Source organism: Seriola aureovittata, chromosome 15 (assembly GCF_021018895.1).
Source record: "Seriola aureovittata isolate HTS-2021-v1 ecotype China chromosome 15, ASM2101889v1, whole genome shotgun sequence".
In the NCBI taxonomy this organism is placed as follows: Eukaryota; Metazoa; Chordata; class Actinopteri; order Carangiformes; family Carangidae; genus Seriola; species Seriola aureovittata.
In genome coordinates this window covers 24,331,836-24,582,725 of record NC_079378.1, presented here as the reverse complement: position 1 = coordinate 24,582,725, position 250,890 = coordinate 24,331,836, and the positions used below count along the sequence as shown (strand labels likewise).

At 41.0% G+C, this 250,890-nt stretch overlaps 6 protein-coding genes and 3 long non-coding RNA genes across 12 annotated transcripts; 7 read left to right on the top strand and 2 right to left on the bottom strand.

The window, feature by feature from the left end:
* Positions 1-38,844: 38,844 nt before the first annotated feature.
* On the top strand, positions 38,845-40,070 carry LOC130182594 (uncharacterized). The gene is made up of 3 exons (XR_008829724.1): positions 38,845-39,232; positions 39,767-39,836; positions 39,932-40,070. It is a non-coding gene; the product is annotated as an uncharacterized LOC130182594 (long non-coding RNA).
* Positions 40,071-40,628: 558 nt separating this feature from the next.
* LOC130182595 (uncharacterized) lies at positions 40,629-42,557 on the bottom strand. Its single transcript, XR_008829725.1, has 3 exons — positions 41,970-42,557; positions 41,188-41,366; positions 40,629-40,761 (listed from the first exon to the last, which is right to left on the bottom strand). It is a non-coding gene; the product is annotated as an uncharacterized LOC130182595 (long non-coding RNA).
* An 8,542-nt stretch (positions 42,558-51,099) lies between these two features.
* On the top strand, positions 51,100-144,070 carry gabra3 (gamma-aminobutyric acid type A receptor subunit alpha3). Of its 2 annotated transcripts, XM_056398248.1 has the most exons (11): positions 51,100-51,493; positions 79,056-79,162; positions 101,387-101,508; positions 106,338-106,405; positions 120,609-120,829; positions 125,257-125,339; positions 126,769-126,912; positions 129,703-129,855; positions 133,194-133,399; positions 138,789-138,827; positions 138,971-144,070. In XM_056398248.1, the coding sequence occupies exons 2-11, from the start codon at positions 79,077-79,079 to the stop codon at positions 139,292-139,294; spliced, it is 1,446 nt and encodes a 481-aa protein (XP_056254223.1). In that variant the 5' UTR covers positions 51,100-51,493; positions 79,056-79,076; the 3' UTR covers positions 139,295-144,070. The 2 variants fall into 2 exon arrangements, with proteins under 2 accessions (XP_056254223.1, XP_056254225.1); XM_056398250.1 differs by lacking the exon at positions 138,789-138,827.
* A 3,637-nt stretch (positions 144,071-147,707) lies between these two features.
* LOC130182983 (uncharacterized) lies at positions 147,708-152,496 on the top strand. Its single transcript, XR_008829764.1, has 3 exons — positions 147,708-147,974; positions 150,111-150,312; positions 151,005-152,496. It is a non-coding gene; the product is annotated as an uncharacterized LOC130182983 (long non-coding RNA).
* Positions 152,497-158,946: 6,450 nt separating this feature from the next.
* LOC130181959 (transmembrane protein 164) lies at positions 158,947-177,315 on the top strand. Of its 2 annotated transcripts, none has more exons than XM_056396444.1 (6): positions 158,947-159,996; positions 168,718-168,767; positions 171,631-171,697; positions 173,308-173,386; positions 175,462-175,562; positions 175,882-177,315. In XM_056396444.1, exons 1-6 carry the CDS (start codon positions 159,559-159,561, stop codon positions 176,086-176,088), a joined length of 942 nt encoding a protein of 313 aa, XP_056252419.1. In that variant the 5' UTR covers positions 158,947-159,558; the 3' UTR covers positions 176,089-177,315. The 2 variants fall into 2 exon arrangements, with proteins under 2 accessions (XP_056252419.1, XP_056252420.1); XM_056396445.1 differs by lacking the exon at positions 158,947-159,996 and adding an exon at positions 168,019-168,133.
* A 6,680-nt stretch (positions 177,316-183,995) lies between these two features.
* Positions 183,996-195,831, bottom strand: ammecr1 (AMMECR nuclear protein 1). Its single transcript, XM_056396443.1, has 6 exons — positions 194,300-195,831; positions 188,623-188,733; positions 187,386-187,500; positions 186,879-186,969; positions 186,662-186,758; positions 183,996-185,172 (listed from the first exon to the last, which is right to left on the bottom strand). The coding sequence occupies exons 1-6, from the start codon at positions 194,773-194,775 to the stop codon at positions 185,058-185,060; spliced, it is 1,005 nt and encodes a 334-aa protein (XP_056252418.1). The 5' UTR covers positions 194,776-195,831; the 3' UTR covers positions 183,996-185,057.
* Positions 195,832-201,143: 5,312 nt separating this feature from the next.
* On the top strand, positions 201,144-216,316 carry kif4 (kinesin family member 4). The gene is made up of 31 exons (XM_056396459.1): positions 201,144-201,373; positions 203,049-203,193; positions 203,331-203,445; positions 203,610-203,800; positions 203,964-204,053; positions 204,157-204,323; positions 205,108-205,202; positions 205,387-205,506; positions 205,738-205,913; positions 206,107-206,168; positions 206,286-206,418; positions 206,651-206,709; positions 206,992-207,097; positions 209,502-209,609; positions 209,876-210,052; positions 210,369-210,472; positions 210,626-210,770; positions 210,878-210,988; positions 211,125-211,208; positions 211,494-211,607; positions 211,819-211,974; positions 212,109-212,206; positions 212,612-212,741; positions 212,849-213,019; positions 213,132-213,251; positions 213,347-213,424; positions 213,681-213,782; positions 214,073-214,222; positions 214,626-214,748; positions 215,072-215,176; positions 215,439-216,316. The coding sequence occupies exons 2-31, from the start codon at positions 203,071-203,073 to the stop codon at positions 215,646-215,648; spliced, it is 3,723 nt and encodes a 1,240-aa protein (XP_056252434.1). The 5' UTR covers positions 201,144-201,373; positions 203,049-203,070; the 3' UTR covers positions 215,649-216,316.
* Positions 216,317-225,269: 8,953 nt separating this feature from the next.
* On the top strand, positions 225,270-233,769 carry adssl (adenylosuccinate synthase, like). Its single transcript, XM_056398234.1, has 13 exons — positions 225,270-225,523; positions 226,061-226,163; positions 227,011-227,079; positions 227,199-227,249; positions 227,326-227,392; positions 227,481-227,588; positions 228,982-229,063; positions 230,304-230,430; positions 230,513-230,667; positions 231,492-231,616; positions 231,728-231,825; positions 232,708-232,857; positions 232,964-233,769. Exons 1-13 carry the CDS (start codon positions 225,314-225,316, stop codon positions 233,017-233,019), a joined length of 1,401 nt encoding a protein of 466 aa, XP_056254209.1. The 5' UTR covers positions 225,270-225,313; the 3' UTR covers positions 233,020-233,769.
* A 5,999-nt stretch (positions 233,770-239,768) lies between these two features.
* Positions 239,769-249,732, top strand: LOC130182051 (potassium channel subfamily K member 4). 2 transcript variants are annotated; one of them, XM_056396589.1, is made up of 8 exons: positions 239,769-239,925; positions 241,156-241,285; positions 241,544-241,820; positions 245,896-246,010; positions 246,100-246,260; positions 246,363-246,549; positions 248,347-248,489; positions 248,576-249,732. In XM_056396589.1, the coding sequence occupies exons 3-8, from the start codon at positions 241,632-241,634 to the stop codon at positions 249,188-249,190; spliced, it is 1,410 nt and encodes a 469-aa protein (XP_056252564.1). In that variant the 5' UTR covers positions 239,769-239,925; positions 241,156-241,285; positions 241,544-241,631; the 3' UTR covers positions 249,191-249,732. The 2 variants fall into 2 exon arrangements, with proteins under 2 accessions (XP_056252564.1, XP_056252563.1); XM_056396588.1 differs by having other exon boundaries at positions 239,769-239,998.
* The last annotated feature ends 1,158 nt before the right edge of the window (positions 249,733-250,890 follow it).

The window sequence follows — 250,890 nt, the reverse complement described above, 5'->3', positions numbered from 1 at the left end:
GAAAGGTCCACTGACTAGCTTCCTAAGTGGTCAAATGATGAAGACAACTTTTTGATTGTATTATAGGCTATCATACATATTATAACTTTTGCATGTCATGTTATGTCATGTCGTTATGTCATGTTATTATGTTATGTCATGTTATTTTATGCCATGTCATGTTATGTCATCTTATGTCATGTTATGTTATGTTATGTTATTTTATGCCATGTCATGTTATGTCATGTTGTTATTTTATGCCATGTCATGTTGTGCTGTCATGTTAGGTTTTCATGTTATGCTGTCATGTTATGTCATGTTTTGTCATGTCATGTTATTTTATGCCATGTCATGTTGTCATGTTATGACATATCATGTTATGTCATGTTATGCCTTGTTATGTCATGTCATGTTATGTTATTTTATGCAATGTCATGTAATGTTGTCATGTTATGTCATGTTATGCCATGTTATGTTATGTCATGTTGTTATGTTATGTTATGTTATGTCATGTCATATTATGTTGTCATGTCATATTATGCCATGTTGTCATGTTATGTCATGTTATGCAATGTTATGTCATGTTATGTCATGTCATGTTGTTATGTCATATTATGTTGTCATGTCATATTATGTTGTCATGTCATGTTATGCCATGTTATGCCATGTTATGTTATGTCATGTCATGTTATGTTGTCATGTTATGTAATGTTATGTCATGTTATGTCATGTTTTGCCATGTTATGTCATGTCATGTTATGCAATGTTATGTCATGTTATGTCACGTTATGTCATGTCATGTTGTTATGTCATATTATGTTGTCATGTCATATTATGTTGTCATGTCATGTTATGCCATGTTATGCCATGTTATGTTATGTCATGTTATGCAATGTTATGTCATGTTATGTCACGTTATGTCTTGTCATGTTGTTATGTCATATTATGTTGTCATGTTATATTATGTTGTCATGTCATATTATGTTGTCATGTCATGTTATGCCATGTTATGCCATGTTGTCATGTTATGTCATGTCATGTTGTTATGTCATATTATGTTGTCATGTCATGTTATGTCATGTTATGTCATGTCATGCCATGCTATGTTGTCATGTTATGTCATGTCATGTTGTTATGTCATATTATGTTGTCATGTCATATTATGTTGTCATGTCATGTTATGCCATAATGTTATGTTATGTCATGTCATGTTATGTTGTCATGTTATGTCATGTTATGTCATGTTTTGCCATGTTATGTCATGTCATGTTATGCAATGTTATGTCATGTTATGTCACGTTATGTCATGTCATGTCGTTATGTCATATTATGTTGTCATGTCATATTATGTTGTCATGTCATGTTATGCCATGTTATGCCATGTTATGTTGTCATGTCATGTTATGCCATGTTATGCCATGTTATGTTGTCATGTCATGTTATGCCATGTTATGCCATGTTGTCATGTTATGTCATGTCATGTTGTTATGTCATATTATGTTGTCATGTCATGTTATGTCATGTTATGTCATGTCATGCCATGCTATGTTGTCATGTTATGTCATGTCATGCCATGTCATGTTATGTTGTCATGTCATGCCATGCTATGTTGTCATGTTATGTCATGTCATGCCATGTCATGTTATGTTGTCATGTTATGTCATGCCACGATATGTTGTCATTTTATGTCATGTCATGCCATGTCATGTTATGTTGTCATGTTATGTCATGTCATGTTGTTATGTCATATTATGTTGTCATGTCATATTATGTTGTCATGTCATGTTATGCCATGTTATGCCATGTTGTTATGTTATGTTATGTCATGTTATGTAATGTTTTGCCATGTTATGTCATGTTATGCAATGTTATGTCATGTTATGTCATGTTATGTCATCTCATGTTGTTATGTCATATTATGTTGTCATGTCATATTATATTGTCATGTCATGTTATGCCATGTTATGCCATGTTATGTTATGTCATGTTATGTCACGTTATGTCATGTCATGTTGTTATGTCATATTATGTTGTCATGTCATATTATGTTGTCATGTCATGTTATGCCATGTTATGCCATGTTATGTTGTCATGTCATGTTATGCCATGTTATGCCATGTTATGTTGTCATGTCATGTTATGCCATGTTATGCCATGTTGTCATGTTATGTCATGTCATGTTGTTATGTCATATTATGTTGTCATGTCATGTTATGTCATGTTATGTCATGTCATGCCATGTCATGCTATGTTGTCATGTTATGTCATGTCATGCCATGTCATGTTATGTTGTCATGTTATGTCATGCCACGATATGTTGTCATTTTATGTCATGTCATGCCATGTCATGTTATGTTGTCATGTTATGTCATGTCATGTTGTTATGTCATATTATGTTGTCATGTCATATTATGTTGTCATGTCATGTTGTGCCATGTTATGCCATGTTGTTATGTTATGTTATGTCATGTTATGTAATGTTTTGCCATGTTATGTCATGTTATGTTGTCATGTCATAAAATATGGTCATGTCATGTTATGCCATGTTATGCCATGTTATGCCGTGTTGTCATGTTATGTCATGTCATGTTGTCATGTCATGTTATGCCATGTTGTCATGTTATGTCATGTCATGCCATGTTATGTTGTCATGTTATGTCATGTCATGCCATGTCATGTTATGTTGTCATAATATGTCATGTCATGCCATGTTATGTTTTCATGTTATGTCATGTCATGCCATGTCATGTTATGTTGTCATGTTATGTCATGTCATGCCATTTCATGTTATGTTAATAAAAATAATACATTTTATTTAAAGGCGCCTTTCTTGGCACTCAAGGACACCGTACAGAGTTACACAAATTGAGATTAAAAACACATTAAGAAGAAGCAACAATAAAAATGAAATATAAAAAACAATACAAAAGTGACAGAGCAATTGGCATCAGATGGAAAAGGCAGTTTTAAACAGATGTGTTTTGAGTTGTGATTTGAAATGGGGGAATGAATCGATATTTCTGAGTTGGGGTGGTAGTAGATTCCAGAGACGGGGAGCAGAGCAGCTGAATGCTCTACTCCCCATGGTGGTGAGACGGGCGGAGGGGACAGACAGGTGTGTGGAGGAAGAGGATCTGAGGGAGCGGGAAGGAGTGGGAACATGGAGGAGGTCGGACAGATATGGGGGGGCAAGGTTGCGGATGGCCTTAAATGTTAATAGATGTTGTCATGTTATGTCATGTCATGTTATTATGTCATATTATGTTGTCATGTCATGTTATCTCATGTCATGTTGTGTCATGTTATGCCATGTTATGTCATGTTATGTTATGTCATGTCATGTTATGTCATGTTATGCCATGTTATGCCATGTTATCATGTTATGTCCTGTTATGTCACGTTATACCATGTTATGTCATGTTATCTCATGTCATGTTATGTCATGTCATGCCATGTTATGTTGTCATGTTATTTCATGTCATGTTATGTTGTTATGTCATATTATGTTGTCATGTCATGTTATCTCATGTCATGTTATGCCATGTTATGCCATGTTATGTCATGTTATGTCATGCCATGGCATGTTGTCATGTTATGTTATGTCATGTTATGCCATGTTATGTTATGTCATGTCATGTTATGTCATGTTAAGTTGTCATGTTATGTCATGTTGTCATGTTATGTTATGTCATGTCATGTCATGTTAAGTTGTCATGTTATGTCATGTTATGCCATGTCATGTCATGTTATGTGATGTCATGTTGTCATGTTATGTTGTCATGTCATGTTATGTTATGTGAAGTCATGTTGTTAGGTTATGTGATGTTATGTTATGTGATGTTATGTTATGTCATGGCATGTTGTCATGTTATGTTGTCATGTCATGTTATGTTATGTGATGTCATGTTGTCATGTTATGTGATGCTATGTCATGTCATGTTAAAAATAAACAAAATAAAATAAAACAAATAAACATACTGTAAATTCAACTTTTTTTCACACATACTTTCACACACTCATTATTCAGGGATTCAGGTGGGTTAGAAATGGAGGAGCGTTGTGTATTTTATTCTTTCCACTAATGAGGTGTTTGAAATTTCTGAGAGTGAAACTTTTGATTAATTAATTTTCTAAAGGTTTTTCATTTAATCCTTTCCTGACATGATTTACTGTACTGATTAAATAGATACATCAAAACAATTGACATAAAAACAGCCTCTTGTTAGCACCATGGATCATCTCTGTATGTATTATTTCCCACTAGCAGATGTGGATCTTTGGGGTTAGCAGGGATTGAACGAATGTTTCCTTCACTTTATTCTGCATTATCACATAGCTAATTAAGTTAATTAGTCAAGCCAACCTTTAACATAATGCATGTTCAACACAACCCAACCTGTTCTGCTAATGAGTAAAGCAAAAATATTACAGTGTTGGAGCCCCATAGTATTCTCATTTTTTTAATCAGTCTATTCCTGCACGTCAAGGCAACAGTAATCGTGTGCTGCATTAATTGCTGAAAAAGCAGACTTGTCCATATGTATTCTTTGAAAGCAGTCCATTCCCCATAGGTTGTGTTGGTGAGAGCCACAGTGGAGCAGTGTCAAATACATAATCATGCCAGAACCTGTGTTGCTACATGGATCCTCCATACTCAATCTCTGCTCCATAGTTGGTTCAATTCACAGCGTTCCCTGATACCTGCAATTAACTCTAATTGGCATCTATGACAAGGAGATCCAAGCCCCTGAGATGTGCATGCACCATGCTCTTTTATTTTTTGCTCCATTCATATGTTGCATAACACATGTGAGTTACTGGGTCACCCTTGCTCCTCTGATATAAATAGTATCACATGGTTAATGCATTGGTGCCTTCCAGTCACTCGCCTTCTTCTATTGCTGTTCATATGTGTCAAGCACCCCGATCAGCTCCAAGTAACAGATTATATATTTAACTGATGTGCTTCGAGATGGTTCAACTCGTCTTCATGCAACTTCACCGTCAGTGAATCTACAGGATGGGATTTAAAAGAGGGAGGGGCTTAACAGTAGTCCACTTAACATTTATGTGTTGTGGGATTTTCTGCGCTCCCTCTGATTCGAGAACGCAATCAAGGCTTCTCATCTCAGGTTTCATTTACAGCGGTGCAGTCTGAAACACTGAGGTGAAATGACAGCCTGAGTGTACGTGTGGTCAGTCTCACTGTACGTGTGTGTGTGCAAGTTTGTGTGTGTGTGTGTGTGTGTGTGTGTGTGTGTGTGTGTGTGTGTGTGTGTGTGTGTGTGTGTGTGAGTGTGTGTGTGTGAGAGGGTATTCCCGCTGTCTCACCTTAATGTTGGCCGGATTCAGGTCTGCACTTGATGGGAGTGTGTGAGACAGAGAGTGTGTGACAGAGAGAGAGAGAGAGAGAGAGACAGAGAGTGTGAGAGAGAGAGAGAGAGACAGAAAGAGAGAAAGAGACAGAGAGAGACAGAGGATGACACGCAGAAAAGGGCCACAGACTGGACTCGAACCCAGGCTGCCAGGTCCAGGACTAAAAGCCCGAATGGCATATGCTCCACCGGGTGAACCATGGGGCCTGAGACAGACCATCTTTCACAGCCATTATTTCACAGCCTCCGTCTGGATCCACAATAGTTTAGCCTTATTTACTTCAACTCCAGAACTTCACAGATGTTTATCAGAGGCAGGTCTTCATGTCTAACTCTCTGTTTCAGATGTAGAGTTGGTCATAGTCGTTAGTACAAAGCCTCGTTAGCGATGACTTCTCTCTCTCCCTCTCTCTCTCCTGCTCTCTCTGTTCAGTGTGTCTCATGTTTAGTTATTCCTCTGCCTACTTCAGTAATAATGATACATGGAATGAAAGTAGTTTATTTGCTGTAATGGAAGCGAAGCTCAGTGTATTGGAAGTGCTCCCACTCTTCCCTGAAGTTCCCGAACAGCGGGGAAACCAGAGCGGCTCGGTAGACTGCAGCTCGGCACTCTGCTGACCAATGGTGGAAATATCATCAGTCACTCAGTCAGCAACATTCACGTTATAGGGCTGGCCCTACTGTTGTGGTCCAGCCAAAAATACTAATATATAATAAAAGATACCAAAGAAGAAACAAAAACAGGGGTAGTGAGGCGTATAACCTGGAGGCAGACTCATGGCTTAGTTAAAGATGATGTGGACAACCCTGTAAGAGCCCTATGAAGACAGAGTTGTTGAAACGTGATCTGTACAAGCATTGAGCGGCAGGTGCATCAGCTTTAATCTGCAGAGGTGCTGCATGTACTGTATGACTTGGTTGCATGATTATCCACAGTATCTTACGATGTGATCACACCGGCAGGTCAAAGCAACACTGCGAGAGCTCACTGTGTGACAGTGCACCTGACAAGCTTTGAGAAAAATGAAGGTTCACCCTCAATGTACGTTACGCCAGTCATTGACCGCAGTGATGAGATTGGAGGCTTTGACAACACACGGATCTGAAGCACCACCTCGAAGCAGGCTACCAGGCAATTGTTGCTATGCTACCTCAGAAAGCTCAATCAAAGTGCAGCGTGTTGTTCGTTGAGGCTGAACTGCACCACAATGTTCCAAATACTTGTCAGGAGCGCTGTTTACACTCAAACCATAGAGTGCACACAAGAAAGGAGGAAATGCATGTTAATGCTGCTGCTTTGTCCACCTCCGGCTTCAGCAGGGAAAAACAACAATCATGTAAACAACCCAGAATGATGCATCACATGAATAATATCCACTATTGATCTGTACTCTGCATGCGGTCTGGTTTATATACAACAGGGTGGGAGATGAAAATCTTCATTTGTGATTTATGACCGCAGACCGGCTTGAGTGGCACAAATTCATGATTATTAAACATGATCATAAAAATGGAAGACATTTAGCTTCAACATTTTCTACTCAGCTTCCTGCTCAGTTGGTCAGTTCTTATGTTAGATTCGCTCACAGCCACGTACCAGTGTTCCCACATGATGGGACATTTATGAACATGTGCTGATTGACCATAAACAACAAAGTCGTGGCTCTTGAAGAAAATCAGGGAAAATGTCGTTTATATTTGAACAAGATCAATAATGATAACATGAGGTCAGACTAAGGTTAGATGTCGCACCACCCTCTTGTGCACTTCGGTGTCATACAGAGTCCACGTCCAGCCAGCAGCTGAACACGCAGTCTACCTGTTCGTCCCTCGACATAAGGAAACTCAGGGCTCGCCACCCTGCAGGCAGAACACAACTAACTGCCCTGAAACACTCATCTGTCCTCCACACCGGAGGAGTGCACATCTCAAACAGTCACATGGCTCGCTGCCTCCAAAATTAGCATGGACGAAGCGCAACACTTGATGCTAAACAGCTATTGATGGAGGACAAACACTAATACGAATCTGTAATTCTGTCCCTTGCCTCACCCATGTCCCTTTGCAGCTCTCAATGCATTTCATTTATGGAATATTTGGGATTGGTGCACACTTAACTGGACCCTCGTGGCCTTTTATTGATACAATCAAAATGAATAATTAAGTGTTTTTAAAGGTTTGGCATGAGGTTAATCTTCTCAATGGTTTATCAATATCAAAACAGCGAGTCTGTGACGCATACGTGGTCAGTTAGTGGCAGCGTTAGTGTGTGCTTGTTTGTCTTTGCATGTGTGAGTAGGTACGTCCTGTCTGTCTGTGTATGTCATGTCTTCCTCTTCTTTTTGGACTGTGTGTATCTTTGATATTACGCTGTGGTGGATTTCAACACGCCATTGATTCATCTTTTATCAAACACAGTCTTGACTCCAGGCTGAAAGGTAGAGGCTTCGTTCGGTCACTCCGTTATTCCTCTGGCAGTGGGGTCACTCCTCTAATGCCCTTATTTGCATTCAGAGTGTCCCCATTTCAGTTTTCCTTAAATTCAAATGTCAAAGCCTGACGGAACAGCCTAGTTGCCTTGATAACACAGAAACTACCGGATGTCAACACCAGACAAAAAACAGATTCACCGCCATACATCAAAAATATGTATTGTTTCATAAATAGTAGCGTTTTGTCAAAAATAGCTCAGTAGCATCCCTTCCTCTTTCCTATCTGTATTCTACGTGGGATTTCTACACGGAACTCCTACGAGAAAGGGTTAATGAATTCCTCACACAGATAGATATTGCCATGGAAACAGCTGCGTGACTGCTTGCAGCTTGTATACACACAGGAGAAAAAAAAAACAATGGTGCCAAAGGTATTTTAAAATTCAGTGAGCAGAGGCTTTCCAGTGCACATAGCTGCATTTAAGATTTTTTTTTTTTTTTTTTTTAACAAGCACAAAGACACAAAGAGTGAGGAGTAGCCACCTTGCACCCTCAGCCCCGGTCCTCCTCTTCCCTCTCTGTCTCTCTCTCTCTCTCCATCTTTCAAATTCAAAGGAATGTGATTGGCATTGGAGATGCATTTGAAATAGCCATGGAGTTAATGCATTCAAAAATATGAGGTCTGGATGTGGTAGATGGGAAATAATACTCTGCTCTATCATTTCCTTTTGCAATAACAAAGTACACACACACGCCCAGACACGAAAATACACACACACACACACTCACACACACACGCTCTAACACAATTCCAGCAGAGAATAATTAATTCACAATATGATACAGACCTGAGGCAATGTGCCTCGCGGTCGAGCCGAGAACGGAGGAATAGATTGAGGGCCGTGATGCTGCTTATACTCTCAAATACAGAAATGTACAAATACACAAAAGCATGTATAGCTGCTCACGCACACGCACACACACATGTACATGCAATAATTATTTGCCCCTTGAAACTGTCCCTTGAAACCCTGTCCGTGTTTTCAAAACGGGTGGTACAGTACGCTGCTGGTGGGATCACCTAATCCATCCCAGCACAGAAACATGTTCTCTTAGTGCCATTAGCCATCCTCCCAATAGCGAGTCAATAGTGTCTCACACTGACCAAATGGACTTTTATGCTTGAGTCTGCAAATATGACTCTATAGGTTGGTTTCTGCAGCATTCACCCCCGGCACTCAGTAGCTGAAGCAAAATAACTGTATTTAGATTCATAAATATTTTGAGATGCATTGAAAAGCTTTTAAGTCCATAGAGAGTTGGCACAGTGATGCAAGGAACTGTAGGTACAGCAGGAATAGAACGTGAGGTGTAAAGTAAACAAACAAACAAAGAGAAAAGATGAACAGGGCCGAGCTGTAACATTAAAAACACAGTAAACGCCTGTGATTTGCAGAAACGTGGCTTTCTGTCCATTTTGAACTAAAAGGTTCTCATGCACTTGAGCTTGTTTTTTTTTCTTCTCCAATCAGAAACGAGAGCGGGGAACTCTCCCAGGAACTGAACCACATTCCATCAGCATGTGTCCTGTCCATTACGCTGGATGTCGAGTGTGTCGTACGCTCCAGTTTTTTCAGACACATACACTATATTATATGGAAACAACGATTTTCTTCATGCGGTGCGTTAAAAGCAGTTCGCCCGTGTAATGTTGTGCAGACGCAAGAAAAACAAGTCTTCAAGATGTGTCCTCCTGTAGTTGTGAGTTTGTGTTGCTGTGTCGTTTCATTGTGTGTTTAAGATTCTGTATAAAAAAAAGAACATTTCAGACCAGGAAACTGCGACGCTTCTGCTGTGTGTCATGTTGCTTTTATTTTATTTTTCTGTTTGAATCATAAAATAAGAATAAAAACTAAACATGAAAATGAATTCAAACAGGCACAGACGAACGCAATCGCATCACGTGTTCACTTGACAAAAATGAATCAGAGCTATTTTCAGAAATCAATCAGCATCAGCTGTAATTGGTGAGAGAATGTCACAGGTTGGGATCAGTCCATTCACACAGCTGAGCTCAGACCAGAAGTTTCCAGCCACATTCATCCAGGTTAATTAAAAAGAGATGGACTTGAGCAATCCCCTCGTCACACAGCAGGACGAACTGTGGTCAAGTATAATTACACAGCTGAAAGCAGATCATAATGGGATAATCATTTTTTAGCAATTCCTTTTGGGATCCAATCCTCCAGTGGGAATCTTTAATTGATGAGATAGCTCACAGCTGCCAGAAGTTACAAGATTAGGTGACTATCATAGCTTATCACACGGGCACAGAGAAGTAAGTCATAAAGCAAATTAGTGGGAGGCTGTGAGACTTTGTCAGACAGGTAGAGATATTATCTTATTTGCTAAATGAGCTGTGGATGGACACTGTCGTTTTTTATAGCTAGACGTTACACACCGGGCTTTTATTGTGACGGGCAGGCGACACATTAAAGGTACATTTCTTAGGCCTTTTTATTCTAAAATATTAATATTTCTAAGAAATACAATGATCATATCTGACAATGTGCAGGATTCAACTTTTTCTTTTGTGAAAAATAAATACATTGGAAAAAAACTTTTGAGGGAAGTGAAACTGAGTGAATGTGAGTATGTTAAAGGAATAGAGTTAGATGAGAAGAACCAAATCACCCTTATGCTAGTTCATAGAAAGATACAACTAGCAACTACAATTAGCTTAGCATAAAGACTGGAACAGAGGGTAACAGCTAGCCTCAATCTGTCAGCATCTCTAAATGAATATGTAATATATTGTATGTTTCATCCAAACAAAAACTGAACTGTTCAAATGTTATGGTTTTGATCAACACAAACTGCTGATTTGAAAGAATGATTTTCATGATGTTGCATGTTTGAGCTTTAATTTTTTTTGTATGAGGAGTTGTATGTCTAACTTTTTTTTAATCTCAATTGAAATTTCAAATCTCAATTAAAAAGCCTTCTTCTAAAAGGAAGATGTTATTTAATCACATTAAGAAATTATAGATCTACACAGCTGTTTCTGCGACTTCTGTCAGTGTCATTCAGCAGGCACGAGGTTCTCACCAACACCGTCAGGTCACGAGTCTCTTTCACCTACACCTGCAGAGCCGCCAGCAGGTGTGACTGACGCCAAGTCACATTTTCACACTTCCTTAATGTTTCTAAGTTTCTTACAGCAGCTGAGAGGAGAAAAGAAAAGTATAATGATTACAGGTCAAATACAGTAGAACTGTGATAAATCACAAGGCAATGTTTTTGGTTTGAGAACAAAATGTTTCTTGATGTCAGGCGGCCGCTCACAGCGCCGTCCTCCATCTTGAAGCAGCTGAAAAGGGAAGAAGAAACGTCTGGAGCCTCCAATGAACAGGAAGCTCCATCTCCAAAAAACAGAGGAAATCTCAGCATCTGGTGAGTCGTGTTGATTCACTGGTATTGATCAATAATCCTGTCAACCCACCACAGATATATTATGGTCATTTTGTGCGACGGGGCAGTAAAATCTTACTTATTACCCCTTTACAGTAATGTGGAGCTGTTATTTATTGCAGACATTATTCAGCCTGATATTCGGTTTTGAATCAGCTCCGGTTGTGTGCTGACCTTGATCGTCTGTGTTATCACTGCACTTCTTTCATTATAAATATCTGCACATTATGGCGTCCAATCCTGAAGTGAACTGAATTAAATTATATTATATTATACCTTTCAATAAAAATGTATTCCCCAAATTAATCAGGGTAAAGAATGCAAACGTTCTGTTGGAGTGAAATTGTTGGGTCATATTTCAATATGTGTAAAAGATATCTGGCCCTTTTTATGTGGCTGCAGCATCTGGGAGCAAAAGTGCTGCCTTCACATTTTCTGAATGTGAGCCTAACTGAAGCAGTCAGTGCATTTATTGTAGGTAAAGGACACCTCTAATAAATGTGTGTGTGTGTGTGTGTGTGTGTGTGTGTGTGAACATTATTTTGTAAATTTAATATCTACACTATTAAATGATGAATAAGAAATGACTGGTTCAGAAGTGCAGGGAAGCAGATGTGAGATGGTCTATAACACACTCTCCAAAATAACCAGTTCGTCCTCATCCCGGAGGGTTTTTCTCTCTCGTAAAACGGAAACTGTTTGAAAACACGTCTGATGAAGCATTAATCTGGTCTTTGCGTCGCTCGTTGAAGTTGGTTTCCCGGTGTTGGATCGTCTCGTCGCGGCCCGTTGTGGCTGCTCGGTATCAGAGGCTCTGGACTGTGAGAGAATAGCTGACATTATCAGAATGCACACGACCACAGGCTGCTCATTGGTGAGGGACAGGATGGTTATTTCTTTAGTTTTATAAGAAATATTTCATCATCTAAAACCCCACATGTCCTGCACCATCAGTTTTCATTTTGTAGAAATGGTCAGAATTTTACTACGAGGCACCGAGATGTTGTTTTTTACTTCCCTTCTCAAAAACGAATGCGAGGCAGCAAATGTTCTGAGCGTGGGAACGACAAAAATATTTCACATTTAACATGTAAAAGTGTTTTTGAAAAGAGTTAGAAATATCTAGTATCACAGAACAGCAGCTCCTCTACAGACACGACATGTTTTACTGCATAATATCTGACTGTATGATCATTACTGAGGAAGTGAAGCTATTTTATTCTTTCTTTCTTCACTCACTGTATCTGCTGTTTTCAGTGGTTCTACTGTTTCTGATCTGTGTCAAATGTTTTACTGGCTGTTTAGATAAAACGTGGGACTCGTCATTGTTATAATCATTATTACTAGTTTTACTGTTGTTTGTATTTATCGTTATTTTCTTGTTCCCTTTTTGTCTTTGATTGTAATTAACACTATTGTTTGGCACTATGACGTCGTGTTTACTTGAGTGGGGCCCAGGAAAAGTAGCCGCTGCCTTGGTAGTGGCTTAACCAGGATCCAAATAAATATATATATAAAGAAGATGCCACTCATAAACACTCAAAAAGTGACAGCAAGTTTTTCAAACAGTATCTATAATTTTTACAAGAGAGAAGACTTGAAAACAAAGACTCCCTGGTTGGTTTGGCACATGCACCTCTGGTTAACTAAAGAGCAGCACACAGTCACCGTCTCTCTCCCTGTAGACGAGACAATCCCAGCAGCGCCGCACACTCACACAACACTGACTGTGGATCAGTGTGAATCCACAAATCCTTCACTGAAACTTCTGTCAGTTACATATTTTCCTGTATTCTTTATTCCCCTGTTTGATTGGGGCTCTCATCGCCTAATAATCTGATGACACGTGTCCTGAACACAAATCATCCACAAATATCAGAAGCTGACTCAATCACAGCTGAATCACTCTCCTTTATCGTGGACTGCTGGATCATTTTAACATGATTATAATATGCTGAGGGTGTTTAAATGTTGGGAACCACTGAACTACATGAGACTGGTTGTTCTTGTTGTGTAGCATTGTGAGTTTAGTTTCGTGCTTTAATCAGTGAAAGGTGAGATAGTTCTGCTACTTCATGGTCCAGGTCATGTCTTCAGACACAGCTGTTTGCTGACCTTCAAACCCTTGCCCACACCCAAACAACCAATTACAGCCAATCTGTCAACATGTCCGCCTCTGTTGACACACCTAGCAGTTCCTGTCAAAATGCCCATGTTTCAGGGCTGCAGCTAAACACGCTGAGGAAGGCACAGCTGCAGAGGCAGAGAAATCCTGACTTGTAATTCTCCATTTCTTGTGACTAAAACAAAGGCAGACAAATGTTATTGCCCTCTGGATCTAAATGGAAAATTCCACCAGATCTCAATCATCACACCAGGGGCCTAAAAATGTAACTCACCATGTTGCTTCAGCTCTTTTACAGGATTCAGTCCTGCCAGTTTAATCAGGGCTGAAACTTCGAGTCACATGTGGCTCCACAACACAACCTCTGCCTTCACACGCTCTCTCGTGGCTCCACTGCTGCACTCATGGTCAGAAGATGCTAAATTTTCCTTCTCAATTACATTTATTCCTGTTTTCAGCCAGCAAGCTCAACACATCTGTGGGCTCTCCCGAGAATTCAGTTAAACCTTCCTTGGCTGAGATTTTGATGAGATGGAGACTCTTGAGCCTCCTGCAGAAACAATGCAGCCCCCCCCCCCCCCCCCCCCCCCCCCAACCCCCAACCCCCAACCCCCAACCCCCACAGCCAACTGTCTGGTAGCAGGCATAATCACACTTCTGAGGAAGGCCTTTGTGACCCCTCAGCCACTCATCTGGACAGATAAATTACTGAGCCCACACACCAGAGCCAGAACAATGAGCTCAGCCGCTGCACTCCACACCGGAGACTGTACACGATGCTACTGGCCGACCTGTACCAGGCGGGTCACAGGAGAGGGACACCGAGCCCTGCATGGCCATTGTAATCCAGAACCTATCTAATATAACTATCATTTGTAATGGGTGAGGGAGTACCAGAGACCAGTGGTGACAGGTGGTTCACGTATAACGACCCACAGTAATCAGTAAAAGCCACTGTCACAGTCCACACACAGACCGGCTTTATAAACCTCCCTCACCTGAGGAGCCTCGCAGCTCTTCAGCAACTCAGGAGTCAGGGATGCCACAGAGAGCGGTCCGCACCAGCAGAACAATATTAGTGACCAATCACATTCACCGTGTTCTTCCAATAACTGGTGTGAACCGCCTTGAGTTAAACCACAGCTTCATCATATTCATGGGATTTCTTTTGACTTGCACCTGCAGCTTAACCCTCTAACCTTATAGGATGACTGGTTACCAAATGCTACGTAATCAATAAGCTGTTCGATCATTAAGTGGTCCGGTCAATAAGTTGTAGCAGATAGTCACAAGCTGGCTTGTTTGTACCGGGACAATTAGCCTGAATGAAGTCATCAGGGAAATGTTTCCCCTGTGGTTTTGATCCAACTATGTTTATCACACCTGGAGAGTCAAAGGGTGAAAACAAAAAGGGACAGGGGGGGGGGGGATTACCTCATAATCTACCTGTGGGTATGACTTGCACCATTTATCAACAAGAGCCATTGCTGACGTCCTGGATGCTACTGTCTTAAATCACACAGGTGGTGTCCCGCTGTGCTGCACTACGATACGCTGCATCTCTCTCAGATTTCAGCCGTGTGATCCCATCAGCAGCAGGAAGTGCACAGGTGTCACTTTCAAAGAGGAAATGCCCCAGCAGGAGAACCAGGAGATCAGAACAGTTCTCCTGGCAGAGACACAGCGCTGGTTTTACAGCAAATGTTTTTACTGCCAAATATTGTTTAGTCTGAATCTCCCCATCCTTATATTCAAATACAAAACACAGATTCAGAGAACTGAAATCTTTTTACATGAAGCGGCCGTGGTGACACACTGTGCCTGTAGGATCTGACCACAGTGCACTCAAAATGACACACGCCACATTCTGTCCTGCACTGGCAACATGCAAGGACACGCTCTTCTTCCATCACACAAGCTACTGACCGGGTGACGGTCGCTCAGACTCCCGAAGTGATTAATTCAATAACTGCAGAGCTTTGAATGAGGCCTCCATGTGTGTGTTACTGCAGACCTCTGAGGGCCGCCTCATCCAGCTCACTCCCAGGCTGAGCTGTGTATGTATGTGCCCCATACATATCCATACACACAGCAGCTAAGCAGCTAAATGCTAACGCTAGTATGGTAACATGCTAACATGATGATGTTTAGCATCTTTCATATTTACGTCACCATTTTCGCTTAGTGTGTTAGCATGCTAACGTTTGCTAATTATCATTAAACAAAGAAGCAAATGAGAATGTCATTAAACCAAATTAGGCAAATGAAAATTTTGATTACACAAGTAGAAAAGTCTGGGGATCGCCGCAGTTATTAAAGTTTGTTCTGAAAACCAAATCTTAAAGCAGCACATTCAATAGTTGTTAATATAGTTCAGTCTGGAGGACAAACTAACATTATGTCACTGACACACGACACAAGCTCAAAATCTTTTCACCACGCTGCCTCGACTCGCCCCTCGCCCCCGCTCTCATCATGAACTTTACATTGCTCATATAAGCAGCGTGACTGGATGGCATCCACTTGGGTTAGATCACTATACAAGCCAAACCAGTAAAGAGCATCATCTGGCTCATCAAATCTCAATCCAAGTATCCAGATCCACCACTTAATCTCTCCTGGCATAATTGACTGATAGACATCGCAGTGAAACAACTGAGGCCAGCGCTGCCTGCCCATTTGACACCATGCTAACTATGCCAAGAGCTCTCACGTCTGACACCAACATACACACAGTCCTAGTGGCATGCTGCCACTTCCAATTCGTTTGTTGACACTTTTATAGATTTTTCACTGTCTTCCGTCTCTGTTTGTCTGCATAGATAATGAATGGGATACTGTCACTTTGCAGCTATCGCCCTCACTAACACAATTACTGTATTACTTCAGAACTGACACCTTTTGCAAGACACATTTTGTTTTGTCACAGTGGGCTGAGAAAATCACTGTGTACTACAGAATAATCTTTACCTTATTGTGACTGTAGAGAATTTCTCTTTGTTATAGTACAAACTCAGATCAGCAAAAATTATTCATTTCCATCCATAGATCTGTTTCCCTGTTGATATTTTATTTTGAAATCCAGGAAAAATAATGTCAACCTTGGGACTCATTTTACATTTGAGGCTAATGGAAACACTGTATGTTCTCTATGTAACAGAGGTATAAAATGACCTGAGGTCAGTGCAGTTTTAGTCATGAGCAATCAGCAAGCACTGTACTGTTTATGGCTCATTGGCCACACTGATTGTGATGAGATCAATATATGGTTACTGAGGGAGAGGCAGGATGTTTAACATGTTCCTGCTTGTCCTTAAAAACTGAATCATCCCATTCAGTAATATCAGTAAAGACGATAATATACGTATTATTATATTAATTGTCATATTTATCGCAGTGATTCATATACTGATTCATTATATGAATTTATGACCTACTGTACATTAATTACCAGGGTTTGAGTTTTTGAATAGTATAAATGTATAATATAATGTTGCATTACCTCGTTTATACAATGAAATTCTTTCTCACATTTTTTTTTCCTCCCTTTTTCTGACACAGTTGTTTACTTGTTTACTTACTTACTTAGTTATTTTTTAAATTTACTTATTTACCTATCTATTATCTAATTTAATTTTTTATTTATTCATTTTCGGATTGTTTCACCCAGGAAAGTGGGTGGGGTATTCTAGTGTTGGAGGGGCAGATAAAAACCCTTTGTCAGGCAGCTGATGGACGCCATGATGGATAAATAGGAGCAGCATGTTTGTAAATTATGTTAAAAGAATCCACGTCTTCCTGTAAAAAAAGATTCCATAAGTCGTCTGTCCAGCAGCTTATTACAACCCAGGGCTACGTTTTATTGTTAGGTGACCTCCAGAGGTCGCAGTAATTATGGCGGGAACAAAGGAGGAAGTCAGGCGATGAAGCTCGACGTCAGGACGAGCTAGAGGTGAATAAACAGGTTGATGAAACACAGGACTTCCACATGACCGACCAAGTCTAACGGCGCCTTTAGAGATCAAGAGACGTCATAAGATAAGATGGATTCTTTTCTATAAACACAACCTCAGTTTTTGACCTTTAATTTCCTGGATTCTTTCAGAAAGAAACAGCAGATTATCGTCTGCATGCGGAAAAACAATTACACTTTACATTATTATAAGAATAATAGTATATTTACAACTGTACTTTGAAGTAGTTTTGATGGATTAATTACCAGTGCAGTTAAATCTCTGCTTTCTAACAAATGCAGGCTGTGATTAATCATTCCCCCGCTCTCCAAACCCAAGACACAGACCGAGCACAGACTCTGTAGCTCGGATAAAGATCAGTCTAGTACTGAGATCTTAACACAACTACACACATTTGCTTCATAAAAACAATTCACTATATGTGCACCTTTTTTGGCTGAATCTGTTTTTATAAATAGGACCCCTAATGATAAAATAAACATTAAACTTGATCTATTATTCAGCTTTACTGACACAATTAAAGTTAATCTTTTTTTTAAGCATTACTTGACTCGGGGTCAGAGCTCTGAGCTGAGACGTTTTTTTTTAGTTTTTTTTTTTAGAAATGCCCAGATTCATTCATCCACACAGTCACAGCAGGGAGCGCAGCCACAGTCTAATGCACTTGCCATCAGGGATTTCCACTGGACAACTCAGGGTTAAATGTCTTGCTAGAAGGCGCCTCATTGGGCGACTTGCAAGACATTTCCAAAAGCGTCACTGCAGACGCACAAATGCACAAAGTATGTTCTCCTGTGTCCTGGAATATATTTTATTAAATATCTGACATTTGTTTTCATTCATACTAATCTTCCTTGAGGCTCCTATTTTTCCTACAGTGGTGTAGACTTTGTTCTGATCCAAATCACACACGCTCCCAACAGGAACAGCTGCGAAGCCCACACCAGGGGAGCGGAGGGGTGTGTGTGTGTGTGTGTGTGTGTGTGTGTGTGTGTGTGTGTCGGGTTCAGCCAAGGGACCTGAGCCATCTCAAAGCAGCTGCGCTACTCTCTCAGAGAGGTGGCTTCACGTAGACGGGAACAAATAAATCAGGTATAAGCAACACGTATTAGTTTTATATGTCCGTTCATCGTTGTCTGAAAATGGAAAAGAAATTACAGAGCTCATTTAAAGCTTGTTCTAAATACATAAAATGATTAAAATCATAAATAAATAAATATACATATTGTGTATCTGACTCAATCAGCTATTACATGATTTATGCCATAATTAAGCACACAATGCAAATACTATAATCACAATCAATATTGCAAATGAGCACATGACTGACTGACTTGTTTTCTCTCTCTCTCTCTGAGATGGTCAGTGTTGAATTAAGTGCACTTGAATCCTGATTATGCATTCTTCCGTAATGTGGCCTTCAGTGGACACTAATTTAGAAACACAATCTTCCCCAGGGCTTCTTTCTGCTTTGCTTGGTATATATGGATTCCCATATAGATGATTCACCTCGTATTCCAAAGCCACGTGAAACTCAAGGACAGGTCCTAGTGGGTCAGGGATTGGACCTCCATCTTTCTCCTGGCGGGCCACGCTTTCACACTAAACCGACCCAGAAAGTAGGGGTCATTGCTGCGGGCGAGCCGAGCCCTTCTCTCGTGGTGTCAAACCAAATGTAAACTAATCTGTCAACCTAAATGTGCACAGCTCAGTATTCTGCATGTCTAAGAGACCCGAGGGGAGAAACTCATATACTGTACAGTATCAAGCAAAGACAAGACCAGAGCCAACTACAGGGCCTGGAAAGCAAATGGAGAGAGCAGCATGAGAGAGAACAGAGACAGAGATTTGAAGGGAGTTGCAGTGCGATGTGCAGGTTACAGCGGCGGGAAGGTTTGGGCAAAGATCAGACTTTGATCCTCTCAGTCAACCTCACTGAACAGTGTGATTTGTGCGAACAGTGTGAATGTCCACAATTCTTTATTGATATATTATACGTCACGATACAAAACCAGGATTGTGAGAATTACACTCCTGTCGAGACATTTTGTGTGGATTGTATTTGTACTTTTCGTGGCTTACTTGGATCATTTTTTAATTATTTTTGCGACGTGTTAAGTATGGCCAGCTTCACCTGTCCCTCGGGTATCTTATGGTTATTTGTGTGTGAAGATCCAGTGTAGGTGCGTAAAATGTGACACATTTGTGCCTCCTGATCACATCTGACGGAGCTGAGAAAAAATGCTGGTGACAAAACAGTGCTGATTTGTGCAGATGTGGACCGTCCTGTGGGAGCCATTTGCGCATGCGCTTCATTGATTTCCCCACTGAGGGTAACTGTGGAAGCAGAGGTCAGACCCCAGTACCCTTGCACAGATATTCACCCTTTAGAGGAATAGGGTGTACGCAGCGAGCAGGCAAATAAATAAGTGTAATATCACATTGTACACATGTCACCACTCATGTCCGCTGGCCTTCTGGTTCAGTGACCCAACAGCCGCCTTTAATGTGAGGAGGAAAGTCCACGCTGGACACACAGACAGATGTAATTCCAATAAGTAACCCCTGACATCCTCTGGTTAGACCTGGAGTGTTCCTGTAAAGCTATCGGTTTCTCTTCTTCTGGTAAAGAGAATTAGAAGCCACTACATCACTCGCCCCACACTGTCAGCCCAGAAGTGGCGTGCGACTGTCTCCCCGCACATTCATCATGCCATTACTGCTAAGGGATAGCAAGCAAGGCCAAGGAATGAACGAGGGGGGGAAAAAAAAGAAAACATATAATTTAAGTGGCATTTGTAACTGATTTTAGTCGTCAATGCTAAAACATCGAGCGCTGTTCACGGGACCAGCGGTTTAATATCATTCAATCATTGTCATCTCTCTGTTGAGAATCATCAATCTGTTTGTCGAGCTGTGTAAAAGCCTCAGTGTAATGTTGTTTTTTTCTCCATTCAGCAATGTTCCTAAAATACTGTACATGCAGAGGAGCTAATTACATAATCTGTTTAAGATCGATCTCTGCTACATAATGTAGCAGTTAATAATTTCATAAACCTTTATCAGGATTTCTGTTTAGAAGATGTTTTTCTGTTTGGAGGAAACAGCGAAGTGCTGACATGCCCTCTTGTCCTGCCATTGTAAGTGCAATCAGAACCTGAAAGACAGGATTGATTTATGAATCTCCTTCTGCCCCGAGGTATTGATAGACCACTCGTCACGCCGCATCTCATTGCCAGTATTGATTGCGATGTATATCAGGGTGGGGGGCTGTGACCTTAGATACTGTTGTGGATTGCCTGACTGTCACTCACTTCACATCAAGGGTCTCACGCAGCCCCCATACAACACATAATACCAGCATAACATCAGTCCTCCTATTGTTCAGGGGGAGCACTCTCGTGATTATCAACCGTGTGCTCTTTGGACTGATGCTGTCTCTTCATGAAGATGTGTTTCCATAAATACACATCAAACAAATGCACTGCAAATGGATTTTATCAGCATATAGTTCAGTGGTGGAAGAAACACTTATATACACTATATATATATGTATACATACAGTATACATATACATAAAACTACATAAAAGGAGCATAAGGACATATGTTACTGCAGCAACGCTGAACTGTTCCCACAGATGAAGAACACTGAGGTCCAAACAGACTCAGCTAGGTTCAGCCTGAAGACATGCTGTCACAGATTCACTCAGACACAGAGCTGATGGGAAAACCTCCTTTAAGCCGGCACCCATAGTTTGTGCTGTGTATTGCAGTGTGTGTGTGTGTGTGTGTGTGTGTGTGTGTGTGCTCTAATCACATGTAAATATGCCTATTTATAAATGGCTGTGTGTTTACGTGTGCTGGTGTGTGTGCAGTGGGCTCCATGTGTTTTGCATAATGAAACCTGCTTGAAACATTACAGGTTTGGACTATTTGTGCCTTCATTTATGTTTGTGTTGGCATGTGTGGGACAGCTCTGGAAGTGTGACGGGTGAAGCCTCCACCTGGCCCCGCTGGGTCCACCTGCTCCCTCGCTGGCAGGTGACACCGAGGGGGCCGACGGTTGCCATTGGAAGCAGACAGACCAGTGAAAGGATTTCTTTTCGGGGCAATCTGCAGGACCATGGGTGAGCACTTAGTTCCTCGGGGCTACTGGCATCTGTTGGCGCTTGTGGACTGGCACAAAAGGCAACACATAATTAACTTCATTATCTCACCTGGCATTGTGAGTCTGGGTGCTAGCATATTCTTTTATTCTTTAATGGTGTGCAGGCTGTATTAAATATGAGGGCGTGCATCAGTGTGCTGTTCGCCTCAGTGGTATATTTCTGTCTCCTGCTTATGTTTCATTGGAGCGCCTCTTCAGAAGCCCCCACCCCCTTCATGTTGGTACCACTATAGCTCCCATGACTGTCTGTACTTCCCTCTCTGTGTGTTTTTGTGCACCTAATGCCACTGAACACAGACGCTTTCACTCACGACATATGTTTTTCGCTGCCCGGCCACGTGACTGGAAGGAATCCCGCATGTGGAATTGAATGCATGTCCTGTTTCTCAAACAAGACAGTGACTTACAATAGTTGGAAATATTTAGATGAAGAGGTGATTAATGGCTGGGACATCTGTGACGGAGTAATGCAGGCGCTGGTTTGTTTGCGCTGCACACACACAGGATTTCAAGTGTCGTTATGAGTATTGACCAAAAAATTAAAAATCATTTTTGCAGCAAGAAACAGATTTGAAACTGGAAATAAAAATTCAACTACAAGCACCTTTAAGACGCCTGTAGGATGTCATCATACGTGAGAGCTTTTTATGGGTTTGGCATCTCATCATCATTTCCAGGTACAAAAATCATAGTGAACTCACAAATGATAAATGTCCCTTTTAATTCAATCATAAACAAAGCCAGTAGTACAGTGTGTGTTTCAAAAGAGGGTGCCGTACTGCAGTTATTGACTGAGGGAGATGCCAGTGAATTTGCATTTCTCAGCAGGATCCAGTAAAAACGGGGAAAAAATGGGGAAACCCCCTTGAACCGCACAAAGCCCACAGAGATTTTCGGTCTCATGGAAGTGGGCCTCACAGTGGCAGCAAAACGCACGGCATCCAAACTGTGCCTCATGAGTGAGGCGTGGGTTAGTACAGAATTACTCTACAACAGCACGCCCATTGGTTCAGAGAGGAAAAGACAGCTCAATCGGCTCCTGGGGGGAGGGGGCTGCTGAGGGGTGGACAGCGTGGCGAGATGAGGATCCAGGGGAGCAAGCATGCATGGGAAAAAAAAAAACCTCCACGAGCATCTGGAGAGGAAATGCTGTAAAATATGGACCTGAACAAATCTGATAATAAGATAAGCGCAACAAAGGTATATAACACAGAAGAAAAGGCTATATTAGACAATGAAGGCTTGCAATATAGTTGCCATGGAGATGAGCAAGTCTCCCAAGCCTCGTCATTTCTCTGACTCCTCCCGTGAACGCCGGGATAAAAATAGACATGGGCAGAGAACAAAGAGCTATTTAAAAAAAAAAAAAAAAAAAAAAAAAAAAGACAAGATGAGTGAAGAAGAAAGGTTGTGGAAAAATTGGGACATGTTTAAAGAAGTATGTGTGTGTGTGTGTGTGTGTGTGTGTGTGTGTGTGTGTGTGTGTGTGTGTGTGTGTGTGAAATGGTGTGAAGCCACCATGCCTCCCTGTCAAATGGTGAAGCAGAGTGAGTGACAGACACACAGCCTGTTTGTGTGGGCAAGGAAACCCCATCGTTACCATCCGACATTATTAAAGTAACAGAGGAAGATGGTGAAGAGTCGCTGGCTTTGTCTTTACAAGCTGTGATGACCGCTCACTACATCATTCTTATTATTCCTCCCCTTGTATTATTATTATCATTATTATTATTATTGTAATCGTTATTAATATAAGTATCATCATTAGTAGTGGTAGTAACATCATAAATATTGTGTTTGCATTGTGCAATGAAAGATATTTGTGTTGTCTTTTATTATTCCAAGAAGATTTATTTCATTTTTTCAATTTTATTTCACTAATTTAATTTTTTTTACAACTACAACTACTGTAACCAGTATTACCAGCACTAGTATTATTACTTTGCTCCACATTAATGCACTTCTCAGCATTTCTTTCAAATGTCTATTTATTAAATGATTTAGTATTTTATTCATTATTGTATCTCAATGCTTGATGTTCATTTCATGTGAAGCACTTTGTGCTGCATTTCCTGTATAAAAGGTGCTGTACAAATAAAATGTATTATTGCATTTATCACTAATTTCTATTATTATTACAACAAATACCAATAATAATAAACATTTGCATCGTCATCATCATCAACTACAAAATCTACGTTTTGTTTCTGATATAAAGAATATTTCCTGATGACAACTTCTGTGTAGTTGTTAAATATATGATAAGCTACTTAGTTAAACATTACTGATTCATTTATTTGGTGTTTTGTCTTTGAACTCCTCACATTGCGTTCACATGTCCCGATGACGTACTACATACAGATTCTAGGCAGGTTTTGAATATGCAGTGAGTTCACAAGAGAGAGGTGATGAATTCAAGAACACTCGAAGCAGACAGGAAGCGTACTAATACAGCTGAGTGTGCCGCTGATGCACACCACTCTCCCATGATGCAGTGCACAAAGGAAATTGAGGAGCTGCTCACAGCTGGAAAGAATTCAAATAAATGATGTTGAAACAGCTGCTGTGAAGTTTTGTAAAGTTTAACCGACAGTGACGATTCAAAGTCTCAGTTCGATCGACGACCGATATCTGAGGCTCGGCGAGCAGCGCCGCAGCCTCACTGAGAGAAGAAGAAGCTATAAACCAGCTGCTGAATCCTCCCTCTGCGAGTCTGTCCAGGCTCCTCAACATGTCATCTGATCACACTGTCAATTACAAATAACACAACGAAAGTTTAATCTTCCACGCCTCCGTTTTGACTTGAACGCAACATGAAGTGATCCTGGAGTCTTCAGCCTTTGACTACACATGATACAGATGTATAGAATATTTGGTGTGGATAATGCATCCATTGTCTCAGCTAAACAACTGCATCGACAAGTATCTGTCGTTGTTCTGAGGATAATCAGTCATGAAGTGTTTATGATGCATTTGAGGAACCTCCGCATATCTCAGCCCTCTCTTCTCACCACACTGTAATAACTGTACAAAGGTTTGACATCGTTGTAGATTATTTCTGTCAAAGTTTTACAGTCTTCATCATACTCTTCCTCTGAGAAAGTAAACTACAACTTCTGTTTTACTGTTATTTTATTTGCCTGATCCCAGTGAAGCTGTTATCACTGCCGCACTGACTGACTGGTTTTAATGAGATGTTCAAGTGCTGCTGAAGGTTTATTTGCATCAGTTTATTGAGAAACATTGTACAATACAAGCATCTTAAAGCTGTATAATATTACATATATATATATATATATATATGTATATATATATACACTGTATTTCTGTACAGGTGTGATTAAAACTTGATGTTACTGTTTCTTTCAGTGTAATCTGAAATGACTGTTAATTTCCACTTTCTTATCCTCTGCACAGTGAGAGGCTCTAATGTTGTTTCACATACATTGTTGTTAAACTGTTTATATCAAACTATTTGCTTGGTCAACAGTACAGAAGTGTTCACTCACAGTATCATGTTGGGTCCCTGGACGTTTAGTTCCCTCGCTGCTACGCTGCTGGGATTTGGGACAAAGCTCCTGTCTTAGCTGCTTCTCACACTGACCTGATGTGAGCTCTGAAATCAGAGAGTTAGACCAGGAAGTAGTGGATCACTGCTTCAAATCCCTTGGTAGACATATAGAATATATGTTATATATATATATAAACCCTGCTGGTTCAGACTGGGTACAGAGTAAGAGTGTTTGTGCTGACCTCCACTGGTTTAACTTCTCACTGTGCTGCAGTGATGGACAGGTTTACTCCAGGATGTTGTGACATCACCGTTGGGGTGTGGTTACAGGTGCAACATTACTCATCTCTGACCATAAGGAGCGTCTCTCAGCAGCGGTACCGGGTGTAACTGGAGGGAAACAGGCTCGAAACATTAGGAGAAACGGTCTCTTTAAAACACTTTGGGTCATGACAGCAGAGGTGAGACTGAACCACATACAGTACATGCTCCCGTCTGCCCCACACACGCAGCTTCATGCTTCACGTGTACAAACCGAGAACTAAAATTCTGTGGTTCATTCTGTGGACTCGAGGGAGAAGTGGAGCCCAGAGAGAGACCCAGAGAGCGGCAGCTGGCCCTGGCTAACAGGACAACTGCTAATGGGACACCCCATCTGCTGCTCTCGTTTTCCTGCCCACCGCCCATCCCAGCGCCAACCTCTGGGCTTCTGGAAAGTGTCCCGAGCTCCCCTGCTGTTTGGCACCTCATAACATTATTTACAGCAACATCCACAACGCCCCGAAAATTTCACACTGCACACTTCTAGTGCGTGAAATCAAATGGCACATGACCAAATGTGTGAAACCGGCACTGGACAATGGCAAGTAAAGTAATGTACTGAGGTCTCATATATAATTTACATGACTACACCCAGTGTGAGAGAGTTGATACTTCAGTTTTACTTTATTGTACTTTAAAAACGGCTTTTCACTCTGCTGTCTACATGCTATGTCTATTTCACAGACAGATTTTCTAAGGAAACCACAGTGTGAGATAAACATGCTGCGTGACGCATTGTCACGGTACATAGTTTTAAATGAGTTAAACATTTTAATAATTCAACATCAGAAAATCCACAGATTTTTACTTTCCTGTCCTTAAGTACATTTTAAATTTTTAAATACAAGACTTGCTTTTATTTATATCTCAGTCAGGGTCAGTTTCAACAACCTGTGAAGTCATAAGAAATCTGTGATTATTTTGATTATAGTGTTTTTGCCTTTTGTCTCATTTCTTTCTTCCTCATCTCGTTAACTGTCTTTAGCAACATTTGAAAAAGCCTCAGTAAAGTCAGACATTGGTGACATTTGAAAAAGTAAATATATATCTTGACAACCCTTTTCCATTTTAGATGAACACTCCGCCCATCCAGCGCCACGCGACAACTTGCATTCGTTTGATGCTCACACTGACGAGTAGAGGGAGAATTGTCTGTTGTGGTGATACAGCTTTTCCATTAAGGAGTAAGGAGCATTGTCCCCACGGACCGCTCTAATTTCTAAAGTGCAAAGCATCACTCTCCTCCACAGCATATATAATAGCCTCTTTTCTCTTGTGCTGGATTTACAGCCGCCATCAGTCACTTGTCTGCATGCCAGACGCCAGAGTTATGGTGATTACGTTGATGCGAGCCCCTCCACTTCCTCATTCCTTCATCCTCCTGCCTGGACGAGCAGCACATGGATCAAACCTGCCTTTGCAGCACCATCTGGTGACCACTGCTGTGAGTCAGGAAGGCTTCTCGCAGATGAATGAGGAGGAGAAATTCAACTCCTACTCCCGTCTCTGCTCTCTTCTTGCAGTACCGCTCCCGTCCTCTGGATGGTGTCTCAGTCCTGCGTCCGTCCTCCTCAGTACTGGTCCCACACAGACAACCAGACCAGCAGTCTTATACTTTTCTGCTCCATTATTGACACTCTTCCTCTCAAAGCTGTTACTCTGATGAACTTTGTGTGTTGGCCGTCACATAATGGCTCCTCTTCTTATCTCAGCTCCACCCACAGATTAAAGCTGCTGAGCAGGTTCATACAGCTGCAGAGACAGATGTGTAAAGAAAAGACCATGTTTCCAAAGAATATTAATTCTCTTCTTTTTTTTGTTCAATAAGAAAACCATATTCAACCATGACAGGAAGTAAAAAAGTGTTTAGGTTCAGGTGAATTCTTCAAATATTCAGGATTTGTAGAAATAACTCACGAAACATGTAAAAAATATTCTGCGTATAAAATAATAAAGATATTAATTTAGAGGGTAAAGAATTGACAATTTCAAGCAGATCCAATGTTTTAGTTTCTATTTCACATCGCGGCCAGGAAGCTGCCAGTTTGAAGGATGGCACTTATGTAGTTTGACCCTGACCTCTGACCTCTCTGACACAGCACGATGTCATCAAAATAACTCCAACTGTGGCGGTGATTTTCTATACAATAATACAATCCAGTGTAAAAGAAAAACGCTCTGTTCTCTTCAAAAGAACAAATCGCTGTTATGTCAAATATCCAGTTATAAAGAACGAGGAAGTGAAGGCTGGGATTGAGACTGCAGCGTGGAGCCATGTGTACATTACTGACAACCATCACATCTGTACATGAACTGCTTTTAATCACAATAACTTCATGTAAAATGAATGAATTAAAGTTGTTAAGGAATTCAAAAATCTTTTAAAGGATGTGAGTCAGAGACAGTTTGTCGTGTTTGGAGGTAATTAAAGAGTCTGAGAGATAATTATAGAGCAGAGGTGTTATTATTAGATTACATGGAGTTAGGTGTAGCACTTTGCTAACCTCATAACTCACAGGATGCACGTTGTGATCCCGTGTGTCGAGGTTTTGCTCTTTTCCTTCACGATATATCAGAGACAGAAGCTGCACATGTAACGACGTTCTCCTTTTCATCTTTATTTTCAGCAGGATAAAATTAGCATCGTTTGGCCTTTCCTGTTACACCGAGCACAAAGAATCCTAAAAATAAAAAAAGAGGTTAAGGTTCAGACACCAAAAAACAAACTTTGATCCTGTTCCTAGAAAACAGACGAGACATCAGAAGATCACTGACTGACACACTAAAGAGAAAGTATTGGATTAAGTTCTGGATTTGCACAAATTGTCTAAGACGATGTGGTAAAAGAATAAGATGGTGAACCTTTGTGCAGGTGCAAACCAGTGGAGAAGCACTCACGTCCTTTAAAAGTAAAAGTCCTGTTTTCAAAATCCTAGTGAAGGAAAGATTCACAAGTAAATGTTAGTTAAAGTTTGCAAAGTAAAAAATGTCCCCTCTGATTGATTTATTATTATATATTTTATCATATTGTGCTTTATTAGATTGTTGTGATTTGTAGATTCGCAGCCTGTGGGTCAAGATGAATCTGAAGGGTCATCATACGATTAATGGAGTAACAAAGAAGAAAAGAGCAAAGTCCTGCTTCACTGATTTGTAAGAACTTTTTGAATGTTTTTTCTAGTCTCTGCTGCTTTTGTCAAATATTGGGTATTTTTATGTTTTTTGGCCTCAGTTATCTAAATGAAATCATCTGAAGGTTTTTTTTTCTCTTTTTGTGGAAGTGCGAATGACTCATAGAAATCTAAAATGAAAGAGGAGACCCCCAAACAGACTTTTATGTGATTGGAAATCTTCAATCTTTTTACAACAATGTGTATTTTATAATCTTATCAAAGTTTCTTTTACAAAGAAATATAAATATCTGTCAGATAAAAGGAAGCAGAGTAAAAGCTACAATATTTGTCTCTGGCGAGTAGAAATATACTTTAGTAAAGTACTGATATTGTGTTGTTAAAAGTGTGTCTCGGTATGTAGCGGTACCAACGTCAACTGATGGTTTCAGGTCGATTTCCCTCTGACACTTGTTGTGTGATGATGAACACTCTAACACATGTTGGCTGCAAATCATCACAAACATGAGATCAAACTCTCAAAGCGCCACAGGACTCGATGTGATTTAAATAGTGCTTGTGATTCATGACTTGAGTTCACGGTCGTAAACTGTTCTTCATCTCGCAGGGACCTGGTGGATCACCTGACAGGCTCTCATTTAAACTGTGGTGCCTGAGACACACACACAAAGAGCGGCAGCACCGTTGCACATATTGGTTCTTGTCTCTATCTGACTGTTTCTACAACTTTATTCCACTCAGAATTACATTTCATGCTGTAGAGCTATAGACTGAATAACTTCCTAAATACATCAGATCGCTGAGAACCGAACTAACTTCTCACACATCTCCCTCAGACTACTCTGCAAAAAGCCCCCTCTCATCACTCTAATTTCCCTGGGGCCTTCATGTATGAGGAAGTGTTAAGAGATGGGTACAAGCTCCACACTTAGAGTAACAGTGCACCCCTCCAAACACTCCTGCTGCAGCTTGCCTGTGATAAAAGCCTGTCCTTTTCTACTATTTGGTATTCCCAGCTGCAACCTCAGTTTGTCATATCGGTTATGATGGCAAGTCAGTCGGAGTGCAGTCTGTGCTTGCTCTCTTTATGAAGGACACACACCATTAAAAATCAGCGCATAAAGCTGTCTTCTCTCTGCAGACCTGTTCCTGGTAGGCAGATGCATTATTTGTGGCACTTTTCACACCCGAGGACTTGGGTGGTCCTCCATATTTTTTCCTGTTTGACTGCATATGGCACTCTAATCAGCTAAAGGGGTGCGTGATTTACATTCACTGTCAGTTTCCACCCCCCCTTGTATTACCACTCCAGACATGGGGAAGGTCACTTTGCACAGACAGTGCAACAGATAGTCTGTCCAGTCTTTCTTATGAGACACTGACTGTTAGCATTAAGGACTCTTATATTTTTCCCTCTAAAGAGGAAAAGAAGCTCTGTGTCGTTTCTGTACAAGACGTGCATGACACATCTTCATACATGGACTCCATATGCAAACACTAATTAAACTACATTGTAAACCCCGTGCAAGTAAAACCACCTTATAGCAGATCATCAAATACTTATTAATAATTACTGCAGTTCCTCTCGGCTAACTAGCTATTAGCTGAATATCATATGTTTTATGACAGTTATTTATTTATTTTTTTAAGTATATTTTTTGGGGCTTTTTATGCCTTTATTGGACAGGACAGTAGAGTAGAGAGACAGGAAATGGGGAGGCAGAGAGGGGGAATGACATGCAGTAAAGGCCGTCCAATGCGGGACTCGAACCGGGGCCGACTGCAGCCAGGACGGTAGCCTCTACACATGGAGCGCCTGCTTAGACCACTACACCACACGACGCCCCTTGACAGTTATTTTTAACACTATGATATTCAGCAGCACAATAGATAGTCGCCACTGTAATCAGAGACATTAAGTGAAGTTAAAGCAGCTGAGGAGTAAGACACAGATGTGAATTATAGAAAGAGCAACACAAACCGGTTCCAGTGTCACAAACATACCTGAGCTTTTTCTTAATGTCTTAATTATTTGTGGATCAGTGTAGAGCAACTCAGACAGTTTTCCAAAGGCTAATAAGTTCGCCACCCTAGCCAAAGGTTAACTCTGAACTATGAGCCATGTTTCCATGGTGACAATGAGGAGGACATGTGAGGACATCGTCAGTCATCTCGGTCCAAGGAAACTGAACAAACGTAATGACTCCGGCCTTGTTAAGAAGCTGCAGCTCAGCGACTGTAGAGGTTTGCTGAGATTTTGTTTTGTGCTGTTACAATGAGTTTTCCCAATAAAATGTTCTTGCACCTGCAGGACTGAACGCAGGGAAAGAGTTTGAAGGAACTGCTCGCTCGTCATATGTTTTAGTTTGAAAAAAAAAAAAGACTTTTACTTATACTTAAAATACAGACATATATATATATATATATATATATATAAATAAATACAAATATATAGAAAAAATTTACCCAGAATTCATGGCAATTTAATCCCACGTAAGAGAGTGAGTCTGAAGTCGGTCTGTTTGTCACATCTAAACTACAGCCAAAGTCTGTCTTTGTGAAACTGACCCCTGAACGCAACATCTTCAATTCATCACCATCATCTCTACGTGCCAATATGAGGAGCCATCAGGGCCCCCCCTTTTTGTCCTGTGGGGGCCCCAAACATTCGCCTGGTTTGCCTCTCCTGATGTTGCACATCTGTTTACGTCTCCTCCGCAAAATTCATGTACGTGTGAAAGTTCAGCTGTCATCATCTAGTCAAACGACAAAACAGTTTACCTTCACCTACCGTCTAATACAGCCCATAGGAGCACACCATCAGCAGATGTATCTGCGTTGTCATGGTTACAATAACAAACACGCAGTTAAGGTTGTGGAACCGTCACCGTTTGGTTTTGGTTCAGACACAAAAACTACTGGGTTAGGTTTTACAGAACATCGTGGTTTGGGTAAAAATAAGTACTTCCTTAAGGTTAGGGGATCACTATCGTCATGGTAACAAACACGCGGTTAAGGTTGTGGAGCGGTCATGGACAAAAGAAACAACACTGACAGGAAACACGTCCACCCACCCTCACCTGCTCCTAACATGTCACTGTTACATCACATCACCTGACTTCCTACTTCCTGTCATTGTCCCTGCGGCCCCTAGAGGTCGCCTAACAATAAAACATAACCACGGGTCGTAATAAGCTGCTTACACAGACGATCCGAGGGCTTATTTCTTACAGGAGGACAGTCTCTTTTCACAGCAGACATTTTGACTCTGTGATATTCAAGCATCCCAGACAGCCAACATTAATCTTTTTATTTACACCTGCTGACGTGTCAAAATGTCTCGACACAAGTAACCTGTGCAACGGAGAAGTTTAAACTCCCAACCTCTTTGCACAGTTTTCCAGGTATGTGTGGATTTATCACAGAATAAGAATATCCATCATGCCCTTGTCTCGAAAATGAAAGTGAGACAAGAAGCTGCTGTCACATCAGCTGTGCGAAAAAGAGGGAGCAGACTACACAAAAGCTGTTTCCCTAATTCATTTGGGACGTTAAGTGCTGACAGCAAAAACAATTCCTGTAGCTATCGGCGGTGATTTCATCAAGTGCTGCAGAGCACAAATAACAAGGCGACCGGCCCCACACCGCAATCACAGATTAAGTGAACCAATGAAAAAGTCCCTGAGTGAACAGGACAGGCCAATCAACCTGAGTGGACACAGTGCTGTGATGACTGAGCGCACAAACACACCTTTCCATGATACACTGTTAAAGGCAAAGAGACACCGGGTCACAGAACATCAGAATAATCAGAGGACTAGAAGAATGGCAGAATTGTAGTAGGAAAAATACCAGTGAAAGAAGGTTCACAAACACTGAAATACCTCCAGCTTTGCCTCAGCTTTGCAGTGCTTCCCATCACAGCTTAGCATTAAAGCCGTATTAAATTATCATGTGTGTTGGGCTCCTGCGAGATCATTGAGGTTTGTGATACTGTAATAAAGAGCAGAAAAGGAACAGGATAAAGAGGGAAAAGGGAGACGCATGAAGAAGTGGAAGAGTTTCTGTACTGTAGTGTGAGAAGGAAAAATAGGCCAAGGCTAATCCTCAACGTTCCAGCTCAGCATATGATTAGGGGCTGCTGGAGTAATTGCGTAACCAAGAAGAATGCCATTAAGTCATAAAAATAATATTATTTTCTTGATTTAACCTCTCTCAGTCTAAGTTTCTTACATGACACATCTGTAAAATCTTTAAACGTGGTCAAATCTTCAGCTTACATGAATTCCTGAAGCTAATTCTGACGGCGCTGACGCTGAATATTTCTGTTTTGGTGGCCGATCACGAAAACTTGGACAAAGGCTTTTAACTCTAATCAGATCAAACATTATTTGATGCATTGATTGTCATGAAAGATTGTTTACAAAGTGTTTTTCACGATGGAACAGAAACACTCTTTTACAGCTAGAAGTAGAACAGTAATGATTGCATGGAAATGTTGAGCCACCTCCGTTCAGACTGAAATATCTCCACAACCACTGGATGGATTAGGATGAAACTTCCTCCTTCCAGCAGCAGCGGGTCAATTTCCACTAATACAGTGTGATATGTCAACATGAGGTTGATGGATTAGGAAGGAATTTAGCAGAGACATTGCTGGTTCCCAGACGAGGAGTCCTGATGACTGTGGTGATCCCCGACTTTTCCTCCAGCAGCAGGTCGGCAGTTGTACTGGATGGATTGTGATGAAATTTGGTTCTAGTTTCCCCACATCAACTTTGGTGAAGAATCTGTAAAGCCTCATCACTAGAGCTCAAATTGAAATTCAAATTCACCAATAGATCACGTGTAAAAACAGCAGCTGACCAAAGAGCTGCACAATATCCAGAAAACACAGAGAATCAAACATCTCAGACAACAGATAAGAAAACGAAACTAGCTGCAGACAGCTGATCTCGACTCCGGCAACAATGAGAATAAAAATGTTTTGAGCTGAGATTTGAAGGAGTGGATGGATGTGGAGGATCAGAGAGAGTGGAGCTGCTCCACAGTCTGGAGGCCACGGCTGAGAAAACACGGTCACCTGATTTTACAGTTAACGTAGGGGCTTAAAAGGTCTGTGATGAACGGAGGGGCTGATCCATTGAGGGTAGAGTAGAACCTTTAAATCTTTCCTATAGTGAACTGGTGGCCAGTGGAGAGAGGCTGGGACAGGGGTCATGTGATCCCCTCCCCCTGAACCGGTCCGAAGCAGAAGGACCGGTCGCAGGCGAGACCAGGACGACTGGCTCCAGAACACCGGGAGGAAATAAGAGCATGGATGACTTTCTCTGTGTCACTGAGTGGGAGGAAACCTTTTAGTTTGGAAGCGGTAGTTTATTGATAGTATAGTGTAGATTGTATATTGATAATCGTTTAAATCACTTTTACTGAGTCCTTGGTTCAATCTTCTCCAATGTGAGGATGTGACATAACCTCATTTTCTGATTTCTTATAAACCAAATGATTGGTTGATGATGATGGGATGATTGGGATGATGATGTATAAAACAATTGTTAGTTGCAGCCCTGCTCATCACTACTACAGGAAAATGTACTTTAAGTAGTTTATGTTGTATCAGTTCATCACACGTGTGCTGACTGAATGAAAACCCTGCAGGATTATTGATGATTAGATACCTGCCATGTATTTTTGTTATAATGCATGTGTTAGCACGTCGTCACGGCACCGCACTTTATTTTCAGTGAAATCCTCTCCAGAGTTCAGCTGTTGGCAGACTGAGAGGTTGTTCCAGTTAGATAGAAAGGAAATGCCCAACATGTTCTCCTACAATCAGCTGTGATAAAACATTTGGCAGGTGCTTCAGTGACGCTGCTGGAGAATCCAGTGTTGTGATGTAAACTATAGGAGGTTTACTTCACACAGCATGTGATCACGTTGCAGATACAAGGTGCGGCGTCAGAATCTGAGCGTGAGTCTGAGTCTGAGTCTCGCTGCCGTATCGAGCTGCGCTCACTGTTCCTGGGAAAACCGTGGCTGGACTTCAGATGAGTGGGTCAGTGCTCAACAGCTCCGCAGCTTATTGGACAGCAGAAGCGGAGAAGTAAATATCATAGAGCGGAGAGTTCAAACTCTCAGTTATCAGCCTCGTCTCCTGGAAATTAAGATTCAGCACTCACTGATTATAGACTTTCCCCCGACCTTCACATAGTTTTAGTTCCCTGGTCTGATCCATATCTGTCGCCATGACCTGTACTTTAGGAATGAATAACTGAGAAATGATGGCAGTGAACATTTTACAGTCATGATTAATATAAACTTTCTATGCAACATGAAGAAAACTGTAAATCAGGTGAAGAACGTTGCAGTTACCGACAGCAGAAAGTCACGCCTTGTTATTTAATTAAACAATTAGTGCAAACATTAGTGTTATCACAGATTGCTGATGAGTGATCTGGTCCAACACAACACACAGTCCTGTGAACAGATAACAGGTCGCACAGAATGAAGCAGCTCTGCCCACATCCAGCAGTCAGCACAATGAGTCATCGTCTGGTTCAGTGGAAGAAGCAGGTTGCACGATTCTCGAGTCGCTTGATTGTGAAATATTATCACAATTAAAACCCCACAAAGACTTTAGAGTAACTTGTTCTTCACAGATTGACATCATCATTTTACTGCAGGTATCGGATCTTCTGTTTCCACCATGTAGAACTAGTTTAACACAGAACTTCAGCATGTTTCTTCAATAGTACAATATGTTTGTATTTTTTTTACACAAGGAATAGTACAGAACACTATGACTTTCTTGTTTATAAGTTTATGTTTTCTGAAATGGAAATGGATACAGGAGCTTTTTCATCCCACTGTATTTATTTTGTGACGTAGTGGATTGAATTAAACAGAGCCTCTGTGTGTATTAGATAGGTGTTGAGTTGGTGTTGTGCATTGTGAGTATGAATTATATGGATGTGTATTGATGTGTCTGTTGTTATAAGTATTATTAATGAATTTAAGGAGAGCCCAGGAAGAGTAGCCATTGTTGGTTAATGGGGAAGTAACAGAATAAAAAATAAAATAAATAAAATAAATCAGAGGGACTCACATTAGCTGTGTTGATTATCTGAATGATTAATACATGATCATACAAAGACAGAGACAGAGAATAGAAGATAAAAGAATAAAATGACACTCTGACATGAACAGAGTCACAGCTGATGTTGAACGGCCTCAGAAGGAGAGAAACGGTCTGAAACAACCTGTGAACCAGCGTGGTGAAGAGACGCACCGCGGCTGCGTGTTGTGCTAATTGCAGAAGGCGGAGTGAATTCAGGCTGAGAGCGAGAACAGGGGTTCATGTAATCCGAGGAAGAAGAGATGAAAGCGAGGGCGGCTTTCTTCAGGTCAGTAAGGGATAATAAAGGAGGAAGAGAAAGACCGAACCTCCCTCTTCACTCGGTCATTAGTGAGAGTCCTGGTGGCTGCGCTCACTAAAGCGTGGAGCATGAAAGCAGCATCCCTGGGTCAAATTCAGTCTGGGATCATTTGCATGCTAACATCCTCTCTCTCTCTCTCTCTCTCTCTCTCTCTCTCTCTGTCTCTGTCTCTCTCTCTCTCTCTCTCTGTCTCTCTCTCTCTCTCTCTCTCTCTCTCTCTAGTCAGACACTGTGAACTATAAAATACATATAAATTAAAAAAAATAAATAAAATTACTGTTTAAAACTAAATGTTTGATAGAAATAGAAAAGTATTTATAACTTCCACTTCCTGTTTTAACAGCTGGGTCTCAACCGAACAGGTTTGATACTATCAAGGATGGAAAAATGCCTTTAGTCATTTGATGAGTGAATGATTAAATCTCATCAGCTTCAGTGAGCCAATCAGCACGCAGCATACTGCGACCAAGCTTAAAAACAAAACCTAACATTTTTACTGTAATGTGCAATGTAACTTTCTTTTTGGTAAAATGGATTTGATCAAATTGGTATCAATAAAAGGATCATTAAGAATTGGTATCAGTAACAATATTGATACCCAGCCCTATTTAGTAGGTATGCCAAAACAACCACCTAATAAATGTGTTATAATTAACACTGTTATAAACAGTTAATAGATATATAATACATGCGTGACTGTGGTCCAGGTGTGAGCTCTCAGCCAATGAGAAGTGATGTCCCACCACTCGGACCGTGCTGCTGTCTGTGACAAGCTGCACATTTTATATTCCAGCGTCTGCGGCGCCGTGGAAGCTTCGCTGACAAGGTCAGAGCATCATGTTGTCAGAGGAGACGCTCCAAAACATGTCGGCGTTTAGCGTGAATGAGAGGAAGATGATGCTGAGAATAAACTGTAAGAGATGGACAGTGATTCTGCTGTTTCTACTCATCTGTGTATCATTCACACAAACATGAAGTGAGAGGTTCTTCAGAAAAAACACCTGCAAACTGGAAAATAAATTCCCGCTTTTATATATTTACATGAATCCAGAAAATAGCATCATGTGGAATTAATTACTGGGCTTTCAAAATGAATGTTAGTATAATAAAAATGTACATAATGTTTGGTATTAATACACTGCCGCCGTTTAAAAGTGTCTGACACTTAATGATAAATACTGCATTATCTTTAACTGATGTTCAATACTGACTATAGATATTAACATGAATGTAATTATTTTCTTTTACTGCTACACTGTTATTACAGCCCTGAGTAGTGTCTACAGGTCTTCCTCTCAGGTTGCAGGTGTGATTCTGCCTCTCTCTGGGTACAACTGTTTCCTCTGTGTCGCCTGAGAGGCAGGTTCCTAAAGCACCTGCTGCACCTTGTAAAGCCTTACTTCATGAATCCTGGGTCATACTTGACGGGATGAGCATGTCAACATTTTCCAGTCCTCTGGATTCTGGCAGCTGCACTGTGAAGATTCTAGATTCTAGATTTTAGTGAGGAAACCTGAATGCATGATATTTAGTCACAGCGGTGCTTGGAGCTAAATGCTAATATGCTGATGTTTAACAGGTATAATGTGGCTAATTAGCCATAAACACAAAGTACAGTGGAGTCTGGTGGTGTTATCAGTGTGTTTTTGGTAAGTATTGGAAAAATCAATATTTTTACCTGATGATGGCGGGAAATTAAAAGTCAGAGGATCGTAAATGTTTTTATAATTCATGCAAAGAGGGACGTGAATGAATCCATCACAATCCATCCAGTAGTTATTCAAATATTTCAGTCTGGAGCAGAAGGAGGGACGGACCAACATTAACATCCAGGAGACTGAAACTGTGGCCTGAACATAAGAACATGGGAAACAACCTGGAACTTTTTCTTTTCAAAAGGTCACTGATTTTTTTTTGATTTTTTTTGTGTGTGTGTGTGTGAAACTAAACTACAACAAGAATAGAAGCCAGCAGAAAATTGCTTTTGAATTGACAGTGCAGTTAAGCTGCTGCCCAGAAAGCGACCAGCTGTGGGAGGCGAGAGCGAAAAACTATCCACCACCTCATATTCACTGTGTGCTGCACAGGAAGCAGGAAAATGAGCACCTCCACACCGCCACATATTTATACATGGAAAACATTATTAGTAAGAATAAGCCGTTCTTACTATTCTGCTTCCAGTGTGGGGTTAATAAGACCGGTTGTAACTGCATGAGAGTGTACCAGGGGGAAAATTCCCACTGTGATACCTCTGGGGTCGTCTTACTCATTCCCTCCTCCACATATATTCTCCACCAAAATCTGATCATTAGTAGAAGATGTCCGCGAGGTTCAAGTCTGCATCTCTCACCTTGACATTACAGCTCTGCGGCCCCAGTGGTGGTGGATTAAATTCATGGCAAACTAGCGAGCTACAGAGTTCTTCTCCCACTCTGTGCCCAGAGCAAACCTGGGCTGATTCTGCTCAATATGAAATGTGTTATTCAAAACAGAGTCCTGCAGTGTGATGGCACAGCCACCTCATTATGAAGACATTCATTTATCAAATTCAGAGGACAGAGAGTCCTTAAATGTTGGGCCATGTGTACAGTATCAGCTAAGTGACTGTGAAACCCCGACACTGTTTGCTGGTAACTGTCCCTTCTGGGATCACATAAAGAGAAATAATGGCTCCACGGTGCTTTGTTGGACCCAGACAGTGTTATTAGCTACAGGCTCTCTCCTCACTACCAGAACATCTCCATGCTGTGAAGTACTGTAATCAGAGAGATTAAAACATTGTGATCTACGAAAACAAAAGAAGCTCTCAGATCAAAACACAGTCTGTAAAGCTGCAGTAACGGTCTGAGCTTCTGTATAATGCAGCAGCTTCTGTATCACATTTCTTTTCCTTCAGTACATTGAAGGAATAGTTTAAAGGGGACATATTATGCTCCTTTTCAACAAGTTTGAATAAGTCTCAGAGGTCCCCAAAGCATGTATTTGAAGCTTTTTGCTAAAAAATCCACTCCGATCCTATATTTCAGCATGCCTGTAAACCCCTCTTTTTGAGCCCTGTTCAGAACAGGCTGTTTCTGTGTCTGTAGCTTTAAATGCAATGAGCTGTGCCTGACCACGCCCCTCTCCGGAAGGGGATGCCGTTCGGGCTTCTGGCACCATGCTCTAATGTTTACGGTGACCGTGACCGGCAACCTGGCGTCGGTAGAGATTTGGTTCAACCACACGACTTTTATCCAGAATCTGACCCAGAGGGAGAGGCTGCTGAAGAAGTTCAAACTCTACAACTGCAGCAGGACGTTTCTGAATGGTTGGTAACCAATTTTGTGTATTTTGACATTACATTTTGAGTTTGTTGATGAGTGCTGGCACACAGTTACTAACATGTAGCTAGGTAGCTAATGCTAACTGTTACTGTCTCGTCATTACTGGGAGCTCTTTTGGTAAATAAGCACTATTGTGAATAGTGTAATGTAGTTATCTGTCATGCCTCCTTAGATATACTTTTACAGTCTGAAAATGTTTGTTGTATGTGGACTGCTACAGGTGTTCAATGTCAGTACTAGTCAGATATATTAATAGGTGCTGACAAAGTAAATCATTTTTCTCCATGTTTTGAGCAGAGATGCTCATCATGACATCTTCCTTTATGAAGTAAATTTATTTTGTGTTTTACAGTAAAAGCTGTAAATCAGCATAAACATGTCTGACAGCAACAGTAATCTTTAGTCAAAGACTAAACTGGGCAGTTGTCTACACTACACTGTTGTCAAGCTCCACATTATATGCAATAAGTGACATGTTATAAATTACCTCGGTTATATCTGTTATATATTTTGGACAGGTGCTCCTGTGGAAACTGTGCAACCATGCCCACAGAAGCTGAGAATATCTGCTGCTAGGAGATACCACAGGTAACATTCTCACTAGACAAACTAATCATTAATTTGTTTTGATTACATTACATTTATAATAAACCATAGAATGTCCCATTTGCAATTCACTGTAGGTTACCAGACAGCTATGGGAGATCGAGGAAGATTTACCATGTATGGTAGACCGTCCTGGGTTGGAGCCGCTCTGCCTCATTGTGTTCTGCCTGCAACATGTACCGCACTGACTATGGTCCTTTACAGTTGAGAGGAATACACCAGTACGTTTTGCTTCTTTGTAAAAACATAGTTTCAATCTAAATAAAAGATGTTAGGCAGTCTTGTTTTACTTCAGTGCACATAATTTTACAATGGTAATAACACACCACAAATAGAGTAACACACCCTCAAATAAATTAGTTTAGCTGCTCTTTGATTTGTAAAGTTCTTCTATCAGCAGATAGTGTGCATATAATATATGAATTCAGAGGAGTCATTTCTTTAGTAACAATCAAGCATTTATTTACATCAAATGAGGAACTTATAATCAGTGATAATAAAAAAAACTGTAGGATTCACTGGATCCATATAAAAAATTGTGAGACACAACATAGATATATGTTTGCAAGACTAAATGCCCTGTCCAGTTGTTTTAGTCAGTACAGGTATCTAGCCTATAGGAGCTGTGTGATCTGGTGCTGGGGCTTCCTTGGTTGCAGAATCTGGGTCGTCATTCCAGCCTGCGTGGTCCTGCGCATCAGTGCCGTGTTTCCTGACGCCACAGGCCGGTATGTGGGTTTTAGACTGGCCCATGATAGAACCGGGACACATAGCTGGATATGACCTCCTCCTTCTCAGGCCGCTCGACTGTGCAGTGAGGTCCTCTGGGATGGGGATGGCCAAAGCAGCTTCTGTGTATGGTCCCAGGTCACAAAGACTTTTTCAAATATGAGGTCCACCACATTCCCTGTTTGATAAAACACAAAAGATTTTGTTTACATTTTTCACTTTTTTGTTGTTTTTTTACAAAACAATGACTGAGTCTGTTTCTAACTACCTCCTGATATTTTCTTTACTGTATTTTGTTGTTGATGGAACTGTCATAACATTATATGTGCAATATTTAATACAATGTGTACAAAACATTTTTTGGTTGAAAAATAAAATAATATAACACTTATAGAATGTTGGCTCAGTCTTAATTGGTTTAGCTCTGCATTCTCCCTTCATGGCCTTTGGAAATTGGACCTTGAACAGTGGTTCACCTTCTTTTGTTTGGGCTTGTGGTCGGTCAGCATTTTCATTGTAGTACATGGCAGCCAGGTGACAGATGATGACAGAAACCTTAGCCTACACACTCTCACAAGTTGTAAGTAACCACAGCTTCATTTACCTGCACATTATTCCAAGACTGATAAATGACTGTTAGGTTTATCAAAAGTAGATGCACTTCAGATGGCTACAGAGCTGTACTTCTGATGTGAGGCTGAAGATCTTCAAGGATAACTGTGTGCCTACAGTGGGTCAGTCTGGCATGCAACACCCCTTGTTGCAGGAAGCTGTATAGATGGCCTGAACAGAGGAAACAGAGATTACACCAACATCTCCTCAAATGTGTAGTTATGGCAACAGCTGCAAACAGTGCAAGAATGATAACAGATGCTCTCAATTATGTGTAAACTGGGTTGTCGATAGCTTGTAAATGCTGCAAATAGCTCATTATATGTGCAAGATGCAAAAAATGTGTATTATAGACTATCCCCTTAACTCTGCGCTTATCTAGATATTCCCTACAGGCACTGTATCTGTGAACATGATATAAACGTTAAAACGGCCGTTATAAGGCATGACTCTCAATAATAACTTTCACAGCACTAATAAACAAGCCCGGACACCTATGCTAATCACTACAGAGCCTATTTTTAGTCCGAATTTTACCTGCTTGACTTTACAGACAGCTAAAACGCCTTTAAAATATAATACATTTAACAGGGTGGCTCTTATCAATGTCACATGGCGATACCAAGCAGAAGAGTTACATACAATCTGTACCCCGCTATACCCGGCTGCGCGTCGACGACGCTAAACGTTAGCCACGTTAGCTGCCATGCTAACAACACACGCAACAGGCTCTCGTGAACAAACAGTAAAGCAACATAAAATGGTAAAACTTACAGCTCCGAAGTTCAAAGTTGGGTCACGGACAGTCGGTACTGATCCAAGCTTTATCTTGAGACTTGTAGGAAATCCTGCGTTGTCCTGGCCCTCGTTGAGAAAGCAGTCCGAGGTGAAATGGTTAGCACACACGTACAACACTTTCGGAGTTGGAGCGGGAACATTTCCATCAAAAATAAAATTAATCCACTGGGTCTTCAGATCCTCGGGCGTAGGGATTTAAAAAAGACTCCTGTGTTGGTTTGTGCAGCCAACAACAAAGCAACTACTGTGTTTCGCTCGTACCTTCGACATTGTTCTACCGAAAGCCAGTGTTCGCGAGGGAAGTAACGATACCGTCTGTAACACGGACTCAGAGGGCGGAACACACACCTAGCTCGGGGAGCGTCACCCATCCGGGGGGAGGGGCATCGCCCTTCTTGACGTCACCAGGGGCGAATCTCCAATCCGCTCGTTTGAGCACACATTTCTTGAAAGGTGGAGAAAGCAAAAGAACGAGAGGATGGACTTTTCTCATGTTTGGGGGGTCCGTAGACACGCCAGGGACACATACTACCGATAGAAAACCATGGAAAAGTGCATTTTGCATAATAGGTCCCCTTTAATATTCAGCGTCTTTCTTGCCAGGAATGAGACGAGATTGAAGGTTGTATTTACTGCTAAAATTATTTGTCTTGGCAAAATTTATGAACATAGACGAATCATTTGTTCTTCATCAAACAAAAACTAAATATCTGGATGGAAAAAAACAGCAATTAGAAGATGTCGCCTTGTGTGTGTTTTTATTTTTTTAGTTATCTACAAATCAATGATGAAAATAAAAATGTGTTTGTTGCAGCCCTGCTGGTGATGTTCAGTTCAGGGACATGATTCAACCCCATATGGTGATTTTCTGAGGCTGTATTCAGAGTTTAGTCTTGTATCGGATGAGATGAAAGGAAAACCAAAACAGCAACTGAATAAAGAGAAAGAGAAGAAGACGCAGGGACAGGTACAGAACACTGAGGTGTAAGAGAATTATTTTGAGCGACAGCGACCACTGTTCACAAGTGTAGCTGTGCTTCCTGTTCTGATAGAAACGGCGGGATGACTAAGACCTACCGCAGACTTGCTTTTGTTGATTTAATATGCTTCACTGGAAGCCGCACAACTGTCTTTGCTGCACATGGTCACACTGGCTACTGTCAAGCCCACGCATACCTCTGTCACACACACACACACACACACACCTCTCAAACCAGCAGTGCACACAGTGTGTGTGTGTATGTGTGTGTGTCTGCGAAAAGAAAAATCATGGCCAGCGTTGTGCAGACTGTCCTTTAGGATGTGTTGATGCACTTTGAGTGGTGACATTTCAATTGGGGCTTAAGTCACGCAAACTCCTCGGTGTTGGTTATTACACTGTTTTCTTTGACGGGTCCCACGGATTCAGGACTGAGCGAAGACTGGTGCTGACGGACGCCGTGAGGCCGTATCGGTCCATTGATCATACAGAGAATCCCAGAGCTCACCAGGTAATTGCCTCAGAGCCTTTCATTACCAGACCTCCTCTGGTGATTGTAAAGGTCACGACCCTTCTTATCAGCCCGCTTCTGCCACCACGTTGATCAATTGCAGTCATCACGCACCTTTTATTGATTGTCAGAAAATGGGAATTAAAAGATCATTTTTAAAAATTCATCCGCTGGTGATTTATGTGAACCTTATCCTTCTGGATAAAAACCAGAGTCAGCTTCCCGTCACGCCCACAGACACGGCTGCAGTGGAATAGATTAAAGTGGCCGGCTTAAGCTTTCTGTATATGCATTTTATCAACCACAACCTACTGTCTATCATAAATTACTGTAAGCCACTGATCCCCGGAGATGAATTCTCCGACTTTGGGTCCCAGATACAGTAAAGTCGTTTCTCTTCCACCACAGCCACCCGCTGCTCTTTTTTTTTATCTGCCTCTGAAGATGCCTTTGGCTGTTGATGAAAGCCTCTGCCACTTTTTTTCCCAAGCTGTAAACTGTTCACTGTTCCGCCTTGGCTGCAGGCTCAGAGTGTTTCCCCCTGTTTTTATGCTTTTTGCCTCCATATGTCTGATCTAAAGCATCGACTGCATCTTCCTGTGGCACGGCGAGCTCTCCAAAGTAAACAGAGCCGGTGATGGACCTTTGTAGAGGGTCAGGTGTTTGTTTTCTTTGGCACGACAGCGAGTTGACTTTCTACTGGGTGCACTTCCCTTTCCCCCGTGTATCGGGACGGACCTGACTTGAGCCTACTCAATAATTCTTTATTTTGTTTTCCTGATAAAATGCCATAATGATGTATGGTTGTCTCTCCTAACACATCAATTATTAACGTCTGTTGGTTTTCTTTAAATGACTGCTTCCATGCACTGCAGTAAAAGCTTGTGCCAACTGCATCCTTTTAGCTCTGCTGTGTCTCTCCTCTTCCTGGATAAGCTCCTTTCCCTCTTCATGTTCATCACATTTCCATACCTCAATGACGTCTTTCACGAAGTCATTTCTGTTTAATAAAACTTAACATACAGCATTCCCACTTATATTTGTTGTTTAATAACAAAGTCATTCATGCAAATTAAAGAGAGTCGTTGTTGTGACTGTATGACTCCTACAGGAAAGTCTTTCTTCAGGCTTCAGTGTTTCTGCTTCATAAAATCCACATTACAACTGCAAACTCTTTGAAGCCCTATAGAGCTGACTGTCAGGCAGTGATGCTACATGTAGCTCAACCCACCAGAGCCTGTCTGAAGCTGTACATCTAAGAAATGGATACTATATGAGCTGCTTTTACTTGATGGAAGCTCAAAGCTTAAGTTAAAAGAAGGAACAAAGTAAACACGCTCAAAGTCACCATTTCCCTGAATGACATGTTCTGTCACCGAGAAACGAGATGTTCAGACAAACATATAAAATACTTGTCGACGTACCAGAGACAACATGTAATACACTCGTGTAACTGCACCTCTGAATTATCTCAGAGGACCTTTGCTCAGCATCTTCCTCCTCATCCAGATCCAGGTGATACAGTCAAAACCACGACTTAAAACAAATCAACAATAAGCATGAATTTAAAATCTTTCTCCATCACTCCACTCGTCTAAAATGACTATGAGGAATATGTGTCATAATTCTCTCTTGCATTAAAAAACTGCATTTATAATGACACCCCTCTTCCAACATTATTATAATTTCATGAGCACCGTCAATAGTATTCATCATTGTGTTACTATTATCATCGCATTCTTACACACCCACGCTTCGGCTGAATTTCCGTCCTGTAATATTAACATTAAATGTGCATTATTCATTATGTCCTTATTATTCTATTTAGCTCCAGCAGCTTGAACTGAGAGCGAGCAGCTGAGATTGATGTAACTACACACACAGAAGGTCCTGGGTTGAAACCAACACTATTATGCAGTTTCGGCCCCCGGGGGCCTTTTCCACAGTTTTCTAACATTTTGTGCTTTTAGTGAAATTTCTTAAAGTTAAGATGCTGTCAAAGAATTTCAATACAATTTCAAATAATAACAATAAGAAGAAGAAAAAGAAAAAGCTACAGAAGTAAAAATAACTGATGTTCATGATGCAACATGTGATGAAGCTGTTGGTCGTTGTTGTGATTGGTGCATTGAGGGACTGAGGTCACTTCAGATCAAATACTTAACGTGTGTGTGTGTGTGTGTGTGTGTGTGTGTGTGTGTGTATAAGTGGTGGTTTTTACTGCTGACGATATTTTGGTATTGATGAAGTACAATGTCTGAATGTGATAAAGTAAGATCTCATTCAATTAAATATATACACACACGTCTACACAGAGATGGATGGATGGATAGATGACAGATAGATAGATAGATAGATAGATAGATAGATAGATAGATAGATAGATAGATAGATAGACAGACAGACAGACAGACAGACAGACAGACAGACAGACTGACAGACAGACAGATAGATAACAGGGAACCTGGGTCAGTCTGATCCAGTAGAACCGCCTCTGGAGAACTGTATTTGAGAACAAATGTAAACTTCTGTTCTGAGCTCGACAGCAGCCTCGTAGGTTACACACACTTCAGGGACAGGCAGTGCTCACACAGTCTCACGAGGCCCACACTGGGTTGTATACATCTGGGGACGACAGCGCAACGGGGATTCAGTTTAAATGTGTTGTTGGCCTTCATCTCAGCCACCTAATCAAGGGCTGATTAAAGACCGCAATACTGAGAAAACACAATGAGCTTCAATTAACGAGGTGATGGGACAGAAAACAAGCTGCGTCCCTGGTGCCAAGAACCGAGACTGAGCGGCTGCAGAGCGACACGTTTGTCCGTGGACACCTCTCGTCCTCAGAGCGGTTACACGTCCTGTGTGGAGAACGCCAGAGTCCCATCTGGGATTATTCTGAGCTAAATGGTGTGAATCCAGATTACTGCTCAGTCGGTTTTATTCAGGCAACATGAAACCACTATACATTTAAATTTCATCCCTACAAAAGACTGACTAAATGAAAGCTAGAATATAAAAACACTGACATGGCAACTGGACATTACTGCATCATCAGTGCAGAAAGTAGAGCAGCAGGAAGGGAGAAATGGGTGGAGGCTTGAATTTAAAACAAACACCAACACTCATCTTTGGTTTCCTTTATCTACAGTCTGATGACATGACAACCCTGGGTCATTTTGGAATAGACCAACAAATAAGCTATTAGTCATTCTGTTTACTGTGGGTGTGAAGGAGACGTTCCAGAAAGCAGAGTGATGGATGGAGCGAGGACTTGTTAACAAGCAGCAATATTTTTCAAAAGCAATTAGCATCAAGCTTCTTTCCTGGACCATGACAAACTGTGTTTATGTGCTGAATCCCAAAGTGTTTGGTGATTAATTACAAGCCTGACAATGTTTTATGTTGCTTGATTTTATTTATGTGGTCGCAGCACCTCCTCTTCAAACATCTTCTAAAACAATACGCTGCATTTAAAGGCACCGTTCGGCTCTGTGGTGAATGTGCACATCACATCACAAAGTAAAACTTATTATTGTAAAAATGTTACTTGGCAACACCGACTCTGCTCCCCGTGGCTCTCCCTGTCAGAATCCACACAGCTCAGGATCGGTGGTGTAGAGAGCGGCGCCCTGCGAACACGTATCGCTGAGATGAGGAATCCACGTCAAACCTGCAGCAACATGCCACTGCAAGAGGATTCGATCACCAGGGAACCAGAGGAGGAAGAGGCTGAGGTGGTGGAGTCACACGATGAGCAGAACCACTGAGTGACAGAGCAGCTGATGGTTTAAATGAAGAGCTGACAGCTCCAACGCACTGCCTGGCATTAAGTGCTGAAAGTAATTAGTGCTAATTAGGATCAGCTGATGGCTAGCTGATGTGGCGTGCATTAACTGGTGTTTCCTGCCTGGACTTGTGCAGAGCTTCTTCTGTAAACACATGTATTTTTCTCATATTTCACACATTGTGTACACAGCATTGTTTTAACTGATTGATCATTCATTCCAGCAGCTACTTAGAGCGGCCACCAGGGGGCTCCACAGGGGGAGGCTCATCGGTGGATCTCATCTGACAACAGACGGCGTGAGAATCGAACACGCTGCTCGGTCTTCATGAGAGAAAAACCATCAGGTCTTCAAATCCTCTTCCATTTATTCATCAGCCCTGACTACCTCTGCACCTGTGGCTCAGCCTCGTCCACACACACAGCAACAACCAGAGCTCAAGCCTCTTGGTTGAATTTTCAATGTACAATAATGAATTGAGGAAAAACTGCAGCCTGGAGACTCATTTTCAGGAATACGAAATGTCGAAAAGGTCACGCTCATTAGACACGGGAAAAAAAAAAAAGGTAAGCGAGAGAAAAACAAAAAGAGAAAGGTTGAATGTAACAATGAGATTTCTTACCAACATGACAATCGGATACATGTGTCCACACCTTGGAGCTGCAGAGTGCGGCGCTTCTGAACAGCAGCACCTCTCGAGGTTTAAGTGTCTCGCTCGCAGTTACCCCTAGAAGTGCTTGTTATCGAGCCACGAGAAGTTCTCGTTCATATCCAAACTGAACCGGGCACTGACAACCTCCGAGTGTCACGCCTGCCTCTGCCACAGTGTGACCGCGGGACCTGGGAAGTGCTGAAAATGACAGATTTAGTGATGCAGTGATGGTCAGATTTGTGTCTGAGGTGAGAAGGTTGAGAATACATTAAAAAAAAATCCAGAAGCTTCTGGGCATTTTCTGGTGCTCTCACATGAAAGTTTGGACTTAAATTAAAGCTACATGCAGCGGTATGCGCCCTGTCGCGAACCTTTACATCCCTGCAGATGTCATCAGTGTGGGACCATCATCCAACACGTCAAGTTTGGAGCAGTTTTGACAATGCTAACATTCTGAGCAAGTTCAACCTGCCAGGAGGAGCACATCAAATTCTAAAACGTGACATTTCCTGTCACCACAACGGGGCGCTATGATTATGTAGCCGTCTTCAGGCCGGGAATCTTATCAAATACATATAGTTTGGGCCTGATTGGACGATGCATGCTGGAGTTATAGCAATTTCCTGTTTCATGGTGAATCATCAAAATTCACCGCTCCGCCATGGGCGACGCCGCTCAACAAAAACTCAAAAGCATCACAGTTTAGCGTTGCAAACATCTTCAGATCAGAACGAATAAATATGATGTCGATCTGATGAATTCCCTCGGAGGAATTCGTTAAAGTATCACGTCCTTAAATCGCAAAAAACGCAACCAAAATTGCAGATGAAATTCAAAATGGCCGACTTCCTATTGTGTTTAGGCTGCGGGTGCAAGAGGCTTCTTTGTAAGTCTTGGCGTGGGGGATAGAAGAGCCTCTTGCCTGACGTTTGGAAAGTGTCATGTGTTTTCAAGCATGTTTAGGTTTTCAAAAAAGAGATTTACTTTTATGTGGAAAGAGAAAAATGAGAAAATATTTACCCAACACTGTTAACCTTTTCTCAATAGTCTGTTGGAACCTGTAACTCTTTACATCAGACGCACTTTTTCCTGCACACAGTCTTTTGAAAAGCCAACACGTCTTTGTCCACAAGCTGGGACTAATTAATAAAAGCAGCCCAGACATGCACATATCTCAGTGTCAGTTTTCCCAGAGTTTATAATTATTAGCCCGAGGACATGATTACGGCTCAAGGAATTATTGAAAGGGAGCTACAGTAACTGTAAGGCGCGTGGTAACTGTAGAGCGTGTGAATGAGGCACACTGTGCTCCGTTCATCCCCCACCTCTGCTCCAACACGTCTTAAAGGTAAGGTGAAAGTAAGAACTCGATGAAATATGTCGTGCTTTCTGCTCGTCGTGTTTGCAAGGAGAGGATTCTCACATCACGAGGTTACACGTGGAAGAAATGTTCATTTTACAGAAGGTTGAAGATACAAGGAGAACCCTTTCACTTTGGAAATCACGGGTGATTTTATTTTACTTTTAATAAAAAATAAAATGCAGTCAGACACCAAAACTCTGTCTCGATTCGTGGCTCAGAACTGGCCGCCGCCACCCCCCCCCCCCTTTCACCCACAGGGGTTCACAGCAAATCAAGTTTATTACAGCCTCTAATTACAATTACAGTCTCAAAGGGCTTCACAATAAAACAATAAGTGAAAATGATAAATGAAAACACGCCCCAACCCTGAGCCCTCCGCGAGAACAAGGGGAAACCCTTTCAACGAAAACTTCATTAGGGACGAGACGCAAGGGAGCGTGGGGTGGGCGGGGCTACTCCTCGTCCCTTCCTGGAAAGATGTGCGAGGTGATGAAAGTTTAGATGTTGTATTTGAGTTGTGGTGTTGCACAAATGATGACCCTCCTTTTATTAGTAGATATATATTCCTGTACTGTGAGCTCTTTGTTTTCAAGGAGGTTCATCATCATGTGTTTAAAGGTCTAAACAAGTGAAGCTGCAGCAGAGGTTTACAACAATAAAAGATGGTTGTAATAAATGATATATGAATGGAACAAAATTAAAATAAATAACTGGATTTACACTTGAACTCTTCCGTTGTTCATCTTCCTAAATTAAATTCAACACCAAGTTTGATCTTAAAGTCGCCTGAAGGTTCAGGTTTCATCTTTAAACTCGGCTGCAGAAGTTTCTCGTCTTGCTCTTGAATGTTTTGTCGCATCCAGAACATTAACAGCAGGACGACCACTGACATACAGTTTACCACAAATGCATGTATGTAACATGTAACAGTGATGTACTGTGTGTTAAAAGCCAGTTTAATGTTCAACACGACCTGAAATATGTTGTGATAGAACAAGACAAACACTCAGCCGCCACACTGAGACAGGAAGACTGTTCTGGACCGACATGCTTGTCTCAGAACTACGAGCAACATGTGTGTGATCTGACATGCAGTCAACACAAGTAGGAAAACAAAGCAGGGTAGTTAAAGGGGTGGGGGGGGGGGGGGGGGGGGTCCATTCATGGTTAACAAAAGAAAACTTCTGCCAGTGGTTCCACACTTAGACTTTACAAAAGACATCCATGTTGCAACCTGAATGCAGCGATTTTGAAAGCAACGGGGAGCAGAGATCTGACTGACTGCTCACTTTCATCCTGTTGTCTAATGCTGCCTCCTGTAATGTGATTGATCTGGTGGCAGGAAAGAAAATCAGGTCAGACACGCTGGAACAAACACTCACACAGACACCTGGGAGTTGGCACAGTGCAAACAGGCTTGTACCATTTGCTTCTGCATGAGCAGGGGTTAGAGGTGACGCCAAATGCCTTGCACAAGGGCACCTTGAGCACGTTTTGAGATGAAGTTGAGATGTCTCGCCCCCCACCCCCAACCCCAGCTCATCTCTCTGATTAGACCACAGCACCCCAAGGTCACAGAGTGGAAGAGATCTGCTCCCATTTCCTTCGACTGCAGTGACTCAGATCAGATTGCTATATCACTGTCAGCGGCAGCTCTCGGGCTCCTCTGTCAGTCGTGGTTGGACCTTGGGCACCTGCGTCAGTGCTCAAACCGCGGAGCCCGCTGAATAAGTGGGCCCACTCACCGCTGCTCCTCGCCTGGGAGGCTGTTGTGCAATAACGCACAAGGGGGGGGGGGGTTAAAAAAAAAAAAAAAGAGTCCCTTCCAGCTGTCGGGAGCATCACTGACAAGCTGCTCGGTTAACAGAGAGCCCTCCCGCTAACGTCCACCGCATGTCCATGTGGGCACTGATCCGCGTGACAGATCACCGCCTCTAAACCAGCCCTTCGGGTTCAGGGTTTGCCCCTCCTGGCCAGCGCCAATCTGAGATGGGTATAAGGAGGGGGCGGGAAGGTTAGTTTGAAGAGGGCAGAGCTTTGCGAGAGGACGCCGATTTCCCCCCATTATTTCACCGCTGGAGAAAAAAGAAAATCCAAAGCCAGTGGACAATAAGAGCAGAGGGAGAAACCCGCCGGACCTCAGACTGAAGCTCATTAACTCCGGGACACAGAAGAGAAGAGCCGGAGCTCAGCCCTCCTTCCTGCTGGTGAGATTATTATTGTTTCTGCTAATGCTTGTCATCACCTGCACTGTCTCATTGTACCGTGATGTGCGCGCTCCGGCACATGTCGCTGGCTGGAGAAACATCCGGAGACGGTCGCAAATGTGCAAAACAGCAATGTTTCATTCACATGCAACAACTGCTGCTCGTGTGTGTACCGCAGTGTAATTGATGGTTTAACAGGTCTCCTCCCGCATGCTGGAGTGGATGCGGCGCTGCGTGTAGTCTGCTGTGGTAGAGATCAAGTGTTGTTGTAATGTTTGGTCAGTGAACGCAACAAATGTGTTTTTCTTTAATTCTTTACTATTTTTATTATTTTATTATTTCTTTTTTTTTTTTTTTTTTTTAGTGCGGGAATGCAGTTGAGACATGGCGCTGGTGTTAAATGGTTTTCTTCGGCTTGACTTCTCTGGACAGTCGGAAGGCAACAACACAATGCGACATCGCGGCTCCGCCGGTAATTGTTACTTTCCGTTAATGGGCAATTAAACGACGGCGAGCGTGACGTTTCCGTTAATAAAGAGAGAGAGAGAGAGAAAAAAAAAATCCGCACCTGCAGCGTTAAACTCCAGATCAGAAACAAGCTGCCGCAACCAGTGACAACTGTGGTGAGCAGAGGCTAACTTAACCTTGGAATAAACCCCCCACCCCCCCTCAACAGCATTTGTCTGCCCCCCCCCCCCACCACCACCACCACCACCACCACCACAACACTGCCAGTAAAATTCATTCCAGTGCCATGTTTGATTAACTGATAACCACAGAGGAAAGAAGAGACATCCCACGGGTCCACTCGTTTTTACTTAAGGGGTTAGTTTCTCTTAATAATTTAAACTCCATATAGTTGTGTGTAAAATAAGGAGACAGAAGCCAGAGTCATCAAAAACCAGTCTCTCTCTCTCTCTGTTACTGATCATGCATGCTATACAGTGTGTCAGTGGCCACATATGTTCTGCCATGTTTCTCTAAGATCAGACCTCACATCTTCAATAAATAATCCCACCCTTCCCGTAACATGTCACCCTCTGCAGAAGCACATGCGACTCTCCTGCCAGAAAAAATCATGTGAAATTGGGTCAACACAGACTGTATGCAAACAAGACACACTCTCTCTCTTCCTGCTGCATTGTTGTTTATGTTGTTTGTTTGCTGCTCTGAGCAGAGAGAGGGTCACGCACATGTGTGCAACAAATGGAGAGGGTCCTTGACTGAGCGCCCGTGCTCTGGAAGCTGATAGTGGTGTGTGTGTGTGTGTGTGTGTGTGTGTGTGTGTGTGTGTGTGTGTGTGTCTCTGTCTGTGTGTGCAGTGTGGTAACTGGTGGCACTCATCCAGACACGATGTATATCACAAACAATCCAGAATATCTGAGGTGAGGAATGTTTGGCCCGGCTTGAAAAGTAAAGGCTCCTCACGCAGATATTTCAGATCAAACGAAGCTATGATGTCACATTAATTTTAGCTTCATCTTTTCATGCTTCTCAAGCAGCCGATGTCAGAGGCCGCGCTCCCGTTTTAATTACTGGACATCATCCAGGTCAAGGTTAAAAGACGTCATTCACTCTGAAGATAATTTCCCGCCCTCTCCCTCCGCCTCAGTTGACACATTTTGAAGCTCTCTCTCTCACCCTCTCTCTCCTTCTGCACATCACAGATTCGTGTTTTTTAAACCACACCTCTCATTTGATGTAATGCACAGTCATCTGTGGCTCCAAGCAGCCTTTTTTCCCCCCTCTGCCATCTCTCAGTCTGCACGCTACAGGCCTCATAATGCGATGACTCTCTGGACTCATGAGTGTGACCACAAGTAAATGACTTTTCTCAGCCAGTTTCTTCATCTGCTGAGACATACGGAGCAGAGAGGCCCCCGCTCGCAGTAAATAGCTGCACGGTGGTGGAAGGGAGGCAAAGTCAGATTTATTGTCCAGAAGCGAACGTGTCGGGGGGGGGGCTGATCTGGTTGAAGGAGCAGGTGTTATCTTCTCCGAGTGTTACAGATAGATATGCTGCGCTCCTGTGACTGAGTGAACCTGATACAGCTGAAGTGGCGTGATGAGAGGAGCTGTTTGTAATTGCTATTCTTTGGGTTCTGCATGCAAATGCGCTCAAATAAAACGTGTAGCAAAGATAGAGGCAGATTGTTGCAGGGATTAGCATTTCTATATTATTCCTCAAGGCACAGTAAGGCGCGGTGCAGTAAAATGGAAAGAATCTCAAATTATTACAAAATAAATGAGGGTAATGTCTCCCTAAGTGTTAAGGGAAAGCACTGTTTGCTTTTTTTTTGCAGGAGGCAAATATTCTGCCCATAAATGAATGTTAATGTTTACAACATGTATTGGAAATGACTCAGTCTGAGAGATAATAGTGTTATCCTCTACTACAGTTTCTCACACACACACACACACACACACACACACACACACAGTCCTACAGAGAAGCTTGTTTTAGAGATGCCAATGTGTACTGAGATCAGCCACACAGCTCCAGTGGAGATGGGACTGAGGCACAAAGCCACTGGCTGATGATGATAATGATAACAGCTGACAGGAGGTAATCACGAGAGCCCTCCAAGTATGTTGAAGCTTCGGCCACGAGCGTGTCAGTCATGACCGGGAAGCTCTGAGGAGGAATTTACAGCTTGGCTCCACGGGGGCAAAGATGATTTGGGGGGGCAGCAGGACAATGAGGAGGCCATGTTGGGTAAATACAGACACTCACATGGACTTCCCTCATTCACAACAACCACACCCGATTTGTAGTGAACGAATTGAATATTTTAAAGTTGTTGAGTACTTTTGCATTACTTAGAATATTTCACCGGTTTGCTGCGTCCAAGAAAACGTACTTCCTCTCATTCATCCTCTGTCATGGCGCGCTGCCATCATTTCCCCATTTCTGTGCAGGAGAGGAGTGAGATTAATCACCGCAGCTCCGTTCACGTAGGAATAATGTTTCCTCCAGACGCCCACTGATTTATGATCATTTCTGTGATTGTCACTGGTCTTGATCCTGTACACATCTTCTGCCATAAGAACTCCACAGACGAGTCCTGACAACAATGATCTCCAGAATCTGCATCCCAGTAATTCAGGGACAAACTGATTTCCAAAGCCGCATGAAACATTTTGAACAGGGACGTTACGAGCAGAGCGAATCATCCACTATTGTTTAATGCTGGATATTTCTGTATTTAGCTGGAGAGTAGTTGCCAAGTCTGTTTCATTCTCTGAAGGTTCAACCATAAAAATGAAGAGACGGAATTTAATGTGGAAACATTTTTGCACAATTTAGCGCACTTGCCTCCAAATGAACCCGTCCATTGTCACCACAGATGTTCACCTCTCGTTTCTTACAACCTGGTTTTGTGACAGAGGAAAGAGAATGGGAGGAAATCCCTGTCACAGAATCTAGAAGCTAAAAACGAAAAAAACACGAAATCTCAGATCCCATCAGGCTTTTAAATGGAGCCTTTCAGATTGGAATAAAATGCCACCCTGCTCTCCCTTCTTTTCACCCACCCCCCCTCCACCATATGTCTGTCAGGGTTTGCTGTGACCTTTAAGGTGACGGGTTAGTTTGATGTGATGGTCAAAAATCTCTCAAGTGCCAGAATCTCCCAGGAGCCTTAAGCTTCATATCAGGCCGGGCTGTACTGGAGGCTGAGCGTCTGCGGGGCCTCACAAACTCCTAAAGTGTCTGAGGTTGTGTGACACACACTGAAAACCTGCTGCTGCCGAAAGATAAATGCTGCGTTTAAAACTGTAAAACCTTTTAAAACGTTATTTGTCCGGCGAAGAATTGACCCAGTCGTGCATTCATTTGATCGACTGGCACTGAAAAGGAATTAAAGCATTAAATATTGGACTTTTGATTGAAGCTGGCAGAAGACTAAGAGGTTTTTTTTTTTTTTTGCCTTTTCAAGTCAAAGACAGTGAGCAGGTCAGATTCTGGAGCTGATCCAGATAAATTGAGAAAGGTAGCTTGAAGGTTAGTGGAAGAGACAGCGGGCGAATCAAGGAGCATGAAACAAACCACAGTCAAGTGCGGCTCCACAACCTCCTGTAATCCATGACCTGGTGTTTTTGGCTGAAGATATGATGGAGAGGAGATTATTGGGAACCAGAGCTGCTGAGTGGTTTCTGTGGTTTCTGGTTCAAGAAGAGAGAGAAGCTTTAATGTGTGTGTCACAATGTACAACCTCATTTTACTGCATCACCTGGGAAACTGTAAAATGTCACGATATAACCGACCAGCGAGAGACGCGCCAGAGCACGTGTGTGTTTGTGGTCATCTAGCGACAGCCTGGAGCTCGCTACACAACATTTAATCAAGAAAAACAATGAGCATGGTGTGTGTGTGTGTGTGTGTGTGTCAGTGTGTAATGAATCTTTTCAAAATTCAATAGCAGTATTGACATGTTCCTTCTCGAGTGGGCATCTGCTCCCATCACGGTGCAAAACCATAAACGCCAAAGTAATCAACATGCGAGAGCAAGGACAGACCTGCCGGGCCGAGCCTGTTGAGTTTGTGCTGTTCACTGATTTGGCTTCATGTTATCCATCAGAAAATACATATGTGCAAATGGCCTGAGACATTTTTATCTCACTGGGATGGAACTGGCCTTAAGATTGCCAAAAATTAATCTGCAGTTATTTTGATATTGAAGTAGTTTGTTTTGTTTTTTTTCCAGCAAAAACGCCGAACACATCAAGTCCCAGCTTCTCATTTACTGCTTTTGTTTCTCTTGTATGGTAATTAATTGAATATATTGGGGTTTAGAACTGTTGGCTAGACAAAAGCAATTAATAATTTTAATTATGACGGGCCTTTTTCAGTATTTCCAGGACCAAGCAGTTAATCAAATAAATAACGGGCAGATAAATCAATCATAAAGCTGTTTGTTGCAGCCCCAGTGGACAGCGGAGTCACTTCCTGCCTGTGCAGTAGCAGGTCCGTGGTTTGAGCCTTAACTTAATTCAAAGTACATTTCTGCAGAGAAATCAGAGGCAGCTCCGTCTTCATAGCTCTGAGACCGTGGTGCCACAGTGTGTAGTGTTGGGCCACCTTCATGCTGCCTCAGCCTCCTCCGTACTGCACCAGGTACAGCGTGGAGGAATTTCTTTCACAGAGATTATTTTACATCACCATTGCACTGCCATGCTCAAACACGGTGTAGGTGTGATGATAGCTGTTGAAATGTATCTTCTAAATGCACAAGGGGATTTTACAGTTTAAATTATAGCATAAATTGTTCCTGTCAAGAACAATAACTATCAGATTGCTGGCATTTGCCACAGGAAATCTGTTAGTCAAGGTTATAATGACTGACTAACCTAAATGCCTCAATAAACAGAGGGAGTCATGGGGATAACAAATGCAAAACACTGAGATCAGACAAGGCAGCAGGGAGGCAAGAAAAACAAACATCAAAGATGATAAAAAAGGTCTTAATTGCGGAGCCACGACGCCGGAAGCTCGTTCACGAGCCCCGACAGCAGCAGCATGGTCACCTTCAGTCTTTAACCTTGACACAGAGACTGTCAGGAGGCTCCGCTGTGACGAGTTCAGGCTGGTCTCAGCCATTCTTAAGTACAGAGACAAGTTGGGGCCGATTCATTCAAAGACCGGAAACATTAGCAGCTTTAAAAATCAATGCTGAAACAGTGAGAAGTGAGAAGATGCCAAAAGCAGGGAAGATGTGATCCTCTCACTTTGCTCTAAAAGCCTCGCTGCAGCGTCTCTCAACGCACCACGCTGGAGTCACTGAGCCCTTCAGCTGCTATAGCGTTATCATTTAGAGGTAATTTTTTGATCTCAGCTATAAAATATTCACAACTAACTGAGAAGCAATAACAGGGCTAACATGACTTTAAGTTGTCTGACCCCACAAGCACTTTTTTCAAGAGACACTGCAGCTTTATGACATTTGATAGACCATAAAGGGGCAATATACTTCCACAAAATATCAGCCATATATCTAAGGTTTTACCTGGCTGGTAGCAGCCTGCCAGAGGAGCTTTTATTAACATTATACAGCATCCTGCATTAAAATACTCCACAGACTCCAGCTGCAGCTTCTAATGCACTAAAACACCTGTTGAAGGCCTTTACAGCAGCTCTGGCCCACACCTATGAATACTGATTCAATCTTTAAGTAATCGTATAACGGCGCCTCCGTTTGTCCTTGGTCTTTATATCAGCTTCATAAACTAAAAAGCTGATCTTTATATGAAACAGGAACTCCGTGTTTTGAAGTGTACAAATGTCGTGAGCAGAGCAAATATCAGACAGACAAAAGAGACAGTGACATTTTTTGCAATCAGCAGGGAGGCCGCTCGAATGTCACTGAGCTGGACGGTCTGACGGCGCTTTCGCCTTGATACATATCCATGAACATCACGGACACACGAGGGGACAGCTCTGTCAGACTGTGACACCCACCTTGAACAAGTCTGACTTCATGCCAAGAATGTGAACACAGTTCTCTGTGAGGACAGGATAACTTGCAGCAGTGACTCTGTCCCGCTGGAAGAACCTGTCAGCGGTTACCTTGGAGAACACGGCCTCTTCCAGCTCTCCTCCACATACTAATTCAATTATATGATGCACTTTCCTTCAGTGGTGTTATATTGATGATGTTGCATTAATTTATATTGTCCATGCAAATGATTCTCATGAGAAGGGTTTTCAGCCTTGGTTGGTAGGTGCAGTCAGAAGTGATTCTCTCTTCATTATCTCTGATCGTCTCTTTTCTAATCATGCTGTAGGATGCACCAACCTCCAGCTGCTTCTGCTCAGTCACTTTCAGGTGGTTTAGAGCCATGTAGTCAACCACTAACATCTCTGCATTGTGGCTGTTTGTGGTCAGTTGGTGCTCCCTCCACCATAACGTACTGTATACTACAGCTTTTAATGCAGAATGTTTATATATTCTCAAGTTGCCTTCAGATCTCTGGCTTTCCCAGTGAGGTGGTTTTAATCATTAATTAACTAAAGCCGTTTACAGTCCCAAATTTTAAGGTGTCAGAAGTATCCGGATGTCACGGGTGTTTTGTTTACTGAGATCCCAGTCAAGTTTTTCGCACTTCTAGCTCCATGTAACGGCCTCATGAAAATTCAGGACCAAGTGGAATACAGAGCTTAATTATCATATAAAAGCAAATTCAAATGTGTAGTTATTTTCTGTCTTAATATTGTCTCTTCCTGTTTTCATGTGCTCACTCATAATTCCAGTTGAATTTTACCTACAAGGCGCGCACACACACACACACACACACACTATGGCTCAGAGCTCTGTGTTTAGTGTTGTGTATGGAGTAAGGGTCAGGGTTTTTGAGAAGTAACTTTGCCAGTTTTCAATTATGGATGAGAAAAGAAAGAAGAACAAAAAAAAAAAAGCAGGACAGCCTCAGTGAATACAAACTCCACAGAAGCTATTGTTGGAGAGTTAGTGGCCTTGAAGTCTCATCAAAGAAAGCGCATGAAAATAAATTGTTTGTAGCCGAGCGACACGTCAGATCAAACTCAGTGTTTGTATAGTGACACTGGCCAATAATTAACAGAATGACAAAACTATGAGTCAGTTTGCCTGAAAAAGTTTTTTTCACAATCTCTCCCCAGTATTGACCCACAATTTCCTGATTTCTGATTGTTATTCATTCTGTGTATCAGTCTGTCCCCGGGGAAGCTGGAGTATGAGATTGTTTCTTTCCACTATATGAAAAAATAAGTGCTTAACAGTTATGGGAGAGGAGGAGGACGCTTTGTTCAAAATAACTGATGCGTTCTAATAAGCTTCTGTATTTATCAGGAGCCACACAGGTCACAGCATATGTGCTTATTTTCTAAACTCTCCTCACAGAAGCTGAGGTTTGGTGTCGGTATCTGAACGTGCGTCATCCTGGAGGCTCTTCAAACCTTTTCAGAGCCGGCAGTGTCAGGCGTCGGTTCAGGCTGTCGGTAACTGTGTTGTTGAGTCGATGAGTTGTCTGATGCTGCTGCTCTAACAGAAATAGATTCACAGCTCAATGAGTTTCGTTAAACTAGTTTGTCACTTGTCCTACAAATCTATTATTAAGATTGAAGTGGAGGCTGGGTGATGTAAGATAGCAGTGCCAGCAGTGTGATGATGAGTGTAGTAGGTCTAATCACTGCTGTGCTAACAATGATGTAATATTGAGCCCTCTGCAGATGTCTGCAGATGTCTCATTCACAGGCTAAATTCACTTATCACTTCCAATTAGCTCATATGTATCTCTCCACTTCAGTTTAATAGCATGTTAAATGTGCATCTATTCCTGCTGGTTACATCAAACCAAATACTGTACATCCATCTGCTGTTCACGTCTAGTGTGCATCGTCACGTCGACCTCTGACCGCACCAGAAACAGGTTATAGTGTGTCATCTGTAGGTGGAGAGACATTGAGCAGAGTGTGTGCTGGAGCTTATCAGCCCCTCGCTCCATCCACAGGAGCATGAACAATGCTTAAACTGAGTCTTGCTCACCACAGCTGCAGTCAGTCACACTTGTTGTCATCGTGTTCATCACAGCCTCTGCTCCAACCAGCAAACTCCACCAGAGTGATAACTTGCTGCACCAGCAGTCAGAGCTGCTTTGATCACCAGAATCACTCTCACCACAGCCTGTCACCCTGAGCAGCAGCAGCCCACACGGAGCATACACAATTATGCTCGTCACAGATACTCGGTCACACTTGCCACAGTTGGGATGATGCAGCCACAGTCCAAGCATCCAGCTGCACGGGCTGCTGTTAGCCGAGATCTGCCATAGTTGTAGCCAGAGTTGCACTCCACCCTCGCTGCGTTCGGCATCGTTCTCGCCAGAGACGTGCTTACCTCAGCCACAATCAGTCATGCTCACTGGAGTGCTGCACAGCCTGAGCAGCTGGCACTGTACGCTACATGAGACCAAGCAGCCATAGTTGGAGTCACACTTGCCACAGGCACCCTCACAGCTGCCATCATTCACACTAAGTGGGATCTTACTGGCCACACAAAAAGCCCCAGTAAACATCTCATCCACAGAGACTCTCAGCAGGACCCAAAGCTGATCACGGCCCTATTCAAAGCCACACTCGGCTCATCCCATATCCCACAAGAAAAGGTGATTATTATCTAGTGCGAGGACAGGTAACTGAGGGTACTGGAAAAACTATGAATGCATTTATGTGCATGTGTTTGCGCTCTGTGCTAACATCCATGGATCAAATTTCAATCTGTCTTCCATCCATCTGTGTGGTGTAATAAGAAGGTAATGAAACTTGATGTGTGTCTCTGGATTTGTGGGATTCACATTTGCAGCGTCAGGTCTTTTTTGATGCACACTATCTGCTCTTCAGATAAGATTAAACATTTCTTGCGAGCCTAATGTATTTCAGGCCAGAACACCATCAGTAATATCCCTCTGTGTCGTACGGGAAAATGGGTGGCCGACTCTCGCCTGTGGCCTTCACGCCGACGTATCTGGCTGCATGACGATAAGTTAAAATATGAATTGCCTATTTAAAATTCAGTCAGATGACAGTATTTGTTCGGTGTATATAGACATATATGATAACATCTGTGACACTGAATCACCTGTTTAAAATATCACATTATGCTGCTTCTCCATATCAATGCACATCTTTGAATTTCATTCCATCTTTGAGATTGATTACGTATTTCTTCAAATATCCAACAGTGATTTTAAAAAACTAATATAGTGCTTTCTGCTTAATACGCTGTTTCAGTCAGGAGTGGGTTTTTTTTCTTTACTCTTATTGAAGTTGTGCTGCCCTCCAGTGCATCTATCACACATTCAGTGGGGGGGGGGGCAGATTTTTCATAAAACTGGTCAAATAAAATGCTGAAGAAATCCACAACACTGCCAGTCTTTTTCTGTAACGTTAGCAACATTAGCCAGTTTCATGCAAAACTGAAATTGAGCTTTACTATTGCAACAGATTCAATTTATTGCAGGAAAGTAAAAAAAGAAAAGAAACCAGGACGTTACTCTTGAAAGCGGCCTCATTCATCATATAGATGTACCTTATATCCGCGTGGTTATACTACACATCCTTGAATCCTTACTGTATTGGACGGGATAGGAAAACAAGAAAACATTCAACACAATTTCCAGCTAAGTGGCAAAGACAAGCCCATAGAGCTTCAAGGTGAGACACAGTGTGGATGTTTGATTTATGGTTTAAATTATTCTGCTGGGCCAGTCTAGTGCATGTGCTGAACTCTCCTGCTCTTTGTATGGCTATTACCAGAGAGAGAAACCTTGCATTCCAATTACAGTTAGGCTATATAGCTGTCATTTATGTTAGTGATGACTATAGCTTCTCCCTCCACTGAATTACCAGCCTGCCCATGAATACTTTGCCTGTTAGTGTGATCGATAGCCACTGATCAAGCCACTTCAGAGACGCACTCTTAAGTTGGATAGATTCAGCGACGCTGCGTAAAGACCCGCTTGAGTCTTAGAAAAAATAAACAGGGTGTAGAATGGAAGCTAATTGTGTTATGCGTGTTCTCAATTGATTTTCTGATGTGTGCACCATTTTTATCAACATTTACCTTGAGGGATAAGCCAATATGTGATGACCCTCGACCTGAAGGGATATCCATCCGGTCGAGCTTCGACGACTCAACACAAGGATTCAGGACACGGTCGGCTCTACTGTGCTGTAGCTTTTCTTTAGCATTAACAATTTAGCGATATCAACAACATCAATATTAACTGGGTGCTTGTGTACTGCGGTGGATGGAAGTCTCTGAAGCCTTGCTGATGATGCAGATGCTGGAAATGTTGAGGTGAGGATGGTTTTAGAGGAAAAGTCAACTCACCAAAGTGATGGTAATTCACCCTGAGGGGATCTGAATGTCTGGACCAAATGTCATGGGAATCCATCTAATAGTTGTTGAGACATTTCACTCAACAGCAGAAACGTCAGCCCCGTGGTGGCACTGTAGGAAATGTTAGGAGATCACTGAACCCGTTAGGATTTATCATCACGGGGACCATGAATGTCTACGCAGAATACTGCTGCCAGTCCGTCAAACAGATGTCAGACAGGACGAGTGAAAACTCTTCATTAGGCTTCATTTATCTTTTGTCTGCACAAAATTTCACGGCAATCCAACCAATTTCTAATGAGATATTTCAGTGTGGACCAAAGTGTCAGACTGACCGACGCTGCTATCCTGCGACTGCGCTGCTGGCAGTGAAAATGAGGCACAGTGGATAAATGTTGGGAGAACACCTGACATGTTCATGCACAGGCCGTCTTTGTTGTAATAGTGATACGAAGTGATATGCGGAGCATTTGATTGATGGAAATGACATGAAAGTCCCATCGGAGAATAAACAGCCCATCTCATGTTCCTGCACTGGTGCGTCTTTACTCTGAGTGACACCACGAGACTCAGAGGATGAGATTAAGTCAGACAGATGTTTGCACTGTGCCCTCTTCACGTTTCTTAAGCCTGCTCCTCTGATGACTTTGGAGCACTGTCTGTCAGTCTTGTGAATGGACTGCTGTGGTGAAATATTAATGCTGCTGTTACATTTTCAGACTCCCTTTATGACCTACATCGCTTTGATCTAAGTCAGGGTGGACTCGGTTCATGGACTCGTTAATGGACCACCAATTAGATGGTTGTGTAGATGAACTTTTCCTGTGTGGCTCAATAAAACCTAAGTTGGGTTTGGTGGTAATGACTAATGATTGCTATTGTTATGTACTACGTTCATCAGCCAGGCAGCGGGTGTCATTCAGTCCTTGACTAATGAGTGAAGCCCATCTACTGGCTGTCCAAAGCAACACGATGCTCTGTACAGTACATTAAATTAATGGTTCATTAGCACTAGATATAGATTTCAGAGAAGTTTGGAGAAGCAGTTGGAGAAAGTATTTTTGCATAGCGCCTGAGAACCACAGTGTGGCCTGGAGGGTTCATCTCATTAACAAAACTAGACAGTGTGGAAGTTTAAATAGCTGAGCCGCTGTTGCTTCTGGGCTCGTCTCGAAATGTCTTGTTAGCAATATACTTTATTGGATACTAAACATAAAAAGTGAACAAGAATGTACAAAGTGATGCCTTGTTCATAATTTATTGCCTCCTGGCCCGAGGCCAGTCTCCTTTGGGAGACAAATTTGATGGAGCGGTGACTCAGCGTCTCATGTAGTGGACGACGGTTTGTTTGTAGTTGAGTGATAGATATATTTTCTCTCAATAAAGGCCTTTGCAGATAAATAATCTGAGAACATAATGTCATCATGAGTTTTAAATGATTTATTATGATAATTTTGATGATGCTCGTTAGTATATTCCTTTTCTATTTTAGGTTCTAAAGACGGATTTTAATTTAAAATGCGTCTTTCACAGTGAAAATCTTTTTGGTGAAAGTTTCACTGATAAGGATTTTCCATGTCAGAAAGTTCTCGTGGCCTATTTGAAGCTAATTTTCTGTTTTTGGTTTTTACTTATTTTCAACTGATTTTCTACTGAATTTCATGTCAAGGATTCAAACTCATGCCGGCTGAAACTTCCATACCCAAACTCTTAAAGCCCGTCACACACCGGTGAGGTGAGTGACGGGCTAAACCGGTTTAGAAAATGAATCGAGTGAACAATCAGCAGGTTAATCATAAAACAATTACTGCCATGCAAACAAGTGGAACATGCTGTTACCCATGAATAATGCAGACACCCTCAGGGCCAATTAGTGGGGTGCATCATCACTTCAAATGTGATTTCTCAGGTTTCCACCAGCCTGATTTTGACAATGGCTGGAGGGATAATGTAGTTCTGCACGGGTCCACTGTGGCTCTGCTCCACGAGGCTTTCACCCTCATTGTTCAAGCTCCCTGTGAGAACTGTGTTATCTCAAACCTGGTCTGCCCTCTTTATGTGCGTCTTCTGTATTTCATTTCCTTCCTGCTGCCATTTCTCCACTGGCACATTGTTGAAGCTGTGTCTATCGCATGCACTGCCATGCCACACTCATTAGTATTCCCATAGCATCCTCACAGCAGTAGGTTACTATGCTGACCTGCAATATCATTCCCTGCAAACAGCCGAGCTGAGTCAACGTCACTGTGAACCGATTGGCTAAACACATGTGACCATGCCGAGAGAGAGAGAGAGAGAGAGAGATGTTCAGCTTCTGTATAAAATCCCTGTTCTTATAACGGGAATCTGATTCACTCTTCTTTGCTGCACTGTCTGTGTGATAATTACCTGTTAATGCGAACTCACACACTTCACTCTCCAAAAATGTTTTCATGCATGCAGCCGCAGAACTGTGAGCAGCCGCAGACGCTACCAGCCCACTCCCTACTCCCACCATAACAAAACTGGTCTCTACACTTTTTTGTGAGTGGATCAGCATTAAATTATTGAAGGAATGTGGAGAAGAACTCATACTGTTGCAGGTAACAAGCGCTTATTGCATTGTGCGTAAACCTATCTTAGATTTCCCCCCTATACTCCTGTTACACGGAAGAGGCTTGTCACAGGTTTTGATCCAGCTTGTCAACATAAATCTCCAGCTTGATGGAAATCTGTCAGTAAGTCGCACATCTCACTTCTCTTTCCCTTCCCTCTGGTGCCCCCTTCTTCTCATTGTAAGCCAGTTTGGTTGCCCCTCCTAATGGGCAAAGACTTTGTTCCAGCTGTAATCATAATCCATTGAGGAGATGCAGAACTTGTCACAGTCTGAACTGAGATATTAATTTCCCCTCCATGTGGGGCCCTGCTCCGCTGCCCATGTAATGCTATCAGCTTTGAAGGAATCTTGTCTGGTTAAGCCTCGTACCAGTGTTCTGTCTGAATTTATTGGCATGGATGGTGCTCGAAGTAAATGCCCTTTCAGAATAAAAGCACTGCAGCTGTGAGTTGTATCTCTTTAGTTGAGATGACTGACTGTAATCTGTAGGTGACATTTGGCGCAATCTGTAAATTTGACAGTTTACTTATTGTTCTACCAGCACTTAACAATCTAATATAAAGTATTTAAACCCCGAGGACGTGAGTGCTGATTTTAGCAACATTAATTGTATTGCAAATTTATTCTTTATTATTTTGTCTTGAGCAAACAGGAACGTCTTCTTCTTGCTCCTAACACTAAAGTGTACAATACATCTTAGCCCTAGAACTACTGCTAATGATGTTATTATTCTCTTTGTTTATTTAATAAGGATGGTGAAACTGCATTAGCAGAGAATTATTACAGCAGAGGATTTTTCTGCCATTCACATGTATGGGATTTGCACTCTCAACTACAAAAGCTGTTCAATTTCATATATCTACTGCTCACACGTGGGTTATTTACTCTGCTCCCCTTATGTAAAATGCTACTCTCCGAGATGGAAACATAAAGATGCATCTACTTAGCCATTAAAAGCATTAACAGAATGTAAAGTATAAACACGGAGGTCTGCAGTCGCCATGGCTCAGGCGTCGAGTTGGGAACAGAGTAAGGAGACCTGAGGTAATCCGTGTGCACAGGTGGTGAGTGCTAGAGAAAGTATTGCACTTCTCTCTAAATCCCTGATGAACTCTGACAGATTTGGCCTACGAGGCAGCACCCTGTCCCCGCTCAAACAGCTGCTTTCCAGTTTTTTTTAAATTATAGCTGCAGTGACTTGTATGCAGATCTGCAGCCGTGTGGTGTTCCCTCTGTCTCTAATTGTTAAAGTCACACTGATTTACATGATTATTCTATTTATCTGATTCGATCTCTTCCACCCAGCAGCATAATGAATATTACTGCAGGGGCAACTGCCCTATTACACCAACTTTATAATCATGTGTGAGTTTAATATGGAAACAAATCTGAGGTATCTTCTCTTATTGCAAGAGTAACTGATTGTGACCTGTCATTCATTAATGGAAACTCTTCTGTGAGTAACGGTTTGCCCTCTGTAAAATATGGACTGTCTTTAATCGTCAGGGTTATTGTGTCAACACAGTTCATTGAGCTCTGCTGGTGTCAGGGTCTGAACGCACCCCACTCACTTCTGTGTTGTATACTTTTTGATTTGATAAATGGATATCAAATATTGTAGATTCAGCAGTATCTATAGAGAATTACCCAGCTGTGCTCGGTGTGTGCGAACGTGCTCAACTGGGTAAGCATTATAGATCTTACCCATTTGCAACTTGACAGGTGCGAACTGTTGATGGCTTATAGAAATATTGAATCAAGGTGTTAGCCAAATCGGCTTTATTCAGACACAGAGGGGACGGTGAGATCCATCTCACGGTGAATGGGTTCTGCTGCCTCACTTTAACATGTGAAAGGAGAGTGAAAAATGGGTTGAAGTAGATCGTGCAGGCCAGAGAGCGGTCGTGTATGAGGCCGTTCTGTCATTGTGATTTTATGGTGACAACGTGGCTGTTTAAACGTTACAGTACTTACAGGAATCGGCACTTCTCTGCTGTTTCTCTTATTGTTTCATCTCTCATCTGTGGTCTGCTGTTGCCGCCTTGAAGAGAGCTTAAGCCTCCGAAAGCCTTGCCTTGTCAACTATCTAGTCATAACCACTGTCACATGCGCTGTATTGTCACCACACCTAGACCACATTCTTGTGCTTGAAGTTTACATTATATATAAATATAAAGAAAAAGGTTTGAAGCTACTTCTTAACATCAAAATACAAATGTTTAAGGGCTGTGACAGTGTTTTGCTTTTAACCACTTTGGCCTCATTTTGGAAACCAGACTTCCTTTATTCCCCTCTCTACTGTCATGTAAATTTTCACACACAGCATGAAAAGTCCAAATCTGTCTCTGTAAAAATAACTCCATCTGCTATATTTTTTATTAATTTCTTTATGCTAATAAACAACTCTGGTGCATTTTAGGATGGCGCACAGTTTTCCACCCGTGTGACCGTGCAGTCGGAGGAGAGTGAGCTTCAAAGTAGATCTTGGCGGAAACCAGCGAGTGAGAGACCTTATTACTTAGACTGCCAAATTTAGCACTAATAAAAACATTTATCAAGTCACTTCACCTTAAATTCAGAGGAGATTAAATACGTTTAACTTTGATTAAACTGGACCATCAGGGCCACTTGGGCTCTTTTATTCTACAGTTTTATAGTTCCTTTCAGCACCTGCGAACACTATACTTACTGCGAACATTAGTCAGCCAAGCCTTGGCACAGCAAGACGAAAATGGCAGAATGAAATTTATCTTTATTCTGCACTAAAAAACAGCAACAGAGGCTCATTGTCATTTGGTGCTGTGTTCATAATGGATCCACTGTACTCTCATTACATGTCTGTGAGGAACAAACCTAAATCTTGACAGATTATCACTGCAACAATATAATGGGAATGGGCCCCGGTGGAAACAGTTTCGCCCGACAGGCTTGTGCATTGATCATTTGGTAGTGATACAGTCTAATGATCATAGTAACGCACATGCCCACAGTCCCAGAACGGAGCTAAAATTTGTCCTCACTCATTAGAGGTCCACCTGTGCTCCTGTTGCAGGGCATCGTCGATAACCCTGGTTCCCTGTTTATTTATTAATTTATTGCCAGACGAACCTGCACAGCCCTGTCAGATGAACTCACTTACCCTTTCATCAACACCACTCGTGCTAATTGTGACTGATTTTAAACTGGATGCCATTTAACACTGGTAATTATATGAAAGTGGATGAGTCACTGTCATTGCTACTATCTTCAAACCCTGTCAGAGTTTCAGGTGGTTTGGTCGAGTGTGTGTCTTGGAGTTTTAGAAGCTGGACATTTGCAATTGTTCATTTAAGTGTCCTTTTATTTACCCCGTTAGTTTTAGAAAACTATTTAAACCATTTATCCCTTACAGTTCGCTCATCATTTCGTTTTTAACTGCTATTTATTACTGTAAGCTAATTATTTCAACCATTTATTCCTTTAATTAACTGTTTCAACTGTTTATACATTAGCATTACTTTTAGCTAACCATTTCAACTACTTTCAGCCATTTCATCATCTCACCATCCCAGTTATCCATTTCATTCATCCATTGGCTAACCATTTCAGTCGTTCATTCATTACCTATGGTTTAACTATTTAAGCTCTTTATGCATTACTGTTTAGTCACATTTTAACTGAACTCCACCCTACGTTAATGTTATTCATTGACTGTTCTGTTTCAATGGAGCAGAGGGATCAGCTTTGAAAAATGATCCATCTTCAGTAGCATGCTTGTTGTGTCCTCCTTTTTTCTCCCTTTGTTTTCATGTACTCTGCTTTAATTATGTGTTTCTGCCACAGTTAAAAGGCTCCAGCTTGCTGGTGATACACAATGAAGCTTCTTTCTGGTTCAACAGAAAACTTGTTTTTTAAAGTTAAAAGTTGTGTTAATGCAGAAATGACTTCCTGAACACAATAAAGAGTTTCACACCAATATTTCAGAACAAAAGCCGGTTAACTTTGAAATCCTTGTTTTGCATGTGGATAAATAATAGACTACAAAGATCACTGGTAGATGCTCAGTGCATGACCGTCACGTCGAACCAGATGTGACAGGATTTATGGCTATTTTTAGTTAACAGCCACTTGGATTACATGGCTATAGAGCTGTGTCCTAAATTCAACAATTACTGCACTCGACAGTGTTTATTGGCTGATGAGCCTCCGTTTTTATTTGTTTGTTTGTTTTGTTGTTTTGTTTTTTTTGGGGGGGGGGGGGGGGTGTGCATCCTGGATTGTGCATTAACTGCACCAGAGGGATTTATTTTTATACCATGAAACTCTTTAATATTTCAGTAGGTCATGATTGACAGTGAAACTATAAAAATAAAAGAGAAACAAAATAGCCTCCAACTGACATGCACCTGAAGTCTCTCTAAGAGGAAACGAGGGCCTGCCACTTCTTGTTTTACCACTTATTATCTGTATTGTTCAACAAATCACTCAGCACAGTTTTACAGGCAGATTATTCAGCTAATTTGCATCAAAGACATTTATAGCCTTTTAAGTCTGTCAAATGTGATTACATTACTCATTGCATGTGCTTTTTTCCCCAGAAAAAAAACAAAACAAAAAAAACTGACAGTAGAATTGAAAACAAATGTTAGAAGAACAGGAAATGGAGAGTGCTTTAGGTCTACTGTCACCTTAGGCAAGCTATTTTTAATTTGCCAACAAAAGCACCATGTCTATTTTCTTTCCCCTTTCCTTCGTGTTCTCTGTTTCAAGCACAATCTGAGCCCCGGGGATCGCTGAGCCCCTGGTTTGCATGACAGGTATTGGTAAACTGGGTGCAGGATTGTAGACGGCGGCCGGCAGCCAGTCGTTTAATGCCTGTTTGTCTTATTTTTATGGAAAAGGATTTGCCGACACTTGTAAGAGTGCTGTCTAGTAAGCTTTCTGGATGATTTTTCACTGCAGCTCTAATTGGTGCTTGTGTTGAGGAAACATGAACTGAATCATCAGAACTGAGATCCTATAGGAAATGATGGAGTTTACAGACTGAGTAATGAGTACAATTAAATCTTCACTTTCTTTCTTTAATCTTATGAAAGTTTACTGTTCCTGTTTACTGAGGACATTATTAGTCTACCAGTATGTGTGCTCCACCTCTTTAATGAGAACTCATCCTCCCTCTCAACTGCTGCAGACTGTAATGACTATCAGTGGTGAAACTACACTGTGATTCTTCTCTGCCCCCGAGGTTAAAGTATTTTCAAAAGATTTATTCATCGTGGACACTTAAAGCCTTAAAAATGACACAGACTCAATGATGATCCCCATGTGAGTGGAAGTGACTTGAATAGGTTGCAATATGTCAGGAAATTAGCAATGCAATTTTCAGACAGACATCATAAGACAAGGAAATGATACCTCCGTCTCCACAGGGCATCCTGCAGTTTTTATGGGGCACATAAACTCTTAAGATAATGGATAACGATCCAGAATTAATTTTAACAAAAACCCAGTTTTACAAAATGTACAGAAAGAAAAGAAAAGAGAAGAGGGGGATGATAGTGGATATAACACTGATGGCTAATATGATATGTGCAAAAGAATCTTGGAGCTGCAGTCTGCAGTTTTCTGTTTACCAGCATTTATCAAGCTTGGTAAGATTAGTTTAATTTGACACAGTCTGGGACTTGGCCTGCCCTTGAGCATGACATCTGTTCAAAGGGAGATGAGGGCTGAAATTATGAAAGGGAACATTTGAACTAATTTGCACGAACTGTACTCACTTTAATTGGCTACATTTACAATTTTAACACAAAAGTGTCTGAGCTTTGGGTGAATGACTGTAGAAGAACTTGTAGGTGTTCTCCAGTTCTGGTTGAGATGTTCAGTAAAGGTTACCTGAAAGAGGGAAAATGTTAATGTTGGCATGGAAACGCATTTTACATACTGGCACTGTCATGTTACACAGGCAACCCACTGTGGTATTTCTCAGTCAGAGGAGGGTGATCATATAGAGAATGAATGGACAGATGGACGGATGCTTTACTTGTGGCAACAATAACTCAGTCGCAGGTCAACCGCGCTGACCGTAAACATCTTTATAGCAATATCACCTCATGGTTTTTGAATTTACGACGCAGAATGACAGTGCATATTGATTCCTGTCAAACCCTCCTGTAAGTGAATTGATCGAAATTGTGAACATTCATACATTATTGAAAAAAAGCTAACAGGATAAATTATTGCAGAATTATGTTTTCTCTCAGCTTCATCAGTCACACAGCATCACACCTTTTTATTATATTATTATTCTTGATATCAAGTTATTGTTAACACAGTGAAGTCATTTTAGCCTTGAGGCTTTCTGAGCTTGATTTCTTCCACTTTACCAAACCTTTGTTCTCTGCAGTTTTATAGAGCATGCAGCAGTCAATAGCTGTTTAATGACGCACAAGCAGAAGGTGAAGCTTCGACTGATGTTAAATGCTACAAGTAGTGATGTCAGAGAATCACTTTAGTTGTTGAAACAAAGTTTTTACGACTGTCTCACCCAAGAAAAGAAAGAAATCTTCAGCCATGGGTCATCACACATGGAGGAAACTTTAAAATAATCCGCTACAATCTGAACACCAGCTCATGTAAAGAGTTATATAGAACATTAAGATGGCTCCTGTGAAGTGTTTTCACTTGAGAGCCGTCACAAACATGGCGTACAAGAGTGGTCACAGTTTGGAGCATTATTAGTGCAGCTTCCTACTAGAACATTAAGCTGAGGAGTAACTTTATATCCATTCATCTGTTTACTCGTCGTGTAGTGATCATGGCTCTACAGAAACACAGAGCACACTGATTCCCAGAGGAAAGTGTTTGATCTTCTCTCTGTACGGTGGCAACAAAAGCACAATGAAATGCTTTTAAGTACGACACAGCTGCTACACGTGTGTGTGCATGCTCGAGTGGACACGTAGCTGCTGCTGCTGTGTTTCAGTCTTTTGCAGATATTCGGCTTCCTCTCCCTCCTCTTTGCTGGTGTTTTCTAGGCTGCATTGAAAAGTAGCCACGACAATTTCTGAGCGCATGTATTTTTAATGAGAGGTCATTTAATCTCTCTGTAAATTGCCAGACTCCAACCTCATTGTAATAATTACCAATAATTACAGTGTGAGAAATGCAGCCCCTATGCAACATCATCATAAAGAAGAGGGAGACTGTGCTGCTGTGTAATGGGTTCGTTTACGAGCTGTAACCAGGATTAATCTGCCAGCGTTCAGTGTACTACTGTAAATTTTAGGAGCTGGTTAATGACATCGTCTCACAGACACAAACACACACTGAACGTATGGATGAACAGAACGTATATATATGCATTCAGTTCAGTTTGGTTCCAGGACATTTAGATGGGTTATTTAATATTTAATGTATTCAGTTTGCGTAACACTTGAGTTGGGGGGGGGTTGAACCTTAAAGCATGTTTTACTGTTTGTTATCGTTTTCTTTGGACCTTCCCCTTGACTTTAGGGAAAAAAACAAACACCCTCCGCCTTAATTTCTCATAATAATGAAGCAGCACTGAACTCCCTTAACAAAACATTTAAAAAGGGAAATCATTAAGTGTTCTAAATCTTAACAGAACAATAATGTGCATCAACTAATAAAAACATTAAAAGTAAAAATTATTGCAAACATAATAAAATTCAGCATCCCATTTAATGAAGTGCTACAGAGATCACTGGGCACAAACAGCAGCTCTGTGGGGACCAACAGGCCTGAGCCCCTCCCAGGACCAAACAATAACACTAAGTATGAAGCTGAGCTGATGTCTCGCTTAATATGAGATTAGCAGTTTGACTGTTTGTCACAAACAAAACTATTTTAACAGTTGCATAGCCAGGCATGTTAACCAGCGGCTAGAGAGTCAGAGGAGACTTTATATCAAACACAGCACCAGGAAACATTATAACACAAACTAATTACTGTCAGGGAGAGGTTTAAGTCCTCTGCTCACTGACGAGCAGCAGAGAGCTGCACTGCTCAGCATCATCATCATCATCAGCAACCCTCTGTGTAAATGGGTGAGACGCTCTGTGGTGAGTCATACCTGAGGATGAAGAACGTGACAATCATGACGATGATGATGATGAAGAACGTGACATTGATGATGAATATGACGATGACGATGAATATGATGATGAGGATGATGAATATGACGATGACGATGAAGAATGTAACGATGGCGATGATGAATGTAACCATGGCGATGATGAATGTGACGATGACAAATGTGAGGATAATGATGATGAATATGATGATGGCGATGAAGAATGCAACAATGGCGATGATGAATGTGACAATGACGATGGCGCTGACAAATGTAACGATGGTGATGATGAATATGACGATTGCGATGATGAATGTGACGATGGCGATGATAAATGTGACGATGACGAATGTGACGATGATGAATATGATGATGATGATGACGAATATGACGATGATGAATATGATGATGATGATGACGAATATGACGATGATGATGACGAATGTAACGATGGTGATGATGAACATGACGATGATGAATATGATGATGGCGATGATGACGAATGTGACGATGACGCATGTGATGATGACAATGATGAATGTGATGACGATGATGACGACGAATGTGACAATGACGAATGTGACGATGACGAATGTGACGATGACGAATGTGACGATGATGACGAATGTGACGATGATGACGAATGTGACGATGATGACGAATGTGACGATGGCGAATGTGACGATGGCGAATGTGACAATGACGAATGTGACAATGACGAATGTGACGATGACGAATGTGACGATGACGAATGTGACGATGACGAATGTGCCGATGACGAATGTGACGATGACGAATGTGACAATGACGAATGTGACGATGACGAATGTGACGATGGCGAATGTGACGATGGCGAATGTGACAATGACGAATGTGACGATGACGAATGTGACGATGACGAATGTGACGATGACGAATGTGACGATGAATATTATAATGACGATGATGAATGTGACGATGACGATGACGAACATGACGATGATGATGACGAATGTGATGATGGCGATGATGAATATGACGATGGTGATGATGAATGTGACGATGACGAATGTGACGATGGCGATGTTGACGATGATGAATGATGATGACGATGACGAATGTAACGATGGCGATGACAAATGTGAGGATGATGAATATGATGATGACGATGATGAATGTGACGATGACTAATGTAACGATGCCGATGACAAATGTGAGGATGATGATGAATGTGACGACGAATGTGACGATGACGAATGTGACGATGACAAATGTGACGATGACGAACATGATTATGATGAATGATGATGATGAATGATGATGACAATGACGAATGTGAGGATGATGATGATGAACGTGACGATGATGAATGTGATGACGATGATGAATGTGAGGATAATGATGATGAATATGATGATGGCGATGAAGAATGTGAGGATGATGATGATGAATGTGACGATGATGAATGTGACGATGACGAATGTGACGATGACAAATGTAACGATGGTGATGATGAATATGACGATGGTGATGATGAATATGACGATGGCGATGATGAATGTGACGATGGCGATGATAAATGTGACGATGACGAATGTGAGGATGACGAATGTGAGGATGACGAATGTGACGATGACGAATGTGAGGATGACGAATGTGAGGATGACGAATGTGACGATGACGAATGTGACGATGACGAATGTGACGATGACGAATGTGACGATGACGAATGTGACGATGACGAATGTGACGATGACGAATGTGACGATGACGAATATGGCGATAACGAATGTGATGATGACGAATGTCAGGATGGTGAATATGATGATGATGATGAATATGACGATGACGAATGTAACGATGGCGATAACGAATGTGATGATGACGAATGTCAGGATGATAAATATGATGATGACAATGATGAATGTGACGATGACGAATGTGACGATGACGAATGTGACGATGACGAATGTGACGATGATGAATGTGACGATGACGAATATGGCGATAACGAATGTGATGATGATGAATGTCAGGATGATGAATATGATGATGACAATGATGAATGTGACGATGATGAATGTGACGATTGCGATGACGAATGTGAGGATGATGATGAATGTGACGACGAATGTGACGATGACGAATGTGACGATGACGAATGTGACGATGACGAATGTGACGATGATGAATATTATAATGACGATGATGACTGTGACGATGACGATGATGAATATGATGATGATGATGACGAATGTAATGATGGCAATGATGAATATGACGATGTTGATGATGAATGTGACGATGACGAATGTGACGATGGCGATGTTGACGATGATGAATGATGACGGCGATGACGAATGTGAGGATGATGATGATGAATGTGACGATGATGAATGTGACGATGATGAATGTGACGATGATGAATGATGATGACAATGATGAATGTAACGATGGCGATGACGAATGTGACGATGACGAACATGACGATGATGATGACGAATGTGATGATGGCGATGATGAATGTGACAATGATGATGAATGTGACAATGACGATGACGAATGTAATGATGGCAATGATGAATATGACGATGGTGATGATGAATGTGACGATGACGAATGTGATGATGACGCATGTGACGATGATGATGAATATGATGATGGCGATGACGAATGTAACGATGATGATGACGAATGTGACGATGACGAATGTGACGATGACGAATGTAACGATGATGATGACGAATGTGACGATGACGAATGTGACGATGACGAATGTGACGATGACGAATGTAACGATGACGAATGTAACGATGATGATGACGAATGTGACGATGACAATGGGACGATGATGAATGTGACGATGACGAATGTGACGATGACGAATGTAACGATGATGATGACGAATGTGACGATGACGAATGTGACGATGACAATGGGACGATGACGAATGTGACGATGACGAATGTGACGATGACGAATGTGACGATGATGAATGTGACGATGACGATGATGAATGTGACGATGACGAATGTGACGATGAAGATGATGAATATGACGATGAATATCACGATGATGAATGTTACGATGAAGATGATGAATATGACGATGATGAATGTAACGATGGTGATGGTGATGATGAATATGACGATGATGAACATGATGAAGATGAATATGACGATGGCGATGATGAATATGATGATGATGAACATGATGAAGATGAATATGACGATGGCGATGATGAATATGACGATGATGAATATGATGATGATGAATATGACGATGATGAATGAAACGATTGCGATGATGAATATGACGATGATGAATATGACGAAAGCGATGATGAATGTGACGATGATGACGAATGTGACGATGGCGATGATGATGACGATGATGATGACGATGATGAATGTGACGATGGCGATGTTGACGATGATGAATGATGATGGCGATGACGAATGTGAGGATGATGAATGTCAGGTTGATGAATATGATGATGACGATGATGAATGTGACGATGATTAATGTAACGATGCCGATGACAAATGTGAGGATGATGATGAATGTGACGACGAATGTGACGATGACTAATGTAACGATGCCGATGACAAATGTGAGGATGATGATGAATGTGACGACGAATGTGACGATGACTAATGCAACGATGACGAACGTGACGATGACGAACATGATTATGATGAATGATGATGATGAATGATGATGACAATGACGAATGTGAGGATGATGATGATGAACGTGACGATGATGAATGTGACGATGATGAATGTGAGGATAATGATGATGAATATGATGATGGCGATGAAGAATGTGAGGATGATGATGATGAATGTGACGATGATGAATGTGACGATGACGAATGTGACGATGACAAATGTAACGATGGTGATGATGAATATGACGATGGTGATGATGAATATGACGATGGCGATGATGAATGTGACGATGGCGATGATAAATGTGACGATGACGAATGTGAGATGACGAATGTGAGGATGACGAATGTGACGATGACGAATGTGAGGATGACGAATGTGAGGATGACGAATGTGACGATGACGAATGTGACGATGACGAATGTGACGATGACGAATGTGACGATGACGAATGTGACGATGACGAATGTGACGATGACGAATGTGACGATGACGAATATGGCGATAACGAATGTGATGATGACGAATGTCAGGATGGTGAATATGATGATGATGATGAATATGACGATGACGAATGTAACGATGGCGATAACGAATGTGATGATGACGAATGTCAGGATGATAAATATGATGATGACAATGATGAATGTGACGATGACGAATGTGACGATGACGAATGTGACGATGACGAATGTGACGATGATGAATGTGACGATGACGAATATGGCGATAACGAATGTGATGATGATGAATGTCAGGATGATGAATATGATGATGACAATGATGAATGTGACGATGATGAATGTGACGATTGCGATGACGAATGTGAGGATGATGATGAATGTGACGACGAATGTGACGATGACGAATGTGACGATGACGAATGTGACGATGACGAATGTGACGATGATGAATATTATAATGACGATGATGACTGTGACGATGACGATGATGAACATGAAGATGATGATGACGAATGTAATGATGGCAATGATGAATATGACGATGTTGATGATGAATGTGACGATGACGAATGTGACGATGGCGATGTTGACGATGATGAATGATGATGGCGATGACGAATGTGAGGATGATGAATGTCAGGTTGATGAATATGATGATGACGATGATGAATGTGACGATGATGAATGTGACGATGATGAATGTGACGATGACGAATGTGACGATGACGAATGTGACGATGACGAATGTGACGATGAAGATGATGAATATGACGGTGATGAATGTTACGATGAAGATGCTGAATATGACGATGATGAATGTAACGATGGTGATGGTGATGATGAATATGACGATGATGAATATGATGATGATGAATATGATGAAGATGAATATGACGATGGCGATGATGAATATGACGATGATGAATATGATGATGATGAATATGACGATGATGAATGAAACGATTGCGATGATGAATATGACGATGATGAATATGACGAAAGCGATGATGAATGTGACGATGATGACGAATGTGACGATGGCGATGATGATGACGATGATGATGACGATGATGAATGTGACGATGACAGTGATGAATATGACGATGATGATGAATGTGATGATGATGATGGTGAATATGACGATGATGATGATGAATGATTGATGATGATGAATTAGACGATGATGATGATGATGAATGTGACGATGACGGTGATGAATATGATGATGACAATGACGATGATGACAATGACGATGATGAATATGACGATGATGATGATTTGATGATGAATATGATGATGATGATGAATGATGATGACAATGATGAATATGATGATAACGAATGTGAGGATGATGAATATGATGATGACGATGAAGAATGTAACGATGGCAATGATGAATATGACAATGAGGTTTGATTGTGATGATGAGAATAAAACAGAATGAGAACACCACTGCTGTCCTCTGTTAACTTCACTTTCACACTATGAATCTCTTTATACAATAAATCTGCCGAGGGGAAGAAATAAGACCCTCCCCTCTCAGCAGAAATAAAATAGCCTTCCCTTTTTCTGTGACAGATGTTTTAGATGGACGTGAACTAACTTTTGATTCATGTCACTTAATAAAACAGATGGTATGATGTATTTGACAGGCACATGCTGCTGGGTATGAAAATGTCAGCGCATCAGTTTAAGACCAAACAAAACCGATCAATCATATAAACCAAAGATATAAAGCAGAAGAAGAGCGGGCAGGTTGAGCTGGGCGGTGCAGGAGAATTGAAGCTTAAATGAATGATTAGAAATGAAGCTGATCATTTGATGTTCATCACTAACACAAACATGTTTATACCAGTGTGTGAAGCTGTGTGTTGTTAACGCTGCTGTTGTTTCCACAGGGGTCTTCTGTTTATTCTGATATGGCTGCTGCACTTTGGAAGCCCAAATCGCTGGACTCGGGCTTGTGGATCTTCCTCCTGCTCCTCAACATCCTTCCTGAAGCCAGGTACCACAGCCTACACTGTATCTCAGCAGCTGCTCTCAGTGTTGATCTCTGCCTCTGCTGGATATTTACTGTCGTCCTCTCAACCCGTTTCACTCCCTCAGCTCCGTCTCTGCTGTCGACGTTCTGCTGATGTGTTGTGTATAACACCTGCATTAATCAGGCTCACCGCCGCCGCACACATTGTAATCTAACCGACACCATTAGAAGCTAAAATTCATTTATATTTTAAGCAAGGAAAGAGCGAGACTTGTTTTTGTTACGACACAGTGAGATGGTCCCAGCTGTTACTGTCAGTTTGTCAAATTCAGGGCTTAAAGTAAGGAAAATGTCTGTGCCTGAAATGTGTTCGGGGGTTACAAGAAAGATTGGAGGGAAGGGGGGGGGGGGGGGGGGGGGGGGGGGTCGTGAAAGAAACAAATAATGAATAATTCTTCACCAAAGGACATTACATCTTGTGCACGTTACTTGAAGTGTTGATGACGACTGAACGTGACTGGATACCTCAGCTACTGTTATCCGCTCAAAGCGAAAGACATATATGCGCACAAACAAACCACAGATGGAAGATATTAGAGAGACTTTGGTGTATACGATGATAAAAACACAGCCTGGCAAGCTGTAGGCTACAAGCCAGATGGATGACGGCTGTGAGGCATATCGCCACCCGTTTCAGAAAGACAAGAACACCAAATCTAATCGTTTCTAAAGGTGACTCCTCTCGTTAACTTGAAAGGTAAAAATGGAAGTAAAATGTATCATCTACTCGCCCGTTTCTCAGTCTGAAAGCAGAGTCTGGTAACTGGATCCAAATCCAAGCACAACTTCCAAAGCCATAAAGAACAGCCTGTCCAGAACGCCGTCGGTCTCTAAACAGCGTATGCGGCATAATAGACTTACTGTTGTCAAACCATTGACACGTTACTCCAAAAGATTGATGATGATATGAAAACAAAACAAATAGGTGATTCATTGCAGTAAGAATATTTTCCATAGACATATAGTTATATATTTTCGAATATAAAACGGCCCCGTGCCGGAGAACTTGAAGCCATGTTAACGAAATAACCACACCTCCATAATGGTCCTGCTGAACGACTGCAGGACTGCCGGTAGTAATAAGAGTATAGAGATCGTTTTTGTACTCAAGGACGTCCTGTGACTTTCACACTTTTAAAATAGAGCCAATGCCACCTTGTCCTAAATTAGAAAAGTAGTATCATCACAACATAAAGTGAGCTTATCCTCACATCTAAATATTTGTGCTCTCCTCTGCACAGGTCTAAATTTCACTGACTGGTGAATCAATTTGCATTGTGCAGCACACCACAACTATGATTGTCCATTCACAGCATTTTCACTCCTGCATCCTGTGCACATTTTGTCAGTGTGTGTGTGTGTGTGTGTGTGTGTGTGTGTTGGAGTCAGCAGAAAAAGAAGCTCCAGCATGTCGAGGAGTCATTCTAATCACACTCCTTGTAATTTCAAACGAAGAGATTGCGCAGGTTGCCATGTTAGCATTGTTGATAAGGTAGGATGTTATGGCAGCGAGATGTGGCGGTGTGTAAATCACTTTAAGATTTTGCACGCTAGGAAGAGGCTCACCGAACCTGGAAGAAAGCAGGCCGGGGAAGGAAATCAGAACAGTGTGACAGGGATTAGCCCAGTTTGCTTTGTCATTGTGCCACTTGGCTCTCCTTGCTTATTAGGAGCACACAGCGCTTGTAATTACATATACATTAAATAGAAATGTGTGGCCAGGAGAAGGTGCAAACCTGGCAGCAGATCTATGACACGAAATCTGTATTTGGTTGTACTGTACTTTCCATTCAAGAACAGTGTTTATAGTTCACCTGAACAACTGTTCCGACACCTGCGTCCACATACAGGCTACAGCCACACTTCTACGCTTCATTTTAAAACAGCGTTTTCAAATGAAATCGTCCAGACTATCACACCTGAAAACACACTCATGCATGACCAATCATGTGCACTGGGCATGCGCAAGCTGGTGTAAACAGGAAGTAGAATGTCTCCCCTGCAGCTGATTAAAGGTAAAAAAAAAATACTACTAACAAGGATCAGCAAAGACAGCTGAAGTGTTAAAATGCAGAATTTACATGCAACATGCAAAGACAACAAGGTCAGTGACACTGTGATTCATCATCATGTTGTATTCACCACTGGCAGTCCAGGCTGATGAGAGCCAATCAGGAGAGACCATGAGGTGACTATGTCATCGTTTCCAAAGGCCTCCGTTTGTGTCCATCCAGACTACAACACAACCCCAGAATTTTCAAAATAAAACACAACCCCAGAGTTTTCAAAATAAAACACAACCCCAGAGTTCTCTAAATAAATCAGGTGAAAACAATGTAAAAGAGATGCTTTTTAAAACGGAAACATATTGGTGTGGACAGAGCCACAGTGATCTGGTGCCACTGGTGTGGGGCTGTTGTCATGGTTTGGGTTAGACCCTTGTTCCACTGAAAACAAATGTAAATGCTTCAGCATAGACTGCAGATTATGAATTCCAACGAGTCATTACAGTTGGATATTTTTTTTTTTTCCTACGTTTGAACACATGTTAATATTGCAAATAAAAAGTGACAGCCCTGTCACCCTACATCAGCAGCCAACCTCACTCCTGCTCTTGGGAGAAAATCCCTGCAGCAGGGTGGGGTGGGGTGGGGGGGTGGGGGGTTCCAGAGGAGAGGAGGCTGCTGTAGAAACATATTAACGCATATGGTTGTTGGAATGAGGTGTAATGTTCAGGTGTCCACATCCATCTAGATGAGAGGCTTTCAAAGTGTGAGGCACGCCTCCGCAGGTGGGCGAGAGCTGAAGGGAGAGACGGTGAGCTGCAATTTGCATCACAATCTGTCCTCACAACTTTCTCTTCATATGCGAAGACACACATTACATGTAAAGCCAGACTTCCACTGAGAGAAAAAAGATGCTCCTTATAACGACCAGAATCACATTTAAGTTTTCTTCAGCATCAGGTTAATCCAGTGATAGTTGTCTGTACATAACAGCTGATTCAGCTGCTTTAATGCTGCCAATTCACCACAACATGAACAAATACAGTCTAAACACAGGGCTCAGGCTGTAGTGAAGCTGCTGTTGAGCTCAATAAACCCAGGGTAAATAGTTCTTTCTAAAATGTGTAACTACAGGAAATTAAAAAAAAACATCCCAACCAACTAAACAAAACATAATAATAGTTAAATAATATATTCACAGCTGAAAAATGGAAAAAATACTTGAAGCCTGACCTTGGTTTGATTATTCAGCATGAGGCCAGAAAAGAAGATTGAAGATAGAATTAATGACATTAGTATTCCGGATATTAATGAATAAAAATATGGAAAATCATTAGATGTGATGAGAGCAGCAGTTAATAATGGAAATCTATGACATTTTGACGTATTAAAGGGACAGAAAATTGTCATCACATCCGTTCCGGCAGGGCTCAAACAGTCAGTGCAATTCATTATGCATGGCCCTAACACAGCAAGTGACAAGGATTTTCCCCAATGTTAATCTTTCTGCAATTACTTTGGACATGATGTAGTGCACATATGCAAAATCCTTTACCCAACACATTTTATTCAGTTTAACGTGTGCCGCTGTAAATGAAGCTTCACATGAGCCCAACTGAGGGAGACATTTTTATCTGTTGCCTCTCAGGAGATCCAAACTTCAACCAGAAAAAATGAAGTTTCTCTTGAAATTTGCATGAGAAAGTGAACGTATATATTAATTGTCCATCAAAGTTCAAGCTGCTGAAGGTTAGAAATAAGAGCGTGAGCGTGCAGAATATCAGAGTATCAGCAGAGCCGCTTCTCTCTGAGAACTGCCGCCTCCCTGATGCCCACTGATGCTATCGGCCGGCTCCAAATCGGCTTTGCTACAGTTGAGGCAGGAGACTTTCCTAATGGATTAAGGTATAACAGACAAATCCTCTATATAAGGGTCTGTCATTCTGCACATCACCAAATTTCCTCATTTCCTGCACACTGAAAGACAGGCCATGATTAAGCTATTATTCCCAGGAATCCATGTACTACATATGAATGAGACGGCTGTGTTTATTTCCAAGGGTCTTTCATTCCTTCAGCTCGCCGTCCCTCCGACCCCCCCGCCTCCCTGCTCTCCGCTCAGCACTTAACAAGTATGGACAGTCAGGCCATCTTGTCTATTTTGTTTGTATCTCTCGCCAAGCTGCTGGCTAACGTGGCACATAATCAATAGCTATAAGGACGAGAGGCCTATATGTAACTCTGCCCGTGGATTGGCTCTGAAGTCGCCCTCGCTCTGTCACGCCGCCTCGCCTCACATGAATTATTCACAGCGTGGCAGAGAGGGGCATCACTTTGAGACGTGACCTGGTCAACAGATAACATTCTGTTTCGGTAGCGTTGTCAAGGTTAATGTGTCACAGGTCCGGACAAGGGTAATGTATTCATGGAGGAGCCACTTTGCTGATTGAATGGGCGGGCAAACTGTTTCTGCGTGAGGTCCAAAGAAAAGGAAGTCAAAGGTTCACGTCAAATCAGGAATTATATCAGTCAACACACGCCGCCTGCTTTTTTTTTACTTTTCTCCTTTCACAGCAGGATTTTGTTTAATTGGTTGGGCTGTGTTTTACTGAGCAGTTTAACCGGTGAGGGTAACAGTGACCCTAATCATCTTTACAACTGGGCACAGAACAGCAAGACTGGGTGTCTGTTATATTCATCAGCAGCATTGGATAATTACACACACACACACAATTAACGTTTAGTGCAGTCGGTCAAAGTGGACCCGCAAACCAGCTGCTCTGTAAGATCTAATAGATGCTTAAATACACGGTTTGGCTAATTAATTCAACCTTCACCTTTTGTTTTCACTTACAAGTAAGTGGTTTAAATAAAAGGGTGAAAGTGGATTCGTTGAACCTGTGGACTGTGGAGCGTCTGGAAATGTGTCTCAGCTTTTAAGCTTGCGAGTAAAATTAGAACTGTTGCCTGACTTCTTAATTCTTTAGAAGTTTTATTGATCTGTTTTTATAATTACCCTGAGCTGCTGTCAATATTCTGTTTATAGAGTAACTGGTAAAGTCAAGTAACTGCAACAGAGAGCTCAGACTAGTTGTGAACAACGGGAGAGATTTTGTGAGAAGCAACAGCGGTGTCATGTGAATCCAGGGTCCTTCCATCATCCCAAATTCTTTCAAACTTCCATTGATCTGTGCCCTAATTAGTTTCAGTCGATTTCCTATTGATATGGCGAGCATCTGGTCAATGATCTTCAAAGTAACCATTAGCGGACATGCCCCAGCGGGCGAGAATCAAACTGAAACAGGAATGCATTCTTCACAAGGTGTCTGCACAGCTGCACACTGAACGCAGACCACTCTGTTTTGGAAACACACCAATGCTAAGCTAATGTCTGATGTCGTTTAAATTGAACCCTCAAGATACAACTACTGCTACAGGAAATCACCAGATTAAAATGTGTGGGCTGTTAGCATAGCTCAAGTTGCTTTTTTTTTAGGAAATGACCCAGTCTCACTTTCCATTAAGTATTGTCTATGAAACACAATAATCTCAGAACATACCATATTCTTCGCCACCAGCAACATCCACCCTCGACTCCCTCTGAATCTGAAGAAACAGGCCGTTCAATACAGATTAAAATCCCCAAACCTACAGTAACTGCCTCTGAGTCAGTTTGTGCAACACACTCAAAGTGTTGTCTCTCACAGACAAACCTACTTTTCTGTCTGATTCATTGGAGCAATTGGACTTTAAATTATTATTTCATCAAGTGATACGTATAAAAGTTGTGCTGCTGCGGGAAAATAAAAACCTGCTTGTTATTAGTTTTATTTAACTCATAACTAACTGCATAACCCACGGTCATTCCCTGTTGCTGGGAACACTGGGAGCAGGTGAGCAGTTTGTTCTCACGCCGACTGCATCAACATCTTCTGCTGCTCAAACACAGTTTGTTTTCGGGTCAAAACCTGCGACCTGCTGGAGGACCCCCCCCTGCCCCTCCCCGCCCCCCCACTCCCCCCTCGTCATGTACTGAAAAGAAGCAGTTGCAAAAAATCTAATCATAAAATATAAAAACACAAAAGCTGTTCTGCGATAAAGAATTCAGTATCACACAAACCAGCTGTTTTGCATATTTTAACAACCAAAAAAAAAAAAAAAAAAAACGTGTCAGACTTCTTTGGCAGTTTATCAAATAGGTTTTTGGGGAACAAACAATTTAATAATTCCTACAGGGAGGACGGTTATGATTCTCCAGCCTGTGTTTTTAGAAATCAAATGTTTGGCAGTCAGTTCTCTGTAAGAAGCTAAATAACTCAACAGCTGATGATCTACTGACTGAAGACCGACTTACAGGATCAGTGCTGTTAACGTGGTCTTTGCTCATTGAAAAGGTTTCAGTGGGAATAAAATTTATAATGTTATTAAATTTTCACTATGAATTTACTGTATTGAAGCAACTTGTAATTTCTTAATATTCGTACCTTATTATATAGATGTGAGTATCAAATATGAAACAGCAGGTAATTTATCTGTAAATCCCTAAATCATCATTATATTGCATTTCATGATGTCATCTTAAGACACGTAGGGCCTTTATTTATCTTTGGATGTTGCAATGGCTTATTTGCTAATAATTGTCTTTTTATTTTTTCATAATCTGAATGTTATGATCAGAGAATAAATTCAGAATCATTTAGGAAAAACAGTAGAGTGTTGAAAGGGTCATCAGCACAATTATAGATGGGAATTAAAGTGACATGGAGCAGTTAGGGGAGGATGAGGAGGAGGAGGAGGAGGAGGAGGAGGAATGGACTCCTGATGCAGTGTTTCCTGAGGGAAGCTCAGATAGTAGTGATGACAGATGAAAGTGTTGACCTGACCGGCGCAGAGGGAAAGGGCCCAGCAGCAGCAACAACAACAACAACAACAACAACAACAAAGCAGTCAGCAAGAGGCAAAGTGAAAATGAAAGAGAACAGGTGGACTGGACGCCATACAGTACATGTATTTCCAACAGCTTGTTTCTTATGAAATGCTACAGGAAAGAGGGAAAGCCAGTAAACACAAGTGCCACAGACTCTGAGCAGGTCCCGGCTTCGTACAGATGCCTGATGTACGAGTCTATTTGGAGACGGAGACAGAGACGGAGCAACCAACAGAATCAGTGAATCAGAGTCAGCAGTTTCAGAAGTCGATCACATTCAGCGATGACTCAAAGAAAGATAAACTGTGGAAACTCAGGCCATGGTTACAAAGAGTAGAGCAAATTTCTTGCATACCTCCAGAGGAATGTCATGCAGTTGATGAAATGATGCCATTCAAAGTAAAATCTCATCTACATTTCTATAGGTCAGCATCAGGATGTGGACACTTCATGGACAAAGGTTTTATGATTTTGACGGTGCAGAAAATCCAAATGTCTCTGAAGATGTTGCTCTGAAAATGACTTCAACCTTTTCAGCAGGAAAAGAATCAGAAAACTATTTTACATCAGTTCCACTGGCGGAACAAAGAACGAGGTAAATCCACGACAGAGACACAGTACGAATGAACGACTGAAGGATGAAAAAGATTTGAAGACAAAGGGAAGAGGGTCGTGGGATTTTAGAGTAAACCAGGACAACAGCATCATTGTAAGATGCTGTGACAACAAAGCAGTGAAAACACACATAATGGTCCCCAGACCAGTCATTGTTGACACATACAACACGTTCATGGGAGACGTTGACCTCCTTAATATGCTGCCTGCACTTCACAAGTTCAGCTTCAGATCCTGAACATGGCGTCTGTACATTTGCTGAACGCCATCAGTGACAGGAACCTCGACAGAGGAAACTGAATGATGGTGTGGAGGTTTCAGGTTTCTGTTGGCACTTCTCTCACAAGCACAGGAAAGAGCAAAATCAAGTGTGGCAGATCACCATCTTCTCCAGAACCGAACACAGCACTCCTGTTAAAGGCCAGGCGATAAGTGCTCGATGACGGAGGAATGTTGGGTCTCTGTAAATACTATTCTGAAGAGTTCGGTCTCGACTTGCGCTACAAGAAAAACGCCTGAGATAACGATCTTATGATTTGGCACTAGATAAATAAAATTGACTTGACTGGTGTGCCTCCTGATGAGAGAGAGGAAGACACTGATCATTGCCCGACATGGGAAACCTGACAGCGATGCAAGCACTGCACAGACAATCACATCTCACACGTCTAAGGAGGGAAACGTGAAGTCCACCTCTGCCTGAACAAGAACCGAGGCAAGGCAAAATCAAAAGGTTGTGAAAGACCCAAGACCCAAGACCCAAACCAACTGAAATGTTCCAAATGTTACGAAACAATATCTGGTTTCATCTCTGTGGTCAGTATGTTCCCATGAACGCCCCAAGAGTTCAATATGATCCAAAAAATATACATGCAAATGATTCCAACATTTTCTTTTGTATTTTGTCAAAAGGTTTTTGACATTTTTTTTTTGACTTATTTGATGTGCCAGGCTTCAGAGTTAACAGTTTCTAGTCCTTGGCAAAAGTTCAATTCCAGATTGTGTCGTCTGGAAACAGTCAGATGGCATCAGAGGCCGACATTATGTTAACCGCTCTGTCATTGGACATAAACATGAAGTCCAACCATCTGCCAAAAACACATGTGCATCTTGTTATAAGTGAAATATTTCTTTGTTTTTTTTTTTTAAAGACAAGCACGAGGACCTGTCTGGTTTTTTAAATGGAAACTTACACCGTCAGTGTGTTGACAGAAAGAGAAGCCAGTCACTGATCAACTTCAGGTTCATACGTCACTGGAACCAGTTCAGTGCATTTGACTGTATGTTGAAAATAATTTATTTTCTAGTGAACTTCAGTGTAACAGCAAAGCATTAATTAAAAGGCAGTATGCCACATACACTGCAGTGTGTTTGAAAGCTAATTTACTAACAGATCCAGCAGCAGAGTCTTAGAGGGAGAGGAAGAGAAATCCCAAGGTGTTTATTTGTTCTCCAGTCAACAGAGAGCTGCATGAAAAATGACTGCACAGTGCAAGAGAAAAAACAAGAACGTGTTCTAATTGATTAAATTATCCTTATCTTTATCCACATACCATTTCTCTTCAGGGAAGCACGGTGACATAAAAACTTACACGAATCTTCAATTTTCCAAACACAAACTCTGGACAGTTTTACTTCCCTGTGTGTTCAGCCAGTGGCAGCAACATTTATTCCTGTCATATTATCATAACAGTCGAACACGAGCAGGAAAAGATTTATTATGCTGGTTTTGGGACATTTGGCACCTAAACCCGTCGACCAAGGACAAAAGAAGACGGAGCACACATAAAACATCCGGGAGCTTGTTGCCGTAGTGTCGGGTGCAGCCCGGTAACGAACCAGCGATGATGACGTGTCTTTTATGGATTACTCTTATTAAATGATTCGCAGCTGTATAAATTAGCAGGATAAACAGTTCTGTATCTACATTACAAGCCCAGAATTTAAAATGGCTAATTCACTTAGGTCACTTGTGTTAACACACACTTATCTCTAATGTATTGGTTGTTATATTGAATCTGTGCAGGAGGAAGCTTTTGTTGCTTGCTAATCAAGAAGACTGCAGATGACTAATGGGCACCAGCAGCGCTGCTGTTCGACTGCGCAGCGATGGCACTTCCTTCCTTCACAGTTCGGGTTGTACCTGTTGCTCTTCCACCCTCCTCACAAGTGGAGGTGTGATCTTTCCAGGGGTGATTACTGTGTTGCCTGGAAGCTTCTGACAGTATCCCAGGTGTGGTATGGCTAACATGCCAGTTTATCCATGGTTTACAGTCCACTGGGCCCATTCCTGGATTTTCTGCGCCTCATTAATCCATTTCTGGTACCTGTTACTTTCAGATGTGGCATTTCCCTCCATTCGTTCATCCTTGCTCATGAAAAGAGTGGAAGCTCAGGCAAAGATGCAAAAAACTGCAGCTTCAATGGTTAAAATCTCCTGTTGAATATGTGAATATCTTCTGGGTTTGGCCTGTCGGTCGATGTGGCCTTTGCTTTCCGATAGTGGTGCCTATAATAAATATCTGTTATCTCATCACAGATCTGCAGACTGTTTTGTTACAGATCACATTTGTTTATATTAAACAATCAAGATTAAGATTTCACTATATCAAACTCACAGTCTGTAACTTCTGCCTGGGTGACGTCATGAAATAGCGTGGGATCATGGGAGTTGTCGTCTCCTCCCGGTTTGGATTCCTTCAGCGTCAGTGGTTCAGGAAATCAAACAGACCTGGTGATTCTAACTGATAAAAACACTGAATAAAGCAGCTTCCCATTTAAAGTTAGTGTTTGAGTGACGCTGTATGGAGGACAAAGACTCAGGGAAGAGCTGGAGCTGAGATTGATGCTAACCTTTGTTCTGATTGTTTCTCTGATAACTTATGAAGCAGACGTTCAGCAGGTTTTTACCAGCAGCTGAATGATCCACAGAGGTGTCCTCCTCTCCACAACAAACACACCAGGGGATTAAAACCAGTAGAAACTCTGAATAAGGCAGTTTGACTTTAAAAACAAATATCAGAGATTCAGCAACTCTCTTCAGTGACACAGGACAAGACGGCAACATTTCCTCAGCTTGTTTCTCTGCTAACTTCAGACCCAGACGTCGGATGACTAAAATCCTTCATCTGGTTCAAATACAGAACACAGGTCCAGTCATTTTCAGACATTTTAATGGGGAAAAGTGACAGATTATAACTTTAAATCCATTCCTTTGGTGTTGGAGCTGCAGATACAGCTGTGTGTATTGAAGGTTGTCTGAATGTCCTCACTGTCACGCTGTGGTTGGCGTGCTGCTGTGACTGACACGGGTCACCACAGAGAGGCTTTTACTGCAGAGGCTACTCTGACATCACTGAATGAACGATGAAAGATTTTATGCAAACCAGTAAATGTTTACTGTGAAAAAGGTGCACATTTACCTGCTTATATATTCATTGAGAAAACCACTTTATTCTGATGCATGACACCAGGCCTGAGAGTAATGTGCACCAGCTCAATAGGAGGAGTAAATTTATACCTGCTCATGGCCTGAAAAGAGACATTTCTGCTGGAGTCAGCAAATAAACAGAGAGAAACCAAGTTGAAAGGAGGATAGCGATCAGAGATGAGAGGAGGGAACATGTGTCACACGGAAAATGATGAAGGGATAACACCACTTGTCAAGGATGCGAGTAATGAGAAACTGGAGCATCAGTATTTTCGGCTCTGGTGCCACAGAGGACCGAACGCTGTGACACGCTGCCCAGCCAGATGGGGATACATATGTTGGCTGTAAGACCTGTATGTGGCCTTTACCTCTGGCTTCACAGTCACTAAATCAAGGCAATTCAGACCACAAAAAAAAAATATATATATATACCAGCGCTCTCTGGTTGGGAATTACATGGAGTGTGTTATGGTCTGTGCAGCCAGGATTTATGTGCAGACCTGTTACAATAAACTCAGCACGGACCTATTTGATGTATTGGATTCTGTTTGCCTCCCTCCTCCAGCTGTAATAACTCTGTATTCCTAGAAAATTATAATGAGATTTTGAATTAAAAAGAAGGAGGGAACGTCAGCCTCAAGATCATCAGCTCTTGAGTTGTTTTTAATCTAGCCTTCCTGGGGCTTCATGGGAAATTATTTACCATATGAACTTGTCTACGAGTCCTGCCATCCTCCATAAAAAATAACTGCATCTTTTAAAAAGTCAGCTTTTACAGCTCTCCGTAGCGCGGCGTGCTCTGAAGCGTGCTTACAGTTATAAATGATCTCTTCATTGCTGCTGATGCTGGTGATTGCACTTTTGTAATCCCTGCAGATATCGGCGTTGCGTGCTACTCAGACGGCTGTGGCTTTCTTCTAGAAACACCTCAGAAAGTGGGCTGGTGTCACAAAATGTTGATATCACTTCAGATCATATCTCTGTGTTAGATAATTTCCCACTGCTGCAGGGAGGGTGTTGTTCTATGCAGCACGTTTCATCTGTGCTGCTGTATTTCCAAATAAAACATCTGTTTGATCCTGAAAAATGTATGTGCTTTGCCACTGTTACATGATTTTTTAAAATGGATCTGTTACTTTAAATGAAATATGAAAAGATTTCTTAAGAATTAATCAGAGTAGCCCCTTGCTGTGGATCTCTGCATTTTAAACTATTGAAATAATTGTTTAAAATGTTAGGATAGGAAGACTGAACTCGGCTGACCTGACTCTCATTATTTTTGAAATAAAATCGCTCCAGTTCTTCTTTTTGTATGAACCTTAAGCCTTTCAGATGACAGGTGAGGCCGCTGTTTGCGGCCTGAACAGTCACTGCAAAGACATTTCTCTGGCCTCCCTCTGACCTTGGTTGTCATGGCAGAGAATTAAAGCTAGTTAAAGATCAAGGACAACAAGAGAGGCGAGAACTGTTAAAATCCAAGATCAAGTAAGGCAGAGGCTTTTACAGCGATGGACTGGGGAATTGAGCCTGTGTGGGAGGAGACGGGATGCATGTGTTCTGGATGAAAAGAGGATGGACCAGTGTTGTTCCACTAAAGACGGGATATGCACCAAATGATGCTGTACATTTCAAAACATGCGAGTAGATTCATCTCACTTGTGGGATTTCTCAGTGGATGACAGAAATGTCACACACACACACACACACACATTTCTGTAACTTCACCAAACAAAACTTCTATGCAGAGCTGAGACTGCAGAGCAATTATTGAGTCAACTTCCACAAAGAGAGCATCATTTTCCTCGACACCATCGAGTACAGCGTACAGCACAGCAGTGTGGACGATTTGTCGGTAGTACCAGCTGGAAATTAACATTTTTCAATTGATTTTATTTTCCTCCTCTTGCTCCACTGTCTGAACAGATTGTGCATGTTAAACACTGTCTCCAACTTTTGGCTTCCAATGGTGATCAATGGTCCAAGCAGAGATTGGCTTGCACCTCTTGCTCCGACTGGAAGTGTTAAACATGCCGGGGAAGACGAACTGGCCGTGGCCGTCACTGCTGCTGACCAACTATTGAAAATCTTTCCCCCAGTTGAGACAGTTTCAGCAGCCCTCAGCTCCCAGCAGCGAGGCCGATGCAAATCTCTTGGCAACGTCTGAAATCTGTAAGTTTGTTCTCTCAAGTCAACACAGTGAGCAGAGGCAGTCAGAGCTCTTAAGCGTTGTTCCCAGCAGACACATGCTAACTTGGCATCTAGTGCAAACACGCATTAGGAAGTGTGTCCAGTGGAGGTGGTTCAGGCATTTTCTAAAAATGTCCCCCAGGTGCCTGCATTAGGAAGCATGCCAGGCACGGCCAACTGTGGGGGAAAACCCGGGGGGCCGACCCAGAACATGCTGGAGAGACTCCAGCCCAGCTGGCAGGGGATTGCCTGGGGATCCCACAGGAGAAGCTGGAGGAAGTTAGAGGGGAAATATGTGTTGATGGAGGGTTGAGCAATGCACAGCTCCAGCTCCAGCTCCAGAGGATAAAATGTAAAAAACTTAGACGTGACATTTAACAAAACTAAAGACTGAAAAAGCCAAGGTAACGACTCTGTACTCTTAGTCTGTACTTGTACAGCTGTACTTTGACTTAAATGCCACCGTCAACATGGTGACATTCTCACAATGCTAACATGCTAATGTTTAGCAGGTGTCATCAAATTTATTACACTTCATCCTGGACAGGAAACCACATGGTGGCACAAGAGGAAAAGTTATTGGGGTTTATCTTGTTGGTACCATGAACAACATTTCATGTCAATCCATCCAGTAGCTGCAGATATTTCAGTCTGAACAAAGACATGGAAAGAGCGGCAATGTAGTCCCTATAGTGCCACACTGCTAGCACAGCTAAAATTAGCTTCTTTTTTTTTATTTTAGAGACATCAGTCTTCTGTAGTTAAGATGTGTTAAAGCCGCTCTATATAATTTTAAAATTCAAATGTTGTCCCAGATGAGCAAGTGTAGAGGAGCCAGTTGTCCCTGGAGTCAGACGAAGCCATTGTATGTTAGCACATATTAGACCCCACCCACCCCCATGCCCCCACCCTTTCTGTCCTGTACATATTATCTACTCAACACAGGCAAGTGGAAGACAGAAGAAAGACGCAAACAAAGAGAGAATCAGTCATATTGTAAAGGCTTTCGATGATACAAGGCGTCCTTTGGTAACAGACAATACGCTGCATAATGTGCTGCTGCATAACATTATCAATAAACTGCTGGTAGACCTGGGGAGAATGAGAATGGGAGGATCTGGCAGGGAAGATTAGTTATGTTGTAAAGGTTAACTCATGCATGAATTCAAGCTTGGAATTTACTATTTACTAATCAAGAATGTGCTAATTAAACATCCTCTCCCCCTCCCCCATGCATTTTCCACCCATTGTGGGATTTAGTTAACAGGAAGAATTAAATATTTGTTGCCTCCATATATAATAAATAAACCAGTTCCCCCATAACTGCAGTCAAGAAAAGTCATCAGCTTCCAATATATCTTCTCCACAAAGCTCAGAGCAGCCGCACTAATCCCCTCCATTCGATTTCGGTCGCCCCCAGCACTCGGCAACAAGATAGTTCAGTGAGTGCGTCCGGGCTCTTTAGTGGTGGATGGATATCAGGATTCTTATCAGTCATCCGCGGCACACCCATCACTCCAGAGGGGGTGACGCACACTTGGAGAGAGATGGGGTAATCGGGTGAGGATGTTAAGGCATTACCTGAGGTGCTCACTTTGAAGTCAAGATGCACGATCAGCAGGAACCGATGTTTTTTTTTATAATACACACACACACACACACACATATATATATATACATATACATATACATTTATATTAAAGGTTTATGGGGACAGGACTGAATCAGAGAGACTGTTTGTTTCTTCCCTCTCTTAGATTTCAGCAATATTCACCTATAACACTGTCAGACTCAGGTGGAAGGAGCAGAACAAGAGATATTGGTTTTCTTCAGTCCACACATTCTTCTTCCTTGTCAAAACCTGGCACCTATATTACCCAGAATGCAACTCAAACAGCAGCCCAGCTCAGAGATTCAGGTTTGTTGTGATAGTAGTGACTAATGCAGTGTGAAGCCTCTAGCAGCAAACACAGGTCTGGTAAGTTCACCTGGTTCTGTAGTCTTCAGACTCTGTGACATCACCGTGGACGTTAATCAGATTTCCCGCTGCTCGCTCTGGAGCAACAAAAGACTTTATACAACTTATTTCACATATGTAGTAATACTCCCCAAGACCTGCAAACACACTCTGAGGTTCAAATCGATGGACAAACAGCCTCTGCTGGATTAATGGAGACGTTATGCTTCAACTAGCACTGAAACACAAAATACCATCCCGGCTCCTCATGGTGGTTATTTCCTTTTTCAGGATGTAAACAGGTGAATTTCTTTGTTCACATTACAAAACAGTCCGCCAGGAATGAGAGCTTGTATACAAGGGTGTAGGTGTGGTCTCAACATTGGTGGGAACAAAACAACCCCATCACCCCCCCCAGACCAAAGAGGACTGTTTAATGCCGTCATCGAATGTTTACACTACTTTGACTAGTCAAATGCTGCTAATGCTGCAGAGAGTTAACTAGTTATAGATGTTAGCAGTACAGTACATGCATACAACCAAACTGCTGCACTGACGCTTTTTTACCTTTATTTCGAATGGCACAGAGAGAGAGAGAGAGAGAGAGAACCAAGACTAAGCCCCTGTGCTACGTGCTCTACCAGGTGAGCCCCAAGCTTGAGGTTTTGACATTAGCAGGGGTATAATGCCTTAGTGGCCGTAGGGGCATCACGGCCAGAGGGAGTCTAAATCAGTTGTCACGGAGATTTAGCTTCTGGGAGAGCACATTAGAATGATCTAACATGACTTCCCTCCAAACATAGTGCGAACAAATTCACTCAAATACTGGTAGGGACAGTTCTTTCCTCCCAAAATACTGGTAGGGACATGTCCCTCCCGTCCATATGCAAACCTACACCCTCGCTTGCACACGTGATTGGGCAGAGCAGCGCGTCGTCAGATGTCTGGTTGTGTCCGAGGTCGAGCTTGCCAGAGCCCTCCACATGTTTGTTCAGGTGTGTGTGTATGGGTCAAAGCTAATTCGAAGCCTCTCCCTCCTGGTAAACAGTGCAGCTGCAGTGGTGACGTCATGGTGACCGGTGGGTGTCACTTAAAAGTCATCACAAACTTTTCAACAATCCCACCTCTCTGACTTCTATCAAATGAAACTGCCTAAGCCCATTAGCTTAAGTGTGATCCCTCACTGTCTGAGATCCCGTCCCACCATCCTCCTTTAAATGGAAATACATCACATTAAGGAAGTAATACCATTTCATGGGACCTTTAAGTCGACTGTAGCGACGCTGTGCAGGCGACAGAGCAGAACATTCACCAGCTAAAACCTCAGTTTTTCACTCAGGTTTTAATTGGTCAAGTTTTCTGCTGGCCTCTCTCGAGCCCCCTCAGATCTCTTTTCTTCAGCCCCGCCACGTTTACAAAGAGGATTTAAACTCAGACTCTTTCAAACCGCTTTAAATATTCAACATCCAGGAGCTGCAGGATAAAATAAGTGACCTCACAAGTCTCTGAATGAAACACACATTTGCTCACAACATCACGCTTGAACTGTAACTTGGTCAATTACTCCTCCTCACTCAAGTCTATTTGCCATCACTCTGTCAGCTCATGAGGCACCTTCATCTCATATACTGCCAACCACAGCAGCTCTCATCCCCGCTCGCCTCCCTCCGCCTCCCTCCGCCTCCCCCTGGCTGGAGGCAAGCACCCGTGTGCGCCCTGAGAGACCACCACTACATCTCTTCCCTGGCCAAGCCTGCAATCCCTCACCTGTCAGGCTGGTTCAGCGCGCTAACCTTGGATAAGAGCCAGCCCACTCACTCATTACTTGCCCGTTCCACTAACTCAGCCCACACACATTTGTTCCCACCAGCACACAAAGTCTTTACCCACTTCTCGTTCTTACGCCTCCAGTAAGACACAGAGACCAGTCATGGTCTGCAACATCCATGCACATCAGGGAATATCGTCACGGTTAAAGTCGACTTCCACAGGTATTTACTCTCACAAAACATCAACGATGATGATGACGGTCTTGAGGATGCAAACTAGTGTACAATAATAAATGGTGCACATTTGTATATGTGAATACAACAGTTTTCAATCTCTTCTGTCTCTCATGTTTGAGACGGGAAAGATAAAGAGCACCTACACTTTCACTTCAGCTGAAGAACGTTGGAAATCCGGTGCCTTTAAGAAATAGGGCTACGCAATAATTAATTAAAGCGATGACTTCTACCGAACATGGCCAATTAAGAAACTTTTTTCTTCTTCAAGTGTCTCTTCTTCAGAGAGATTTCACCTCCAGAAAAGTTCAAAGTCTGTTTGCACACACAGTATAAAGTTGTTTAATTGACCATATGTGCCAGGACAAATAATCCCATTTTTATCCCAAGTAATGACGCCATCATATCAAACCCGACCATGCTGCTGTGTTTAATGTGCCCCTGACTAATACTAAAACTGCAGCTGATCCCTCTACTAAAATGAAACTTTAAAGCATTTTATATAACAATAATGACTGAAAAGTTTTACTCAGACACAGGCTGTAAACATTTGTGCCAACAGAAACTCATTTCTGTTTGTGTTCCAGTCCAACCAGCCTTAGGTTAACATCGTGCACCGCTCGCTGCTAAGTCTGAGGTGGTGTTGGATGCAGCAGTGATTTTCTTGTCACAAATGGTGAAGCATGAGTCGTCAGTTTTTCTGCTGCGAGATGTCGGACTGTGGTCAGTTTCTGTGACAGTGTGTTCTCACTGCAAATAAACACAAAGATAAAGAGGTGTAGCGAAGCCTGTGCAAGTTTGTTTTCTGCCTGTAGCAGAATATTTTTGATATATTTTGGTCGCAGATAGCGCTGACGTTATCTAGACCGTGTGACAGGCTGACTGGAGACCGATGAGTTGACAGATTAGTGCAACAGATCCTGGATTTGTCTGAGCTTCAAAAGTCAGTCAGTATCATGACGATACTGACCAGACTTCCTGTCGATTTCACAAGTTACATAAACCTTTACTGTCAGCGTAAAGGTCCTGCACACCCACACAGGTGTTTTTACCAATTCTAGTTAAACATCTGCTCAGGTTGAAGAAGAACCAAAGTCATGTACTAAAATATACGGTGGCCCAGAAAGGTCAACGCACCGCAGCTTAAGAAAAGACGAGCAAACAGACGAAACACAAACATTGAAAAAATTCAGAAAACATCTTCATCAGTTTGACAACACACGAGCTGCAAATACTCACAACACACAGGAAGTGTTTCCAGGGGACTCTAAAAAGTGATGGACCTGACCGGGAAGCACTTGCATGGATGTATTATCAGACATCAAACCTAATACCTATAATCTTGTCGCTCGATGCTCTGTGATTTAAAAGCATCGGATGACAAGTTGCAGCCTGGTTCATCACTTTTTAGAGTCCCCTGGAAACACTTCCTGTGTGGTGTGAGTATTTACAGCTCGAGTGTTGTCACACTGACGAAGATGTTTTCTGAATCTGCTTGTGTTTGGTTTGCATGAGTTTTATTAAGCTGCAGTGTGTTGAGCTCTCAGGGACACCGTAGATAAGACTTTTTTTTTTACATCAGACATTTTGTCTTGTCATGTCAGAAAAAGCCAAAATGAATGACATTATTCATTAATCATACGTGACGGCTCAATGTCGTTTACAGCATTCGCCTCAGTGAAGTCAGAGTGAGCCGCCGTGCACAGAACCACGAGCCTGGAGCTGAATTAGTTAAACCTGTCAGCTGTAAAATAATTTACTGTAGGTGAAAACTAAAGAAAAACCTTTGCCTTTGTTTTCTGCTCATGTGCTTTAGGGCTTTAACAACACAGTTTCCCAGGCTGTACTGGTTAATACATGCCAGTCATCTCATGATCAAATACTCACGATTCACTTTTAACCATCAAGCTTCAACTTCACAGCGACCATGCAAGGTAATGCATTCAGACAGCATGACAGTTATTAGAAATGAACTTTGTTTATATGCTAAACTCATGACCAACATAAATATTTTACAAATGCAGGAAGTTGAATTTAGCATCACACTGAAATGGGAGTAGATGAACAACAGGGGAAAAAAATCAGGAAAAATCCAAACGTTTCTTCTCTTCAAATGTTTTTCTTTAAGTGACTAGTGCAGGATTATAATACTGACTATTCTGCCCTTCCTTACAGCGTATACTTGTATTGAGACTGAATAATGAAGGGGACTGATGAAGTGATACGAGCGGACGACATGATTATACAACCTGTGTGTTTAAACAGAAATGATTTCACATTCAAAAAAGGGAATGTCCCATTTCTTTGTCCTCATCAGTGAATTTAAACAGCTGGCTGATCCTGGAGAGAGAGAGAGTGCGAGTGTGTCGGTAAAGCACGCAGATGCGACACAGCACACAAGTACTTTGTTTTTCTGAAGTCGATATAATGTTGGGGAGCAGACGTTAGAACGGGACTAAAGGTTCCTCATTAATTTTTGAGTCTCCACCGGAGCTGGCAGAGAGGCCACAGAGGGCTTTTTGTTTGATATATGATTCATGTTAAGTGAGATATTACCTATTGCAGTTAAAGTAGTCCTTGCCATTTCCAAAGCTTTTAGTATTCAGTGTTTTCAGTGTGTATGAGCTGCTCAAACATGCCCACCTGTCACGTTTTGATAAGGTGCTTGATTGAAAAGACAGAAATGTGAATGTCTTTCAAACATTTCTTACATTGTTACATTAACATATTTTTAGCAGAGCTTAATTATACAGTCAGGTGCCGATTTGACACCCTGAATAAATCAGACTGGGCCCTGTTCAATCAGGTGCAAATCGTGAGCTGAGTGTTAAAAGGCTCAGACTGAGTGAAGACACTGAACCTCAAATATCCTCATCTGGCTAATCATTAGCATGTTCCTCCTGATGTAGTAAACCTCAAGATCTCAGTCCTGGTTGATTTGGCAGCCCCCATGTTCACCTCGGTAACAGGCAAGTGCAGTTTAACACGAGGGAAAATAATCTGCTGCCAAGAAAATGATAAAAAATTACACATTGTTGATTAATGGTGATGCATTTCCTGTGTCTCCCTCACAGTAGACCCTGATTCTACCAAGTCACACTGTTTGAACGTGAAGCAGCAGCAGCAGGAGGTTCTGTTCATTAGCAGTAACTACGGCTGAATGACAAGCAAAAAAAAGGAATCATACTGTGATTATTTTGGCAGATATTGCGATATGAGTTAACGATTAAAGTTGGGGTGGTAAAAAATAGAATGATGATGATGATGATGTAATTTTTGCTGCGGTGTGTACCAAACAAGCTTCTTCCCTTACATGTGGAGAATATGATCTGTAGGCCGGAGCGTCCCTGTGGTAACACAACGCTTCATTCAGTTATCACATGGATCGGCCATACTGTGATTTTGATAATATTTCGACTCTACAAACGGTAAACAGGGAGGCTGTTACCAGTTAGATAATGCTGCATTACATAAATTCATCATTTCCTGTCAATCCCACATGCATTTATCAGTGTGGCAGTCAAATCTGTTAAACAGAGCAGCCACTCCTGAATGTAAATAATGCAGAACAAAAAGGTGACCATGAAGGTGTTTGGATTTCATGAAAATTTGGAGGATTAAATCTTTGAATAGTCAACCTAAAAAAAAAAAGCTCAGTTTAATGTGATATTCAAAGACAAACATATGTAATTTTAATTAATTACTCCATAAATAAATAGTGAACCCTTTGGCATTCCATCACAACAAAATGGCCTAATAGTTAATGGTATTAATGCAGCACTTAATTCTTCATAATTAGTCTTCCCTTGAGTATAAACATACTTTCTTTCTTTCTTTAGTTTCTTTTTTTTTGGGGGGGGGGGGGGGGGGGCTTCATGGATCTTCATGTCCTGGTTTATTAGACCACAGGAAACATGAACATATAGAGGAAGTGATATCGGGAACATGATCTTTAATTGATATTTATTCATAGCTCTTTTATGCCCACATAATAGCCTGTTAGCTAGGCTAAAACCATTTGCCCAAATGTCTGCATGCAGAGTGAACTCACAACCACCCACAACTCATAATAAGCACATGCATAGAGTGGTGACCTTCACCTGAAGGTGTGTTAATGGATGTGGTTGTAAAGGAGAAGGAGTGCTGTGTCAAGTTGCTATTAAAAGGACGGATGAAGCTCGTCAGAGACTGAGCAAAGACAGATTTGCTGCTGAGAGCAGAAGTTTCCCTGTCAACAACATTCACAGGTAAATTCAGAATTTCTCCTCAAACCCTAAATTTGTGAAAGCGCCGTCCGACCAGACCAACGCTGTGTCTGTGATCGTGCATCAGGACATGGAGTGGTTGTTGTTGGGGATTACTTGGATATTATAGGTCAGTTCCTTTGGGGATTTTAGTTTAATTAAAGATGGTACTCATTAACTCATCAGCGATCCACCTTCAGTATAGTGGCCTTTTCATCTCAGCACAGTATTGTTCTGCAGGGGATTGTGGACCATGTAAATTAATAACCAGTGGCTGATAGCATATGATGAATTCTCTAACAAAACGCTGCAGAGTATTTCCTATTTGGGAAGGAATTCATTATCATAAATGGTAAAATATGGAGGTTCAAGCCTGTGAAAATGAATATAACAAAACAAATACAACCAGACGGTTATTATCCAAATATTGATTAAAGCCCAAGGCCGATCACCGACATCAGATTTTCACTGTGAGAGAAATATTACAGAGGCAGGAGAGATCAGACCTAATTCCTCATCACAAACATATCAAATTTACAATACTGAATTATATTAAATATATATTGTATTAGCGTCATAATCAAAATAATTTTAAATGAAATTCACCTTGGATCATTTATTCTGAAAGCTGATATATGAAATGTTTTGATTAATAAATAATTAAAGATGAAACAGCGAAACAGAGAAGCTCTCTGTCCACTGCACACTGAAGGCATGTCAGTGTCTTCAGCTATGAATCAATAAATCAACATTTTTATTACATTTTATGTGTTTTCTGTCTTTTGAATCCATCTTCCTCTCTCTCATTTCTTCCTACAGGGCAGTAGTTGGACACAGAGAGCCGCTGCCTGATGACAGTAAAGACAATATCACTATTTTCACCCGAATCCTTGACAGGCTGTTGGATGGATACGACAACAGGCTACGTCCTGGGCTGGGAGGTAAGCAACTGCATATGTTGGATAAGTCAGACAGTGATCATGTGTCACTGTTGTAGGACACATAACTGGGATTCATGAAAACTCACATCAGGTATTACAAGTTTTCATACACACATACATCCTCTTACACATTTTACATTTATATTATTCTTATTGTATAGTGGTCATGTAAAGGATGTAAACAGATTAAATCTAAAATAAATCATTAGTATTACTGTTATTCACTTAACTTATCACTAGATATTTCTCCATCTCATTTAATGGATAGAATAAATAATAATTCCTAATGTGGCTCAAAAAGAAGATTTAGGCTTCGTCCACATGACTATGTTTTCATTTTGAAATGCATCTCTTTTTCTACGTTTTTGCCTTTGAAAACGCTGCTAGACCCGTTATATTTTTGGGGTTGTGTTTTATTTTGAAAACTCTGGGAATGTGTTTTGTTTTGAAAACCCTGGGGTTGTGTTTTGTTTTGAAAACCCTGGGGTTGTGTTTTATTTTAAAAACCCTGGGGTTGTGTTTTAATTTGAAAACCCTAGGGTTGTGTTTTATTTTGAAAACCCTGGGGTTGTGTTTTATTTTGAAAACCCAAGGGTTGTGTTTTATTTTGAAAACCCTGGGGTTTTGTTTATTTTGAAAACCTTGGGGTTTTGTTTTATTTTGAAAACTCTGGGGTTTTGTTTTATTTTGAAAACTCTGAGGTTGTGTTGTAGTCTGGACAGAAACTGAGACCTTCGTAAACGATGAGGTCACACCCACGGCCTCTCCTGATTGGCTCTCATCAGCCTGGACTACCAGTGGTGAATACAACATGATGATGAATGACAGTGATACTGACCTTGTTGTCTTTGCTAGCAGCTGTTGTTCACTTACATTCTCTATTTTAATGCTACAACTGTCTCTGCTGTTCCTCCTTCAGAGGAGACAATCTACTTCCTGTTTACACCGGCTCGCACATGCTCAGTGTTCATGAATGGTCATGGGTTATTGTAGTTTGGTCCACTTATCAAAGACAGTCAGCAGTTGCAGAAGCAGCAGCTGTGACACACGGCTCATGGAAGCAATTAAGGTACTTGAAGACTCATTCATCTTGGAGCCATAACTCAATTGAGTCTGAACACACAGACGTGATACAGATATTCTTAGATTCACTGCGACTTCCCGAGGACGTCATAATGTCTGATGTCCATTGCAAATAGGAAGAAGACGCTGCTCGTACCAGCCAGAGATTCATCACATATGTGCATTTTCTTCAATATCAAAGTGTTCCAGTGATAGTTGTCTGTACATTCACATGGAGGTACAGTGCAAACAGCAGCTGCTAATAGTTCATTCATCTTAGTTTTATCAGTCGGCCTAAATATAAACAAATATACGGTAGACTAAAAAAATCCACAGACAAAACCTCTTAATCCATAGCAACATTATGTCTCCCAGCATTATGGAAACTACAGTTACAAACCTGTGTTTACCGACCAAACAGAAGCAGAGAACAGGAGTGAAAAAACATTAACATCATCATCTATCATATTAAATATAAATATTATATTTAGTGCAAAGGATCAGGTTTGTCTCGTACTCTAGAGGGACTGGGACGTTTTTAGAAGAGGTTTGCTATATTCCATAGACATTAACATTTGCATCACCATGTGCAATAATTAACACACAACATCTGTGCTGCCATTTCTGATATATTTAAATATCTAATTGTACATATCATATTATTATCTATTATTTATCTTTAAGTATTTGGTGATGACATTTTGCTGTTTCTTTTTTATACTGTCCACATTGCAAATGTCGGCCCTCTTATTTTTTAATCACTACTGTACTGTAGTGAGAGACACTGTCCTGGTGTTACTCTTTAAATTGTTTATTTTCTTCACTAGTTTTTGGCTCCAAAGCGTCAAACACTCATTTGCTCATTTGTTGTATCTACTTCTAGTGAACATTTAGAGGCATGTAACTCATACAGACACTACAGACCGAAAACCAAGCTCACACTCTGTCAGGTCATGTTGCGCAGCACTGCTACAGAAATCTGTCTTCCCTTGGGTGGAAGTCTTTGTTCAATCATGCCCAAATGGCAAATCAGCACACATTTCAGTGGAAATCCCTCTAATTGATGCCATTTCATCCAAATATTCATCCCTCAAGGACAGCAAAACGCACAACGGCAAAACGCATCACAGCGAGCCCACATGCTCAAGCAGGCTTTGCCATTTCTCAGCCATTTCTCTGGTGCTCGCTGCTGAAGCCACGAGCATGGCTACCAGGATGCAGAGCCACCGGGCCGGATGACCTGGACTCTGTGGCTGCACCCACACAGAAGAACCAGGCACAAGATGTTAATGTCATATTCTGCCTGTGTACTGACGTTCACGTCTCCAAGGGCAAGGAGATGGCGAGGCCTGCACCAGTCGTGGCTCACAGTCATGATGAGTCTCTTCGTGTGGAGCAGTGAAAGCAAACAGGCTCTTCCTGGAACAGCAGCACAGTGGGTCACTGTGTGTTTCACATAAATTAAACTTATTTATCCAAACACATTATGAAATAAGGCAGCTCGATTCTGGCAGAAATCATAATCAAGATTATTTTGATCAATATTGACGATCACGATTATCTAACAAGATTACTCATTGACTTTGGAAAACACGCATTTATTAAAATTAAAAATTTATAAGAAATAAATCAGACCAACTACAACACATCGGCCCTGGCAGCAGCTTCTTGATAGTAAAGTTAATATCAAGCACGACCAAAAAAGGAAAAACATAAAAAACAGATTTCAAAACAAAAAGTTTTTCCAGTTCTACAGGATAAAAGTGAAAGATATCTGAGTGTTGGACAGCAGCCAGACCGGGTGTGGTCTCTCCTGACTATATATAGAAAGTCTCTGAACTGATGACGCACGCCTACGTATGTTGCCAACGGACGCCGAAATGTAACCAGGAAGTGGATGGGGGGATGGTTTTTGAAGGGGGGATGAAATTTGCTGCAACACAGAATAATCGTTGTATCTCGATTATCTTGTTTTCATAATCGTCGTAATCAAAAACAGCTCTATAATGAAATAACAAGAAGTTGGTTAAAATGTGCAGATTTTATTTTCCCTTGCAAATCTCAGAGTTTAAACCCTCAACCATCCACCACCATGCTCAGTCACAGTGAAGGCCTTCTGTCTGCAGAGGAGCAGGACTACCATCTTCTTCCTGCTGCCCCCACCCCACCCCCGCCCCCGCCCCCACCACCCACAGTGCGACAGAGAAACAGCCACGTGAGAGCGTCTCAGACAAACAGGCTGCTCACAAACTGGAGAACACCATTTCATTTCATTTTCAGCAGCATCTATTAGCTCTGCCCTATGCTCTGGTGCGTTGTTGTAAACAGAAAGGGGGCGACTCATTCTGTTCCCCTTCCTATGCAAACTGCTGACTCCGTGTTGTGATAATCACATATTTGTGAGTGCTATTTGTGTCGCTGAAATGATTAATGTGGAAGTGGATCTCCTCTCTCTGGGGGGGCCGTTTAGCTAGAGGACCGGAGACTTCACCTGTGGGTGGTCGCTTAGATCTGGGACACAGTTAGAGCCGAGGATCTATTCACTTTTGGAGAAAAGCCTCATCACTCTCTAGTTGTTGCACCCGTGGGAGCAGCTATTTGTCTCGCCAATGGCCCAGAAGCCTACTTTACACATTTGTGCCAGAGGAGCTGAATCAGCCCACATTGAAGAGGGCACATTTTGATCTGCCACGACTTTCATACCATGCCCTCCTTAACGCTGCATTAAAATCCTCTAAGTGTTTGGAAACAGTCACTCCACATCTTTTTAAACATATCGCATTTAAAAGTCTTGACTAACGTTCTGTATAATGACCAATTTGATCGTTGTCATGGTATCAAGAATCATCTATGAACCATTATGTTGGAACAAAAGCAATTAAGGAGCTCGAAATGTAACGTAAAGTGCAATGATACATGCAATTATAATTAAGAGGAATATACAGAGCAGAGAAGCCTCCTCACAGTCATGCCAGACTCATACTACAACAGGCGACATCATGTCTTATGTGATTATAATGTGTGTGTCGAGTTGTGTAACAGCAACAGTGTGTGCCCATTATTTGAATAAAAAATACACACAGACTCTCTGCCTTAATGCTGAGCTGCTGCATTTTATTCCAGAGCCAGTAGTCCCTCAGGGACAGTTAAATGTTTTTGGGGGCAGGCTAACCTAAATTATTTTGGGTCAAAAGGGATGTCTCCTCTCCACTGATACAGACTGAGGCCAGGCCCAAAGCTGATTTTATGCTGTAGTGGACAAAACTAGCTTTAGCCAAACAAATGGTAATTTTACTGAACGAAAGATTTTCAAAAGCATCTGTGAAGTTGCTCACAGCAACATTTCTGCCCCTGAATTGAGGTTGAAAAAAAACTCTCCTGGGCCAAATAGTTGGCAGTGCTACAACCGAAGCTGCCCAGCAACGCTCCAGTCTACATTTCAGGAAACGTCTGATGCTGTCGGTGTTACATTCTTAAACCTGCAATCTGTGGCAGAACAGCAATTGCACTTAGTTCGGACAAAATAATGCAGAAAGACGGTAAGAATCCAGGTATTCATCCGTCCACAGAGGAACGAATCTGTCCAAGAGTGTGTGCAAAACCCTTTGAATCGATCCTCTAGCCCTCGATCACGGCTGCATTTCTGTGTGAAGCCGCTTAGTTAAATGCCAACAGGCAAACTTCAGCGTCATGTACACAAACAATCAGCTTAACGAAGACAGGGCTGCTGGTACACAGGCCTCACTGTGGTGTGTCTCTTTCCTCAGAGAGTGTGACAGAAGTGAGGACAAACATCTACGTGACGAGCTTTGGGCCGGTGTCAGATACAGACATGGTGAGTATTATTCTCTTCTCTCTCCTCCTCGCTGTGACTCATCAGATCTCAGCAGGTTATTAGTCTCCGCTCTGCTGCTCTTATTATTGTTCAAGTTTGACACAAGTACTTGAGGAACATTTGTCATTTTTGATTCTGTAACTTTGTGAAATTTCTTTGCAGAATAAGATAAGTAATTTCAGCTATGACCGAACACATTTTATGAGTTAACAATCGTTGCAGTGTTCTCCACCTCTTCATTCGGAGGGTTTATTTAGATATTACAGCTTCATAAAAATAGCCTCCAATAGCAGATGTTTCAGAGAGGTTAATTATGTGTAGATGATTAAGAAAAACAAAAAAATAGGAATCATCATCTCAGGTGCAACAGAAAGATAGCTCTTGAATTCAGGCAGGAAATGACTGAACAGTGTGGTAACCAACCAAAACACCAAAGCTGATTTTTTGCTGTAGTGGACAAAAGCAGCTTTAGCCAAACAAATGGTGATTTTACTGAACGAAAGATTTTCAAAAACCATCTGTGAAGTTGCTCACAGCAACATTTCTGCCCCTGAATTGAGGTTGAAAAAACAGTGCCACTTCACAACCAGAGCACCATTATAAAGGGTTTATAATCAGGTTATTAATTCAGTTGTGAACACTTTATAAACAATAAACAATTATAAACAAGTTATAACTCAGTTTTCATACATTGATGCAGGCTCACTATTTGGCAACATCAAGTTAATGTTTACTACTCATCAATCTGCCTGAGTTACCACCATTTATAACTGGTAACAGGAGCCTTATAGTAACTCATTGTTGGTTGTAAAAACGAGAAGAAGAAACATGAAGGTGATGGAGGGAGAATCACAGAGATGTGAACAGTGGGACAAAGAATGGGTGAGCAGTTCACCAGGTAAAGGAAGGTTCCCACCTGTGTTCTACCTGGATGTTAAAGAACAGACCAGCCAGCAGAAAGCAGCTCCATGTTAATATCTGATCAACAGCTGTGATTATGACGAGGACCTGCTGAGAGCATGTCAAGGTAAACAACACTGCCAAGGCCTCAGAGCATGAATCTGGTCATGTGATACATAAAGACGTACTGAAAAACCTCTTCAGAGTCAAATAGTTGGGAGTCCTGAAACCAAAGCTGCCCAGCAATGAGAGTCTACAGTTTGCAGTACATTACCATGGATACATAATTAAGAAAAAAAATGTCCTTACTACCGTTATCTCAAGTGCAGCAACAGAAGCAAAGCACTTGAATTCAGGCAGGAAATGACTGAACATTGTGGTAACCAAGCATCAACCCACTAAAGCAAACCTCCTTGCTTCTCTCCTCTTGTTTTCACTCTGACAGATTACAGCTCTTTTAAAAGAATATTCCTGCTGTACTCCACTTTCTGCATGAGGTGTTCTACCTGTCCACTTGATGTTGCTCCTGCACACTTCCTTACAGACAATTTTCTGGCATTGTTGGTCCCAGTAATTCATTTTTTATACATAGTTATCTGGCGACTGGCACATTCACCTCCACCTTCATGCAGCACTTTGACTTCAGCCGGTAAAACCTACAACTACTGACTCTCCAGCTGTTTCTATTCTCCACTGAGCTGGACAGTATTTAAAAAAAAATCTAATATGACACTGTTTTACTTATTTTGCAATATTCTGGTTGGACAAATAAGGACTTCTTACAAGAGGTGGATGATAATCCAATCTAAAAATCATTACTAATGAGGTATGCAGCTGATGACTACAGGCTTTAGCCATTAGTTTTTTTAAATTGTAATTCACTCCTCAGCTAGAACAGTCAAATAAGTTAAGAAAAACAACTTTAGTAAGAGCTTTAGAAGAAGAAAAGTCAGCATTTAAATCATCATTGTTACAACAACACTGCACCTTCACTGCTCCCAGTGAAGGTGCAGTGTTTTTAAACAGCCCAATTCTGGAGAAACTCCATCTCCAGCCCTGGATGACCTCCTTCAAACAGCAGATGCTCGAGATGGTTCGCGCTTTGTCTTGGGACCTTATACAGCATTTGACATATTTGATCATGCAGCTTTAATTGACCGCCTTGAGCGCTGGGTGGTTTCCCTGCCTCCGCTCTGAGCGGGCTCGACAGCCTGGGTGACGTAGCGCTTTTTGGAGTTGGCTTTTTTTGTTTTTGTCTCACTGGGGAGGCTCTCCACATTTCAAGCATCATCTTCTATGGAGCAAGTTACACTCAGACTGTCTCAAACTTTCCATAAGTAGGTGAGGATCTCATGGACTTATCTTTGGAAAGAACCCCTTTTATTTTATTATAACAGAATTTATTAAATTCACCTTTCCTTATTAACTACACTTGTCTTTACACGTCTTATAACCATGTTCTGACCTCCTTGTAAAATAGATTTTTGTAGTGGTAATGTAGGTTGTTGGCATTGCATGAGAGATGTCTGTGAATTCAATGCAAAAACAAAACTCCTGGGTTTAGGTTTCGCTTCCACCTTCCTGCCACTGTAAAGGCAGAGTGCACTGACCACAGTGTGTTGAACTTGCTTTGGTGAGACAGTGTTTGCTCTCTCACTTTATCACAACGGACAGTGCTTTATCTTTTTCAGCAGATATCACCTTTGGGGTCTCTCAGGGCTCAATTCTAGCCCCAATCTTTTATTCTCTTCACATGCTCCACTTGGCAACATCATGAATCAGTGGCAAACGGCACTGAGCTCAGTCAGTGGCACATGTTACGGCTGCACAGGCCACAGAAAGACACTTGTGGTAATGTTTTTCGGCGGCAGAGAAGGTGTTTTCTGTGTGTTTTATCTACACACACTCACATATTCATCTGGTAATCAATGTATTTACTGTGGGTGCCAATGTTTCGACTGTTCCCAGATGTGGAAACATTCATTTTTGTTAAATTTCTGCACTGGTTTAGATTTGATGTCTGGATTACACTGATGGTTACCCATGAAGGAAAGGCTGATTGTGGCCTCAGGTTACACCGAATATTCTTGCTCTATATGCACATAAATATTAGTTAAAGGCCTTTCAAGACTTTTCACGGTCTAGCCTCAAAAGATGATCATGTTTTAGCAGGAGGCATCAAACTATGAACAGATGTAAGTATCGTTTAGTGCAACGGTTCCCAACCATTTCAAACTCATGGTGCATTTCAACATCTCAAAAATGTTGGCGGCCCACATCTGACCTGTAACAATATGGAGACCAAATACTGCAACAGAGTTTTTATTTTAATGTTAACGACCGAATATTCAGGACTGAACTGAAAGCAGAGGAAGCTCAGTTTTCCTTATTTCACAGGGAAGAGATCACCTGTCAGTTCACCGCCTGTCTGACTCTTTCCTTCCTGTTGCCCACCAGCTTTGATGCTCCAGATTTTGCCTATCTTACACCCGGCTCAAGTGACGCAGTTGTCATTTATCCAATCAGAGTCCACGTTGTTTAAATACCAAATATACCTGCGCTCATCTGAGCACCCATGGGTGTATTGGTCTTACAACGAGGTGAAGGCAGGAGCATTGTTGGTGCTTTGATTTCATGAGGCAGCGGAAAGTGATTGACCGCTGGTCTTAAGTCAGTGCTGCAGTATTTCACTGTTAGTTTAAGGCGCATTGTCAAGAGAATAATATGCACACAACACGCACACACAACCTGTTACACACAAGCAGAGTGAGCTGATCTGTTTTTACATTCTCTGAGGAGAGGCTCACTTTGCCCCAATTTGAAAACCCCCTACAAGAAAAAAAAACTATGAAAGGAGTTTTTCAACATTTTTAATTTAATAATTTTAATTTCTTTTTAAAACTTAAAAAAAAAAATGTTATCTTGAGATCTGAATTCGTCTATTCCTGTGTTTACATGGTTGTGGACTCAGAGCAGAGATCTGGTCAGAAATCTTAAATTTTATTTTAGTTTGAGGTTTTTTTTGTGTGATTCAGATACAATAAGAACAATAAGAGATTCACTCCTCTGTTCTCTCACACACTAAATTCTACCTTCACAAAAGCTACTGTAGAATTTGCTGCACAGCTATTGTATGGGATTACAGATCAGCCCTAGGACTCTGGGGCCATTTAAGCGGAGGAGGGAATGAGAGGACAAGACCAATGATTATATAGTATAATGAGCAAATGTGAACAGTAGGCTGCACTAAATAAGTAGGTCTTGACTCTGGACTTTCATAATGAACGGTCTGAATTGCTGAAATTGGTGCACATTTCCAAAAGGGCTTCTGAGGGCGAGTGTTTGGGAGGGTGGCTCAGTTTTTCTTGAGAACAGAGAATAACAAGGGCTGTTAGATCCAGCGAGCGGAGAGCCGGACCAGGTCTGGAGCCCACATCGGGTAATTGTGTGATGTGCTGAAAGGCGAGTTCTTTTCATGATATTTAAGTATATTTGGGCTTTGAAGGCACTCTTGAGTTCTGGTACTCAGAGCCAATGAAGGCAAATCTACAGTAGGTCAGGGTCGTGCGATCGTGTTTTCTGGTTCATGAGTTTCCAGGCTACTGAGTTCAGAATGAGTCGGATGTGTTGTGTGAGTGTGGAGCGGGACAGCCTCGGAGTATGGAGCATTGCAGTAAACAGTTCTGGGAAACAAAAGCACGGAGCAGTTTTCTAGGTCAGTTAAAGGAGAGGAAATGACTAATCCTGGAGGTATTTCAGAGGTGGAAAGAAGCTTTTTTAGATAGTTCCTTGATGTGCTCACCAAAGGAAAGTTCTGCTCTGGAGACAATTCACCAGAGTTTAGCAGATTAGTTTGGGGCAGCTAGTCATTAAAATAAAGAGAGAAATCAGCTGGAACCTGCTAAGGACATAAAAAATGTTTTAACTTTTTCTTGTTTTCATGTTGTAACAGCATCATAATTTTGTCAAAGCTAGTCGATTCCCCCTAGATTCCTTTATTATATATATTATTATATATTATTTATTTTATATTCATTGATTTTTTTATTAGTTATTTTATGAACCTCGTTAACTCTTTAATAAGCTTTAAATTGATAGTGCTCCATGTCTAACATACCGCCCTATAAATATGTTTTCTTTGGATCCAATGGAGGGCGCTGAGCCCAAGATCCCCCCTGCTGGTTGAATACACACACACACCCACACACACACACACACACAGGTTTTGTGTAAAGGCTATAGTCAACATGCTAACATGGTTAAGGCGATGCTAGCATACTGATGTTTAGCAGGTGCAATGTTTACCACATGTTCACCATCTTGGTTTAGCATGTTAGCATGCTAATATTTGCCAGTTAGCACTAAACAAAAGTACAGCTGAGGCTGATGGCATTGTCATTAGTTCTGCTAATGGGGGTTTGATGAGTAGCACCATTACCAGGTCTACATTTTAATTTGTCGAACACTTTTAGTTTATTACAGTCTATTCTGAGGGGAACAACAAAGTCCCACCATGAGGGCGGGGTAGAGTTAAAGGCAGGGGGACATATACAGTCAGTAGGATAAACATTGTCTGTTGTGTTGAATCCTCCTGTAGATTCACAGATGTTTCACAGGATAAACTATTTTTGACCTGCTGGTGGCACTAGATGAGAAATCTCCAAAGTTATTAGGATTCATCCTTTGGGAACAATAAGTGTCCGTACCTAACAGCATAGCAATCAAACCAATAGTGGAGACCAAAGTGCTGACTGACTGGCATTGCCATCCCTAAAGTCGCTCTGCTAGCGTGGCTAAAAATGTGGAGCAACTATTAAAACTGAAACCTTCCTAGACAGAGCACACTCTATACCCAAGGCATCTTATAGTTTATGTTGCGTACATCCAGTGGTCCAATTACCCATCTCTGCAACATCAAGTGTCCCAGAAATGTCTGCTTCTCACTCACCCCGAGGGCCGGTTGTTCAGCCTTCACTTAGACCCCAATACGCCACATCTGCCTTTAGTGTTCCACTATCACAACAGGAGGGAAGCTAACTGCATAATCGGAGTGAAACTCGAATCTTAGGCCAATAACAAGTCTAACGTTGTTCCGTCGTGTCTGACCACGGCAGATTTCTGCAGCGTGTCACACCAAGACCCAGAATGTGGGTTGCTATCTTGATGCTGATCTCTGGTAAGGAGGTGGGGGTGTTTCTCTACCTCGAGCCTCCCCCCTTCTAACATCCTTTTGCTGATTTTTCCTCTGTCTTTTGTTTACGTCTTCCTCCCTCCCTCTCAGAAGGTCTGTGGAGTGGCATCTCATCCACATGTATGCAGTGTCACGGCACATTTACCTGTCTCGTGGTTTGACAGGTCTGTTCTGATGAAATGGGAAGCGATTTACGCTGTCACAGGTACTGTGCTGAAGCTTGCTCTCACAAACATGTCAGTGATGGCCTGATCTCAGTAGAGGTTGCACAATCTCTGGGGGTAAACATTTCTGGAATATCTGAGGTCTTCAGCACACTGTATTCACTATATAAAATTCAGGGAACTCAAACTCCAAAATGCCTGAGCAGTTTCAAGGTCCTCTGAACAGAACAGATGGAGGTTTGTGTTGCTAAAATTTCAAGGTGAACTCCTGGATTCTGCATCAATCACATTGTCCTTGTTCAAAGCCGTGCAAACCCAATTAAACCTCTTTTTATGAGGACACACAGAATTTTAAATTTGTCTTAGACTCCCAGCACCTTTCTAATAAAAAACTCCTTTTAAAATAGGGTGCCATTTTTTTTTTATTCCACTCACCATACAGGTCATCATGTTCCCCAGTGTCACAATATGATTCATGTGCAGGGCGGGAACCGCTTGAAAGCAGAGCAGGCACAGCCTTTTTGCATTCTAACATCCTATAAGTTTTCCGAACATGGCAGCCACAGGTTACAGGACAGCAACCTGTTGTAACAACCCTTCTTCCAACATGTTCATTTTCCAGTAATTGACCCAACTACAAGCAAACAACAAATGTATTACAGCACACAGAGGTTGAACACTTGTGTATCATATAAATTCTTCATAGAAATTTAAATTTTTTAAAACTGCAATATGTTTTGATACATAAATAATGTACTATTCATAGTATTTCTGTTGCAGTATATATGGATCTTAATTTTTCCACATTTTCACCGCTCATCTGTCATTTTATTATGATCACTATCATGACAACGCTGTCTTGAAAAAAATACATTTACATACTAAACCTGCAACTCAAAATATTTTTTAATTGATTTGTTGATTAGAATGAAAATGTCTTCATCTAAAAAAACATACCAGTGAAATGTTTACTGACAACATATTTAATTTGTTTTCCCTGCATTCATGGCAGCTAAAGCCTGAATTCTGCTTTTAATGCTGATTTTTAATCAATTCAAAGCTTGAAACAGTTATTATCAGGGATTAAAGGGTCTGAAACGATCCTTTGATTAATGAGTAAATAAATATGATTGGAAGGTTCTGATTCCAAGAAATGGACCATCAAATAATTCATTACATTTTTACCGAGCCTCTCCATGTGCCTGTCACTCGGGGTGCGTGTGAGAGCATGCTGGGACTACACTCACTGACACATGTAATCCAAGCCTAACCACAACATATCAAGTCCACTGTGCACCCCGATCACATCCCTACAGTCTCACTGCAGTACAAGAACACAGCATTTAGTGGATTTGTGGACTGCAATTACGTTTCCTCCAAAATATATAGTGTATACCAGTAAACACAATTCTTAGAGGAGAGGGTTGCACTTGATGGAAACTGCTCTAGTTGGACCAAAATGTCTTTTTTCTCTCATTTCCCTCTTGAGCACAAGCCACTTATGTTAATTTCCCTGAGAGCAGTTCAAAACAACCATCATTTCATAATGTGTCTTAGACTTTAAAAATGTATTATGTTTTTAGTGGCTTAAATGATTGCATAAACATGTTTACTGCGACATATCCTTCATTTGTTTACTGCCATCTGATTCTAGGGCTGATTGCATTTGTGGAACAAAATGTTGGCGTCTGAAGTGTGGCACAATGAAGTGCTGAAACATGTTTACGCCTCAGAGCTGCAGAAGCCGCAGAACACTGAAGATAATTGGAGCTGGTATGGGATTCACAGCTCATTGCAAGTCTCACACAGGTTACAATCCCGGCAGGGAAAGGTGAACAGCACAAGAAGCGAAGTGAGAGAGAATAATTGACAATGGGAGAGCAAGATGGACTAGTAATTAAGACATTAATCAGATCTTTGACTAATCATTACAATGTCCAGAGTGTGAAGTTGACAAAGGCCAGGCCAAATTGATATGTTGCCTCCAGGAAGTAGTTTGTATCATTACCACACCGGCTAATCCAAATGTCATCACTGGGTCTGCTGTGGACTGTCAAAAACTAGACTTCATAACATACATCACACATTACTGCACAATAAATTTGGGAAACAGCTCTTACAAACAATATAAGCTCTTGTCAGGAGCACTAAATCAAACCCGTCACATCCGTCAGTTAATGTAGATAAAATGTGTGTGTCACGTTGAAGCTGAGTAAGAACATCGGACAATAAGTTGTTGTGCGGAAAAATTTCAATTTCCTGTAATGAGCAACTTGTTTGGGTCACTCCGCCTTCAGAGATGACTCATCTTAATTGTTGTTTGTTTTTGTTTTTTAAATATATTTGAGATAAATTTGTAGCTGGATTATCAAGCAAATTCAATGAAACAGAGAAAAACCTGCACATCGACTGGAAGAGATCAGGTGTCCAGATCTGTTAGGTAAAACCAAATTAAAACTAAAAGGTGATGAAATAACCAAATGTTTAGAATTTAATGAACTCATTAATTCATGATAAAAGGCTGTATTAATATTCTATCAGATATTAGACACAACCTTCCTGCCATTATCAGAGAACCAGACACTGTGTCATTTTTTAACGTCTAGACTCATTTAGCCCAGTCTACTGTACATCCTACCTTAACTGCCACCTTATCAGCCCGTCCTATCATTTCCCTCATTTCCTTTGGTCTCATCATTCTCTCGCTCCTGCAGCCCTGCTATTGGCTGCTTCTCTCCACCGCCGAGACGTACACTCACATGTGAGCGAAGGAGACATTTCTTTGTGCGCCTGACATGCTTGTTCTTTCGCTTGTTTTCTAATCCCTGTTTTTATCTGTTCGTGTGTTCTCTCCTTGTGAGGCACTGCTGTGACAGTATTTACTCAAAGTGTTCAGTAATTAACCTCGACTTCAAAACATTAGAGGCGAATTTAGTTATGACATACAGGACAGTGAGTGTGATTTCTACATCATTATGAAACAGATTCAAATAAAGACAGAAATAGTTTTGACTGCGAGGACGACCAGGTTCATGAAAGAGAAACAGAGACTGAAACCATCAAAAACATAATCGTTCGAAGGCTGTCTGTTTGCCAAGTGGTTAAACTTAAAAACCTTTGTTGCCGTTTTTCATACCCCTTTATCTCTCCATGTTTCCTGTCAGTGGCTAATAAATGCAAAAAATGCCAAAAAGAGGGTCAGTTCAGGATAAACCAAATCTGAGAGTAAATGATAAAGTGTCCACACGTGGTGATTAGGCCATCGACAGAATATTTACAGGTGAAAATATGACTACAAAACATCTCTTAATCCTGCGTTAATGGACTTTAATGCAGGTTTATCAGAGCTTTGTAGCTGCAGGAAACATCAGTCAGGTGATAATTCTCAGTGGGTCCGACACAAAGTGCCAAATACATGTCTTTTGATCAGCTGTTAATCTAAAAATATTGATTTTAGCAGATTGAAAGTCGTTTATCAAGCAAAATGTGAGTATTTGCTGTTTTACTCAGATTTATGTCACTGATTAGATTTTTACTGTCGGACTGTTTCCTCTGGCTCTGGAAACTTGTGATTGTCGTCCACTGCTGCAGCAGCTCATCCCAGTTTCTCTCTCACATATTCTACATCTCCGTCCTCTGCTCTCTAATAAAGGCAGGGTGCCAAAAAAATGGCATAAGGCATATAAAAGGGATGTGTATTATATGTGTGAAGAGTGATTGTGTATTCATAAATCTGCTTGTAACACTGTCATCCAGGTGCCATGAATGTGTTTGTAAATGTCTTTTAAATTACAGTTGTTTGCTACACTAACTCCCTTCATGATCCTCGCTGCTATAAAAAAGACATTTGAAATCTACTGCTGGGGTGAGGTTCCACTCCGTCTCCTCTGTCAAGGAGAAATCAATCACTCGGTCCCTGGAGGAACACCAGCTGGCATTAGAACTGATTGTGCCATTTGGCCTTATGTGGAGATTGACTATGTTTTTCCACATCTTTCAATCTTCAAATTCATTCCCAGTGTTTATGGGAGATTTATGTCCGAGGGAAACAAACAAATGATGGCGCTGCCGAGCTGGGCCGAGCGCTCTGTTGTCCTTTTATTCATCACTGGATGTTTTACACTGATTGGCATCTCATAAAGAAAAAGACAAGATGGATGAAAGTGCATAACATGAGGATAACTGAGGCGATGGAGATTTAAGTGATCCCACGTCTTTCTGTGCCAGGACGGAACAAACCGTCTCTGAGTTGCTGGAACTTTTGGTAGAAGACACACAGGACACCAGTGCTGACCGATTAATCTTATTTCATCGCCATCGCGATATGAACGTGCAATAAACACATCGTAAAAGACTGACGGAAACACGACGAATTAGAAAAAATAGTACATAATAACACGTCATGAACTCAGGGTTTTCAAGGCGCAATGCAAGAACCAAATGAACCGGAAAAAACTCTATACTGCGTTGTGGTGTTGATTATTGATGCAATCATCCATCGGCACAACGCTTGTGTGAACGCACCCAAGACACACTGAGAACTACATTTGATCACTCAGACCACATCGCCCACATGTGTCCACATTCTGTTAGCAGTGCAAATGTGTCCTGGGTCAAACTGAAGGACCGCCTACTCTACTGATGTCCTCTGACACCGTCTGATTGGTCCTGCCACAGTTTCATAGGCCCTGTTCACCTTCTCAGGTGATCCGATCACAAGCGGAAAGCTCTCAGTTCGTCAGTTCACACCTGGATCGGTTGTGATCGGATCTCACTTCCTGCTTTATAGGCAAATTAACAGCTATTCGTTGTTGTTTTTAGCCAATCAACAGACGGGTTTGTTGTTAATGTGCTTGTGTGGGTGGGTTTGTGTGTGTGTGTGTGTGTGTGTGTGTGTGTGTGTGTGTGTGTGTGTGTCGGGCAGCAACCTCGGAGGCTGAAAAATGAAGCCTACACTGTAGAACCAGAAGCTGCAGTTCCTCTGATGACCACTAGAGTCTGGCTCCAACAGTGAGTCAGTCCCCATAGACTCCCATGTTAAAATGTCCAACTTTACAGCAGAAATAAACATGTTTACAGCCTGGTACAAAAACACTTTTGTTCTCTAAGGCTAATGTCCTCCTTCATGACACCTGTACGGTGGGTGAATTTTTATATAAGTAAATTTAATTAACCGTATGTTTGCCACAAGCCGGCATGTACCGAAGTCTGGGCTTGACACGCCCCTCCTCTCTGCCCATTTCTAGATTGGCTGGGAGTTCAGCGGGAGTCAGGTACTGCCAAGATGGCGATGACGGAACAGCTTGCTCTGAGCTTCAAAACCGCTCTTCAGAAACCTACGGGTGACGTCACGGAGACTACGTCCATCTTTATTTTCCAGTCTATGGTGCGTGTGAGAGCGAGCGAGCGAGTGAGAGAGCGAGAGGGGCAGGGAGGGGTTTATTTAATATAAAGCTACGAAGTGAGATCCGATCACAAGTGGTCAATCAAGACGCATGTGGAGACGCATTTTAAAGTCAGGTGTGAACGGACAAAGTGAGAGCTGTCCACTTGTGATGGGAACAATAAAGATGCATGTTAATACCAGTGCTGAGCAATTCATCTTATTTTCAGCGCAATAGGAACATGTGAAATAAACACATCGCAAAAGAAACTTGATGATTTAGAAAAAATCATTTTATTTATACGCGCCATGCAGTCACAGCGTTCTCAAGGCCAGAGACAAATGAACCAGGAAATTACAGCGTTTTGGTGTCAGGCTGCAGCCTCTCACACACACACAAACACACACACACACACACACACACACACACACACACACACACACACAGAGCTGCACAATTAATCGAAATCACAATATGTCGAAGTGCAAATATCCAAATCACAGGAGCTGCAACTTTTTTGATTATAGGTAGAATGTGTCGACTTGTTTGGTACAAAACCAACAATAATCACATCATCATCATTTTTAGTTTTTTCTTCAGTGAAAATGAAAAAAATGATCATTCCAACTGAAATCACAATATCTATAAAATAATCGCAATATGATTTCTTTTGCGTATAGAGCAGATCTAAGTCACATTGACAAGTACGGCAACATGCAGTGCACTATATATTAAATGTAAAACAATGGCCATCTTGGCCACACTAGGAAGGGGAGGGATGACCAACGTTTGCAAACTTGTAACAACTGTAACCTGAAGACACTCACACACTGCACCAGTGAGGATACTGTGTGCACAGAGGACTTCTTAAAAAAATTATATTTGTACTTTGACAAAAGTGAATCGAATGTTTGAGGGAATCATGTCTGTCACACTCTCTCTGCGGGTTTTATTAAGAGCACTGTTGCGAGGACAGACGCAGTGTAATTGTTTTATGGTTCTGTAGGTCTGCACTCCGTCAGGAGGTCAATCACATCAATTAACAGACGTCCATCCTGCGCTGTTTAGAGAAGCCCTGTTGATGTGTTGAGTGGAGGCTGTACACCTCTCCTGCTGAGGATGATGGCTTCCTGTTGTTAAAGCTGCTGAGAAATGACTTTATCCGGGGGGTTTTTTTCCCACTCAGGGAGCAGCCAGTTACAGTCGACTGACGAGCTCTGAGCCCTTTTCACTACGAGCAAAGGCAGAAAAACAATTAGAGAGAAACACACGCGCTGTGCTTTTATTGATCACCAATAATGTGTGCTGTTGTGTGAGATACAGGCAGCTTCCCTCTATCTCACTCCGTTGAGACAGCTGCACACAGTCTGCACTGCCGCTGTACGGAGCTGATGAGGGGAGGCGGTTGCTAGGACACCAAGTCCTACTGAATGAATAATGTGAAATAAATTCCTTTTGACTGGCTACTTCCTGCATTCATTTTATTTTATTTAGGTTTTCATGTGTTGGTGACAACACTGAAAGACTTTGTTGCATATTAATAAAACATGAAACAGATGTATTACAAGGTTTTTCACTGAGGCTCATTTGTGTCTCAGTCCATGGTTAGGCTTTCAAGTTTAAAAGAAACGCTGCATAGTTAACAGAGTAGTAATTACATAACTTTCAAATACACAATATATCCTACAGTAAATATATGTATGTATACTTGTGGGTTTTTTTTGGGGTGACTTGTTTACTATATAAGAAAAAACTTATTACCATAAACTGGATTTTCCTGTTTGGATTCAGATTTATTTTCCTTCAATAATTTGTGTTAGTTTTTGTTTTTTTACTTTTATCACATCAAACATGGCGTCTTGAAAATAACCACAATGATCTAAAAGATTTCAATCTGTCGATGCATACAGTCGTTTACTTTATTGATTTATTTAATAGGGTCGATGCAATTTAACATAGTCTCAACACAAGGTATGAAACTTATTTGTTGCACAAAGAGTTTATAGCTGTTTCTCGACTCCTGTCCTGTTACATGTGTAATGTAATTAAAACAGTCGATAGCAAAAACAACACAATTGATAAGATCCTACAATTAGCTACAAATATACAGATGTTCAGACTAAAAAGAGACAATAACAAGGTAGAAACAAACAAAGACAATTAACAATACACACAATTATCTAGAAACGAGTAGAGCTCTGGTTTGCTTTTAGCACAGACTTTTATGGGGGAAACTGATTGTCTGAATTTAGATTTACTCATATTCATGTAACTCTGCATAGTGCTAGCAGTCTGTAAAAGGAGTCCAGCCTTCAGTGGACAGACCAACAGACCCTTTTCACTGCAGACTTTTTGACAAGTGGAAACAGGAAGGCTCTAATACAATGAGGGTCCCAGTAATCAGCCATTATTACCGTTGTCAATTACACCTGAGCTTTTCCTGCTTTGACAAGTCAAAATGTCTGCTGTGAAAAGACCGAGGGATGTATCAGCTCCATGTTACCAATGTCCCAACTCTAAACTGTCCTCTTGCCAACTAATCCTTCGCACCGTCTTCCCCTCAGGAGTACACCATCGATGTCTTCTTCCGTCAGAGTTGGCGGGACGAGAGGCTCAAGTTTGATGGGCCCATGCAAGTTTTACCCCTCAACAACCTCCTGGCCAGTAAGATCTGGACTCCTGACACCTTTTTTCACAACGGAAAGAAATCTGTGGCCCACAACATGACGACTCCCAACAAACTACTGCGACTAGTCGACAATGGCACGCTGCTCTACACGATGAGGTGAGACGCCAGTCAACACGCCACTTCTCTTTGTTGAACACTGTAGTCTACTCTAACAAGAGTCTACAGCCATGCTAACACCTCTGTCTGCAGCTACATGCTAACCTCATCATGTTAGCATGTGAAGAAAAACAATGCTAACATGATGTTAATGTTTACCATCTTAGTTTAGCACTTTGAGCATGCTAACATTTCAACACTTAACAGTTTCTTAATAATTGTCACCAAATCAGTAGCAGTACCACTTCCAGCCAGAGCACCATTATAAAGGATTTATAAATGGTTTATAGTCAGGTTATTAATTCAGTTGTGAACACTTTATAAATCATAAACAATTATAAACAAGTTATTACTCAGTTTTCATACTTTGATGCAGGCTCACTATTTGGCAACATCAAGTTAATGTTTACTACTCATTAATCTGACTAATGAGTTACTACATTTATAACTGGTAACAGGAGCCTTGTAGTAACTCATTAAAAAATGATGACGTGTTTACAAATGTTTGAAACTGATAAATAAATGGTTGTAAAAATGAGAAGAAGAAACATGAAGGTGATGGAGGGAGAATTACAGATGTGAACAGTGGGACAAAGAATGGGTGAGCAGTTCACCAGGTAAAGGAAGGTTCCCACCTGTCTTCTACCTGGGTGTTAAAGTCCTAAAGAACAGACCAACCAGCAGAAGGCGAAACTTTCTGACCATGAAGGTGCTGACGGTGGTTCATTGTTAGTAACTGAACAAACATGTGATGAAGCAGCAGCTACAGATGCTGATGATGGAGGAAACAAAGAAAGCTCTCCTTTTTATCTAATGTGGCATCATTTTAAATTTTGACCTGATGATGGTGCGAGCTGAAAAGTTAAGGGATCACCAACGTTGTTACAATTCATCCTGAGTGGAGCGTGAACAGGTTGTTGAGAACTTTCACTTAAAAACCACAAACGTCAACCTCAAAATCTTGGAACTGAGGGGATTAAAACTGAAGTTGTGGAGAGAAGCAGCAGCAGCTGTCTGGATCATTACTGATCACGTCCTCAGGCCCACACATGCTTCACACACAGACAGCTCACATAATGATAATAATCACTTGATCAAAGGATTGGCAGTGTGTGGATGCCGTGCCTAACGTACACTGTGAACAGCATCAGCTACCAAGAGTCACAGTCAGTCAGTGGAACTATTATCTACAGGACTGAAGCAAAAATAATTCATTGGTTTCAACTCATCTAATCACTGAATCTGTCAATCAGTAAGTCTTCCCCGCAGCTTTCCACCGGAGCCTGAAAAGAAATATTTTTCTGACGGCCGTCCACAAGGTCAGTATCGATTTCCGAGGGTGAAAATGAAAGAGTGAAAGAGTTCATTTTCATTTTGTGGTCCCACATGAGTGGATTTGATGCGGTGGCAGTTCTGCCGAGGCCAAGTGAGACATCGGAGCTCTAATGGAGTATTACAAGGACAGTTGTGTTTACATAAGCAAGTAAATGTGTGGTAAGATGATACAGAGATTGTCTGAGGAAGCAGAGGAGGATAAACCTCTGTCAGACAAAGACACGTCTTATATCCAGTTTGGAGCTGCATCCGTTTCCTTTCAAGCTACCAAACAAAACTACATTTCTGGAATCACCATCTTGGCACCAGAGTTTATTAAAATCCTGTGGTTTATTTATGGTATTAAAAGCTGCAAATTATTCTTTTAGACTATTGCCATTTCAACTGTGTCTGTATGAAATACCATAAGAAATACAAACGCTAATATTCAATGTTGCCTTACCTTACCTTCATAATGCAGCGTTGGCCGTTTAGTTGAAGGGCTCGAAATGAAAACTTGCTGTATTTTTAGAGGCACTTGGTAACGCTGCAAAGGAGAGACTGATAACTTAAGTTTTCCTGAGCACACTTCACAGGTATTAGGCTCCAGAATATAAACCCATCTATTTTTGTAGGACGTTTCATGTGAAGTAGATCACCATAGTACCCTGGGTTGATTGGCACTCCTCAATGAACAACTGCGTAAATCCATTTAATCAGCACGTCTACAGCATCTGAACTGACAAATGCTGTGAAGGCCTCCGCTCTGCAGGATTGCGTCATTATTTCTGAATCGAAGGGAGCTGGTATTGTCTGCCAGTGCTGCTGAAGTCCTGTTTGCAATTCACCTTCCCTGACTGAGAATATCAAGGTATGAAAAACTTAAAATGTACTCGTTAAAGGCAGTGGGTTGTTTTCAGTTCAAACTGTATTTATTCTAAAATCCCAAACTGGACTTAACAGCTCACGAGTCACCAAAAACAGACACAACTGCACAGTCACATCTGGAAATATCCAGTTCAACAGAATCAGGATCCACTGGCCCAATCATGTAAAACTGAGCAACTACAGCTGCTGCAATGCTGCCTTAAATGTAGTACACTCTATACTGTGTTCATCTACAGGAGATGTTGCTTTTCAGCAGTGGTAGTCGTTGTTCCACCACTTTGATCCTGACTAAGAGATCACAAAAACTATATGATGGATTACCATGAATTTTTCACGGTGCACATGGGATGAATCTTACTGACTGTGATGATCCACTGACTTTTCATCTAACGTCACCATGAGTGTCTCGACAAATACTGGATTGATTGCAATGAAATTTGGTGCAAACATTCATGTTCCGCTCGGGATTGTAAATATTTGGGGTTTTTTTGTGACTTTATTTGATATCGATGCAGAGAAACAGAAAATGAGAGTGACATGCAGCAAATGATCCGACCAGCTGGGAATTGAACCCGGGACTCGCTGCTCAGGGCGTTTACACACACGTGGTCATGTGGTATGAATCCTAACTCGGCTCTCAGGTCGCACCCAAAGTGCAATATTTATCAAATCAGGTCTAAATTTCAGTTCGTCCAATACTTTTGTTTATAACCATATGACTGTAAAACGTATGAAATTATCAGCTGTACTTTGTGTTCATTAGCTAACAGTTCCTAATTAGCAAATGCATTAACATACTAACATGATAGGCTGAAATGGTGAACATGGTAAACGTTATATCTGCCAAGAGCTGCTGGGCCTAAATACAGCCTCAGAGAGCTGCTGGCTGCAGACTCTTAGCATCATTTCTTTTAGACTTAATATGAAGTTTAGTCATTACACAAACTCAGTTTGCTTTGTTGTCTTTGATCAAAGCAATTCTAATTCTGTTGTCTGTGATCTTTTCTTTTTTTATGCCTTTGTCTCTGCTGGTGTGTCAGTGCAGCTTAGCAATAAGATGAATTTTGTCAATTTGCTGTCAGTTTAAGTGCCGCATCATATACAGCGGTGCACTGCTCACATTTGATTTATGTTGTACTGTGTTAATTTGCGTAGTTACTGAGACACTTATCAGTAATGAGGCAGCAGCAGAGAGCATTCAAGAGGGTGGAAAACAATGGACGCACAGGGTTGTTGCAAGTGCTAAACAAAGAGCTAATTAGCAAAACAAAGTTTGAGTGTAGAAGTGGTCTGTGATGTTTCTAGTTTTAAACTGTGGCTGCAGAAAACTTTGTGATTCTGCACCATGAATGTTACACGTGTTTACGATGCTGAGACCTAATAAACCGACTCATTTAACTAGTTTTTTAAATTATGTTCTTCATTGAATATACAAGTTTACATGTTATCTGTACAATCTGTCCCATAAATACATATAACATCTAATACAAGCATGAAACTGCAGGTGCATATCAAGCTACATTCAGTTCACCTGGCAGGTTTCACAAATGAGAATTACACATTACACCTGCTCAGATTTCCCAGTTGCTCAAATAACCCAATTAATAAATGTTGTAACTGAGTTACAATGACGCCGTTTGTGATCCATTTATGAGAAACTCAGTCCAGTTTTCTGCGCTGCAGTTTTGTTTGAACTCGGCAGATGTAATCCCTGTGTTGATTAAACATGTATGAGAGACATAATATGCACCATTTCTCTATTTACTAACAGAGTGCATTTTGTGGCTCAGCTATTTGACCAAATCAAATAAACTCTAGTGCTCTCTGGAGACTTTGTCTTTGTCGTCAGTCAGCTGAGCGCTCATTACCACTGACGGGACGGGACGGGGGGACGGGGGGACGGGGGGGGGCGGGGGGGGGGGGGGGGCAGCTCTCCGGTTTCTCTTCAAGTTTACACCGAGAAGCCACATCATTAAAACCAGTTACCTGTTTTAATGTTGTGGCTGATCGGTCTACACACTGTGGCTTCACAATGACTGGAGCGCTCTGTTCTTTAAGTCTCTGTCTACATCCTGTATTTTGATTTTACTAATCCTAATTTCTTGATGCATGATGAACACATTCAACCCTGTATCTTGTCTTTTGTGTCATGAAGCGTTTGTAACAGCTGCTTCATCCATACTGCAGCCTCACCAGTGAAACACCTCTCCCTCTGTCCCCCTCAGGTTGACCATTCACGCCGAGTGCCCCATGCACCTGGAGGATTTCCCGATGGATGCACACGCCTGCCCTCTGAAGTTTGGAAGTTGTAAGTCAGTCCAGATGGTCACAGCAAAGCAGAGTTTAATATAAAATCACACTGCAGAAACTGTGGTGATTGTTCTCGGCGGGTGTTAAGCACCTTTCCTGTCCTGGAAAAACTTCAGAGGACTCAAACTAGACTCACACCAAGGAATCTGACTCTATAGTGTGACTGTCACACCTAGAAATGTTTCCTGTAGCAACATGAACAAAACATAATGACCAATACTAGCTTACTGCAGATATATCAATGGTGCCATATATTACTGTTAGTAACAAGGAACTGCAGTACAGACATGTCAAAGATATTCTTAAGGAAATTCAGAAACATAGTTTGTTCAATCTAATTCTAGTAAAATCATTCTTACCCAAGACTCTACAGTCGTCGCTCTATAAGGTTATTATAGGTCATTAGAGTTTAAAACTCTGTAGATTCAGGACTACAACTGTGTGTTCACACAAAATAACAAATATTCATACACACTCTTTTCATCAGAATTATAAAGCTGATGCGTTCTCATGGTTCCTCTTTATAAATCTCACTCACATGTGAACGAGCCTCATTTCCACTCCCACAATTCTCAATAAATGGATGAAGACTCTCCCTTAATCAATCAGTTTGTATAAAAAAACAGTCTCCACCACAAGTGATCAGACACAGAGAAGAGAGACGAGGAAGAAGAAGACGAATTTCACTGATTTGAAATTGAGGTAAAAACCTGCATCAGTTTACTTTAATACAATCACTCTGATGTAAAGTCCTGTTTTACTCTGAACTTCATTTATTGGGACTCGAGAGTCTTAACGAGGCTCCAACACTGTGATTAGTCAATATTAAAATAGTATCAAACAGTTTATAGAATAAAACAATAAATAAATAATAAGGATGTTAAAAGATGCTGAAGGAAACATTGAGCACAAAAAATTATTTCTGTTTATAAATTTAGATAAATCACTTTGAACCGTGTGTTCACATGGTCGAAGGAATGAGTGAGTTGACACAGTCTGTGTTTACAAAGACCAGTTTATGTGCAGGAAATGACGTACGCATGTTTTTTGAGTGAAGGCATCACATATGCATCTGTCCCCTGATGTTTAGTGTGTGAACATGCAAACATTAATTAGTGGCATTAAATACAAAGTGCAGCTGAGGTTCTGTAGCTGTCTGGTGAGGAACCAAGGTATTGGACATATGAAAAGTTTGACCTGGTGAAGGCACTAAAGGAAAAGTCTGGGGGCCACCAACACATCATCTGAGCCATGAATGTCCAGAATCACTCACTACTGTACCGTAAACAACAAGGTGCTTAGCTCAGCTCCTTATTTCCTGAGGATGACGCCACCTTTTTTGCGGACAGTGTGGACAGATAAGAGTGAAATATAAAAATTTGCCAAACATGTTGATTTCTAATCTCTTTACCATCTCTGTCGCCCAGACGCTTACACCAACAACGAGGTGATCTACCTGTGGACCCAGGGAGACGAGAGATCCGTGGCTGTGGCGGAGGACGGCTCCAGGCTGAACCAGTACGACTTACTGGGACACGTTATTGGGAAAGAAACCATCAGCTCCAGCACAGGTAGACCATATGTGCCATCCTCGGCCCGGACAGCGGTGTATAGTTTACTTCTAACGACATCAGACTCGGTGTGTTCGAACGGCTTAAACCAAACAACAAACCACGCTGAGCTTTAATGGCTGCAGTGTGCGCAGGCTGCTGGTCAGCCAGGCGGAAACTCATAGCAGTTTGACGACTGCAGTGGACACATATTCTATACTGCAAGCAGGGAAAGAAAATTAGTGTCATGGGATGAAACTCCTACGTTTGATATATAAACTCTCATAGATTTTCTCCCTAAAATGTGCAGTCAATTAAAATCCTTCTTCTCTGTTGACATATACTGGCACTCTTCTGTGTGTTTTCATACAGTAACAGCCTGCACTTTTCTCTAGTTTCTGTCTTTTTAGATTCAGTTTGCATTATTTAGGTCCATCAAGAAAATGATGACTTTTATGAGTTTTTGGGAAACTATTCAGCATATTCACAGAGATAATATGAAGAGGTGTGCCAGAGGTGAAAGTCTTATTTCAATTCCGTTTTGGGCTAATAGCCCAGAGTCAACTTTATAGGCACAGAGTTAAAGGAGAAAAGATGCCTTTTATACTTTTGATTTCATATTCATTTGATTTTAAATTCTCCTCGTCAACACTGGTGCAGAAACCTTTTATCTGTGGCACACAATCACATCACTTTTTCTTTATTTCCCCACTGAAGGACATAAAGCTCTTGATAGCACTTTAACTTGAAGGGATGAAATACCAAGGTGAGGCCTGGGTACTGACATTCACAATTATTACTGAGAAAATTCACAGCAGTTCTATGGCAACATAAAATAGACTTAAACCCCCTCAGACTTGGTGCTCTGTTTTGAAATAATATACGTTCATAGTTATCGTTTACATTAAATTTTAAGCTGCCATATAAATCTATGAGGTAAATAACATTAATAAAACATTCCCAACATCAATCACCAGCTGCAGGTAACAGTGTTAGAAGAGAGGGTGAAGTGCTGAAGAGCTGATTACTGCAAAGCTAAAGATAAAAGGTTGCTTCAGTGGGGCAGTAGGTAATTACTGACAGACTGCATAGCTTACAACTGAGCCACATTTTCAGATTTAACCACTGCGGTGAGGCCGTTTACTCATGCGGTTTTCAGTAGGTGAGCTGCGGAGTCGCTCATCTGTCTGACTTCAGTTGTGTTTGGAGACCAAACCACCCAGAAACCACTTTGGTGGATGGCACTCGACCCGTTTTCCTAGGAAGCAAAAAGTGTGTGTTGAAAGCTGTTGAAACAATAGCACTTGTCTAACTCCGCTGAGAACACTTTCTTTGAGCCCATCTCTCCTGTTGTGCTGATTGGTCGTTTGAATTTCAGAGGTATTTTGAAGAAACACGAGCAACTAAAGTCGGACTTTAAGCACCAATATTCAAGGTGGAGTCAACATGATTAGTTTCATAAACCTCTTCAGTCAGAAAATCTCTCTTTTTTTTTTTTTAAACTTTAAACCTAATGGAGCACAGTGAGCCAGGGGAAAGGGCAGATTTCAGCCAGTTCAGCTCTGGTTAGAATCTGCTCAGGAAAAAAAACACACACACCTCAGGGAATGGAAGGCTGTTTTTCTCATATCTTTGCAACACAGATTACAGACATGGCAACGAGAGCTGGAGCCTCGGGGAACTGTGAATTTGTCCATTGGCTGCCGCAAGTAACAAAATCTGAGCAAAAGGAAATGTGGCCACCTTTCCAGCTAACAGGGAGGGACTATTTGATACATAAAAAGATAGGATTTTGGAGAAGTACTCCTTTAAGGGCAGGAGGCTACACCATTTTTTTATATCTTCATTTTCTCCTACCCATTTTTATAAAGGGATGTGAGTATCATGCAGGCACACACACATTTTTAGGTTTCAGTTATTTGGATAGGCTTGTTTTTTCTGTTTTCTGTTTTGTATTTTTTTTTATTATTTTCTTTGATGCCTCTGGTTCGATTTTCTTCACTGGTCCTCCATTGCGTCTGAATTATCTATACTAACTCGGATTCATTACTGTTGTTTACAATTAGAGAAGGCTTGGATGGAAAAGACCAATAAGCCATCCCATTGTTTGAATGCATCATGAAGTAACACAATAAAGAAGGGCAGTACACTAATCAATGCATTCATCCAGTGATCATTTATCTTTGTTTCCACAGTGATAATGATCTTCAGTGATTGCTGACATTTTAAAAGAGGGAACTTTGGGCAGCAGGGCTTTATACAGCTGTAGCTTATTTTCCAGAAGCCTGCTGCTTTTTTCTATTAACATTTGGATCTGAACTCAAGGTTTCCTCTTATATGTAACTGCGCTGTTATATTGTATGTGATGATGAGAGAGGGTGCTCCTGTGCTTTGACATCTTTCACAGAGAGGACAATTGTATCACCAAATGTACAATGTCACCTGCCATTTCTTTTCCTTTTTTTTTGCCACTCCCTTGTCTGTGCTTCTCTGAATAGATCCTAGTTTAAACTGAGGTGAAATAAAGGTTAGTTATGTGACACAACTACCTTGCAAAAAAAAAAAAGTCTTTTAACTGATGTTTTCATGTGGTTTAGTGTCTCATCTGAGGAACAGAAGACAAGCCAATGAGCTACTTTGCTAATGCACATGTACATGTCAATGTTGTAACTTTAATAAATCCAACTCTTTATTTCAGCTTGTGTTTCTCCCGACTGGGCATGGCTGTATTAATAATTATGACCTTGTGTGTTTCTCTCCATCTCTTTCTCTCTCTCTCTCTCTCTCTCTCTCTCTCTCTCTCTCTCTCAGGAGAATATGTAGTGATGACAACATATTTCCATTTGAAAAGGAAAATTGGCTATTTTGTGATTCAGACCTACCTGCCGTGCATCATGACTGTCATACTGTCTCAGGTCTCCTTCTGGCTAAACAGAGAATCCGTCCCTGCTCGCACTGTGTTCGGTGAGTGCCATCTTGTGTTTTTTTAAAACTAACTCAAAAATTCACTGAATGATTAATCTGAACAGGTTAGATTAATTTGGTGGTGCTTAATTATGAGGTAAGAGCAAATCATCTGCAGAGCTGCTTCTGTTCAGATAATTCAGCAAAACAAAGTTTGGGAGGGAGGGGGTTTAAAAAAGGCTTTTCCCCTCAAAAGTTCTACTTTTAACATGATGATGTACAAAACATAGCTTGGTGCATTTAGGTGCACATGGGCATGAATGAGTAATTTATTTTTTCCTGAGCTTTTATCACAGTATTGATTTGTGCCCTCTCCTGTAACTGCAAAAACACTAATTAATCAGAGATAAGTAGAAGCAAAGTTGGAGAAGCGAAACAGGAAGAATGCGGAAGGTGATAGACGAGCTGCTGCATCTCTCACCGAGGATGTTCAGCTACTTTATCAGCTACACAACAGCCAGGCTGGTTTATAGTCACTGAGCTCTAGATAAAACCAGCCATGTTCATCTTAAGAACAGATAATCCCACTGAGGTTTCCACAGACTCTTAATGAAAATCAGATCACACGTTTCCACCGGTGCAACAAAATAAATCAATTAATTTTCAAGTAAATGGCAGAAGATCAAATCTTCACCTTTTAAAACAGGACACCAAAAACATTTCATTAAACCCAACCTTTCATAGGAGCATCTTATATTCTGCCAATAGTCTGCCGAAGCATGTTGTTTAAAAAGATATCCTTTTGATTTCATATCTGACATTTTCCCCGTTGCTTATATGACACTTCACCGTGTTATCCTGCCTTTGTGCTGTGAATAATAATAGATTCAATTTGTCCATCCAGTGCTATTCATGTTAAGAACATTGCGTCTGCTTAGATATAAACTCTGAGATGAGATGTCATGTCCTTCCTCCGCTTCTTTCAACTGCTGTTCTGCTGAAGAGCCCTTAACCATGTGTTTGTTGAATAATTAGCACTTTGATTTATAAATGAAGCACACCTACATGAGGCAGTACACAGCTCCATTACTGGAGTCAGAGTACAGATCTTCCTGCTCACATATGACTCAAATACAAGGTTGTTCAGTCAGATCTTTATCCCAGTTAAAGTACTGGAGTATTTGATTTTAAAAATACATTTTTTTTTACGACAAAGCTTTGCTGTTTGTTGACTCCAACGAGTCTGAAACAAACTACTGACTGACTGTAGAATAAAAAGCTTGTAGAATATGAGACAAAGTAATTTGACCAACCATAGCATAAAAACAGCAACTACTAGGGATGCCCCGATTGATCTCACTCATGATCAGTATCAGTGGCAAAAAAACATGATCATGATGATTTTTTTTGTAGGCAGTGATGAAGTGTGGTCATGGTAAACACATCAAATATTTCAAACTAAATGGATCTTTCTTTATTTCTAAACCTTCAAACACAGACCTCAGATCAGGTCTCTGGTGAAGACTCTTCTGCCTCATCTTTATCCAACGTCGCCATCGTTAGGACACTGACAGGTTCAAACATGGCCGACAGTGGAGGAGTTGGCTGATTGTTTTTTCTCCTGTGATGAACACAGTGTATGGTCTATCACAATTTCAAAATAAAAGAAAATCCATTCCTGACTAAAAACTAAAAGTTTCAAAGTCCTTCAGAAAAATGTAGAGGTGTAAAAGTCACAAGCCCATGAAGCTTTTTCCTCTCCCTGCACTGTATGCGACTTGTTTTCCTTGTCATTCTCTATGTATTTTAAATTGTGCAAAAGAAATAAAAGAAGTACAGATACTTGAAAAATTTACTCAAGTACAACAGACCCAGAAAAACATGCAAAGCAATCGAATGTTTAGGAAATAAAAACTGTCCCCACGCCTTCAGTTCCTCCACTTCTCCACAAACACGTCCACCAGAACATTTTTCCCTCAACAGTCGTCTGAAAATCATTTCAGTCACACGAGAAATTCCATTTGTAGAGAACAATTTCCCTCACATGAGGAAAGGAGCTGTAATCAATGTCATTCCTTTCCGTGGAGTGATTGAAGCGTTTACAGTGAAGGACACAGTTCCCTAAAGTGTTCACATCATGGATTTTTTATTCTCACCGTCGCATTGATCAGCTGAAATAAAGATCTTTCTACTGAGTTCTTAGCATTTCTGTGTTCATCAGCAACTAAACCGATTTATCATTTTTGTTCTCTGGTCGATTTTCAAGTTGTATTTTGTCGGCACGACTTAATTTACCTGATTTATACCTGAACATCATATTACAGCCCCCCCATGTCCTAATACCTGAATTAAACATGACACAGCCACAGCTCAAGTGTTGGAATAGAGTCAAATTATGCAAAATGCAGAACCTGAAAATAAATCCGTCTCTGTCGTTAAACAAAGTAGATAATTACCTATAAATCTTTCTGTCACAAATTCTAATTTCTTACCAGTGTTCACTGAAATTAGTCGACTTCCCTGTCCTGCAACACAAATTCATTTTTAAGAGCCCACTGTGTGTCTGTTATTCATCAGAATAGAAAAGGTTGGAACAGATGAAGTGATTGTTTTTACGAGGTTGGCTGGGCGGCCGTTGTCCGAGTCATATTTCATCCCCTGAACGTAAAGGCCGAGATGTGACGTGATCTGTAAAAGATTCCAAGTCTGTACGCCAAAGGATTGATCAATGGAGTAGATAGAGGTCTGTCTACTCTTCTGTGTTGTAATTCAGAATCATCATTATCCTGCACTGAACGTGAGCAGGTCAAAAACATCTCTCTCTCTCTGTGAATTGTGTAAAGGAAGTTTAAGTTTTTACAACTTGAGCCCAATTTTCATGGATTTTAACAGACTTGTATTTATTGTAGATGTTTTAGATGTTGCGTCTCCATCAGACACATCTTTACAAGGACATCTACTGTTTCCAAGGAACACGACAGACTGGTTTAAACAAAAGAAAAAGGAACATTCATCATGAGACACTAAGCATACTTACAGTGTTTATGGACAATTGAACTTAGTTAGTGGTGTGTGGCTCAACTTTCTGATTTCACACAGTAGATTATGTAAATAATAAACTCTGAAATGCAGTGACCCATGATTTTAGCCCAAAAGAGTAATTTCCATGATTGGGCTGAATTGGACGATTTAAACCTGCTTTAACCTTCTGTTGCACGGCCTTAGTAAACACTGATTTAAAGCTACACACAGCTTCCTGCTTTCCAAAACGTCTAGGAAGAAATAAAACGAAATGTTATAACAGTTTAAATCTTTCACAAAAATTAGAAGAAGTTGAAAAAGTTGTGAGAAAATGAACTTTCCTTTAATGTTGGCTGATGTTTTTCTTTCTTCCTCAGGGGTCACCACCGTCCTAACCATGACCACCCTGAGCATCAGTGCTAGAAACTCCCTCCCTAAGGTGGCCTATGCCACTGCCATGGACTGGTTCATGGCAGTGTGCTATGCCTTTGTCTTCTCTGCCTTGATTGAGTTTGCCACAGTCAACTACTTCACCAAGCGCAGCTGGGCGTGGGATGGGAAAAAAGAGGGCATGGAAATAAGGGTGAGTGATTCTTATTTGAAAGAGTTTCATATTGAAAAAAAAAAAAAAAAATCAATGAACGTGACACGCCTGCACTTTCGATTCATCACAGTGCACCTACATTAAAAATCACAAGAAAAAACAAACACAAAGATTTCCAGATGGGAGTCTGTCTCCTCTTTGGTTGTTTTTTCTCCTGATTATTAAATTCTAGTTAAATGTTTCTTTGTCTTTTGCTTTAATAACCTTGTTAAAAGTCCTCATTTTACACCGGAGGAGCAATGAGGGCAAATTGCACTTTGGAAACATTGATAAAAAAGTTCCTTCCTTAGCGCAGTCTGGAGAACTCCATAAAGACTATAAAGAGAGCTTTTATTTATTCATTAACAGCCAAATGGAACAGGGACAGTGGGGAGGAACAGTGAGAGCAGAAACAGAGGTAAACTCCCAGAGACACTGGCCCTGATTTATGACGGCAGCATATGTTCAAGTCTCATCCTAAAGTCAGCGAAGGCCCGTTCTCCACAGAAAAGCCGGCAGCCTTACATCCAGGCTGCACCCTGATGAGAAACTGAGTGTGCATTATTTAAAGTGAGTCACTTGAAGCTGAAGTTTTTATTTTAAGCTTGAAATCTGATAAATCGCAGCTTACAGATATTTACTTTGTCAATAGCCTGGGCTGATTGTGTGCTGTTTATGAAGACAGCAAGTGGATTTATATCATGGAAGGAAAGAAGTTTTTTTGTGGTTTCATCTGGAGGAACCAGGGGTCTAAACATGATGTTTTTCTATGAAGCTGTGATGAAGTCACATAAATAAAAAGCAATCAGTTTCTCACGATCACCTCAGGGCCTAAATTAACCACGACTTCTATGATGTTTTATGACTGATCACATCAAATGAAATAGATTAGAGGCCTGAGACACTATCAGAGCAGGCCACAGAGAAGCAATAAGGAAAATTAAAGCACTTGGTCTTGTGCGGCACATATGAAACATCCATGTTTCTCTTGCTTAATTGATTAATTTAGCTGTAGCATATGCTTCAAAAAAAGGGCTCATTTGTTCCAGCAGTGAAAGGAACAGATGCATTGCTCTCCTGTTTTTATATGGATCACATGAATGATAGAATCAGGTGCTGACAGTCTGGTGTTGACATGCTGACTATAAAATATGTTTTCCTCCTGCAAAAAAATATGTTTAGATTTACATCTAGAAAGGTTTGCCCATATGTTTATATTTTGGAGGGTTTTTTTGCGATGAGTTTCCAGTGAGTAAATCTTTGCACTGTGTTGAGAATATGTCAAAGAACAGCTTCAATTTTACAGCACAATTTGCAGAACAACATGTTGGGTTTGCCAAGACACACTGAAAGCTGTCAAACACCACCATGTATTTGCATTTAAAAAATAAAAATAAAAAAGTGATACCTCCATCACTTTGTATTAAATTATAGGCTTTTGTTTTCCTGTTTGTAAAAGTCTCACTGCGTTTAAGTAAAGTGGGAAATATTGGCCGAGTAAATACTGTTGTTATGTTGCTGCTAGCACATAAAAACGTTGGAACCCATCTATCTGCCACAGACACGACATGAGGGGAAAAATATATATTTCTTCTTCTGCGACAGACGGAGCCGCAAATCTATTTTCCGGCACTAATGTACAAACTATTTGACACAATCAGTACAGGCTTTCCTATTTTTTATAGCTTGACATTTGGTCCTCTGAGTGATTGACAGAAATGCATATTGCTGCCATGGAACTTTTCAGTCGGTGAGGATAATTTGCAGCTTTACACTGCAGCAGAGCTTTTTTTTCCCCTTCTTTTGATGCCTCCTCTTAATGGCAACAGCCTGGGCTGCGTTCTCCGGGGCTGTGCTGAGCATGCAGTTGTCATGATAGATAAAAAAGAATGGGGTCACAGAGGGAGACATGGCACTCCCATCACGCTCCCCGCTACAATGAGCTACTGGAAAGCAAACGGAGCAGCGTTTTCACTTTTAATATATTTACAATAAAAAAAAGGGAACCTATAAGAGAGAAGAGAAGATATAAGGAAAAGAGTGTTTTCCAGGAGAGAAGTTTAAGCTCGGTAAAGCTTTTGAAAATACAGTCTCCAGTCATCAGAGGGAGGGTTTCAGCCACCATCCTTACCGGAACCAAGCGATGACTTCATTGCCCCCAGGCTCCTTTTCTTTTCTCTTCTTTTCTAAGGTCTGAAATGGTGAGCTGTAGCCGAGTCCATGTGCACTCATTTACTCTGCTGGTTATGGAGCTTCTCTGTCATTTTCCTCCCTTTTTGTCGCCTAACATTCTGTTTGACAAGCGATCTACATAATTAGCTCTCCCTCACCAGCTGAAGGTGTGCTTATTACAGAAATTAGCCGGTGGGGAGTTTGGATGGAATGAAAGCCTGTGTATTCTTGGCTCTCCGTGACACATGATTGGACACCACTGTGTTGGATGTTATATGCTGGTTTCATCAGCAGAGGCGGGAGCACCGGCTCGTCCTGCACCGGAGCCAAGGAACGATCACGGTTTTACATGTGTGCCTCATAATCTTGTGTATCCAGATGACTACAGACATTTTAACACAGCGGACTGTTGCAGTCATGTTTCAGCAGAGCAGAGCATGACACTGCTCCTCTCCTTACTGCTGCAGGAACAACAGGGGAAGCTGCTACAGCTAAACTTTTCTCCTCTGGAGGTTGGTGTACTCAGGTGGAAAAAACAAACCATAGCTGCCTTTTCTGGAGGCATCTTGTTATTAGACTTTTTAATGAAAATTTTTCCACGCCTTTGTTATTTGAGTTGGAGGTGTCGTTATGCACCAATGTTTGCCTCTTGGCGAGCTTCCTCTGACTGAGTTGACCCTTGTAATACAGCAGGATGGAGTGGCTATATCTCACCGACCACGCTGAACTATGCTTTTATTGCATATTATTATATTACCATCATCAGCGGACGCAGGAGTTTATCAGCTGCAGTGCAACAACTTAGTTGGTTTGTATCTAGAGGAAAGCAGATACTTGTTTTTAAGTGATGTGCTGTTTTAGGAAACGAGGACAAAGAAGAAACAAAAGACAATCACAGGAAGGAGAGAGAGAGAAGCACAAGTGTTTTGTTGACACAGTGTTAGCTTTGATTTGCAATTACAAAGCATGTTTAATTAACACTGGCTGACAGGTAACCTGTAACACAACCTGCCGTGATGAGATCAAGCTCAGGCCACATCTACCGCCACCAGAGTTACTGGAAAATCTAAGTGCAGGCACCACTACATAAACACACACAGGGATTCAAACAGGGACATTGTGTCGCCATTAACACAGTCCGCACGCTCGTGCACCCACATGCTGACATACTTGAGGCTATTAAATATGCCAACACCTCATCTCCAATCTTAGACAGGGACAGACTGTCACAAGGCTCGGTTACACGCACACATGCGCACACTTGGCTCCAAACAGCAGGACACAGCGAGACACAATTACCCCTGGGGTACTTATTCGCACTCGTAAAGAAATTCTGATGCAACAATTTGCAGAAGTTACAAAGACAAGGTCAATAGATGCATTGTATTCAGGCGGTATTTGTGCCTGCAGCTAGCCGAATGACTTTGAATGGTGCACAAGACTCTGGCCGGAAGTGAATTGTGTGCTGTGTCACATTAGGTTGATGAAAACATGCACAGGGCCCAGCGCCACATGTGGTTTCCCCAATAATTAGACCATATAAATTACATCAGAGGACAGCCCAGCTAAACAGCAACACAAAATGACTTTGCTTGGCTCATTTGTCAGGTTACAGGGCAAAGAACACCCAATGTGTAAAGCCAAGGACCGAGGGTTTAGGGGGCTGTGATTAAGGTCATACGACACGTTACAGCAGTCATTGGCTTTTCCTGCTGACGCAAGCTTTCGCTGTGATGGAGGAGGTTGGTGGTGGTGTTAGACGTGGAAGAATCGATACTGTGGGGAAAGTATCTGGTTATCCAGGGGGCATCGGAGCGACTCATTCTCACCCTATACTCACTGACTTGAGAAAGACCCTTTCGGGCAGCAGCTTACCAATCTCTCTGTTTAATGCAATCAGTGGCTTTGTTAGCTCTCCAAATACCTGAAGGAGTCTGAAGCATCCTCCTGCACACCTGAGGACAACACACTGATCACACTCAACATGTTTCCTCCTCTGTTCTGCTGCCTCCATCCAAGTTACCAACAACCTAATATCATTATTCTGATGTCTCTTCTGAATAACATTCCACTGCGTGTCACATTTCACATTAACAAGTGGGTTTTCTATATAGTGGTGACACACTGGTCTGGGTCAGACACATACAGCACATTTTCCTGCCTCCGTTTGTGAGTGTATGTGAACACCAAGGATGCAGACCAAACAAAACGCTTGGTGCTGATGAGCCGTGTGCGGAAATAGAGCCGCGGTTCTGGAGGAGGGGGAAGGGGGGGGACATTAGTTATGGTAATTAAAAAGATGGAGTGAAGTGAAAAGGAAGGAAAATTAAATGAAGATGAAAAAAAAAAAGCAGAGCAAAAAATTAAAGCGGTGCTCAGAGCAGAAGTGAAACGTGGAGCGTTGAAAGTGAAACTCTCTGTTACATGACAACACACCACTTTAGCTTTGTAGCACGTCTTTAAGTGGTTACAGTGGGGATGAATCGTGTGAAGAAAATTACCCCAGTACAGGCACACACACCGTCTGCCACACAGGAAACTAAAACTCTGCCCGGTGATCAATCTTGGTGCCCTACTTGTTCTCTATACCTGTACTGTTTTAGGCTGACAGGGTCCTCTGGTGATGTGAGTTTAGATATCTGAGAGCATGAATTTAGCAAATAAAATTCTGTCTCCCAGTGTGATTTCACTATAAAAGACAGTGTAATGATTTCTCCCTAGTAGCAGGGAGGAAGCGGTCGCTCCAGCCAGCTTTACCACACACTGCCTTTGTCGTGTTTGTTTTATTGCAAGCTGTTTGCCTGAAGAGGCCTGGCTGCTCTCATTGATACAGTTTGTCAGACATGTTTTCAGGCACTGTTATTTTGCTTTGTTTCTAATCCTGCTCTGTGCTGCTACTGCTACTGTTAGCAGTATCAGACGCCAGTCCAGCCTGGTTCTGCAACGATGCAAAATACAATTGTCCCTATTTCCACACTCGTAATTTTATCAGCCTGATCGTTTCGTCATGAATTTTTTTTTTATCATGACTATTTTTTTTTCTGCAATCCAGATTTGTATGATGCAGATTTGAATTGACAATATTAATAGTTTAATATGTTTAAAAAAAAAAAAAAAAAAAAAGTAGTACCAGCTAGATGGTGATGAATAGAGTATGTACGTTGGGTAATTTTAATATAATTGGTAAACTTTTTTTCTTTTCTACTTTTCTTTTCAGGAACCGTTTCAGGCTAACATGGCCAGGATTAAAGATATGGTTAGGCTTTTGTTTTGTTCTTGTGTGTGTCGTGTCTCGTGGTGTTGCTTCTATTTCCTCTTCATGAGTTCAAATGGAAGTATTGTGAAGTCTGGTGCTTCGCTCCTGACGACCTTTACTTTACTGCCCTTCTTCCTTTTCAGAGAAGAGAATCCGCGACTTTATCCAAAAAGGCGAACAACACCTTCAACATTGTGGGAACCACCTACGCCATCAACGTCGCTAAAGACCAAGGTTTAACGACCATTTCCAAAAGCGCCACCGGACCGTCGGCCAAGCACCACCACTACCTGCACAAAATGGACGACCCCTACACGGAGGCCAAGAAGTCCTACAACCGTGTCAGCAAAGTGGACAAGATATCACGCATCATTTTCCCAGTTCTGTTCTTCATCTTCAACTTGGGCTACTGGGCCACATACGTCAACAGAAAGCCCGCCATCATGAAGGCAAACAACCTAAACTGAATTTGACCAAATGCTAGGCCTGATCTGGTTTGGTTCAGAGGGTAGACAGGTTTGCAGGAGGCCAAGTCCATTACATCTTATTGTGTGTGTGTGTGTATGTGTGTGTGAGCGCGCGCGTGTTTCGTGTGTCTGTTTTTTCTTAAGAGTTTGATATTTTGCACGTCTGTTTAGATGGAAGGCAAATTTGAACATACAATAGATTCACATGTAGTAGTGGACCTTGGAGGGAGCACATCCTCACATCAGACTGTGTTTGTGTAGCCCCCCCCCCCCAGCTCTGGCCCTGGTCCCTTTCGTGAGTAACCAAGTGTTCCTTTGCTGTGTCTCGATTGCTTGCCGTTTTGTAAGGTAGTCAGGTTGTGTTCTCACTATGTTTTGACATGCTTGCGCTTTGCTTGTAATAAGTTAGAGCAAGCATGCGTTTGAAGTTTCCATTGTAGCTCATTACCAGCGATAGGGTTTTGACACATCCGTCAAGTTAACGACACGCATGCACACACGCACGCAGACGCACAGTGACGCATCAGAAAACGCCAGCAGAGCCGTCCGTTGGTCGCTGTACTGTGGTTTGTTAGCCGGGGGCAGCCTGTATAGTTCCATAGGAACATCATTAATAATCGTCTGTCTGGCCTTCAGCTCACGCTGAATCTCCGCAGACCCGATGCAGTATCATCTGGAATTGCTTTCGCGTCCCGTGGGGGCTGCCTGTACATTTTCTAGTCCAGTGGCTCTTATTGTTTTAACTGGCTGACTGTGTTCAACGACAGAGAAGCTATGTGCCTTGGTGAATACACACATCATAAAGAAAAAGGTTTTGACACACACACACTTGCATCTGCAGCACACATATGCACAAAAGGTCTGTGTGTATATTACATGCAAACACATACTGGTGTCCACAGGCTCCGTACACTGCAGCACGTGTACACCGTGCCCCACCCACGGCCCATGGGCTCAGGGCACCCAGTGTAAAATTGCCCATTAGTGTGGAAGGTTAACAGACCTCTGCCTGTGAAAAGATGAAGCTAAGAGATTAAAGGATCCAGCGTAGTCCACAACAATTATCACGTGCATTTATGTTTTGGCTCACGGTGTGGCCTCTCCATGAGCCGAGCAGTCATAACAAACTACCACCATTACCTCAGACTGAAGTCCAATTCTGAATTGCAGTTTATAACACGTTTTCCATTGAGAAGTAACACTAGATGTTTTATACGTTGAATCACTCTTGTGTGGACGGGCACCCTGCTGCCTTTATTTCTTTGTCTCCTCTGCATCAGTCACTGTAGCCGTTTAGCTCCTTCATGATTTTCCTGCCTCGTCATAATCAAGAGTTCGGTTCATGTGGTACTTCTGCCCTTTTATACTTGATTGTGTTAAGTATATTGGTATTGATTTAATTGTCTACATATGCTGAACTGTTTTTGTGTTTTGTGGTAGACAACAAAGGCCAATATGTCACAGTCACACAGTATTTCTAAACATATTTGGGAGATATCATCACTGGAGATGTTGCTGTGAAATCATTAAAAAAAACTACAAAAAAAAAAAACCACCAGATTTCTCCAACAAGAGAATTATAATCTTAGTTTAACCACAATGAATTGATTATTTTTCAACAAGTGATGGTTTCAAAGTTGAAAATCAAATTTGTCTCCAGCTGTGGTAACTGTCTCCAACCTTTGTTTTCGGTTTGTTCGGTGACATCTGTATTTTTGTTACGTGTTGAGTTTGGTACGTGTTTATACAGATGTTTTATGATTATGAAGCAATTTCTGTTGCTGTTTTTGCTGGATGCACTCTGGATATTTTGCATTATCCCTAATTATGGACTCTTGGGCGACCACTGTACATTAGACCCCAACGTGAAGTGGATCTCCTCAAACTGTATCTTCAGTGGTAAGCTTATAGGGAGAATGAGTGAATTGTGTTGTGTTGTTAATAACACAAACCATGTACAGTGTATCAGTCATAGGTTAATGCATGACAATCTGTACACGTGTATGTCTGCAACCTCCAATAATGGTGTTTGTCACACTCAAATAGGGCTTAGTATCAATGTTTCTGTAGTTCATCCCAGTCACTCATCAATTTCCTCCTCATAGCCTCAGCAGCATCTGCATAAACACACTTACACTGCAATTATTTGTGCATATTGATGTGATGCTGATACTTTACGGCTGGTTCTGAAAGTGTTTTTACCCTCAGCTGGTAGTCACAGATTTTAGCTTTAATTCAACGCACACACACACACACACACACACACACACACACACACGGTTCTTCATCCATCTCAGTTACAAACATTAGAAAAGGGAACTATGGAGATATATGACCACACAAACTACAGTTTAGTTCCCACCTCAGAAAACACATTCAGGTCAAATGTCAAAGTAACTGCAGGTTCAGCTTTACTATAACAAAATGAAGGGTAATTATTCTCTTCTCCTTTATTTCATTATGATTAAATGTTGTGGTTGGTGGTAACAGTCTCACCAACTCCACTCCTCAAGTGATTTTAAATTATTTAACATAGAGAACTGACATTTTTAACCATTAAATCTGATCAATACACATCTCAGAAGTCTTAATCCCATGTTCATGTGAACCATAAAGACATATTGTTCATTTGAGTCATCCAGAGACAAAAGGAACAACATGAATATCTCCTGGAAAACATACTTTTTAACTCACAGGATAAATCGTGACACTAAAAACTTTTTATAAATCATGTCAAATTACAAATCAGGTAAATTTGTCTGCGTTTAATTGCAATATTTAATACTTAGACATATTGGTCAACACAATGGGAAAATAGAGTCCTGCTGACATTTTCTAATGATCTTTAACTGGTAAACTGAGGCGCCGTGTCTCATATTCAGACTCGATGTTTTTTAACATTTTGTCTGGAAGGAACTGATTCATGATACACATCTGCTGTGGGTCTTCAAGGCCCGCTGGCTGCTGCTAATTCAGGATCTGATGACACACAGCGCTAATGTTTATGTATTATTCCTCTGAGTAATATGATCAAGGTACTTTAGGTAAGTAGTCCTACGCCGAGCATTTGAACAGGATTTGTGAAAGAACTTGCCTCAAAGACAGTGGGACTGAATATCACCAACAAGCCCACTCACCTTTAGCCAGGTGACATCATCAGTATCTTTTATAACGTGGTCACCAAAGACACATTCACATGGTAATTTCATCCGTTCGAACTGTTCACTAATGCAATGTATAGGATGTGATACATTTTCATTCATCTGTGTATCCAGGTTTTGTGGGTAACTCATGAAATATTTATAAAATTACAGATCTTAAAATGTAAAATTAGCCATATTAAGACAGCAAATGTTCCCCATAGACCTTATAGGAACAAAATATTTATAGGAAAAAAATGTAAAAGTAGTTATTTCAGAATAAATCTATATCTTACTATCTGAAATGGTTTACCTGAAGATTCAGATTTTGATGTGCTCCATTTGTGATGTGACCCTTGAGTGTTTACAACATATTTATTACATTTATTAACGTAAGTTAATACTTAATGTCTGTGCGTCAGGCGATCACTTTGATCCATGTCCTGATTAGTTCAAATTGTTTAAACTGAATTTCAAGTTTTTTGTTGAGCACAATGAGCAGGATTACATTTTTAATGCACATATTTTGTGTGTCTGTGGGTAGCAAATATAGAGGGGAAAAACACTTCCAGAGCCACACAACCACAACTGCTGAAATCTGAACTACAGTAGAATCTGTCATCCAAACTGCTCAGACTGATGAGTGAATGGTAAAGAAAAGATGCAATAGCGCAAAAATAAAAGATGACTGATCCTCTTTCAAAGAAGAAATGGTAATAAAACAGTATTTTGAATTGTATGAATGTACAACTGGTATATTAGGACAGGAGTCTGTGGTAATTCTGGATTATTTTGTTTTAACAGCTTCACTCCTGAGGGGTTTTGATGAACAGAACTCTTCTGTATTGTTGCCATTTAGGTTTGGTTGTGATTGTGTTTTTATTTCACGTGCTAAATCTTTTCCTCACAGGGCCAGAGTTAACTTCAGCAAAAACATGTCATCCTATAAGATACAGTATATTAAGAGTATATTACTATATGAATATATTTATGCTATTCAGTACAGCATTAAATATTATATGTTTTATACGACATAACCTCTACAGCATTGATGCAAATCTCTTGATGGGTAGAAAGCCGTAGACAAATAGATAAACTAAACAAATTATTAAAGTAAGTGGCAACAATTCTAATTGCTCAGAAAAGTGTTACTAAGTCGTGAATTTGTAGATATTGTGAAATCAATTCCAATAGTTTTTGTGAATATTGATATGTCACGTCATTTATTTTTACATCTGATAAGTACTGCTGTCTTACATTGAGCTCTGTAACACTACGTGTTATGGTATTTTAAAGACGTTCAGTAGAGATAATATACATTGAGCTACTTATGAGATCAGTACCTTGTGTGCACTTTTCAAACCTAACTGTGAACTAGCAGCTGTCTGCAAACAGGAGTTGTACACACTTGTGTTCTCTCTACTGCAATTTCACTGCATGTCCCTACGCATTGAGATCTCAAAGACTTCCTACACAAAGACGGCTCCAGGAAAGCGGTGGACTTTGTGTTTTTGTCGGGAGGTTGCTCTCTATATGCTCAGTGACTGGACTCTGTATGTTGCCCTCTCTCGTTCATGTGCTTACTGTATGAGATGTAGCAATTGGAAATGGGGATTAAAAAGGACGTTGCATTTTATCTTGGAGCCCTTCTTGGTCACATTCAAGCCTGAAAAAGGTGCATGTTTTGTCCACAGTGGGCTCATCCAATATTCCTTTTGAGGCTCGGTTGAAAAGTGTTTTTGTCTGATTCTTTGTGTCACCGTTGGGGCTCTGCATGCCATCTTTTTGTTTGTAGTGTTTACACTGTGATTTATTAGGGAGAAATCCAGCAGTACAACGTGAGAACATCCTACAGGGAACAAAACACGTTGCACACATTCAAATCAAAGCTTAGCCACTCACAATATCATCGACCACTACACACAAACCGACAGATCAGCCAAGGCACAACATATAGCTTAAGATGTACATTATACATTTTCATAAGCTCAATATTTATACTTTATAATATTGTGCCACAGAATTGCAGTTACTTAACACTGATTGATTCATGCCTGCTAGTAATTAATTGTCCATATCAGGTTCTGAAATTACCAAAAAAAAATGTATTCCCAAAGGTATTTTAAGGGTCAGGATTTATGAAATTGCCAATGAAAGCTTCTGATGGACGCACAGTAAAGAGTAACACTGTGCTTTTGCGGTGCCTCACATGTAAACGTGTTTTAAAGCTGCACTGTTGAACGTCGGCTGCAACAATTCATCCATTTAACTTAGTAGGTAAGAACAGCAAATCCTTAAAGCCCCTCTCTAGAAGAAAACTGCCAAAAATACCCAACAAGCTTTGCTCTTTGTATCATCAATAACATCAACATCATCACTGTCTAAAGCTGAGATTGAGCCGAGATGGGACAGACAAAGAGGGATCAAAGATTCATAACAAATGTCTGCACAGAGCAATGAACAAAGCAGAGGAGTTTCACTGGAGTACTTTGAATAAACAGGGCTGTGCTGCGGTCTACAGACTGTGAAGGTTACAGTAGCGGTCTGGCCCCGGTCCAGTCCTGTCCGCCCTGTAGGTGCCTTCAACTGCACAGGAAGGCTATTATGTTTTAAGCTAAAACACCTCATTTTTCTCTGCACGCCAGGGAAAATGAGCTCTCTAAAGCCCGCTGCGTGGACATATAAGGTTGTTTGCTTGCTATGATAAATGAAACATTTCATTGTACATTTAGTGCCTATTGTTCACACCAGCTTTAGGTCCATATAGTCCTTTGTGTTTGTGAGCTGTACCACTGTTTGTCAATTTGATCACAATAAGACTAAAGATTATACATATAAAGTTTGGGTTAAGGCCTTCTTCTTCTTCTTCTTCTTCTTCTACAGGATAATAGCTCTATAAAACTGTAGGATAGGATGAGAATAGTGTCACAAACTGTCAATACAAATCATTGATTTATCACTTAGTTGGTACGAGGCAGTATTTTACAGCAGAAATTCATCAGCAAAACTACACATTACTATGAGCAAAGAGTATTATGAGAGCTAGTGTCACAAGAATAATGAATATGTGAACAATATATAGTCTGTGTAAAGTTAACCTGGACGAAACAATCACAGTCACAAAATGCCTGAGACATAATCCCCCACAAATATGTTGTTTTCACATAAGCAGCAACCTGACATCACAGGACGCCTGCTGTCATTTTAAGAACTGCCAAGTCAAGAGTCATGTAAGTCATTCAGGCAAGAGAAAAGTACAATGCAACTGTTTAAGTGTATCATTTGTACAAATTAGTGAGTGCTGCACAATTAATCGAAATATAATCGAAATCGCAATATAGCCAAGTGCAGGAGCTGTAATGTTTTTGATGAAGGTAAAATGTGTCACAACATTGTTGTGCACTGTCAGCACCAAAAGCGTTGTGGTGCTACAGAGACGCCCCGGACTACAGATCATATTCTCCAGACATGAAGGAACATGTTTGTTTGGTACAAGACCAAAAAATAAATAAATACATAAACACATCAACACAATTTTCAATTATTTTTCAGTGAAAATGAAACCATGAAACCATGTCCAGTTGAAATAACAATATCTACCAAAATAATCCCAACATGATTTTTTTGCATAGCATGCAGCCCTAGAACAAATTGTTCATATTGATGACCTCAGTGATTTACAGCAAGCCAACAGACGCTCACACTAAACATGCAAACAGAGCTAATGTGCTTCTCTCATTCAGTATTGTGAAGAAAGGATTGGTAGAGTCACCACAGCGTTGTACTAAAGGAGGAAGTCAATGTCTGATCCACACTGACTTCTGTGGGTGGTGCAGGGCAGTCCAGACATAAAAGATGCTTCCCCTTTGTTTTGAACAGTTAACTGTGTCCACCTTTTTATTACTGAGGTTTGTGTGCAGGGCTACTGACAAACTTCCTCCATCTTCTTGTCCAGGAACTGCTATTCTTTACAGTGAAAACAGATTTTAGAAAAACTCCTGTCTGTTAGTGTGACTGAGCGTTTGGTAAAATACAGAGCTGATTTGAGTTAATGAAAAACCTTACAGAGAATACCGAAGCTCCCAGTAATAGTCTGGTCTAGCAAAATGCCACTCAGGGGAGTCTTCAATCTCAGAGACATGCAGTGGATGACACCGTCATGCTGAAGACAGCTGGGGGGCACTGCAGAAACATTTCAGTTTGATAACTACATGAATTCAGAATATACAAGGTTGATATTTTTCATGTAAGCGCTGGCCTTGTCACATCCTGCAAGCAAACATGCACCGAGTGCAGCAAAGCAGAAACTGAGTCACAATAACAAACTATACCACACCTAAAACCCATTAGACAACCCAATACCAGATTATCTAGAGTCCATTAAGGGAGGAACGCCACCAGCTGCCATGTGGCCATTACCTGACAAAGAACCTCAGATAATTGAGATGGAAAAATCTAAACCCAGCAATCCAGTTCATATGCAACAACAAGTAACCACATGTCAGACACTGCATGCAACAGATAATTATTAACTATAGCACATTAAACTTGCAAAAATTACAGGTTTGAAGTGAGTAACGTCTCCCCATGTAATGTTATGCAGTGTTGCTAAGCAGCTGATGACCCCATGTACATGGATATGAGTTTAAGCTGCCAATAAGTGCAGTGAAGTGTGGCAGCAGCATAAACTGTGGGACACAGCACTTTGGATGTAATTATGATATAAGAAAACAGTAAATGAAGCTGTCATATTAGCCCGTTACCTTGAGCTCTAATGCTGAGGATGAAGTCTATGGAGAAATTGTGATTGCGACAGCCCAGCTTGTTTCTCATGAAGCCAATATTACAGGAGAATAATTAAGTGAATGAACTCTGCACATGACAACAGACTTGCTCTTTTTTAACCTCTACTAAAAACCCTTTGTAGTGAGCCAGAAGCAAAATCCTCCAAAACAACAACAACAATATGCTAAGAGGAAAATAGCCACGAACAACCCATAACACTTATCTTTGATAACACCTATATCTGAGTCAAGTTGGAATCAAACATGAGTAGCATGAAAGCATCATTGTGCACCTGTGACCCAATACCAAAGGCAAGAGCTACAAAAACCTTTCTCTCAGTAAAAAATGCAATTAGAGCACACGGGCAAATGACAGCAGTAGAACACAAGAGCAACGAAGTGACCACAAGTATCCGTGTGGTAGGAAGAGCAAACAACCGGCAGCCATATTGTCAAGTGCATAAACAAGAAAAAAAGATAAAGAACAAAACTCTCATGGTGTTTGTGGCTTAAATACTCAGCTTACCTGGTCGAAGTAGAGCTGTGATACTGGGCGTGAAGACTTCTTTAGAGAGAGTCGCCTTGGTCCCAGGCTGCAGACAGGACAGGAAGCCCCGACCTCTTCCCGCTTGAACCTTGTGTTTGAGGCGACAGGTGACTCAGGTGACAGGTGACAAGGCGGGAACATCCACAAGGAGAACAGGCCAAGGTGGTTATTCCTCCACAACACCGTCCTGAAGACACGGTCGCTTGCAGGTGAGCAAAACACTTAGTTGCTAAGTGTTAATAGTGCTAACGGCACAATTAGCTTGTTACGATACTAGCTAAAAAAGCTACCCAAGCTAAAGCTGTGAGTGTGCCTAAAGGAACAGTTCAAATGGTCCGCCATTTTTCTTCTTCTTATTATTCTCTCGGGCAGATTGGGCACGGTTTAGTACATTGCAGTGTCCCACTGGCGTAATGACGTAATTGCTACTAGTTCCCGTTATTTTTTTAATGTTGCGTTCGATATTCAGGGCCGCAGCACGGATGTATTATAAGACCTTATATATAAATATATATATATTTATAATACATTCATGGGCCACAGTCCTAAAACTACATTTCTATTACCCTAGTTTTCCGCTACAGCGCCACCTAGCGAATTGGTTAGACAGGGTTCACGTTGTTCGACACAAGGATATCATGCATTGTGTATGTAGGCAGCTAAGTTTAGCATGAAGAGTTCACTGCTTTTGTCACATTTAGTGTCACAGTAAAAGCACGTGTTACTAATAACATTGTTAAAGATGGCACCTTTGTATTCAAGTCATGGATGTATTGTGATTCAAGTACTACCAGTGAACCATAAATAATAGAATGCTGTCTTCATTTATTTTATTAACACCTATGCTTTTACTGTGAAATGTTAAAATATATTCCGTGAGAAAGGAAAACAGGGACTAATTTACGTTTACTCAAGTATTAGTATTTCCCTTTTATATTTGTACATGTAGAATTGTGCTTCACTGTATTTCAGAGGGAAATATTTTCCTCTGATAGTTACAGACAGATGTGGTCCACAGAAGTGTTCAAAGTAAAGTAGCCACAGAAATTAAATTCTAATTTAAAGTAAAAGTCTTGCAAACAAAACTTTACCTATTGTCTACCACTGATTATGGAGGCTTTTTTAATCTCCTTATCCAAAGATAACAAGTTAACTGTCTTTACATCTCCGGATAACAGAGTAGTTTTCTCATGGTGCTCGGTTAATTATTTCATTATCTGAAGAGAACAGATAATAATACTACTTAAGAAATACTTTCACTTAAATAAAGGATCTTAATTTGTCTTCAACAACTATTAAAGTCATATATCGACAAATCTTTACATTTCCAACTATTTCTCAAAGGCTAATTGGACTAATTTGAACATCTCATTGAACAGCGTGTAACTGCACCACCCATCCTCAAATATGGCAGGAAGCATATTAGTCCAAGGTATTAAAAGATATCTCTGATATTTAATATTTCTGATAGAATCACAGTTACTAACGGTTTTATCTCCTGATGATTAAAATTTGATGTAAAAGACATCCAAACTAAGCCAATCAAGTAAAGTAACATTAATAAAACATGTATATAGTGGTGGTTTTGCAGGGTACGAATACTGTTTGATCCCATTTGTACATAGTCGTTTTCAACTTTTAGTCCAGTGAATAATGTGAGAATAATAACCTGCATGACTTCACAGTGCCTGTTCATGGTGGGAATTGTTTTTCTGTCAATAATATACAGTCTAGACCTCTTCTATGTGAAAAGTGTCCTGAAATAACCTCTGTTATGATTTGGCACTATATATTAAAAAATTGGCTTGACTTGACTTGACATCATTTGGACAAATGAAATAACCTTTTCTTTTCTCAAGAGCAGAACAACATGTCAGTATCTGTAGATTACAGAGTCACATGTGGTCTGTATAAAACATACACTACAAGTCAAGTATAGACAAATAGGCAATAGGTCAAATATGACTCCAATAGAAGTGAAAGTTGTTCAGTCAAATTTTTTCTCGAGTTAAAGTACTGGAGTACTTTTAAAAATAGTATTCAAAAGTACATTATTTATAAGAATACAATGTTGTATTGTTCCACATTTACAGAATCTAATGCCTCTGAAACAACCTGCTGAATGAACTGACTTATTAGAACCTGTAGAATAAGAAGCTTGTAGGATATGCTTCAAAGACTATATAAATGACCATAAACACAATTGAATCAACAAAAGGAAAAGGGAGTTATTGTCATTTACGTATTTCATTATTTTTAGTTTGTGATGAAGTGTGGTCATGGTAAATACAGCAAACATTTCAAACTAAATGAATCTTTCTTTATTTCTAACCCTTCAAACACAGACCTCAGATCAGACCATGGTCTCCGATGAAGAATCTTCTGCCTCATCTTTATCTAACGTCGCGAAAAGGACAGCTTCATACATGGCTGACGGTGGAGGAGTTGGCTGTGATTGGTTTTTCTCCTGTGATGAACACAGTGTATGGTCTACCACATTTTCAAAATAACAGGAAACTCATTCCACTGATGAAAAACTGCTTCAAAGTAAGAGTCCTTCATAGAAATGAAGTGGAGTTAAAAGTACAATATTTGTCTTTTAGTGTAGTCAGTGGCAGATTTAGATACGGGCGACATGGGCATCTTGTTGGGGGCGTCACATCACGTCAATGATGTCATGTCACCATGTGGATCAAAGCGGGCGCCCTTTCTAGTTTGTGCAGCTTCTACTGAGAAGGTCTCCTCCCTCACACTCAGAGGTGGTGGTAGATGGGGAGGGGGTGGGGGGAGTTTGCACTTCTATCTCTGTACAGAACTAATGTAATTAGTAAAATCAGTCACAGCAGGAAAAGCTGCCAAATAAACACGATTCATTCATAATACTGTGAAATCATATATATAAATACATATATAATTATAATATATATAATAATACATATATATAATTTTGGTACTAATTGATGATGAAAGCAAGAAAGGTCAGGCTTCAAATGACAGTTGTGCAATTTAGAATGTGTGTTTCTTGTTTGAAGTGTGTATTTGTGTAACAATAATAATGATAATAATAATAATATACTATCAACAGGTCGGTCACAACAGAATAATAATAGTGAACATCACTTTCACCTGCCATGTTATTTATTAAGTTATTTTCCACAGACATCATATCCTCTGATACACTGTGTGGTGTGAAACTTGACTATCTAGCATTTGTTTACTTTCTTTTCTTTTCCCTCCAGGCTCCTGTACTTTGATGACACCTTGTAATATTAGCGCTCGCCTCGTTTGCTGAACTTCAGTTCAGCGTGGCACTTTTTTCCAAAGGAGATACCACTTGCCCCCAGTGCTTGCTGCTTTTCTGCGATTAGTTCAGGTACTAGAACCCTCCAGGCAGATACTTTGCCTGAAGGGTTTGTTAAGAGCAGGCTTTTGTGGCTTTGTTGTTAATTAGGTTGCTTGTTTTGTGTACTGGTGAAAATAACACTTGAATTGTTTGCATCCATGTCTGTTTGCTGCCACTCTAGATACACAAGTGTTCGACTACGTCTATTTACTGAGAAGTAGTAAGTGTTCATTTGAAAAATAGGGAAGTGTAATCAACTCGGTGGAAAACTTAATGAAATAGTCCATTAATAATAAGTAACCAATGATATATAAATGTAAATGTTATGGTAGTATAAAGACAGATAATAAATTAACTAGCAGTACCAACTATTACTGTGCTGTGCCCTCTAGTGGCCAAAGAGATGTACACTGTGTCATTAGTTTGATTCAATTGAAGGTGGTGATTTAAAAGGTCCCGAATCAAAGAAAGATGAGAACAATCCAAACAATAGTTAAATTCAGCTGCTGGTCTTAACTCTGCAGTACTGCGTCAGTTACAGCAGCAATATTTGGTAGCTTTAAAGTTTGTCAAATCCTGTTATAAAATTTGCAGAAAACAAACAATTAAAAAAACTCTTCTTCAGGCTGCTTTTGTGAAGGAAATGTTTATAGTGAAGGACGTGCTTTAGCTAATGTTGTAGTTTCCAACAGTTCCCATTAAATCTCACTAAAGAGTCAAAATTTACTGATTGCACCTTTAAAGGAGTTATTTGTAAGTTTTGCTATTGCTACATAGCTAACATTAGCATTAGCAGCTGCTTACTTACCAGTCTGGAGGAAACGTGGTGAGTTCAGCATCAAACTTCCTTCCTTTGTTCACCAACATCTGTCTCCAGAGGTGGAAAACAAACACCAATGTTAACTCTTGTCTCTGTCACGTCTTTTTTTCTACTGACGTAAGCATGCTAACCAGCTAGCCCCGGCCCGTCTTGTCACTTTCTGACAGCGATTCACTGTAGCTTCCAGTCTGTCCTGAACACGTAGCTGCACAGAGGACGTATTATAACTTCTTTTCTTGTAAACGCAACGATGGCTGAAGCTCTTCTCAAGCTACAATCACCACCACCCGCTGCCAGCAGCAAACCATATTCATCGACAGAAAGAATATACAGATATCCCCTTAAGTGGCGCCTCCATTTTGGTTTAGGGTTTTAAGGCTTTAACCTCAGAGAGTTCAGCCCTGTGACCACTGAGTACAGCTTTACCCAACACCTGGTGGTATTACACTGAGAGCAATTTATTTACTCAAAATTAATTTGTCCTGAATCGGTGACTCATTGGACGTCCTGTTCGTTTAGAGCTACTACTGTGTAACAATGATGTTCAGGATTTAAATCTGAGCTTGGATTTTTGTTACATGTCGATACCATGTCTCGTTTCACCGTCCACTGTTTGAGTGAAATAAAACTACCAAAATAATCTTTATAAAAGGAAACAGTTGTTCTAAGTGCTTTTTTCTCTAGAGTTTTTTGATGGTTTGTCATTTTATCTGCCGGGTAAGAGATTGCCTCATAATCTCTGATGATTTCTCAAGCATACAAGAGCAGACCGACTGGTCTAAACATTACAATGAGGCAATTCATCTGCCTTTCAGTTCTGACTGCACTCTGCTGCTGCTGCTGCTGCCGCTGCTGCTGCTGCTGCTGCTGCAGGGACGAGCACAGGCCCCATGGCTTCAGACTATGGATGACTAACAAATGGGTTTGGAAATAAATATGTTATGACCTGAAGAAAACTTGGAGAAAAGTTTACTTGCATACTTTCTTGCCTTCAGTGAGGAGGAGACACTGGATGCACACAGATGGGTATTTAAACAGGACAAACATTAGACAGACATCAGTGGAACATCAAATGACTGTTGTTGTAATGCCGCAAAATACAGTGAACTCTCAATTTCTGAAACACTGACGTGACTCGACTCTCCTGAAACCTCTGCAATTATTTAAGATTTTCTCTTTAAATGTTCTGGGTTTCATGTGAGTGAGTTTGAACAGATCCAGTTGTAGTAGTGTAGCTGAACATGGAGGTGATTAAAAATCTGCCTCTACCCCTCCTTACTGTATCTCCTTTAAATTCTACCCATGATTTTCAGCTTGGCTTCGCATAGATTAGCGAGTTAAAATGGACTATGTTGGCATGTTTCTCCAGCTGTTAGCGCACTTGACAGTTGTGGTACATTAGATTAGCTGTGGCGTGGAAAGCTCAGATGCCCTGCAGTCAGTATGGGGTATCCTCATGAAGGAGGCGACTCAACAGCTGTACTTGTCCTTGGGAAGATAAGCTAGTAAAGAGCAGCAGAGACAGAGAGGCAGCGGAGACATTTTATAAAGGTGATGAGAGAAAATGAAATACAGCATATTGTAGGTAATAAGAAAATGGACCGGTCCTGAATTTTAATACTTCCAGCCACTTGTGTGGCTTATCGGAATGGCTGGAGGATTCGATTGCAATAAGATGAATTACATTAACATATAACTCCGAAGTAATACTTTCTTCTTTTCCCACACAAGAAACATATTGTTCTTTGACGGTCACTGTTTGGATTGCTTCTCAGCTCTGTCTGACGTTTGTGTTTTACAGATTATATTGTGCTTCAGTGAGCTATGCAGAAATTTCGGTTCTGACGGTGCCAACCTCTTCAGTTTGGGTTTTATTGTCTGTGTGCCTAAAGTCAGCCCACATCACATCTCCTGAGATGGTACCCTGACATACTTACCCATTCAGCTCCCTTCCTCAAAGCCCCCCTCTCGTCCCCCAGGAGATGCATGGATGAGCAAGCTTATTCTCCTTGTGGGGTGTTCCCCATGCATGACTGATGTTTAGATTAATATCCTTGACTGATTCCTGCTCTGCGGTGAGGAGAGGAGCAGGCCTATCAGAGCACTGCCACCCCCTCAGGAGTCCATTGATTTTCGCACCATTCTGACAAACACAGACCTCCTAGACTCACAAAATATTTTATCTGTTGTCCATTTAGATGCCGTCTCCTCGGGCCTCGCTGTCCACATCCGCTTTTATACAATAGCTCTTTTTGTCCTTCACCTGTGTTAGTAAATTAAGCATGCTGCCAGGTTATGTTCACCACATCCTCTCAGGAATTAGTTATTTAATTATATCTGATATGTGAATGAAGACAATGCACACAAATACAAATGTGACTGTTTCAAATCCTTGTTTATATATTTTATTTTGTAATTTTGAGCCCAAATAAAGCTGCAGCAAAACTAATCTTCTGTTATTGTCTGCACAGTAAAATGATTGAATCAATATTTAATAGAGTAAATGACTTAACAGGCCAGAATTAAAGAAAACCACACAAAGCAATAACAAGAACCATAAAGAAATTAATGTAAATAAAAAAAATCAGCATGGACATTTATGTTAATATACAATGACTTGCATTGATTTTTATATCATGTGAGTTCAGATGTGGTTCATCAGCTGCACAGTGTTGATTTGGCTCCAAACTCTTGTATTTGCAATGTGACACTTATTCTATGACAGTAAAGTAGTTTGCAGCCTCTCATATTAGTGCACATTAAACAGCTAAAGAGCCAGAGCCATTTAAACAATTGGCCTAAGAAGGTTAGGATTTGCAATAAAGTGGTGCTTTTTCGAATATCCTCCAAAGAGCCTCATGTGGACTGAATGCTAAAAACCAAACAGTGAGGAACAATGGTAACATCGCCCCCTGCTGACTCTTATAAGACCGGCTCCTCCTCTTCAAAGAGGTGAGAAACTGCTGGTGGGTGATTCAAATCCAAAATGAAAATTCATTTTATGGGGATAGTGATGTTTGTGTTGTGTGTCCAGGTTTAATCTCATAGTGTACACAACAGCAAAGTACAAACTTTACAAACAACACTGACAAGTGTGATACAGGACTTTGTGCATCTCTCTCTCTCTCTGTGTTTGTGTCAGACATAATCCATTTCTATATTTGAACAGGGGGTTGATTCAGTTGTGACAACACTTTGCTTATAATTTTTGCAGCGTGGAGAGTCAGAGAGTGAAACCAGCTTTGATTCCTAAAGCTTCAGCTTGACTCAGAGCTTAAAAACTGACATACAGTTCTGTATGAGCTTAACTTTTTTTTTTTCCCAGGGACATTTGTCTTTATCATGGATGTAAAAAATCAGTCAACAGTCAATGACCCAGACCAAATATTATTACGGCATTGAAGGAGCACAGGGATAAACGACAATTAGAGCCTGAAATTGGCCCCAGGCTAAGACTGGGGGGTGGGTGGGGGTGGGGGGTCCCCTGGTCAACATTACAAAATATATCTAATAAAACACAAAACCACAACAATAGAATAAATATTAACATCAGACTGTGGAGTATGACAAGTACATGATGAGCACTCTGCAGCAGAATCAAACAGATAAAGTGTTTCTGACCTATGGGTACAGTTACACATGGATTTTAGAGAATAAATAATCAAAATTATGTGTTCCTCGAAACCCAAGCTAATGTTTAGAATGACAGCTTTTTGTTTGAAAGAGCTGGTGAGCAGAAATACTGCAATGATATTTCTTCCTACAGGCAGTCATCATCTACTCTAAATTAGCCTTGAATGAACAAAGGACATTAAAAAATAAAAAAAATTTCTGTGACTGAAGCTGTGCTGCTGTTTTTCCTCCACATCCAGCTGTTCTTCCTCAGTCCTCTCTGTCTCCAACTAATTGGCCTCCTTCCACCAGACAGCATCTCGAGCCAGGAGACCGGCTCACTTTTTATCCCTCAGGATCACGTGCTGGGAGGCCAGTTGACCTTCGTTCTGCCCCTCTCCACATCCTCAAGAGAGGCCTGGACTTTATAGCCCACACTGGCTTGTAAACCGAGTCAGAGTGTTTTCCCTTATGGGAGTTAGAGAGCATACTGTGTTACCCTTTTAAGAACCTTGAAAATGGATTCAATTTTATTTTTCTGGGCAGCAAGCGGTGGGAGGGAGTCTGCTGATGTGACAGTTCCCTTATCAAAAGACAGCGGGTTCTCTGGTTTCTGAATGGAGGCTTGACTCACCTCCGTCTTCAGGTTGATTATTTTTCTGTGGCTTTAATATCCCTTAAAATATGAACCAAAATAATGTGACTGAAGCGGTCACTTTGGATTGGTCAGATCAAGTCAGCTCTCAGATCCATGGTGACACTCTGTACATCTGCATCTAAAATAGAAACCAATGGTAAAATGAGTCACATGGATCTTGAAAAAATAAGACTGTGCTGGACGGAAAACCACCATCATCATGTCCATATAAAGCTAAAAGGAATAAACTATAACAGGTTTGTATGTCCCAAATGCGGACAACTAGAGCAGAGTGCCTGCAGTATACTGGTTTATTTTATGATGCCAACACAAAAGACTGAACTGAATTGGTAAAAGAAATCCACTGGGGAGGTGAGGCAGAACAAAGCTTATGAACAGAAGTCAAAACTCAAGAAAATCCAGTGAGGAAACATGAGGAGTTACAGAACAAGAAGCACCAGGGAAAACCGAGGAAAAACTCAACAGAAGTTCACCAGAGCAAACAGGAGAACAACAGACGGACAGAGACAAGGAGAGACTAAACACACACCTGGGAGGGACAGGTGATTGAACACAGGTGAAACACACGAGGGCGGGGCAGACAATCAACAAGGAGGGAAACACAAGACAAAGACATGAAGTAAAAACACAGTGGACACATAAGGAACTCTACAAAATAAAACAAGAAATGATTCAAAAGCCCAAACGAAAAGTGTCCATCAGGGCAAACCGGACATTGTATTAAAGTCTGCTGTCCTGTTTTTACACTCAGTACACAACCAAACAGGAATGTCATGTTTCCCTTACTGTGCATAGTCAAACAGTTCTGGCCACAATTACAACATTTCACCTCGGAGTTGTTTGCATTCAGACTGCTGGACCTGCTTTAAAACAGGCTCCGTATACACTGAGTGCTACACACAACCCCACACTAATGGAATTATGTCAGCGTGAAACCAAACGTTGGCCAACCAGAGCAATGCACTGTGGGAAAAACATTAGATGCATCCCAGTGGTTTTCACTTCTCCTCTTTTCTCTTCCCTCCATGTCGGTCCATTCCCTGCAGCCTTGTTTAATCCACTGTATCTCAACTTGCGTGTTTGTGAAAAATATTTTTTTCATACTGAAGTGCGTCCCAAACCAATTATTGTGGAGAGTGTGTACGTCACCACCCCCTGCTATGATGGAAACACAATGCCAGTTGACCATGGAGGAAACTGGCTCACAAACAGGTTCATGTGGACTTTGATAGTCTGTATTAAGTAATTCACTTCAATCAGACTTTGCTCCCTTTTCCTCACATAATGAAGTGATTTCAAAGTAAATAATTCCCGTCATAATCCAAATCATACACCTTCTTATTGCTGTGGCCCTTGATCATCCATCGTTTGAAGGATATATGTGATGCAGTAATCTCCAGTTGTCATGAAGTTGCAAGGAGAGTTGAAAAGACTAATCAAGTGGAGGAGTGATGTGTTAATTAATAGCCCTGGTGATGGCTGTTCCTTCCAACAGTAATGAAGGTGTTCCACAGTGACCCATTCTTTTATTGGCTAATCATTAACTGTAAAATAATTACAGCATATCACGTATGACTAAAGAAATTACAGCTGCCACAAGCGATCTCCACAGTTACGCATTACTTTCATATTTAACCTTTTTTTATTACAATAAAATGGCCAAAGTTTATATTGATGGTGGCACTAATGGTTATCTCATTTGGAACTATCCACTTGCACAGAAAATACTGAGCGTTTAAAGCTCATGTTTTATGGCTATACTTACCAGTCATACCATCCCCATAATTAAAGGGAGCAGCTCAAAAAGAATTTGAGGTTTCTTTTAAAAGTCTGAACTCCATGAATCCATAAAATCTGGAGTGTGCAGATAACAGATGAGCCTTTAGGCAGAGATGAACAAGGAGAACACACACTGCTGTCAGTCAGAGATGGATGTTCCAATAACATCATGGTTAAAGCATTTCATGTATTTGATTGTAATTACGACCTTAATGCCAATATCAAGCAATGGACATTGCACTGAAATAACTGTAAGGTAATAAATGTGATGAGTCAAGGGCTAAATGCAGGATGAAAATCATTTTACAAACTTCGGTATAAACTTCTCTTGCTATGTCCCAAGAACCCCATGTGTGAATCACTTTTCTGTATTGCATTGACCAGAGTGACTGTCTACTATATACTATATATATCTATCTGTGTTTAAGGAAACCTATGAGCAAAATAACTGTTATTATACATTTTCTCATTACTGCAACATGAGGTGAAATTAAAGTAATACTCTGGCTGAAGAGCCCCTATTCTGATGAAGCAATGGAGGTTTAGAATAAAAACATTACTCTGTTATGTTTGGTCCAACCTTTGTCACTATTGTTACAGTTGTCTTCACTTGTTTTGTACTCACTTAATAAAAAAAAGAATATAAACATTTTTATATCTGCATTCACTGAAAATTACTACTTAAACGCAACAGCATCAGAGAGTCCGATTCTTCATGAACGCACCATCGCCAAGCATCACATGTGGTTGGAAGTCCTCCTTGGTTTTACAGGAGTACTTTATGCCCGCAGATTTGACTCTCAGGCAGTATAACGTGTTAGGTTAAAGTGACCATGAAGTATATAAAAATAAATACGTTTACATCCGTTAAAATTGTATTTGGACAGATAAAAGTCTGAAACACCAACTGTGAATGTCACGTTTTTAGTGTCATTATATCAATATCTTAATTTTAATGTGTGCCCATTGCTGTTACAGCGAATAATTAGTTTGGCTGATGAATAAGCAGGTTAAGTGGCCTGCTTTGCTTACTTCCTGTAGTAACTGATAGTTTCTAGACACAGAATATAATAATTTCCCTACTGAATATAGCACAGTAGTGTTTTACAAGTGTACTAGTTGTACCCTGCCTGACAGACCAGACTCGGGGCAGAGATAAGAAATGTGCTCCGCTTCAGTTCAGCAAGGTGGGTTCGGAAGCTAAGCTAGCTACCTATCCGGTGTCGGCGCTGTTGCTAACACACGCTAACCCAACCTCCAGCGAACTGCGTTGTAGCTCGATAGGAGCACGTAGCTAACGTGCTCGCTTGCTTCACATGATGCCGATGCCAGTCTGAGTGTTCACGCTAGCTAGCGTAGTTGCTAATTGTGAGGAAGAGAGAGGCTTGGCGCCACCACCACTACCAGCAGCAGCAGCAGTGACACGGGCAGTCCTGACTTCAGCTCTCTCCCGCTGCTAGCCGGAGATCTCCCCCCGTCTGTGGATGAGGTAGTTACAGCTAGCTACAACACACCGAGGCGGCGGATACATGACTACCTCTGAACCACGACACGAGCTACGAAAGGGAAATCTTGCAGTTCATGTTTCGCCAAGAAGTCAGTGTGACGTCTTTTATTCCATCTTGTTCGTATCTTTTCCAACACGAGAAGAGGAATATGTCCAGATATAACATATACAGCCTGTTGGACTGGATCTATGGCGGGGTGGACCCGAAGTTTGAAGGCAACGGGGGCCCCGAGTGTGCAGCCTTCATCGCGCCCCAGCAGCGCGTCAGTGAAAGTCTGGTCATCGTCCTCATCTCCCTGGTGGAGATTGGCGTGGCACTGAAGAAGATAAACCTGTCCAAAGAGCTCAAAGTGGTGGGAAGGGACTGCGTACGGACGAAGGAGGACAGTCTGGGCAAGAACCTGTTGCTGGTTGCCCTCTGCATGACTTTTGGAGTGGAAGTTGGGTTCAAGTTCGCAACCAAGACTGTGATATATCTGCTGAACCCGTGTCATGTCGTGACCATGGTGCAGGTGAGGATGACACTGCAGAGCTGAGCTCGTTTAGACTACGTGTATTTGTGTGCACACCCTGAATGTGTCTGACACCCATTTAAAAACACCAGCCTGAGTGACAGTAAACTGATTGTGTATAATTAGTTTTATTCTCATTCTCATCAGCTACATACCGGCCTGACCTCACCCTTCTGCATTATGGTGGAACTTCTTCTTTAGATCAGCGTTATGAGATACATGTCAACATGCTTTGATATGAACTTAAAACTGCAGTTTAGTTTAGTTTTTAATTGGCTCTCTGATGTGTGTCCAGGTGGCATAGTGTTCACACAAGGTACAAAGTTTTGAGTAGTTAGCTTTTTTTGTTTGTTTATCTTTTTCACCTCTTAACCTGCTCAGACAGTGATCCAAACCTTGGCTGCTATCATCACACTACCATCAGTGATAATTATTATAATACATTTTATTAATAGGCCCCTTTCAACTCATTCAAGGACACCTTACAACACACAGCAGGAAAAAATAAATTAGAATAAATGTAATTGCATAAAAAGGAAATATGATTAAACGCTGGTGTTGGAGTGAAAGAGAGGAGGGAAGTTTGATGAGGTGTGTCCTGATCTGGGATTTGAAAACAGGAAGTGAATCAATAACAGGGCACACTTGTGGAAGAGAGTTCCAGAGTCGGCTGAAGGCTCTGAACCCCATGGTGCACAGACAGAGGTACAGAGAGAGTAATGGAGGAGGAAGTAGATCAGAGACGAATAACAAAAAGAATAAGGAAAAGATTAATACATTAAATGTAAGTTACTCAAAAATATGACAGAATTGCAAAAGAATAATGATGATGATAATAATAATAATAATAATCACAGTGGAAACATTTGAGTGTGAAAAATAAAAGTTGGAGTCTTGTTTTTGAGACTTCATTGGACAGTAGTCTCATCTGTGTTGGGGAGGGCATCCGGACTGAAATAAGACCTGTTGTTTCATGTGCAGCCCTGGAGCTGTGCAACAAGAGCTGGGCGTCATCTGATTTGAAGCCATATGATTGTTTATGACTGGAAGAGGCAATTTTATGAAGGCCTGTAACGCTGCAGAACCACAGTCAAGTCTAAATTTATAACTGCACAGACAGCCGGTCGAGAACTGATTGATGCAGAATAGAAATTGAAGTAGATGATTATTTTGTACAGAGGTTCTCAAGGGACCACGAGCACTGTTGCCACAGGAATGTACAGCACCTGTGTGTTTGTTTTGTCCACCTCTTGTTTGTCTGACCTTCACGGTGCACAATTGCACTGCACAGGTCACGGTGACACGACACTGCCAACTGCGTTTTAATGAGCCGGATCATAGAGGGGAAATATGGAGAGTGTGTTGTTTATTGATGTATTCTTATTATTTCACATTACATGGAGGTAGAGTGATAGTCAGAGGACGTTGACGAATTACCGGCTGTGATGAAGAATTGACTGAGGGTAGCAAAATGTCCTCAATGTGCGCTGACCAAGGTTAAGATGATCCTCAGCAGGTATTCCTCATGCATGTTGACACTTCAGTGTGACCAGAGGAGGACGTTAAAGAAATTAAACAGTGTGATTTGTGGTGCAGTTTCTCTTTCACTTTTCAAAGTGTTGTTTCTATCAGCAGAGTTTGCTCCAGGAGTTTATCTTTTACATGGAGTCAGGCCAGGGGCCTGTAGGACCGCCTGTGGGGCCTTCATTCCTGCTTTGTTAAATGATGTTTGTCAGCTCGGTGCTGCACTTTAAGGATTCTTTAATATGTGTTGGCCAGTTGACAGCTTATCAGTGGTTTATTGCTGTGAGGATGTTTCTTTGATCGACTGTTTAAGTCTGTTTGTATTGACTTATCTTATGATCTGACTCCACTCAGCAGGGGCCAGATGCATAAATGAGGCGTACACACAAAAACCACATGTACGCCATTTCCTGCACGTAAACTGGTCTTTATACACACAGACTGTGTCACCTCACTCATTCCTTCGACCATGTGAATACACGGTTCTCCAAAGTGATCCAAGTTACCCTGAAAATACAAAATAAGCCGAGACATGTAAATTAACATAAATAAAATCAACTTCATGGAGCTTCATTCATTATCATCATCATAAGTTTTACAATTTAGATATATAGCTAGATAGATAGATGGATAGGTAGCTACTTTATTTACTCCCCTAGGAGATAAATAAAGTATTTATCTAAATTTATAAACAGAAATAATTGTTTGTGCTCAATGTTTCCTTCAGCATCTTATTATTTATTGTGAGTCATTCTATAAATTGTTTGATACTATTTTAGTATTGACTAATCACAGTGTTGGAGCCTCTGGAGCCTCGTTAAGACTCTCGAGTCCCAATAAATGAAGTTCAGAGTAAAACAGGACTTTACATCAGAGTGATTGTATTAAAGTAAACTGATCAGTGAAATTCTTCTTCTTCCTCGTCTCTCTTCTCTGTGTCTGATCACTTGTGGTGGAGACTGTTTTTTTATACAAACTGATTGATTAAGGGAGAGTCTTCATCCATTTATTGAGAATTGTGGGAGTGGAAATGAGGCTCGTTCACATGTGAGTGAGATTTATAAAGAGGAACCATGAGAACGCATCAGCTTTATAATTCTGATGAAAAGAGTGTGTATCAATATTTCTTATTTTGTGTGACACATATTTTTAGTCATGAATCTAAAGTTTTATTCATCTGGTCTCTGGTCTTCATCAGAATTGGTGGATCTGCGGTTTATGGGTGTGGTACATTTTTATTCTATTTCATAACCGAGGCAAATCTCAGATCCAACCGTGAGATAAGGATTGAAGGGAGCTGCATGACTCCTTTTATCTTGTTCATCCAGCAGCTGGAAATGAGAAGTCCAGAATTAGTAGTACGTTTTGTGGGCTGAAAAATCATCAGCAAAGTTCCCATGGTGCTTTGTGAGATGTTTGAGTAACCTGTATAGGAGTCTCCCACCACCACTTGACTGTGTTGCTACGCTGCAGCGGGTTATTTACCTTTCAGTATCTTTATACAGCAGCTTGTTTGCTTGAGTGCTTCATTAACAACAGTTATTAATACATTCTACATAATGTATATTAGATTGAAGATCAGTATCAGTATTAATAGATTGGAATAACCAAACACCAACAGATCAGTGGGAAACTTTGTCGTTTGCTACAAAAATGTAAATATTGACTGGAAAGAAATTTCACAGCTTTTCAGTAAAATGTTGTGTTGGTCGTGATTGAAATATCTGATGGTGAAACGTGACGTTTTGTCATGCACAGGGTGACAGTGTCAGTCACAGTTATCATACATATTGGAGCAAACGTCACTCAGTCCAGGGGGAGAGAGCCCCAACTCAGCGTCTGATGACTGATGAGCTGGTGTTTCACATCTGACAACACAGATGTCTGTGATTTCTTCCTCAGCGTAGAACAAGAGCGGCACAAAGACAGTGATCTGACTGATCACTGACTGATCAGTTTACTGTCCCGTGGATCTGGTCGGGGCTCCATAAACTAACAAACAAAATATCAGATGTTGTGTAGGATGGATGTGATGGACACGTCAGGGTTATTGAGGTGTAAGCATTGGTTTAACAGGTGTAATTATCAGTCAAATTTACATGCCACATGAATTTTCTTAATGATTGGTGATCATGTTCATTATTGAGATATTTTTAACTTACTTTGCAGATGATTAGGTACATTCATTGGTGGACGAAGCTGTTTTGTGTAGATGCTGGATTTGATCTGTAGGTAGAGAACCAGAGGCCATTGAAACAGCTGTCACATGAACGTGTCAGGACTCTGACTCTGTATCTGCCTGTTTTTACTTCCACACCAGGAAACACAAATCTGATCTTCATGTTGATATCTTACGTGTTTGAATAGGCCAGAGACACTGATCATTTAAAACAATTATAGCTAATTACCCCCCTTTTGGTTGGTGGGTGAAGATAAATAGCGCTCCAGGCTCCAGAAAACAATCGCTCATCGCTCGTCAAATCAGGCCTCAAGCATTTCTGCAGCAGCTCTGGATGGGTTTAAAATACTGTAACACTCCAGCATTTAACTTTTAAGACTTTATGCTTTGTCTTTGCTGCATTAAAACACCATACTGTTAACAAGCTGCGTGCAATCATTAAATATAACCGCATTTATAAGCTGAAGCAACAACATCCAGCAGAAGAGATTGTTGACTCAGTCGTTCAGATTAAACTGGAGGCACTGAAGTGAATTACTTTATGACCCCACTTATAAAAAGGAAGTACGGCTTATCAGTAATGAGGTTTGTCAATCTATAAACAGGCCATTTATCTTTCTTTTTCAACAGGTTTCCTCATCTTGAAAAAACATTATACAGTTACAGCTGTGGTTTTACTTTGAAATTGCTGGGCAGCAATGAGGGGAAAATGCTGGTGCTGCGTCAGAGAACAGGAAATATGTCTGCATTATGTTTGAGCCTGCTGTACCTGCAGATACATTTATATTTGAGCAGTAAAAGTAATAAGAGAGAAAATACCATTAGATTTAATAGCGTCTTTTATGCTGCAACAGCGTTGAGGTTGGTTTGACTCATAACTGTGATTGTCCATGTGGAGAAAGTCCCATTGTCTAGAGGCCGGTGCACAGTGTTGGATGTGTTTTGTTTTGTCTCAAGATTCATTATTCAGATGATGTTAGTGACTTTATCATGTTCTTGCATCAATGGACAGTAACTGAAAACTATTTAATATGCACAATGACACGTACAGTTGCCAGTTCTGTCGCCATTTTAACTGAACAACAACTGTGTGTGTGTGTGTGTGTGTGTGTGTGTGTGTGTGTGTGTGTGTGTGTGTGTGTGTGTCTCTGTCTGTCTGTCTGTCTGTCTGTCTGTCTGTCTGTCTGTCTGTACAAAGCTGTTCTAATGACTTGGACTTAGATCAAGTGCTCAGAAGTACAGGAACCTTATTTTGGAATAAGTGTTGTTCCACATCTGTATGTGACATACTCTGCAAAGCGTTCAAAGTTACAGAACAGAGCAAATAAAAGCTAAAATGCTTCTATATATATATATATATATAAAAATATAGGCATTTCAGTCAGATGCATTTATCATGGTTGTATCCTTCCGCCACTCAGACTAGTTCCAGGTTACATCCCTGTTTAAAATCTGAACCATTTGGGTGAAATTTATTCATGATTTCTGTGTGAAGTCTTGAGTAAAGAGTAAAAAGTGTTTTGTGAGGTCACACTGACCTTGACCTTTTCAGTTCATCATTCATTTGTTGCATACTTGAAGAGGTTCCTTCAAGGCGTTACTGAGAGATCACGTCTATGAGAACGAGACGGACAGACGGACAACCTGAAAACAAAACGGCTCCTCTGAGGACAGGTCATGCTGGTGCTTAGGAATAAAAACTGTTGCTATGGCGAAACACGGCGCACAGTGTTTAGGTAACAGAGTAATCTCTTTTCTTTTTCATCTCTTTATTTCACAACAATAACAGATGAATCTAGTCATAAGCTGTGTTAGACTGTGATACGTCCTCAACAGCCAGAAGTGAAAACTCTTCAGAACAGATTCACCAAGTTCAACCCAACAACAAACCAAATGAAAAGGTTTCACTGATCACAAACAGAAGATCAATAAACCTGAGGACCTGACTTCTGCCTCAACAACTCTCTTATTAATGATGACTGAGTTGTTTTTGACCTTCACAAAACACACACAGTAACTGACCAGCCTGGTTTCTTTTGTATCTACATCTGTAATAATCCTCATATATGGAAAGATGATAAAGGTAAAGAAGCATCACAGAGGAAACTGACATCAACCAGCAGCAGCTGGTGACTCCACAAACGCAGTCAGCACCTAATTAGCCACCAGAGTTTATCTAGAGTTTCTTGTACCTTTTCTAAACAAAGTTTTAGTTGTTGAATAAATTGAAGGTCAAATTCTGTTTAAAAACTTACTCAGCAGGTTTTTTTGGCAGATCTGGCAACAAGGAGAGTAGAAGCAGATGGCAGGAAATGCCAGCCCACAAAATACCAACATACTGAAAAGCAAATGTTTGCTCAGTGTGAATAATCCAATCAGTTGGAGGACAGGTCATCTTCTCAACATCTCTAATCATTATACTGACTTTAGAAATAAACTATCAGTACTACTCTGCATGTTTAATGTATAAGGAGTTTGTACCAGATAAACACGTGCTGTCTATCTGATAAAATCCCAGGTTCTCCTCTTCCAGTGAACCCATCACTGGATTATAATGTGTAGTATTAGTCTGAGACAGCTGTGTGTCAACACTGACATGGATTACTTGATCAGTGTTTCATTGTGGAGCAACAGGCGCCACCAGTCAGACGAGGAGCAGCCTGCTCAGTGATCAGCATGAAATCCACTTGTGTGTTAGAGATGAAGCGAGTGCTGGAGCTCAGCGTTATGTTGCTGTCGGAAACAGGGAAGTATGTTCTCACTTCACTGAGAACCGTGTTCACATGCAACTGTTTTGCGTTATCAAAATATGGTGTGGGTGAAACGTAATGACAGAGTTCCCTTTATCGCCTCATCGGGTCCGGTTCATATTTAAATCTACTCTCAGCTTAGTGTGTGGGTTTGTTCAAGCTGTAGGAGTCGGAAAGTGTTCACCATTAAATAAATAAGTAATTATGGAATAAATAATGAACGACTAAAACTCAATTCATCAGAATTAGATCTGACTTTATTATCCTTGTGGAAATAACAACAGAGTTTTATTGGGCTTCTTTCATTTCAGTACAAAAAGACATTTATTCAAAAATCTGTTTTTCATTTCATTTTTCTGGTGCCATTTTTTTATTTTACGTCATTTTTGATTCGTAGTGTCACTTTTCATTACAGTGGTGCTGCCGCCTCAATGGTGACTAGCTGATTTAGAACAACTTTAGCATTGTTGTTGCGTTAGCTAACAGAAGCTAACAGGCTAAATCTGGCAGCAGCTGTTGAGCTTGCTGTCTTAGGCTGCGTCCACACTACTGCATTTTCATTTTCATTTCATTTTAAAACGCTGTTTTAAAGTGAAATGATCTATGTTTTAGCTCCATATAAGAAACTCTAACCCTAAAACACAACCCCAGAGTTTTCAAAATAAAACAGCTCCAGCAGAGTTTCCAAAATAAAACGGCTCCAGCAGAGTTTTCAAAATAAAACAGCTCCAGCAGAGTTTCAAAAAGTCTTTGTCGTGCGAGAGGGCGGTGACGACACCACTGTCATCTACTATACAGCGACATGATATATAAAGAGCCATAAAATAAAAGTGTCATTGGTTATGAAATATAATATGAAATAAAAACCAACTAAATGAAAAAGGGTCATTTTGAAATAAAACATTTCTATCATGAAATAAAAATGAACTCTATAAATCTTAATTCATATAATTAATTCATGTGATAATTTATTTCATAATCTCCTTTTTATTTATTTAATCCTGAAAATTTTCAGGCTCCATATTAGAGAACTTTGTGTAACTGGGTTGATGTCTCTGACATGAGACAGACCTTACAATGACAGTAATGATCCTTCTTAAGAATTTACAAGGACCACAACCATCATTGATTCATAAAAAAAACATTTTAATGGATTGTTTTAATCCTCAGAAATAAATATGAACAGTAAGGAAACATCTGATTTTTAAAGTAGATAATAAAAATAGAAGGAAAACAGATTTAAGATATACATATGTATATGTATGAACGAGAGAGAGATATAAAATATGTACATGTATTTAAATGTGTTAAAAGCTTCTGTTAGTTGGAGACGGTCTGTGCAGAAAGCTGTAGTTGTGTTTCAGTGCAGGTTGATACGAGTTGTTGGGTGAACAGCTGATGAATCCCTGAGACGTATCTCTATGGTTCCTGGCTGCCGGGTGGTTGTACAGTAGATCTCAAGTAAATTGCTTTTCTTGTAATTCTGTTTCCAGCCTTCCAGGCAAACCAGCTCAGTCTTGTGTCAGATGGTGTTTTGAACCAATCCATGTCTGCAGCAGCATCCTCCAGTCCCCAGAAACAGCCACTGAGCATAGATGAGATGTACAAGCCACACTGATCGAAACCTACATTCAAGAACAAAGCCATCTTATCGTTGCAAATATGTTTGACACCAGGAATGAAGGTATTCAAAACCAAGTTTACACTGGCTGCTGCTTCATGTTCAAACGGTTTTAAACTGAATATGAGCAGCCTACACCTGGACCTGGGAATCTATAGATCTATAGGTTTTCTGTAAATCACCAGTGACTCTCGTGAGTCCAGGATTTGCATTTTTAACACCATCATTAACAGAAGTACATTATACACATGTCCACACTGTTCCTCCTCTCTGTCGAATGAGCAGTGAGTCATAGATGGTTTCAGTCGACAGTCCTTGAAGTCGGACAGTAACGTACACGTGCACCACACATCTGGCAGCCATTTTAATGCTTTGAATTTCTTCTCTTTGTGACTGTCCTCACGGGTCTTAACTCTGCATTTAGTTTTTCTTGTTTTGAAGCTTGAGGTATTTCACAGTTACGGTGAGATACTCTGTTCTGTTGCTTATTATATTAATAAAAACTTTGTTAAAGCAATTTGTTCATTTCCTTTACTCACATCACTGAGCGCTGGAAGCTCCTGAAGCGTTGGAGCTGCACAGTAATGTGTTTAATGTGATAATGGGGTTTCTCATTTCTCTCTCTCTCTCTCTGCTTTTCTCAACAGATCTTCCTGCTGGCCTGCCCGCCATGTAAAACAGCAATGGTTGTATTTAGGTGAGTGTATTTACCCCTGGCTCCTGTCTGACTCTGGTCTTTGTTCTGTTCAGTGAAACAGAACAATGTATTCTGGCAGTAGAGATCTGTGGATGCGCTAAAGTGCTAATTATAAAAGGGCGACGTCGTCCAGCCGCCGGTTCAACCTGCCTCAGGAGGCACCTGTCACCAGTGTAACTCCTGAATGCAATATAAAATAACTGGGCGGACCCAAATTAAACATGAATTTTATTTCCATATAAAAACAATTGCTGCATTGATTGTAATTAGTTGTGCACTTCTACAAAGTCAATTGGGTTTTCACAGTTTTATTGTAATGAATTTGCCGGAGTTTATAGTCTCCTCTCCTCAACAACTGCTCTGGTCCGGGCAGTTAATTATTCAGGAGAAATGATTGTGTTTTTGCCACAGGGAACACGATGTGGGATTTACACAGAAATAAATACAAGCAGGGTCACTTTCTGCCGCCACATGGGAGTCTGTGGCTGCAGCAGTAGCTGTGTCTCACCTGAAGTAGCCGGCTAAAAATAAAATGGAGAGTCTGAGACGCTTCATGAAACACTCTCGTACTGGGATAACAAAATGCTAAAGGAAGCCGGGTCAGAAACATAATATTCATCCATCAAGTCAAGATGTTGTCTCACACAGTGGACTTGTAATATAAAACTGTCATGGAGATTCCCAATGACAAAGCCATTTAATTTCCATCCTGGTTCAAGTGATTGATAGTTTGTGTAAACTTGATATTTTATATGTATCTTACGGTGGCTGACGAGGGCCGACACGCCGCTACGGCCCAAAACATTTCCACCAGGAGAAACAAGCTGCAAATTAAACAACGTGCTGCAGGAAGTAAAAACAAAAACATGAACAAAGAAACACGCAGCAAATACAGAAACGATGCAACAACAAAAACACGACGACACAATGGAAGAGCTCCAGGCCTGTAGGGGGAGCTCTCAGTGGAACCCCCACAGACTGTATATAAGCTAATCCTAACACTTTTTCTGTTGCTCTTTTGTAATGTTGAAAAAACTACGACCAAATATCAAAAAGAACACAAACCTTTTTGTCGCCTCTTTCCTCCCTCATACTCTCTTGGTTGGTCAAAGGTCAAAGGTCATAGGTCTGGCTTGTTGGCTCGAAGCTCAAGCTTCTACTCAAGGTGTTCCACCTAGAGCCCCCCCTAGAGGCCGGAGCTCTTCTCTGCTGTTGTCTGAACACGCAGCGTTCTTGTGTTTCTGTTGTTGCATCGTTTCTGTATTTGCAGTGTGTTTGTCCTTCATGTCTTTGTTTTGTCTTCATGCATGTCTTTCATTTGCAACACTTTTCCGTTGTTGTATTTGTTGTTTTTGAATCTGCATCGTTTCTGAATTTGCAGCTCGTTTCTCCTGCTGAAAGTGTTTTGGGTCGTTGCAGCATGTTGGCCCTCGTCGGCCACCGTAGTATCTGGATAAGAAACAAATGAAAAGTCAAGTGTAACTGCAGCATTTGTACCATAAATGATCAATCATCCAAAATATTAGATAAGGAATACATAAAGTGGTAATCCCTAAAATGTCTGATTTCATGACGCCCATTGTTACCATGGTAACAGCAACAGTCCATGATCAACTGAACAGAAGAGCTGGTGCATCTGTAGACTCATACTAACACATGTTGTTTTAATAATGAAGTTTCCACCACGACGAGCAGCCGTGTTCTTCCAGGCGTTCTTCCACATGGTCATTACTCCCTGATGAAACTCAGTCACTGGCAAATACATTTAGTTTCCTGTGATTGCTTCAAAATAAGAGCCCCCCACCCCTCGTCTGTCCAGAGACTCAAAGTGGACTCATGTTTGCTGCGTCTATTCCATTATCTTACAACAGCAGATCAACACTGGAAACTGCACATTTATATATGAAGCACAGCAGATCAGTATCAGCCATTCATGTGTTGAGGGGAAAATGTTGGACAGATGGTTAATGATCAACAAAAGTTGTGAATTTGAATATGAATCAGATTGTTTTTCCAGAAAGCCTGTCACAGTGACAGCTGGGTTTATTTGAACTGACACTCCTACAACACCGCTGTTTTCCCACTGACCTTAGCTGTCACAACAGTTATTTTGGCTCATTTGATAAAAAGGAGCAGTGGGAGAAGATGTGGGTCCACACTCCGACACGAGAACTTTCATATACGACGGCTCCCACAATAATTCCTGTGCAACAGAAACATTTATCAATGTGTTGGATGTGTGCAGAAGTTAACTGGACTGTGTGTGTGTGTGTGTGTGTGTGTGTGTGTGTGTGTGTGTGTGTGTGTGTGTGTGTGTGCGCATGTGTGTGTGTGTGCGTGTGTGTGTGCGCGTGTGTGTGTGTGTGTGTGTGTGTGTGCGTGCGTGTGCGTGGGGTGGGGTGGGGTGGGGTGGGGGGCTGCTGATGACTGTGCTAACCAGAGGCTTGCTTTTGCCAGAACAGAATATGTAGAAATAGTGATTATGTCATGACATAAACTTTGTGTGATTTCCTGATGGATCATAGAAATGTCACATCCCTACAACAGAACACACACACACACACACACACACACACACTAGAGGAAGTGACACTGCCAAAGAAAGAGAGGCAGCTGCTGCTAACGGCATCAGGGAGGACTCTGATCGATTTTTTTTTTTTCATCAACATAGAACATAATCTGCTCGGTCCTCCACCTGTTGCTCTGAGCTGCTATCGGCTCTAATCAGTTCAAGATAATATATCAGTAATGCAATAATTACAGAGTTTCCTGGTAGCCTGAGACCGATGTGATGGAGCGTGTGAGGTTTATCAGATGTTTAATTTTATTAATACTGGCTTCTGTTTGTCCCATGTGTTTTCAGGCTGCAGGTCCACATGTTGAATGGTGCATTACTGGCTTTAATGTTCCCTGTAGTCAACACCAGACTGGTAAGTAACCAGTGCTGGAAATATCTCCAGTAAAGCCTTGATCTCATCCACAGCTGAGCCTTTGTTCTGTTTCTGAAGTTAACAAGGATTCCTGTTCATTATCCACATATTTCATTTTTCATGACGGCTCAACGAGAGAGCAAGTGTTTAATCTTTGACGTGTTTAAAAAGACTTTCATCTCCTGCGCGTCAGGAACGTGACGCTACTAAATAAATGTTAGTGTCTGTACTGGAGCGTGAATGTGAAGAACAAATTCTAACATACAGGAGTCAGAATGTCAGACAGAAAGCAACAGAGGTAGAGCTTCTGTTTTAAGTGAAGGAAACCAGCGCTGCCTGTTTTAAAGGCTAACAGCTGCAGACCAGGACCAGCTGCTGGAGATCACGCCCAAACTTCAAATTCAGTCTGATTAAATCAAATCAAGTTTGGACAACTTTTAAACTAGAACCCCCTCCTCATGGTCGTATCCCTCTGCCACTCAGACTAGTTCCAGGTTATAGTCACTGTTGAGTCAGAGAAAATATGAACCGTGTGTGTGAAACTTTGTCATAATTGCTTTGAAGTCATGAGTAATGGCTAGAAAGTGTTTTGTGAGGTCACACTGAACTTGACCTTTAGCCTTTGACCACCAAAGTCTAATCAGTTCATTCCATTCAAATGAATGTTTGTGCCACATTTGAAAAGTTCCTTCAAGGCGTTACTGAGATATCGCGTCGGTGAGAATGAGACGGACGGACAGCCTGAAAACAAAATGTGAAAATTGAATGTTCACCACAGAAATATTTTTACCTCAGTAAATTAAAGGTTTTCTGCCTCAACTCTGTTTCATCATCATCATCTAAAGACGGGAGTCGTCCGGCCTGAGGAGGAGCCTCTTTTTAAAATCAATGAACATTATGTCGTCGGTCAGCGCGCGCTTTAAATCAGTTTTCACTCAGATATAACAAACAGAAGTGTGAGCACTGAAAACTAATCACATTTAATAAGAAAGGGACTTGACTGAAAAGGCAATTTACATCAGATCCTCATAAATCTTGAAAAAGCATTAAATTATCCATCGTGTATTAAAGTGTAATAACAGTACACATTTACAGAGAATCATTTGTATTAATTAAAAACACTGATCTCTGACCTGACTTTATTTTAGATTTACCCCATTAATATTAACCATCTCCAGTCGTGCAGTGTGTGTTTATTTGCCCATTAACGAGCTGATGCTAAACTACTTCATTCTTAACTTATTTTCATTTTGCACATTCCTTTAATTTTCTTCGTACATTTGGAAGAGGCCGACGGCTCCGCTGACCCCAGGTGACCTCCCGCTCTCTGTTAGCATGAGGTCACACCCCCTCCCTCAGTACAATAATGTTCTGAAGATGAGTCAAATCAGCCGCTCCACCTTTGAGTGCTGGTCTGTCTACTGTATACAGATGTGATCGCCAGATGTTCAGACACTTCTTCTCTGTCTCGCAGTAAAAACAGTGAAACATCCAAACAAGAACACTGAGGTCTCAGCAAATTAAATTTCTACTTAGAGTCGGCACAAGATCCGTGGCGGCAGAGCGGCTCTGCCTGGCGGCCATCTTTAATCTGTGTGTTCTCTCCACAGCTTCCCTTTGAGAAGGAGATCTACTACATCCAGCACTCCATGCTGTACCTGGTGCCTCTCTACCTGTTCAGGAAAGGAGGTGAGTGTTGATCTTATTTTGTTTATGACTCTGTTCAGACCAGTTCAGACCAGTTCAGGTGATCTAAGTTCAGGTGTGAACACACCTAAGACACATTGAGGACACACCTGAGATCCAATCACTCAGACCACATTGGGAGGTGGTTTATTTCACTGTAGAGCTGTGAACACACACACACACACACACACACACACACACACACACACACACACACACACACACACACACACACACACACACACACAGAAGCTTTAAACTATGAACAAGACAGAGTGTAAACACAGGGACAGGTGAGTTACCGGTCTCATTTCACAGGTTCGGTGTGTGATAGGAGAGAGAGAGAATCGAACCTCTGCACCATTGTTCATCAGTCATGTGACACTGGAGGCCAACAAAGGAAACGTGTTGTCCCAGTTAAACTGATCTAGTGGGAGCGTGTTTGATGTTTCCTCTGCGCTAACATTACTGTGAGGAAACAGGAAAAGCCAGTTTGACACCACGTCCTGTTACTGGTTCTGCTGTGGTCACACACTGTTTCCTCTGTTCCGACAGGGAACACTGGGTGGAGGCAGAACTTGGTTCTTTAGTATTTCATCTGTACGAAGTAAAAACAGCTGGAACAGATGAGACGTCTCTCTTTAAAACCGGTTCAGGAGAATCTTCTCGGAAGTGGGTGATGAGGTCAGGGTAACTGGCTCAGTTACCATGGTAACTCATTAATTTGCGGAAGTTGTACATGTCGGTTGGTCAATAGTTTGTTACCCAAGGCCCAACTTTACTAACCCCACCTCTCTTATGAAGGACACACAGACGTCTCTGTCCTCTGTCTTTATAACACAGACTCTCTGTGGACGTTGAGACTACTGTCGGATCATAATCAGTCTGCTCTGAAACATTCACCGTATGTAATCACTGTCAATAAAAAACGATCAGCCTGAATCTTCAGACACGTCTATAAGGAATAATCTCTCCTGGAACATTGTCATCAGTTCAAATACCAGTGTAGATTATGTGATGTTTCTGAGTGAAGGTGATTTTAAAACTGGACTAAATGTAGTTTAAAGTTCTGAGTTCAGGCTGCAGGTGGTCTGAACCTGTTCCAACCAGAGGTGGACAAACTACACAGCTCCATTACTTCAGACTATAGATCCTGGCCCTGCTCCTGGAAGTGTCGTCGTGGTTTCAAACTACATGAATCTTTCTTTAAACCTTGAAACTCAGACCTCAGATCAGACCGAGGTCTCTGAAGAGTCTTCTGCCTCCTCTTTATCTAACATCTCCATCGTTAGGACGCTGACAGCTTCAAACATGGCTGACAGTGGAGGAGTTGGCTGTGATTGGTGAAGTCGCAGTGTATGATCTATCACATTTTCAAAATAAAAGAAAATCCTTTCCACTGATTAAAAGCTGCTTCAAAATAAGAGTTCTTCATAAAAATGTAGTCAAAAGGACAATATTTGTCTTTTAGTTTCTAAAATAAATATACTCAAGTAAAAGGACTTTGTTTCTGTCCACCCCTGGTTGTAACAGCATTTCAGTCACTATGTGAAAATGTAGTACATGTTGTTCAGTTGTCTCAGTTTTTACCTACGTGCTTTTTCAAATCAAAACTGGGTCAGACTGAGATCACAGTCGCAGCTCTATAAATAAACTTATTTCATATCTGTGTGATTTACACGTTGTTCTTTGTCCCCGTCAGGTCGCAGCTGAATAATGTTTTTAAACATTTACTGAGCAACGTGTCGTCGTGTTACTTCATGACTCTTTTCTCTTTCACCGCTGCTGCTGTGTTTTAAAGATAAATTTATTGTTTCACTTTAATCTTTCTGGCTCCACTGGATTAAAATGGAGGCTCTGCTCCCTATTTACCCGTTGTCATGGTGATTCATAGTATCGGAGGCCTGTTGATGATCATACTCAGAGTTTACTGAACGAACTCTGATCAGGAACCAAGAAATTCAGAGTTTCCCAGCTCAGGTTTCATCAACTCAGAGTTCAGGTTAAATTGAGACTTTGTTTAAACCCCCCCCCCCCCCCCCCCCCCCCAGGTGTTTTACGGGTGTTTGTTTTTGCAGGTGTTTACAAGCCTGAACCTCTCGGGGACATGTGGTGGGCGCTGCTCTCCACCGGCATCCTCTTCCTCTATCACTTCCTCTTCCTGCAAGTCCTTGGCCTGGTAAGATGGAGCCCCCTGCTGGGCGTTACCTGACACTTCACTATGCAAAGTACACGAGTGAAGGGATCACACCATCATCACCAGTAGCTTATTCACACACAGAGGTGTGGTCAGCAGGAGTACATTGATATATGATCCAGTGTTATACAATTCTTAAAGTCATTTCTGCAGTTAATGAATAAGGATATTAAAGATTTACAGACTGAACTCAGTCAGGTGAGTTTATTTTAGAGCAGAAATGAATGATTATAAAAATGAATACAGTGAACTCATGGTCCAGCTGGGTAGTACTTGTTCTGATTAGCCTGTCTGTCTCCAGGCGACTGAGGTCAACCTGAACAACATGCTGTGCCCGGCCGTGTCCGATCCCTTCTACGGGCCTTGGTACCGGGTCTGGGCCACGGGCCACCAGACCCTGCTGACCCTCATCCACGGGAAGCTCCTCACACTCCTGTCTCAACACACCGGCTCCGTCTGCAGAAACCTGCTGGACACTCTCCGACTGCGCAGCAAGAAAGTTGACTGAATGCCCAGGAAGTCGCACCGAGCCGCTCTCTCTAAACGCCTGCTATTACCGCGCAGAAATTTTTTTTAAAGCAACATTTTAATGCATCTTTTAAGACTTACCATCTGTTTTACTGAAACACGTCAGCATTTCAGGGCCAGTGAGTCAATGTGTCATTCTTTTAGTGTTGTATTTGGCTTGCATACATACTTGCATGCACAGACGTAATAGGCATTTGAAGGCTGGTAGTTAGCAGCAGTCAGGGGAGCTGGCCTTTGGTGGGAAAACAATGTAAGTGGATTTGTGGGTGATTTCTCAAGCTGCCTTTTCGTAACTGTTTTAAAGACAGAAAAACGAGTTGCTGAAATGTCACTACTGATCTGCAGTTGTTACACTCTCAGTTCTTTACGTGTTTGTCATGATAGATCTATGTTAGTGGGTAAAGCTGCCATTTTATTTGTCTCCAGCAGATTGTGAATGTGAGCTGTTGTAAAAGTTATTGCTTGTTTAGTTGGAGGTTTTTGTTTTTCTTTGATCACCTCTCAGTGTTGTCATGACTGAAAAAAAGACATTTATTTATGGCGTCTCTCTGTCCTCACTCCATTACCCACGTGTACAGGTTATAAAGCATCATTGTCAGTGGCCTCTCTCTGTCTCCAGTTCCCATCATTCCAGTTGTGATAATCAGGGGACGTGAGGATGTCTTACATGCCGAGTGATGAGTGAGGATTCGTGGATCTACACTGGGATGTTGTTATCACCTCTGCCAAGGAGGGAAAGTTTTTTCTGTTGTGTTACGGTGATATTGGAGCACAGTCAGAGGGGTTTAGACTTCAGCGAGTCGTATCGATGAATGTGACGTTTGTCGAGACAGAAAACATCTTGACAAAATGTATCTGGGCTGGATTCATGCTTAATGACACTTGAATACAGAGACGCCCTGAAGTCACTCCACCACCTCCACGAGTCACAACCTCTGTTTCATACAAGGAAAAAAATGCATCAGATGATCTGCATGAAGTCACTTCGAGTCGCTTATTGACTGTCCATGCAAAAGAAAGTATTAATTATTAGATTGATAATTGGAACATGTCAGTCTGGGTATATAACATTTCAAGTATGAGGGACGTGTTTATTACTGTAGCATATTATACTGTATTTCACTGTAAAGAAGGGATAAGAAACTTTTGTATTTCTATTGGTTTGAGTCTATGTGCTGTATTGACAATAAAAGTGATGTTGACCAAAGTTCACATGTATTATTTCTAACTGCTCAGGGAATATTTAGGTATATTATTTATGTGTTGCCATACTTACCTTGGGAGTTTGAGTTTGTGCACATTAATTATTTATTACTTTTTACAACATGTTTCCATTAACTCGGTGAACGGCCCTCACAGCTCTGCAAGTGACTCTGCACACTTAACTTTTTAGTAAATATGACTTACCCACTTTTTAGCATGGAGTTAAATGAGAATATTGATACTCTCTCAACTCTTAATGCATTTCTCATAACACAGCAAAAGCCCCTAAAACCTTGTTCACATGTAGAAACATCCAGTCAGTCAATCACTTCAACGTTGTCACTAATGAATTAAACCTTTTTACCAGAGCTTCAGACTTAGACGCCAAATGTTTGATACTTCAATAAAAACCTGGCTGACTTTAGAAAAAGACAACTGCAGAAAATATAGAATAAAACTGGTCAGACACAAACTGCTGCAGTTACAACAGTAACGTAAAGTAGTAAATTACTATATTCTGATTCAACATTGCATTAGCGTTCACTGTACTGTCACTTTATAAATGTATAGACGCCTGTGTGTATCCAATAATTCACTAAAATGCAAGAGAGAGTTTGACATTTGATGCAAATACGTGATTTTTAGATGTTTTTACTGTATGATATTTTCATTTGCAGCAGATTTGTGGCACTTTGCATTTTGTGTGTAGAGTTTTGAGAAAATGTGTGAAAGCCGTGACTGCGGAGAGGCAGATGATGAACATGGACCCATGCACTGAAGAATTACAGTACAGTAAATTCACATTACATACAGTGTGTGTGTGTCTGTGTGCATATTTGAAGAGGGTTTCAAGTGATTTGGTTGATCACCCTGGTGCTGCAGGACAGTGTCACAGTGACAGAGAGACTGAAGTGTTTTCGTGAGTCAGAGGAGAAATGAATCAACACAGTGAGAAACGTCTTTAGTGAAATATGTGTGGACACGATGGGAGTTTGTGCAGATACAGTGAGGAGTGCTGACGTGGGAGAGGGAATGATGAGTGAGCTTTAGAGCTGCTTGTTGGTGGACTTTATTAACTCTGAACAGAGCCAGGCGAGCTGTTGCTCTTTATGTCTTTATGCTAAGCTAACCAGCTGCTGGCTCGTGGCATCTTCTCATCAAACAAATTACCCCAAATGCTGAGCTTCTCCTTAAATACCAGAGCTTCTCATCGCTCCGCAGGAATGCCTCTGATGCTGAGCTGCTGCCTGACTCACAGGCTCAGGCTTTCCTACTGTACGTACGCCTCACTCTTCTCTGAAAGGTCAGACGGGGTGAAAAGCTTTAAGTGCAGCATATCGACTGAAGTGAGAGCTGCAGAAGCTTTTCAGCAGCTCATCGTTACAGACAAGAGAGAGGAACTCGACCTGAAATGACCACACAGGCTGCAAAGAGGCCGGAGGTGACGACGGTGGAGGAAGTGTTAAAACATGCTGCGCCTCTTTTAAAGTGCTTAAATTATTTCAATGTCAGGCAAAGGCAATAGAAAAGTGTCTTTTCACTTGATGTACAATTAGTTCTTGGTCAGCACAAAAATAATCACCGCTGGAGGAACTGAAGAGTGGTAAGAGTAGTAACAAGACAGGAAACTAAATACAACCCTGATGAAATAAAGAGAAATTAGTTTGAACTGCACTCATCCTCAGTGTCATTTATTCAGACACGTGGATACTACTGGCTACACACAGACCCACTCAGCTATCTGCGAGACTCAATATCATGTAACCAGCAGCAAAGTATTTTCAGATACACCTGCCCAGACTTCTCTCGACTTGCTGCAGAGGCATGTGAGGATCCGTCTCCTGCTCACAGACACACACTAACCACATGTGCAGGTCGGTGTTCGGGTTTGTTACCAAACACAAGAATACAAGACGGTGAAACTGGTGATGGTGAAAACACAGTGACGTGTTCCTGTATGATCCAGTCCGCACGTGACGCCTGATGTTCTTTCACATAATGGTGGAAAAGCACCGATTCACTAGTGGCACATTATCAGTTCATATATTTTGCCAATTATTTCTGATGATACCTCGACAGATGGTCTGTTGCTCTATTTGGTTTGTTTGGTTTTTTTAGTCCAGGTTTTGTCTGTGATGTCTCTGCAGCGAATCCAAAATCACAGGTATGAACAAAATTTAGTCCCAGAAACGATGTACAGGCGATCGGGGAAAACAGAGTTTTCATACGAGCTTCTTTAATGAAATGTTCTTTCAGTGAAAACTGTTGACAATGAGTTCAGCGCTCAGAGAACCAGGACAGAACACGTACAGGGGTCGACCTCCTCCACCAAACCAGATGAACACTTTGTCTTGTGCTATTGTATATATGTATTTATATACAAAGCATATGTATGCATGGGGACATATATAATGAGGTCATGCGGTGTAACTGCACCTGACCACTTGCAGCAGACTGATCAAGGCTTCAGTGTTGACACAGAAGTGAGCATTCATCAAGCAGGTGTGAGTTGTAACTGACCAGAGGAACTATCACTAATCAATTGATGGTATTGATTTGGTGTTGGAGTCGTCAGGATCTGAATGTGACACTTTTGTTTCAAATGTTGAAATGACAAACTGTTTGTTCTGAGTGTTTCATCAGTGTGTGTGTGCTGAAAGAAAATAGAGTGACACATTTTCTCTTTTCAGTTGATTTTGTATTTTTTATTGAATAAATGATTTAAAAGGTAATAACAATGTTTAAAACTACATCTTCACAGCCATTGCTTACATACTCAGATAACCCATCTATATATATTCTTTCAACCCTCCCCACTTTTCTTTTGCAATTTTTTTTTGCAAATTTGTTTTTTTTTTCTTTTGTTTAGTTTTTTTTTGTTTCTTTATTTTTGTGTTTTTTTCTTTTGGAGTCATACTATCATAATAAATGCCCGTTTCAAGTCTCGTCACACTAACAGCAATTCAATAGGAAAAGAGGAAGGGTCTAGCTCTACAGGGGATGGATTTGAAGTTCCCAGTTCATATTATTCCATCAACATTTTTCAAGTTACTAAAGCAGAGGAAAAAAAAAAGATCCAAAAATCGAAAGGAAAAGAAATAAAAGTTGGTATGAGGAGTTACACCAGGCAACCCTCCCAGCCCATCAGGCCACTGCAACAGAAAAAAGTCATTTTGTACAGTGACACGTCTTAGAAGTCAGTGTCTCAAAAATTCAGAACATAGAAAACCACTAAAATAATTTTGAAACTAGATCCAAAATATTCTTTTGAAAAGAATTTATTTTGATGTACAAAAACAGTCATTTTCTTTTTTTATTTGCTTTTTTAAATCATTTTTTAATAAAAGTCTCAAACACAAGTTTATTGTAGTTCTTATTTCATTTGTCATTATCATTATTATTATTGATTCATTTATCCTTTTTTTTTTTTTTTTTTCTTTTTCTTTAAATTCATCTATCAGTGCGATTGTATACCAGTGCAGCTACTGGGTCCAGAGTAAAGAAAACAGGCTTTTTTCATCTTTAATGGCATAAAAAATAAGGAAAAATCCATCTTTTATACAAAGTATAACTGCTGGTCTTTAGGGAAAAAAACATTTATAAACCCATAAAGCTAGGAGGCACACCATGGGATTTTCATTTTTGTAAATTATAGCAATAATAATAATAATAATAATAATAATAATAATAATAATAATAATAATAAACAAAATAAGTAACAACAATTTGCAACCAGTTTGAACCATCCTTGATGCCACGTACGGCTTCAGAGACAGAGTCAATGAAAACTCATTGAAACACTGGGTTGCTTCATAAGTCAAGACAGTTGAGAAATCGCACACACAAAAAAAAAAAAAGACATAAAGAACATTTTGTCAATTGCAGGGGTGTTTTTGGAAGGACAGGAAGCCAGGCCTGAAGAGCAGCATTTGGGCATGGCCGCTGGCATCTTTGGTTCAGTCAGACATACGAAGGTAACATGAGCTTGAGCATTCCTACGAAATATGAGAATGACCACACAAGGAATGCTGAGGCTGAACTCTAACCCTGGTATGGAACCAAAACACAATCTGCTACAACAAACTACGAATGTCGTTCCATAATGTCCCATGAGGTATCAATGCTTTAAAACAGTTAATCAGTACAGAACCAGGACTATATTCTGCATGTTCTACGTAAAACATGAACTCTGCGTCCCATTAGAGGAGATGCTTACCTTCGACACAGTTTAAGAGAGGCTGTGAGAACCTCGACAACAGGAACCTTTCACTACTCGACAAATCAAACTTTGCCCTTACAGGAGGTCAAACGATTCAGCAGCTAGAAGGAAAACGGAGGATGTGCTCGCAAACGGCAGCATCCGATCTTCCAGGAGAGGCGACGACCACCACTACTGCCACTATCTACTGAACGACACACAACACACCTTGACGAACTAGGCCATGAGGTTGGGCCACAGTGTCGGGGGTAATCGGGGGGAGAGGAGGTTAACGTGTGACTTCTTGTCCTTTCAAACCTGCAGGGGTGTTGACTTGCACTGGTAGGAAAAAAAAACACCTGTTGAACAGATCTGCATATATCAAGGATAGTAAAGGTAACACATGTAGGATTTTCTCTTAATACACCACTGGTCGATTGTTAGAACGGCCATTAACAGTACATTCCATAGCCCCGATGACGTGTTGCTGCTGGGACTTGGACTGGGAGGAGATCTGTTTTTTTTCCCATAGGGAACTGATCCCACAATCACCCACAATCACCCACACCGGACTTAACGGAAGCAGAGGTTCCTGGGGCTACTGTTTGTATCGCCGACGGTCAAACTTCAGTATTAAAATGTGCCGTCATGACTCATTTCACAGCAGTGCACTACAGAGAAAATCTTACATGTAGCATCTTTAAGTATGATATGATCAATGAGTCCGCATGACCAGTCACAAGCTGTGACCACCCCAATATGAGGTCCGATAGCACCATATTTGTCTTTTAAATCTCTTAATGGTTAATAAGAGTGTCTAAGCCATAGATCAAGCATATCATGGATAAAACCATAGGTCTCATACTCAGACATACATGCAACAAAATACATTGCATGTGTATACAAAGACATATATGTAAAAGAGCATGGTCAATTTGGTTTTGCAGCAGAAAAATTCAGGTTGTGCTGTTTTAAATGGACCAGGAAGTGAGTGTCTGACTGCTCCTCGCTGAAACGTCTTTATGTAGTGTGGTAGTGAATTCTTCAGGAAAGCATACATTTCTCAAGAGGCCTGAAACTGTCTTCCCACGGTTTAATCATGTAGGGGAACAACACCACAGCGCCCAGCGTTAGTTTATGAGTTAGTTTAAGTGAAAGACGTGAGGACCGGCGTCTGGGTCAGACATGAGCCGACAGGAGATGCAGACATACAGGAGCCCCCGTATGTCTACGTACTGATGGCATCTGATTTAGGAAACATCATCTCGGCCCCTCCCTTACACTGTGGTGTGAAGACCGGGCGAGGACAGGGCAGTCGGCCGGAGGAACACTCAGAGCATCACCTACTGGTCCATCATTTATGAAACCATTAATTTAAGGCAACACAACTGAAATCTGGGTCATTTCGGGTTACTGTGGATGGAGTGCCAAAAGCCCTTGACATTTTGCATAAAGAAAAATAACCTGTCAGTTAGTAAAGGCTGTTACGAAGAAAGATGTTGGTCAAGTAACAAGAACCTCTCAAAAATTCCAGTTAGCAAAACTAAAACTGAACCCAAGATGAGCGGATCACGTGATGAGCTTAACAACATTCTGGAAAGTGATTCCAACTAGCCTAGTGTGTGTGGATGTGACTCACAACAAGTAATATTTGGATGGGAAATGGCTTCTTAAGTCCTTACAAAGCCCTGGCTTTTTATCAGCAGACCTCGACAGTGAGCCTCCAGGCCCCACGCAGAGACTCTGCTCTAACTAATTCTGCTGTGTTTGCTCTCACCCGCTGCCACACAGCTGACAACACGGACCACAAATCAAAACATTTCCTGTGCCGTGGACACACAGATCGACGGGGTCTCACTGAACAGCAGATTATCAGGAGGAGAACGGTGGTGGTGCGGTTTCAACAACTAAATCAACTGGCTGCACTACGGCAGCGGCACAATGACATGCGCTTCTAAATGACAAACATGTTAATTAGCTCACTTCCTTTGTGCGTCACGTCGTGTAACTTCATTCAAAATGACGATTTTAATACAGCATTCCGGTGGATGAGTGACAATGGTTAGCTATAATCTGAAAAGGCAAGACAATGTTTCCACAACGACGGGGGGCAATATACAAGACGTCCGACAAATGACTGAAACCGCGTGTTCAGCGATGCAGCCTTGCCTGAGGCTGGCTGGTGTGAGGTTGCATTCAGAGGGTGGAGGCCCCCGGTATTAGAGGTTGCCAGTTAAGTGGCACCGAATGCGAACACCTCAAGCCAAACGACAGACTACTCTTACAAAGTGTGGAATAAAAAGAGAATATGGCTTTAAGTAGTTACAGCATGTCCCTGTCAAGTGACTCCCTGCCAGTAAACTCAGAAACCAACAAACACAGTAAATTTAAACGACAGCATTGTTCATGCACATACTGTTTGTTTTTTTTTTTTTCTTTCTCTCAGGACCTGTGGTTACGCCTGCCCCCCCCCCATCCCCCCCCCCCCCCGCTCCAATGCAGGGAAACAGACCCACGTGTAGCCCATTTTACATAGATAATTAACAATTCACCTGTGCGGACATATTATCCTCAGACAAAATGGCTTCCTCCGCAATTACTTTAATTTGAAAAAGTTCAACAAAAAAAAGAAAGGAGGGAACACAGCTGTGAGCTCCAGCCAAACAAACGCAGTTCAAGGTTTACCACCACAAACACTACAAACACTGAGGGAGGAAGGTTTCCAAAAATCTCTGTGGGGAATCTTCAGGTGAAATCCAATTTCTAATTTACTCCACTGGTTTTTTTTTTTTATCTTGTAGCAGACCAACGTCCATATCCACACACAGAAATACACACACGATTGTGAGCTCAGACAATAAACACAACCAGCAAAGACTGGTCAAAGGGCACCACAATCGTACTATCTATACTTTGGAGTATATAGATCCCAATAAATAGTTCCAACTACAACACTACAAGAGTTTACAAGGCTCCAACAACCTCAACAGTCAATCTTTTTTTTTTTTTTGAGAGGAATCAGAATAGAGACGACACAGCCTTTGAGAACTGCAGTTGCCTTGCTACATGGTATACATGTCTGGATATTAGGATAAAGAAAGAAAGAAGGAAAAAAGAATTTTCTTACTAAATGTAAAATTGTAGCAAAGCCTAAACAATATAAGCATGAGACTAATCTACTGTAAGAGACTTCCTTCCATCCACAGAATCAAACACCTGATTAGGTTTGCTGAAAGACGCAAGATTAATAAAATCTATTATTTGTTAATTTTCAAAAATATGAATGAAGGGGGTTATAGATATAGGTATACATATGCTGCAAAAACTTAACCACAGGCAAAGAAAAAGAAACGTGGATTTCTTGCCATAATCAAATGATGCTTCGTTGCCACCCGTTGCCATGTCAACGTCTGGGAGACGGCCAGCATGGCAACGGAAACTATCATCATAAAATGGTACAGTAGTAGAAATAGCTAGACCAGGAGGGGGCTGGCTCTCCTGGGAAAAGGTCCGCGGAGAGGTCCAATGATTGGTCATGCGGCTCGCTGTCAGGAATAATGGTTGTAGGGTGGTAGAGGGTGCCCAATGCCATTCTGGTAGTGATGGTGCTGACGGTGGGCGATGTACTCTGCATAACCCATTGTCATCTTCTCGCTACGGTACCTAGGAATGAGAAAAGACGTGTTGGTAAAGGCTTGACTCTCATGTTGCGAAAACTACGATGAACTAGCCTGGCGTCGCGGGAACCTCTCAGTTCGTTTTCAGTTTCACGGGGACATTGTAAACGGTCGCGGACCAACCAATCAGAACAATAGCTGTCTTCCGATTCAGGGGCCGCATCCTTCAGAGGACACGGTCCAGGAAGGCGTGGTCCTTCGTAGACCGTGAAGGCCGAACTGAAATCAGACGGTCTGGTCCAGGGAGGATTTACACTGTGCGTCACCAGCTGTTCCTGCTGCTACTGTGCTCCTGTTGCCTAGCAACCTTGACAACACCTAACTTTATTTCTCTAAAACTTGAAGTTTGAAGGCCCATGGTTTTAACAGTTGTACCTTTAGCTGTTGAACTGAGCTGAAACACAATACGTAGATTTAGAAATGGCTCTCTGTCAGTGCTGTTGAATGAATCTTGGGATATGTTCGGCCACAGAGGATCCACCTTTTGGATCCTTCGTGGCCCTGGAAAAGAGGGACGCATTTGTCGGCCGCATTTGAAGGAGCCTTCGAAATGGGACAGTGTAGTTACAATCGGTCTTCAAATGCAGCCGCTGAAGGATGCGGCCTCTGAACTGAGGCACAGCTGACATGAAGCGCAGAGCGACAGGTAAAAGGAAAACAGGCTGCCGTGTAAGTGCAGTAGTTGTTCTTTTATAGAAAATATACCATCTAGTTGGTTTAACGCTGTTGTGAAAGTGGATTCAACAGACCGTCTTCACATCAGCAGCAGCCATCTTGGTTGTTACCAAAAATGCTTCAGTGATGCTCCTGTATAAGTCATCACATCAAACCCGCCCCATTTTAGATAAATGGTTATGATTGGGTCAACTAGTTTCTGGGCAGATGGAAATCTATCTGAATTGGGGGCAGACCAATCATTGACAGTGAATAAATATGAGCTCACTGATTGGTCTGGTTTCCAGGCTGATGATAAGCGTCAGTCTGCACCTGCAGTTACTCTGTACAAACAGTTTACAACTAGAGGAGACTTTGCAAGCCTCAGTCAGAAGAACAAACATTTTCAAGAGTTTTTTTCTTCACTAAATTAACACTGCACATCATCAGATTCACTGTGGACAGTTTAAAACATTTAAATCAATGCAGCAGAGCCAGAGACATTTGTATTCCACACCTACTTCTTCTTAATCAAAACCTGGCTCCTGCATTACCCACAATGCAACTTGACTGCTGAGTGTTCAGTCAAAGATTTGGCTTGTGTTTGTCTAATACTAGAAGCGCCTCCAGGAGCTGCTGGCCTCGAGCGGAGATTAGGTCTGGTGAGCTCACTTCTTTGCAACTCCACCAGAGTTCTACCATTTTTAAACCTTCAGACTGAATCGATCAGCTCTCCTGCAGCTCCCTCTGGAGCCACTAAAGGCTTTACTCAACTTTTTCACACATGCAGTAGAACTCCCCAAGAATAAGTGTAATCTTACCTGGTTAACTTAATGGTCTTCCTGAAGTCATTTGTGATGGGAGCTTTGTAACCTCCCTTTCGTAGTAAGGAATCTATGGTTTGAATGTGGTCCCAACCTTGATAAAAACAGAGATGTAGGGTTTTACACAATTCTGAACATCCAGATTTAGTTTAATATTAACATTCTTTATGAAACCAGCATGGGCTGGACTGTTAGCAGCACAAAAAGATCTTACCTTGCTCCTTTGCAACCTCTGGTAGGTAGGTGGCGGTGCGCTTTGATCCTTTTTCATTGAAAAACTCTATCCTAATGCCGTGAACACCCACCTAGAATCAAGACACACAGAAAATGTTTAACCCCATAAATCTCACAAAGGCAAAGTTGTTGCAAAGCTATTCAGTTGTAACTGTTCTTTAAGGCAATGTGAAGAGCTGCTCCATTTTACAACCAAACGCTTTATTTTTTTTTTCCTAATTGTTCCTTTAATACAACACAGCTGGTGGACTCATAAAAATCTGTTAGTATTACATGAGGTTCTACATGCAAGTGAATATACAAATATTTACTTGTTGTTGCAGTTTTAATAATTTTGTTTACAGACATCCAGAGAAAAATCAACCTCAAAGAAATGTGGGAGAGCTGCTGAGCAGGAGAGAGACAGCTGCGAGGCACCACAACTCTTAAAGCAAATGATATTATTGTGTGTTCGAGGGCGACTCCGGCAGCACAGCGGGCGTCTTACCTCCCAGTCAAGGTAATCACCGACGTCTTCAAAGTTGGTGAGAAGAGACACTGAGCAGAAGAGGCGAGGCAGCTCATCCCTTGTCATAGGGGGGAAGCGGCTGTCTTTAAGGGCACTGCAGACAGAAAAGCACAAAGCAAAAACACCATTATGGGAGGAAACTGAGAAAGTCGTTGTCACAATCGAGTATTAAACTGCCCCACAGTTGGATTACTACGTGCGGGATTTGAAAATTCGATTTTTTTTTTCTTCCCTTTTTGAAACCGAGGTTAAATTTCTTAAGACATTCAGGGGTCAGCGTGGTTGCAGCACAAGCCCTGATAACGGCTGTCCACAGGGCTGTTTGTAATGTGTTTATATGTACACATTCCCAGTAAGGAGCTGTGTGTGTTTACATATATTAGACAGGTGTCAGGTGTTTTCTGCCCTCAGGTCAAGAACTGCTAGTGAAGACATTCCACACCATCTTTTGAAAAGAGTCTTTTTAAACATTTTCTCAGACTCAAGTCTGCAAATGTTTTAGTTTTAGTTTCAGTCTTCTCCACATGCAGGAGTCACAGGTTACATGATATTTAAAAAACAGTAACATAAATACTGAACTTAGATTTCTAACCCGCTTTCAACCCACCGGTAAGATGACATATGCTGGTTTCACCCCCGTCACTGTGTTGGTCTGGAGAGGGTATAAGATTGTCCAATACAACTACACAAGGACTATTTATAATCACAATTTTGCATTAATTAAAACTTCTTCACAATAATCCACACATTACAGTCACAGTATAACACATGAGGTTATTGGTACATTTTATTTGTATCAGTGCTTTTCATCTTGATCAATAAATTGTGTTGTTTGCACATTATAAAGTGCACTCTGTTAAAGAAACGTGTTTACACATACAGTATATCAACAAGATCCATCTATCTCAACACCTGAACAATGAATGACGCTTCTATTTTGTTTTTTTGTAGATTTTTATAGTAGATAAAATTAACATAAGGGCATTAATAACTTTTCTTTAAACCACCAGGATCTGGGCTCAAACAGACACATGCTCCCCACAAACACGCACGCACGCACACACACACACACACACACACAGACAGATACAGAAAGCTACACAAATGAAACAGAATAAAAATGAATAAAGTTCATTCACTTTAATTTACTAGCGTGTCATTATTTTTCCACAGTCATGCTCTGTCACACTGAGGCTAACTCCATGTTGTTGCTCACCTGGTAAGGGTGTACTCCCTGAGTCCTGAGTGCAGATTCATGGCAGAAAATGTACCTATACAACCCCTCAACCGCTTGTCTCTGCCTATTTTCCATGTGACAAACAGCGGGCTGAAAAACAAGAAAGAACAACAGGCCATGTTAAAGCAGCTGAACTTAAATAACACACAGAAGATGTACATGTCTGTGGTGTATAAAACTTGTTCAACAGCACACATCACATGGTTAATTTTGCTAGTATGCCAGAGTTGTTGTAATGTCTCTTACACCATGATGGATCAGTTAACAGGCGTTTGCTCGTGACCCACCCATAACTGGATAATCAATTCTTTTTTTTGTTCTTCATGTTGTTATTTGGGATTTTCCAACTGTTCTTTTTTTTTTTTTTTTTAAATAGTGAAACTGCTTTGTGTAAATTAGCCAAGGGAAAAACATGGTCAGATATAAAAATTCTCTCGTCCGATTCATAAACAAAATGTGTGAATGACAATGAACAACCCAATTAAATAGTGCATAACAGGACAGGACCAGTGCTTCAGCAGAGCATATGATGATAACAGTTTGAAGCGTTTCATTTGGGTTTGCGTAAGTGCACTTCAGGGAACAACACTCAGTGTAGTGACAGGGATGGGAGGAATCACAGTGGATCAGAACCAAAATTGTTGCACAACAGGGAATGGCTGCCATGCTGTATTGTGTAAATAAGGACCAACAACCTTCTCATACATGTCTGATGGAACAAAAACACTTCACTCGTTTCCTACACTGTCCACATAGCTGCTTCGATCAAGCCTGACTGCATCCATACGTGTCTTTTTATACCTCAGTGTATTTTCTTCCACCGAACTACATTGTCGTGTTGTGAGCGCTGCGACGACACCGGTGGGTGCAGGGCAGTTCTGTGGCTGGACAGATCCACTGACAGACGGCTGCCTCTACCCTGGCTGCTCAAAAGTAAACAGCAGATGTCCTTTAAATCTTCATTGTGTAAAGTCAATCTGATTTACTGACTTATTGACACTTGCCCATCTTGTTCTCACATACCACTGCATGGCTGCAGACTCGTCATTTTATTTAATATGAGCACCAGCACCATTTTAACAGACCAATTAAATGAAAATTCAGTCTAACACTTTCATAGTTTCGCACCATTACTTGTGTTACTGATGAATTCTTTAGTAATTTTAATAGATGCCTATTATTTTACAAAAATAATAGTGTTTTCTCCTCTTGGAAACTAGGACACTGATGACAGTTGTTATTGATATTTACTATAATTTCTCATTTTCCGCATTCCACCTTCCTTTTCCCCCAAAACTTAATCAGTAATAAGTTTTTCTCCCCTTTCTTGTTGGAGCTACCAATACAGCAAAGCTTGGTGAAAATGTTTCTCTCTCACTTTACTTGTGAGAACTGAAAAACTGTAAATTACGCTAAAAATCAGAAAACAAAAAAACAAGTATCATGAGGAAAGACATTTTCAGAACATTACTGGTACTTCAATTTAAATACTGGTTCGTTGAGAATATTTTTGGTCCTATACTCTTTGAATTTAAAAAAAGGCTTTCAAAATCCAATTTTACAAAGAAAAACAAACAGGAGACATTTCCTCTTTGATAAAATCTTAAATTTTATTTTTAGCATCTTCACATAATAAACAACTGTTTTACAAAAGTAAAACCAAAGTTTCAAGATCCGATTCAAATAAGTTCCAATAATTAAAACAAAAATGTAAATTACAAAGGAACAAAACATTACAGCTACAGCAAATACTGCAGGTGCCAATAGTTCAATGAGAAACTACTAAGATTATCTTACAAGTTTTACTGAGAAGTTCCTGGGAAAAATATTGCATGGTTACAATCCCGTAGCTTCATTTTACCTTTCCTGGATCATTTTCTTCTTCTTCAAATGGTGGTGCCTTCTGGTGTTGTCCTCAAACGAAGGGAAAAGGTAATGTAGAAAAGAAAAAATTGCTAATGTTGTTCACCATTTTGATAGCACAATGGATAAGTATGTTCAACAAGCTAACATGTTTGCTAGCTAGATATTACCTTTAAAACCTAATATTACCTTTCAGTTGTTGCTTTAGCTTAGTATAGTTACAAAATCTAAGCATTATATGATATATAATATCTCTGTTAACATTACACACATTTCACTTCGTATTACCCCACCGACTAACTACAGCAGCCTTATCCTGTTATACAAACATTCAAGTCAATTGAAGTTTGCTAGCTCAATTAGCCGACTAGTTATGCTAATGTACCTGCAGCAGTGCTCACCGTGGTTCTGTGGTCCATTGGTCCTCTTGAAGTCAAAATGAAGCAAAATTATTATATCAAATTGTTGTAGATTCAAAGAATTATATGTTGAGTTGCAGCCCTCCGCATGTGGGCATACATTTAGAGAAGACTTGCTGTTTTTACTAAATGCGCACAATATGTAAGCTAGACACCTGGTCTCCAGTCTAGACAGCAAAAATGTCATTCAAAACTGAAATGGGCATACAGCACCCTGCTGACTTCATAAAATAAAGAGCACATTTTGAAAATGTGCCTGATACCAAATTTTAGAACCACTGTCTCTAAAAAATAATCACAAAATGGTCACCGTCTGAGGACCTTCGTTGTTTACTGGCTAACTTTGCAGAGCACTGTGTCTGTGTCAGATGTTGGGGTCGTTCTGAGCGTTCCAATAATTCAGTCTGACAATGCCCCCGAGTGAAGGATGTGTCGAGGACACCACAGACCATAAGCATGGGTTTCTCAAACCTATGGGAGTTTTCACACTGGTGGGCATTCGCCTACTACACTCCTAGTCATGACCAGCTGGTTGGGTTTAGACCTTGGTTTCATGTGGTGAAGGTTAGGCACAATCCCAGTGTTCACCCTTTAGGACTGACAGACTTAAGATCAATTCAAATGGGATTTTTTTTCTCTAAGGGAGATGGGAAGTTTAAATATGTCATGTTTAGATTAGTAATTTTGTTGATTTTATGTGGGGGTTTTTTTCTCCTCCAAATGAACCTGACACATACAAGCTTAGTGTCAATAAATTGTCATCTATTGTAAATGGAGGAAGAGAACAGGAGCTGCCTTTGTGTACAACTCAGACTTTCTAAACCCCTCATGAACACTTTTCATATGTCAATATGCAGTCTTTGCCGATGGAAATTAGCCACAATTTACAGTGTTCTAAAAAAGCAAAACATTAGAAATATGTAAACTACTGTTGCATTATTCAGAAAGAAAGCAGGAGCCACTCAGTTTTATTAAACTAAATATAAAATATGAGCCTCGTACTTTACTATTCTCAGACATTTATTAGCCCAGGTAAAATGGGATTTGACAAAAGGCTGTTCCATTCTTGATTAGGGATTTGCCCTGATTACAAAGGTGATGTCACTTCATGTTTGTGAAGGTTTAACACTTAGTGTGGACACTGAGACTGGGACTTAGAGTAAGGGTCTTGTAGGACAATTCTAAACTTAAGACAAACTAAAATACACTCAGTTTTTTCCACTGGATGGCCAGATTATTATTTTTGTGTGTGTGATCAATGTCCACACTGATCTGGCTTGCTAGTCTAGTCTACAGTAACACCAGGAGAATACTCTTAGAAAGGACTAGGAAAATATTCCTGACAGGGTGTGGACGTGTGTAAAGAGGCAGCCATGTTTGGAATCAGGAATGTCTGAAATGTTTCACAGGAAAAAACAACAACACACAGACAACAAGCAATACCATCCAACATGTGTTATACCAACAATATGAAATATCAATATATAAATATATTTTAGTATTTACACTATATTTATATTGTAACTCGAAGAATGTTTGTTAGAGTGATGGATTTGTATTTCTCCATCATCTGACATTTGGCTAGTCTATGGTAGAGATGGCTGTATCCACTCTGTCTGAGGCCTGCAGATTTATTGTTAAGTGACAGATAGAGATGAGAGAGAGAGATGCTAGTATGGTAGATTCTGAGGGTGCACTTGTTTAAGGCTCCAACATGTTGGATTGTCTTTCAAAGGTCAACATGTGCACAGAAAGCAGTTTTTAAGCAGAAAAAACAGCAGAAATTAAACTCTTCCAATACAAATTCAAATATAAATGAAAAATAACTTTAGATTAGATTCGTGCAGAGGGAGGAGAGATTTTGTTTGCTGCATACATATATAATAATCATGAGGGTTTTTTTTCCCATAATAGATAAGGATTAGCATCCAATATGTTGGGAGTGCTGGAGCTGCATCTAAAAATACATACTTGGATCATTTACAACCCCTGATATGCATCTGTGTTTGTGATCAATGGCCAGTCTTGAAGTATAAGACTGCCTTTCATTTTAATTGTACACTTTAATTAGTCACAGGACAGTAGAAAGATACATTTAAAAACAACAATACAGCAATTTTTAGACATTTAAACGTGGTCCTTGTAAACAATTAAGCCCAAACGCTTTTTCAGCCATTCCAGATCAGTACACTGGAGGAGTCAGCTATGGCTGCAAGTGTAAACAATTCCTTTGCAGCCTCAACATGTACGTAAAACGCCCGCAGTGACATGCTATCGCATTTCAACGTTTGTGCAAGGAGATGTTAAAATGTTTCAGTGGAGGGCGCAAGAGTGCGGTTATGGGCAGAAAATATAAATGTAATACTCTCATGGTTAATTTGGTGAGAAAAAAACCCCTAATATTCAGTGAGTGCTACAGTTGGTTAAATACTGTTTGTTTCCTATATGAATTAAAAATTATTTTTTATATTTGGCCGTAAAGAATTCGTAGAACTGCTAAGTACTTAGCAAGAGCCACCGTTTCTTTGTTGGTTGATGCCAAACTCGGTTAGGTTTCCTTTAATTCCACAGTACATTCACCGTTAACATTCAAAACCTGCTTTAATCTAAACATCTACCTGACCGTGATATTAGACTTTTAATACACCTACCATTAAATTAATGAATACTTGCTTATGCTTATTAGTGCTTCGTTACCAAACTAATGTAGCTCATAGCTAACAAAGCTAAGCCTATTATGTGGCAATCCAGAGTTCATTGAGGGTAACTTGAAAGATTAAGAAAACAAATGTTAACTTTTGATGTTTTATATTTGGCGCTTTAAAAATGTCTACCCGGACAAGCAATCCCGCTGCTGTTAAACCGAAAAAATAAACGATGTTATCTCGCTAGTTCCACCCTTTCTTTAAGTGTTGGTGGTTAGCTGGTATTAGCTAAAAGCTAACAGGCTTAGCTAACGTTAGCCAGTATTGTTCGAGTTGGACAAACACTATCGTAAAATATTTTTTCGTCAAGTAAGGGATATCAGTAAGTGACAGGGTACATCATTCACTAATAGGTAACACAGCGCGGTAATTACATATCAGATGATTCAGTTTAGTGTTAATGTTAGGCTAGTGTAGCTGCAGGCCAGTGCAGACTGTCTCTTTGACAAGGCCCGAATTCCAACTTGGACAAATTAAGCTGTGGTCGCGAGTTTTTCGCTTTAAATTCATTATAAGTAAAACGTTGTTTCGATGTGACAGTTAGTGCCCTCAAAAGTGAAGCAGGAACTGAGGGTGAAGCTATCAGGTGTACCGCAGCACACATTTGTTGAGAGAAGATACCAATGAGCTTTGACATGCAGCAAAACAACAAAAGACAAAAATACTCACTAGGGATCATTTGTAAACCTGGGTGTTCTCGGAGGTTGGTATCCGTACAGATGGCAATAAAGCACGTCAAAACAGAAGCAGCACATCTCCGCCGAGACCACCATTTTTCTGCCTCCACTTCCCGAACCAGGTCCCGGGCTGAGATTCGGGGAGAGGCCGGATGAAGTGTAACCGGCCGGGGCTGGGGACAGAGCGTTTGTGCCGCTGCTACCACTACTACTACTGCTGCCACTAACGTTACCCCCGGGTCCCCCCAGGCCGTTGGCTCTGCTCACGTTCGCCGCTGCTGCAACGGTCGCGGAGGAGCCAATCCCCAACTCCGAGCCACAATGTCCGGTTCCTGCCACCCCGCTTCCCGCCCCCACCCCGCCGGGACCCCCCGACCCGGGCGATCCCGACAGTTTCTGCTTCTTCACCCCGCAGCACCCGGCCGCCATCTTGGAACAATCTGCACCGACACACCGCTTCCGACCCATAACCGTCACCGCGGGAAGGGTGGGGGGGAACGCCGACCAGACGTAGAAATCCCACTGCGTTGATACGTATGACGGACAATACTCCACTTTCACTCTTTTATTTTTTTGTCGGACGACGAAATAACCGATGTGGTGAGAAGACTGCAATGTCACCCTAGCGTTGCCTTTAAAAATGCGTGACTTTGCTACGCAAAATCCATAGCTGGATAAGCGTTTTTTCCTTGAGTAGTCAGCCAGTCCAGCTTTGGACCACGGTGTTCCAGTGGATCACCGATAACGTCAAGTCCCGGCCGAATATTCACCCCGTCTCCCTAACACGACACCATCCGAGGCGATCTCAATCAGTTCCCCTTAATCATACAAGTTCAGGGAGTACACAGTCCGAACAGGCCGCAGATGACAGTAGCCAGGCGGTCCAGATGTGAAGCCGACAGCCAGTGCGCTGTAGCCCCGCAGCACACCTCTCCAAGTGGAAGCCGGGAGCTTGAGTACGCAGGACCCATAAGCTTCAGCAGAAATTGCGCACAATGTCTTGGACAGCGTAGCTTCTCATTGCACCAGCTTGTTTGCTACTGCCTCACGAACTTCTAATTACACAACAGGCCCAGTATGTTGGAATTCCAGACACTGGGATAACGCAGAGTAAAATGGCATCTGACAATGCGGGGTTGGCATGGCACAATGAACCGCGTCAGCGCCGAGCAAGTCATTTCAGTACCGTTAGGCCACAGTTTGCACCTGCATGATGTCTGTTCTTGGACCTGGTTAAAATCTCAATATCACCCCCGCGTCAAATGTAGAGCTGAAAGTTTTCAGTAACGGTTTGTTTGGAGGTTGTCATCCGTTCATGAGGATACATACAGAAGAGCATTCTAGTCCGTGAGCCGTGAGAAATCCTCCGGGTTTGGCAACCCTCGCTCCGCACCCGTCTCTCTGCTGCTACCATTCAGTGCTGTTCGGGTAAAAGCCCTGTGATCAGTCTGTGGGCACGGGCATCGGTGTCGTCGGCACGCCGGAACCGGATTCAGAAAAAGTGCTGCGCTCACTCGCTACACATTATGCGTAGCTTCTGGGGGTATCAAATTTGCAATTCAGAAGAAATGCACGGTGCTGTAGAAGCATGCGCGCTCATGACGCTCAGACGTGTGTTTGCGTGCGTGCATGGAAAAGTATCCCTAAGTTATAAAAGACATAGGACCTGATTGGTCTTTTTCTGGGGCTATTTGCTGTACAGCTGTAATGTGAAATGATTTCCTGTGTTTTGGTGACGTATCCTTGAAGCAAACATCTCTGTGGGGTGAGATAAAGTTGACAGCTCCTCTGACTAAGTTGTCATTTTAGTTGTATGTGCTAAGGCTGCTGGTAAACTCATGGAGCCCTGAAACATTAAATATAATCCTGTCACAAATACCCAGTCCAGTCCCCCCCTGAATCATTCTCCTACCACCCCCCCAGCACCCCTGCCTTTTGGTGGGCTACACAAGTAAATGAATGAGTGAAGAGAGCAGTGAGCATTGTCTAAATGTCAGTGATTAATACACATCATAGGATCAGCTGAGGATGACGCTGCCCAGACTCATGATGCAGGGTTGAGTGTGCTGGAAAATGAAAACACTCTCTGCCGGACAGAGGTAAATATCGCCTGGGTGGGTGGGGACAGGAGATCTTCATCTCTGGATGTTAAATCAAATATCTACACATTGAAATTCTGAAATTAATTTAATGGCACTTCTGTCCCCTCCCACTCAAAATACCTGGGACTTTGTGAAATCTTCCAGGCTACTGCACATAATGTGAAGCAATATAAGGCTGGCTGCTGAAATAATACAGATTGTGACATTTGTTTTCCATACTTTCCAGGAGAATCATTCTCCAAGGTTTATGGTCCAAATTACCAAATTTAAAACTCAGCCCCAGACAGTTTACAGTGTCCAAAAAATCATCAGACTTCAAACCTCCAGAAAAAATGATCTCAGAGGAAAATACTCTGTGGCGCTCAGTATTTAAAGCCTGGCTGACATTAGAGAACAGTGTGATGAAGTTGAAAGTAGACTGTAATATTACCAGTGCTATTTTCTTTATGTGTGGTTCTGATTCCCTAGAACAGGACCAGTGCCAGTGAAACTGACGTAAATGTCTGCGATATTGCAGTGTAGCTCGTGCTTGTATTAAATGCATCTTCAGGTTAATGTGCACTCACTGTCCACCGGCTTTGTCTTTACCCGCATTTGCTGTCAAGCCCAGGCATATTTGAGATTATCATCTGGGCCAAGGCAGTAAACTGTAGCCCACAGACACCCCTCACATAAAGTGCCTCATGACTGACTCAGCAAAAGTCTTCAAGCCTGTTTTAAAATGTACAACTAATTATTGTTGGCTTTAGTGGATATTGACTGAGCATTTGCCTGCATTTTCCTGGTAACAGACCTCCTTGGGCAGACTAAAGTGCACATTAGGCTAAATAACTTAAGTTAAAGCAAGGGTTTGAGTGCAGCCTGAAACCATCTTTCTCCTGAATGAATGACTCCTCCTATAATCTGTTTAATATTCTTGGAAAAACAATGAAAACATGTAGCTCGTACAAAAATTGACACGGTGACTGATTTCACATGATTCAGACGAATTTTGGTTGTCATTAAATTTGTATTGTAAATGACACAAGTGCTCATCATAACATTTCTAAACAAATGACAAGCAAATGACAGCAATGCCCTTGGAAATCATTGCACTACTTCTTTGCCCACATTACATTTTACTGCCCAGTAATATACATGTAAAAGCCATAACAGTGGGCTCAACATTAATATAACTGTCATTATCTTTGCATGTTATTTTTAAGACTATTCAAACATTTCTTAAAAGCCATTTTATTTTTCATACCTTCATTTGCTAATTTTATGATAACAGAGGCTGGGTGTGAAGCACACACATCCAAAAGCACTTTAACAGGTGCTGGATCAAGAGGATTAATCTAAAGGCAAAAGTAAGAAAAAAGATCCACACACTGTGCTAATAGCTCCCAGAAATGTTCATAAAACAGCAATGTTTCGATCTGCAATGATCTTCATCAGGCTCTGTCACTGACTGTCTGGATTTGACAGAGCCTGACCAAGATCCTTGCAGATCAAAACGTTAATTATTTCTGGGAGCTATTTTCAAAGTGTGCAGATCTTTTCTCCTACTTTGGCCTTTGATAACAGCAGCTGCCGTGGCTTCAGCAGAATAATGTGGAAGGGTCCTCAGTCATGGCCGTGTATGTGATGTGATATGGCTTTATAGCCACATTCAGCACTGTAAAGTCATTAAATGTATATCGGCTCTGATTTAGATATTTCAATGATAAAGTTCTACAGCATAATACTGAAGTTCTTTCTAATTAATTGATTCCCAGCAGACTTAATTACTGTTTTAGCTGCTTAGATCAGATTTGTTTTGATCATATGTTACATTTTCAGGAGTTAATGTGAAACTCCATTATAGAACCTTTAGCTTAGTTGGGCATTAACTGGTATGTACACATGGCTTAGTGCAGCTGACTGGAGTGTTTTCTCTTCAAAAGCCCATTCATGCGACTATTGGATTTTCAGCATGGGTGATGTCATTGCAATGCAGTCCACGCCATCCAGATTACCTTTTGAAACTACAACAGGAAAGGGGCAGCAGGCTGAATTACCTCCTTTTCCAACTACAGTGTAAGAGAAGGCCGTGCTGTTCAAGGTCAGTGTGGCTTTAAGTGAGGCGAACGGTCTGAGCGTAGAGCGTTTCTGTCTGCGTTGTAATCTTCCTATTCAAGAAACATTCTGACGAACCCAGTCATCAGTTAGTGAATATATGGAGAGGATGCACTGGTTTGTTCCATTCATTCACTGCCTGTTCTATTCTTGGGAGCAGGGACAATCTGGCATGTTGTTCTTAGGCCTTGTGGTGGAAATTCCCACAGAGGCAGGACTCACTCGCTTCTTAGATTTCTTGTACAATAGCTGACAGAAGACAGAGAGTTAGTCATCTGTAAACATAAAGTTCAGTAAAACCTCACAGGTTCTTCAGAAAGTCAGAAAATACAAAATAACACTGTATTTCGACTGCATGTGAGGTCAACCACATACTTCGTCACTGGTTGAATGATTGAGACTAAAGAGAAAATAACGGATGTTTTTCCTTCCATAATAGCCAAAGTACATTAGCAGGAGTTTTGCTTAATATCAGTGACTCAGTGATTGTTCCCAAGTCTCCTGCTGAGATTTCTGAATATCAAAACAACCCCTTATTGTTGGCCAAGCTCATGTTGTGGCACAAAACCTCTCCACCCATTAGAGTCTCAAAGCACCCTGAATCCCCCCAACCTTGTCCCAATGTCAATGTGTTAATACCTTTATGATTTCAACTGCTCAGATAGTGGATGATAAATAATCAATGAGGTGGTTAATATGATATAGGATACACCTCTAGTGGATGTGTACTCTCATAGCTCATCCAGTGTTTGTATGAGAGGTCAACAGCTTCTGTCAGAGGAGGGTGGAGGCTGAGCAGACATCTGTGTTAGAGTGGATAAGCTCTATCAATGTTGTTGCAGTCCTCGGTGGTTACAAGGTTGGTAAAGGTCAGGGCTTGAATAGGACCCCATTACAACAGAGCTGTGTGTGCTCATTTGTCCTGTGCATTGGTACGACGGGAGAATCATTTTTGCATAATTGTGGGAATTGAGAAATAGGAATGCATCTAATCGGAGTGCAAATGCGCTGCCAGTCAATGCTCTGTCTTTATGCCACTAGACTGCCTGATTCTCCTCCCTGCAGAAACCCTGTCACCACTCTATCTGGACCCAGCTGTTTTCCCTTCTGACTCCCAGTGTAATGACCTTTCTCCTCCTGCCAGAACAGAAGAGTCACTCCTCACTTCCCATTGTAGGCTGAAAACTCATCTCATCAAGAGGGATGTCATGTCACCCTCTCAGCTTCTCTTCTGCCGTATCTCCCCCCCTCTATTTGCACTTGTCTTGAAGAAAAAATAATCTCTCCTGATCGTTTTCATTTCTTAACGTGGCATGTCTATCTTACACAATTACCGAGTCCCATCCGGTTGCCTGGACAGCATGGCTCTGATGCTCACTCTCTTCCCTCTGCTCCCACCGTTGTTTTGGTTGTATTGGTTGTTTTGGAACTGATATGCTTTGTATCACAGCTCTCATTGTCAGTTAATGAGGGGATGAGTCAGGTAATAACAGTGATTCACCTCCATGACTCACTCTGTCATTATTGTTATTAAAATGTATTAAAGCAAGGGAGTGCAGTTTTCAAATCAACAGGGAATTTAAGTTATACCTGCAAGCTTGGGTCAACACAGAAATTAATTAGGTTTTAGTTTAGCCCAAAGCATTAATGCATTACCAGATATGTGCTCAGCTCAATGGGACAAGCATTTGGATATTGAATCATTTACAGACTTGATTATTCATTGGGACAGTCAGAACAAACCTCTATGAATTTTTGAACTCTTGATGAATTTGTTCCAGGATTCTCAGGGCAACATAAAACTTAATAAATATGAAATTGTGTATATTAAAGTCAAGATTGATTTCACTGTGTAGAAGGAACAAGCTCAACAGGAACCCATACACAAATGTAATATATGTACATATATTGAATTCCATGTATGAAATATGTGTACATGTAAAATAAAAACACATATGTAGCAGTTATAACTGAACCCTGTTAAAAATTGGAACAATTTCATATATTGATATACAGTATATGTCTAGCCCAAACAAATATGTATCTTGATGTATGTATTCTTATATTGTAGACATAATGTATGTTATAAACATTCATCCCAAAGGCAAAGAAACTTGCATAAATAAATCAAATATATCGTTACCAAATATGGTTGCAACATATGATCATATGAAAGTTTATCATATAGATATTTTTATAAGCTATGTGTACATATGTGTACATATATTTTATAAACTTATATCTTCATATATCCAGAGGATGTCTATATGTGATAATAATATATCCTCTTATAGGTGACATATATGGCAACATCACTTTTGATAGAGGGACATATATGTCATATATTACATTTCTGTATGGGGAGGAAAAACAAATGAAATATAATTAAATTAGGAGCAGTAAAACATGCTTCTGTTTGTATGTGTTTTGCTTTCATTGCAGCAGATTAAACACCAGATTAAAGCATAATAATTCACTCAGGAATTAAGATGAAATGTGAAAGAGTAACCGCGAAAGAATACAGTCATTTCTGGTAAATCTCCGTTGTGTTAATACTGTGTTTTTCTGTTTTTCCTGTAGAGGTCAGTAGAGCGGCCCAGCTTCGTTGACTGTGCCATTAATCCACACGTAGAAGAAGAAAGAGTGGGGAGGAGCCGGGTGTTTGAAAGTGGCGGGCAGTAACAACATTCATCTCATGGATATCGGTCTAAGTACACGGACATAGAACAAAAGTTTACAACAAGTGACACGGAAAAGTAAACGTTTTGTTACGACAGTCAGATATTGGTGGTCTTCATCATCAACCACAACCACCGGATACCTTATTCGTGATATTTAAACGCTGGCGCTGGACAAGCCGTGAAGAGGTAACTTTAATATCAACGTCTTGCTAATAACCGCAGCTAGCTAGTTAACGTTAAACTGCTGCCCACTTTAACTTCAGTTAGTTATTAACCGTCAGCTTGGTTGAAGACGGTTTGTTATCTTAGCGGTATGGCTGTCAATTTAGTAACAATTGCACTTTTATCGACCACTAATGGTGAAATTATATCTTGAGCTGCACTTCGTATTGATTGAACTAAACGTTATATATATTTAATTAGCTAACTGGCTCGTGTATCCCGGAGACAGAACGACCGAGTAAAGTTCCATTTAAAGTATGTATCCAAAAAAAAAGCATATTTCCATAATAACAACAGCTTATTGTGCAGCTCGGGTTTGAGCTGTCTGAACGATGGGCTGAAAGTTATGGCGTCATCCTCATACAAACCATGGAGCTGCACCATAGAAAGTGTATAATGGACTAACCCCATGGGCAGTAAGGACAACACCCATGGTGATTCTGCTGAGACATGGGGACAATTTCTGATTCACCACTAAAAACCATTCAACCTCCGTCAGTCGTATGTAATTTGTCAAACAAAAATTATGTACATCCATAGTGACACTATTAAACTATCTAATAAATAATGACACAGCCGTTGTCCACGCCAGAGACTTAATTTACGAGTTTCAATCATTTGAATACCACATTATAATTTCTCTTGGGGAAGAATTTAATCGTCATTATTCTGGCTCTGGCAGGAGGACAGAAAAAGCAACTGATGCTGGGATTCATACCTTTGATTCACACCTGAGGTGCTGTTAGCCCAGTTTGTTTGTTGATACTATATTGTTACACTGTGCCACACACTTCACTTTGATTAAACACAATCACATCACAATTTATTACATTTTAACACAGAAAAATTGGATGGCAATGAAATGTGCGTGATATTTCCATTTCAACTGTATTTATTGTGTCCAGAAAGGTATAATAGTCAAGGTTTTAGGAATAAGTATAAAACAATGGGACTTTTCCAGACTCCATAGACATTTTGTAGCAAAATGTCACACTAACACCAAGTCAACAGATGTAATGTAATATCCCAGCTCAGAAAGTACAGCTCTGCATTCTTCAAATTAATTTATCAAATTAATTTTTGATTTGTCAAGTTATCACATGTATATTGAGTGGACAAAATAATTATATTGTAATCCAAGCCCCCAAACACTACTCTGATGTTGTCCCAGAGTCTCTGTTGAGCTGATAATGTTCTTTAAATTAAATGTTTTTCCTGCTGTTCTGAAAATATAACACACAGTTAATAGTTCATATGGATATACAGGCCTTTGCTGAGTCTATTTGCGTACATATTGCTTGCATATGCTGGTATCATAGACTGAAAGTTCAGAGTTATTGGTTATTTAGGTCTTTTTTTCAATTAATCTCTTAATCCTGAAAGACTTGTGTGTTCACATGATGTTTAATTCGTCATATCAACATGGAAGAAAAATCTTACTTTTAAAAATAATAGATCACTGTAGATCTATCTAGCATTGCCTTTTTTATTTATTTAAGCTGTTGTCTCTTATTTTAAATGGGGGTTTATCAGAGTCTTGTCTGTTTACAATATTTGATGACATGTTATCTTGCCATATTATTGGACTTATATTACTTGGCTTCATTGTGACAATCTCCTCTGTTTCTTTTATTACTAGGTCTTGATTAGAATCTTGCATCATGACAAATGAGGATGCTAAGGTGATCCCAGTGCGGGTTGCCTTGCGATCTCGCCCGTTGGTATCTAAAGAAATCAATGAAGGATGTCAGTGCTGTCTCACCTTTGTGCCTGGGGAGCCACAGGTGTGTGATCAACAATTTATGTTTTTTATGTCAAATCTAGAGTAAAGTTTTTGTACCAAGTCAATTATATCCATGTGTGACTTTTAATTTTATTTTATGCAGCTACACTTAACACTATTTATGTTGTTTGTTTTCAGTTAATTGTTGGCACAGAGAAGGCGTTCACCTATGATTATGTATTTGATCCCACTGCTGAACAAGAAGAAGTCTTCAGTACGGCTGTGTCCCCCTTATTGTGTGGGCTTTTCAAAGGTAACAATGTCTTTGAACATGATGATTAATTGAAACGTCTTTCTGGATTTATCAGCTTTGTGGGAGGTGCCATTGGCTGCAAAAACATAACATTTAATTAACAAAATTATTATTATTATTTATTTTATTTTTTTTTAATTTATGTTCTTTTGTCCTTTTTGTAGGCTACCATGCCACAGTTCTTGCATATGGACAGACAGGATCAGGTAAGACCTTCTCCATGGGAGGAACATACACATCAGCTCAAGAGAACGATCCTTCAGTTGGAGTTATTCCACGAGTTATCAGAAGAATTTTTGAGGAGAGGGAGAAAAGGACAGACTGTGAATTCTGTCTGGCAGTATCTTACCTGGAGGTTGGTGGACATGTATTGTTCACTCTGTGGTGATTTTTCATCATTAACTTTTTTTAATGACATTTAGAAAATGTATTGTGGTCCTTGGCATCCAGCAAATGTTATTTTATTGCACATTAGCCTTTTAGAGTAATTTGGTTAAGCATTTTCCTTTTGATGGTAGATCTACAATGAAGATATATTGGACTTGCTGTGTGCATCTAAAGATAAACCTGCCATCAGCATTCGAGAAGACCCCAAAGATGGCATAAAGGTGAGTCACTGAGCTAATGATAAACCGAAGTATACTGCACCCATGTATAATTTTATACCTCAGTGTCAGCCTTTGTTTTTATTGAAAATATGATGTTTTACAGATTGTGGGTTTAACAGAGAGGCAGGTGTTCTCTGCCCAAGAGATGGTGGGCTGTCTAGAGCTTGGAAACTCTGCTCGCACTGTGGGCTCAACAGCGATGAATGCTGCCTCTTCACGCTCACACGCTATCTTCACCATCACACTGGAGCAGCGCAGAGGAACAGACAAGTCAGTTTGGTGGAGTTTTTTCCCCATAATCATTTCACTATTTTGCCTTAGTTCACTTTGCTCAAACATACACTGCAATGACATGCACTCAGAATACATGTTGACAGTGCTCCTTATAATGTGAGAGGAATTATACATACTATGATATTCAGATCCCAGCCTCCTTGTCCTTGCTGATGATGATACTGCCACCACCATGCTTCACTGTAGTATTGGTATTGGCCAGCTAATGAGTGCCTGGTGTTCACCAGACATGAGTTCTGCCCAAAGGGTTAAATTTTTATCTCATCAGACCAGAGAATCTTCTTCCTCATGCTCTCAGTCCTTTAAATCCTGTTTGCCAGACTCCAAGAAGACTGTCATAGCCCTTTTACTTAAAGTGACTTCTGTCTAGCCACTCTGCCCTAAAGGCCCGATTGATGTGGTACTGCTGAGATGGTTGTCCTTTCGGCAGCTTCTCCTATCCCTGCAGAGGCCGGCTTAAGTTCTGTTAGAGTGACTGGTGTTTCCAAACTTCTTCCATTTCACAATTATTGAGGCCTGTGTGCTCCTGGGAATGGTCAAAGCTTTAGAAATGGTTTTATACCCTTCTTCTGATATTTGATTTTGTACAAAACTGATTTGACTCAACATTTGTGTTTGTGCTGCTGTTTTTCATAAAGATACAGGATATGATACTGCCCCTGGGGCTACTGTGTACGTGCATGTCCACATCATGTGGCACATGAGGTAACATTTTCTAAATATGGTACAAGTTGAATATTTGTTCAATCTTTTGTTACAGAGTTGATTCAGTTGTTTCAAAGCTGCACCTTGTGGATCTCGCTGGTTCAGAGAGACAAAAGAAAACCAAAGCAGAGGGAGATCGTTTAAAGGAAGGTAACATCAATATATATATATTTCTTTAAATGTACTCATTAAAAATTTGTCAACACTCATTGTACAATTCTCTGAAATGATAATATGCTGCATTACAATATTTATATGTGCTGTCTCTCTTGTATTGTAATTGTGACCGTAATAACAGTATTTCTGTTTTGATGCTGTTTATTTTCATCTTCAGGCATCAGCATCAATCGAGGCCTTTTGTCTTTGGGTAATGTGATCAGTGCACTGGGGGATGAAAGCAAGAAAAACACCTTTGTTCCTTACAGAGACTCCAAGCTCACACGCCTGCTACAAGGTAGACTTTGATTAAGATGTTCAGAAGTTACATATTGGGCATTAGGTCAGTCTCAAATACCATACTCACTATGAGCAAATCATATTCAAAAAAGTTTCCTTGCTTTTATTGTCTGGTTGAAAGTTACTGGTTAATCAAAACAAGCAGGTGTTGAAAGCAGCAACAAGTCAGCACAGTTAATGACTGCAGAATAATTTTACTAAGCAAGCTCTTGTGTGCTTGTTTCCTCAGACTCTTTGGGAGGCAACAGCCACACTTTGATGATTGCATGCATCAGTCCTGCAGACTCAAATATGGAGGAAACCATCAATACCCTGCGATATGCTGACAGAGCTCGCAAAATTAAAAACAAACCCATAGTCAACGTTGACCCCAGAGCTGCAGAAATGAGCCGTTTGAAACAACAGGTACAGACATTAGAGAAAGGGTTAAGTTGACCTCACAATCACATCTCAAACTAACAGGTTAAATGCAGTTCAGTTACTTGCTTAAAAGTAGGAAATCTCTGTTTATATTGATTACTGCTTAGGAGAAAGATCAAACTAATATGAAAACGTATGATACAAAACCTTCCTTCTTCTTGATTTCATACTTGTTTAGGTTCAGGAGCTGCAGGTGATGCTACTTCATGCCCGTGGAGGAGTCGCTCCAGTGCTCTCTGGGTAAGACATAAGACATTTCCCAGTTACATAATGCCCCAGAATGTAAGATAAAGGCACCCAGGGTAGATATCACCCACAACAAAGGGCCATAACAGTTTCATGGTTCATCTGTTACAGGCCAGCGTCAGGGGAGAATGTGTCTAAGCTGGTAGAAAGGAACCGCGCTCTGCAGGACGAGAACAATAAGCTGAGCAGGGAGCTGAGTGAGGCAGCTGGACAGACCGCCCTCATGTTCGAGAAGATCATTATGGTGACACACATCTCTTTACCATTCCCTCTTCCAAAGTCAATGTTGAAAGCTGATGGGAAAACTTTCTGTTTGTGCACTTGGGTAGAAAAAAAGCAAGACGATTGATATTGCCATCAAAACAAAAAGTAAAAATGCTTTTGGTTTATCATGTTATGTGTCCTTTCTCTGACTTTTCAGTTCTGCGTTGTCATCCATTATTTTTTATCAAATTGCGTTTTGCTTTATTTTATAGACGGAACAAACAAATGAGAAACTGCAAAGCAAACTGGAACAACTGCGGCACCATGCGGCGTAAGTTTACACAGGCATGAAGCCAGGAGGGTTTTGGAATGAGTGTGACAAAGCTTAAAGAAAACTGTGCTAAGTCATTCTTCTTAGAGCTTTTGCTTAGTTTTTAATGCTCTGAGTAAATCTATCCCTAATGTCTTGTAATTGTTGTTGCATGCTGATGATCTCATCAAGAGAAAAGTTCAAAGGGTTTTAGTTCTGAAAGACTGTGTTTTAGGATATACAAGGTTTATTGGCCTTGAAGTTGATTATATTGGACCAAACTTTTATCTACCTTTATTTCAGATGTACAGTGAATCTTGAGAAAGTGTTGGAGACGCTGGAGGACCAGGAGCTGAAGGAGAATGTTGAGGTGATGCGGAACCTGCAAGACGTCATCCTGGAGCTCAAGGTACACGAGTCAACTTGCATCATAAAGCACCAAAGACAGCAGAGTGTAGTAATGCTGATTGACTTTTTGTAGAGTCACTTGATTAATTAGATTTAATTAAGAGTTTAATTGAAGGTAAGTGCATTCTTTAGTTGCTGCACTTATTTCTAAATCGCAGTATAAATGTTTTTGTTTGTTTTTTCATCAGAACTTAAGCAGCGAGTTGTAACAGTTTTACAGCCCTGACAATAAGTATTTGGACTGTGTTATTCAGGTTCTGTGTCACAGCACATTCAACCTGAAATAGAATATTGGGATCTACATTAAAGATCTGTGTGTGAAATTTAACCTTTCAACACAGTGTCCAAATTTTAGGGTTTTATAAGCAATTAGACAGAAACACATGAAGTCAAAGAAAATCATATTTAATATTTTGTGGAAAATCCTTTGCAGTCCATGACAGTCTGAATTTTCCCTGGTGAGGGTCTCCCAGGTCTTCACTGTAGACTCTGGTCTGTGTCTTTAGTCTGGTCTTCAGCAGGTCGACTGCAGCTCAGTCAGACTGAGGTCAGGTGATTGACTTGGCCAGTCAAAGATATTCCTCTCTTCACCCTGAAAAGCTCTGGTTGCTTTGGCCATATGTTTGGGATCGTTGTCCTGCTGAATGATGAAATGTTGTGCAATGAGTTTGGATGCGTATGGCTGAATCTGAGCACAGACTGTTTCTGTATACCTCCTTTTGCTTTCGTCAGCAGTGAAATCATCAATAAATACCAGTTCCACTGGCAGCCATACCTGCCAAAGCCACAGCAGAACCACCACCATGTTTGACACATGAGTTGGTGTGTTTAAGGTCATGACCTGGTTCCTTTTTTTTTTCTCCACATTTTCCTGTTTTCATCATTTTGATAGAGATTGATTCTTGTTTCATCAGTCCATTGAACTTTGTTCCAGAACTCTGCCAGTTTCTTTTTGGATGTTTTTGAGTACTGTAGCGTGGCCTTTCTGTTTTTGAGGTTTACTAGTAGTTTGCATCTTGTGTTGAATCCTCTGAGGTTCTGGTCATGAATCTCTTGATCGATGACAAGGAAACGTATAGACAACAACCTGGAGAGTGCACATGATTTTATGGTCATCCACAAGACTCCTCAGTAGGGCTGGGCAAAACGATTATTTTTGTAATTGATTAATCTAGCGATTATTTTTTCGATGCATCGATTAATCTAACGATTCATTTTTTCAATTCGATTTGATTCGATTATCGATTATTTTCCCATTATTTGACTTGTATAGCAATTTACATATGCTAATTTATGTATCTCAATGAAAAAACACAAATTTCTTCATTCCAACATATTTTTATTGTTTTCACCAAAAATTACCAAATTCCAAAATAAAATTCAAGTAATGAAAACAATAGTGCAATCTGACGTCAGAGGTAGCGTATAACATGAAATAAAATACTTTCAATAAATAAAACAAGTTCTTGTGCAAGAATCAAGAAAATGTTATCATCGTAAAATCAATAAAATATAAACAGCAGTAGTGTTCTTTTTTAACTAACAAAATATAAAGCGCTGTTCATTCACAGGAACATACACTCTGCCTTTTCAAGAATATTGTGTGTAGTGTGTGTCTGTGTGTGATGCCAGAGGTACCATTTAACAAAAATAAAATGATAAGCCATCTCCATTTTACACAGCCGACAAACGACAGAATGGCCTCCTTTTACGGAAAAATAGTCCCATACCTTTGAACTACGAGTTCGTGTTCTACATTGATCAGAGTCAACTGACTCGCTGGTATCGATACTGCTGCTACTTGATGCCGCCATTGTTTGTTTTCAAACGACGCATCGACGCACAGTTTTTGCGTCGACGTAATCGATGACGTCGCCGCATCGCCCCAGCCCTACTCCTCAGTCTACCAGGTTCCTCACTTGTTTCATCAGAGCGTATAACTGTTGATTTTGGTTGACCAACTACTTTTTTTTTTCTTCGCGCCTCATTATTACCTTCTTCACTTGTGTGGTTACATCTTTACTCCTCATTAAGACAATTTACCGCAATCTATAAAAGGAAAGTCTCAATCATCTCTGAGCCACCGGAGCTTTTTTGTGCAAGAACTAATGTTGAAATGACACGGAGTCCCAAGAAACATTTAGCTGCCAAGTGTCCACTTACTTTTGAACCTGGTACAATTTGGACACTGTGTTAAAAGAACTATATCACACACAGTTCTCTCAATATTGACTTAAACCATGTCAAATTAAAGCTGAGACTTTGCACTTTTTTGTTCTACATTTAAGTGTTAGTGTCCAAATACTCACAGTCTGGAGTAAGAATGCAGCTCTGGATGATTTGGATGTTCACCATACTATTTGTTCATAATATTGACTGTTTTACCGTTTGTTGTATTTTCTAAGAATGAGAGCGCAGGCATTGCTGCCTCCATCGACGCTATGGCTGCAGGAGAGGATATACCGGAGGGGTCCGGGAACGGCAGTAAAAATGCAGCAGACGAATCCTCATCAGTACGTGACAGTTTCGTTCTGTTGATGTTCAAATTAAATTACATTTATTGTTAAAGATACCTCACAAACTTCAGAATTCTGCTGTTGTGCTTCATTTTTACACTTTGTTATCAGATATGATAATGATGATATTCAGCATATTTTTTTTAATCAAATTTAATGTGGTGACACATTTCCTCTCTTTCACACAGTGAATAAAAACTATCTCGATTTACTTCTTTACTTTTGATCTAAATGTAATTTAAGATGTTTCCCAACTGTAACAGGATGCCATTGTTGGTAAGGAGTCCCCAGAGGGCTTTACAACCCATCATGCACTGCGGCAGGCCCAGCTGTCCAAGGAGCTGATTGAGCTGAACAAAGTGTTGAGTTTGAAGGAAGCGTTTGTGAGGAAAATGTGTCAGAATGACAGCCAGCTGGAGCCGATGCAGTCAGAGCACCAGGTACGAGAACTTTGGGTCCATTTGACTTTCACAATAATTTAAAAAACTGCTTTAATTTCAATTATTTAATCAGAAATTTTTGAACTTTCTGACACTGATTTAAAAAGGGTAAATGTTTATTACTGTAGTTAAAATGCTGTACCATCCAATAATTAACATGAGGTGTGTCATCTATTGTACAAGGTTCCTGTGAGCGTTGAATTGGGTTAAGTTTAAAGCATTGTCTTTTTGTGTGATTGTATTAATTATGACACAGTAATTTAATTGTTGAGAAATGATGGACAGGTTTTAATCTGCTGGACATTGTGTCCCACAGAAAAATGTACATAGTCTGCAGTCTGCGGTGGATTCTCTGCAGAAGGAGAAAGAGGACCTGGTTCTGGCTCTTCAGTCTGCAAAGAAAGACACTAACCAGGCCAAGTATGAACACTGATTTTTGTGGTTAGGTTTTACCTGAAGTAATATTTATGCCTGTTTATGAAATCTATTTATTTTGATGTAAAATCAAAAGTAATCTCATCAGCCTTCACTCCTCATTCCCTTCTTCATCTGACGTTCACCACCGTCTTCCAGGCTCAGTGAGCAGCGGAGGAAGAGGCTGCAGGAGCTCGAGGGCCAGCTCGTAGACATGAAGAAGAAACTTCTTGAACAGTCCAAACTGCTAAAGCTCAAAGAGTCATCTGTTCTGAAAGTTAGCAAGCTTATGCAGGAGATACAGGTAACCAGTGATTTTCTTTGCTTTAGTGTTTGTGATGGCTGCGTTAAGCATCTTATTTAACAGTAAACATGTAGTAAGACCATTTTCTGTGCTCTGTGTTCTCACAGGCGATGAAGACCCAGCGAACACAGCTGATGAGGCAGATGAGGGACGACTCTGAGAAATTCAGACACTGGAAGAGCAAGAAGGACAGGGAGGTGCTGCAGCTCAAGGAGAAGGTGTGTGAAGATCGGCTTCTTCTTGAGACGCTGCAGGACATTTTATCCATAAATTCACTCAGTATTTTTTCTTGTATTAATAGATTCAGGTTCTTTGTCTTCATGAACCTCACAGTTTATTTGATCTGTTTTACAGGATCGTAAGCGTCAGTATGAGTTGCTGAAACTTGAGAGGGATTTCCAGAAACAGGCCAACGTTCTGCGACGTAAAACTGAAGAGGTGAGGCCTCTCTCTGTTGTCTGTGTGATCTAAATGTAAATATGCTGGATTTAATATTTTCAACATATGTAAATAGCAAATACATACTGTATATTTTAAATGTGTGTTCCCAAATTGCACTAACCAAGTTACAATCCTTCGAGTCACTTCACCTGTTTCTCTAATTCTACAAGAAATTCAGTTTGAATATCATCAAATTATACATTCATATCAAGCTGCTAGAATCAAATGTACTGGAAATTAGTTAAAGTAGCTTGTTACAAGTTTTTATTTTTTTGCCTCCAGGCTGCAGCTGCAAACAAGCGGTTGAAAGATGCTCTACAGAAAAGAAGTGAGGTGGCAGATAAACGGAAAGATGCTCAAAGCAGAGGAACAGAGGGACCTGCTGCAAGAGTTAAGGTAGTAAAACTCTTCTGTAGTTGCCACAACTTTTATTTGATCTATTAGTACAAAAAACACTTATTTATTATTATTGAGCATCCAGCTTGAGAAGTTAACCAACAGTTGCAAATACGTTGAAGCATAAATATTTCTACAAGAAGATTGACAGACTTTCTATTGTTGTATACTGGGCATTGTATTGTTGTTAACTCTGTATTGATGTGATCAGACATGGTTTCTCAATGAAGTGGAGGTGATGGTCAGTATAGAAGAGGCCCGGCGCCACCTCAGCGATCTGCTGGATGACAGAAAGGTCTTGGCTCAGGAGATCAACCACCTCAAACAGCAGATTGATGCCGGGGAGAGACCAGCTCCCAAAATCAGGGTGAGCTGAGGAATTTGTAGTTTTACTCACACAAACTTACAAACACAAAGAATATGCACAAAGTGAGACATTCGGTGCCGTAGCGGAGTAGAAATGTTAGAAGCATCAGTCCTTTGATTTGTCCTTCCTTGCAGCGTCGGACACTGATTATCTCTGAGCTGGAGACGCACGGGGCGCTGGAAACACCTCTGACCAAACAGGTTGAGAACCTGGAGACAGAAATGGGTCTCAGGTGAGTCGGACCTGTTCAGTTCATTTGATTTGATCTTTTGATTTGATACTGATTTGATACTCTTCCTTGCCGTAGGCTGAAATACACCCTCCCCTCCCCTCGCCATTCTCTGAGCTATTAGGTTTCTCATCTGTGCAACATTTAATGATACACAAAAATGTTTAAAAATGGCCTGCTAAAGTCTGCTGTGCAATGTAAGTCACCACCACTTGGGCAAAGTGGATTGTGCACTTAAAGCACTTACCAGATACTGTATGTGCTTTTATTTCAAGTCATTTCAAAGGATTTTGATTCTTTAAAACCACAATATCAGTTTTCCAAAAATATCCACACAAACATTGAATTTATTTTTTATATTATTATTGTTCAGCAAAGGGATCGTCAAAGGGATTTGTATTTTAACAGGAACGCCCAGATCGCCGACCTCCAGCAGAAGCTTCTTGTCGCAGACAGCGAGGGGCGTTTGAAGCAGCGCATAGATGGCATCACAAGCATAGTGGATGCCAAGTGTGCCCTTAAAGTCTTGATGTCTGAGGTGACAGATTATCTTTTTTAGGAAGTCCAGTAATACATAATTTTATATTTTATAATAGTACATTAATTTGCTGCTTCCTGTTTGCATTTAAAACCCTTTTTATGTAGCTGGTTTCCGCTAAAACAGCCAGTGCCAAGCTGGAGAGTGAAGTCAAACAGGAGAAAGGAAACTCACAAGATTTAAGGAAGATGTTGGCTGATGAGAGAAATGTGATGTCAACCATGGACATGGAGCACCAGCAGCAGTTGGTGGAACTAGAGCAGAGGCATCAAGAGAAGGTGCTCATGTCTGTTATCTCCTCTTAGAGACATGCATATTCATGCTCTGCTCTATATTTATCTATGTGTGTTTATATTTATTTATTTATTTATTTACACTTTCTTTGTACAGGTGCTTTACCTCCTGAACCAGCTACAGAGTAAACCCATATGTGGAGAGTCAGACAAAACGATGGAGAAAGATGAGGAGAGTTCAAAGGAGAAGGAGCTTCTCCAGCGCCTCCAAGTTCAGGTTTGTCTCCACTGAGGAGTGTGATTAATCAACCCTTGTCTCAAAATCATGCAGAATCATCAGAGTTAATCACGTTATTTGTAACATCGATTTAGGAAGAAGAGCTTGAAAAGCTGCGAGAATTGAGCGAGCAGAACCAGAAACTGGTGGAGCAGAATGAGCAGTACAGACAGGTAACTGTATAATTAACCCCGACATTATTGGTTTCCATTTTAATGTGAAGTTGAACTAAAATGATGAAAACCACGGACTTGTGTCTAATACAACTGAGGAGAGCAGATACTATTCACAAACCAAAAATAACTACTTTTCTGCTGACTCCATTATAACGATTTGTAATCTTGTAATTATACACTATTTTATTATATGGACTGTGACTGTAGATGTGATTTTACTGTGCGACCATGTGTCATGTTTTTTTGTCCACAGAAACTGTCATTGCTCCACCTGGCAAGTGGAAAGAAAATCCTTGTGCCTACGACCAACAACGAGAAGAGCCCTGAAGAGTCATTCGACTACGTTCCTCCAAAGGTTGAATACTGCAGATTTTCTACCTTCATGTTTGTTGTGTGTTTCAGTCAGAGCCGGTTTAAACTGAAAGAAAACACTGCATCAAGAAAGATACTGTGAACATCATCCTCTTTAATTTTATACAATATATATTAAATTAAAATATTTATACTGATTAAACTATAATTATAGTTAATTAAAAGCAAGGTCATAAAAATAGCATAAAGACAGAAGGTAGCTTCACTAAACTTTTTATAGGATAAGTCCAAGTGTGTTGATTTGTCTTTGCTTGTTTTCTCTCCGAACAAAAGCCTAAAGGGAAACGCTTCACCACCGCCAAAGAACCGGTGAACATGGCCATCAATATTGAAGAGCTGATGTCTCCCAGTGAGGGGGAGGAGGAGGAGGAGTGGCGTCCTGAGAAGGAACACAGAGCCTCAAAGAAGACAAAGGCAACTGGGGTGAGACTGGGATTAGGATTGGGGACGTCTTCAAACTGGTCATTTGTGTAGTAAACCAGTGAGACATAGACCCCGACTGTCCTCAGAGAAGATCATGAAGGGAGAGAACAAATCACATCCAGGATATTTAATCAGCCTTTAATCAAAAAGACCACGTCATTCAAAATGCACTAGACAATTGAAAAACTGAGATACCATCCAAAGGTTTACAACTTTAAAATTAAAGTTGTAAACCTCAGGTTATTAAATCTCTTTAAAGGAAGATAATAAACCTTAAACAGTGGACGTGTCCTCCAGCTGCTGTGGACGGTGCTGAGCTGTAAATGTTTTGTAAGAATCAGGATAGTGGGATATTAACTTGTGATGGAAAGGCCATGATTGTAAGCAGCTTGTCTTCTGTCAGTGTACGTGTAAAGGTCGCTGCGGTAACAAGCAGTGCAGGTGCCGCAAAGGAAAGATGTCGTGTGGGGAGAACTGCCAGTGTGATCATGAGAAATGTCGAAACATGGACAACCAGGTGCCTGCGGTAAGTCTCAGTTAGCTCAGTTAACAGAGGTCATTATTAGACTGTTAGACCTTGATTTCAGAACCTATTATAGAATAGAAATATTAAATATGTAAGTAATTATAAAGTAATCAAAAATAAACCTGAATTACCTGGTATTAGTTCAACAGGTTCTTATGTAGTTTTTTATTTATTAGCACAGCCACAGACAGCTGTCCAGTCAGATCTGGTTTTCACTGACAAGATTTCCTTGATTTTCTTAGTTGAAGAGGTTTGATTCTTTCATAGATTACATGCAGAACAATAAGCATTGTTCTCAGCTTTGAATGTTTTGTTCATTTTAGACAGAAAGTGTTTCCAGAGACTCTGTGTCTCATCAAGACTCGTCATCCGCCAGCCCTGACAACACCACATTCTTCAAGCCTCCATCTTGTACTCCCACCAAGAAGGTAAACTGGCTCCTGCTGAGAACTCAGCGGTACAGAGTTACCATCCATATGGTGACCTTCAGTGACTGGCATGCTTTCAGACTTAAAGAAGAAATGATGAATATCAGTTCATTTGAACCTGCCACTACTTTATTCTTCCTGATTATTTAGTCAAGCACTGCCTATGATTTTAAATGTATATGTTACATATATGTAGTATCAGGCCTGGAGCTTTAAAGCTCTAATGCAGAACGTGTACTAACATACTAACGTACCATTTTAGGTGCTGAAAGAAATCGGAGACATGGGACACACCGCTGCAGACTTGAAGTTGGTCAGGAAACCTCTCCTGCCAGAAGAAGAGGAGGAGGAAGACGAGAATGAGGAGGAAGACAGAACAACCGTCAGCTTCCTCAAGAAGAAGAAACGAATCCTGACGAGTTTTCAGAACAGCTTCTTCTCTGGGTGCACACCTATCCGTGAGGAATCTTAGTGAGGACAGTGTGGTGGGGCTTTTTACATGAGGTGTCTGTGTCTGTGTCTGTGTTTGTCACAATGTTGTCCGTCTTTTTATATGTGACTAAACTGTTGTGTAACGTAACTTGAAAGTAGCTGTAAAACACTTAGTTTTCTGTAGAGGGTAACAATCGGACTGTGAATAGAATTAAATTGTTTACTGGATTTCACAATGAGATGATCAAGACGCCTGTACGTAACGTTTAATGTATTACATAATGATTCCCCATAGAGTAAGACTAAATTTACTTTCCTAATAAATAAAATCAGTAGTCCACCAATCTACAGTCACAATTTTACATCAGTACTATTCAACACTTTGTAGCGGGACGTGTGGAGGAGCAGCCACTGTGCTTTTAGTATCAGCTGAATAAAGTCTTACAATTAAATCTTGTTTTTAAACAACAGTGTCGGTGTTTAATATCGTAGTGTCATAAGTTGATGGAAAATAATTTATTTCATTCTTGAGACTGTTATGATTATGTTTTACTTTTACTCACTTTCATTGGAGTTTCTTAGCAGTTCAATCTTTAAGTTAAATTGAGCAGTGTAAGTACTGAATATATTAGTGCACACATGTCTTTCTTAAAAATCCCCCAAACGCTCAAAGAGCAAAATAAACGGCAATTCATAAAATGACCATGTCTCTATTTTCTTTTCAACAGGCTGCAGCTGCTAATCATGTCGCTAATGTAAATTTATATCACTAAAGTCCAAATTACTTGAAACATTGATGAGCACCCTTTATATGTTCCACGTTTTAAATATTGGATGAATAAAATAGTAAAATTAATATACTAATTATTGAATGTTTTAAGACCAGAAGGTTTCGGAGAGCAATTAAATATTTTCATCAAGCAGAAATGCCAAATATTCAGAACAGCTCATCATATGAGGATCTGGACTGGGACAATTTTACGGTTGAAAAATCCACTTGGAGCCAGTTGTTTGATACACTTTCTAAATTACGTATTTGTGGCGTCTGTTCTGCAGGTTTGTCTGAATTCTTCCAGTTTCCTGTGGATTGCAGAGCCGTCAGGCACATTGTCAAGAACACAAAGATATTATTATACTGTGCAGTCAGAAGTCTTAATCTCATGGTGTGAGAGAAGCAGCTGGTGATAGACTGATGCGGGAGCTCTACATGTTCTCTCTGTTGAAAACGAGCAGCATCTGCGTCACATTGGTTTATTTCTGTACAAAGCAGAATAAACTCAGTGATTGGTCACTGAGTTATTAGTGTGATTGTACTGACTCATAGCACAAGTTCTGCAAATTATAACGAACCTACAGGGGGCCGATACAGTTTCTGATGAATGCCAGTGATTCAAAAGTTGAAGGTCTCTCAAGGTGTTTTGGCATTTTCTGACTTTCAAGCTGTTGTTCCCTCTGCTGCCAACAACAGCTCTCCACCTGGTGGCATTTCAAATCACTGCCAGCTCCTCTCCCTCTACTCCACAAACATTTTGGCCTGAATAACAGCAAAGGAAGCTGCTCTTCTGGCTCTGGTGGCTGTTTCCCAGACCAAACAAAAAGCAAGACAAAGCAGTATTGTTTGACTTTACAGTTTGTTTATTGATTTTTCAGATAAAAAAAAACCAAGAACTTGGACTTCATGAACCAAAACAGTGAAAATGTTTTACTAGAAAGGGACATGGCGGCAGATGAATACACGAGTAGCATATAACAGATACAAGCTGAGGACGAGTGAGGCTGCATGAGGGAGCCAGCAGAGAAAACAGGCACGTCTGGTTGAGTGGGTAAAGATTTCATAGGGTTTCATTCAGGTGGAGGCTTAGGAATTCAGAAATAGTTTGAGAAAGGAGGAGAGGGGGACGTTGAAACGCAGAGTCCTTCACATGTAGACGATCAGGTTTAGGAGAGAGATTCATTAGACGCCTGACATGGAAGTACACGGGAACACACTGCGTTATGTTCTCTGCTCTCATGAGCGAACGTTGGTTCTGATATGAAAATGTGGATGGGAGGTGGGTTCATTCTGAGCCAGAGGCCTGCTGCTGTTGTTGCAATGCATTCTGGTCACCAACGGAGGGCAGTAGAGGTCAGAACACCTGTGAAGGATAGCTGTGCGTTCGTGTCATTCCTCAGTATCCAACACCATCCACTCAGGTGCACACCCTCAGTGCGGCAGAGGTGTCCTCGCTCCAGAACCCAACGGCTTTGGACATGGATTTTTCTTCGTCTCATAACCGTGTGTGTGAGATTTAGTGTGTTGGTTGACAGTTTAGCTCTTAAAGTCAGACTGGTTCCTCGTCTAAACATCGTCAGCAGCTTGTTTATGATGTATGAAGATTGTTGAGACTAAATTTAAATGTGTCCTCACTGATTATGGCAGTGTAAAAGATTTACAGATACTTGGAGTTCTGTGCCACAGTGTACATTTTAGATTGTGAGAATATGCAGCAGTGAATATGAGCAGATTGTGGACTGAATGTTTGTATTGGTTTACCAGACTTAAATATGCCTCAGATACAGAAGCAGCAAACTGCAGCTTCTAAACTGTAATTTTATTCAGAATAATTGATAAATCATTGTTTTAAAACTAATATGACAGACAGTGTAAACAAAATGTCATTAAAGGTTTTGAAACAAGTCAAAAACATGAATTAAAAGCATCAATAAATAGTCTTGTTAGTTAAAATATGAAAATAGAGTTTACAAAGAAATGCAGCTTAACACTGTGGCTGAGAGGACTGTCTTGTTAGCTTGACCGCTAGCTTAAACACATTGAGCTCCAGCCTTTTTGCCAGCGACCTAGCTGAAGCTAATTCCCGTCATAAAACTACCAGCCTGTGTACGATATGTTAATGATCCATGTACTGAACTGTGTCATAAAATCTTGCAAGAGTTTCCAAAGCATTTTAGCTATTGGTTAGCGTCTGCTAATAAAGTTAGCCTGGTAGCTCACACATGCTTCTTTCTTGGCAATGAGTTGAAAGATAAACAGAGGAGTAAAATAAATTTAGTTCATTTATAATTCATTTTATAGTTCATTTATTTTGTCAACTGATTTGGGGATAAAGGAAGTGTGTTCACTGCATTTAAACTATTAATGAATTAATTATTGATTATATTTATTATTTTGACTCATGGCCTCATGGCTCAAACATGAATTAAAATGGGACAAACACGTATTATATCTTACATTCACGTTTTCATGTTTCATATTCATGATATTTTAAAGCCTCAGAAGTCTTTATCATGTCTTTAGTCAACATTAAATCATGTTTGGACAATATGAAGAAACTTATGACGTGCTGCACTTCTTGATTCTCTTGACTTAATGTTAAAAACACCAAAGCAAAGTAAACGGAAAAGGAAAGAAAAAACACTGTTTGTTCTTTATCTGAGAGACATTAGTCATGGGATATCTGAGGCCTGGCTGTGTGAAGTGGAAACATGTTTGAAGGTTTGAAGAGGCAAGTTGGAAAAGCGGACGTTTTATTATCATCATGTTTGACACAATCATGTAATATCTCAAACAAACACACGCTTTTTCTTCTCATCTCTGCTCCTCAGTTAAATATGAGGAAAATATACAAAAGAGGAACGAAGTGAAGTAAAATGAGGGGATTGCACATGTGAGTTCTCTCTCATCAAACCTCGGGACAAATTTAAATACATATAAACATCATCCGCAGATACAAAACAAAATTAAAGTGAGGCGAAGTAACAGATGTAAGATACAGATTGTTTTAATCTTAAATTAACTCAACAATCTTTCTATTAAAAAGAAAATTGTATCCTCTAATGACGTCAATCATCAGTTCAACAGTTCAACCTCAGCCGAGATCTGAGGGCTGCATGTGACCTTGTGCACGAGATAATTTCATGCTCAGCAGATTGATGCTGTTATCTGATCTAAATTGCATCTGAAATTATTACGACCTTTGTCACCGACCACTCTGAGGAAGGAGAGACGACTTTATCTGTGTGGCAGATTAATACTGAGCTCATATTCTCTCTCTTAGAGACACTGGACTCTGCACTCAGGCAGACCAACCCCTCCAACATCTGAGATAAGATAGCTCGTGTTTGAATAAGAGACGAGCCGAAACGTATAAAAACGCTATTACTAAGAAGAAAAATTTATGATTTTTCTTCTTTTTTTTACAGCGATGAAGGTGTTTGTGCTGCAGCTGCAAAGTGAGGCCTTTAAAACAGATTCTCATGAGAAAAGTCACATGAGGATGAAAAACAGCCGCATCCTTTGTCATTATGAACCTGTTCATATGACTCAATAGACTTTCACCCTGTTTGATCACCAGATGCCATCATCACTTCTTCTTCAAACAAATCAGAGTAAAGACAATGATTTAATATAAGAAGAAGGTTCATTTACAGAAACATGAGCTTCAACGCAGAGAGGAGCTTTTTAAACCAGTTTAAAACATAAATGTTACTGTACCACAGTTTACCACATGGTTTGAGTCACATGTCATGCGCCATTTTTACAGTCGACCAAAAGTCTCTACAGTTCATCATTCAGGGTCATTTACCACCGGATGAGGTATTTTATCCCGGTGTAATTCCGGTTATTACTCCTTGTGACATTATTAATAATTTCTATGCATCAAAGTTCACTCTGCCCCCCCCCCCCAATCTTTAACACACCATTCAATCAGCCTTTTATTGTGCTGTCGTTCACACTGGCTCTGTGACTACAGTCCACAGTCTCTTTCTTCCTCCTGTGCTATTGCTTCATACCTCCGAGCTTCATATCTGCTTACTCCAGTCACTGTGCGTAGGTGTGTGTGTGCATGTGTGTGTGTGTGTGTGTGTGTGCGTGCGCATGTGTGAGAGAGATGGATGCAGTCATAAATGTGGCTCACGTGCTGATACTTCAGTGCATCATGGGTATCTTTTAACAAATGTTCCTTTACATGGCTCATGGCTTTTGCAATATACATCTCAATGAATATGTGACAGTCTTATGAATCACAGCTAAGACTCAGAAACAGCATCTCACAGAAGGTGCACTGGGTTCCTCTCTACAGCCATGTGAGGCGGTGAATACATATTTTGTGGCGGGGACAAAAGAGATGTGCTTGGCGCTGGCCCTACCCTCTGTGTCAGTCAGAGTGGAATCAGGATGTTGGACTGAGGGGCAGGGCGCTGGGCCTGTTAAATATTGACAGCGAGTGTAATAATTAACCTTCCACCAACTCCTGATCCCTTAAACTGGCTGCTCTGCCTCGCTGCCAGTGCTTTGCTGCCATTGCTGCCATTTACATCAAAACGCAGCTCTGCCAGTCGCCGTCCACGGCCGCTGTCGCTCTCTGTGTCTTCGTCTGTCTCGGCCCTGGCTGCTGAGTTTCTACTTGTCTGTGCCGTGTTTCCCCTCTGCTGCTCCGCCTGTCCCACCACAACCTGCCGTCCCTCAAACCTTTGGCCTCGTCCTGTGGAAACCAGCGGGTCATGCATCTAAAGGTGAGTGCAGCTCCTGCCCAAAACCGACGACTGTGTTCTGTATGAAATTTACAATTTAAAATCATGTACAAGGACACCTTCAATTTATTTTCTCCAAAGGACAGTTGAAGAAAAAGTAAGTGGTGAAAAGGGAAAACCTAATTTCCCCACTAAGGTTTGTTTTACTATAATGAAAAAGCTCGACTTTTGGGGAGACATTTCATTTTCTAATACAAAATCTGTCTCACTTTAATAGCCTGAAGTCCACAACTACATTTCTATGAAACATTATAATGAAACATGTACAAGTTTAGGTCAGTAGTATTATTAGGGCTTTTTGGAACAATGAATAAAACAAAGTAAATGTTCCTGATGAGTCAGAAGGTCGATGGCTGCCGTCTGATTGGTCTATTCAACAGAGTAAAAACCAAACAAGTACAAGTATACGTGCTGTAACAGAGCTGCTAATCATTGAATTGTTTTATTGTTCTGTTTTTCTGCGCACAGTGTTTTACTGCAAGTCAAAGTCTGCAGAGTTATTACTCTGCAAGCTCCACAAGACAAAAAAGAAATAAAAAAATAACATGATCAGGTTCAAACTGATAGATTATTGACAAACTGTGAAGCCAATCTTTTAGTAATTAAGAGGACGAATGTCAGAGCGAGCAGGAAATGTGAGGCCTGCAGGTACACAGGTCAGACACACCCATGTATTCACATATTGAAAAGCGCCCTCATGTTGACAGGTACCATAAAATCTGTGTTATCTCTACAGGCCTTGGCCCTTTGGCCGCGCTGTTGGAAGAGTGTGAGCAATGATGCCGACTCTTCAGGCAATAAAAACTGGGAGGAGGAAATTGCCGGGTCAAAGTCACTTGCGAGTGGAGCCTCCTCACGTACTAAAGCAGCTGCCTCCAGGTGCACATGCCGAGTTGACCTCTGTTGCTCTGTTTCTCCTCTTTCTCTCTCTCGCTCTCGTCTCAGGTGTATTTCCCAATCACCCAGAGGAAGAAAAAGAAAGAGGAAGAAGACTCGGAGAACAAGTGGCGAAGCTGCGGCTTGTCGTCAGTGACGAGGCGTCTGGTGCTTTCTGGATGTAACAGCAACTCCATGTGGAAGTGTTTGTCTGTTCCAGTGGAGGTGCTGTTACCTGCAGAGAGCCGCCACACACGGCGTGAAGCTGCACATACTGACTTCACCCTCTCCTACTGAGACGGCACACCTCACTGTCTGAGTGTTTCCTGTTGGTGTAGCTGAAGAACAATGGGACACGAGGTGATGACCTATGAATTGACAGCCAGTGGCTGAACATCTGCCTGTCAGTTCTGTAGGCCACTGCTGCGTTTTCCCCTCTGAACAGATACAGATGTACAAGATTTAAGTTTGAGTTTCTTGCAGCTGCTGCATCGAAGAGTTGACTGTAACTTTGTGGTTTTAACATGAATTACAATTGTTTTTGAAGAATCTTTTACAATAAATAAAGTCTGAATGTTGCTCTGTGCATGGACGAGTCTGTCATTTGTCTGCTGTTGGTGTGAATAAGATTCATTTTATTTATATTGTGCACAATTACTCATCATAAATTACCTCAGAGGGCAGGGGTAACAAGGCATTTAATCATTAACCTATGTGCATAAACAAACACGACGATATAAACATAATTAAGATGAAGTTACCTGAGCTCACACATCGACTGACCTCATGCCGACACAGAATCTGAAATGTCCTCAGTGTGTTTAAATGAAACTAAACGAGGTGAAGAAGAGTCATTGCTTTGAAGTCCACGTTGTCTATCTAACATTTTAGAAGAGATCCCCCTTCATTTCAAACTGATCATATTTATTTAAAAAATGAAACATAAAACGGACAAATTACAATTTGTCAACAAGGAAATTGACTTAATAATGAATGTTTTCATGATACATGACGTTGCATTATGTGATGTGGTGTGTGCTTTGAATTGAAATCCAGCCTGCAAACAACTGTGGTGTGACTGATAACAGATAGGTAACTTTCACTTTTGCATTCACACGTTCACTGGATAGTGAAAAGTTGCTGAGGATCAATAATGATTATTTCTCTGCAGCTGGTTTATGAGTTCATATTCGACCCAGGACTCCATCATCATTGGCAGGGTGTTCCTGATAAGACGATGTGTAGCTCATCAGTGGAGCGGCTGTTATTCTGCTCATCTGGTAAAAGAACAGAAAATAGTGATTTAGACAGAGTGAAATATCTTCACATGCAGCATCATCACTGAGTCAGGTGACAGCTGCTGAAGTGAACTGTGCGTCCTCCACAGGGACACCATCCAGTCCTCTGCACTGACCATGAACAGACCAGCTCGTCATATTAATGCAAAAATTACCACCAAAAATACAATGTACTCAAACCACAGATTCCCTAGTTTACTTACTAATAAAACTACAAATTACCACAAGATATAAGTATATCTTGAGACAGACATATAATAAAACAGCTGTGAGGATTTGAGCAGGAACAGCTGCAGGTTCACTCTGTGTGAGTTTGTTTGCTGTGTTTTAGTTTAATGCAAATTTTTTATTGCAACAGGAAAGAAAAACAGTGAGTTCTGACCTGGACTGAGAGGAGCCTCACAGGTTTACACACAAGTTGAAAATGCTGCCTTTGCTGCCACCTAGTGGTTAATAAAATCACCTTGATGCACTCATTGAATCAGTGCTGTGTTTGTTATAGTGTGAGTCAGTGTGGAATTACTGTTTAAGACTCTATTTTGACACAGGACCCTTCACAGGACAGGATCACGAGATTAGATAGTGATACTCGGCTTCTTAGGGCCTGAATTACTTGTGTTTATGTGCTTGTGTCCATTTTACTGATTCATTTTTTATTTAATCAAATAACAATAAACCAGCTGATACAGATTTGAGCTGGTTAAAAGGAAAAGTCAATTATTGGTAAACACATGAAATGATTTAAAGACTTGGGAGAACATTGAAAGATGGATTTCTAGAACTTGTAATTATAAAGTTGCATTATCGCCAATTATCTGTCTCTTTCAAAATATTGAGAAAATAAGATTCTTAACTGAATGGCAAATTATTTTTCCCTCAATACTATCCTCATCGTTATTACTCATTGTCAAACTGGAAAAATAAGGGAGCACCTAAACTTCCTAAAATGTAAGACATTAATGAAATATTACTTGAGCACTGAAAGGACAATGTGAGTGGAGAGCAACAGAGAGAAGCAATTCTACTTTCTAAGTGTATGGAACTAAACTACAAAAGCCACAAAACCATGTTTTTGATCTTGTCTTGTTCTTGTGTATATATATATATATATATATATATATATAGATAAATAAATAAATAAATGTTATATTGTTATATTTTAGAGGCTATTATATATCATTTATTGAAGAAGAGATGATTATGTAATATGTTGAAATATTTAACGTATTGTCTTCAGACCGTTACTCAATCAAATTAAAATAATAATAATAAAAATAGAAAAAAATTAAAATGGAAATAAAATAAATTCTTTAAAGTAATTTATTGTCTATCCCTCCTCTACATGAATAGTAAGTGCTTTCTTGCATAGAAGTGATCTTTTACTCACCTATTGATTAATCAAATAATGAGCCTTTATCAATCAATGATGAATTGGTTTGAAGGGAAAGAGGCTTTCTATCTAAATGTATTTAATCAATCCACTGTGTGCTAATTTATCGGCTATTAGAGCAAACCACCATTTCTACCAATAAATGTTTTTGAAACTGAAAATCTACTTTCCAATAGAAAATGAAAATCCACCGACAAACGACAAAACGACCAAAAACAAAGGAATGCGAGGTTCGGTACAATATGGTTGTAATACTGTTATTGATTAACTCAAAACAAGCCCGACCGGGATCAGAGAAACGGAGACGGAAGTGGAGAGGAGTGAATCATTTTATCTTTGTGTACTCTTCGTGAGTCCCCTGCAGTGTTCTGATTTAATTAATCATAAAACAAATAAGAACTTAACCCAACATGTATGTGTCAGTTATTCAATTAAATATTAACCAGATAAAATAAAATAATAATTAGATAACTATTTTTTTTATATTGTGAAGAACCACAGAGAAAATCACAAACGTCGCCATCTTGTGGTGAAGAGGAGACTCGCACTTCCCGTGACGCAGAGAAACGCGGTAAAACGATATTCCGGTTTGTAGAAGAGGGCAGCAGCATGGACTCCGACGGCACCATGGCGAACGTTAACGGGCGAGAGATCCTGACCATGAACGGGGAGCCGGTAGTCAAGCGGCCCCGGGAGAGCGGCCAGCAGGATTCCCAGAACAAAGTGACCGTTGTGCTCGGGGCGCAGTGGGGCGACGAGGGCAAAGGAAAAGTTGTGGACTTGCTCGCAATGGATGCGGATATTGTTTGCAGGTGTCAGGTACTTATCTACGCTGAGTTAACATCACATTTTACACGCTGACTATATCACACAGTGTCGTTGCTGTTGATTAAAATGTCCGCTCATTGTTACTGGAGTTCGGTGAAAGTCGTTGCCGTTTAGCTGCCGTTAAATATTCATGACCTGGTTCCGACGTCAACAACCTTGCCTGACCTCCCGGATGTGGAAGTGCTAACTTGGTGCTAGCAAGCACTGCTAACCTATTTCTCTCTGCCAACTGGTCGCAGAATGTTAATTAAATCCAGTAATTGAGCACGGTAAATACTGATAACCGTGTTAAGTGACTGTAACATCACCTAAGGCACTAACCTCCAGTTGTTATCCAGCTGTTTCTCTTCCTCAACCCAGAGAGATTTAACAGCACAGTTTCATCTTGTAGCCAGAGCCACCTGGAAACACTCTGTCAGCACAGGCTGACGTGTTATATAAGAGCCTGACATTGTAGCTGCCCTCAGTGTTGATTAGTCTTTCTGCTGTGTACTTGATTGTGACTTGACAGTGTTGCTCTTTTTCCAGGGGGGCAACAATGCAGGTCACACAGTGGTTGTGGACTCGGTGGAGTACGACTTCCACCTGCTGCCCAGTGGAGTGCTCAACAAAAAAGCGGTCTCCTTCATCGGTACGAGACCATCCTTCTGTTTTGTTTTGTCTCAGGCGCGAAGTTTGGCTGGAAGATTAATATCCCAACAGTAAAACAATAACATGTCAGTATATGACCATTATCAGCAAACATGAAAACAGCAGACTGCCTTATCAGTTTTTATGTGTCATGAGGAAGTTGACCTGCTCTAATTGTTAGATGTGTCGGTGTACACACAGGCTGTACACACAGGATCAACACACACTGTGTGTCGTTCATTAGCTACACACAGGTAAAAACTGATGCCCTGCTCTAAATCCCACCTTCTGGAAGCTTGTTGTTGTTGTTGGTTTCGTCTTTATGTTCATTTGACCTCATGTAATCAGAGGGTAGATCGAATAACACAATCACCTCACCATACTACTCAACAGCAAACATCCTCCAGAATCACATCAAAGTTGAGTCAGTGCGGTTCTGACTCAGTGCTGAAGTGTTAGATTTCATCAGTTAGGTGTGGCTAGAAAACAGACGCACGGTGCACAGGAGACCTTCAGGGACTGTACACAGCTGCACAAAGATTAAACTAAACCAACTGTTAAACAATGAGCCGTCAAGGTAAATGTACTCGGTGCTCTTGTATCTTAATCACCATTTAAAAACACTGGGGTGTTTTCTTAATTTTGCATTTCCTCTTTTTATGCTTGCTGTATTTTTCCCCTCATGAAAACAGGAAATGAGAAAAGCATTAAAGGAACAATTTTTAAAGTGAGCGGCAACACGATGTGTTATGTAAATAAAACCTCAGAGAAAATATTAGCAGTTTGTTGCGATAAGATAATGCATGAAGTAATTTCCCAGTAGTTAAAAGTCTAATTTTACATTACAGGTAACGGAGTGGTGATACACCTGCCTGGTCTGTTTGAGGAGGCTGAAAAGAACCTGCAGAAAGGCAAAGGTAAAGTTTTATGAATAGGAGAGGTGCATTGTGGGTAGTAATACGGCCCAGACGGATGAGGTGGAATAGATGTTTGTTGTAGTACGAAAGTATGATGTGATTTATCGTGTTTCGTGCAGGATTACAAGGATGGGAGGAGAGATTAAAGATTTCTGATCGTGCCCACATTGGTGAGTAAGATTTCTTCATTCAAGTTCTTGAGTCACAAACGTCTCCTGACTGACTGTCGCCTCTTTCTGCCTCTAGTGTTCAACTTCCACCAAGCTGTTGATGGGATCCAGGAGCAGCAGCGGCAGCAACAAGAAGGGAAAATGTAAATCTATTCATTCTTATACTGTATAATTCTGTATTTGGCTGAAATTTGTATATTAATGTGTAACTGGTTTCTGTTTGGTCTCCAGTTTGGGAACGACTAAAAAGGGCATCGGACCTGCGTACTCCTCCAAAGCTGCTCGGAACGGTCTGCGAGTCTGTGACCTTGTCTCAGATTTCAAGGTTTTTGAGGACAAGTGAGTGTTTTTTTATTTTTATCTTGTCATTTCTTTAGTTATTTTTCATGTTTTCTTCACATGTTGCCTCATCACTCGTGATCTAAGATGTGATAAAAAGCTAGAACAGCTGATGGAACCTCTGATCAGCATTTTAAGTCACTAGGTCAAGTTTTGTAGTAATAGTTTAATATTTAAAAATTTTAAGAGCTTCTTGAATCTCTGTACAATTGAGAGAACAGTGAATTTCCTCTTAGTGTTGCAGAGCATTTAAAGTTATAATCTGTAACTTTTCCATATTAAAATGTCTAAAAACAACTAGATCTATGTTCTATATGTTGTTGAGTTGTGTTCTTACATTATCACAAATGTTTCCATCAATTCTCGAACCGGAGGAATCTTTATCTTTTAATGATGGTAACGTTTCATTGGTTGCCTGTCAATGACATCATATCCTCTATGATCATGTGTTTTTCTGACAGAAGCTCAAAAGTGACTTTTATCTAGTTTTAAGCCACAGACACTTTTTACACCTTGGTGGTTTTCAGCTCTATATTTGAAGCAGATGAAGGATTTTAGTCGTCGGACGTCTGGATCTGAAGTTATCAGAGAAACAAGCTGACGAAATGTTAGACAGCTCAGCTTCCAGCTGCTGGAGACGTCCTGTCCTTTGTCACTGAAGAGTGTCGGTGAATCAAAGATTGTTAATGTGAAACTGCTTTCTGGGTGTTTCTACTGGTTCTAATCTCCTGGTGTGTTTGCTGTGGAGAGGAGGACACCTCTGTGGATCATTCAGCTGCTGGTAAAAAACCTGCTGAACGTCTGCTTCATAAGTTATCAGAGAAACAATCAGAACAAAGGTTAGCATCAATCTCAGCTCTGACTCTTCCCTGAGTCTCTGTCCTCCATACAGCGTCGCTCAAACACTGACTTTAAATGTGAAGCTGCTTTATTCAGTGTTTTTATCAGTTAGAATCACCAGGTCTGTTTGATTTCCTGAACCACTGATACTGAAGTTAACTTAGTCTGTTTGTCTTGGAGCAGCTCTTTCCAAACGATGTCCCTAAATGTCAGAATACATTTAGTTTAGAAGTCAGTTAAAGAGCATATAGCATGGCTGCTGTAGACATTAGGAGGCTGCTGGTCCCTTTTTGTTTTTTATATCTCCATCATGTATCACAGTAAGCAGCTCTGGTTTTTAGCGTCATCACTTTGACTGCTGAAGACTTTGTACCTTCTCCCACCAGGTGGTGGCGCCACCTGTCCGTGGTACATGTGCCATCTGGCGACGCCATGGTTTCATAGAAGCTTTATAATATCTTGTCTGTCCTGTGTATCATGTTGTATATTCGCAAACAGAGGGGCTGCACGAAGACTTAAACGAGCCTGTGTAAATGAAACTCTCTTGTTGCAGGTTTCGTATGTTGGCAGAACATTTCCTGACCATGTATCCGAACCTCAACGTCGATGTCGACAGTGAACTGGAGCAGCTGAAGGTGAGGACAGGTTATCAGTTAGTCAGGACTGACAAAACCACATATCACAATATTCTATGACTCATTTGATTGACATATCGTGACACTTGGGGCCTTTTTCACACAAGACATGTTGCAATGTCACAGCAGGAACAAAGGCAGGCTGAATTCCATTTAGCTGCTTGTTGTGAATGCTGCCTCACTGTCACACTCCCTGGGACACTTGAATCAAATGGAGCCGCTGTTGATGTCAGCATTTCCACCTGTGCTTTCCTACTGTGACAAGTCAAATGTCTGCTGTGAAAAAAAAAGGCCTGTTAGTTTTAAATATTGAATCACTGTCATGCTGCTTTTTGATGACATCACAGTGATCAAGGTTATTTCTTTGCCAGTGGTAACACTTTACAGTAAGAATACCATTATAAATGGTTTATAGTCAGGTTATTAATTCAGTTGTTAACACTTTATAAATCATAAATAAACAATTATAATCAAGTTATAACTCAGTTTTCCTAAATTGATGCAGGCTCACTATTTGGCAACGTCAAGTTAATATTTACTGCTCATTAATCTGACTAATAAATTACTACAATTTATAACTGGTAACAGGAGCTTTATAGTAACTCATTGATAAATTAAGATGTGTTTATAAATAAATGGTTATAAAAACGAGAAGAAGAAACATGAAGGTGATGGAGGGAGAATCACAGATGTGAACAGTGGGACAAAGAATGGGTGAGCAGTTCACCAGGTAAAGGAAGGTTCCCACCTGTCTTCTACCTGGATGTTAAAGTCCTAAAGAACAGACCAACCAGCAGAAGGTGAAACTTTCTGACCATGAAGGTGCTGACGGTGGTTCATTGTTAGTAACTGAACAAACATGTGATGAAGCAGCAGCTACAGATGCTGATGATGGAGGAAACAAAGAAAGCTCAGTAACTAAAGAGATATGAGGCTGAACAGTACAGAGACACGTGGGCTCACTATTTGGCAAGCAACAGGTCACTGTTGCCCTTTTTAGCTAATGTGTCATAACAGCTTATAAATGATTTATAAAGTGTTAACAAGCTGATAAATGAACTAGTTATAAACCATCCATAAATCCTTTATAAGTTGAGTCTGATTGTAAAGAGGTACTTACCGATTGTAATTGTTTTTTTTATTACTGAAGAGTCTTTTTCCTCATACACGATGAACTGTAGATGTAGACCAGAGATGGCCCCTGTCTGTGTCTGAGTGTCTGGTGTGACTGTTTCCTCAGGGATATGCTGAGAGGCTGCGCCCTCTGGTGACTGATGGTGTGTACTTCATGCACAAAGCTCTGACTGGACCCAGTAAGAAGATCCTGGTGGAGGGAGCCAACGCCGCTCTCCTGGATATTGACTTTGGTGAGCGACAGTTTGTGGGATTGATTAAGAAGCTGTGTTGATGTTTTTGGCTCCTGGGTTTAACGGATGTTTCTTGGTCCAGGGACGTATCCCTTCGTGACGTCCTCTAACTGCACTGTGGGAGGAGTCTGCACCGGCCTCGGCGTGCCTCCGTCATACGTCGGCCGAGTATACGGTGTCGTCAAAGCGTACACCACCCGGGTGGGCGTTGGTGCTTTCCCTACAGAACAGGACAATGTGAGTACAAAGACAGTTTTTGAATGAGTTGATAAGAATTATTATAATTAGAGAGAAATGTTGACAAATTCATCACAAGTAAATCCAGCATGGTCCACTGGGTTGGATTACCACCGTCATTACAGCCAAGCATGTGATTGTAGGACGACGGCGGCTATATTAATCAATCAATCAATCAAACTTTATTTGTACAGCACTTTGCATACAGGTCAGTGCAGTTAGCAGAGCTTCACAGACTGATGAGCTGAAAAGGACAACTCAAGAAAGAAAACTGACAAGGAGATACAAGCTATAATTATATTGTTATAGCTTTAAAAAGCTATAATGACATCAGCAAACACAAACAATCATAAGAAAATGAATGATAAAAGAACATAAGATAGAATCAAATACAATTTACATCATAATAACAATAAAATAAGTGAATAAAATAAAGTGACTAACGACTAAAAACCAGATTTAATTAGGAGCCAGGCTGAAGAGGAACGTCAACACTTCCTGCCACTCTCAGGTCGTCATGGAGACTGTTCCATCGGCTCAGACCATATTTAATTGGTGGTTAAAGACCTAAGATTTTTGGTATATTGGTCATTTACACAGGCTCCACTCAGTTTTAGTTGTGAGGTGCGTGTGAAACTGAAGCGGAATGTTACAGGAGAAGGACGTGTGTGCTCAGCTGACATTCCCAACAAAAGTAATACACACAACAGGCAGATAAACATTATCCCTAATTATCTGGGTGAGGTTAAAGTAAATCTAGTTCAGTGTTTTCCTCTGTAATCTTAGTCGTCAGTTCACAGTGTGTTTGTCCTCCGGTGCTGCAGGAGATCGGAACGCTGTTACAGTCCAGAGGGAGGGAGTTTGGCGTGACGACGGGCAGGAAGAGGCGCTGTGGTTGGCTGGACTTAATTCTGGTCAGATACGCCCACATGGTCAATGGCTTCTCTGCGTAAGTAACATCACAGCATGTCACCTGCTGACGTAGATGGAGTTTTTACCGTTACAGTAGAAACACAGTAGAAATGTACAGAGTTGAACAGAGTGACTTCTCTCTTTGTAGAATTGCCCTGACGAAGTTGGACATTTTGGACACGCTACCTGAGATTAAAGTGGGTGTGGCCTATAAAGTCGATGGACAACCTCTACCAAGTTTCCCCGGTAGGTCACTCCCACCTGGATGTTTCATAGCTCTGAAAAATATCAGATCAACAGTCAAACATTCAGACGTAGTAAGACAATACATCACTGCTGCTTTAATACATTATAAAGATAAACACACTAGTTTAAGCATTTCAAATTAACTTTTGATTATTATTTTCATCTTGTCAATTATTTATTTAGAATAATTCATTAAAACAACTGAAAATAATGAAATTATTTCAGTTTTTATATAAAACTTGTACCCCAAAAAAACATTCAAGCAGAAAATCCTCACTACACTGATTCTGCACTAAATGTATTTAGTCCCTTTTTGTCTTGATGTTTTTATAATGTTTGATTAAAAATCTTCATTTTTAAGATGATCTATCCACAAAAGTTTTAATGCCAGAAACATCATTTTCTTTTAACACAGCTTCAACATCAGAGCTGCTCTTTAGGATTTGGTTACACATGATGAGCTGAACTTTGATGCTCCCTAATGTCTTATTATAAATGGCTCAGCTTTTACTAACAGGAAATGCAACATCTTGGGTTTTTGAAAATCTGTTTTGCAGCAGCTCGTCTGTATCTGTGCTTGTCGAGTCAAATGGAGCAAATTGAATTGTTAAGCTAATGAACCGGAGGAAGATGAAACGGCTTCTTTCTTCTGCTCCGTTCGACGCTGCAGCTGCACGTTCACACCGGTTTCCTGTACGTTCATCATTTCTGTGGTCAGATGTTTGATGAAGTGGCTCTTGTCCTGATTTAGAGTTCATTCTCCAAGTGCTGCTTGTGCTGCATTCAGGAACACCACAGAGTATCAGATTAGATAAATCAGTAACTGTAAACAGAAACAACAACGTCATTTTTCATTCAGCGTTATTGATCTGCCTCTCGTAGCAAACATGGACGTCTTGACGCGAGTGTCGGTGGAGTACAAGACGCTGCCCGGCTGGTGCTGCAGCACTGAGGCGGCTCGGAGCTTCGAGCAGCTGCCGCCCGAGGCGCAGAGTTACATTCACTTCATTGAGAACTTCCTGCAAGTGCCAGGTTTGTGAAGAGACACTTTACATTAAAGGACAAACTCCAGCCAGACACTTCCTCACTTTGCCAAACCTGCCAATCACAGCATGTCTTTTGTTTTTTCTCATTTCAGTGAAGTGGGTTGGAGTCGGCAAGTCCAGAGAGAGCATGATCAAACTTCAGGTTTGACAGGAAGACCGGAGGAGTTTAAAATTCAGACTCTATCCTAAAGGAAATACTTCACCAGCAAGGCTATTTGTGAAACTCTTAGTTGCTGCTTCTGCATCACATTTACGATAAGTCCTCATAGATGTAATTTATGCATTCCACAGTGTTTTCTATATTTATTAGGATGATAAATTTTAAAACCTGGTGTAAATGGATTGATCAGTCTTTATTCCATTCCACAGTAAAGCACACAGTTTATTTTTTTAGCATTCGAAGCTAATTAACCTTAATTGCCATTCACCATATTAGTTTTTTTTTTTTTTACATATACTGTATTTGACCAACAGATGTAGAAGCCTTGGTGTTAAACAGGAGATTATTTTTAGATTTTGTAAAGAGATGGTGAAACGATTGGAAGCCATCAGCGATCAGTACGATTGTGCGAACTTTTCTATTGAACAGTTTTAAACCACAAAAACATGAACACATCTCGGTTGTTAAGTTTGTAACAGTATTTTCATAATGATTGTTGAATTGAACATTGTGCTTTTTAAATGCTCGAGTGGAGACATCAACACTGAGGAGTTTAAATAAAGCAATCCTTCATGAAGGTGATTAAGTAGAAATCCACACAGAGACATCAGTGTTTGTGTAGATGTAACGATGCACCAGACCACATCTCAATATGTTTTCTATGACATTCATTTTGTCAATAATGTAAAAGACTCTTATTCATCTTGCTGTTATCAATAAAAAAAACTGTAACATTTAGTGTTTTGAGGATTTAGTTTATGTTTATTCCGACAGTCAGAGCAGCAGCCATTTTGTTTTCAGGTTGCCCGCCTGTCTCTTTCTGGTGGACGTGATGTCTCAGTGACGCCGTGAAGGAACTTCTTCAAATGTGACACAAACTTTCACTTGGACTCAAAGATGAACTGTTTGTAATTTGGTGGTCAAAGGTCACAGGTCAGTGTGACCTCACAAAACACTTTAAAGCCATAACTCAAGACTTCACACAGAAATTATGACAGTTTCACACATGGTTCATATTTTCTGTGACTGGATAAACAGGCATGTAATGTGAAACTAGTCCGAGTGGCGGAGGCCACGACCACAAGGAGAGGATTCTCGTTTTCCAGTAAAGAGTTTTTAAAGTGTGAATAACATGTTTTTGAGACGGTAGTTTAATCGTTGTTGGGTTTTAATGAGAAATCTAAGGGAGGAAACATTGTTTTACAAAAACATCCTCATCGTTCTGCTCCTGATACCGCTCTGGCTATTTTCTTCATATTAATATTCTACTTTCTCATTGGGGTTTATAAATAAAATAAAGAGACTGATAAGGGAAATGAGGTGACTGCCGGACCTGCAGCTTCACTGTTCTGGTTCGTTCTTGCTGCTCTCATCCAGGCGGATGTTTTTAGTGAGTCTGTTTCTCACAGACCAAAAACAGCTGAAGTGAATATTGGAGTCAAATACGACTGAATGATGCTAATGTTTCTCCCTGTCGACTGGAAGTGAACAGGTAACATCACCTCTATAAGGTGCTAATGTTGTAATTACTGTAATATTATTGGTGCTGCAGGTTTAAAGGAGTCTGGATAGAAAAGCATGTCAGTGTTTCCTGGTGTTGAAGTTGCTGAAATGCTTTTGTAAAGCAGGTGTGCAGCAGCAGACGCTTCAGCAGGTTGTCCTGTAATATTTTTCTCTCTCTCTCACTCTCCACATCCCTCTTAGTTAAGATGACTTCCTCTCGTGGTTTAAAAGCTTTTCAGGATCAGATTAGAGTGTGAATTAAAGTGTAATAAATGGATTCCTTGGCCCATCGATCGGAGGTGTAACAGTGAACTGGAGCTTCTCAGGTGTTTCAGTGTCTTTCTGGCAGATGAAATTCTGCTCAGATGTTGATGTTGGGTAGAGCTGTGCTGGGAAATTACAATGACATCATTAAATACTCTGTTGGATATAGTAATAAAAAGTCATACAGGTTGAATAAACTGGTAAATTGTTGGGCGTGTATCAGTACTAAAAGAACCGTTGGGGAGACGCCAGTCAGCCACAGTCCTGAGGCTGCAGGTCGAAAGAGGCGCCGCAGCTCCACACTGAAACACCTCAACAACTGTTTCAGGGATTGTTATGAAATATTGTGCAGATATTCATGATCCTCAGAGGATGAAACCTGCTGACTTTGGTCGATCACCTGACTTGCCTTGTGGCGCCACCAGTGAAATTTCCTTCAGCACAGACGATCATGTTCCCCTGAGGATGTAGTGTGACTTTCCAGAGCTTTAAATAGTACTAAGTAAAGTTGGAAGCAACCGTCTTATTGTATATGATTAATGATTAATTCAAAGCAACGAATGTTTCAAATTCACTACCGTCAATTAACAGACAGTTGCAGCTCATTCAGCTCTTCATCTCATTTCATTCATATCACATCTTGATTTTTTTTGTGCTGCTGCCTGATAAAATAATTTTTTTTTCCTTCAGTGTTTTCTGCTGCTGTTTGTTGAAAGTGCTTCTTCCCTTAAATGACCAAAGTTGCAGACGTTTGCTAACCAGTCAATTTCCAGTCCAACAAATCCCTGCATCATCAGAAATGGCAGAAAGTGAACTTACAGCAGATGTAAGATGGCTTAATTGAAAATAAAGTGCTCATAATAGCGATGCAGTCCCCCTCCTCCTCCTCACGTTTCTGTCTGTCCCCTCCCTCCCTCCCTCTCTCTCTTTTATTTACTACCACCTTCCCTTAGCTGTAATTTTGAGCACAATTATCATCGGGTCAGTCAATACGAGGGGTTTATTTCAGTGAAGCTTCTTCTCAGATTCCCTGAACAGATCTACTCCCAAAATTTACTCCTGACATTTTGTTTTCCACCTGCTGGACCTTCATTGATTAATCTTCATTTTGACAACAAAACCACAAACAATTAAAAAGGAACCTGAAATTGCAACCATTGATCGACAAGAAGTAAGGATTTCTAACTTCTCTGCATGAGTGACTGTTTGTCCGACCTGGTTAGTTTTGTGATGAGAAAACAGGCAAACAGGGATCTGCCTGTTGTGCGGCCCTGTCGTTAGTAGAGGTGTTGTAGAAACTGCGCTCATCCACTTTTGATATCAGCATGACTTTTCAGGAAACTGCAGCAATGTTTTTATTTTTTTGGTGTTTTTTTGCCATTGAAATATTAATGATGATGAAAACAGATTTAACTGATTCATTAAGAGGGAAATGTTTTTTATATGAGCAATGCTAAAGTTGTCCAAGCATTTGCTTTTCCTGCAGTATTCTCTCCGCCTGCAGCTTTCTGTTTAACATCGATTACTGCGTTCACTTGTCCTCACAATAGATAATCATTTCTTAGACATTCCTGGGAAGCTTCCTCAAACTGCTCTGTGGAGTAATAAGACACCTGTTTCACTGCAGCTTGACTGGAGCTCTCACACAGATTGAATTGAAGGAGCTAAATGTATTTAACAGTTTATATGGTTGAGAGCACGAAGTGAATCCAGGTCTGCAGGTACGGATCAAGTGTTTGCTGGAAAAGCTGGAGAAAGACGTGTCAAGTGCTAAATCATTATGAATCATCTGAACACATGAAACAGACTGATGCTGTTAAACTGTGATACATGTGTCAGTCTGTCGCCATAACCCAGCTACAGCGACGTCAGACACTCGACCACAGGAAGAGATCCTCTGTTTATTACACCTACAACTAGTTAATAAGTGTTCACTAAATGTATGTCACATATTAAAAATATTAACTGAAAACAAAACAGCAGAAAAAGAAAATGTATGTGATTTCTTACGTGATATTTTAGTATTTTTATTGTTTAAAAGTCCATGACATGAAAAATGAAAAAACAAATGCACTGATGCATTTGTTGTTACGAGTGAAAAAAAAAAGATATAACTTGTCTTGCGTGTTATATAATGACAGGGTGCGTCAAAGAATTTAATCCAGTCATTTGTAATAGAAATCTGCAGATGTGCAGGTCACATGTCGTTGTATAAGGTTAAATTTGTTAATTTTATTTTGTACAAATAAGTGAAATAATGCTAAAAAACAAAAACAAACAAAAACAAAAACAAAAACAAACTCAATCAACAGAAGAAAGTTGGACGTTTTTAATCTCTCTAATTAAAAGAAATATATTTAAATCCAAAAGCATCATTTTGGTTGACATGTGAATACAGAGATCAGCTAAATGGTCTTTAATGTTTTACAGTACATCTCTCACAGTATAGATACATATATAAGTATTAAGTATACCAGAGAACTCCATCTGTTTCCATCCAGCCAATCAAAGTGATTCATATTAAACCACATTTACAGTGAACTAGAATTACCATGGTGATTGATTCCCTGTCTGTCCAGACACATTTAATATTTGAAGTGAAGACGTCTTAAGCACGTGTTCTGGTGAAGCGGATGTTGCGACTGTCCTTCAGTGGGAAACATGTCGTCTTCGCTCAGACTCACGTGTTCAACCTGACAACACATGATCTGTTCGACATCAGAAATATAGGCACAATCTCTTCTTCTCTTCCTGAGATACACGATCAATAATGACTTGAAGGGTTTTCACAGAACATTATGATGCCATAGTGAAGTTGACCTTTGACCTGTCATCATTTTATCCTTTTAGACATTTGTGTTAAATTGTGCCATGATTAGTGTATGAATCTTGAGTTATGGTCAAAAACATGTTTTGTAAGATCATAGCGACCTTTGACCTTTGACCCTTGGCCACAAAATTCTAATCAGTTCATCCTTGAGTCCAAGTGGATGTTCGTGCCTCATGTAATGAAATTCTCTCCAGGCATTTCCTGATATATCGCGTTCATAAGAACGGGATGGACGTGAGGTCACAGCGACCTTGACCTTTGACCTGTGACCACCAAAATCCAATCAGTTCATCCAGGACGACATTTGTGCCAGATGTAATGAAATTCCCTCAAGGTGTTCCTGAGATGTGGCGTTCAGGAGAGGGGGACAGACGGACGGACAACAAAGAACAATAAATGTAAAAATAAAACATAATAAAGTAAAAAAATAAAAAATTAGAAGAGGTTATTTTTGGCTGTAAAAATGGACGATCACACGTTGTTTCAGCTGGACTCATGGACTCGAAAACAAAGTGTGAACGAGGATTTCATCTGTCCACGTCGCCACCTGCTGCTGCACGTTTTGTTTTCAGCTTGAGTTACAGAGACGCAGCAGCAGCTTCAACCGCCATCACTCTGCAACGTATGACCTCCACGACCCCCACGACCTCCACGACCCCCACTACCCCCACCGACCTCCACAACCCCCACCGATCCCCACCGACCTGCACCGACTCCCGCCAAGAACATTCCAACATGAAATATTTAGAAAGTGGAAAGACCCGTCTCAACACAAAGCTGATTTTACTTAAAGCAGCTGTTCACAACTTTCCATCTCATGGCCCGGTTCAAAATGTCGACAGCGTTGTCGGCTCATGTCTGACCCCACAACCACTGGTAATTTTCTTTCTTCATGTATTGAGGCTGATCAATCAATCACTGATCAGTGATAATGATTTATGTTGTTGCCACATTGTATGTTTCTTCATTATATTAGAATAAAAAGTGAGAATATATTATTTGGCCTCTGTATTGTTACAGGGTCACATGTGGGCAGCAAACATTTTTTGAGATTTTCAAGTGGGCCATGAGGTAGAAAATCAATCAATCAATCAATCAATCAATCAATCAATCAATCAATCAATCAATCAATCAATCAATCAATCAATCAATCAATCAATCAATCAATCAATCAATCAAACTTTATTTGTAAACCCCTTTTATACAGGTGAGTTCACAGACTGATGAGCTAAAGAGAAAAGAACAAATCAAGTATGAAAGCTGATTTTAGCTGGATTTTAAAAGCTATAATTACATTAGCAAACAAAAAACTTAATTGATAACAATTAAATTAATAATAAAAGAGCAGGTAAAATACAATAAAATACAATTTACAACATAATTACGGTAAGATTAGTGAATAAAATAAAGAGACTAATGAGTAAAACCCGTGTTTACTGAAAAGCCAGACTGCAGAGGAACGTTTGAGTTTACATTAAAGATTTCAACACTTCCTGGTTGGGATCAGCTGATTTAAGCTAACGATTACATAACACAGTAACCTGATTATTATCATCCCACTGATGGAGAGATGTAATTCCTCTCAAAACACTATTACACCTTTGAAACATCCTGACATGGCTGAAGCGATGAACAGTGAGTCACTTCAGTCTCCTCCATCTGTCTGAGAAAGCTCATCTCCACCCTGACGGCAGCAGCAGCAGCAGCAGCAGCAGCAGCAGCAGCTCTGTGAGGCGGCTGGTGACGAGGGCGGGATGGTGAGAGGGTGAAGTGAAGCTGAGCTGACGGTGTAAACACCAGTCACACCTCAATGAATCTTAACAATTGATCCCATGTTGATATCGATCCTCCAGCTGCTGTTCATTGTGCCTTTAATTCACAGGAGAAAATGACAGAATATGAAAAATTATAATCACAGACTGAAGCTAATTATGAGATTCAATATGTGTTGGCTCAAAAGAATCATTGCGGCTCTCCAGAGTTGGTCTGTTTAAAATCTTAACTGCTGTTTATTTCATCATCACCTCCATCTTTATCTGTGCTGCTCTCTCTCTCGCTCTCTCTCTTTAATTCACTCTCTCACTCTATATAAAGTCAGTTTGAGTGAGTATCTTTTTCTCTCTTGTGCGCTCAGCAACAGCCTCACACACACACTCACCACTCACACACACTCACACACTCACACGCACACACACAAACACACACACACACACACACACTCCCTGTATGCGGCTGCCTGAACTCATGGAAGACTCTGCACGAGGCGGCTCTGGACTCTTATGATCCTTCAGTCTGAGGTGAGCACACGCTGGACTGTCAGGCGCTCTGGTCTCGACCGTACATCTCCTGGACCCTGAGGGACGATAAACGGTAATAAAAAAGAGGGATCACCGTGGGCATGGCCCAGCAGCAGCTGCAGCAGCAGCACTGTTGGCCACATTACAATTTCCTTTTGTCTGGTGCTGCATAATCTCTCTGTCATTCTGTGTTAGGTCTCTCTGTGGCAGATAAACTGCATTTGAGCTGCTTTATTGTGTTTGATAAATGTTGGAGGAGCAGTTTCAGATGTTCTTTCATTGTGTATTTGAGCCAAAATATACCAGAATAACATATTCAGTGTTAAAAATTGTGGATCATTGTGCTTTTCAAGTGTTTCATGAATTGTACGTGTGACTGTTTAGTAACATGAACACGACCAAAATATCTTGTGGCACTTAGAGGACTATAATCCTGCTAACTCCTGGCTGTAATGTGCTCATTTTAGTAAGTGGACAGTCTTTTTGTTTCTTCCCAGCAGCTGTAAAACTGTTCTGAGAGCCAGTGTATATTTTTCTGTCACAGTGTCACAGTTTATTGCTCTAATTTTGGATGAAGACCAGCGGATCTGCTGAGTAAAGAACTGCAGTCACCGAACTTTACAACAAGATGGGCGCTTGTTTTTGCAGCCCAGTGATGCAGAACGAATCACAAGAGGCAGGTCTACTGGTCCAAATGGTAAAATCCTTCTCTCTTAAATAATTTGTGAAATTTCTGGGACAAAGGAGAGAGTCTGACTCGTCCATCAGGCTCGCAGCTCCATTGCTTTAACAAGGTAAAGATGCATCAGAGTGCAGAGATACTTGGCTCCAGTTTCAGGTTTAAATGAGAATACCTTCTCGGTTGGAGCCGACGATCACACCCACGGCTGACATCACTCATCACTCATCTTTAACGTTTGCAAAGATCTCTGTATCATTTCTTCTCCAGCTGCTGATCAGTGTCTCACCTAAAGGAAATACAGCTTCATCCAGAGCTGGAAATCCCTTTTTCTTCGCCAAGTTTTTTACCTTGGTGTGGGTGGAACAACCAAGTCTCTCCTCACAAACAAAAGCACTGACATCTCTGTCCCACCTGAGGCCTCACCTTGTTGCTGACTGTTGTCCTCCACCGTGGTTTGCTCTCACCACTGAAACCTTTGTGTTTGTGAGAAAGCGAACACGTTGTATTTCTGCTGAATTACATGTGAACGTGTCTGTCGTCCCGTCCAGTGTCCCCTCCCTCAGAGTGTGAGGTGGACGGACTCCCCAGTGGTTACGGATCCAGGGACTCCATCCTCAGACCTGGTGCTAAGAGAGACTGGAAAAGACGAAGGCGTGGTAATCTAAAGCGGATCGACAGGTGAGGTGAAGTGTGTGCACACCTGTGTGTGTGTCCATGACATGGATGGTTTGTGTTGTTGCTCAGTCACATCTGTTCACAGTGTCAGGCAGGTCAGATGAACAGGTTTGTTTCATCAGGATGTTTCATTTACTGTGTGTCAGCAGTGTGGTGAGGCTTGAGTCCATTTAATGCCTTGTGTGCAGCTAATAGACCGGCTGCTGCAGACACTGTGGTCAGTAGAAAACCCTCGTGTTTGTGTGGTTGCTGATGTTTCAGCTGCAGCAGCTGGGATCCAGGCCACAGGAGCCCCGAGGCCGGTGGAGGGAAACAGCCGCCTGCGTTCGAGCTGAGCAGAGGTGTCGCCATGCGCTGCTCCACCGTTCTCGCCATCCTGACGGGGGTGCTTCTCTACTTGGTGCTGGGTGCTGTGGTGTTCCGCGCCCTGGAGGCTCCTCGAGAGGAGGGAAAACACATGCAGCTGCTGGACACGCGCCGCGACTTCCTGTCGAACTTCACCTGTGTGGACTCAGAGAACCTCCAGACTCTTATAGAGGTACAGCAGATCTTCTCATGACTCGTTCTCTTGCTTTTATTCTGGAAAAACTGTTTAACCAATCAGTAAGACGTAGTCGTCTCTCCTCTTTAAAGTAGGTGGTGTCATGGTGGCCTGTCTGTAAATGGGCTCAGACGAATCAGTGACATCACCTTTGTGTAAGATCTGAGTTACCTGAAGCAGGTTCCAACCTTTTGGGTTGGTGCCCCCAAAAATGAAGGGCCTGCCCCTGACATGAGTTGTAAAAGCGATTTATAAAAGGCCTGAAGAGGTAGAAGTATTTCATTTCACAAAAAAGACCATTGAACCCCTGAGAAGTGATCTAAACACAACCTTTGACCTACTATAATGTATTTCCCTCCTTTCACTGTCCCCCACATTTCATCTGTTGAATTTGCAGATGACTGTTCAGGCTAAAAAAGTATTTTTTCTTATATATTCATATTCTCAATAAAGCTGAACAGCTATGGAATTAATATGTGGCAATTAAATTGGTGCTGATAATTTTACTGAATATTTTATTTAAATTTGTGGTCAGATTTTTTTTCTCTATTTATTTTGGACTTCGATCAAACACTCACGGTCAAAGTCTCTGAACCTACGAACTGTTCATAGTGACTGAGCACAAAGTCACAGCTTGTTGTTATTTACACATCAACAAACACCATAGAGGATCTGCAGCTCCGAGCCTGAACACCTCTAGTAGCTAAAAATACGTTTTGGCCGATGGTCCGACAGATAACTCTGCTTCATATTTTATATTTAGTGTGAAGCTGCCTGACTCTGACCACACATCGTACCTTGTCTGAACCTCCTCAGTCCGTGAGGCCTCTGGACTGTGGGGCAGATAACAGGTGTGGTCAGAGCAGCAATGTTAGGATGGGTCAGCCTCAGTGTGTGTGTGTGTGTGTGTGTGTGTGTGTGTGTGTGTGTGTGTGTGTGTGTGTGTGTGAAAGCTGAGTCATGCATAGGTTGTGCGTTACGAGCTGGCTCGGCAACTGTGCTGTGATCCCGAGATGTTTGTCCTCGCTCCAGAATGCACGTTGTAAATCACTGTTTTAGTCGGCAAAGCAAAAAGGTTTGAGGTCCTGAAGGACAGAGGTGAACGTGTGCTCCTTAAATCAAACATGTTGATTTTGATTTAGATGATGAGAGATCTGGTGCGTCCTGTTTACTGATGAAATGAAAAGACTAAGCAGATAATGAGAACATATGAATTATAATAGAATCAGTGATGAACCTCAAAGTGTTCAATATCAAATAAACAGAAACAGACATTATGGACATTATAACTATATAAATACATTGTGTAAATTATATAAATGAACCAATAGTTTGTGAAATAATTGAAGAAGCTGTTAAAAATAAACTCATCATTATGAAATGTTATCTTATTATTAATATTTCTATATTATTTAAATATTTTTATATTTTAATTACTTTTTATTTCATTATGGACAGTTTGTTTAAAAATGCCATTTTTCTGTCTGTTCTTATTTCTTAATGGATTTTCCCCCTAAAGACAATTTTATTCAATGTCAAGTTTTATTTTATAAAGTCAGAGAAAAAGAGAAACACCATGACCACCATCTCATCTCTCAGCCAATCACATGTCTCCTGCCTCTTAAGCTAATAGCAACCTCAACAACTGCTTCTCATTTATGTCACATCCACGTGGTGTGTTCATGTCCCACCAGTAAATTCTCTGAAACCACTAAAACATTGCTTTAGCTGACTTGTTATCAGAGTTACTGAATATGTAATGAATATATAATATCTAATGAATAACTGATCTAGGTCTCTCTACATGGACAGCAGCCAACAGTTACAACCTAATACCATATTACTAATTAAAGGTTAGCAAAAAAAGTTGATATGCAAAATGTGAATTTGCACCATTAATCAAAAGGTTCTTACATCGTCCACATATTTCCTTTCATCCATCATGTTTCTGCGTACATGATGCCGAGTTAAGGTGGCGTTCACCTGAATTTTCCCTGTTGGAAACTCATTATTCCGTCACCACATGAATGCACTAACAGCCTGTTAGCCACCTACTGTAGCTAGTTAACCGGCTAGGTAGGTAGCATGTGCGCTGTTGTCAAGCTAAATAAGTAAAAGCAGATGTTTGCTGCTGTGCTGTGACGTCGAACGACTTTATCATTGTTTATTGTAAAACATTCAAATACACATGCAATACAAACATGTGCTCAATAGAATACTTTAGCATAGTTGTTGCTCCAGCTAACAGGAGCTAACTGGCTAAATGTTGTGAAAAGTGACAATATGAAATAAAAAATGACAGTATGAAATTAAAGTGTTAAAAACAGACATTTTGTTATATGAAATAAAAACTCCTAAAAAAACTGATATTATAAAAATACTTATAATAATCAATTGAGTTTAAATAATCTCTTAAATTATTTCACAAAAATTATTCAAAGGAGAATTTTATAACTTAATCGATTATTAAATATCGACCACTTTGGGGCTCCATAGATAAAACAACAGGAATAATTGAGTGAGTGAACAAAGCAGCTGTTACGATCTCATTCTTCAGATGTTGTTCTGTGCAACAAGCGGCATTGTGGGTCAGGTTTCACTGAACCTGTGTCAGCTGACATTTCAACAGGTCTTTAATAGATTCAGACTTCCCACCATCAGCTGGAGTAATGTGAGATGTCACATTACAGTTGTACATTTATACCACCGGCTATTAATGTGGTGGGTCGTGTGTTGTGGCACAGCTGTTCTGCAGGTGTGACCATGTGATCAGAGCCACTCCTCCTGCCGTACATCAGACACTGAGTGAGTCTTCTCACCTGAAAACACAGAAGTGGATAAACTCAGGTGAAACTGACTGATCTTTAACGGCTGGATTGATCAGCCAACTAATTGACAGAAAATTCATTAATTATCATTTATATATTATTATAATTATTATTTTATAATTTTACTGAATAAACAATGATTTGATTCATCAGCAGAGAAGAATCCACATATTAATCGATTGATAGTAAAACTAATTGTTAGTTGCCTCAAATCTATTTTATGATAAAATGTGGTCAGGCTGAATATGTTACAGCATCTGTGTGATTTTATAATAGTTTCATTTGTATGGATCCTGTGTGTTGTTATGTCTGGAGCTGCATGTCATGGCCATGCAAAGCTACAGTCTCACCTCCTCAGTTGTTTGATTATATTATAGACCTGATAGTCTTAGTAGTCAAACAGTAATGTGAGAAAATATTGTTTTTCTGGCTCCAGATAGTTCAGACTAATTCCCTGTTGTGGTAAACAGACACACAGTCTGACGTGTACATGGCTAAACTCATAATTTACCCTTTGACCCCTGAATTCGTTTAATTTAACTTGACTTCCTTCGCTTCCTGTTTTATTCCACAACGTTCTGGACAGAAAACCACACAATGATGTCCTGCTGTATTCACTGAAATGGAGGCAAATCATTAGCTTATATTTCAGCCACTAACATGGAAAGTTGATTTACACTGATTAGGAGCATCAGAGATTCTAATTAATGCACAAATACAGCTGGAAACTAATAGAGCTCATTTAATTTTCCCAAATCATGTGGGACAGACGTCGTACAGTGACATCCAGCAGACACAGCCCTGTCTCTGTGATCACACACTTCTGATCCATTAGAAGTAATAACGTCTGCAGAGACAATGTTCAGTCACTTCATCACACTGCAGCATTAACGGACGTCTTCAGCGTCTCCCCAGCAGACACCAAACAGATAATTAGATCAGGCAGTGAGATTATCGTGTGGCAGTGGTTCGATACAGCTGGGACAGAATGGAGCCGTCGCAGTTCATCAGCAGTCAGCTGTTTGTCACGGATGCCTGCCGGAGACCCTGCAGTTTCTACAGCACCTGCACCTCCACCTGCACCTCCACCTCCTCTGTGGAGCAGCTGGTTCTGAAGTAATGAACTGACTGGTCTTTAACTGGGAAACAAAGAGAAAGTCGTGCTCATGTGTGTGAAACCTTCAGCATGTCAGACATGAATCATATATCTCTTCTCCTCTCTCCTCTTCACCGTCCCGTCTCAGGAGGTGGTGGAGGCCGTCAGTGCAGGTGTGGATCCCAGCAGCAACGACACCTTTGTGAGCCAGTGGGATCTGGCCAGTGCCTTCTTTTTCTCAGGGACAATCATCACAACCATTGGTGGGTGTCCAGCAGAACCATTAAAACCACTGCATGTAATGAATCTGTTTAGATCGTCTGTCTCTTCAACCTCTGACCCTGTACGTCAGGTTTTGGAAACATCTCCCCCAAGACAGAGGGGGGGCAGCTGTTCTGCATCTTCTACGCCCTCGTGGGAATCCCGATGTTTGGTATCCTGCTCGCTGGAGTCGGAGACCACCTGGGAACTGGACTGAGGAAAGCTGTTGCTAAGATAGAAGTCCTCTTCCTGGTCAGACCCCACACAAAGCTGTTCACGTCTTCTCTGTTTGAACTGCACATGTCCTTCCCTGTATGTGTCTCATCCCTCTGTGTTGTCCCGCCCTGCTGACAGAAATGGCGCGTCAGTCCCATGATAGTGCGAGTGATCACGGCCGTCCTGTCCATCCTGCTGGGCTGCCTGCTCTTCGTCGCGGTGCCCATCCTGGTTTTCCAAGAGGTGGAGGGTTGGTCTCTGCTGGAGTCGGCCTACTTCGTAGTTATCACCCTAACAACGGTGGGGTTTGGAGACTATGTTGCAGGTATACAACCGTCGACATGTTTCTAACGTTGCTTACAGTGGTGTGCACAGACTCTCTGAGGGGAGGGGTTAAAATGAAAAGTCAAATCAATGTCAACTTTATTTCTTTAGCACATTTAAACGCAGCTTGAGCTGACCAAAGTGCTGTACAAAGAGGAATTTAAATAAATAAAATAATCAGGTATATGTACATACAAATGTATACAGCACATATAAGTATAATAACACAAACACGTAGACAATAAGAAGCAAATACTCAATATGAACATGACAATGGACGAGGGGGTTAGTGAGCTAAAAGGCCAGTGAGTAAAAACATGTCTTTAACCTGGATTTAAACATGGAGATGGAAGGAGCACATCTGATGTCAGGTGGCAGGAGGTTCTTTACTTTTGGAGCTGCACCTGTGAAAGCTCTGCCCCCTGTTAGTTTTAAAAGAGACCGTGGGACATGTAGGAGGGATGAGCTCTGAGATGTGAGGTCGGGCCTGGATATTGAGGCCTTGAATTTAATTCTGAAAAGAACAGGAAGCCAGTGAAGGGAGGCGGAGACTGGGGTGAAGTGCTTGCATTTTATTTTATCATTAGGTAATATATGTAGACAACTGCCCCGCAAATAAAAGGGCCATCTTTGTTAAAAATGATTTTAACATATGCAGCATGTTTCCATTCTAACATACTGTGTATTTACATTGTCTCTAGTCACCTAGAAGATGATCTCAAAGTGCTTCTTTTATCACTGCACCTGTGCACCTGTACAAAATGCATTAATTACAAAACTCTTAACACACGTAACCATAGCAACATCAACCTACTAACATAGTTTCCCTGCACTCAGGAAGATAATTAGAAACCTGCATTAACAGGCAGAAGGTACAGCCACATGCTGCGGAGGAAATTAATGTTCAGATGTTTTATTTATTTAAAGGTTATTTTATCTGCTAAATATATTTAAAGTTTCACAAGTTTCCTTCTCATTATAGAGAATGATCCGTTCACAGCTGTAGGGGTCGAGTGTTCTACTGCTGGATTATGATTGTGGATAAAGCGACAACTAAAGTTATTATTTATTTATTCATTTATTTATTTATTCATAGTGTTTGAACTCTGCCTCATGTAAACTGGCCGTATGCTTTGAGAGTAAAGTCATAATGTGTAAGTAACTAAAGCTGTAAAGTGAAGTGGAATACAAAGTACAAGAGGAGTAGCAGCAGAAAACTTATCTATATATCTATATCTATATTTAAATAAATGTATTTTTTCAGTAGCTGGTTCGGTGAGAGGTTCATATCAGGGAAAACCAAGGTCAGTGATTTTATCCATGACAATCAGTCACATCCTTCAGACCGATGGGAGAGGGAGGGAGTAAAGCTTGAGCAGGAGGTTCTCCTGCAGGATGAGGTGAGAGCAGGTTTCTTTATTACAGCTTTATTACAGTCAGAATATCTGATTCTCCATTTAATATCCAGGTTAATAATGACGTGTTTTAATATAAATATTTAGCAGCTGAAGTGAAAACTGTTTCTTCTTTTACATATTTTTTCCTCTGAACGTATTGATCTGCAGATGAGTCGCTGCTGTAACTTAATTAGTCAAAGAACCATAAATATGCCTGTCAGTTGTAATGCATTAAGTTCACTTAGCACTGACAATTTTCATTTACCTGATAAATTATTCAGGGTGATTTCCTTGTAAGAAATGAATTATTGATCATCTCCTCTGCTGTTTAGTAGGTTTATTTAGGACGTTTGAATGTGATGTTGTAACTGACCCTTGTACGTCCTGGTGTCTTCTCTAAGGGGACTCTGGACACGCGGGGAGCGACCACTGGTACAAGCCCTTGGTGTGGTTCTGGATCTTGCTGGGTCTGGCCTACTTTGCATCTATCTTGACAATGATTGGTAACTGGCTCCGGGTTCTGTCTAAGAAGACCAGAGCTGAGGTACGAGGAGGCTCCTTGTCTGTTTTTACCATGTCTTGTCTCTCCCGCTTCCTGTCCATCATGTCTGGTTTATCCTCCTCTCGTAGATGGAGGGATTACGAGCCCACGCCACCGACTGGACTCAGAACATCCAGAATATGTCGGTGGATTTTCGCATGCCAGGAAAAATTGATGATCCCTTCAAGCGGCGCCGGCGAAAGCGCCGCCATGGCTCTCGCAGCCACGGCCACAGCGGGTCAGCCGCAGGGGCTCATGAGGGGAAAGAAGAGCAGCAGGAGAACCAAACTGATTCTGGATCTTACTCCTCGTCCTCCTCCACCTCCTCTAACGAATCAGGGTCCGAATCAGAAACAGACTCTCAGGCGACTCAGACGGAGCGAGTGCCTGAAGAAAAACCTGCAGAGGCTGAGAAGAAGGAGACTCTTCCAGACCCACACCTGTCCCAGCCCCTGGACTACTTTGGGGAGAACCTTGCATTCATTGATGAGTCTTCAGATACTCAGAGTGTGAAACTACATCTGGATCCTCTGCTGGACTCAACACACCCCAACTCTGTCCGCTCCCGTCAGCCGAAGAGGAGACGCCACAGGAGGCCTGTCCCACACAGAATCAACAAAGTCAGCAGCTCCAGCTGTGACAAGAACGAGCGCAACGGAAACCCCAAACCGGTCCCAGACCTGCCGCTAAACCTGCAGGTTTAAGCTGCTCACAGAAACTCCCGCTATAACCAGAGTCAGCTGAGAGATGTGAGGAGTTTGCACTGTAGCAATGTATGTGTGTATATCTGCTGCTTACTTACACACACTTGAGATGAAAACATGTTGCAGAAGCCTCAGCCACTTGCGGTTAGCATTAATGTCCTTTGCATGTGAGTGTGTATGCCTCAATCAAAGCTGATTTTTATGCCGATGTTCCCTTTACTTCCTGAGGAGCCGCTGCTCTCTACTGGGCCAAGACAGAAGTGCACTACCACTCCCTCCACACGAGGGTTCCCTGCCTTTTACTAATCCAACTAACCCAAGAAACAAGAGAGCAGCCAAAGCCCCTTTGGTCAGAAGAGAGAAAGAAGAGAGAGTCGCTCTTAAATCCTGCCAACAAGTAAACGGGTACTAAACAGCCTCCTGTACGTTTTTTGGTATGTAAGACAACTTTTCTAAATACTGTACACAACCATAATATTTGCATTCTGATGGCCAGACGCATTAATCCTAATGTACTGCATATATGTAATAAAGATTTTTTAAACGAAGCAGGACTGTGTCTTACCTTACAAGAAGCTGATTTCAGAGGATTCTCAGGGAAACATATAGGCATCACATGTTGGGTTAGTGAGAAGCTGTGGACAGCCTCAATATTCTCATATGAAGAAGCAGGTGGGTATTTCATACAAAGCTGGGCTCAAGCACAGTCAGCGCTGAGTCACAGTGAGGTTTATCATGCTTCTTCACTGAAACTGATATCTGGCGGCAACAAGTGTTTCAGACTTATTTTAATTTGGCAGCAGTGCTCGGTCGCCCTGATGGTCCAGAGGTTGAAGATGACCCAGAACTTCCCTGGTTTGTGTCAAGCCAGCGACCAATTGTTTGTGTCTGTGTGCTGGTGAAAAAGTAAGATTTAATAGCAGGTCCAACAGCTCTGCCAGTAGCTGCTGATCAGACCTGCTCAGTGTTCTGGAGGACCTTTGGACCGGTCTTACAGAACGGCTTCAGCTCAGACAGAGTGTAAAGTTTTCAGGTCAAGTCTCTGTGGGGTTAAGGTCTGGACTCTGACTCCAACAGGTGGGTTTTCTTTGTCTGACGTCAGTCTGTCTCCTGAGCCTCAGCAGGTCACAGACACCTTGACATGATCCTGTTAGAGACCTGGATAAACTTGAGGATTCATTTTCTTTGAGACAACTCTGTGACTCCTTCAGCTTCATACAAATCAACACCTTGCGATCATAGGTCATGTTCCATCTCTTTTTCGTGAGGCATGGTTCACGTCAGCTGATGTTTCCTGTGAACAGCAAACTCAAAATGTTTGTTTTTTATTAGTCAGAGTGTCTCTAACCCACACGTCCAATCTGTTTCATCGACTGCAGGTCTGATAACTCCTGAGTGCACTTAGCTTCTGTTGAAGTCATTCGTTGAGGAGTTCATGTACTTTTATCAACCTTCACTGTGAATGTTTGAATGATGTTTTCAGTACGGACAAGAACAACACGTGATTTGTGTGTTATCAGTTCAAATAGATTGTGTTTGTTCATAATTGTAACTTAGATGAAAATCTGATCTTATTCAAGGACAAGTGTTTGACCAACAAACCGACACTAATGTCCAAAGAGCCACGTTAAGCTAAAAACTACACCGCTAAGACAAACAAATATAACCCTTAGTTTAAAATGGATTCCTGACAATATTAG

What these genes read in the sequence shown, in the direction of transcription:
- gabra3 (XM_056398248.1), top strand. Translation starts at nt 79,077, where the DNA reads ATGGCTGCTGCACTTTGGAAGCCCAAATCGCTGGACTCGGGCTTGTGG. An exon ending in GCTACGTCCTGGGCTGGGAG is followed by an intron (nt 101,509 to 106,337) that starts GTAAGCAACTGC and finishes CTCTTTCCTCAG; the next exon opens with AGAGTGTGACAGAAGTGAGG. An exon ending in CCCTCTGAAGTTTGGAAGTT is followed by an intron (nt 125,340 to 126,768) that starts GTAAGTCAGTCC and finishes TCTGTCGCCCAG; the next exon opens with ACGCTTACACCAACAACGAG.
- LOC130181959 (XM_056396444.1), top strand. Translation starts at nt 159,559, where the DNA reads ATGTTTCGCCAAGAAGTCAGTGTGACGTCTTTTATTCCATCTTGTTCG. An exon ending in ACAGCAATGGTTGTATTTAG is followed by an intron (nt 168,768 to 171,630) that starts GTGAGTGTATTT and finishes ATGTGTTTTCAG; the next exon opens with GCTGCAGGTCCACATGTTGA. An exon ending in CTGTAGTCAACACCAGACTG is followed by an intron (nt 171,698 to 173,307) that starts GTAAGTAACCAG and finishes TTCTCTCCACAG; the next exon opens with CTTCCCTTTGAGAAGGAGAT.
- ammecr1 (XM_056396443.1), bottom strand. Translation starts at nt 194,775, where the DNA reads ATGGGTCGGAAGCGGTGTGTCGGTGCAGATTGTTCCAAGATGGCGGCC. An exon ending in AGGGAGTACACCCTTACCAG is followed by an intron (nt 187,501 to 188,622) that starts GTGAGCAACAAC and finishes TTCTGTCTGCAG; the next exon opens with TGCCCTTAAAGACAGCCGCT. An exon ending in AGAGGTTGCAAAGGAGCAAG is followed by an intron (nt 186,759 to 186,878) that starts GTAAGATCTTTT and finishes GTTTTTATCAAG; the next exon opens with GTTGGGACCACATTCAAACC.
- kif4 (XM_056396459.1), top strand. Translation starts at nt 203,071, where the DNA reads ATGACAAATGAGGATGCTAAGGTGATCCCAGTGCGGGTTGCCTTGCGA. An exon ending in TCCAGCGCCTCCAAGTTCAG is followed by an intron (nt 213,252 to 213,346) that starts GTTTGTCTCCAC and finishes ACATCGATTTAG; the next exon opens with GAAGAAGAGCTTGAAAAGCT. An exon ending in AGAATGAGCAGTACAGACAG is followed by an intron (nt 213,425 to 213,680) that starts GTAACTGTATAA and finishes TTTTGTCCACAG; the next exon opens with AAACTGTCATTGCTCCACCT.
- adssl (XM_056398234.1), top strand. Translation starts at nt 225,314, where the DNA reads ATGGACTCCGACGGCACCATGGCGAACGTTAACGGGCGAGAGATCCTG. An exon ending in ATATTGTTTGCAGGTGTCAG is followed by an intron (nt 225,524 to 226,060) that starts GTACTTATCTAC and finishes CTCTTTTTCCAG; the next exon opens with GGGGGCAACAATGCAGGTCA. An exon ending in GAACCTGCAGAAAGGCAAAG is followed by an intron (nt 227,080 to 227,198) that starts GTAAAGTTTTAT and finishes TGTTTCGTGCAG; the next exon opens with GATTACAAGGATGGGAGGAG.
- LOC130182051 (XM_056396589.1), top strand. Translation starts at nt 241,632, where the DNA reads ATGCGCTGCTCCACCGTTCTCGCCATCCTGACGGGGGTGCTTCTCTAC. An exon ending in GACAATCATCACAACCATTG is followed by an intron (nt 246,011 to 246,099) that starts GTGGGTGTCCAG and finishes CCTGTACGTCAG; the next exon opens with GTTTTGGAAACATCTCCCCC. An exon ending in CTAAGAAGACCAGAGCTGAG is followed by an intron (nt 248,490 to 248,575) that starts GTACGAGGAGGC and finishes CTCCTCTCGTAG; the next exon opens with ATGGAGGGATTACGAGCCCA.